The sequence below is a fragment of the Balaenoptera acutorostrata genome, chromosome 18 (genome assembly GCF_949987535.1).
Source record: "Balaenoptera acutorostrata chromosome 18, mBalAcu1.1, whole genome shotgun sequence".
NCBI lineage: Eukaryota > Metazoa > Chordata > Mammalia > Artiodactyla > Balaenopteridae > Balaenoptera > Balaenoptera acutorostrata.
In genome coordinates this window covers 59,808,557-60,052,806 of record NC_080081.1, presented here as the reverse complement: position 1 = coordinate 60,052,806, position 244,250 = coordinate 59,808,557, and the positions used below count along the sequence as shown (strand labels likewise).

Below are 244,250 nucleotides of genomic sequence, written 5' to 3'. Positions count from 1 at the left end.
GTTTTAAATAGCTGGTCGTGGCAAGGAGTACAGTTTTAAATAGCAAGTCATCTGTTTCTGTGATAACGGCTGCCTCGTAAACAACCCTGAATCTCAATTGTTTACAACAACGAACCTAGATTCCTGCGTCAGCTGGGATGGCTCTGCTTCAGAACATGGGTGAGCTGGAGTTGACCTGGGCTGTGGGTTGGTTTCAGGTTGGCTTCATGCATCTCCTCATTCCCTTTGAACAAAGATGTGATTTTCTCATGGTAAATGTACTCAGAAGTCCAGGAGACCAAGTTGAATCATGTAGGCATATTCAAGACCTCTGTCTGTGTCCTGTCTGCTAACATTCCAAAGCTCAAGCAAGTCGCATGAAATAAGCTCAGGTAGGAGGAGAACCACGCTCCACCTGCCTGAGTGGGAGGTCCTGAGCCACCTCACAGCAAGGATGTCAGTGTATAATTCTATAGTGGAGAAGTAGTGTAGAATTGGAAACTATAATTTTTAAAAATTGAAGGAAGAAAATAAAAATAATACCTAATTCATAGGATTATTGTGAAGAATAAATAAAATAATGTATGTGAACAGTCTAGTCCAAAGCCTGGTATAAATATTAAAAGACTAGTTAACACATATAGCATTTACTATGTACCACACACTCTTCCAAGTTCTCTACATGTATCAGTTGACCTCACCCTCACAACAGCGTAGAAAACAGATACTGTTCTTATCCCCATTTTCTAGATGAAGGAACTTAGGCCAGTGAAATCAAATAATTTGCCCGAGGTCACACAACTAATACAGTAGTAGAGATGAGATTTGATAACCAGACAAATGGCCCAGCATCTTTACTCTTAATCACTCTGCTATGATCCCCCTGCATGCCTCCCAGACCCCAAGTCTGGGTTAATGCTGTGTGCTCTCACGGGCACCCAGCTTTTCTTTTGTCATGGTTCTGAGTACCACTGTGAGGTCACTTGTCTGCATCCTTGAATACAGTGGACATTCTGCAAAGGCGGAGATTGTGCTCTCCTTAATTACTCTCATTCCCTGCCCATCAAATATCAGGGGGAGGGGATGGGCAGTAGAGTGAGGCAGAGGCATTTTCCCATTTGAACAAAACCCACAGTGCATGAAGGGGAAGTGGGGATAGTATAAGCCATTAAAGATGCTAGAAAAACATGAGATAATTGATGGAGCAAGGTATCTAAGTAAATAGAAGATATAAGATTAAGATTAAAATGAGGAACTATTGACCTTGAGAAGATAGAAGAACACCTTCTCTTTTAAGAGTGAAAGGGAAGGAAAAGATGGGTCTTTTAATTTTTTAAATATTCCATAGGAAAACAAGTTGTCCCATTTATTGAAGAACTGGTTCTCATTTATTTTAATGCTTCCTTATGCCAAGTTCACACGTACACAGGGAATTGTTTTTGATCCATTCCCTTAATCAGTACATACTCTTTGTAGTATTTCTACTATAGCTCTGTAATATACTTTAATTCCTAGTACACTTCTTGATATATTTCAAAACTGTATTTGGTTATTCTCATGTATTTATTCTTCCTTACATGTTTTAGATTTAATATTTCAAGGGCCGTAAAATCTGTTGGCATTTTAATTGGAAATGAATTGAATTAATAGACTAAAATGGGGAAATTCAACATTTTCAAGAAAGTGGCCATGTCTATCCATATATTTTTCTATTTTTTGGTCAATTATTTTATGTCCATGTATAGAATTTTATAACTTTTTCCATATAGGTTTTGCCTATATATGTATTACAAATGCTACTACTACTACACAAATTGAGCCAGATATCATTTTAGGTAATTTGCAAGTATTATTTAATTTAATCTGTACATTAACCCTCTGAGAAAAGTGGCAATTATTATTCCCATTGAAAAGATGGGTCTTGTGAGAGTTGAGGAGGCTAGAAAAGGAAGCTAACACCAGATGACTTGGATCATCTCAGTAAACAAGGGGCAGGAATATTGGGCCAGGAAAGGATGCAGGCTGGTAGGGAGGGAGACAGAGGCAAGAGGAGAGAGTTTGGAATAAACATCTAACTTTTGGGTTCTGTGATCTCTTTAATACCATGATAAATAGTATGATGGACCCAGAAAAAAGCACATACACACAAAATCATGCATAAAGTGTTAGGGGTCCATAGACCCCAGGTTGAGAATACCTGTTCTCAGGAATTAATGAAATTGAATAAGAGCATTTCTAAGAAGTAATTTGAAGGCAAACAGTTTGAATTTATAGCATTTCAAGTCTATGTTTCTGGGACTTTCTTCAGCAACATTCAGTAGCCGGGAAGTAGCAGCTGATGCAGTTTTAGGGATTGAGAGTGTGAGCTCCGTAGCCGCCCAGGGTGGGATAAAGTAAGGAGGGCAGTAGGGGTAGAGGGAAGGCAAAGCACAGGCCATTTAAGAGGCAGAGGTGGCAGTAGAGGCATGTGGATGGTGGGGTAGGAAGTGGGAGAGGTCCTCTCTGGGTGTAGGCCATCAGGGGGGCATGACCTATAGAGGACATAAGAATAATAAAACCAAAATCAGTCTGCTGTTTGTTATCATGATGCACAAGCAATTCTAAACACTGACAGTGATAAAGTATTCCTCTCCAAACAAGCGTTGGTCTAAGACCTAAACAATTGACTGCCGCCGCTGGGTAGCCTTGTGCCACTTGAGGCAGATAGAGAGATTACGATGGAGGGAGTGGTCCAGGATGTGGGTGAGGCAGTGGTGGGTGGCTGAGGTGGGGACCACAGCTGAGCGGGTGCTAGAGAGGAGGGTTCCTTCAGGTGGGTGTTTGCAAGCAGCACAATTCAATGGCTTTCATCTCCTAGAATCTAGATGTTGACTGGAATCCGACGAGCTTTTTTTTTTTTTTTTTTTGACTTGAATCAGCTGCGAGGCATAACTGCACGTTTCACCCTCTTCAAACATCAGCTCTGTTCACATCTGCATCTGCCTCAATGTTCCACTGCCTTTTTCACCCCTTTTTATAGCAGATGGCATTTATTTACTTACATGCTTTTCTCCTCTACAGACTATGTGCTCCTTAAGAGCAGCGATTGTGTCTTACTCATTTCTGAATCACCAGTGCCTCCAGACAGGCACTCAAACACCTACTGAACCCATGCACAAGTGTATTTTGCTCTTGTTTTAGATTCCTCAGATGTCCAATGACCAGGCACCAGTAGACATCATGCTGCTGCTCTCCTCCCAGGTAAACGAAATGAGTCTCTGTTCTTCTTTATGAAGTGTTCCTGCCACACCTCCATTCTGTCCTGAAACCACAGGGATGCAATTAGGGAGATCCACAGTATCTTGCATATTTTCATCCTTAAGACCATCAAGACAGTATCTGTGCTGCTGCAGAGTCCTGACTGATGATTATTCACCCCAGAGTGAAAACCACCAGCATTTGGCTGCTTTGTAGTGTGATCAGCCCTGTCGCAGTGATGCATAGATGTGTCTCTGGTGTCCTGAAAGGACTTAGGTGCCTCTTGAACCCCACCTCCTGCAATGAATTACTTGGGAGTAATTATGCAATGGAGAAAACGTGGTCCAATTTACCCCCTCAGTCTTCCCTGGGGAGTCACAAGAGAGTTGACAGTTCTCTGTGAGGTGAACCACTTCTAGAACGGACTGAATCTCCACCATCTATTCCTATTCTTCTGCCCACCCTCTCCACCAAGATGGCCCCTGTAGGGTTCTGACCAAGACACTGCCACACCGGTGACTAATGAAGTAGAGAAACCAGAACAGCTTGGTCTGATATTTGAGGTTGGAAGCAGGAACTTTCTAGAGGAGAAATCAAAGAAGCAAAAGGAGTGTAAGAGCAGTCCCCCAACCATAGTACCCACTGGTGGGGTCCCAGGCCCCTCGCAAATAAAGAAGTGTATTGAACAATCAGGCATCTTCAACTCACCATCAGAGCTGGAGCATAGCCTCAGATTCTCATTCCTCAATAGCAGGCTGGCCGCTGGAGCTGCACACAGGCTCTGGGCAACACGGAGACAGACTATGTGTAATGTTTGGTCAACATTACTCAGGATACTATCCAACCTTCACATCCTCTGTTAGGCTGTGAGCGCTTGAGCGCTTCCATTTGAAGATGAGAATTAGCCCTCAGGACGAGCATTCGGGGTTTGGGCATAGAACTGAGATATTTTAATTCTCTTGCTAATTTTATAAAACGTGCATTCGAAAAATAAGTGTGGTCTGTAGGAAGGAATTTAGCAGCATTGGACTCTAGCAGCTGCCTAAGTGATCAGCTGGTGCTCTTTGTAGGAAGCGTCTAAATAATTGAAATCTTTAATTGGGTTAAAGAGATCCCTAGTACATAGGTGCTCTATAAATAAAAGAATGAGTAAATAATATGGTGACCTTCCCTTTCGGGCCCTTCCCCTTAAAGAGATCATTTTGTTTTGTTTGCACCAATAAGATCACTGTTCAGGGACTCTTGAGAGGGGTTTGGTTTCACCTGGGGTGGGGCTTTCCCAAGGAACTCCCTTTTAGCTTGTTTCAGGGACACTGCCACCTCTTCCCTTGGCTCTTTCATTAAAAATGAATAATTTGTTTATCTTTGCTGTAAGTAGCTAGGCACCAGACCATTGCGTTCGCAATTAGGGGCAGAACAAGAAGTCAAGGTAGCAGGCTGATCTTGCCTCATTATCTGAAATCAACAGGTTTAAGTAGCCCAGTGCCTACAGGACAGCTAGAGGGGAAAGAAAGGGAAGGAGAGAGAAAAATGCTTATAAAGAGGAAGTGGTAAGAGGCTTCTGAATTTCAGTGTGACCTGTCAGGTGATTTTTGCAGGGGAGGGGACATGAGAAAAAAAAAAAAAAAAGGCACGTTAAGTAAAAATGTCCTTATAAAGACAAAATCTATTTCTTTCCTGGCTGATGATTTGTCATTCTAGTCACTTCCTGCCTTGTGACCACACACCCGGGGTTGACAAAGTTGTTCTGCAGATCAGAAAGAAGGGGGTTTCTGGTCACATACCAGTACCACTGAGAACAGTTTTGCTACCAGGTAAATTTCCTTTGTCTTTTTGTCATTTCTAAATGCTTATGATGTTTTGCTTGTTGGGCGGCTCTGGTTCTGTGGATTGTGGATTTTGCCCCCAGGGGGCTAGAGATCTGAGCACCTGTCACCCTTGTCCACTATGAGCCGCGGCACCGTTTAACTGCCCAGCGAAGCTCCAGCCACATCTCGTGGCCGCCCAGAGTGGGACCCTCCCCTCCACTCTCTGGGGTGGCTTCTTCTCCAGTTATCTGCAGTTATCACCCCCCCCCAAAAAAAACTATGATTTTTGTTTCCTTTTTAAATCAAACTGTGTTCTGATTTATTTCTATTGCTTTATTTCAGGGAGGCTATTTACTGTGATTTGATCTACTTTCAAATGTTCTCAGGAAAGTGGTTATTGATCGTTTAGATGGTGCTGCTTATTGGCCTAATAGGGATAGTTTAACTTTACCTCCTGTGGTTCTGTTTTTCTAAAAAACTCCTTTACAGTACTTTAGTGGATGTACTAACATCTTGAGTCGTATGTTACTGAGTGTGATACTGGTTATTTGAGTGATTTGGGGTACCGACGGTTTTTAATGGGTGTGCTTAATAACCACATGGAATTAGAGGCTGCCTCTTCTCCATTTATTCTCTAAAAATAAAAGCAATTTGTGTTGCTTAATTGTACTGTTTTGTAGAACTGTCTGAACTATTTGATATCCTTATGATCATACAAATGACCATTAAGTTATGGAAGAAAGGCTTCAGTCTATAATCGAAATTCTTATAAAGTTGATATGGGATATTTATTCCAGAAACTTTATTGAAACATAGACTTTGAAACTTGTAGCATCAGCCTTTATTAATTACCGTTATTCAACAATATTTAGTACCATTGAGAGATGATAAACATAAAAGCCACCCGGACTGGAAATGGATTCATTTATCCGCACACTTATCAAAACCCAATTTTTCTTAATCAAGTATAGCAACTTGTTTTCTAAAATTACCTCCTCAGGACAACTTAAAAGAAAAAAAAACTGTCATTAAACAAAGGTGATTTAGCCACACGTCTTGATTTTGAATTTACGTAATTTATCATAATTGGTTTCTAGTAAATAAAATGGTTTAAAGAACATCTACACAGGCAAATTTCAATGGAATTAACTGCTTACCTATAAATGTGAATTTCTGAATTTGTAAAATGTGATCATCAATATTGTTTGACACATCTCACCTGAATAGTTTTAAACTAGCAAAAATGTGGAGTTGAGGGAGGACTTGGACCCCTAAAAATAACAGATTAAAAATATGCTATGTCTTATTTTAAGTAAAAATATTGATGAGAATAAAATGAATTAGGATGCAAAGGTATGTCAGTATTTTCCTTACATTGGGAGGAAATAAAAATGGAATCAAGTTTAGATTGTTAAAGCATCAACCTGATGTGTTATAAAATATCCATTTCTCTTCATTCTTGTTCACTCCCAGCAACATCAGGGAAGAATCTTCTGGGTCTTGCCCTTTGAACAAGCACTGCTGAGGTGGGACATTTCATTAGCTATCCCAGGGATGCTTTCTTTTGTCACATTTGAAATTTTGTCTCCTTCATAAATTGTGCCTTGAAACAATCGGTAATTTGGGAAACAATTTCCGTGTTTTAAGGCCATTTCTAATTCTTTTGCTGAACCCTTTGGGGAATGAGAGGCCAACAAGTAACTTTCTCATTCAAATGTATCTATTTAAATTAGGACAGAACAAGTAGTAATAACACTTAATATTGATACGTACTTACTATGTAAGCCACTCTTCATGCATGACCTCATTTAATCCTCCCAACTACCTTTAGAGATGAGGAATGGGCTTAGATGGTTGAAGGACACGGCCCAAGGTCACTGGGTGAGGGGCAAGGGCGGTAGGTAGCCAGGATTTCAGGCTCCATTCTTCCTCTCTGTAAGCATCTGTCTCTTCCAGAGCCTATCTTCCCCACCAGCATATTTTTCCCAGATGTACATCGTTATAGGCTTTTTGTTCTGAAGCTGACTGAAGAGATCTTAGCATTCATGATTTGAAGAGAGAAAGAAAGAAGACAACAATTTGCAGTAAACCCAGAAACTTTTTTATAAATAAGAGGTATCATTGTGGGTTTCATATAATAATAGAATGAAGTGTTTTCTTTTAAGTCATGCATAATTTTACTCAAGAATTGTGTGCCTTCACAAACCTGCCTCAGCCACTTTCCCAACCTTATTTCTTGTCACTTCCGTCTGCTCTAGCTGCCACCTCCAACCTCTCCCCCTCCCCCCTCCACTTACCCACATGCCAAGTGCACAAGCCCACAAACCACCAGAAAGTTCCATGCTCTTTCACTTCTTTTCACTCCAACTGTCTTTCCAAGTGTTTTCTTCTTTATCTGTGAAACTTCTGGTCATTTTTTAAGGCTTATTTCAAGAAACCTGTTCTTTTGCAGGTCTTTCCTACTGGTTCTTGCCTCCACTGATTCTTCTGTGTGTTTGCTTAATGCTTTGAGTTTAGAGTAAGTAGAGCAGTAATCATATTGTTTTCCTTTCAAGTCCTTAATTTGCTGACAGCCTGAGCTCCTTCTCTGTGTCTCCTGGCATGTAGTAGGTGCTCATGATATTTACTGAATTTTTTCTCAGTTCCTTAGATATGCATAGAAGTCTTTTTTTAATTTCACTTGTTAACCTAATATTTACTGAGTTCCCCCAGTGACTGCTATGAACGGAGATATAACACTAGTACAGTATTTTGCTTTCTAACATGCTTCCTTTTTGTCAAAGCACTATTCTTCATTTTAGTCTCAAAGCACTAAATAGACATTGACTTCAAGGAATTTAAGAAATTGTCCAATGACCATAGCCAGCAGGCAAAATTAATCTTATTATTTTAGTTTAAATACATTAATTGAGCTAAAACTTAGCTACCCTTACCAAAATTATGTACCTGATAATAAGCATATTGGATGACCAAGAGCCCAGGAACAGATACCGTTAACTTTTACTTATTCACTTTGCACCCTTCTCAGAAAATTCTCAAGTCAACTTCTCCTTGTTACCAAAAAAGTGAAGGCTCCTCTGCATATACGGGAAAGATGGCAAATGAATTCTAAAATCAAGTTAGGTAAAATAAAACTAAGAAATTTTCTCCTAAGATTATATTTATGAAGAGTCAAAACTTTATAAAGTAAAATTATAAAATCTGATGACTTTATGGCTAATAGATTTTGTAGCAAAGTGACATTATTTAGATTCATCTGATTGTCTTCTTAGGATATTTTTTGTTTGCTAGTTTTCCAACTCACAGCTATCATCAAATGAAATGATTCTATTCCATCTGCGTATGAACCCTGCAGAAATAAAAATTAGAATTAAGAGTCCACCAAAATATAAAACTAATCAGTGTCAGCAGACTCCAAGAGTTTCAAGTTTCCCTATTTTGCCAGATGGCAATGCACTTCTCAAATCAAAAGAGTTCATGTTTCACATTGTTTTCATTTTGAAGTATAAGAAGTTACCACCCAATCAGATATTCATCTTCTAGGAGCATCTCCCTGCAGCTGCTGTGGCCACTGGGCTCCCCAGATGGCAATTCCCCGTTGCTTTCCTCAGTTGCCTCCTGATTGAACTTCCTTATGCTATTGACTGTTCCCGTTGTTTTGTTTGTCAATTTCAGTCATTACATCAGTTTTCCCAGCAATTTCATAGTCACTCCATCTTGTAAGATACTGTAAGCGGCAAATGGGGAACAAAGAATTTCAATTCATCATCCTAATAATAACAGCTTAGCCTTCTATACTACTATTTTGAACTGAGTGTTTTTCTAAGTGTTTTGACCATATTAATGCATTGAGTCATCACAACAATCCTGTGAGGTAGGTATTGGTGTTATCTTCATGTTTGAAGGCAAGTTAATCCATTCAAGTATTTTATTACTTTAATTTTCTACAGTTGAATCAATTTTATATTAACTACTGAATTCCAGGGGAAACCTCCTGGAATAAACAGGCAGCAGGCCATGGTGCTTATTTGTACCTAGACCCTTGAAGTTGCACGCAGATAATAATAATTTATCCGAAATAAATGCATCTGTATCGTTAATGGCTTTTATTAAAGACTATTCTTTGTCAACATCATCATCATCAGTATTTACTCAGCCCCTCTGCCCTTGACTATTTGGTTTTTACCAACTTATAGGCCTGTGCATAGGTCACAAAACATGATTTCTACCCTCAAAAGCTTTGAAAAGTTCTCAGTCATAGAAGATTAGAATACTTGAGTCAAGTGGCATTCCCATTTTCTAACTGTTGTGATTGATAGACACGAATAAATTAAACAATTTAGTATTTATACCCAAGCACACATCTCTATAATTACATAGTAATGACCAAATATAGGTGTCCTAAAAACTGTGAAAGAATGAAAGATTGTTTTAATTGTGAGCTGAAGAATAGAGGTAAAAAGTGACCCACTTACTGAGTTAAAATAAGTTTTGCTCGACTTCAGAGCCATGCCTGCCTCAGCCCCACTTTAAGTTATACGGAGGCTTGTTTCTCAAATATGGTCAGTTGTTTTTTCTGGCAGAAGGAAAAGCTAAGATATTAAATTGAGGAACTTGCAAAGAAAGCCACAGTTTTGTGGTTGCAGCATTGATTCTTGTTTGAGTTTAGCACCAGTTCCACGGACAGATGGACACACTTGCATGCTCTCTCCATCTCTTTGTCTGTCTGTGTGTCCCTCTCTCCCCCCCACCTCTCTGTCTCTCTCTTTCACACACACACACACACACACACACACACACAGACACACACACACATCCTCTTGACTGGCTGAGCTAAAATGGAAAAGAGATTACATTCTGCACAGGCAGAAAAGCCAAGATGCCAAATTTGGCCGGCAAATTAACGTTGCATGTGAATTGCAATCTCGAAGATAATTTCTTTTCCTTTTTTCTCTGGTTGCACTTTCAAGAGGGAAGTGAATGAATGGACTAATTACTTTACAATTAAATAATACCCTGCATTTTGATTCCTCAGTCTGGTAGTTATCTCCAATATTTATCCAAACTGTGTATCTGAATGAATGAAGTAAAGAGGCGCACAAATGCATCTGTATAAAATTTGCATCCTCTTCCTTTTCGCCGTTCCTCAGGCAAAATTTAGAATTAGAACTGCATCTTTGTTAACCTCAGGTGTCACATTTTAAAATGTGGATCCTTTGCACCTCCTTGATGTCATGGGCTCACATTACTTTCACCAGGAGGGCCAGATTAAGAAAGAAGAGTGGAAAATACATTCCTTATGGAGAAAGCTACGTAATAGATGCAAAGGGAAAGTAAGAAAAAATGAGGAACGTGTATGCAGTTTTGCATTATTGAGCCCCGTTTTCTTCATCTCAAAGATGTAAATGAACTTTCCCTTCATTTCCAATGCTTTATAACATTAAAATTTTTTTTCCCTTTGGAAAGATGGAATATCATGGGCACCTTTGATGACTTTTTTCAGATTTTTTTCCCTTCCCTCATTGTCTTTCAAGTTGAGATTTTTCATCAGAATATCCCTGATGCTCTGTTTCTTTCCTGTGACCACAGAGGAAGACGGTTGGGACTCTTAAGCTGTCTGGTGATTGAATATAATGTATATAATATAAAATGTATTAAATATCATATATAATGTCAGTTTTTAAAGCTTGTGAGCCTGAGTGTCTGCAGTTTCTGTGCATGAGACAAACAGGTATGGTATAAAGAAAAGAGCAAATTTGGAGGCAAATTTGAATTCCTTTTCTAGCCTAGTAAACTAATCTTGGAGCCCAGGCAAGTCTCTTAAGCCTCCTGACGCTCAGTTAGTTCCCTCATCTCTGAAATAGGGAAAAGTACTATCTATCCGCTGGGTCTGCTCTTGGGTCCATTTCCCCTCCCGTTTCCCGATTTCATCAGTCTGTGTGTGTATCTCACTCTGCTGTAATCACCATCGCTGCTGACTTATTGAGCCCTCACTATTTGCTAGGCATTGTGCTAAGCTCTTGACATACATTTGCTCTTGTATTTCCACACAAAAGCTGCATGAGGTTGATGTTGTCATCTTCTTAGAACAGGTGATCGAACTGAGGTTCAGGGAGGGTTAAGTCCAAGGTTACAGAGCTAGTCAGAGCCGAGAGTCACACCTTACCTCTTTTCCATTTTAATATTCACAGTTTCTTAAACATGTAAACCATGTCTGTTTTCATTGCATTGTATTTTCTCACATGATCCACTGGCTACTTTCTAATAAGTCTAAATATTCCTTTCTGCGATTGAATATTCAATGATTATTCCTAATTTTCCATCAGGCGGAGATCCCAACTCTGCTTTTGATGGGTCTGCTGCTATACCAAACAAATAAATGCTTGAGGATATTATGGTACAGAGTTCTTAAGGGTTATGAAGCGTTTAGGCTATTTAGTTATTTAAAATTTTGACAAAAGAAATGTCATAGCATATCCCATTAGTAAATTGGTATTGGTAAATATTTGCCAGCCAAACTGTGGCTTCCAAGAAAGTGTAGATAAATCTAGTCCATCAAATGAATACAAATTCCTGCCTCAGTTTATCTGTAACTGCTCATTTTGTTTTTTTTTTTTTTTTTTTTTTTTTTTAAGGATTTTCTTATTTATTTATTTATTTATTTATTTATTTTTGGCTGTGTTGGGTCTTCGGTTCGTGCGAGGGCTTTCTCCAGTTGCGGCAAGCGGGGGCCACTCTTCATCGCGGTGCGGGGACCGCTCTTCATCGCGGTGCGCGGGCCTTTCTCTATCGCGGCCCCTCCCGTCGCGGGGCACAGGCTCCAGACGCGCAGGCTCAGCAATTGTGGCTCACGGGCCCAGCTGCTCCGTGGCATGTGGGATCTTCCCAGACCAGGGCTCGAACCCGTGTCCCCTGCATTAGCAGGCAGATTCTCAACCACTGCGCCACCAGGGAAGCCCTCATTTTGTTTTTTATGAGAATGAGCTTGTCCTTAGAAATTCTAAAAGAACTACCCCAAGGAACCCATAGAAAATGAGGTCACATTATTGAGAGTAAATAGAAGCTTCTGTTGTCATTGCTAGTATACAGATGTCAGCTGCATGTTGTCTTAGTGTTTTTCCATCAGCTCAGACCACAGCAGAGAAAATGCCTGGAGAATTCCGGAGTGGGTAAGAGATAGAGGCAGAGAAGAGGCCAGCAGACTCAGTCCCCAAGCATTGGTATGCCTGAGAGCAAGGAGACACATAGCCCAATGGTCTTCATCACAGATACCCAAGATCTTTATTCATTTCATGTCTCACAATGAATGTGCAGGCTTTTCTTAAGATTGCTGTACATTTTCCCACTCTGGCCACACTTCCTCAACTGTCGGAAGGTACTTTCCACGATAAGTATTTCAGGCAAGACTAAGCCCAGAGCCCCTTGACCACTCAGCATGAGAACAGCCAATACCGATGCTGTGGGCTTCTACTTGATATCATCTTCTAATTCCGCAATTGCTTTTGAAACTGACTTCAGGGACTCTGGAGGAGAGATGTGGTACAAGAGCCAGAGCAACCAAGCTAAGATCATTTGAAGATAAAGCATAGGTGTGAAATCTAGATTTACACCCACCCACACATGTAACATACATACAATTAAGTGTGAATTTTAGACAGTGGCTCTATATAATATTTCACATAGTTTATAGTGGAAACTGGGTTTGTTCCCCAAGATAATTTTGTAAAAGTTCTGGTGCTTTTTTATTTTCTCCTTCCTTCCTTCTTCCCTCCCTCCCTCCCTCCCTTCCTTCGCCAAGCACTGTTGTATACAATTTAAACACTTTATCTAATTTCATTCTAACACAACTCTTATGGAGTGAGCACTGCGATTGCATTATTAATATCCCCTTTGCACATATGAAGAAACTGAGGCTCAGAAATTTTAAGTAACGTGTACTCAAGCACACAGCCAGAAGCTGTTGCATCAGAAAATCCAGCATCTTTTCACCATACCATGTTGCTTCCTAGTTCATTCTTTTTTATGTATATAGCAAGCTTAATTTCATAAAGGAAGATAAGATCGTTAACGTACAAATGAGGTTTGTGAGACGCCTATGATGCCTTTTCACGCTTGCTTAGACTGGGAGAAAGTGGGTCGTGTTCTAGCACAGGTGAAGCTGTAAACTAAGCCTGTGCTGTTCTTAAAACGAGTGGAAGAAACTCTTCCCCTTATTCTCTCCATCCACATATTGAAGATGTAAAGTACATTTGATGGACTGTGCATCTCAGGGTTTTTTTTAACCTTTAAGTTGTTTAAATGTTCATTGACTTGTGTTTTTCCCATACTTTGGTTACACCAAACTAAGATTCCGGAAGCTCTGCTCCTCTTTTCTGACGAGTCACGGGCTCACTTTGAGACTTTGGGGAGCAACTTCACTTTTCAGGACTCCCATTTTCCCGTTTTCTCACGTGGCAGGGCCATATTGTCTGAGGCTTCCCCAGTTCAGAGCAATGTAACCCTGGGCCAGTTACTTAAATCTCAGTTCCCTCATCTATAAAGAGGAAATCATCATAATGCTCCATAGAGTTGTGGTGGAATGAAATGTGATAACGCATATAAAACACTTAGCATTGGGTAACCACTCAGTAAACATTAGTTCGTCTTCCATTTGTCCTTTAGCTATTGTTTTCTCTGGCTCCAACATAGATAAACTTTCTGTGGAGAGAATATGGGTTCATCATTCTACATGAATAAGGAAAAGACTGACTGATTTTTAAGCTGTCTCCTCCTCATCTGTGGAAACCCAGGTCACATGTCACTTCTCCCCGGGGCACCACGCTTGGCTCCCCAGGGGAGAGCTGTTTTCCCCATTCCTGTGGATCTAAAAAGTCCCCCTGTATTCTAGTGCCTGGTGTCTCTCTCCCCTACTAAACAGGCCAGGACCACATCTTACGTCTGCGTCGCCAGCATCTAACCCACGACCTAGCATATAGTAGGTACTTACTTGGCAGATGTTTAGTGAAAGAAGAAATGTACAAAGAAATATATGAATCCGCTTAGTGGTGGACACTTAGAATTACCAGAGGATGAATTTCATAATCCAGATAGTGATATGCAAATTACATTCAAATGAACTCTAACACCCATTCCTAATTCTTTCCTGTGCGTTCCTGGTACATTGAGTTTGTGCATCTCAGCTGATTTTACCCTCCTTTCCGTCCTGCTCTCTCTCCACACCACAGCCCCTTTCTTCCCAGCAGGACTCGGCTCCAAGTCAGACACTGTACACTTAGGTAGAGAGACCTGAGCATCAGCCGCGGCCAGCAGGGTTTACAGAAACTGCCCAGCCCCAGGTTTTGTTACCTCAGCCGGAACCCTCTGGTGGCTGGAGGGTGGGGACCAGGGGGCATCCCCAGCCTAGTTCAAAGACTGCCAGGGGACACTTGCAAAGTCATTTTTCCTGCAAAGTGGTTTCATATAAACTTGATGCATCCACTTGCCTTGTTCTGTTGTTTGTATCTTTCAGTGGGAGGGATATGATAAGTATGTACACAAGAATATTATTGTTCAACTCCTCAAAGAAGGTGATAGTAGACTTCTTTTTTTTAATGTTTTTTTTTATTGTGGTAAAAGTCATATAATATAAAACATACTATTTTAACCGTATCTAACTCTACAGTGGCACTAAGTACATTCACATTGTTGTGCAACTCTCACCATCATCCATCTCCCGAATTTTTCACCTTCCTAAGCTGAAGCTCTGTCCCCTTTAAACACTAACTCCCCATTCCCCCCACCCCCTGGCCCTTGGCATCTACCAATGTGCTTTCTGACTCTATGAATTTGACTATTCTAGGTACCTCGTATAAGGGGAATCAAACAGTATTTGTCTGCACCTAATGTATATTGGAATGCATTTTTAAGGTTAACTTAATATACATCCTGCAAACAGATTGTACCTTCTTTTTTTCCCCTCTGTTCTATACAGTAGGCCCTCACCAGCCATCTACTTCATACATAGTAGTGTACATACATCAGTCCCAATCTCTCAATCCATCCTACCCGCCCTCCCACCCTGGTGTCCATACGTTCGTTCTCAATAGTAGACTTCTGAAGCCCTGTATACCGTTTGTTTATGCGTTTGTTTGTTCATGGCTACAACTGATTTCCTACGTACTTATACTGCGTGCCAGCCAGGAGGCAGTGCTGTGAGATGATCTCATATAGTTTGTGATCTCATAATCTGCTGGAAGAAATGGAGATGTAGACATGGGGGTCTGAACCAGAGCTCAGAGGAGGAAGGACTCACAGAGCCCCACCCAACCAACAGAGGACAGAATGTCTGAAACCTTGCTGATCTCAGAAGTCTAGGGGTATCATTTTCATATTCATCTATGAATTTGGTGCTTTGTCTTAAGAACATTGTGCCTCAGCGTGAGTTATTTTAATGTGGTTTGCTTTTTGGTTGCTAAGAAATATCAGAGGTCCTTCCTGCAGAGTCAAAAATGAATGTACGGATGAATACAGAGGACGTTCACCTTGCCTCGGTCACTGTAACCCTGAAGGTGCCAGTAGGATATGTGTGTAGTATTGGGCACGTGTTGTTTGTAGCCCAGACCTGGATGCTGCCTTCTCAATACCTAGATTAAGTTCTCCTTCACGTGTAGGAAACATACATGAAATTATATTCATAAGATATTTGAAATCACGGGGGAATTATACTTTACCGTATGTTGAGCAGGTCTTATTTAAAGAACAACATTCCCTCTTAGGTTTGAAAACTTATTATAAAGGAAAGAGGAGAAATAAGGAGCCTTGGACTCCAGTCCCAATGAGCTTGGTGACATTGGTCACATCCTCTAACCTGGGTGTTATTTCACTCCTCTGTGACAGGAAGAGAGTGGCCAGATAGAAAATCTGGTGCCTTTACCTCTATATTCTGTGACTCTGTTTTTCTTGTGTTATCATTTAAGGAACTTGACATAGATGCAGAAGATAGCAAAGGAAACTATTAAAGATTTGGAGAAAAAGAGCCTCCCAAAGCAGGTTAAAAGAATTTTTTTGAAGGCCCAGTGGCCATCAACGAGGCATGTGACAGAATTTTTGTGAATTGAGCAGCTTCTGTAATTCCCTCTGAGAATAGCCCAAGAGAGGGAGCTTTAATCGTATCAGAAAAGATTTAGGTTACAGGGTTGGGATATGAGACACCAGAGAGGTTGTAGGGTTTCCTTATTTGGATATTTTTGAGAAAATAGTAGATGGCTCTCTTTCTGGGGCAGTTTGCATGCAGTCTTGCCTAGAAACTAGGAGTGAACTGGAGCAGCGGGACGTAAGATGTACGCAGTGACATCCCAGAAAGCAGATCTCACGTGCCGTTCTGGAAGCTTCCCTGCTCTGTGCTGAGCAGTCAAGCAGCTGAGCAGTGGGCATCTGCCCTGGTCAGTGAGGAGGATGCATGAGGACAGAGCTTTACCTGCTGCTGAGGTAAGAGCAGGAACAAGGTGGGGCTGGGAGATGCTGGGTCCACTTCCGAGGAGGTATCTCCCCAGAAGCTGCTTCAGGCCATGGTCACAGCTCCTGATGACCCCTGACCCTATTTCTAGGCTCATTTGAAATACACCTTACCCTGGCTTTAACTTGTACATACACTTGTCAGCTAGCGAACAGACTTCTGGAACTTTGAACATGGAAGGGACTTCATCTCTCAATTTACAGATGAGGAAACTGAGACCCAGAGAGGCTAAGTGGAGTCTGACGTTACATAGACAGGCAACATCCTGGGTCTCCCAACCCCCAGGCTCTCTCTTCCGCCCCCTGCTCGTTATTTGATTCTGATTTCCTCGGAGGTGTCCGTGTGTATAAATGATCTGATTACTTGTATCGCATGGGCTGATTGAGTTGTTTGATATTTTACTTTTTGATAAACTTCTGTGCTAATTTCCTACTCTTATCTAATCTCTTCCCTGCCCCTCCTCCCACCGCTGCCCTGTGTTTAGCCTTTCCACTTGTTCGTTTTTGATCTTCAGAACTCTCTTCACTCTATTAACCATTTTGCAGTAAGTGAGCTGTAATCTCTGTGTTGCATTTGAAACTTGATGTTTAACGGTGGGTGTCATGAAGCCCCAGTCTTCGTGGCCCCCTTTCTTGTAGCCCAGCAACTAGCGCAGTGCTTTGCACTTAGACTTCTAGGTGGAGTGAATGAATGAATGACATCTGATATTGAGGTAATGGTATCACAGTGGATAACCAACTAGCCCATAATAATATTCAGCTTTTTGAAAAGATTATTTTCAAATAATCTTTGGGGTCCCCTGAGCTGTCAGTAGGGGAAGTCTGGATCTTAAGTCCTTGTGGCTGCATGTGAAATGAAGGGTAGCTGTGGATCTTCTAGACATGAACGCCAGGAGTATCACTGGGAAGGAGAGAGAGGCCAAGGCAATGAGGGCCTCCCCAACCCCAGCCTGGAGCAATCCCTTAGCTTGCAAGAGGTTTGCTCTGTGTCCCATCCTTAATGGGGTTGGACAGCTTGGTAGAAAACAGACATCAGGGGGGTGCCGGGGGAGGAAGCGGGGAGCTGGACACTCCTTAGCTGGGGACAGAGTAGGGCTCTGTGTGCCTTACTAATACAGCTTCAGAAGCCCCTCAACTGAGTGATCAAACCACAGAGACCCCCAGAGAAACATCAGGTTCATCAGGTTTGGAGTAATCAGGGCTGCTGGCTTCCCCGGGGGGTGTTTTCATCCTCTGAGATAGACAGCGAGCCTCTGAGCCTGTGCTGGGTATAGCCTTCCAAGACTGCAGAGAGAAGAATTCTGCCCTCTGCAGCAGCCTTGGGAGAATCAGTGTATCTGCAGGGAGAGAGAAGACAATCTAAAAGAGATTTTGACTTGACAAAAGAATTCATAAGCGCCCCCTTAAGTGGCCATCTGTATTTGAGGACATTTATAATTATTTGGTTCTTAAAAACAAAGGCACTTTTAAAATACATTTGGAGAATCGTCCCTTGTGTGAAAGTTTGGAATATCTGTATCCACAGAGAAATTGTATCCCCAGCATACATAGTAAGCTATCACCACCACCACCCCGCCCCTGCACAGTGTTCTACTTTGTAAAAGAAAGCGGACAGAATTAAGTGAAAGCAAAACTCCTTCCTTATCTAACTGTAGTATGATAGCTTTTAAAAAAATTTATGGGGATTTTATTTTGCTTCGGAATCCTAAGTATTTTATGTTTCACTTCTTTAATCATCAGAGTCTAACGCTAAAGATTACAGGATTAATGATGTTCTGGATGACATGTTGTTTTGGGTTACTCACTACTCAGTGAGGTGTTCGGAAGTTGTACAATTTTCCCCTGGATACGTACTGAACTTATGAGGTAAAGGTGGGAATTTGGGTCCTGAGTTTCCAGTTTTACTTTCCCTACTGTGTCAAGTTGCAGGAAAAGTAGGGCACATTCAAAAGAGTCCCTTGGCAATGTGATGCCATGTTACAGATGCCGCTCTGATCCTGGCAGTTATATAAGTGGGTGTCGATCTATTGAATCAAAATACCAACCCACACAGTATTACCTCCTTTCAGAAATGATGCCAGCCCAGGAGCCATTTCACTTTGCCAGGTCACCTTTTATCAACCTTTCTACTTCTTTTCATTATCCGTTAGGAAACTCAGAGAAAATTCAGCTTACATTTTTACATTTGTTTTAAAGAACGCATTTCCTTCTGTAAATTCTACAGCACTGTGTTCTATAGTAAACTCCTACAACTTGTTTCTACATTCAGATTTCAGGGAACTTGAGTCAGGTACTTTTATTATAAGAAGTCATTCTCAGAAATTCTCTTTCACTACCCATCTGGAAAATACCAGCCTGCTTGAAACAGAGACTCAGAACTGGCTGACCTAAAGGAATGAACAGGTTTGGTGGCTTTTGCAGTTTGGGGTGGTGGTTATTTGATTTTCTTATGACTTTAAAAATAGTCTTATAAAAAAGAACAACTGGTACTTTGCTTTGGCCAAATGTCCTGGGATTTTATAATCATTGATTGAATAAATGTAAGTGCTTACAGAGAAACTAGCCAGACGTGACTTAGATGAATGATTTGAGATGTGTCTTCTTAGATTTCTGACTTGGGCAGTGATTCAGAAATGGGGTTCCAAAATTCACCACTGATTTGCAAAAAACCTTAAGATGGTTCTTGGCAAGTCATAGTTAGATGATGCAGTCATTGAAAAGGGCCACACTTCGTGCAGGAGCAGTAGAGCAGAGCCCAAGAAACTGCTCATTCATGCCCTGGAAGGGACATGCCTTCCTCAGCCACTTCTTTTAATGCTCCAAATGGGAGCATCGAAAAGCCACAGCCCATCCCATTACTGCAGTGACGTCTTTAGAGTCAGCTGCCAATATGGTGCCAGTAATTTGCAAACAAGCCCTTGTCAATTCTCCTTAAGAATCGTAGTCGTATTATAATCCAAACCATCAAACGTGCATGAATTAAGATGGGTGTTTTTTTCAGGTAAACGTATTAATAGACTGTGTAAAGTACCTAATATTTGATTCTAACCCCAGCCATGTCCTTCTTAGAAATGGTCTGAGCTGCATGTTTTTCCATCAGTTACCTCCTCTTCCTGCTTCTCTGCTTTGTGAAAATGCTGTCGTTTGCACATTCAGTTTAATTAAAGAGTCTGTGCTCAGTTCTGGATCTTAATGGCCCTATTAATGGTCACTCCATCCTTTTCCTGCCCTGCTCTTTCAGCTCTGCATTTACAAACTCTAGCCTGGCAGTGCTTTGAGAACTTGTACATAGACAAAGCATTTCATCTCATTGGACCTTAAATCTCTTTATTTATAAAATGAGGGAGTTGTACTAAATTATTTCTTAGCTTGCTCTGTCTCTAAAAGTTGGGTTGTGTTTCCAGGACTTACAGCTCACTCTGATGGTAAAAGAGATTCTCTCTCCATATCTATTTGTGTTTGGACACAACAAACAACAAACGGTATCAGAGTAATTCAGGCTGGTGACGCCTTCTTCTCCAGTTCACCTCTTAAATTAATTCAATCTATTCTCTTTTCCTTTAGCTATTAAATCACTGGAGGGGTTTGGATTTTTTTAATTTGAAGGCTGTCTCATGATTTGGCTTCTCCCAGTTGATCCTCCGCATTTATGAAAATCTCTTACAAAAATGTGGTTTACCAGATGCTCAAGGTTTTTCATCTTGTCCTACCTGCCATGGTTTAAAAAATCACATGGTTTTAAAATAACCCTATTTTCCCTTCCTAGGTCTTTTATTTGAATGGGCCCTGCAATTTTTATTCTAAAATATTTTCTCTGCTTTTTTACTGTACCATGATCTTGAGATTTTCTTTCTTACCCAACACTGTAATTCTTTCCTTTCTTCCTTGGCCCTGCCCTTGATCCTTAAAATACAGTCTCATTCCCTGCCTTTACATATATTTCTCACCAGTGTCTCACAGTGCTCTCAAATCTAAAACTCTTATGTCAAAGGATAGGCCAAGTTTAGGTTCAGAGATCCCATTCATTCTCTTGACCCTTAACATTGGTTCATATTTTCAGGGTAACTAGGGCAGTGCAGGCACGCCCCACCTGAAATGAAGAACAGTGCCTGGCTTGTAGTAGGCTTTCATAAATATTTGTAAGTGAATCAATTTGTTTCATAATCTCGTGAACATCTGTGAACCCAGAAATAAGACACCTCCAAAATAAGAAAGGCAAGCCTTTACCAAAGGCCTTGCTAAAATGTGATGGGGGAGAGCCTTCTCTTAATGCATCCATGGCGTATTGGTAGAGGGTATAAAGAAGAGTCAAGCCAAATTAGTCACAAGAATTTAGTAAAGTATACAAAGTTATATACTGATTTCTTACAACAGAAGCCTTGATTTCTTTTTTTTATAAATTTATTTATCTTTGGCTGCATTGGGTCTTTGTTGCTGCGCGTGGGCGTTCTCCAGTTGCAGTGAGCAGGGGCTACTCTTCGTTGTGGTGCGCAGGTTTCTCATTGGGGTGGCTTCTCTTGTTGTGGAGCACAGGCTCTAGGTGCGCCGGCTTCAGTAGTTGTGGCACGTGGGCTCAGTAGTTGTGGTGCGTGGGCTCTAGAGCACAGGCTCAGTAGTTGTGGTGCACAGGCTTAGTTGCTCCACGGTATGTGGGATCTTCCCGGACCAGGGCTCAAACCCGTGTCCCCTGCATTGGCAGGCGGATTCCTAACCACTGCACCACCAGGGAAGTCCCAAGCCTTGATTTCTTAACACATGAAAGTGAAAGCTTCCTAAGCTAGAACACCTGGATAGACACTTCATATTATACTTTTTTTAATCTCCCATAGGCTAGGCATGTTATATACTTAATGAATAATTGCTGAATGAATGAATGAATGGGTGGATGGAATGACTGTCTAACAGAAATGCAAAGCAGCATAAATAGACAGCATGGGAGAGGAGAGAAGACTTGAGAACTGGAATCTTGCTGCTCCTCCACCCGGCTGTGTGATCTGAAAGATGAATCTTCTCTGAGATTCTGGTTCCTGCTCTATAAAGTAGGGCTACGTGTACCTATGCCATCAGCCTTCCTTGAGGAACATTATAAGAAACATAAAACTTGTGTTTACTACATCCCACAAATGTCCTCTTCTCCAGGCCTAGGTGAAGATACTGCTCTCAGACCTCAGTTCTCCTGCCCTAAGAAAAGTGGTCTGTCTTATGTAAATAGAGTGAATAATGTAACTGATATGTCCTTTTTTCATTGAGTGTCTAGAGAACTCAGAGCTAGATTTTCAGCATACTTCTGGCAAAACGTTCAGTCCTAACCGTGTGTTTGAAATATGAAAGCCCTTGCTTGCTGTCGTCTTATTTCGCCTCAGCTAATTACTCCTTCTCCCTGATCTCATGATTTTATTGGTTTACTTCTTAGGTTTGGTTAGATCTTTGTAACTGGGCTCAGATTGTTTTCGGAACAAGGCTTGATTTTTAAAAGAGAAAGAAAGGAAACAAACAAAAAAAAATGAAGAAAGAAAAGAAGGAAGGAAAGAAGAGAGGAGGGAAGGGGGGAGGGAGAGAGACAGAGAGAGAAACAGACAGACAAAAAAGGAAGGAAAGGAAGTGAAGGCAAGAAAGTCAGAAAGCCAGTAGCTGTCTCTGAGGGGTTATTGTGATGTGTGAGACTGCGTCTCCTTACGCAGTTAAGCCCTCGACAGTTTCTGCCTTCCATCAGAGAACCCAATGGACCAGTACATTTTTAGATATAAGGCAAATAATAATACAATAAATCTTTATTGATAATAAAAGATATTTTTAAAGGAATTGAAATAATAACAATATATGTAATTCCACGATTTTTAAATCATGCTCCCTGGAGTTCCCACCGTGCATAGATGACAAGGAGGTGGGATAGTGGAGGTAAGGTGATCTTCAGGGTCTTTTTCAACCAAAGGCTTTCAGAGTTGTTTTTTTTTTTAAATTGAAGTATAGTTGATTTACAATGTTGTATTAGTTTCAGATGTACAGCAAAGTGATTCAGTTATACCTATATAAATATCCATTCTTTTTCAGATTCTTTTCCATTATAGGTTATTACAAGATACTGAATATAGTTCCCTGTGCTATACAGTAGGTCCTTGTTGTTTATCTATTTTATATATAGTAGTGTGTATCTGTTAATCCCAAACTCCTAACTTATCCCTCCCCAGAGTTATTTTTATTTGTTCGCTGTTATTTACATGTAAGGTTTCTATTCACAGAGGGTTGCTTAGGAAACCAAAAGTTTGAAACTACTGATGCATGTGATAAATGGTATGTGACAGGATAGTGAGTTGGTGGATAATGGATGAGGATTTGCAAATTTGAGCATAATGCATTTTTGGCCAACAGGTTTAAGTGCTAAAGCTGTTCCCTTTCTTGTGAGGTTGTTCGTTGTCACTGAGAACAAGTACAGCACTGTAAAATGATGTGCAAATATAGAAAAGGAAATCCATTTAAAACAACATCCAGTCACAAATTTTAAATATTTTTAAAAATCAGTAATTTCACGAAAATGCCCCGAATATAATTATACATAGAAGTACCCCTTCTCCCACACTCTCACCCCACTTTTCCCTTCCCCACCAGGAAATCCCATAAGCTTTAATGGAACTCCTATTTGAAACACGGGCGTGTGAATTAGCTAGAGACAAGAATATAATCCATTTTCTGTTGCATTCTCTTTCTACCCACTAGAGGGCAGCAGTAAGGCACAGGGAAAGGGAAAATACTCCAGCATTAGCATTAAGTTTCTCAGCCAACACTAGCCTTTCTGAGAACACCTAAAAAGTCCCTCAAATTCCATATATGAATTATTAGCATGTCAGATTCCCTTCCTCTTTTCTTAAATATTTATAGAACTTTGATAGCTCCCTTTGAAGTTATAAAATTTATCTGTTGGCTTGGCCAAACATATTCATTTGAAGTATGAACGTGAAGATATCTCTTAAAAAGACATTTATATAAAAGTTGTGTTTTAGTTGTATATTTCTGTGTTTCAAACTACTCCAAAATGTGATTTTAAACAACCATCATTTTACCATCTCTCAGTTCTGTTGATATCAGAATTCTGGGCAATTCTGCTTCATGTGATGTTGGCTGAGACTGTGTTCATCCGGGGGCTCAAGTGGGCTGGAATGTCCAAAATGGCCCACTCCGCTGGCTGGCAGTTGATGCTGGCTGTTGGCTGGGGGCACAGCAGGGACTGTTAACCAGAGCATCCAGTTTTCATACTTCATGTGGCTTCTTCCTGTGGCTTAGACATCTCACAGCACAGCAGTTATGTTCCAAGAGGGAACAGCCCAAGGATGAGCATTCCAAAGGGAGGGAGCATTCCAAAAGGCAGGAAGTAGAAGTGTCCAGCCCCAGACATGGCTTCTCCAGCCTTCTAAATGGTCAAAGCAGTCGCAGGATCAGCCCAGATTCAAGGAGAGGGAAATAAGCTCCATCTCCTGATGTGAGGAGAGAATCAAAGGGAGGAGAGAAATTGGTGCAGACCATCTTTGGAGACCACCACATTGAGGGTTAAGAAAAAGGCTATTTCTTACATTTTGGGAAGATAATTATAAGTCATGATGGATGCAGAGGAATATTTCTTTACTTAATAAATGAGAATTGCTTCTCAGTGTTGTATTTTAAGAAGATACACATCAACCACTCCCTATGTTGTCCCCTCTCTGCAGATCTGTTGCCTAAAGCAATAAAAAATGGCCAGAGGATCGGTATCCGATGAAGAAATGATGGAGCTCAGAGAAGCTTTTGCCAAAGTTGGTAAGTAAACCTGCCTCAAGTCACACAATTCTCTTCTTTTTTAGTAGCTTTAGGACAGATTCAGTGAATAGTAACATGAGCAAAATAGCAGAAGGGACAGGAATACAATGGTATTGGTTAGAGGAGCTGGGAAACATTTTTGAAAGCTGTTCTTCAAGACAATTACTTCTTTCTCTATCTAAACATGGAATATGGGCCCTTTGTCACCTGTAGCCTTTCCTGGTAATGGCCAACTAAGTCTCATCTTTCATAGCTTGTCTGCTTTCTTTGGTTTCCTTTGTTTTCCTAGTATTCCATACTTTTTCTTACTCTGTAGCCCCAAACCTGTGATTTATTTTCCCATCTGTTTCTATGAGAGTCTCTTCAGATTCAGCTGTCAGAACCTCTGTTTTGAAATGATGACTCTTGGATGTTGGAAGTGATGCTAATGCCCATATCCAATAGCAACAGGCCTCTTGTGAGATTCTGACTTTGCGTGGGGTCAGGCCTCACCCCCTGAATGACTGCCTCTCGTGCCCGCTCCCCTCCAATCCAGCCTACTCTCACCTCTCTTCATGCTGTGACCCGAATCGCCCCAAGCCTTCAGCTCCCCGTTTGCCTTACAGATTCTGATGGCAATGGGTACATCAGCTGCAATGAGCTGAATGATTTGTTCAAGGCTGCCTGCTTGCCTCTGCCTGGGTACAGAGTGAGAGAAATTACAGAAAACCTGATGGCTACAGGTGACCTGGACCAGGATGGGAAGATCAGCTTTGATGAGTTTATCAAGGTGAGTATGACGCAGAATCCAAGGAGATGCATTTGAAATGTGGGAGTTCAATTCGGAAAACATCCAGAAATACATTCCCACCCTCCTTGCTTCAACATTGCTTATTCTTTCCTTTATGGTTTTCTCAATCACAGATTGGGTTTCTAAAGATAAATTATGTTTTTGCAGGTTTTTCATGGCCTGAAAAGCACAGAGGTTGCCAAGACCTTTAGAAAAGCAATCAATAAGAAGGAAGGGATTTGTGCGATCGGGGGCACTTCAGAGCAATCTAGTGTTGGGACCCAACACTCCTATTCAGGTAGGTGTACCAGTGTGGGGAGGGGAAGCCGAGGTGGAGAGAGTGTTGGGCTGAGCTGAGGGCGGAGGGAGAGAGACCATGTAAGAAGGATCCACGTCTTCTAGGGTTACAGATTCCAAACTCAGTATTCAAACCTAAGGGGTGCAAAGAAAGACAGATGTTAACATGAGTTTATTGACTACTGCCTATTTTCCTATGTATAAGTGGGCCAGCAGTTCTGGCTCCAGGTAGGGTCCGATACCAAATAATCGGATCACCATTTAAAAAGTACATGAAAGGCTGCCAAAATTCCTTTGCAAATCTTCTGGACAAAAAGAGCTACTCAAGCTTCTACCTCCAAAATTCATGCTCCAAAATGCCTGCTGAGCGGTCCAAAAAAAATTGTGTTTTCATTGATTTGGAGGAAAGTTGTATATTTATTCTGAAGGCTGCCATCCAGCAGCCTTCGTGGAAACTTCTCCAGAACAGTACAGTAATCCAATAATTCCCTAACTGAGGTCTTCAAAACATTAGTTGATCTTAAAGATCAGCTCATGGTTAAGTACGATTCTTAATTGCAAAGAAAATTTCACAGCCTTTTACTATGTAAACGTGCATTAGGAATCTTCAAGACAATAATATGCTGTGTGATGTTTCCCAAACTTTTGTGACTTAGGATTCTTCTGAGGGACTCTGTTTTTTTCAGTGACATGCAATTTGGGAAACACGGTGCTGGGCTGTAAGGCATAACTTGAGGCTTTATTAAAATTTCTAAAATCAACTTCTGGCAGCTTTACTGATAGGAAAGAAATAACGTATCACAAGTGATTTCATTTCATAGCAATTTCATTATACAGTTTTCCCCTGCTACCTGAAAGTAGAGTGTTCCTATGAAACCTTTCATAAGCTGAAATGGCGTAAAGCAAAGAAGCAGTTACCTTAGGACATATGTTGCTAATGGATGCACAGAATAAGTTGAGATGAGACAGATGCTCACAGACACAGCTCAAAACAATGGCCGCTTGATGCTGAGGTGTGGAGTATAGTTCCCGGGGAAGGAGCTGGGCAGGGCCACTCTCGCTGCTAGGGGTGCCCACCGCCTCTGTAAAACAAACACTGCAAAACAAACACGGAGAGCTATTTTTACTTTTAACCTTTTCTCATAAAAGCAAAAATCCTCTTCAGATTTATTTTGGTTAATGAAAACAGGTACCAGTGTAGGTCTTTTGTAAAAGTGAAGTGGCATACAGCAAGTTTCAAAAAGTGGGGTTACCTGTACTTGTATAAAGAAGCTCAGAGATATTGCAGAGATTGCCTGTGATCATCCCACATTTAAATCAGCAGAGCTAGAGCTAAGCATTAAACCACATTCACATTTAAATTGTATATAAATATAAATAAACATTTAATTATTTATATATATTTACATGTATAAAATACAGATATGTGTATATTTACTTCTTTTTTTTTAATATATGTTTATTTTTTTAATATTTATTTATTTGGTTGTGCTGGGTCTTAGTTGCGGCAGGTGGGCTCCTTAGTTGCGGCACATGGGCTCCTTAGTTGTGGCATGCATGTGGGATCTAGTTCCCTGACCAGGTATCGAACCTGGGCCCCCTGCATTGGGAGCGCAGAGTCTTAACCACTGTGCCACCAGGGAAGTCCCTATATATTTACTTCTAAATATAATATATTTGCATATATGTAGCTTCTAAGTCTGCTTGCTATATATATGTTTTATGATTGGAGTGAACAGAGATTCTGTGCCTATTTCCCAAATCATTTGAGATTTTTAAATGTCAATAAATGTGAGATGATAGGATAATGGACAAGATCAGCCTCACAATGTCTCTCCTGGGCACAAGAATCTAAGATCCATGGGTATAATTTTGTTTGTATCAGATTTTCACTTTGCAAATAAGTCATTTTAACCATTTACTTGCAGAGGAAGAGAAGTATGCCTTTGTCAACTGGATAAACAAAGCCCTAGAAAATGACCCCGATTGTCGGCATGTCATCCCAATGAATCCAAACACCAATGATCTCTTCAGTGCTGTTGGAGATGGCATTGTCCTTTGGTAAATAACACTACCTTCTTGGCTTCCGAAGGTTTCCCTAGAATCTTCTGGAATACCAACAATTCACTGCGTTTATCTTTAGGCTCACTTCCTTTGGTACTCAGCTGGATCTGAAATGCTTTTCCAGACTTTCAGGTGGCAGGTTCAGGAGAGCAAACTGATTTCAAAAGCAGCTTAGAATGAGAAATGTAAAACTACCATCACTTGGGCGGAGGAGAGGGATGCACAGTACAGAGACACACATGAACGTAGAGATATAGTAACACAAGGTCAAAATCAATTATTTTTGGAATATACGCCATTTTGCTTCATCTGAGCATGGCCCGCTGTGAGAGTACATAGAATTGAACGATAATAGCAGCATGATAATTGAAGCATCCAATGCAAATCCTCAAGCAAAAGAACTATTATGTTGAACTATCATTATGAACTAAATATATGTGGTGTGAAGAAAAAAAAAAAAAGAACTATTGAGTGGTGCACAAATGCTGCAAGCGCCTGGAAAAGGAGGGATGTATTCTATGCACGGGCGCCCTCAGCACGGTTGGTCAACTCAGGATTGTGCCTTTGAAAATGCCTATGTGGCTCTTGCTTTGGCAGCCTCTCTGTCATTGTAAGATGTGGCGTGAACGAGGAGGCTTGAAAGGCCCAATCTCAGGTGGGCTCGGGAATTGAAGGGAAAGATGTGTGGGCAAGACTTTGAGCTTCCTACCCCTCCCCTGCTCTGACCAGAGCAATTCCACTTTCGGTATTTTGTTTATCAGAGCTCACCATGAGATTTCATTTTTAAAAAGTTCAACGGCTGAAAAAAGACATCAGAAACCTAGCCTGCATGTTCGGGTCCTGACTCTTTAGGCCCTGACTCTTTAAGACCACCCCCTGGTCTTCCCTCAATCTCTTTCTAGTTGTACCTCCCAAGACCCCCATGACTCAGGCACCCAGCCCAGGGTACGAGTGAAGGGTTGTATGACTGACTGGATGCTTGAGCAACCATACCCACTCTTCCCCATACACGCCCTGCTTACAACTTGCAACTCTGGCTTTGCCTTTTAATTTCCTTTTTAAGAATGTCCTTCCCCACCCTCTCCTCCTGCACAAATCCATTTACTGTAAAATTTTCTGGTTCTTCCAAGTCCTACTGATCTCTCCCTTCACTGAATTCTTAAAGCACATATTGTTTGTAGGACTTTGGGAGCCATTATCATGTTCTGTTTTGGACTGTTATGTAAATTTTCATATCCATATATTTTGTCTCTGTAATTTGACTCTAAGCTTTTCAAGGGCAGGGATATCGTATACTTTTTTAAGCCACCCCTCTCTCCTACTGTTTGCCAGAGCTTCTAGTTCACTAGAGTTTCATATTTTTCAAATAATGATTTAGGGGTTTGTTTTGCCTAAATTGCAGTAAAGTGCCTTTTATTTAAATATATGTACACGCACACACAGAGAGCAAAGTTGTGGAAATACATCTTTATTTAAGCATCTATATGCTTAAAAATTGTTAGAAAAAAAGTTAATGTTGATTTCTCTTATTAAAAAAAGAAATAGTCACATTCAAGTTTATTATTCTTTGATTTTGTTGTTGTTCCTTTGGATTTTTTCCCAACTTCCTTTCTTTAAATAAGATGGAAGTGACCTAAGGAAATTTATTTTTAATGACCCATTGGAGGTTAAACCAAAGCTAAGTGGGTAAAATAAGTTTTTCATAAATAATAGCTGCTTATTTTGGATGTCTGACCAATGTGTTAGATACTTAAGTGGGAGACATTTCTAAAGTACTGATACTATAATGCCTACAGGAGAATGTGAAACATTTTATTATATGATCAGTTGAAGGTATAGAGTTTGACCAGCTGTCAAATAGAAATGTAGACATTATATAAGCTCAGAAGTGTATAGATAATCTTTTATATAGTGGAGCCATTTTCATGGCTGAGAAAGTGAAGTACTCATAGAGAATTTGCCTTGGCTCTCCACCCAGAATTTCCTAATGTGCTAAGGGAACCAGAATAATCTTCCAGCTTTTTAGGTGAGTGAAGGAAGTAGGATTCTTATTTCCTGCCTCAATATATTGTATGGCTTCAAGGAAAATTAACCTTTCCCACAGATAGTTTGAATCTAGTCGAAATTGCAAAAGTGATTTTATATCTGAACACTGGGTAGTACCAATGATGTTGCTGTCCTCTTTGCTTATGGCATTGCTAGAATTTAAATTCAGTGTCACTGGGCTCTTTTATTTAGAAGCCTGCTTTCTTTAATTGTTTCTCTTTCAGTAAAATGATCAACCTATCAGTGCCGGACACAATTGATGAAAGAGCAATCAACAAAAAGAAACTCACCCCTTTCACCATTCAGGTGTGTCTTCCCTGTGTTACCTTAATGTAGGATTGTGCTTTGAAGAAATGAGTCGCCATGACTGCTGAGCCGGCCTTTTTCAAGTGCTCAGACATTATTTCCAAAGCCCAGGCTTTGGGCTGGTGATCTGTCATGACTAGTATGGAGAGAGGGACACATTTCTATTTTGTCTTGTATTAATATAGTGGGGGGAGGCGGTGAGGGAAGTTAGTGAGTATTAGTAGTTGGGGTAGACTTTGTTTGTTTTGGCCACGTATGAATAAAATTCACATTGGCTAAAATTTAACTCAAATTTTCCCTGGCAATTTATCTTGGAGCTGATGCCAACCACACAATATTTTATCTGAAAAGATCAGCCTTTCTAAGAAGTGAGGGGGTAAAAAACGGGAAGTGCTCTGGCAGCCTGCACGGTGGTATTGGCCACAGACACCAGTGTGATAAATATAACTTGCTTTTATGCCTTCAGTTTGTTGATTAACTGGAACAGTCACCGGTGGTAAGTAAGCTGCATTTCTGTCTTATGTTCCAGCATTTTCACATTATTGTAATCTTCTTGCTCAGAAGCCACGTCTCACTTCTTAAATCATGAGCAATATATTATGTCCTGTTTGGATTTAAGCAACCCTGTGTTCTTAAAAAATGGAAGCCGTGATCAAAGCAAGAACTGTGATTAAATGTACATGAAGGCACTTAACGTCATATTTAATCTTGATGTTAAGTTTTAGTCTTGGCCGTAAGTGGACATGATATTTTTTACTTGTCATTTTGAGCTCTACATTAGGGTAAAAACCCAGTTTTCTTCTGATAGTCCCCTTCCCAATTCACTGGTGGCCTATGTTTTTTTAATTTATCATAAGAACAAGTTCTGTACATCTTTGACTCTGGTATCTCCTTCTTTGTGGACTCAAAAATAATAGTACAGTTGACCCTTGAACCATGGGGGGAAGGGGGTGTGTCAGCCCTCTGCTCGGTCCAAAATCCAAGTATAATTTACAGTCTGCCCTTCCTGTTCTTGGTTCCTCCATAACCACTGTTCTGCGTCCATGGTGTCAACCAACCGTGGATCACGTAGTACTGTAGTATTTACTATCGAAAAAACCCTACATATAAGTGGATCCAGCAGTTCAAACCCATGTTGTTCAAGGGTCAACTGTAGAAAGACCCTGGACTGAAAATTTCACTGACCCTATTGCAACTGTATATGAGTTACCTTACATACATTGTTGTTAGTTATAAGAACATATAATCTGTATGTATGTGGATATGCGTGTGTGTGTTTGTGTATGTGTGTGTGTACTCAAGGTCCCTAGATATTATAGATACTCAAGAAATTGTCCTAGTAAAAACCGCTCTGTCTTTTCCAGGAATTTCATTTGAATCTTTTTCATTCCTTCAATATCCAATCTGAACGTCAAAAAGATATTTTGTTACTCTCTTTCATGACCTTGATGTACATTAACAACGGGGTTATTGACAATAGCCAGTCACAAGACAGTGACTGCCCTCAAATGTGCCCCTTCATTGCCGGCTGATGGAGATGCTGAGAGTGGAGGCTGCATCACGGAGCAGAATGGAAAAAGAAGACTTGTTAGTTTCATCCTGACCAGGATGAGCCTTCAGCTCAGGGCTCTGGCTTGATGGATTAGGCACTGCCTGGGTTACTGGATTTTACTCCAGTAAAATCCAGGTGTTACTCCCTGCTTTTTTCCAATGTTAAAAATCTAGTGAAGACAATGCCTCTAGACCTAGGAACTTTCTAGAAGCAAAACGTTGCTGCTGCCAATCAAGAATGATCATTTGGCATCTGCAAAGTCAAAAACAAAACTTGCATACTTTTTCTCCTACAGGAGAATCTGAACCTGGCTCTGAATTCTGCCTCAGCCATCGGCTGCCACGTGGTTAATATCGGGGCTGAAGACTTAAAGGAGGGGAAGCCTTACCTGGTCCTGGGACTGCTGTGGCAGGTCATCAAGATTGGGTTATTTGCCGACATCGAACTCAGCAGAAACGAAGGTACCAGCAAAGCCTCCAACGTTAATAATGGCATGACTTTTTGTTAGTGCGTGTGTTGGGGGCTGTGAGAGGAAGATGTCAGGAGTTGTCAAACTCAGAATCCTCAGTTTTTGAAACTACCGTTATATCCAATCCATTGTATTAATGTAACACGTTCTATCCACACTGCCCAGACTTTTTAAAACAACAGAGCAAAAGCTTTTTTAAGACCACAGACTACTAATAATGCTTGTTTAGAACCTATAGCTCAGTCTAGCTGTCTGGGACCCCAACCTCAAGAGCTTTTCTGAGTTCACTTTGCCTTTAGACACTTTGTAACAAATTAGGCTATTTTAAATTTGGATTTTACAAAGTGATTCACATTTATATACTGCAGTGATAGCACCAGAGTAGAAACTCAGTCTCTTTCTTACCAACATTATAGGAAATTACATTTAGAGTTTCAGAGTTCTCAACTAAATATTGTAGCTGTCAGTCTTATTCCATCAGCTGTCAGCGTCCTAAGCATTTAAACAATTCAGCCTGTCCTTTAGACAGTAATAGTAGACCTTGATAAATATCATACAAAACACACGGTTACCTTTCATTTTTCCTGTACAGATCCTACTAATATGAAATCTGTAGCCAAATTCTAACCTTTTTTTAATATATATTTATATTTTATTTACATGTCCAAATCAAAGTAACCAGTGAAGAATCCTGGGGTACCATTTGAAAACCAGTATATTAAACAGAATATAAAGAAGAAAAAAGCAAATAAGGAACTCAGAACACATTAGAAAGAATATTGATTTGCAAATAATGACCTCAGCTAAATTTAAACCTTCTAGCTGAGCAAAAATGACTTAATTCATCTGGGAAACAGAGGAAAGAGTTAATTACACTTTTTGAGATGCTATAATTATGCAGGTAAGCATTTGAAATATAAAACACCTATGGGAATAAGCAAGAGCACATTGTCATTATTACAAAATGATCTCTTAAAAGCAAAAATGTCATATCATATCAAACTCTGCTGACAGACCCAGCAGAGTATTCTGAGTCGATAGTCTTGGTTATTTCCATGGCTCTGCTCCTGTATTCTTAGGCATAGCACTGATATTCATTGGTGCCTTGTCTTCTCCACCCGAAAAATGGGGATAATAAATAGGTTTACAATGCCTTACACCTCTTTTTAGGGAATAATAATAAAGTGTTTATTCCATGGGAAAGGCTATATGTCCCTCTATCCCAGAGAGATAACGTGGTATCTTTGACTTCCCAGCAGGGCTCAGTTTAATTTGTAACTAATCCCCCCCAAAATCCCCTGCATTTATTTTTCTTCGGTTTTTGCGCTTCTTCAGCACTGGCCGCTCTTTTGAGAGAAGGGGAGAGTCTGGAGGATTTGATGAAACTCTCCCCTGAGGAGCTCCTGCTGAGATGGGCTAATTACCACCTGGAAAACGCAGGCTGCAACAAAGTCAGCAACTTCAGCAGTGACATCAAGGTAGGAGGAGTGTACTTTGTACACGACTAACCACAGGGGTGAAGGGAATTTGGGCATTAACAGAGAAGAGACAAAGATAAAGACAAAGGGGTTTCATCTCTTCAGTACTGGTGTTAGTTAGAGTGGCCGGCGCTGTTTTGGAGCCCATGCTGTTCTCGAGTCCATGTGCAGCTCCAGCTCAGGGCCACATACAGACCTGCCCAAGGCCCTAGCAACCGCACCGCATCAAACGAGATGGGTGTCCCCTGGAGTTTCAACATCAGAACGTAGAGGGATGAGGGTGAGATAGAGGAAGAGCAAGAGGTAAGACTGATTTTTAGGTAAAGAGAGTCTGTGTAGGATTCTAATGTCTTTCTGATTTTATCAACGGGAGCATCAGACGGTGATTCCTTTTAAAAAAATTAAACGAGGATTACTCTTCTAATTATCCTAATCATAGCAAACAGTATGTACTGCGTGCCAGGCACTGTTCTAACTGCTTTATGCATGTATTGACTCATTTAATCCTCACAACAAATCTTTGAGATAAGGATTATTATTTGCTCATTTTGCAGATAAGGAACCCGAGGTAAAGAGAATATAAGTAACTTGTTCGAGTTCACATAGCTGGGAGAATGGGGTCAGGACTCAAACTGAGCAGTTGACCTCCATGGTACTTGACCACCATACATACTGCTCCTCTAAAACAATTCATAAATTTCTTGAAAGCTTATTATTTGTAGAAACCAGAGTGATGTTTAAAAGATAATGATTCTGGAAACCATCTGCAATGAGAATTAACCCCAGAAAATGTAGAAGACACAGTTAGTCCTACAACAGCGATCCAAAGGGGGAAAGGCTGAGGGAAGCATGCACTGTAGTTTTCAAGTTTGTGAAAAGTTCCATGCCAAGGTGAAAGGAGCAGCTTGTTAACATTGATAACAGATGGACCGACACAGAAAGAGCTTAAGGAGCGGGAAGGAATGTCAGTCCCAGTAGGAAATGGTATGAGATGCTGGAATGCAACATGAGAAAAACATTTCAGTCTCCACTTTCTCAAAAGTTAAAGACATTTTCTCCAAAGAGGAAGAGTCAGAGGAAAGGTCACATGACTCACCAAGTCAACCCAGGCTTGTAATTCTTGAGTGACAACTTCCCCCTGCTGTGGACTTAATGGCTTTTAGAACTCAAGGTCTGCCAGGCACAGTACCAATTAGAGTGAAGCTTCTTGATGGAAAGTCCCCCGTTCCTTAGGACATAAGCTAATAATGCCAAATTTATTTTTTCTAACTACACAACTTTCATTGCTTATTAACATTCTTCTTGCACCACCAGCCAAACTGGGATTAAACAGGAACTGGACAGCATTATCTCCCTTTGTGCTCAACACTTAGGCTCTGCAATTATTTCAGCCAAAATTCTCAAACTTTTCAGATAAAATTAGGATGCTTGGTTGGAGCCGTAAATTTACCTGATTTCCTATGACTGAAAGGCTGTATTCTTTAGAATATGAGATAGGAACTGGCAAGCTGAGCACTTATACAGTGGTTGTGCCTGTTCTCCGGGAGTAGCTGCCTCACCACCAGCGTCAGTGCTGTGACATGTAAGGCTGAGCATGTGGCAACTTTGGGAGGTGCCCTTAAATCACACAAAGTCAGCGAAGGAGGGGAGAACCCCCAAAATACAATGAATGGGACAAGTTTCTTAGGGTCTGGTGAAACGAGGTGACTCTTAGCAAAGCTAAACAGATGTGACACATGATGTGCAGATTTTATTCATGCCTAACCCTGCATGGAACTTTCACTGACTTCGAAATACCTACAGCGAAAAGTAAGAGAAGGGAGAAGGTAGAGAGAAGAGGTGAAAATCAGTTTCCCAGGTGCAACATCCATGGCCGGTGCTCTCTCTTCTTATCTTTCTAATGTCACAAGAGGTGAGCATACCTCTGCTATCCCTGGGCTCTAGCCAGTTTATAAAAAACAAACAGAGCGACAGCTGAGTTTTCAGTCTTTAAGAGAAATTAAGATGTCTTTAAATGATTTAAATAGATTACCTGAAAATCTGTATGCTTTCATTGAATGAGAATAAACTTATAATTTTAAGACTATGATTCAGAAAATTTTTTGTCAATAAGCCTATTTCCAGAATCTAAGAAAACATGAGAATTCAATATCCATATCTACTCTGCAATAGCTAAACTAAACCATTTTTTCTAGCTTCTTGATAAATAGTAAATGCACTTACCTTAATATTGCTCCCTTTACATAAAGACTGCTTGTGAATGCTTCAATATTCTGTCTTCGAAATCTTTTTCTTTTGCTGATTGTCCATTTAAACGTGTTTTTAAACTCTGCCTTAAACTTGTGCTTCCTTTTTCTGTCACTTTTTTTTTTTTAATTAAACCTTAGCTGGCTGACTTCTACAGCAATATAAAGGTATATATATTTTCCTGTATACAATTTAATACATGTAAACAAATTATTTTTCTTCCCTAATATCAATAGAATAGCATTTGCCTTTTATGTATGTCCTGTATTTTTTTAACTGTTATACTCCTTTTAAAAAGAAAGGCAAATATAATATATAAAGAGACAAATAGAAAATTCAAATTAGTGAATGTTCCCAGCTTTGTTAATTAAGTTGCATTGTTGAATGATAGTTGGATGAGAAATGAAATATGTTTGCTTTCGGGAAATTATTGTCGTGCTAAGTATGTAATTAGCTGTGCCATTTTGAAATTGTAATTTCCTCATTTCTCACAGGACTCAAAAGCTTATTACCACCTGCTTGAACAGGTGGCTCCAAAAGGAGATGAAGAAGGTATTCCTGCTGTTGTTATTGACATGTCAGGACTGAGGGTAAGGCCATGCCCCAAGTCGTGTTAGATGTGATGATTCCTCTGCATTGGCTGTTCCATTGCCCTGTGTGATGCTGGCTCCCAGAGTTGATGCTGGCTCCCAGATGCTGCCCTGTGTGATGCTGGCTCCCAGAGTTCCATGAGTGGACATCTCTGCTTAGAGCCATGTTAAATTGTTAAAAACTGTTAACAGTTTTGGGTTGTAACTGTGGAAAATTGAATCTGGAACTAAAATTAAGGAAAGAGAGGAATGATAATGAAATGCCATACACCATCGGAGGCACTTCTGCATGTGTCGCATCATTTAATAGGCCCTACAACACCAAGAAGGATTATTTTTTCTATTTTTAGGTACCTGAATATTATTTCTAGAAATAGACAGGATATTTACACAAATAAATAAATTCCCACTATCACAATGAAAAACAAAATGAGATTCAGAAGGGTTCATTCATATGTCCAAGATCATATGACAGATTATTGGAAGTCATGTGATCCAAGACTGGGGCTCTTTTCCTCTATTAATAATAATAAGAGGAAACCCCACTTGCTAGGTTCTTCCTATGTGCCAGGTATTATGCTGGGCATGTTGCTTACACTGCCCCTAATCCTTGCAAACATCACTAAAGTAAGTGCTAATAACTCTGTTTTATAATTGAGAAAACTGAAGGTCAGAAAAGTTAATAATCACCTCATGGCCACAGAGCCAGTATGTGGCATAGCAAGGATTTAAGCCCAGGATGGCTCCAGAATCCACTCAGCCACAGCCCTGCCTCACTACACCATTGAGGGTAACGGGAGAAAGAGCTAGACAAGATCGTCTGAGTTTTTAGAGGTGTCTGGTATGAGGACTCATTGAAAACAAAGTGGACAACCTGGAAGAAATGGACAAATTCTTACAAAGGTATAACCTTCCAAGACTGAACCAGGAAGAAACAGAAAATATGAACAGACCAATCACAAGTAATGAAATTGAAACTGTGATTAAAAATCTTCCAACAAACAAAAGTCCAGGACCAGATGGCTTCACAGGTGAATTCTATCAAACATTTAGAGAAGAGCTAACACCCATCCTTCTCAAACTCTTCCAAAAAATTGCAGAGGAAGGAACACTCCCAAACTCATTCTATGAGGCCACCATCACCCTGATACCAAAACCAGACAAAGATACTACAAAAAAGGAAAATTATTTTGAATATAGATGCAAAAATCCTCAACAAAATACTAGCAAACAGAATCCAACAACACATTAAAAGGATCATACACCATGATCAAGTGGGATTTATCCCAGGGATGCAAGGATTCTTCAGTATACACAAATCAATCAATGTGATACACCATATTAATAAATTGAAGAATAAAAACCATATGATCATCTCAATAGATGCAGAAAAAGCTTTTGACAAAATTCAACACCCATTTATGATAAAAACTCTCCAGAAAGTGGGCATAGAGGGAACCAACCTCAACATAATAAAGGCCATATACGACAAACCCACAGCAAACATCATTCTCAATGGTGAAAAACTGAAAGCATTTCCTCTAAGATCAGGAATGAGGCAAGGATGTCCACTCTCACCACTATTATTCAACATAGTTTTGGAAGTCCTAGCCACGGCAATCAGAGAAGAGAAAGAAGTAAAAGGAATACAAATTAGAAAGAAGAAGTGGGCTTCCCTGGTGGCGCAGTGGTTGAGAATCCGCCTGCCAATGCAGGGGACACGGGTTCGAGCCCTGGTCTGGGAGGATCCCACATGCCACGGAGCAATTAGGCCCGTGAGCCACAATTACTGAGCCTGCGCATCTGGAGCCTGTGCTCCGCAACAAGAGAGGCCACGATAGTGAGAGGCCCGCGCACCGCGATGAAGAGTGGCCCCCGCTTGCCACAACTAGAGAAAGCCCTCGCACAGAAACGAAGACCCAACACAGCCATAAATAAATAAATAAATAAATATTAAAAAAAAAAAAAAAAAGAAAGAAGAAGTAAAATTGTCACTGTTTGCAGATGACATGATACTATACATGGAGAATCCTAAAGATGCCACCAGAAAACTACTAGAGCTAATCAATGAATTTGGTAAAGTTGCAGGATACAAAATTAATGCACAGAAATCTCTTGCATTCCTATACACTAATGATGAAAAATCTGAAAGAGAAATTAAGGAAACACTCCCATTTACCATTGCAACAAAAAGAATAAAATACCTAGGAATAAACCTACCTAGGGAGACAAAAGACCTGTATGCAGAAAACTATAAGACACTGATGAAAGAAATTAAAGATGATACCAACAGATGGAGAGATATACCATGTTCTTGGTTTGGAAGAATCAATATTGTGAAAATGACTATACTACCCAAAGCAATCTACAGATTCAATGCAATCCCTATCAAATTACCAATGGCATTTTTTACAGAACTAGAACAAATCATCTTACAATTTGTATGGAGATACAAAAGACCCTGAATAGCCAAAGCAATCTTGAGGGGAAAAAACGGAGCTGGAGGAATCAGACTCCATGACTTCAGGCTATACTACAAAGCTACAGTAATCGAGACAATATGGTACTGGCACAAAAACAGAAACATAGATCAATGGAACAAGATAGAAAGCCCAGAGATAAACCCACGCACCTATGGTCAGCTACTCTATGACAAAGGAGGCAAGGATATACAATGGAGAAAAGACAGTCTCTTCAATAAGTGGTGCTGGGAAAACTGGACAGCTACATGTAAAAGAATGGAATTAGAACACTCCCTAACACCATACACAAAAATAAAGTCAAAATGGTTTCGAGACCTAAGTGTAAGACCGGACACTATAAAACTCTTAGAGGAAAACATAGGAAGAACACTCTTTGACATAAATCACAGCAAGGTCTTTTGATGCACCTCCTAGAGTAATAGAAATAAAGACAAAAATAAACAAATGGGACCTAATGAAACTTCAAAGCTTTTGCACAGCAAAGGAAACCATAAACAAGATGAAAAGACAACCCTCAGAATGGGAGAAAATATTTGCAAACGAATCAACAGACAAAGGATTAATCTCCAAAATATATAAACAGCTCATGCAGCTCAATATTAAAGAAACAAACAACCCAATCCAAAAATGGGCAGAAGACCTAAATAGACATTTCTCCAAAGAAGACATACAGATGGCCAAGAAGCACATGAAAAGATGCTGAACATCACTAATGATTAGAGAAATGCAAATCAAAACTACAATGAGGTATCACCTCACAGCAGTTAGACTGGGCATCATCAGAAAATCTACAAACAACAAATGCTGGAGATTGTGTGGAGAAAAGGGAACCCTCTTGCACTGTTGGTGGGAATGTAAATTGATACAGCCACTATGGAGAACAGTATGGAGGTTCCTTAAAAAACTAAAAATAGAATTACCATATGATCCAGCAATCTCACTACTGGGCATATACCCAGAGAAAACCATAATTCAAAAAGACACATGCACCCCAATGTTCATTGCAGCACTATTTACAATAGCCATGTCATGGAAGCAACCTAAATGCTTATCGACAGATGAATGGATAAAGAAGGTGTGGTACATATATACAATGGAATATTACTCAGCCATAAAAAGGAACAAAATTGAGTCATTTGTTGAGACGTGGATGGATCTAGAGACTGTCATACAGAGTGAAGTAAGTCAGAAAGAGAAAAACAAATATCGTATATTAACGCATGTATGTGGAACCTAGAAGAATGGTACAGATGAACCGGTTTGCAGGGCAGAAGTTGAGACACAGATATAGAGAACAAACGCATGGACACCAAGGGGGGAAAACCGCGGTGGGTTGGGGATGGTGGTGTGCAGAATTGGGCGATTGGGATTGACATGTATACACTGATGTGTATAAAATTGATGACTAATAAGAACCTGCAGTATAAAAAAACAAACAAAAAAAACCCCACTAATACTAAACTTTCTTTGGGTTATTTATATGGAAATATGTTAATATAAATGTTTCAGACATTACATGAAATTTCTAAAGATCTTATATGTTCTGGTATAATGTTATAGGTCGTAATTCTAGTTATTACTTTAAAATGTATATCTCACAAATAACTAAATTTCCTTGTCAATTGCATTATTATGAACTTTCATCAAATCTTTAACCGTGGTCATTTTTAAGTCTTTTGTCATTTACAGACAGTTCTGGGTGTAATCTGATGCTTTTGCAAAAATGTTCCTATAAAAGGGTTTCATCTTCAAGGAATTCATGGAAAAGACTCTGACAAGTACAGGTTTCTGGTAACTGACTATACTGCTGAACTGAATGAATAAGCACTTTCAGAACTCTAATGGAAAACTGATGAATTCATAAAAGTGCTAACAAAAGATCAAGATGAAAAAAAAATTAATTACATGGGACTGAGTGAACTGATGAAGATGATTATAATTTTTGTGACTTTCTGTTTGAATAAAAAAAAAATCCCACAGGGACTCAGAGGCAAAAAATATACAAATCAATTTTCACTGCAGAGTAAAGGAGCTGTTACAGTGGAGGATTACTGGACTGAATGTCAATATTATGACATAGTATGAGTGTGTTTTGTGTTTGGTAATTGCAATCATTGTTGCTTTTGTTGTGGTCATCCAAAAAAACAAAAATATTTATTCTTACAGTTGTCTCATCTGTTGTTTGGCCACATTATCTGACACAGGTAGGATTTAGAGAGAATAATCTTAGAAAATCAGTATGGTTGAAGTCCTCAAGAAAAAAAATCCTGTGGGTCAATCCAAAAGAAAATCTTGATGGAATGTTTTTATCTTATTTAGAAAAACAACTTTGGAAAGAAAATAAAAGATTTTGACAAAAAAATAAATAGAACCATACAGTATAAAAAAAGAAAAAGAAAAAGAAAACAAAGGGTACAACAAGGGTCCGATTAAAACTTCAGTTTTGCCAGCACTTTAGTATTGATGTAGAGAAGTTGCCTTACCCATTCTTGTGCCTCATTTCATATCATTAGAGTTAAAGCCAATGAGTTAATATTAAAGTTAACTTATTCCTGCATGAGAAGTAGAGCTCCTGAAATGTATAGTGTTATCTAGCAAAGCATCATATTAAGAGGTAATTCTAGTTTTAATAAGTTCCAGTTGTCTGAAAATTTGTGGTTTCATACACTTTTAAGAGCATTAAAGGGCAATGGACCATATTTCAACAAAACTTTAGTCTTCTGATAAGAGTCTGTTTACAAATGACTGGAGATTCTCTAGAATTATTTGAATAGACTTTTAATATATTAAGGGGGTGATCCTCAATCTGAAGTCTGCAGAAGCCAAATAGATATTTTATATTTATCAATGACACTGTGTAGCTTAAATTTATTTTGTCTGAGCTGCAAGTACACCAACTCAGTGTGGGAAAGGCGGTTAAACTAATCAGAAGTTCTTGTTGGCAGATGTAAATATCTTTGATGAACTGAAAATAGGAATATAATTTATTACTTAATAAATGAACATTTTTCATGAGGTCTATGCAAAAAGATAATAAAAAGGAAACCTAATGGTTGAAAATAATTAAGATGAACTTAAATGATAAAACTGTGGAATCTACTGAATCTCTTTAAAAGCAAGACAACCAGCTATTCATCTGAAATGGTTCTGTTCTGTATAAAGATGGAAGGACTTGATGACTTAACTTTTGAGATTCCTTTTACTTGTGACTTTCTGATTTTGGTTCAGGCAAATACAAGTGATAATTTGCTGTTATTAAGTGTCTATCTGAGGTTGAATACTAAGGGTTTCAGTAAGATTTCCATCTCTTTTTCATGTTATCCATGTCTACTTTGTGCCTAGAGAGGCTTTGACCCAGCCTTGAGACGTCCGTCCTTTTTCATTGCAGGAGAAGGATGACATCCAGAGGGCAGAATGCATGTTGCAGCAGGCGGAGAGGCTGGGCTGCCGGCAGTTTGTCACAGCTACAGATGTTGTCCGAGGGAACCCCAAGTTGAACTTGGCTTTTATTGCCAACCTCTTTAACAAATACCCTGCCCTGCACAAACCAGAGAACCAGGACATCGACTGGGGGGCTCTTGAAGGTAACTGGAAATTGGTTGCTTAAATGTTCGGAAAAGCAGTCACAATTCTAATTCAAGGGCAATTCAAAATCACCTCCTAAGCAAACCTAAGCCCCTCACATGGAAGATTTGCAAACAGGTCATCAATCCTCTGGTACATAACAAAGAGAATAAATAGATTAATCAAGTCAATTACAGACAAACAGGAATAATCAAATACCATTATATCACATCCATTATACATAGGCTTCATCCATTATCAGAATTAAATGTTTTAGGGAAGACAATGCATTTAATTATCAGATGAAATAAATCCTGAGTTCCAAAAACCTAATTTATGTACTTAATGGACTAAGTGTTAATTCCTAGGGGCAAGAAGTTGCAGCCACTCATCATTTAAAAATGATATTTAACTTATGTTAAGAGGTGCTTACTGAGATTTTTGTTTGGCTTCTTTGATTTGGATAATGGGGGCCACAAAATAATATTTTGAGGCAGAATCCATGACCGTTATATTTAGGGGGCTAAAGCCCTAAGACTGGACAAAAAATCACACAGCTTTAGTCAAGTTCTAATAGGTGATAGTGCCAGAGATGTTTTTCTTTTTTTCATCATGAATTGTCCCGATATTGAGACAGAAAATCAATACAAAAGTAATAATAAATGAATATCACCAAAGAAAGAAAATCCAGATTTAAAGAACTGGTTGATCCTTTTCTGCAACGCTTTACTCTAGCTGGAAGTGCAAAATCAATCTGTGTTCCAACACTGCTGCATTTGTATGATTTGATAAACAGTGGTCAGGGGTCTGTGCATTGTGTTGACTACCAAATATGTATATCAAGCCCTCTAATCACCCATTTCTAGCTGCCTCTAGATCATCCAGATTTGGGTCCATCACTATCGCTTGAAATTCAGCATATACAAGACAGAATTGATCATTTCCCCTTCCCCCATTGCCTCTCTACCCCCTGCCCCCATCCCATCCACTGTCCTTTAGAAATTCTCCATTTCCATTAATCATACCATTTTTTTTCTTCAGTTACCAAAACTCTGGGTTCCACTTTGATATCTTCCTCTCCTTCACCCCCAAATCTCTTGAATCAACAAATACTAATATTTCTTCCCACAGAATGAGCTTTAGATTGTTATTTTTCCTTTCGGCTCTTCCGGACTCTTATTAAATCATTAAACCAACTATTTCACTAGGTCTTAGGGGCCTACTCCTCCATCCATCAAGCACTTGAATGTGCCCACGTGCTGGCGTCAAACACTATCCCCTCTGTATGTTTAATTTAAATGCATATTGCCTTTCAGTAATTCTGCACACTGCTGCCAAGCACATCACAGTGCTGCTTTCATTATATCTCTGCCTTGCTCAAGAATTTATTATAGTAATAAAAAAAAGAACCCATAATGACTGTCATTGTCTAATATATCAACCAAAATCTGCTACCTGGCATCCAAAGATCCCTGATTCTGGTTCCAGCCACTAAACAGCCTTGTCTCTGTGGACTATACAACACAGATCCCTGAAAAATCAGTTCCGAATGGTTTTAAGACAGACCTTGCTTATCGCTCCCTTTGTGTTTATATTTACACAATCTCCTACTTCCACTCCTTAACTTATCCCCCCAAATCCTCTCCTCTTTCCTCTTCACTATCCAGATTTTACTAACCCTCTAAGGTAAAGCTCAAATTGCACTCCCTCCAAATTTAGCCCATAAAATTCTCTCCTTTATCTCAACTCAAATATAAATATCTACCTCATATGTTAGCCCTCTAGCTTGCATGATCCCTCTTTGATGCCTAAAATACTTGTTTTTCCAGAAAGAATGTAAGCCTTTGAGGGACAGCCCTGAAGAATTTCCCCACACAGGATCTTGGGCACTACTAATAGATGCTCTAGAGATACTCATTGAATTGAAATGGAAAAAAAAAATTAACACAGAATAGCAACCCTCATCCAAATCCATTAGGGTTTTTATTTTTTTCTACTTCCAGTGTTTATTACAGCCTCTTTAGTTAAACTTTGATCATAAAAAAAGGCATATTTTCTAGATATGAAAAATAACTAGTCTTATACATGAAAGATACCTGGTCTTCATTCATTTAGGTGAGACAAGAGAAGAGCGGACATTTAGGAACTGGATGAACTCCTTGGGTGTAAACCCTCGAGTCAATCATTTGTACAGGTAAGAATATTGGGAGACTCTTCCTTAATATGAGGTACCAAGACCTGGAAAGATCCCCAAGATTTCAAATACCACTGTGGTGTGCAATTCTCTTTACAAAGTGTGTGCACCTCGGTGAGAAGGGGGAAATGCCACATTGAGCAGCAGATGTTAAGAAACTCACTTGCATACACCAACCTTGCTGTGTGTGTAGTACAAAAATCATAACCCAGCAGCAAAAGGACAAATGGAATCCCTGTTGTAAACCCAAGATCTGCTCAGAAGCAGGCCAAACAGTAAATGTTCACCTAAACATGTTGTATCTCCTATGCCATTTGTTAGAGCCGTATTTCTTTTTCTGGAGGCTGCATGTTTCTGCTGAAGGGGCAAAGGTGGTCACACCTGGGGGAGACCTCCAGTAAATTCCTTCCCTTTCTCTGAGTCGAGGTTTCTTCACCTCTAAAGATGGAGCTACTGATGCCAGTGTTGCCAAGTTGCTGGGACTGTCCCTTGAGCTAATATATAAGGCATTGCCTGGCCCGCTGCAGGAGCTTCATAAATGCTGAGTATCTGAGAATTCTTTTGTGTTTGTTTTTGTTCAGTGACTTATCAGATGCCCTGGTCATCTTCCAGCTCTATGAAAAGATTAAAGTCCCTGTTGATTGGAACAGAGTAAACAAACCACCATACCCCAAACTGGGGGGCAATATGAAGAAGGTAAACAATGACTCTTTTTTTTTTTTTTTGGTTGCGTTCGGTCTTCGTTGCTGCGCGCGGGCTTTCTCTAGTTGCTTCGAGTAGGGGCTACTCTTCATTGTGTTGCGCGGGCTTCTCATTGCAGTGGTTTCTCTTGTTGCGGAGCTCGGACTTTAGGTGCACGGGCTTCAGTAGTTGTGGCACATGGGCTCAGTAGTTGTGGCTCACGGGCTCTAGAGCACAGGCTCAGTAGTTGTGGCGCACGGGCTTAGTTGCTCTGCAGCATGTGGCATCTTCCCGGACCAGGGCTCAAACCCGTGTCCCCTGCATTGGCAGGCGGATTCTTAACCACTGCGCCACCAGCAAAGTCCCAAACACTGACTCTTCTGATGTTCTGGTAGTCAGGTGAAGTCATAAGCCTGCAAGAGTACCTTGTGAATACTTTATCAGGAGGCCAAACTTAGATAACTGTTTATCCATGGATTAAATTAGAGTACCGCAATCAGAAACCTGAATGGTTTTATTAAAGTGAGTTCATTATTTCAGTTGATTACTTACTTATAATTCCATGTTGGATGTCTTTAAACTTTATGATGTAAAAATTCTAATTAAGATAATTAGAGCAAGCAGAGCTGCAGGGCTGCTTTTCCCCCAGCAAGATCATCATTGTAATTTTCTAAAGAATCGAAGCCTTGTACTAACAGTTTGACTTGTACAAATAGTATGTCTAGTGTCAACGTAATGGGAACAGATTGTTTTGTAAAAGCAGCCACGGGGTTGGCACGAACATCTCCCACCATTTCTCGTGCCTGTGACCCAATGATCCATGAGTCATAGCCACAGGAATACCTGTCCCACATGTCAGTCCACCGTGTGCGTGTAGGATGGAGAATTCAGATGTTCTCTGTCAATCTCTATGAATTCAGCTATTTTAGGAATATTATAGACAGGTTACTTAGTATAGCTCTCTAGTTCTGTAGTGTGATATAGCCATGAAAATGTTCATCATAATAATTCATTTTGGTTTTGCACTTAAAGTACACCATGAATATTTTTTTGGTGGGAGTGAGGGGTTCGATTTAAGAAAAGATAGAAAATTATTTGACTAACTTAGAATCCTAGAATTGCAGAGCCAGGCGACACTTGAGAGATCAATCAATCTTACCTTATTATTTCATTTTGTGTCTTTATTATCTTATTTTCTCGGGTATTTATCATCATAGAGATGATGACATTAGATTGTTTCCCTTCCTGCTCATTAACAGCTTGAGAATTGTAACTATGCAGTGGAACTGGGGAAGAATCAAGCGAAATTTTCCCTGGTTGGCATTGGTGGACAAGATCTCAATGAAGGAAACCGCACCCTGACATTGGCCTTGGTCTGGCAGTTAATGAGAAGGTAATGCAACTCAGGAGAATGGCATTTTATTGAATGTATTCTTTATCTAGAAAAATACTTGAAAATTTCAGGGATGTGATTTAATTTAATAAAACTATATTTTAAGCTAAACTTAAAACCAAAGGAATGTTGGCGGGGCAGTCCTGTTTTTTTTTTATTTCCGTTCAGTTCTGACAGTTTTGTTTCAGGTACTTTGAAACTCTGCTATTAGGTTCGTCAGTGTTTTAGATTGTTATGTTCTCTTAATGAATCACCCTTTTTCATTATGGAGTGACCCTGTTTATGCCTGGTAATATTCTTTTCTCTAAAACCTATTTTTCCTGATATTAATACAGGCACTCCTGCTGCTTCTTGATTAGTTTAGCGTGGCACATTTTTTTTTCCATCCTTTAACTTTTAACTGATTTGTGTAAATACAGTCACTTATCTTTTAAAGGGACTTTCAGAATAAGGGGGGAAATATGCTATATTTACCTACATATCTGTCACTTCAGGTGCTCTTCTTCCCATGGTGTAGATCCAGATTTCTATCTGATATCATTTCCCTTCTACTTGAAATATTTCTAGCAGTGCACATCTGTTGGCGAGGAATTATTTCAGCTTCTGTCTGTCTGAGAAAATCTTTATTATATTTTCATTTTTGAAAGGCATTTTATCTGAGTGTAGAATTCTAGGTTGATAGTTTTTTCTTTCAGTATTTTGAAGATGTGTTCACTGTCTTCTAGCTTGCATCATTTCCAATGATAAATCTGTTGTCATTCCTGTCTTTGTTCCTCTGTATGTAATATGTCTTTTTTCCTCTGGCTTCTTTTAAGATTTTCTCTTTATCACTCATTTTAAGTAATTTGGTTATGATGTGCTTTGGTGTTTCTTGTGCTTGAGGTTTGTTGAGCTTCTTGAATCTGTGGGCTTACAGTTTTCATCAAATTTGGAAAAATCTTGGCCCTATTTCTTCAAATATGACTCCTGTACCCACTCTCTAGTTTTTGGGGAACTCCAGGTACACATTTATTTGGTCATTTGAAGTTGTCCCAAAATTCACTGATGCTCAAATCATCTTTTTCCTTTACATTTCATTTTTTTCCTCTCTCTGTTTCATTTGGGATAATTTCTGTTGCCTTGTCTTAAATTCACCACTCTCTTCTTCTACAATGTCTACCATTAATTCCATTTGGTGTATACTTTTTTTATCTGAGACATAATAGTTTTCGTATATAGAAATTTGATTTGGGTCTTTTTGACATCTCCTCTATTTCTTTCCTTAACCTTCTTGAACATATAGAATATAATTGTAATAACTGTTATTTCTGGGTCTGTTTCTATTAACTGATTTTTATCTTCATTATGGGTCATATTTTTCTGCTTCTTTGCATGCCTACTGATTTTTCATAATATGTGAGGCACTGTGAATTTTACCTTGCTGTGTGCTAGATATTTCTGTATTCCTTTAAATATTCTTGAATTTTGTCCTGGGATGCAGTTAAGTTACTTAAGCACAATTTGATCCTTTGGGGGCTTACTTAAAATCTTAATTAATCTCGAGCTAATTTTGTCTCTCAATACTGAGATAATCTCTTCTGAGTACTTTACTTGATGCTCCATATATCATGAGATGTTTCCACTCTGATTGGTGGGAACCAAATTTATGCCAGCCCTGTGTGAACTCCAAGGATTGTTCTGCCCATTCATTTCTGAAAGTTCTTTTCCCAGCCTCTGGTAATTTCCTCACATGAATGCTCCAAGTAGCACTCAGCTGAACACTTGAGGCAAACCCTCTGAAGATCTCTGGAGCTTTCTTTCTAGATGACTGTCCTCTCCAGGCAGCTCTCTTCTCTCTGCTGTTCTGCCCCACACATTCTAGCACCCTGGCTTCCTTGAGTTCTCAACCCTGTCCGCTTGGCTCAGGGTCACTGTCATGCTCTGATTGAGTTCTCTCTCCCTGCACTGCAGCCTGGAAACTCTCCATGCAATAATCTGGGACAATCTCAGGGTTTACCACATTTGTTTTCCTTCTCTCAGGGACCACTGTTTTGTGCTTCCTGTCGTCCAATGTCTGAACAACATCGTTTCATATTTTTTCATTGTGTTTTATGTGTTTAAGGCAGAAAGGTAAACTGATCCCTGTTATTCCATCATGACCAAAAGCAGAATTTCCTGCTACTTCCTTAACAGAGAACTTCAGATACCTTTTAGAGTCAAACATAAAATTGATTAATGTGAGAGCTATGTGGCCATATTATTTAAGCAATAGTAGAATATAATAAGATACACAAATAGAAAATAAATGGTGAGAAAAGTAAACAATTTTTGGTACAAAAGCATAAGCCTGGGAAGAACTCTAGACAGCAAATCTGTAAGCATGATCTGGTTTACTTTTACATGCTTTGCTCTTTCCCCCTTTACTGATAGCTCTGACCAGGCAGAAGTCTTCCGTTCCTTAATTAGAACCTATGTTAGTATGACTTAATTCATTTTTCTACCTGGAAGGAAGCCCAAGAAACCATATGTCACATTACATTATGTCTAACAAGGTAATGGCAGAGACAAGGGTTTGTCCCTAAGCACTGCCGCTTTATTCCCAGGCCACTGTCTGCAGATCCTAATATTTATAATGGTCCTTGGAGTAATCATGTCAGTGTCTCCAGGTGATGTAGGGTGATCAGAAATGATCATAATCAGTTTAACTACCTGATTCACATTTGCTTTATCAAGTATGATGCTCCATTACTCCTTTCTCAACTGGGATCTCTTTAATGATTGAAGGCAGGTGTCATAAGGCTTCTCTGGCACAGAAAACTCCAGAGCTAAAGAAACTTTAGCCTCTATTTTACTGCATGTATCTAGAACATCACTGAAGGTTCCTAAGGGCCATTCTCACTGGTGTATTTTCAGAAACGATTTCTGAACTACTCTCTATTTTCTTTCACATGTGTTTTTAATTCTTAACAGACTGGCTTTTGGTACTGATTGCTTTAAAAACCAAAGCAACAGTCTTTTTAGTTGCAACAGTTAAATTGACTCATAGGTTTGAAGATGAAATTATCTTTGATATTTTCTATTTTAGTGACTTAAAAAGAAAACTCAGTCCAACTCTATTCTATTTTGAATTTCATAATATCTGAAAATCACCTTGTAATATGATCTTCGTTCTGGAAGTTTTATAAAAATGTGACCCAACATCATAGTTTAAGGCTAGTATATATATGATAAGGGCTAGTTTGCTGCTGTGTCTCTACCTGGTAAATAAGTCATATTTCTCATGAGTCTTTACTATATAAGAATTGTGCCTATAAGAAAATGGACAGAGAAATACATTACTGTGAAAGGTGATGAAATGACTGATAATTATGTAAATGCCACCAGAAGGGTATTTTTTTTTCCTCTGTGTGCCACAAATGAACAGATCTAATAAATTTAGAGCCAGTTCTAGCTGGACTTTATTTCATTGGATTTCACAGATGTGCTAATTTGGTCATTTATCTGGACAATAAATGGCATGTCATTTTTCCCTCTAAAAACAAATGAAAGCTTAAACCTCCCTTTCCCCTTCAGTAGCCTGGAAATCATTCTCAGACTGGAAAGCTGGCAAATTGCACGTGTCTAAGTTTGGAGACAAAAGCCTGAGGCAAGTAGGCCGCCGGCAGACAGCCACTATAGTGAGACCCCAACAGATGAATCAAGAGTGTGAGGCAGGCAAAGGAGGGAATTCTCCCCAGATCAAACAGGCTGTGGATGGTGAACTGGGGATAGGTCCTTGAAAAACAAAACACTGAGGTATGTCCCTCTGGGTCACATGTTAAATAAATAACACAAGTGTTTGATGGCAGGAAAACACACAAGTCATAATCACAGCCCCTCCAGCCCCACACCCCATCCATCGTCTGCGGTTGGATGAGGCCCTGGCTTAAGCTGGAGCTCATGGGGCCATTTCATTTTGACAGAGGGCTTCTCAGCACCGCGTGGTGTGCAAACACCAGGGATACTGGGATCTTGTCTGGAGGGTTCCATTTAATAATAGCACAGTCCCCCCAAAACATGTTTCATGTTAAGGAGTGATTATCTCACAAGGGAAATCCTAGGAAGACACAAGGCAAATTGATTTTTGTTTTCAATTTTGAATCTACATTCAGTGCTTCATGGACTTTCTAGACTGGAGTCTCCAACCTAAATTTGTGCCTTTCTTCCCTTTGTTTTCCTGATGTCCTTACAAGCAGGTGTCTGATTCCGTTTAAACCTCCACATCTCCCTTGAGGTGGCAGGACAACTGTGTGCTCACTAGCACGGTGTCCCACCACGAGGGGCTCTTCTCAGACCCCTGAATGCAGTCAGCTGCCTCCAGGATGTTCTGCGTCTAAGTTCCCCTGTCCCTTTGTGGCCTTTTGTATTTGCACGAATAGACTTTTGTATAAAGGTGAGCTTCTCCTCTACACCATTTTCTTCCCTCACTCAAGGAGTGGCTTGAAAGCACCGCTCCTGTTCACTGGAGAGAGTCTACAAAGCAGGCTGGGCCTCCTGGCAAAGGGAAGTGAGAGTTCGGTCCTGAGATGAGTGAGGCTGCTGGAAGATTAAACCTAGTCTGTTTCTCAGGTTATTTACGGACGTGACCTGATGAAACAAACACTAACCCACCATCTCTTAATGAGTGGACTAGGCAGAAATTCTTACGTGGTATAGTAAATGCTGGTAACTTCATGCACATGCTGTTAGGAAACAAGCCGGTTATGACATAAATGATATGATCAAACCTCAGGCCTTTTTCCAAACTAGTAATATTTTGAAAATCTAACTGGAACTTATCCCATTTGTACTCGTTACTCCTTAGCATTTTGGTCCCATCTCTGGGCCCAGACTAAGCATTTCTCATCTTGACTTTCTCCTTGCTTTTCCTGGGAGAAAATCATTCTGTTCGTTTCATCTAGTACTCTACTCTTTCATTTGCTAGATACCCAGTATGTACTGGACACTCTGCTAACCGCTGAAAGCACTGAGGTGAATATGGTCTATGGACTCTGTCCAAGGGCACGAGGTAGGCAGAGAGACATGCATATCAACTCCATCAAAAGCTCTGGGAAACAGGTTGGAAGCAAGTGTAGCAATAATGATTAATATACAGCATGGGTCAGAAAAATGATGCTTGAACTGGGACTTGTTCTCAGGATTAGAAATTCACTAGAGAGGAAGGCCATCCAAGGCAGAGTGTGCATCTGAGTCATGGAAGCAGGAGGCAGGAGGACGCATGGTGTGGTCGGCGAGCTGCCGATGGTTCTGTGCAGCGGGAAGAACATGAGTGTGTGTGACCATAAAGCCTTGAAGAAGGAGGGGAAGGAGGAAATGAGAGAGGCGCTGAAAAGGGACACTCAGGTCAAATTGTGAAAGGACTCATGTGCCATTCTAAGGAATTTGATCTGTGTTCTTTGGGCCTCGGAGAGTCACTTTAAATGACATGACCGGAACAGTAGTTTAGAAAAGGCAGAATGAAGAGGAACCAGCTGATGTGAGGGAGTCTGGGGAGGTGTCATTGAAAGGACTTGGATGCCAGATTGGTCCACATGATCCTATTGTTCTGATAAAGAAAAGTTGCAGAAACCCTTTTCCTCCCCATCACCAATGATAGGAAAGCGCTTTCACCTGGAGGAAGCAGGGCATTGCTCCTATTTCCGAGATTACACTTGGAAACCATGTGGGAGACTGTGGAAGAACTGTGTTTAGCACAGAAGCAGTAACTGGAGGAAGATACCCGATGGATTATGTAATGAGCAAAACCCTGGGCACCCAAGTGGAGGGTGACCTCATTTAGGGAGGCCCTCCAGACAGGACTCAATGGCAGGATACTTGAGTTTCATTTTGGACAACACACACTGAAATTCTAGTCTTTCATGGGTAATTTGACTCTTCCCCCCCCTTACAAGACTGAACCGTGAGGCCAGCAGACCTGCCCACCTGCTCTACTGCTTGGCTCTCTCCCTGTGTTTACCCTTTGAGAGAGATTAGCTTGGGGAGTGGTGAGTCTTCTCTGCTCCATGGAATTTTAAGAGCTTGAAGCATCTTCTTAATGTTTCCCCTGCAAAACCCACTTCTCATAACAGTATGTATCTAAGGCAATTCTAACCCTCAAACTAGAGATTAACTAGAGATTAATGTGTATTCCCAATATTTCTACTTCTGTGATACACAGAGGAAACTCTTTTATATTTTTTCTTTATTATGTTGGCTGCCTGGGCTTTGAAGGATAGCTGATTTACAATGTTGTGTTAGTTTCTGCTGTACAGCAAAGTGATTCAGTTATATATATATACATATATATATATATATATATATATATATATATATATACACATTCTTTTTCATATTCTTTTCCATTATGGTTTATCACAGGATATTGACTATAGTTCCCTGTGCTATACAGTAGGACCTTGTTGTTTATCCATTCTATATATAATAGTTTGCATCTCCTAACCCCAAACTCCCAATCCATCCCTCGGCCACCCTCTTCCCCCTTGGCAACCACAAGTCTGTTCTCTATGTCTGAGAGTCTGTTTCTGTTTCAATAGATACGTTCATTTGTGTCATATTTTAGATTCCACATATAAGTGATATATGATATTTGTCTTTCTGTGTCTGACTTACTTCACTTAGTATGATCATCTCTAAGTCCATCCATGTTGCTGCAAATGGCATTATTTCATTCTTTTTATGGCCGAGTAGTATTCCATTGTATATATGTACCATATCTTCTTTATCCATTCATCTATCAATGGACATTTAGGTTGTTTCCATATCTTGGCTAATGTGAATAGTGCTGCTATGAACATTGGGGTCATGTATCTTTTTGAGTTATAGTTTTTTCCGGATATATGTGCTTGGGCTTTTCTGACATTGAATTGTTCCTTGATTTTCATAGTTCCTTTAAGAAAAGTGTCACTGGTTCAAATCCTTTATTTCATTTTCGTTTCCCTGCTTCTCTTCTGCTTTCTCTCTGTACAATGACCGTGGTATTTGCTCTGCAACTCACTCTAAATATAAAGTTCTATTTTGTTATTCTAAAAGGAACTAATGTCATTACATATTCTTTTTTCCTCAGATGTAATGGTGTTCAGGCCATCTTCTGTGACAGGAAAAAAAAAAAACTTTTCTATGCTGGTGACTCTCTGTGAATAGTGAATTCTTTTTAAAAAAATTTTTATTGGAGTATAGTTGATTTAAAACGTTGTGTTACTTTCTGCTGTACAGCAAAGTGAATCACTTATACACATACATATATCCACTCTTTTTTAGATTATTTTCCCATATAGGTCATTACAAAGTATTGAATACAGTTCCCTGTGCTATACAATAGTGAATTCTTTAGCAACTTTTCTCCAGAAATCATTCTTGATTTTGTTCAGGTACACACTGAATATTCTTGAAGAACTTGGAGGTGGGCAGAAGGTCAACGATGACACTATTGTCAACTGGGTGAATGAAACATTGAAGGAAGCGGAGAAAAGTTCATCCATCTCCAGTTTCAAGGTAACATGCTTGTCTCCTGCTCGCGGCCACCTGAGCTTTATGCTTATCTTTATTGCTTCCACTCTGTTTTCAAGAGTGACCTTCAGTGTGAGGTCTTTGAGGTTCCCCCTCCCGTTTTGATTTTGCTTGAATGACCCATTATTGTTTTGACGTTCATAGGCCATTTCATTGACAAATTTCTTGTCGTTTTCTCCCGTAATAATTAATTTTAAAAAACCAATCGTTTTTTACATGGGATTTTAGACGTTTTTCTTCCAAAGTAACGTAAAATATAATGTTTTTTAAATGTGCATAGCTCCATGGTTCAGATTGTTAACATAATGAGGGTGAAATGTAAAATGCTAAAAGATCTCCCATGGGATGTTTTTTTTTTTTTTTAAAGCAGTTGTTTACTTGTATCCAAATCCCATTTTTATTAATAACAGCATGATATTTTGTTACATTTCTTCACTCATCTTTTATACATTAGCTGGATCCTTCCTCAAGGGCCCTGCGCACTTGATCGACAGTATAATGTCTGCGTCATATCTTAACTACATTTTCTGGCTTAAAGGTCAAGATGGCGGGGAGGGACCCCTTCAGAGTTATATTAACAGGGCGGGTGAGGCAGTTCGTCATGCTATCAGTCCTCTGCTTCAAAATCAAGGAAAAAATGAAAATCTCTCCCCTCCCAGAAGGGGCAGAAGGTATATCTCTAGGCTGGGCTCTACCAGGAGTGTCCAGTCGCTGTGAGCTCAGCACAGGAAACGGCCAGCTCTGTCCCCCCTCTGCTTACCATCCGTTTGGTCTGGAGGTCGAAGTGGAGGCTGGTGACAGATGTGAACAAGTCCTTCCAGGAGGAGATTTGGGAAGGCGGTGGCGAACAGTACAGTACAGGGGTGCTCGAGGATGGAGCGCGGTCTGAGCACTAGGGGCTCCCTGTTTGTAACAGGGGGCTCATCATTTCCTCTTCACAGACATTATGGAGACAGCTTTACCATTTTCCTGATACTTTCTTTTTTTGGCTGCTTCGGGCGGCATGCGGGATCTTAGTTCCCTGACCTGGGATCCCACCCGCGGCCCCTGCAGTGGAAGCGTGGAGTCTTAACCACTGAAGCACCAGGGAAGTCCCACCATTTTCCTGATTTTATAGTGAGGAAACTGGGGGCTCATTTAACTCCTGAGGTTACAGCTAGTAATTGCAGGTGGTGTCCATCAGGGAGGGGAAAGCACCTTTCACCTGCGAGGTGAGGTTATAGAGCGGATAGTATCCATAGGTCACTTGATGACCATGGCTATGAAGTGAAGAGCCCTGGGCATGCGTCTCTCTGTAAAACAGCTGCCACTTTACAGGAATGCATCCCATTTCATTACCCAGCAGCTTCTGGGGTGATCCTGTGGGGATTCACTCTTGGGAATGTTTGGCAATTTTTTGCTCCTTGTGATGCTCTGGGCTAATTTTCTCCTGTCTTCTCACTGAGTCATTGCGGAATCGATTAGGTCAAAAGGACCACAAAAGGAAAATGTCAAATTAGCCCCACACTGCTTTTAAGTGAAACCCTTCAAAAAATGAGCACAGCGCACCCCGATTAACCATTGCAGAAACAGTCCTGGTCCCTCCTCACCTATGAATGCTGCCAGCTGCTGGCCATCTCGCTGCCTGTCAGCCCACCAAGACTGTGGGAAGAAAGTAGGAAAGAAGGTGAAACTCAAATCTCTCCATTTTGCTTCCGTTGTGCTTCCTTACCAAAAAATTCTATGGAGATAGAAGCTCAGGCTAATGGTGGAAATTAGATTACGATTATATGTATATTGATCTTAAATTTTGTGGTAGTTCTTACATAACCCAGAAGTAAATAAAAATGGACCCATCCTATTTTTTAAAATAGTATTCTACCTCTACAGAGGGCCAGTGCTGGAGACCTAGCATCTTGCGGGGGTCCTGTGTCTTGTTTCTTGGTTAGAATTGATTCTGATTGGGACCCGCAAGGTATGAGGTGTTTGGACTTGACTATGCTCAGATGGTGACACACAGTCGCCTCGGCGTGTCTGTACTCACAGGCGCAGAGTTTTGTGCATTTACACCTTAAAAGCATTCACAGGGAGTTCCCTGGTGGCGCAGTGGTTAAGAATCCGCCTGCCAACACAGGGGACACAGGTTCGATCCCTGGTCTGGGAAGATCCCACATGCCGCGGAGCAACTAAGCCTGTGCGCCACAACTACTGAGCCTGCGCGCCTAGAGCCCATGCTCCGCAACAAGAGAAGTCACCGCAATGAGAAGCCCGCGCACCGCAACGAAGAGTAGCCCCTGCTCGCCGCAACTAGAGAAAGCCCGCGCTCAGCAATGAAGACCCAACGCAGCCAAAAATAAATAAATAAATAATGTTCCTTTTAAAAAAAAATCAGGTAGAACCTTTAAAAAAAAAAAAAAAAGCGTTCACAGCTTTGCGTGTGTCCATCAAACTGTTTACAGACGCCAAAGAAAGACCCCAAGATTTTAAGTCAGAATACCTGGGTTCAGATCCCAGCCCCACCACTTATTAGCAAGCCACTTAACCTCAGAAACTCCCTTTGCTTGCTGTAAATTAAGATTAGATGCCTCCATCCAAGGCTTGTGGCAGTAAGTGAGATAACCTATAAAAAGTGCTGAGCAAACTGTGAGACGCCAATGGATATTAGTTGCAGTCATTGCATTTGATCACATAATTGCTGTCACTGTCTACCTGGACCTGTGGACCCTTTTCTTTCCCTAAGGTCCCCAGGAGAGGAGCATTCACTGAATCCCATCCAACTGAGCCCGCATCACTCTCCCTGCCTGTCACCTCTGGGATGTCCCCTGAAAATGAAGCAGGGCTCCTCTTAATGTCTTTAGTCTCTCTTTTCTGATGGTTTCTTTTTCAAATCATCCCTTCCTCTACTAATAACCAGTACTTGAATAAAACATACTATATATCAACCTCTCTGCTTTTCTCTAGTTGCTCTAACTTCCTTCCATTCACTATTGGGGAATGACTCCCTGCCTGTTGGCAGACAATGGATTTCCTCCACTTAGTGAACCACCAGGAAGCTACTAGTGATGCCCCTACAGAAATGACCACTGGTTTGAAATACCATGTGCGACACTGTGGCATTTCCCACACCAGGATGTATATATTCGTATTGAAGAGGAAAGAACCACTCACTTTCCTTGAGCCAAACAGAAGTAACTTGGGAGCATATTGTTAAAACCCATGCTTTCTCTCTCTGCAGGACCCAAAGATTAGTACAAGTCTGCCCGTCCTGGATCTCATTGATGCCATTCAACCAGGTTCCATTAACTATGACCTCCTGAAGACAGAAAACCTGAACGATGAAGAGAAACTCAACAATGCAAAGTACGTAAATAAACCTGAGGTCAGGGAGGAAAGGATGAGTCGGCCTCTGGGCAGCTGTGAACTCTAGTGCCTGTGCCTTCATGCAAACACTTTTAGGTTCACTGTTGATGCTTTTTCTTCTCATGACTTACTGTGTCCCATCATCATTATTTTCAATACTGGGCAATAGCAGTTTAAGGCTCCAGGTGTTAGAGGGAGCAAGACAAAAACGATTGATAACAATTGAAACAATTGAAATTGAAAACAGTTGACTTCTGATTGATAAGCAAGCCTGTAATTTCATAAAACCAATTTCCTAATCATAATCTGTGGGAGGCTTCCTGAATAGAGTTTGTATACGGTGCGTGCAAATATAAACATTCTATTTGTGAATATCTGTGGATATGCATGGGCAGGGGTGAGGTTCAAGACCAGAGTCTTCACCAGCTTGAGAGCAACTGCCATTTGCTTTACTTGTAGAATGAGAGTCAGCAGAACCCAAATTTGGTCTGTTGTCAGCTTTTATAAATCAGGTTTTATTTACATAGTTTCTATAGCTCTTTCCCTGATACAATAGCAGAGTTGAATAGTTGTGACAAAGCCCACAGAGTCTGAAATATTTGCTATCTGGTCTTTATGGAAAGCTTGCCTTCCTAGAGAGGTGCCTTTCTACCCTAGAGACGTGCCTTTCTCAGAACAGGCTGTATTAGTTCCTAGGTCTGTCATAACAAAATACCACAAACAAGGTGACTTCAAACAACAGAAATTTCTTCTCTCACTGTTGTGGAGGCTAGAAGTCCAAGATCAAGGTGTCGGCAGGGTTGGTTCCTCCTGAGGCCTTTGATGGAGAATCTGTCCCACACCTCCCTCATCCTTGGGCTTATAGATGCACCACTGCAGTCTCCATCCCTGTCTTCACATGGCCTTCCCTGTGTTTCTGTGACTTCACGTAGCTGTCTTCTCTGTGTGTGTGTATGTCTGTGTCTCTTCTCCCTCTCTTAAAAGGACATCAATCATACTGGATTAGGGCTCCAACCTACCCCAGCATGGCCTCATCGTAACTAACTATACCTTAAATAACACTTTTTCCAAATAACATCACCATCTGAGGTACCAGGGGTTAGGGCTTCTGCATACGTTTTTGGGGGGGCAGTATTCAACCCATAACACAAGTCCAGGGTTAACGAATGACTAGTGCCCAGCAGCCCTGCTGTGTATCTAATCCCAGCAGCGCCCATCTCTCTGTGCCCAGTTTAGGAAAGTGGGGACGTGTGTTCCTGGTATGCTGATGTTTAGCACAATCTAATGGAGAGAAGAGAAATAATTCAACAGCAGTTACAGTAGAGTGTGAGGGATGGTATGGAAGGAGGATCCCAGGGTGCTGTGGAGGGGGCAGGAAGGGAACTGAAGCTCTACCAAATAACATCTAAGCTGGGACAGATTGAAAGGACAAGTAAGAAGGAGCTGGACGGGTGAAAGAGCTAAGAAGAATATTCCAGCAGAGGGAAGAACATGGATGAAGACCCAGAAATTTAAAAAAAAAAAAAAAAAAAAAAAAAAGGCCTTGAACCTATAGATGTTCAAGAGGGATGTGATTAAGTTTAAGGAACTCGCCCAGGGTTTTACAATTATCAAGTGGTTCAACTGAAATTCAAAGTCTGACTTCAGAGCCCAGGCTCCTAAGCACTGTCCTGTAAGGGCAAGATACAAAATTACTTAGAAAAATGGGTAAAAAGAATTATATGGAATCCTAAAGGTGGCTATGGTGGCAGGATTGTGCATGGTTTGTTTGGTTTTTGAAGCTCTATTTTCTAACTTTTTAATAATTTTTCCTCTATTTTATAATGGAAAAATTAATTTTATTTCATTAATAATTAATATAGAGGAAGTGATTGAGATATGGACAAGGGAAAAGAATGGGGATGCTCTGGCCCGATACTCTTAAATTAATTTGATCAATAAAGTAAGAGTAAAGTTATTTCAGGAGAGCAAAGGGAGTAATGGGGCTTTGGGTGGAATGGAGAATCTCTAGAGTAGCCACTGCAAGAAGTTACTAGATAATGAATGAGGAGAAGAAAAGAACTGCCAGGTAATAGGGTGGGCTCATTTGAAAATAGACTACAACTAATAAAAATTATCTTCATATAGCTATAAACAGAGCAAAAATATTCTGCTACAGCTATGGTAATCTTACATGAAAAATGTGTAATATAAAACTCTGGTTATTCTACTATTATAGTATCATAAATAAATACACATACATGGAGGCGAGAATTAGAATGGAACAAAGAAGAAAGGACTTGATAGGTAAGGTCGAGGTATTACAGATGCATTTCCCCTTTTTTCTGCCTTATAAAAATGTTTCTGTAGTTGAAATGGTGTCTGCAGACTTTCCCTAGCACACATTCTTGTTCAGTTCTATGACTTTTTCTGCCACTGTACAGCCCAAGCGAATAAGCATGCTATAGGCACCAAAAGTGGTGCTAGCTAGGAAGCTCTCTAAGGACAAATAATAAATTTGGTAATTATCACGAGGCTGTACAGCAAGTTTGACGGAGTCAGGAGCTTTGTCAGGCCAGCATTTGCCCTCAAATCTCGGGAGGAACCCAGTGATTGGCTCCAGCCATACCAGGAATGAGCTCTGTATAGTAGATAGTTTATAGTGCCGAGTAGAGAGTATATAGTATAGATTATATAGAATAGACCATAACTATGATCCTCAGGGGTCCCCTTCATACTTGCTTAGGCTCCCCTCATTCTTCCTCTTTTCTCTTTTAGGTATGCCATCTCTATGGCCCGAAAAATTGGAGCAAGAGTATATGCCCTTCCAGAAGACTTGGTTGAAGTGAACCCCAAGATGGTCATGACAGTGTTTGCTTGCCTCATGGGGAAAGGAATGAAGAGGGTGTAAGGCCCAGCGGGCGGGACTGGAGGCGCACGTGCGTTTCTGACTGCTCAGCACTGGGTGCTCCCAGGAAACACGGGGACAAGTCAAACCATTCCAACGTTTTCAACTTGGTGACATTATACAAGGTTCCAAACAAAATGTGCATCTGTTCAGCCAAGTAGCCTTCGTGTATTTAACAAAAAGTGCTTTATTCTTTGCAAAAGACCCAGTCTCTTACAAATTTTTTTTTATTATTGAATTGATTGCTTTGAAAATCTAGAGACAAAAAGAACTTATTTTCCAGGCACCCTTTCTGCTTTTGCCACTATAGTCAAGTATAGAAGCTGTAGTGTTGTTAATTTTAACATAATCTTTCAAACCAGCTTAAATCGGCTGCTTTCTTGTTTAGGGTGAGAACCGGGAGGGGAGAATCATCAAACCAGCCCTAAAACCGGCTTCTGGAGGCCAGCGTTTGGTCTGTTACGAGCCTCCTTCGTGTAGCCCCTCTGCACCCTGTCTCCCTGTGACTTTGCTCTCCACTCTCTCAGAACTCTGCCTTCTCTGTGGCCAACCTCTGCCGGCCACCCTCCTCTTGGGGCCATTTGGATCATCTGTCAAATCAGTCAGGCTGTTGGAATCTCCAAGAGTCTCTGGTAACCTGAAGACCTAAGACTCATCATCAGAGCCTTTTTCAGAACTAGGGTCCCAAATGTCATCAGATTTTATTTTTTCAGCCAATAGGAAGCCCTCTGTTTTTAACCCTACGATTTGGGCTCTGACCAGATCTAACATCTTGAATACTGTGCCTTCAAATAGATTCTTACTTAACTCTTGGTGGAAGGTTCTATCCAAGGAGGGTGTCATTGAGCAGCAAGACACTAGGGGGCAGTGCAGAGCCATAACAAAGCATCTGTTCTTGGGTGCTGCCTCCCCGTGTGTTTAGCTCTGTGTGTTAGGTCTAGTTATTGTGGTATGGCTGAATATCTGGTGACTGGGAACCATCTTGCTCTGATTTCATTTGCTCTTAGATCATAGTGCACGTGATTGCTGCCAGGCCATAGGACCGATGTTTACTTTTTTGGTACCCTCAAGCTCCCAGGGGCCATATGTGCCAATGACCAGTGACCCCCACCTCACCCCCGTACCCCAACACACACACAGACACTCACACACACACACAGACACTCACATACACACATACCTAGCCAGGTGTCAAGCTGGGTAAGAACTGGCTGCATTGCTTTGCAAAGAGCTAATGACTGGATAGTTAAAGAATTCCAAAATAAAACCAGAGGAACAGTGTGAATTTGAGCAGTTCTAATAGACTATGCAATTCCTTGAAAACTTCCCAAAGGCTAAATAGCAACCGAGCACCGGGCACCAACACTAGACCCCCTCTATCGTGCTGGAAGGGCTCATCAATGAGGTATCTTCTTTAGGGGTGGTATGTAGTGGAACTTAGCCATTTTTCAAAGCAATTGAAATGCATCGCCCCAGATCTGCTCCACGGCAGTGGGCTCAGGAAGCCGACATGTTGGCTTCTCCCGGCCCATAACCTGTGTTTCTGCTGCATCTGAATGCAAAGTGGCGGGCTTTGTCTTAATCTGCACTTCATGTAGCCTCAGACAATTCTCCCCCATCTGCCTCCAGGAAGAATGTTACTGCCTTAAAGGACAATGAAGATAAAGTAATGCTCAAGTTCTCTCCAAATAAAATGTTCCCTGTATTGGACGTCTTCTGAAGGTTTCGTAAGAGTGTACTCTAACTTATTCATTCATTCAGCCAACACGCACCGAGGGCTGAAATGTGCCAGGCACTGTGCACGGTTTTGGGAAAACACCTGTAAATAAGGCAGGCATTGCGCTCAGCTGATCAGGAAAGACTGATGATAAACAACTCCACTCACAGCTGTGATGAGCGATTGATGCGGGCAGGGTGAGACAGGCTTACAACAGAGGAAGCCATCTAAGGAGAAATACTTTAGCTGAAAGCTGAAGAGTAAGTTGAAGGGAGTTGGACGAAGAGGAGGCTAAAATGAAAGGTTTAAGACACAAAATCTCAGACACACATTGAACCCAGTGATGAACGAAAGCCAGACTTGGGAATTGGTGTGAAACGGCTTCTAGAATGATTCGAGGAGGAATCTTTAGGGCTGGCGGTGCCTGGGGGTCTCCTCTCTAGCCTGGCTGGGCCTCACTTTGGCTGGCACGGGATGGGAGGCGAGGTGTACGCTGAGGAATTCTGCTGCAGCCGGCTCCCGCGGGTGGGCTGCTGGGACAGAAAAACATCTGTTTGGCAGGGTCACATCCTGCGCTGCACAGGTGTCACTCGCCCACACAGCTGCTGGGAAGCTGGGCTTTTGTGCTTAAGCTGTGCGTCCTGGCTTCACCAGCAGCAGCTCTTTGGAGATGGCTCTTTCCTGGCCTGGCATTCCTACAGCTTCTACACTCAGGAGGTAGCGGCCTGCCCTGCATATCAAGAGCTTACCAATATTAAGTGTGTTTTTGTGTGTATAAGACTGCACTGATAGGTCCTGACCAGAGAGGCTGAACAGGTACAGGAAAGCAGAATACTATCAAGGGAAGAAAACTAAAACTCTTGGAGACAAGAAGGCTAAAGGAGTACAGCCATCTGAACACGGTAATTTTTCTAAATTTAAAAGTTTGCTGTTATTTTAGCCCATCCAAGTATGACATCAGAAAGTAAAATTGTACCAAAGGGTCTACAGTGGAAAGCAGGCCACCTTCCCACCCCAGTGTCTAGTGATGTGCTTTGAAGCCAGCTCATATTGGCTCCACCTGGCTCCAATGTTAAACCATTGTTATCTTGAAATTGGCCATGGTGGGCGTATTCACAGCATAGAAATAATCGAACTCTACAAATAGGGGTTTTTATCCCCAGAGATCTGGTTTACCAACCCACCACTACCTCTGTCCCAAAACCTCAGTTCCCCTCGTCAGTGACCACTGTTACCAATTTCTTTTGTATCTTTCTAGAAATAGTCTACACACATGTTACACACACACACACACCTTTTTATTGCAAATATTAGCATACCATACACTTCATTCTGCATCCCATTTTCTTCACACCAAACCTTGGAGACTGTTCCACGTTGCCAAATATAGACCTGCCTCAATCTTTTCAGCAGGTGCACAGTATTCTGTTGAATGGTTGTGCCAACCTGTATTTAACCCGTGACCTATAACTGGGTATTTAGGTTGTTTCAATCCTTTGCTACAGCATATAAAGCCACAATGAATATTATATCCACTTCTTGTGCTCACAATGTTCATTTTAATGTGACAGGTACTTAAGTTTCTGCTCTAGCAAAGGTATTAAACACTGTAGAGTCACACATCAGTCCTCCTCTGAAGTTTCCTTAAAGTATTTGACAAAGAGCCCTGAGCTGGGATGGGCCCTTGAGCCCCTCCCATCTTCTCCATTTCACGTCCAAAGTACGTTAATCCAGTGGGGAGATAATGGGCACATGCAAAATGTACTCAAAAGCAGGATGTGATAAATGCTATAACAAATTTGTCCATAAAGTATGGGAGCTCAGGGGAAAGATGAATTCTGAAGGAAGGGTCAGCAACATTTTGCAGAAGATCTGAGCCCCGACTAATGAGAAGTGGGCAGGAATCATGCCTCACCATGTTGATGTCTCCAGCAGTGCCAAGCACTTTCTCGATTTTTAAGGCGAGTTGGGTAACTGAAAAATCGATTTGTGTTAGACATGAACAAATGTTTCCTGACTGTGGGAGATGCCAGAGAGAAGTCACTGTGAGAAAAGTTGTGAAATAGACCTACCTGCAGAGTTTTTAGAAAGGGATGGATTCCTGTTTGTTTGGAAATTATGCCATTAGAGCCTGTCTTGAGACAATGCATAGGACTAGATGGGCTTTTCAAGTCTCAGCCAATCTAGTGATTTTATCCACCTAAACGCACACACACAATCTAGTCTGTCCCTTGGAGCACAATGGTGGTCTCGATTATAAAAAGTATGGCAAGTCAGCCCACCTTACAGCAGCCCATCTCAGACTGATGCTTAATGCACGAGAGACATTCCCCTGTGCTCCCAGTGTCCCTGGGCGGCTCCGAGGGCCCCCTTCCCTGCAGTTACTGTACCTGTTGTCATTCAGCAGCTGCCGAGATATCATCGACTTTGCTCTCTGTCGCCCCCAATCCCCCAGTGTACCAGTGCGCTTGGATGAAATGCTGGCAGTGCCCTCTTAGTGAGCTTGACATGGCATGTCTCTGCCCGCCTCACGAGCCAGTAACCGGAGCTGAAGCTCAGCACAAGTCAGCAGTGCTGACTGATCCTCTTGTGAAATCTAGTTCCTTTGACAGTTTCCTAATAAAATTCCAGGAATTAAACTCTCAGCTGCCAAGGACTGCTCTTTCCACGGTGTCCTCGCCCCCTATTTTCCAGAAGTCAGAGTTTACCAACGTAGGCTGTGTGTAGGTGACCAAAAAAAAAAAAAAAAAAGGAAAAGGAAAATTGTGTAAATGTTTTCTCATGTCTAAAGTCTGCATATACTTAATAACCCACCTTAGGTCAGACACAAAAGCACGGGTAAGCTAGTCAGTACCCACCATCTCACCTTTAACAACTCGGAGAGAGGTCGGCGAAATGGCAGGGATTTTTATATTATCTGGCATGTCAAAATTGGGGAGTTCCATTTCAATAAGTATTTTGGTTAATAAAGAGCTACCGTGTATAATTTTTGGAACAGTCATTTTTAGAGGATTAGAATGCATGCAAATATTTAATTCTAAAGCTCTGTGCAATACAACATAAAAGTTAATGATTCAGCAGGCATTTTTGGATTGGGCCAGAGACCACGGACCCACCGTTAAGAGTTGGAATGTTCAAACCTCCTTGCTCTAAGTTTGGGGCTAAGACCAGGGGCACTTGGAAGCTGCTTAGAAATGCAGAACCTCAGCCTCACCCCAGACCTACTGAATCAGAATCTGCAGTTTCATAAGATCACCACTTAATTCATGTGCGCATTAAAGTTTGGGAAACACTGTCCTCAAAGAAGATCTGCAGTTGATAGTCAGTTGCGTTTGAACCAACTTTAAATTAGATTACACTTTCCCAGTAACACCAGACTTGAGAGATTGAAAAACCCCTCCACTAGCATTTCCCCATCATCATTGTTCATTTGAGGTAGCCAAAGTGGCTCTGCCCTCCATCTGGGTATATCCCCCATCACCCAGCCTTGTCCTTTGCTGTCCCTCTCCCCCATGGCCCCTCTCTTCCCTGTGGCACCCGCTACCAGCCACAGGCCCCAAAAGCTTCATGTCCCTGGTCCTGCTGGGTAACTTAAGGTGTGTCTTGGCACTGCCTTCTCTTACCTGCTGCCCAGGGCTGCTGCTTTCATGCATCCGACCCAGTGGGTGCTACGTCACTTAAGTCTTCTCTCTTGTTCCTTCAATACCTCCATCAAACCTACTGACTTTTCTCCCACCACCTCTGGAGCAACCTCTTTATGACTTCCAGTGACAGCTAGCTGACTTAGTAAACCAAACTGTCCCGAGGGAGGGGATTGTGGCCCCTCAGTGCCTACTCTTTTCTCCTCCAAAACATGCACTATACAATGACTTTCCAGGGCTATAGCTTCATCATTGTTATCTTTGCCAATTTCCTAAAGGCAAAGAGAGAGCAAAGTGCCTTCCAGGTAAACAGCTATAATACACAAAGGTCCAGAGGATGGAAGAAGATGGTTATCTTTGAGGAACTGAAAGACTAGTGTGGCTGAAGGAAAGGGAAAATTGCCATATCATGAGAAACAGATGGACTAGAGAAAGGTTTAGAGCTGATTCTCAGACTCAAGTGTGCTTGAGAATCACCTGGGGAAGTTGTCAAAACACAGACTTTCCAGACCCCACCTTGAGATTCAGTGCTTAGAGGGCTGGTGGGTCCAGGAGTCTGCATTTTCCACAAATACTCTCAGAGATTCTGGGACTCACAGGCCACCCCTGGAGAAGCACTAGTCCAACCCAGCTGTTCTCAGCCCTGGCTGCACAATGGAATCATCTCAGGAGATTTACAAGAAGCTGGTGTCCATGCCCCGCCCTCTGAGGTTTTGATATAATTGATCCGATGTGCGGCCAGGGCAGCTGGAGATTTAAAAGATGCGCAGGTGACTCTAATTACCAGTCAAGTTTGAGAACCAATGGGATACAGCCTGGGGTGCTCTTCAAAGGGGCGGCCTGGGTGGAGCATCTTAAAAAGCGGATAGACCGGTAAGAGGGAGTAATGGTTAGAAACGGGGAATGAAGGCATGGAAGTGTTTCAAGGACAAACCCTGCTTTTTTCACAATTTAACCATCCAGCCGACAAGCATTTGCCTCTCTGGGTGCCTAGTAACCCTCCTGGTACCACGACTCCCAGGCTCAGTATTTGTAGCCAAAGCGAGGGCATGAGAACCTGGCTTGGAGTTCTCTGCCTTCGAGCCTCAAATCCCCCTCTTCAATGACTCCCAAAATGGCATCATCTTGCCTCCCCGCTCAGAAACACAGGGGCTGGATACGCCAACCCTTTGTGCAAATTCTAAAACTGCTTCGCTCTGCATGAATAAACATGAGAGAGAGTGTGTGGAGGGAAAACACACTTATCAATTATGTGTCCTCCAAGCCTCCCAAGATTATGCAGCTTTAATGGCTGAAAGATTTTGAAAGGAAAACTTGTAAATTGAGCTGCACCTAAACTCATGACAAAATGCTATGAAATTGACTGACTCTCTCAGCGCTTACCTAACAGTAAGCCTGAGCTGCATATCCAAGTCCCGGCCAGTCCAGATCACGGTGGCGTTGCCCTTCTCTTCAGTCCGCTCCAATTGAGAAAAGGCAAAGCAGCCACTATTCACAGGGGAGGTTATCTTTTTAGGCACCGTCTTAATAAAGGCAGAGGGTTACGGCTCTTGAAGAAACTCTTGCCATATTATTTTTGCCACCTAATGTTCCAAATTGACTGGAGAGCAAATGTACAAATTAGCTGGTCCCCAGGGGGCATGATTCAGTGAGATCGATCCCCCAGGACCAGATTGGCTTCTGGGGCAGTGACTCATCCGCTAACTCTTTGGGAGCAGCAGAAGGAGAGGACAGCTGTCACCAAGGTCACCTGACTTGGGTAAGCCTCCGGGAAGAGAACACATTGGCCCCTCTCAGCTCCCTTCCTGGTTTATCTTTTTTTTTAATGAATGGGACATACTGAACACCTGTTTAGCCAGTCACTTTCAGCTGCTATCCCATTGAATTCCCACAACAGCCCTCAGAGGTAGGTTATCATTAACCTCATTTTTCTGCAGGGGAAGCTGCACCTCCGAGAAGCTAAGAGATTTGCCTGTGAGCCAGGGTGGCGTCCATCTGATCAAGCTGTTGTGTTCTTCGCTCTCTCTCTTCATGCAATAAATTCAACTTAAGAGTTCAGTTTGAGGAATTTTGCCTGTTCACAGTGTAACTACTACCACAATCAAAACAGAGAATTTTTCCACCACTCCAAAAATCTCTCCTGTACCTCTTTGTAGGTTAATCCCTTCCTCCCCAGCCCCAGGCCCTGGCAACAACTAACCTATTTTCTGTATCTGTAATTTTGCCTTTTATTGTGTCATATAGACATCCAGAGTATATAAATACCTCCTACAAATCAGTAATAAGACAAACCATCTGATTAAAAATCAGGCAAACAATTGGAACACACATACACACACATATACTTATGGCCAATTAGCACAGAAAAGGTTCTCAACATTATTAGCCATCTCAGAAATTTAAATGAAAGCCAAATTAGACACCACCATACACTTACTAGAAGGGCTAAAATGAAAAAGACTGCATCAAATAACAAGGACGTGGACCAACTAGAACTCTAATATATTGTTGGTGGGCGTGTAAAATGATACAACCACCTTGAAAAAAAAGGTACAGGAGTTGCTTATAAAACTAAATATCTCCATGACCTAGCAATTCCATTCCTAGATATCTACCCAAGAGAAACAAAAATGTTTGTCCATCAAAAAAGCCTTGTAAAAGTATATTCATAGCAGCTCTATTCATAGTGGTACCAAACTGAAAACATCCCAGATGTTCATTAATAGGATAATGGATAAACAAATAGTATTATATTACTCAGCAATAAATAGGAATGAATTGCTGGCATATGCAGCAACATGAAAGAATTTTAAAAACATACTGGGCTTCCCTTGTGGTGCAGTGGTTAAGAATCCGCCTGCCAGTACAGGGGAAACGGGTTTGCCCATGTGCCACAACTACTGAAGCCTGCATGTCTAGAGCCCGTGCTCTGCAACCAGAGAAGCCACCGCAATGAGAAGCCCGTGCACGGCAACAAAGAGTAGCCCCCCTCACCGCAACTAGAGAAAGCCTGTGTGCAGCAACAAAGACCCAATGCAGCCAAAAATAAAAATTAAAGAAAATTAAAAAAAAAAAACATGCTGAGTAAAAAATGCCTGACACAAAAGAGTACATGTTATATGCCGTGGACTAAATGTTTGTGTCCTCCACCCCACCTGCCCCTCATTTATTTGTTGGAACCTAATCCCCAATGTGATGATATTTGGAAGTGGGGCCCTTAGGAGGTGATTAAGTCGTGATGGTGGATCCCTCATGAATGGGATTAGTGCCCTTATAAAAGAGACCCCAGAGAGTTCTCCAGCTTTCTTTCTGCCATGTGAGGCTACAGTAAGAAGGGGGCCATCTTCGCACCAGGAAACAGGTCCTCACCAGATATTGAATCTGTGCCTTGATCTTGGACTCCTCACCTTCCAGAACTGTGAGAAATAAGTATTTGTTGTTTAAGCCACCCAGGCTATGGTATTTTTGTTTTAGTAGCCCGAACTGACTAGGATGACATGTGAAGTTCTAGATCAGGCAAAATTAATCTGTGGTAATAAAATCAGAGCAGCTGCTGCTGGAGTTGGGGGGACCTGATTGGAAGGGACAAGCAGAAATTTTCTGGAGTGATGAAAATTTTCTATACCTGGATAGAAGTGTGGGATACTCAAGTATACATATTTTTGGAACTCATCTAGCTGTGTACTTAATACCTGTGCATTTCATTGTATGTATCTCAATTTTGAAAAGACACTGCCCACTGCTGCCTAGGACTGGTTTATAATAGCTGCTGGTCTGTAGGAGACAAAGGAGTAACTAAACCAGAAATAACTAAACCAGTAACTAAGTCAAGTCATCTGACTGGTGACTGGATCTTTGAAGGCCACAGTGTTATCATGGCATAGAAACTCTGAAAACCAGAGTAAGACAACGTTCTGGACTGGAAGCCCAGGGGCTGCTTGAAGCCTTGTGCAAAACAGAGAGAAGTGAGCAAAGAGGTAGAAAGATAGAAAAGGAAAACAAAAGGCTTCCCAATGAGCTTACAAACCCAGGTTCCAAATCACAGAAGAAATCAAATGCTGAGAAAGGGAGCCAATAAAACCAAAGCTCAGTGCATAAAATCACCCCAAATACAATTAAACTTCTAGAGCAGCCTGGCACAGACTTTAAAAATAAGTGTTCTGAGGATTCTCAGCAAGAGCTCTGAAGAAACAATACTCATAAAAAATGAAACAATAAAATATGTTAAATGATATTTTAAAATATGGATATGAAAACAACATGGATAAATGTGAAAAAGTGCCAGTTGCAAATGTTGGAAAATATTTATATAGTTATTGAAACAATAACAAAAAAATACCCACCTCAACTGACTATGTAGTCTAAACAAGACACAAAGAATGAATTAGTGTATTTGAAGATAATGCTGAGAAAAGCACCCAGAACTCAGCATACAGAGACAAAGGTTATGGTTTTTAAAAACATGAAAGGACAGTTACAAGACATGGAGAGCAGATCAAGGATCTCCAAAGGGACTAGCAGAGATCCATCCAACAGCTGAGGAAACAATAAAGTGAGTTTCCAAAACTGAAGAAATATCTAAATCCTCAGATCAAAACTACATTCTGTGTACTAAGCAAGATAATTAAAAATAATTCCACATCTACACCAGAGTAATGGATCTGAGGAGCATCAAAAATAAAGATAATCCCTTAAAAGACATTGAATAGAAAAGACAGCTGACCTGCTGGGAAACAACAGTTCCTGGATGGCCAGTTTCAACCACACAACAGTAGATGCCAAAACACAACAGAAGACCTGTCACATTAGAATATTACATTCAACTAAACTAGTCTTTGAAAGTGATGGCCGAATAAAGTTATTGTTAGATATACAGAGCATAATAGAATTTACCACCGTTGGATCTTAACTAAAGGAGCCTTTAAAAGATTGCTTCAGCAAGAAGAAATGGTTTTAAATCCAGAGGGAAAACCATAGGATACAAAATAAATAGAGAGCACAAAAACTGATAAAGTTTGTCAATAAATTTTAACTGTTACTTTAAAATTACTTTTTGTAATTTTAAAGTTATTTTAAAGTTACTTTTTGTGTTAAAAAAGTTCACTTTGGTTAGTTTTCCCCCTCTCCACTTCAGTGTGGTTATGTTATTTATTTGAAACAAAATTACATTCATTTGGTTTGGTTTGTATTCATTTTATTTACTTGACTGGTTGTTTTGAGTATGTGAAAAATTAACACGGTTCTAAAATTCAGAGGTATTCAAAAAGTTTTACTCGAAGAAATGTCCCTCCCCCCATCTCTTCTACCCGGTTCTTATTCCCTCTTCTACCCCCTTCTTATTCCCACTGTTTTTCACTCACCTGCTGGAGGTAACCTATCTCATTGATTTCTGGTCTATCTTTCCTGTGTTTCTTTCTCCACAAACGAGCAGAAATGCATGTATTTTCTTTGTCTCCTTCTTTCTTATATAAAATGTATTGGGTTGGCCAGAAAGCTTGTTCGAGTTTTTCCATAAGATGTTATGGAATGGAAAAACATGAACAAGCTTTCTGGCCAACCCAGTAGTTTCAGTGGCGGTCACCTCGATCCATTAAATATGTTTCAATACCTTTGAATCCCAGAGAGAGGTTTGAACTCTCAACCCTTTCCTTCTCAGAAGTCCACTGAAGGGAGGATGATTTATTTTGCACATTTGCCTGCCCTGACCTCAAGGGCATTCAAATGCACTTACCAGTGGGAATGCAGGGAGGGGACCAGGGTCCCTTCACTTACAGAGGTTAGATATGGCCGCACACCAGACAAAATGTTATATGGTGCTACCTTCAGAATGACGTGTGGTGGGCTTTGATTTAGACTGTTATGGTGTTATGGCTGTTATGGTGACCTTCCCTAAATAAACATGATTCACAATGACCTGATTTTTTTACTTCTCGAAAGAGCTCCCCACACATAGCATTCCTATTCTTTTATGGGTGGACCCATCATTCCACATGGACAAGGAAAACTCTCTTTGAATGGAGATCCTATAATCCTCCACATAAGCTCTCCTTCTCAGCCATAGATTTGAAAAACTCACCTTTTATGTCTTCATCTAAGTTGAAAATGTTGAAAAAGAGGAAAGCAAGGGAAGACCTAATGAGTTAGTACTCCACAGGAGACCTTCCTCAGCATGGGCTGAGATCCATGGGTCAATACTCTATGGCTATGGTTCTTCAACAAACAAGACACGTTTCCACTGTATTACTATCCTTTTATTCTTGGCTTCATCTTCCCTGAAGAGTTAAATATTTTCTAGATAGTCTACAATGAGAATAACAACTCTCATCATACTTTCTTTTTGAGGGTGGGAATGGAAGTGAAGTCGATTGAGCATGGAAACGACAGGGAACATGCCATTATATTTTAACCAGTGTGTAAAGAAGGCTCTTAAGTAATCAGCTATCTGGACCCTTCTCTTCAGAGAGTTTTGTTTTATAGCAAATCGCTGTGGGGATGAAGCTTTATAGCTTTGGAGTCCTTGTGGCCACCATCCTGTTCTGTGAGCAGCATGCCTTCGCATTTCAGAGGTAACCCGCTAGAATCCTAGATGGTGGTGGGTTGTTTCCCCCACTTGTTTGCCCCTCATGGAATCCAGTCAGTGCATTGGACTGGGGAGCAAAACATTCAAGTCTGAAGGTCAGCTCTTTCTGAAACTTTCCATGTTGCCCTTCCAAATCGTAGATGTCAGTATAATAAGGATCTCACTAGATCTAGGGTCTTTTTTTCTTTTCTGGCTCTAGTTTTATTACTGAGAAAACTCTGGATGATATGTATATTCAGTAGTTATGAAAATTAAAGAAATAGACAATTGACTTTTTAAAATATGTAATTATTTACACCTTAACACTTCACGTGATTTATGTTTTTCTTGTCTTCGCATATACTATGCACTGACTATGGATAATTTATTTTTTTCTTGTACATAGAATATGGGAGGGAGAAGAGGATAAAGGTATCAAACAGGAGGTTTGGGTTGTGATGGGTGTTCAGCATGGAATAGGAAAGGAAGAATAGTTGTGTTATAAAGAACACACACATGAACATATCTAGTTCTTATTTTGCTTGGTAGAGTGAATCCCTTAGGATTTTCTACTATAAACCACTTGACAAAATACAAACAAACTCATGCCCTAGCATATATAAAACATGGTGTAAATAGTTTTGAGGCTATATGTATTATTGTAATTGATTAGTCAACTTTTAGGCTTTTCAAAATTGATATTGTTTCCTTTGGAATTATCTTTTTTTCCTGTTGTTTTTTTCTATGATCCTTTTCTCTTCCAGTTGTCTCTGAGATGTATTCCTCTCCTCAGTGAATGGCAAAGAGGGAAGGGACATACCAGGGGCAGGGAAAATTCTGCCAAAGAAACTGAGTCATAAAGAGCCATAGGACAGCATTTAAGAAAATAGAGTTTGGGAATTTCCTGGCGGTCCAGTGGTTAGGACTCGGCACTTTCACTGCCGAGGGCCGGAGTTCAATCCCCAGTCATGGAACTAAGATCCCACAGGCTGCACAGTGCGGCCACAAAAAAAGTTAGACTTGTGAGTCGGAAGCTGTGTTTGCCCATCATTACTAAACTTAGTTGGTTGATTCTTTTTTGTTGAATATAATCGCCAAGTATCAAGTAACAAATTTCATCACCAAATGATTGTTACTGAAATTGACATGGGAGTCAAATTGCTAGGAGAATTGGTGACTTATGTCTCTATGTATTGTCAATAAATCAGATGGCTATAATTTCTAAGGTTCTTGCTAGTTCTAATATCCAATTACTTGGCAGCTGGCTTTAATTAAGGGTAAAGGAGAGGGAAGGAGAAAAACTGCTCTCAACAAGTCCAACCTGGACACTGTAGGCAATGGCAGTGTCATTGCCAGAGAGGGAAAGGGGAGGAAGTGAGTGATTATTTAGCATCTGTGTTGTCCCAGGCACTGGGACAGGCACTTAGAAATGTTAACCTGTTAAGTGCCCACAATCCTCCGTTCTTTTTTACTGACATTTTGCAGAGGAGGAAAATAAGCCTCAGGGAAAATAACACCGGCTCCAAATCAAACAACAAATGTTGAGTTTGTATTCAACCCCATTTTCACCTCATTTCTACTCTTTTCACTGCCTCTAAAAATTATAGAAATTAGGAAGAGAGCCAATCTGAAGGGAGGTCAGATTTAGTCACAGTGAATTGGCAGAGACAAGCAGTCTGGAAGGTAGCCTGGAAGAGAGGCCGGGGCTACAAGTCCGGTCTCAAGGTCCTCGCTACGGCAGGTCTAAAGGTGGCCTCAGCGGCAGCCCGGCACAAGCATCGTCACAGCTGGCTGTGGCAGAGGTCAGCAGGCTCACCTGCAGACCACCATCTGCATCACAGAGTAAACTAAAATCCTTGATAAGACAACCACTAGCAAGATATACCAAAGCTTGACCATGTTGCTGCAAAACGAATAAGCTTATAACAGTTCGGTGGGACTAGACATTACGCAAATAAAGGAAATACACAGAAAGAAAATAGTAAGAAATGAATGAGAAAAATTCCCTCATGCATGGCTCTTCTTACTATGTTTTGCTTCAGCATATGCTTTGAAGTCTGATCGATACCTATGCTTGAAGAGAGGGGTGAGACTATGACTGTATTTTAATCAAATAATATCATGTTGAAAATATTTAATACTTTGTACCTATCGGAATGGTCCCCATGTACTGGAGGAGGGGAACTGCAGCTTTGTGGGCAGACGCATATCTGATTCCTGGGTCCCATTCCTCCACTAGAAATAAAATCGCAAACTCTGCTTTTTGTGAGTAAAAATAATTTTTTTTTTTTTTACCAAATGTTTCTGAGCATTGTTTTTCCACGAATTGCCTATTACCAAAACTAAAAGAAAAATCTAATTTTATTCAGGGCGACAGACTTTGATGAATTATTTCTGGGGGTAAAAAATATAACCCGTCCTAAAAAGAGCTAAGGGTCTGGCTTTTTTTTTTTTTTTAATTATTAGCACCTTTAATTATTATTTATTTATTTATTTATTTGTCTGTGTTGGGTCTTCGTTTCTGTGCGAGGGCTTTCTCTAGTTGTGGCAAGCGGGGGCCACTCTTCATCGCGGTGCACGGGCCTCTCACTATCGCGGGCTCTCTTGTTGCGGAGCACAAGCTCCAGACACGCAGGCTCAGTATTTGTGGTTCACGGGCCTAGTTGCTCCGCGGCATGCGGGATCTTCCCAGACCAGGGGTCGAACCCGTGTCCCCTACATTAGCAGGCAGATTCTTAACCACTGCGCCACCAGGGAAGCCCAGGTCTGCCTTTTTTTAAAGCTGCTCTTTATTATTGTTTTCTTGTCATGATCATTTTCCTAATAGCACTTTGTGTTCAGACAATCAATGGCTGATCTGCAGTTGTATTTTGATAAATCTCATCAGTAAAATGCTCTGGAATGAAAACAAAAAAAGTTTTAAAGGCATAAATATCATATGTCAAAGAGAAAGACAGCCCCCCCCCCAAAAAGTCTCCATGTTCACTTGATTTTAAAGGCCAAACACTATAAAGGGTAAAAATAAGATAGTAGCAAGAATCTCGTAAACAGTCATTAATTGCATTGTGCTCTGATTACCTGTGTGGCCAGTCAGCTGAGGCTATTTATTTGGAAAGAAGATGAAATAGGAAGAAAAGAAGGAAAAGGAGTTGGAGAGTGGAGGAGGCTTGAGGAGAGTGGGGGAGGCCTTTGAATTATTAATAGACCACAGGAAGTCTTCCTTTTGTTGACTTCATATACTGTCTGCCACCTGGAGACCAGCTTGTTCTCTTTCACTTAGCTCCTACTGATATATTATTTTCATCTTACAGAACAGGGTACATTAGTGGCTTTAAAATGCTGTAATGCATAAAACAAAATTGCAGCCTTGGGCTATATTCCATTGTTCAGAGCCATCTCACCAGCTTTTTAAATTCAAAAATAATCTTTCAGAGCTATGGCAAGTGTGAATCATCCCTGTAAACCATAGCAGGGAACAGACCTTGAGGAGCACAATCCTATTCTTAGAGGGGAAGCAGCAGAGGAAATGTTGCCTAGGTATTAAAAGCACAGGAGCTGGAGAGTTGAGTTGAAACCTCAGGTCTGCTACTTACGAGTCATGCAGTCTTGAACAATTTGAGCTCTCCTTGAGCCTCGTTTTACTTTTTGTGTAAAGTGACCTGTTATTTCACTGTGCTTGTATTTTTAACTTTATTTTTGGTGCAAGCCTTTTTTTCCCCTAAATGGTTATTGGTTACATCTGTAACTATCCCTTCAGAGTCATCGGTCAAAACACATCTTCACAAAACAGAAATAGATACAGATATAGAAAACAAACTTATGGGGGGGGGGGGGGGGGAGGGATAAATTGGGAAATTGGGATTGACATATACACACTACTATATATAAAATAGATAACTAATGAGGACCTACTGTGTAGCACAGGGAAGTCTACTCAATACTCTGTAATGACCTATATAGGAAAAGAATCTAAAAAAGAGTGGATATATGTATATATATAACTGATTCACTTTGCTGTACACCTGAGACTAACACAACATTGTAAATCAACTTTACTCCAATAAAAATTAAAACAAACAAAAAAACCCCACGCCTTTATTTCTCATCTCCCATTGCCCCAATATATTCTATGTGGCAGAGTAATCTTTCCCTGCCCTTGCACGGAAAGTTAGAAAATTCTATGGCTTTTTAGCCAACTCTTAAGTAATTGGTGGTCCTTGGGTCATGTTGAAATGCAAACCTCAATTCAGAAACTAGAATGTCTACTCCAACCAAGGCATTATTCAAATATCTCAGTCTTTGTAGGAAGACAACTCCTCACCCCTCTCCACACACACACACCTGACTCCTTTTCTCATTAGTCCTTTTCGTGGGTTTTAACTTAGAGATTTCTGAGATTCCCTTGCTGGGGAATTCTGCAGACCAGGATAGAGGCAGCTGTTTCTAGGGTAGCCACTTGTGACTCCCATCTTTCCTTCTAAGAATTTTGCCTTCACCTCCAGGTTCTTGCTGCTGTGAGCTCTCCACCCCTTTAGGTGGCGCTGTTGGACGGCATCTGAGCCATAACGAATACATAACATGAAGTGCCTTTTCTTCTGATATTAATGGCTAATCTAGTCAACTGGAGGCCAGCCCACGCAGGTTTAGCTTTCTCAGGAGCAAGTCAGGCACCGGTGCTTGTGTCAGTAAACTTGAGGAAACATGCTTAGACTCACCCATCCTCCTCCCCACTAGGCTGAGTTGAAGGAAGTAACATCCCCAAACTTCATCCCCTTTGGGAGAGTGGGGATTCACAGAATCGCAACAATTTGATGCAAAGAAATATACTCCCAATTTCTCCCCCGTCTCCCCTCTGACCACTTTTCACATCCTCTCTCTGACTAAGGGGCACGGAGCCAGGAAACTTATTTGAAAAAATGGTAAGCTCGACATAAGGTGATCTTGTTACCGAATGAGATGTGAGCCCCCCCCCCCCCTCTTGGGGCCCCGGCTGACCCGAAGTCCCCCTGGCTGGGTCAGGGAGCTCTTTCCGGCTCAGGTTTGTGCTGCCAATGATGAAAACTGTTTGGTGCAAGCAAGACAGGCTTTTACTCAAAGGCCAGAGAATGGAGAAGGGGAGCTCGAGCTCTAAAGGCATCTTCTCCCAGAAGGGAGGGCAGTAAGGGAATTTTAAGGGTTAGGAGGCAGAGCGGTCATCAGGGCTCGAGGAAGGGGGCGGAGACTTCCAGGGGCAGCCAGGCATGCGCAGTCCTCCATGGTCCTTTGCACACGGCACAAATTGTGACAGCAGAGTACAATTCCCCCCTGAGGGCGGAGATCTAAGCATGCTGATGAAGCAAAGTGCATTCCCTGACACCTCCAGGTTTCATCTACGTAGGTGTGTTCCTGTGGTCAAGTCAGAGCCAGTTCGGGGCGGTTGACCCTTGTATATCTCTCAAAGTACAGCTGCAAAACATCTCTGCCGAACACCAGGTACTTTTGAAACAAACACAGAGATAAATCAAGTTCAGGAAAGCAGTGACCTTTAGCCTATTTTGCCCTCTAGGATCTAGCTGGTTCAGTCTGGTTTTGTTGTGGGCCTTTGCAGCATCCTGTCGATAAAACCCAACTAGCCTGTGTGGTTAAAACCAGTTTCTATGCCTGGGCTGCATAGCCTCTGACTGACCCCATCTCATTATTTGATTCTGTTGTGTTGGCACTTTTGTCAAACTTGAGATAGGAAGAGTCCAGCTCACCACAATTTGAACTTGGACATATTAATATATTTTATGGTAAATTTATATCCCCATAATTTTACTCCTCCACATTTCCTAATTTATTTTTTATATTTCCTTAATTTTTTTCTCGTTAAGAAACAGACCCATTTAGATAACACATTTTTTACCTTTACATTTTTTCTCCTTCTGTTGACTTTGTTACTTTCTTGTCTTCTAATACATTTGAAAAGTGCCCAAGCATCTTATCTTCTAGTCAACACAAAATTTCCTTTATGCGGAATTGAAATTCAGCCTCTATTTTTTTTAACTTTTTATTTTATACTGGAGTATAATTGATTAGCAATGCTGTGTTAGTTTCAGGTGTACAGCAAAGTGATTCAGTTATACATATACATGTATCTATTCTTTTTCAAATTCTTTTCCCATTTAGGTTGTTACATAATATTGAGCAGAGTTCCCTGTGCTATACAGCAGGTCCTTGTTGATTATCCATTTTTTCGAAAATAGATCTTTATTGGAGTATAATTGCTTCACAATACCGTGTTAGTTTCTATTGCACAACAAAGCGAATCAGCCATATGCATACACAGGTCCCCATATACCCTCCCTCTTGAGCCTCCCTCCCATCCTCCCTATCCCACCCCTCTAGGTCCTCGCAAAGCACCGAGCTGATCTCCCTGTGCTATGCTGCTGCTTCTCACCAGCCAACTATTTTACATTCGATAGTGTATATACGTCAATGCTACTCTCACTTCGCGCCAGCTTCGCCCTCCCACCCCATGTCGTCAAGTCCATTCTCTATGCCTACCTCTATGCCCTGCCACTAGGTTTATCAGTACCATTTTTTTTTCTTTTTAGATTCCATATATATGCGTTAGCATATGGTATTTGTTTTTCTCTTTCTGACTTACTTCCCTCTGTATGACAGACTCTAGGTCCATCCACCTCACTACAAATAACTCAATTGTGTTTCTTTTTATGGCTAATATTCCATTGTCTATATGTGCCACATCTTCTTTATCCATTCGTCTGTCGATGGACACTTAGATCAGTTCCATGTCCTGGCTATTGTAAATAGTGCTACAATGAACACTGTGGTACATGTCTCTTTTTGAATTATGGTTTTCTCAGGGTATATGCCCAGTAGTGGGATTGCTGGGTCATATGGTAGTTCTATTTTTAGGTTTTTAAGGAACCTCCGTACTGTTTTCCATAGTGGTTGTATCAATTTACATTCCCACCAACAGTGCAGGAGGGTTCCCTTTTCACCACATCCTTTCCAGCATTTATTGTTTCTAGCTTTTTTGATAATGGCTATTCTGACTGGTGTGAGGTGATACCTCATTGTAGTTTTGATTTGCATTTCTATAATAATTAGCGATGTTGAGCATCTTTTCATGTGCCTCTTGGCCATCTGTATGTCTTCCTTGCTGAAATGTCTATTTAGGTCTTCTGCCCATTTTTTAACTGGATTGTTTGTTTTTTTGATATTGAGCTCCATGAGCTGTTTGTATATTTTGGAGATTAATCCTTTGTCTGTTGTTTCATTTGCAAATACTTTCTCCCATTCTGAGGGTTGTCTTTTTGTCTTGTTTATGGTTTCCTTTGCTGTGCAAAAGGTTTTAGGTTTAATTAAGTCCCATTTGTTTATTTTTGCTTTTATTTCTGTTACTCTAGGAGGTGGGTCAAAAAAGATCTTGCTGTGGTTTATGTCAAAGAGTGTTATTCCTATGTTTTCCTCTAAAAGTTTTATACTGTCTGGTCTTACATTTAAGGCTTTATTTAATCCATTTGGAGTTTACTTTTGTGTATGGTGTTAGGTAGTGTTCTAATTTCATTCTTTTACATGTAGCTGTCCAGTTTTCCCAGCACCACTTACTGAAGAGGCTGTCTTTTCTCCATTGTATGTTCTTGCCTCCTTTGTCATAAATTACATGCCCATATGTGCGTGGGTTTATCTCTGGGCATTCTATCCTGTACCATTGATCTATATTTCTGGTTTTGTGCCAGTACCACACTGTCTTGATTACTGTAACTCTGTGGTATAGTTTGAAGTCAGGGAGCCTGATTCCTCCAGCTCCATTTTCTTTCTCAAGATTGCTTTGGCTATTTGGGGTCTTTTGTGTTTCCATACGAATTGTAAGATTTTTTGCTCTAATTCTGTGAAGAAATGCCATTGGTAGTTTGATAAGGATTGCATTGAATCTGTAGATTGCTTTGGGTAGTATAGTCATTTTCACAAAATTGATTCTTCCAGTCCAAGAACATGGTATATTTCTCCATCTATTTATGTCATCTTTGATTTCTTTCATCAGTGTTTTATAGTTTTCTGAGTACAAGTCTTTTGCCTCCTTAGGCAGGTTTATTCCTAGGTATTTTATTCTTTTTGTTGCAATGATAAGTGGAGTGTTTCCTTAATTTCTCTTTCTGATTTTTTCTTGTTGGTGTATAGGAATGCCAGAGATTTCTGTGCATTAATTTTGTATCCTGCAGCTTTACCAAGTTCATTGATTAGCTCTAGTAGTTTTCTGGTGGCATATTTAAGATTTTCTATGTATAGTATCATGTCATCAGCAAATAGTGACAGCTTTACTTCTTCTTTTCCAATTTGTATTCCTTTTCTTTCTTTTTCTTCTCTGATTGCCATGGCTAGGACTTCCAATACTATGTTGAATAAGAGTGGCAAGAGTGGACATCCTTGTCTTGTTCCTGATCCTAGTGGAAATGCTTTCAGTTTTTCACCATTGAGTATGATGCTTGCTGTGGGTTTGTCATATATGGCCTTATTATGTTGAGGTAGGTTCCCTCTAGGCCCATTTTCTGGAGAGTTTTTATCATAAGTGGGTGTTGAATTTTGTCAAAAGCTTTTTCTGCATCTATTGAGATGATCATATGGTTTTTACTCCTTAATTTGTTAGTGTGCATTGATTGATTTGCGTATATTGAAGAATCCTTGCATCCCTGGATAAATCCCACTTGATCATGGTGTATGATCCTTTTAATGTGTTGTTGGATTCTGTTTGCTAGTATTTTGTTCAGGATTTTTGCATCTCTGTTCATAAGTGATATTGGTCTATAATTTTCTTTTTTTGTGATATCTTTTTCTGGTTTTGGTATCAGGGTGATGGTGGCTTCATAGAATGAATTTTGGAGTGTTCCTTCCTCTGCAATTTTCTGGAAGAATTTGAGAACGATTAGTGTTAGCTCTTCTCTAAATGTTTGATAGAATTTGCCTGTGAAGCTATCTGGTCCTGGACTTCTGTTTGTTGGAAAATTTTTAATTACGGTTTCAATTTTGTTACTTGTGTAAAGTCTGTTTATATTTTCTAATTCTTCCTGGTTCAGTCTTGGAAAATAGTACCTTTCCAAGAATTTGTCCATTTCTTCGTGGTTGTCCATTTTATTGGCATATAGTTGTTTGTAATAGTCTCTTATAATCCCTTATAATCCTTTGTATTTCTGCAGTGTCAGTTGTGATTTCTCATTTTTCATTTCTAATTTTATTGAGTTACATCCTCTCCCTTTTTATCTTCATGAGTCTGGCTAAGGGTTTATCAATTTTGTTTATCTTCTCAAAGAACCAGCTTTTAGTTTTATTGATCTTTGCTCTTGTTTTCTTTGTTTCTATTTCGTTTATTTCTGCTCTGATCATTATGATTTCTTTCCTTCTACTGACTTTGAGTTTTCTTTGTTCTTCTTTCTCTAGTTGTTTTAAGTGTAGGGTAGATTGTTTATTTGAGATTTTTCTTGTTTCTTGAGGTGAGATTGAATTGCTATAAACTTCCCTCTTAGAACTGCTTTTGCTGTGTCCCATAGGTTTTGGGTCGTTGTGTTTTCATTGTCATTTGTTTCTATGTATTTTTTTACTTCTTCTTTGATTTCTTCTGTGATCTCTTGGTTATTTAGTAGCACACTGTTTAGCCTCCATGTATTTGTGTTTTATACAGTTTTTTTCCTGTAATTGATTTCCAACCTCGTAGTGTTGTGGTCAGAAATGATGCTTGATAAAATTTCAATTTTCTTGAATTTTCTGAGGCTTGATTTGTGACCCAAGATGTGATCTATCCTGGAGAATATTCCATGTGCACTTGAGAAGAAAGTGTAATCTGCTGTTTTTGGATGGAATGTCCTATAAATATAAATTAAATCTATCTGGTCTATTGTGTCATTTAAAGCTTGTGTTTCCTTATTTATTTTCTGTTTGGATGATCTGTCCACTGGTGTAAGTGGGGTGTTAAAGACCCCTACTATTATTGTGTTACTGTCGATTTCCTCTTTTATAGCTGTTAGCAGTTGCCTTATGTATTGAGGTGCTCCTATGTTGGGTACATATATATTTATAATTGTTATATCTTCTTCTTTGATTGATCCCTTGATCATTAAGTAGTGTCCTTCCTTGTCTCTTATAACATTCTTTATTTTAAAGTCTATTTTATCTGATATGATTATTGCTACTCCAGCTTTCTTTTGATTTCCATTTGCATGGAATATCTTTTTCCATCCCCTCACTTTCAGTCTGTATGTGTCCCTAGGTCTGAAGTGGGTCTCTTGTAGACAGCATATAGATGGGTCTTGTTTTTGTATCCATTCAATGAGCCTGTGTCTTTTGGTTGGAGCATTTAATCCATTCACGTTTAAGGTAATTATCGATATGTATGTTCCTATGACCATTTTCTTAATTGTTTTGGGTTTATTTTTGTAGGTCCTTTTCTTCTCTTGTGTTTCCCACTTAGAGAAGTTCCTTTAGCATTTGTTGTAGAGCTAGTTTGGTGGTGCTGAATTCTCTTAGCTTTTGCTTGTCTGTAAAGCTTTTGATTTCTCCATCGAATCTGAATGAGATCCTTGCTGGGTCGAGTAATCTTGGTTGTAGGTTCTTCCCTTTCATCACTTTAAGTATATCATGCCACTCCTTTCTGGCTTGTAGAGTTTCTGCTGAGAAATCAGCTGTTAACCTTAAGGGAGTTCCCTTGTATGTTATTTGTCATTTTTCCCTTGCTGCTTTCAATAATTTTTCTTTGTCTTTAGTTTTTACCAATTTGATTACTATGTGTCTCGGTGTGTTTCTCCTTGGGTTTATTCTGTATGGGACTCTCTGCGCTTCCTGGACTTGGGTGGTTATTTCCATTCCCATATTAGGGAAGTTTTCGACTATAATCTCTTCAAATGTTTTCTCGGGTCCTTTCTCTCTCTCTTCTTCTTCTGGGACCCCTATAATGCAAATGTAGTTGAGTTTAATGTTGTCCCAGAGGTCTCTTAGGCTGTCTTCATTTCTTTTCATTTTTTTTTCTTTATTCTGTTCCACAGCAGTGAATTCCACCATTCTGTCCTCCAGGTCAGTTATCCGTTCTTCTGCCTCAGTTATTCTGCTATTGATTCCTTCTAGTGTATTTTTCGTTTCAGTTATTGTATTGTTCATCTCTGTTTGTTCTTTAATTCTTCTAGGTCTTTGTTAAACATTTCTTGCATCTTCTCGATCTTTGCCTCCATTCTTTTTCCAAGGTCCTGGATCATCTTCACTATCATTACTCTGAATTCTTTTTCTGGAAGGTTGCCTATCTCCACTTCATTTAGTTGTTTTTCTGGGGTTTTATCTTGTGCCTTCATCTGGTACATAGCCCTCTGCCTTTTCATCTTGTCTGTCTTTCTGTGAATGTGGTTTTTGTTCCACAGGCTGCAGGACTGTAGTTCTTCTTGCATCTGCTGTCTGCTCTCTCGTGTATGAGGCTGTTTTCTCCTGCTTTTAACACTTATAAGTTTCCTTTTTCTTTCTAACTTATTTTTTTACAAAAATGGGATAATATTTCTTACAATTCTCCACTCACTTCTTGCTTCTCTCTCTTAATGCATCATGTAAATCTCCCCCAAGTTAACTATTTTAACTAACTCTTTCTTTATAATGTCTACAAAACATTCTAGAATGTGGAGACATCACCAACATTCAACAATGCTGTTACTGATAAGCGCTCATGTGGTTTCCAGTTATTGTTACTATGAATCATCTTGTGATACATATCCTTGGACATATGTCATTTATCACTGGTTGAATAGTTTACGCTTAACCATACCAATGATTGGCACCAAATCTCTGAATCTATTGTTTCTGGGAGCTCCTCTTTCTCTCTTTTGATAATCAAGTCTCCATAGGCTTATTTCCAGAGTTTAGAATCTTTTAATCAGGCTTTCCAAAATAAACCATCCTCCACCCTGGTGTCAAAATTATTCTTATAAATCACAAGTCAAATGATGTCACTTTCTTAACTCCTAATTGCCTACTAGATAAAGGCCAAATTTCTCAGCGTGCATTGGAAAACTTCTCTAGGGGAGAACTAACATAAGTTTCCAAACTCACTTCTGTTTGGCTACCATTCTTCTCTTGCCCTAAACACCTAAATCCTACACTTGGCAAAAATAAACAGCTTGCCGTTTTCCCAACAATGCTCTTTTGTCTTCTGCCAGTCTGCCGTTACACTGCTTACTTACCCAGTTACCTCTTCCATGAAGCCTTTGCTCATAATGACAAGCAGAAATTGTCATAACCTTTTGTGCTTCTGGAGTTCTCATTACATGTTTTTGTCTTATTTTTTAAATAAAATTTTATTTGAAATATTTTTAGATTTACAGAAAAGTTGCAAAGATATTACAGAGAGTTCCTCTATACCGTGCACCCAGTTTCGCCTGTTGTTAGCATTTTATATTATCATGGTATATTTGTTAAAACTAAGAAACCAACATTGGTACACTACTCTTAACAAAACTGCAGGCTTTCTATAGATTACACCAGTTTTTCCACGATTCTGTTCCAAGACCCAGTCCAGGATACAGTGTTTCATCATATTGCAGATGTTCAATTTCTTGAGTGACATTCTTTTATATACATTGTCCAGTGTTCTATTTGTTTCAGGCAGGAGGGTAAACTTGGTCCCTGTTTCTCCATCTTGACTGGAAGCAAAATCTAAGGTTATTTTGAAATCTGTGGTGAGGTCCTCTTTTCTTTCAACATTTTGTTTCCTTTTTACAATTTCCTAGAAGCCCCTCCCAATATAATTTATCTTATTTTCACTTTTTATTTAATATCAAAATCCTGTTTTATTTTTTTCCCCCCAGTGGCCAGGTTTTATCTGCTCTTCCTAGAACCTCCAGGCAAGTTCAAATTCTGCAGAATACTACTACAACATACGAGGTAACTTCTCCCTCATTTATCTTCTTATTGTTTATATTTTATACAAGTCTTGTGTGCCATGTTCTCTCCTATATGTCGTCTGACTTATATACAGCTGGTATAAACCCCTCTCCTTGTAGCCGTCTCCTCCTTCCCATAATCACATGATTTTACTGGTTCCCCAAATCAAACTGTCTTCATTTGTGCTATTGGCTTTTCAGCCAATTACATGACAGTACCTAGGCATTGAAAGTGTGAACTTACTGGTTCATTCCTGGGTTTCAGCACCAAAAAAAAAAAAGGGGGGGGGGTACTTACAAAGATGCTACAGTAACAGAAATCCAGTAGATCTTTGTTTAAAAAGCAATAATACTTAACCAAGGTGTAAGCATAAAAAACACAAAGAAAAATTTATTAAAATTTTCATGCCTGGGACTCAACTCCCCAGAAAATAGAAAACTGATGCATTACAAAATATCCTGATAGAATATTGATGGTTGTTGGGTTAGGGCTCTCTGAGAAGCAGAGGTCAAAACTATATTAGAGATGTGAGAGACTTGTTAGGGGGGCTGCTTGTGAAGGGTGAAGAGGAGGGAGCTGGAGGTGGCAGAGAGTACCCACAGACCATCAAGCAGCTCTGACACGTGTGCAGAAAGGAGGGTTGTGCGTGGACAACCTCTAGACCACAGGGCAGTCCCAATGAAGGTTTGGCTGGACCATGATAAGTCCTTAAGCCAAAGACATCTGTAAGAGGAAACCCTAATCTAGCAGGAACGGGGCTGCAATAATACACCCGCAGTGCTCTGTCATTGGCTGGCTGCAGCCCTGGAGAAGCCAGGGGGGGAATCAAGAGGGACAACAGCGGGGAAGGTTAGTGAACTAAGCCTCTCCCAACAGAAGAGCTGCCCGGCGCGTCCCCACAGCCACCACACCGTGGACAGAGGAAATACTGCCAGAGGAAGCATCCGAGATTCAGGAGTTAGATCTTGTTCTGCCACTTCTTGGTGTGTGATTTTAGGCGACTTAGCTTCGAGCCTTAATTTCTTCATCTGAACAATGAAAATAATAACACCTGCTTAGTTTATGGCAAAATGTTATTATAATGATCAAAGGCAATGAGTGTGAAAGTGCTTTAAAAAAAGCTCAGTAAAATAGAAAGAAAATGTAAATATTATGTATGGGAAGACATTTCCCAAAGGCAATTAGATTAAAGGAAAGGAACACTAACATCATAATAGTATCAAGGATATGGAATTTTTATTAAAAAAAAGCAACATTTAATCGACTTTCTTTCTAGACCAACTTTCATTTCTCTTTAAACATCTGACATACACATCCAGTTCTACATTGGGCCATAAATATATTCATTCATGAATTCATTCATTAGTTCATTGCCTCGCCAAATATTTATTGAGTACCTAGTAAGTTCCAGGCCCTCTTTAGCCACTGGGGTTACAGAAAAGAATAAAACAAGCCCCCTGTAAAATAAATGTTTACACTACCACATGTGTAAATGGGGACCAGTGACCAGGAATGTCATTTTTATTTCCCTTACAAAAACCCTTTTATGGCTTTAGCTACAGACGAGAATGATGTGAAAAACTGTCTTTGTTTTTATCAATTTTCCCCCTTGAAACTGCAGATTGTCCTCTGGCAGCCAGTAACAGCTGAATTTATTACGAAGAGAAAAGAAGTCCATTTTTTTGTAAATGCGTCTGATGTAAGCAACGTGAAAGCCCATTTAAATGAGAGCAGAATTCCGTTCAGGTAGGCATGATTCCGTATTTACTGAGCAGCTATTCTAAGCACCTATGATGCATTTTACTAGTGGATGGTGTCATTGCTTCCTGGAAAAATAAATACTTACATTAAACATGGTAACATGGAAATCTCTGGAACGGATTGGTGATGGAGCCCAAGGGGCTAGCTCTGTGACCCTGGACAAGTGGTTTACCTCTCATGACCTTGGTCCCTTATCTGAAAAGGACTCTTACCATTCCTCCGGGTTCCTTCCTTCTTATAGTTCCTCTACTCTGTGCCTGGACTCGGGGAGCAAAATTGTCACTCACTTTAGTAGGCTTTGTGGTATCTCTTGAAAAAGCAGCTGCTGAAGGAGATTTTGCTTCCTTCACAAGGTCAGTGAACATTCTGGAATGTCTGGCCCTAAACTAAAATTTGCATTAGGTATGATTTCTGTTCAGAGTTCATGCCTTCTTCCTTTTGGAGTCTCCATTCTGTATCCATTGCCCAAGCTCCAGTGTCCCTCTGCTGCCCTGACACTTCCTGGAGGCCATACTCTCTTCTGTGTATCAATGGGCAACCTTTGGATAATACACTATGATTATTATTAATAATATGTTATTGGTGTTTTCTGCCTTCCAGGAAAGGTGCTGAGCCTTTCTATACATTGTATCATTTAATCCTTATTTAATCCTGTGAAGTAAATACTATCCTCATTGTGCGTATGAAAAACATTTTCAAAGGAATTTCTCAAGGTCAGCCAGCTAGAACGTGGCAGAGCTAGGAGTCATACTCAGACCTTTCTGATGTCAAAGCCTTGGCTTTTACCCCCTGACCTAAGTAAAAGTAAAGAAAGCTTTATTAGAATGACAGCTAACTTTCAATTGTTCATCCCAGGTGACAGAATGGCTTCAGTCTGTCTTAATTAAGATGTTTTTGCCTAGTTAACTGTGTGATCCTTTGCAAGAGAAATTAAATGAGATCACTTTCCTGAACCTTCCCTATTCCTATGCTCTTATTTCTCTAGAGATTTGACCAACTTTGGCCATGCAGAACCTATACATGCATCTGGTGTATGTCAGTGACTCACAGGGAAAAATAAAAAGAAAAGGCTTTCTGCTTCTCCTCAGTCCTTAACTGAAAACAGAATAATACAGTGTTCCTCTGGATTGAAAAACATTGTCCATTAACCTGTATGTTCACCTAAAACACACTAATGAGTCACATTCGAGAAATGTTCATAATGTTGGAGAAGGGGTGAGATTTTGGAGGCCCTGAAAACATACCCCATAGGAGCCACTATCCCTCCAATGCCCATGAGGCTCTACCCAGAGGGCTTGTGTATTTCAGCTTATCATAATGTTAGCTGGCGGTGTTTTCACCTTGTGCTTGTTAGATTTCTTAGTGACTTTTCCCCCTTGCTCACCTGTTGTGCCTGCAATGGGCCATGCAGGAAAATCAGAGCCCTCTTTGGAAACCAGCTCACGCCCTGTTTCATAACCCAGGGTCTTGTTGGAAAATGTGGAAGATCTTATCCGGCAGCAGACTTCCAATGACACCATCAGCCCCCGGGCCTCCTCCTCCTACTATGAACAGTATCACTCACTAAATGAGGTAAGCTATCACGTTTCTCTTGAAAATTCCTATTTTCGTTTAACGAGCGTTGCCATTTCAGCCATGGGAAATTATTAGAGAATCATAATTGGTGGAAGAGGGTGAAAAAAAAATCACAATTAGGTTGATTATACAGAATTAATTCATCCTTTCGTAGATATCTTCACTGGGAAGATTGCATCATATTTTGGAAATTGCCTCTAAGCAGCCTGTTTGTCCATAGCTAAGAGTATCTCTGTTAGGAGTAACACTGCATTCTAAGGAACAACAGGAAATTGAAAATAGGGCCTTTCTATTGAAACTGCCACAAAAAAAGTAACAGTCCAATTAATCATGTCTCCTTAGACCATTATCCTAATTGTACTCTTACTGAATAATCACCATATTATCTCACTGAATTAAAGGAATTTATTCACTTATATTTAGTACGCAATAAAGTGTTTAAGTGCATGTTATTCCTCTCAGAAGGAACCTATTTAAGTAATAATAGTAATAATAATAATGTTGATAATGCCTGTGTTTTAATATTTAAGAAATTGGTTTTTTTCCTATTAGTACTTATAGGTTCTGATTTTTCTAGAGGGAACCTAAGCAAGATATCCATGTTCAGTTGGCCTCAGTGATGGCTTTCGCATCATACTCTAAGAGCCATTTCTCCATATTTATTAGTTGAACCCCTTGGAGCACTTTCTTTTCAATATAATATACCCCAAGTAGTACAAATCCCTTGATACCTTCTATTCTTTCATAGGAGTCTGCTGCTATATTCCCTAATATAAGTATTTTTATCATCTTTGGCTAGGTGCCCAGAAACTGTTAAGAACCATATCCATATTTTTAAGACATCTAAGGCTTAAGTAATAAGAAAGTTTTCTATTGAATCTTCAAAAGCATCTGTTCTTTTCCAGTTAGTTAAACCAGAACTCAGTGTGCTTCCAGAATCGATGTACCTGGCTGGTTGACGGGGATCTTAAAATTGCAGCCCTCTCCTTTCTCTCTCCTACCTTGCCTCTGTCTATTCCACCTAGACCACCTCCCTCCAGCCTCCTACATCAGCCCTGCATGAGCAAACTTGAGGTCCAGAGTTGAGAGGCTGGGTAGGCACGGTTTGCAAATGGAGAAACTAACTGTGTCAATGCTGTGTTGGGTTTGGTGGGAAGAGTGGAATGCCTTAAACAGAGGTATTTTAAAACATTTTTCTGGGAATTCCCTGGCAGTCCAGTGGTTAGGACTCTGTGCTTTCACTGCCGAGGACCCACATTCAATCCCTGGCTGCGGAACTAAGATCCTACAAGCCGCATGGTGTAGCCTGAATAAATAGATAAAGGATATGAACATTAAAAAAATTTTTTTTTCTGGTATATTTTAAATACTGTGTTCAAAGGGCTTATTTTTTTCTTACCCTCACCCCAGGAAAGAGTTGGAAAGACATGGGAGGAAAAAAGTATTAGTTTGTCATACACTGTATTAGTCGGTCATAACAAAGTGACATATACTGAGTGGCTTAAACAACAGAAGTTTACTCTCTCACAGTTCTGGAGGCTGGAAGTCCAAGGTCAAGGTGTCAGCAGGGCTGGTTTCTTCTGAGGCCTCGCTCCTTGACTTGCAGATGGTTACCTCCTTGCTGTGTCCTCACACGGCCATTTCTCTGTGTGTGCACATCCCTGGCGTCTCTCTGTCCGTGCTAATCTCCACTTCTTAGAAGAACACCAGTCAGGTTGGATTAGGGTCCACACCAACAGCCTCATTTCAACTTAATTACCTCTTTAAAGGCCCTATCTCCAAATGCAGTCACATTCTAAAGTACTGGAGTTAAGGCTTCAACATATGAATTTGAGGGGGGACACAATTCATTTCATCACAATGACGTTCCAGAAAACAGTTTGGACCTCTCCTCGCTCCCACGCCCAATCCTTCTAAGAGGTTTGTAGGAACCATGGCAATCTTGCTCCCCGGAAATCCTGCCAAGTCCTTTCTTCCCCTTCAACACTGATCTCTCCTTCAGTCCTCACCACACGTTCGCTTGAGGGGCAAGAGGGGTTTCTTTTGTCATTGACTCTCACTAGGAAATTTTAAGTGATCCCCTGCAGGGGAGAAAAACAAATGACTGAAAAACATCACTTAAAACAAATGGCAAAAGAAGAGAGTTATTCAAAGGATGTGACCATCATTACCACAGATTGTGAAATGAATAAAGTTTTCCATAAAGCTGCCTTTATATAACACAGCCTCCCTGTTGGAGGAAATCTACTGAACCATCAATGCTGTAACACAAAATAGTTTGATGTAGTAGTTCTCTCAGGTGTATACATGCCTTAGAGGAGTAACACAGTAAACAGAGGCCCAGTGAGGAAATCCCTGATGGTTAAATTTCCGGCACCTCAGACACTGACAGCACTGGTACTTGGCAGCAGGTAGGCCTTCCAGGAGCATCTGAACTCTCGGCACGAGACAACCACTCCCACACACCACTCACCCTAGTTATGTTCCTCTAAGAGGATCCAAGGGTAAATGGTGCTCCTGTTCCCATCAGCTAGGATTGCTATTTGAAATTACCTCTAGAAAAGTTCCAAGAGATAAGGCCATGGGTTGGTCATTCCCACTGCAGAAGGTATAAAATTTAAAAGTGGCCCCTGAGAAGTTGGTCTACATTAAAACATGGCCAGGCTCGATCATTCAATGCCTGCTTCCAGGTGGGCACTAGCCTAAAGTCAGACCCAGAAATTTTTGTTTTTTCTTTCTATTATAATCTTGACAGAATCACAGACCACTAGACTTCCACCCAGGAGAGAGGTCCGGAATCAAACTCCTTCCCTGGGTAGAAGAGAAATTTTTTTTCTCCAGATTGTTTTCGCCTTTGCTTCTCATCATTTCACAGATTTTGTTGTGAGTCCACAGGTCTTCAGTAAGAAATAATGGCAACCCGATTGATCCTGTTCAAAGACAGTGCCCAGGACTTCCTTAGGTTACTCTTGAAAAGTGAATATTTAAAAAAAAAAATCTCATATAGAAATGAACTCTTGAATGGTAAAGAGGATTTCATACACAGAGGCAGGGATTCAATGTGATGAGCCTTTAAAAATAACTTAAGGAGCGCTGCTTTGAAGATTATCTTTTCCTACTTTGTCATAAGTTTCTTCGTACTTTTTCCCTAAACCTTGATATTTTTCAAAACTTTAGCTTTATTGATTTTTCTAAACAGCAGAAGAAACACCCTGCCCCAAGTGTTTTAGTTCCTCATTCTCTCCACATACAAGTGTTTTCGAGGGATTGCCCTTCCTCGAAGAAGTGGTCTGTTTCCTTTGTCAGGAAAATGCTTTGAACTTGCTCTGTGACTGCTGGTTTCTGCTCTGATAGATCTATTCTTGGATAGAAGTTATGACTGAGTGGTATCCTGATATGGTTGAAAAAATCCACATTGGATCCTCATATGAGAAGTACCCACTTTATGTTTTAAAGGTATGTTATGGGAAGAGTCGTTGACCTTTCAACTTTGGGAGATGGGTTAATTCTCCAGCAGTGCTTGTTATTACTTGGATTTTTTTTTTTGAGTTCTGGAAATATGTGTATTATAAGTGTTCCTCAACTTTAATATCCAGCTTTTAGGGATTGGTTATTACCTTTAAATTTTTTTCCTTTACTAATGTAGTGTTGGTCTAAGAGTATCAACTCTGTGACATAGATAAGCCATTTAACCTTCCTGGGCTTTAATGCCTACCTTCATAAAATGAGGGGAGTGGTCTAGATTAAATTTCAAATCCTGTTTTATTAACACCACCACCTCTGACTAACTGACTTAGGCAAAAAAAAAAAAAAAAAAAAAAGAGTAGGGGAATCTGTGACTGAACAAATATTGACACTGATACAGTTTTTAGAACCAAAGAAAGAGTTGAACAGCGAAACTTAGGAAAGGTAGGAACCCAGGCAATGCTGGGATTTTGGGCAGCAGGGCTGATATGATAGCTTTTGCTTCAGTCACCACCTGTCTGGTTCTTTATTTTCAGTTGAATAAATTGGCCTTAGTAAAGTCAGTGAATGTGGCCACAGGAAGAATATTGGGAGCCATGAAACCAAACTAATTCCTGCCTGTTAATTTCTAATTATGCAGTTCTGTTTTTTTAAGCACTCTTTCCCCTAAAGAAAAAATAAAATAAAATAAAATAAAATAAATTAAAAAGGAGCTCTGGAAAAAAATTTAATCATTGGAAAAATACATCCGATTTAGGAACATTTAATTTATACATAGTTTCCCAACATTATCTAAATTGTGATAGGTGGGCCTCTTCGATCAACCAAAGATAAGATTTTGACTCAGGATTTCTGGATTTTCATCTGTTCTGACAAGAACTTGCAGTGCAAACTCAAGGCAGATGTAGGAAAATTGGGTCCTCTTGGCAGCCGAGTTGGTCAACCAGACTGGATCCATGTAATCATGGCCTACCCACCCATGCCATTTACTTTCAGCCGTGTTGTGTGTACTCTTTGGAACTTGTGTTTCCGGGATGCACATGTTGGAAAACCATGCTTTCTGCATGCATTACTCCCAATCGTACTCAACCAAGGATGTGCACATCATGTGAGTCTCTGGGATTCCTCCATCTTCCCAGGGTCAGGACCGGCACCAAGAGAATTTGCTCAGCACAGTAAAACAGAAGGTCGAGTAAGGCAACTAGTGCAGACAACTCAGGATTTTCTTTTACACTGAGTAGATTAAATCAGCTGGGTTGTTCTCCTCTTTGTACAATTTGACCCTTTGTGGTCAAAGCCATTTGACTTTCTCACTTGCCTTCTTATTGGCTATCACTAGCTCCGGGTTAGTTCAGAAGAACCTCCCTGAGTAGCATAGATGGCAATTTAGAAATCGAACTCTCTCTTTTTCTTGTTTTGGAATTCTAGCCCCACACATTTGTTTGATTTTGCAACACTCTTCTCCCTTCCCTTCATACTCTAAAATGTGTGTCTAACTAATGTTTAAAAGCAAATGAATTATGATTTATTTTGTTTGGAGGTGTTTTTGAGAATTCTTCTAAAGACGTCAAAGCCTATCATGGAGGAAAGGTTGGGAGTTCTTATTCCAGAAAGCTGGAAGCTCCACTAGTCCCCCAGATGGTAAATCAGAATGAGGCCTCTGTCCCCAGACCTGTTGGTAATAAATTGGTGTGAAGCTAGACATGTGCTTATTTTTGTGTGAAATAGGGAAATAATCTACACATTAAGAGTGTGCACCCGGGGAAAATGGTGAGGGAATCCAAGTTTATCTTGGACCACTGGCTTCCCTCTCCCAAGCCTTTCTCTGTCCCACCCCTCCCACAGAAAGCTGCACACCCAACACATAACCACTTAATTCTAGCTAGAGTGTGAAGGTATGGCCTGAAACACTAGCTCTCTGGTGTCTACTTCTACACCCACCTCATGCAGCTCTGGTATCGCAAGGGGATTGTGAGGGAGTAAAAAGAGCTTTACACAAGACTAAATCAACTATACTTCAATAAAAAATTTTAAACATTTAAAAAAATAAAAGTTAAAGAAAAAAGAGTTTTAAATCGAGTCCTGGCTTCAGACCTCAGTCCCAACCCTCACCAGCTATGTGACCTGACCTACTATCCTTTAATCACACCAGCTTTTAATTTCCCTTGAGAATTCTCAGAGGAATGCAGAGAATAATGGGTATTTCATAGATTTGCTAAAAGGATTAAGTAGAAGCACTATATATATGGAAGTTATTATCCTGAAGCCTCTTATTACTGTTTTTTGATTTTCTCTGTGCAGGTTTCTAGAAAAGAACAAAAGTCCAAAAATGCCATGTGGATTGACTGTGGAATCCATGCCAGAGAGTGGATCTCTCCTGCTTTCTGCTTGTGGTTCATAGGCTTTGTAAGTATTCACATTCTCTTAAGCCAGAGTTTCCCGATATGTGGCCTAAGACCACTTGCATCAGAATCAACTGGCCTGTTTATTAGATGCATTTTCCCAGGTCACATCCTAGAATTCGTGACTTAAAATGTCTGGAGGTGAGACTTGGGAATCTACAATCTTTACAATCTTCTCAGGTGACTTTTATGCATGTTAAGTTTGAGAACCAAGACTTTAAGCATTTAAATTACCCTAAAGATTGTCTGTCTTATCCTTTCTACATTTCTGGCTGGTGCTAAACACCGGAACATAATTAAGAAATAGTATGCCGTTGTGGTATGTTTCCTAAGTAAAAGAAAGAACTGAAGCAATTATCGGAATTGAGTCCCAATGAATTTTTTTCTTTTGATTTGAATTATGCAGATATCTTTTGCCATATTCTGCCCTTAGAAATTGAACATAAAGCAACATTACAGAGCAGATCGTATTTTCCCATATATCATAATAGGGAATTTTGTCCCCGAAGGCGGCCTTGGCATCAAAAAATCCATATATGAGACAAAGAGTACACCGTAAAAGTAAAAACTGTAATGACTGTAAACCTCTATAATAAATGAAAACCGTAAAAATTATGCTTCAGATCCGATAAAATGGGCATATATGTCCTCTACACTGATTCATACAAAGAGCTATTGCCACTGGAAAAATAACTAAATAACTTGAAGTATGTGTCCTTCTGATAATGGTTTTTGTTGTCTCTGTATCTACCTGGACAAATAAATCTCTACCTACCTTTATTTGCCTTACCATCTTCTCTTCCCACCAATGGAACTGCAGAATCCCTGAGCCTACTGAAAAGTTCCCAACCGCCAGACCCTAAACACAGCCATTTGATGATCTGAAACCTTCCCCAACCTGGATAGTTTTGTTCCTTTTTAGATAATGAAGGGGGCAGCACTTAGTGGAGAGAGAAACATGCAAAGCAAGAGGGGAAGAATATTTCTTTTTCATTCTGTCACCGAACCTGAAAAGGACTGGAAAGAAACTCCGGTTCGTAGGGACCCTAATGCATGTCGGTAAAGTTGTCCCTAGCTGCCGTCCCTCCTACCCTGACATCTCTTCCCTCCGGTTACATGTTACGCTCTCCCTCCACCCATCTGCTGAATCTTTGTAAGATTAAGTTTGATATTCCACGAATATGCTAAATTGCCGATGAGGTTCTTTTTTCTCCTCCAATTCTTGCCACGGTTCTGAATGAATGAAAAGTCCGTATGCGATGCGGGTCCCTAACAGCCGAGAAGCCTGCAAGCGGGGGCAGGGGACAGATGCCTCAGCCGAATGCCACCCCCCCACCCCGCCCCAGGCTGAGAGAAGGGGCTTCTGTCCGAGGACGCTGTCCTCCGGAACTGGGACCACCCCACCGAGCAGCCCCCTGCGTCCCCCAGCCCGGTCCCCCTTCGGCCTCCTTCAGCATCCGAGGCGGGCACGCGTGGCTCCGAGGGGACGCCACCCCAGCTGCGGCCATCGGGGGCTTCCCTTCCGAAGGGGCTGCGGCCCGGCCCCAAGGCCATGTCCACGCTGCCCTGGGAGCCCCGGGACTGCCGGGTTAGGACGGTAGCAGCCTTGGATGACTTTCTCAAAGAGGGCAGAGGAATTTTCCTTCCACGGGCCACAGGGGGCAGGGCTGGGAGAAGAAATAGACTCGCACCTTAGCTCATGCAAATAATGATTTTCTAGCTCAAGAAGAGAATATTGGTGGAGTGGAAATGGGAGGTAAGAATGGGGAGGAAATCTGAGTAAGCCAGCTGGCTTCTAAGCCAAAAGGATTCCTCTTTGTTTATCTTTGAGACAGTCCGACCCTGAGAACAGCTTTAAAAGGGAAATTAGTGCTGAGACGGTAATTAGTGCTGAGAGCGTCTTCAGCCAGCAGGCGCTCCGTAGCTACGGAGCACAGGGGGCTTGGGGCAGTTCCTGTCACCCGTTTGTACAAAATAGGGCCGGGAGATTCAAGAGGATGTATGTGTATGGCTTCCTCATCCCACTTGGCTTTTTGTCAGACCCGGTTCTTGGCTTAGGTTTCCAGAAGCCATCGGCAAACATACACACGCATGCTGGAGCTGCCACATTTATCCCTTTGCCTGCAGCCTACTTTGGGGAAAAAAGTGCCTTACTGACTGTAGCCATTACAGTAGCCAGTGTATTTTGACAGATGCCTATCCTTTAAAAAAAAAAAGTTTTCGTGTTTTTGTTTTTTTGTTTTTTTTTTAAATTGCTGGCCTACTCTGAAATCCCTGGCAGATCACCGGGCCATTGGATTTTTTCCATTATGTTCATTACCATGTACCTCAGATCTCTCTCTCTCTCTGTGTTACAGTTTCTCGTCTTGGACTTTCTTTTACTATTACTATAATTTTTTTTTTTTTGCTTTAAAATGAGTGTGATGCCATATCCAGTCGATTTTATTCTCTCACCATGTACTCTGTAAGAGGTGTGGGTATTTATTTGGTCGGCATGCGAGCAAGTGCTGAAGTAACATGATCAGTATACACGGAAGGTTTTTAGGAAGTATGGGGAAAAAATGTTGTATTGGCCATGATGGTAACATGGTATAGTCAAGCTGCCTTTTCAGAGGTCCTATCTGTTCAGTGTGAAGTGATTTTTAAAAATAATAACCTGCTTTTCTGACTAGCTTAAAGATGGATTTGAAAATGGTTTTGGACGCAATTAGGTTATGCTATTTGGACAATAAACTCACCTTGACCTAAAAAAAAAAAAAGTTCATATGTGAGATTCATCTAACAAATTATCTTCTCAGCTCCTTGAACTCTTTTACATGACTAAACCTAACCTTAACTGTGTTTTAGTAAATTTCTCCCATGGCCATTATCTGGAGCTCAGAAAGAATTCTCTCTCTGATCCTAGATCCAGAATATGACCATGTACAGTGACCAGGAAGGCCAGGGAGAGCCTCTGAAGACACTGACACTTCTTAATTTCCTCTCATTCCTCACACTTGCTGTGTATGCTTCCCCCCCCCCCCCCTTTAGTAAATTTCCAGTCCTTGGATATATCTGCTTCCTTCTAATTCATCAGCTCCTTTCCAGGAATCTCTTCCTTCCCTAACTAGTATGAATCCCGTCACAAACCACCCTTCACCCGTATCCTGAATTTCCTGCTACCTTGATCTACCCTTTAGGAATTCCAACCCCAAACGCCCCACAGAATTAACCAGCCTTCTTCTGGGCCACTGTGCACATCCCAATTTTACTATTATACTTATAACATTGCATTGTTGTTCTTTCCTTTCCAACTTAACACTTCTCTTAGCTTTTTAAGGGCAATGATTATCTCTAAAGTCATTTGTTTTGGTTCTTATAACACTGAATTGTTATAACATTGAATTGTAGTTCTTTCCTTTCCAACTTAACACTTTTCTTAGCTTTTTAAGGGCAATGATTATCTCTAAAGTCATTTTTTTTTTGGTTCCCCGTAACTGTGTATTTTTTGGTCCACATAATCAGCACTCAACATCCACTTCTTGTATTTGAAATTTAAATTAATGCTGCAGGTTCAGGCTGAAATACAACTCTGGGGTCCAGAGAGGACTTAAACAGTGTCTACTACTGGGCTACTTTCTTGCCATTGGGGAAGGTCTAAATTATCCATCCATACTTAGAGATCGGAGAAAACTGGGACTTAGAGCTCTTTGCTGTATTTCTAATTGTCATGAGAATAACAGTTTATTTCAAAATCTTCCATTCATAGTGTCTTATATGCCTTTATGTACTAATTTATTCTCTGTCGAATGGTTGTTGGTTAATTTGTTGGCAGGCATTGTTGTCGTTGTCTAGGATTGCAAGAAAGACAAAGCCTCAGCGTCCCCCAGGCAAAGAGCTGAGTAATCATCTGTCACAGGTCCAGCTGATAGGAATTAGTCGAGCCTTTATCTCCTGCCCTATAAGTGCTCACTTGCTCTTGTGCTCTCCTCTGGCACCCTCCGTCCTTGTCTTTCTTCTTGCTTTTTGTTTTTGTTTTTGTGTTAAAAAGTAAGACAGTGATTTCAGTTATGTTACTTATCTTACTGGTGAGTCATTCCTTCAACAAATATTTATGTACTGTCTTTGTGTGTCAGGCATAATTTCTGTAGCGACCAGCCTCATGAAGAGTGATTCATTCACTAGATGTAAAACCATAACTGTAAATATATATATAGAATACTGTGAAAACTCACCAGATAACACATGCTTGGAGAGCCCCATGATACACAGATCAAAAATTAATAGTAAAGAATTAGATCCATGAACATGATCAACTTGGTTGAAAATGTTATTTTAAAAAATCATGTCTTTAAACAGTTGATATACTGTCAGAATTATGAGGCTTAGAGAGTTCTAGAAGTTACATTATTTCAGTGACATGATTAGATATCTAGATGGCCTACTTTTGAAGTATAAATAACTGGATAAATGTCAACTCTGAAAATACTTTTATAAGTAAATTTATTTATTTATTTATTTATTTTTGGCTGTGTTGGGTCTTCGTTTCTGTGCGAGGGCTTTCTCCAGTTGCGGCGAGCGGGGGCCACTCTTCATCGCGGTGCGCGGGCCTCTCACTATGGCGGCCTCTCTTGTTGCGGAGCACAGGCTCCAGACGCGCAGGCTCAGTAGTTGTGGCGCACAGGTTAGTTGCTCCGCAGCATGTGGGATCTTCCCAGACCAGGGCTCGAACCCGTGTGCCCTGCATCGGCAGGCAGACTCTCAACCACTGCACCACCAGGGAAGCCCTCATCTTCTTTAATTGTGGACCTAAACAGGCTCACCACCAGTCCAGACGGTGCCTTTGTGTAGAATCAAACAGCTAGCTATCCATATGCAAAAGAATGAATTTAGACTCCTACCTCACACTATATGCAAATATTAACTCAAAAATGGGTCAGACACCTAAATTTAAAAACTAAAATTATAAAATTCTTAGAAGAAAACATAGAAGTAGTAAATCTTTGTGACTTTGGATTAGGCAATGAGTTATTAGATATGACACCAAAAGCACAAGCAACCAAAGAGAAAAAGAGATAAATGGGACTTTACCAAAATTAAAACCTTTGTGCTTTTCCAGGGACACTATCAAGAAAGTTAAAAGGCAACTCACAGAATGGGAGAAAAGTTTTGCAAATCATATATATGATCAGGGACTCATATCCAAAATATATAAATAACTTTTACAAATAAACAGTAAGAAGACAAATAAAAGACAATTTTAAATGGGCAAAATATCTGAAAGGACAATTCTCCAAAGAAGATATACAAATAGCCAATAAGCGTTATGAAAAGATGCTCAACATCATTAGTCATTAGGGAAATATGAATCAAAACCACAATAAGATACCACTTCATACCCACCAGGATGGCTAAAATTTTAAAAAGACAGATAATAGCAAATATTGGTAAGAGTGTGGAAAAATTGGAACTCTCATCCATTGCTGCTGGGATCATAAAATGCTGCAGACACTTTAGAAAACAGTTTGGCAGTTCCTCAAAAGTTTAAGCATAGAGTTACCATTTGACCCTGCAATTCCACTCCTAGGTGTATAGGCAAGAGACTTGAACACATATGTTTACAAATGTTCAAAGTAACATTATTCATAAGTCAAAAAGTGGAAACAATCCAAACGTCCATCAACTTATGAGTGGATAAATAAAATGTTGTATATCCTTACAATGGAATACCATTCATCAATGAAAAGGAATGACATACTGATTCATGCTAAAACATGGATGAATCTTGAAAACATTATGCTAAGTGATAGAAGCCAGACACAAAAGGCCATATATTTTATTATTCCACTTACATGAAATGTCCAGAATGGGCAGATCCACAGAGACAGAAAGTTGATTAGTGGTTGCCAGGCTGGGGGAAGAGGAGATAGGAGAAGGGGGGTAATTCCTAATGGCTAAGGGGTTTTTGGTTTTTGGTGTTGGTGGGCAGGGTGATAAAAATATTCTACAATCAGATAGTGGTGATGGTTGCATAACTCTGTGATATAAAATCCACTGAATTGTGCACTTAAAAATGGTGAATTTTCTGGCATGTGAATTATATCTCAATAAAACTGTTAAAAGCTAGGCACCCCTTCCTCTGGGATTTCAGCTGCAACCACACATGAAGGTAGGGCTTGACACACAGAGTATAGGCTATATTTCAACCCTCACTCACCCTTTCTGTTTGGAGCCCTGCTTATGCGACAAGAAATTCTCAGACTAACATTGATCATCTCTCAGAGACTAACTTTTTGCTGAAAGACTCCCATCCAACCATTGCTAAAGTAGGAAAGAAATAAAGAGAGTGAAAAGGACAAAATAACCAACCATAGCATGTCTATTAAAATTTCAGCAAACATTGTAGAAATAAAAATGATAAATGCTTTATTATTTGAAAGAAAATAAGATCTCCTAATCTTTTTTTTCTGATAATGAATGCCACATTATTACTGAAAAATGACTCTAACATAGATTTGCAAATTTGTAGCATAAAAATGTATTTAACTAGTTGCTCAACTATTTAAAAGATTGCCTCTTTCATTCTATAAAATTACTTCCTTTTCATTAAGCTTTTGTTTCTGACCTATAGTAGATTAAAAAGTAACTTGTACTTTTGCTTTCTTTTCTCCCATATTTAATAAGTAGTTATCTATGGCAAATAATTTAAATTTGACTATTATGGTTGTTCTAGGAAAATATGGATATAATATTTTAAATATTTAAAGAAAAGATGGTAAAGTTTTAGCTATAGCAAAGGTAAGATTTAAAAGACATTTTTCTTAGATATTAACCCCTTATTGGTCATATCATTTGCAAATATTTTCTCACGTTGAGTAGGTTGTCTTCTAGTTTTGTCAATGGTTTCCTTTTTTTTTTGTGAACCACTATATTGTACACCTATAACTTATATAAAATTGTACAGCAACTATACTTCAATTTTTAAAAAAGACATTTTCTTTTTATCAACAATGAAAAAATATTTAACAAAGTCTTTTGAGTAAAGTTTAAATCAACAACTAATTGTGAACTAATCCACGAATTAAAATGTAACAATGTTGCCACAAATGAAGAATTTATACCAAAGCTTAGTCCTAGATGAAATGATCTAACTGGCTGAAATTTGTCTTTGTGGTTCTGCTACGTCTATATTTGGTCATTTTGGAGTGAACTTCTCAGTCGTTGGAATGTGGATGTCCTTGGATCATGTTAAAATATGTGACCTTAAGCTGGGTATGAGTCTAAAGCACAGGAGAGCAGTGTCAGATGGTATCTGTTACGAAACTCATAGCCAGTACCTAGGAAAAGCTACCACTGGCTTTAAAGCCAAATGATCTGATGCTTGGGAAACAAACTCGATTCTAGCAAAAATTTAGCTCACAACTTAAAAGGACAATGCAGAAAATATTATCTAGACATGTGTGGGAATAAGACAAGGTTAGTCTAAGCTTTGATTGAGAACGGATTATTGTGAAAAGGGTGGAAATATATGTAGGTTTTTGTTTCCTTAAATCTTTGTAGTGGGCTTTAAGCTTTAATAAAGAATTCTTTTTGTTTCTTGAAGGAAGTTTTAGAAAATAGATGGTTGTATTTTCTGCCTCCATACATAGGAAGACCAATTGTCCCACATCCGGGGCATTTACCATCACTTAGCAACATAGTACCCTAAGTTCAGACTTTTCAAGGAATTAATACTCTTCCTGAAAGTTGAATCTGCAAATCTAAACATCTCAAAATTTTTTTTTTAATTTTTATTTATTTGTTTATTTATTTATGGCTTGTGTTGGGTCTTCGTTTCTGTGTGAGGGCTTTCTCCAGTTGCGGCAAGCGGGGGCCACTCTTCATCGCGGTGCGCGGGTCTCTCACTATCGTGGCCTCTCTTGCTGCGGAGCACAGGCTCCAGACGCGCAGGCTCAGCAATTGTGGCTCACGGGCCTAGCTGCTCCGCGGCATGTGGGATCTTCCGAGACCAGGGCTCGAACCCGTGTCCCCTGCATTGGCAGGCAGATTCTCAACCACTGTGCCACCAGGGAAGCCCTCAAAAATTTTTTTTAATAAAAAAATAGACTAAGTTTAGTGGATGTTAACTAGATGGATATTAATTAGACTTATTGTGGTGATCACTTCACTATATAGACAAATTTTGAATCATTATATCATACACCTGAAATTAATACATTTGAGCCTTGAACGATACAGGGATGAGGGGCGTCCACCCTCCCTACACTTGAAAATCCAGGCATAACTTTACAGTCGGCCCTCCATATCCACAGTTCTGCATCTGTGGATTCAATGAGTTGCAGATCATGCAGTACTATAGTACTTACTATTGAAAAAAATCTGCATACAAGTGGACCCACACAGTTCAAACCTGTGTTGTTCAAGGATTATATGTCAATTATATCTCAGTTAAAGAAGAAGACACAGACTAAGCTTAGAAGGACATAAAAGATATATCATCAGATATACTTGGTTTAATTTGCAGGTAACTCGTTTCCATGGGCAAGAAAATCTGCCTACCAGTCTTCTGAGGCACATGGATTTCTATGTTATGCCGGTGGTTAACGTGGATGGTTATGACTACACATGGAAAAAGGTAGGTGAAGGTAAAGAAAACGAAACAGGGGATACAGGATACATAAGCTGAATTATTTATAGAATCCTGGACCCTGGCATAATGGTTTTATTATGAAAAAAATTTTTAATTCATTATGGAAAAGTTCAAACATATATGAGTGGGAATAATTGTATGGTAAACTCCTATGTACCCATCACACAGCCAATCAACTCATAGCCAATCCTTTTTCATCTCTATCCCCAACTCCCTTCTATCTTACCCATATTATTTTGAAGCAAATCTCAGATACCATATCATTTCATCAATAAATATTTCAGTATGCCTCTCTAAAAGAGGTCTTAAAAAAATAACGGTACAATTATACCTAAAAATGAACAATAATTATTTACTAGCATAAGATTTCCAAGCAGTGTTTAAATTTCCAATTGTATCATAACTTTTCAAAAAGTTTATTTCTTTGGTTCAGGATCCAAATAAGGCTAATATATTGTGATTGGTTTATAGCTTTTATTTTTACTTTAATCTGTAGATTCTCTCTCCATCTCTCTTTTTCTCTATTTCCTTGCAATTTTTTCATTGAAGAAAAGAGCTTCCTGTTATCTGGATTTGCTAATTGCTTTGCCATGTTCCTTTGTCCTCTGTATTTTCTAAAACTTGATATTTGGATTCTGGAAGCTTTATAAGATTCAGGTTTGACGTTTTTGGCAAGACTACTTCATTGTAATAGTGTGTTCTCCCAACAGGAGGTGCACAATGTCTGGCTGTATCTCTTTTTGTGATGTTAGCTACCTTGATGCACAGTGCCTACATCCATTCATTCTTGCTAGGAGTCGTTTGAATGGTATTTTGATTGTAAAAGCATGAATTGCAAGAATTAGAACAGCATTCTAACCGAACATGCATGGTAGCAGAATTGCATTCCAACCAATATGCGAATTTAATCCTAGTACCCTTTAACTCAATCATGAACATAAGTATGAATATCATGGTCCGTCTCATCTATACTGGAAACCATTACTATTTCTAATCCATCAACATCATGATTCATGTAAAATCACTCAAGCAATATGAAGTACAGTCCTTTCTAATTTAATGAGGGGCACATAAAAACATAGTTGAACATATATGAAAAACCTCCTTGAATAGCACATACAAACACTAAGGGGAATGAGAATAATTGCAGTGATTAGATACATAAGGAATTATACAGGAATTATTCTATGTAGAGGGTAATTTAAGCAGAAGAGATAGGAACAGTGAAGGAGATTGATGAAAAAGTCATCTCAGGGAAGACGAATACAGTGAGCAAAAGTTTGTCCGTAGGAGTGAGCAAACCCTGAACTAAGTAAATAAGAAATACCTAGCATAGTACCTAACACAAAATTGGTGTTCAATAAATGGTCACATTTGTAGGTTGCTATTACAATAAATTTATGCCTTCACTGGAATCACAGTGGAATTCAGCCACCTTTTAGATATTCTTACTCCCCAACTGTCCTTTGTATCTTAACTCTGCCAATTAGTCCCTGAAGTATGAGAACTTGATTTCCTCAGAACAACTGTTGCTACCAGAATTACAGGGCTGGGGTTGGAAGCAAACTGGGAGGCTTGGCAGAAGTGTTGGTGGAATAGGGAAAAGTGTGCCGTGTCACCCCAACCCAGAACTTAAACAAAGTCTGTGCAACTGTTTACATGATCAAATTCCCAGATTACCCCAAGAACCCAATGGGGTATTTGCTTTACGTTTAAAAACCAGAGTTGAATCGGTACAATCAAAGGAGCCATCAGGCTAGAGGTGTCTTCACAGCTCTGCCTCCTATAGGTTTTAAGTGAGTGTTGAATTCAATCTAAAGAGAGCATTGAAACTCATGACTCAACAATTTTGTATTATAATCATCAAACTTGCTAAAAGACTTGATCTTAATTATTCCCACCACAAAAAAGAGATGATAATTTATGTGACATGATAGAGGTGCTATCCCAAAAATGGCAATCATATTACAATATGTAAATGTATCAAATCAACATGCTGAACACCTTAAATTTATACAATGTTATATGTCAAATACATTTCAATTAAAAAATAAACCTCATGACTCATGGTTTTAATTTGAGTTGAAACACCAAGTTATTTTACTTTTCGCAGAAGGAACTTAAAATGACAATGCATAAAATTAAAGGAAACAAGGCCAAATAAGAAGGCCAGTAAGCAGCCTAGCAAAACCAAATGAATTTTTTTTTTTGTATAGGTCAAAGCTCATGAAATATCACCATTTCAGTTGATTCAAGTTTGAGTGAACCCAGCTGAGACCTGGATAGAACAGGGGCTATGCAAGAAGTACTGTGAAGACAGTGACAGGACAAAGAGATGGGGTTGAAGGAAAGAAACACAGTACTGTCCACTTAGGCTTTAAAAGTCATGTCTTTCCTGAACTGCAAACATGGCTGCCCTGGTTACCTGTGTTTTGTTTATTTAGAATCGAATGTGGAGAAAGAACCGTTCTTTTCATGAAAACAATTCTTGCGTTGGAACAGACCTGAACAGGAACTTTGACTCCAAACACTGGTGTGGTAGGTTGTTTGCTTTATTTCTAGCAAATGTCTCTTCATTTAAAAGGTGGTATTCCTAAAAGCCCATTAATTCAAACTGATTAGAGGGGAGGCCTATCTGAATCAGAAGATAATTTAAATAAGAAACTTTTTGGTTAAACGTAGTGCTATGAAGTTTGACTCAAATCAGCAAAACACCCTTACCCTGTTCCTCCCTGCCACATCCATACCTTTAAAAGAAGGAAGTTGGACTAGTTCTTTAAGGTCCCTTCTAGCTTCAAAATTCTAAAATTCTATTTCTCTAAAATCATAAGGAAGTGACCACTAAATTTCCTACTTTCATAAACAAATAACATTCATTATGAAGATATCAAAGGCTAGGGTTGGGTGGGTACCTCTTATTTTCAATTGCTTTGGAAAATATTGACTTCTATAGTGCTGCAAAACATTTTGTGGGGTTTTTTTCCCCTTTGGCTTGTGGGATCTTAGTTCCCCAACCAGGGATTGAACCCATGCCCCCTGCAGTGGAAGCGTGGAGCCCTAACCACTGGCCCATCCGGGAATTCCCAGAACATTTTGTTTTGTATTCACTATTCACTTTCTTAAGTTCTTTCTTTCATGAATATCGTAAAGAGAAACTTGTGTCCAGCACTGTGGGAGCTCCTTGCTCCTTGATTCCAATGAGTTAAGACCCTCGGTGAACACTGATTTAGGCATTCGGGGATATTGTCTGCTCTCAGGGAGGTAGGTGTTAGTTCACCACCCCCTCACTATGTTTCATAGTTACTGCATTTGAGAAACAACTACAAAGCAACACTAAACTTAATGACGAGCTGGAATCACCCATATTTTTGGAGGTGGGAGCATGTGACGACAAGGGAGCACAGCTATTGAAACCACAGATACATCTTCTTCCTCCCATTCCTTTACTCTACATAGTCCTAGGTACATGATCTTCTGTATTTCCTTTTAAAAAAAGAAGTGAAAATTCATGATTTTGAACATTTCATCATTATCCCAGAGTAGCTATGAAAACTTTTCGGTAGAGTACTTACTTTTTTTCTTCATTTCCTCCTTCCTCTAAGTCAGAAACCCCATGAGGGCAGGGACCACTAACCATTACCTAGTGCAGTACCTGACACACCGAGGGGTCTCTGAAAGCTATTCAAATGAACACGTGCATGAAATTAGTTGTTTTAAGAGAGCTACAGATACAGTAAGTAAACCGAGGAGCGAACAGTTTATCCTGCCTCAGGCTCAAGGGAATCACTTAGTGGTTTCTTCTGTTGCTAAGATTGTTCAATGAAAGTGCCCACTGAGGTGTAAAGACTGCCACAGCAGTGATAATTGGGCAGGAAGCCAGAGAAACAGCAGCTGATATAAAAGACCTCTGAATACATAGAGCTGACAGTTGCTAAGTGCTGAGCAGTTTATATATTCCATCCCCTGAGTTTCATTATCTATGCATCATGGATGAAGAAACCCAGACTTTAAAAGGTTAAGTCCCTTGCTCAAGAGCACAGAGCTAGGAAGTGGCAGAGCTGGGCTATAAAGCCAGGCTGACTAACTCCAAATTTGTTGAAATTCTTCTACGTCTGACAATCACTCTTCAGTTATAAGTTCCCTTTTGGAACTTCTTTCATCCGCAAGCTCTTTTGCTGCTCTATTTTACTTAATGTTTTTCGTGGTAAAACTAGCATTACCTAATTTGAATAGCCAAGTACTCAAGATGTATTCTGTTATTGCCATTAAGTAATATCTCAGGTCCCGATTAGGCCTGGTTTTGTATTATTACATATCACAAGAGTTAAAAGCAGAAACAGAAGCAGCAAGCATATGGATAAGAGAGAGCTTCACATAAAACAAACAATAACAGTGAGGAACTCTTTTCTGCCAAGTGCCCCAGCATCTCTTCAGTAATATGTGAGTAAGACAGTGCAAAAAAAGAATTAAATCTAATCTTTTCCTTGTCCCTACACCTAGAATGTGCCTTTAAGATACTTTGTAAAGGATCTAAAAGAGCACCTCACTTATTAATAGGAAGCGATATATCAAGCCTACTTATTCATTTTATGTTCATTTTACCTTTCCTCTGTATTAAAATTGTGTGTGTGTGTGTGTGTGTGTGTGTGTGTGTGTGTGTGCTGGAGATGGGAATAGGTGTAGGGGTATCTTAGTCTGCTAGGGCTGCCATAAAACAATATCACAGACTGTAAGGCTCAAACAAGAGACATTTATTTCCTGCAGTTCTGGAGGCTGTAAGTCCAAGATCAAGTTTATCAGCAGGGTGGGTTTCTCCTGAGGCCTCTCTCCTTGGCTTGCAGATGACCGCATTCTTGCTGTGTCCTCACATGGCCTTTTCTCTGTGTGCAAGCATCCCTGTTGTCTCTCTCTTCTTATAAGGACAAGAGCCATAGTGGATCATGGCCTTACCTTTATGACTTCATTAAACCTTTATTAACCTCCTTAAAGGCCCTATCTCCAAATATAGCACATTGTGGGTTAGGGCTTTAACATATGAATTGGGGGGGGGGTAGAATTCAGTCCATAACAGGGGGTATTTATGAGGACCTCTGATATCAAACTTCCTAAAACAGCTCCACTCATTTTCTGAAATAGTAAGTTAAACTACACAGTTTTTGCAACTGGCATGGGGTGGAAAATCTTTTATTTCTTTTCCTAGAGACCATACGGTCTTTCAATTTTTTAAAAAATTGTCATAAAACATATATAACATAAAATTGCCACTTTAACCATTTTTAAGTACAGTTCAATGGCATTAAGTACATTCACGATCTTGTGCAACCATCACTACCTACCATCCATTCCCAAAACTTTTCATCATCTCAAACAGAAACTCTGTAACCATTGAGCAGTATCGCCTTATTCACCACCCACAGGAGCCCCTGGTAGTTTCTAATCTACTTTTTGTCTCTATGAGTGTGCCTACTCTAGATATTTTTTTGATCTCATTGCCTATAGATCAAAGAATGGTTGAGTGTGAAGGGACCTGGAAGACCGAGCACCTCTTGGTACGGATGAAGAACTTAGGCTGAAAGAGATGAAGTAGCTTGCCCAGATTAACATGCCTATTTAATGGCAAAACAGAATCTCAATCACAAGTCTCCTGACTCCGCATGGCTCTTTCAACCAAAAGTTTGAAATCTCTAGAATCACAGTCACAAAATGAGAATCTGAGGCTACACTGTCCAGTACAGTAGCCACTAGCCACATGTGGCCATTGAGCACTTGAAATGTGTCTTGTCTGAACTGAGGTGTGCAATGAGTATAAAATACACACCAGACTTCAAAGACTTAGTATGAAAAAGCAACACAAAATATCTCATGAATAATTTTTTTATTGATTACATTTGAAATGATAAACTCTGTACATATGAGGTTAAATAAATTAAAAGTATTCAAACGTAACTAAACTATCAAAAATGTTTTGTCCAATAACATTATTGATTCAAAATTAACACAAATACTTGGAAAGACCTTGGGTGTTCAGCACAGCATTTTCTTGGGGGCGGGGGGAATGTTTGACAAACATTAAGGCTGTTTCTGTTGCAATAAAAGGAAGAAAATAGAGGAAGCTTAAGTAAGAAAGGCAGGCTCTATGTATAAAATAGATAACTTATAAGAATCTGCTGTATAAAAAAAAAATTTTTTTTTAAACAAGGCAAAAATAAATAAATAAATGAAAAAATAAAAGTACTGAAGGGGAAAAAAAAAAAAGAGGAAGGCAGGCTCTGTAAGGATCGTAAGGATCATGGAGTAGCCCATGGAACCCAAGGACTGGGATGCAGGCAGACCTCGGAAACAGACTAGAACTGGGCCTGGAGCGCTATAGGGAGGTCAGTGGCTCCTTTCTCTCCCCATCTCATCTCTGCAATGCACACTGGCCTTCTCTGTGTCCCAATCCATGTGACGGTGATGATGATGATAATGCTGATAAACAAGTTACTAAACACTCAGTATATGCCAGCGCTGGGAAAAGCATTTTATAATTTACCCATTTAGTAGATAAGGAAATTGAGGTATAGATAGGTTTAAAAAAATCAAGATTGACTTGCCTCCTAGGGCATGCCCAATAATTCTACTCTTCCTCAACCACTCTAGAAGATTGATTGAAATGCAAGTGAGTGATAGACAGCTTAAATGCCAAAATAGAAGACTAGAACTTTTTAAAATTGCTGTTGAGTCTTAACAGTTAGCAGTGCCTTACTGGCATTTTAAAAAATAAAACAGAAGTATATTTGAAACGAAAATTTCCAACATGTTAAGAGTTGACGGTGTCAGATGCCCATCTTGTGCCACAAGTGTTTTTTTTTTAATGTAAAATACCCATTGAGTGAAAAGAATTTGTCTTGCTTGGTTGCTTTGGGAAGCCGGAGATCATATGGGTATTCAGATTTCCTGCTGGGCCACAAAAGTTCTGTTGATATTACACAGAATGGGGATTCCAAACAGTCCTTATAATGGAAGTCTAAAAGTAGTGTCCAGTTTAAGGCCTCATCTTTCATTACCGTTACTCATTCCTATAAAGGACTAATTTGGATTACATCAACTTTTGACTCATAGGTTAAAAAAAATTACCCAAGTCATATAGCTATTAAATGGCAAAGACAAGATTGAAATCAAGTGATGGGGTGATTAACAATATGATACATAGCCTCTTACTGTAAAGAATGGTTACCACCAATGGTGCCCAATTTGAGTCTCCTAAAATAAGAGCATTTACTTCACAGGTTTGCTGTAAAGATTAAATGAGATATCGCCTGTAAGTCTTAGCAGAGTTCCTGACAGATAGCTTGTGTTCTTTGGATGTCAGCTGTTGATGTTATTATTGTTATCTTCTTTGTTTTCAAGAGAGCAGCTTGACTGAAACTAGAATCTGCATCTTGATTTCAAGTTATCAGTGGAGGGATTCCGAATGGCAAAAGACAAGTGAGGGACCCAAATTGGGGCTAATAAACGGTTTCCAGGAGGGAAGAATCTTTCTGGGTCAGAGGTGGCTCCCTGGGGCTCTACCGCTGTGAATTAGGTACAGAGGAGAGAAGTGATGGGAGTCAGGCTACCATCTGAAGTGATGTTTTGTATAATTTCTCAAAGGAATGAACACATATTAGTCTAGCACCAAATATCACCATTCCGTTTTACTTACTAAACCACTTTAGCAAGTTAGAAGTAGCACTGAATGCAGACTTACATATTCTGAGTTCTCAAATGAGACTTTTATGGGCTGTATTAATTAGTGATTTTTTTTTTATAAATTTATTTATTTATTTATTTATTTATTTATTTATTTTTGGCTGTGTTGGGTCTTCGTTTCTGTGCGAGGGCTTTCTCCAGTTGCAGCGAGTGGGGGCCACTCCTCATCACGGTGTAATTAGTGATTTTTAAGCTACACATGTCAGGAAAACCAAACTTACAATGATGAAAGAAAATGGGGTTTGTTTTTCTCTTGTAACCACAAGTTTGGAGGCAGAGCTGACATTTCTGAGACTCTCTTAGCCACTTTCTCGAGGCTGCGAGATGGCTGCCCTCAGGCAGCAACTGTTGGATGGCTTGCTATGAGGGCATGTAAATATTTGAATTCAAAATAAACATAAACAACATTTAGGGGACATTAGAAATATGTTCTTTACAGAGCTCGAGTGAATCCATTTATCGAAAAATGTTACACCCTATATATTAGGAGAATACATGGTCAGGGAGATCACAAATTACAATAGGTTGCGTATCTACTTATGAATCCACTCCATCAATTTCACTACAGGGGAAGGTGCCTCGAGTTTCTCGTGCTCGGAAACCTACTGTGGACTTTACCCTGAGTCGGAACCAGAAGTGAAGGCAGTGGCTGATTTCTTGAGAAGAAACATCAACCACATTAAAGCTTACGTCAGCATGCATTCATACTCCCAGAAGATAGTGTTTCCGTATTCCTATAGCAGAAGCAAAAGCAAAGACCACGAGGAACTAGTAAGTGCTGCTTAATTAATTTTCTCATTAGCATTTCAGAAGTAAAATAATACGTAGTTCAAGAATCAAAAACTGTGGGGAAAAATGTTCTGTAGAGGACAAAGGGGGATAGATGCTTTATATCTTGATCTAACATTTCTGAGAGTCACCCTAGGTCAGGGTTCATTGAGAGATTGTAAAGAACTGAGCCTTATTTTGAGGACATGAACTTCCGCCTAGCAGAGGGGCTCTCTAGGAAAATGTCAGACAAGCTCTTGGGATGTCAGGAGGGAACCAGTCTACCTTGACCTGATCTACATATGAAGCCATATGAACAAGGACAAGGACAAAACTTTCTGGAATTATTGGTCTGTTTGTAGGTGCTAGCTTTCTACAACAGCCCACCACAGGTCAAGTCTTAGCACAATACTTATCGATTTGATACTAGCATTGGGAATTGTTTATACACTGACCTTCCTAACTTGCAGGGGTTTGGTCCTATTAAAAGCAAGTCCAATTTCAGCATTGAGGCAAGACCTCCCTCCTTTTGTGGAATGCAGTGGATGATATAGTGAGTTCAAAGAGGACTCGTACAGTCTGTTATCCCCTCATCACTTTTTGGTCCCAGATATTCTATGCTTGGGTTAATGGCAAAGGATGCAAGGGTTCTTGATGGATTGTGGCTAGGTCTGGACAAATCCTCATCCCAGATGCTCTCTAGACAATGGAAATGCTATGGCAACAGTCCATTTCTTGCCCAAGGTCTGATCTTTATGTAGTGGTTTGTTTCTTATTGACTTGTTTTGCTCTGGTTCTCTTAACAGAATAAACTATAGCCACATTAGGGGCTAGCAATTCCTGATGACAAATATAAAGTTATTTGCAGTTGCTAAGAATAACTCCTTTAGAACAGAAACATCCTTGATACTTATGATTCCTTTTTCCTCTCAAGGGAAAACTTTTAAGGAAAGCTCCTTTATTGGTGTTATCTTTGAAGAAGTGAGAGGATATTCATCATGATCTGGAAATAGATTTAGTGTGATTTTGAATTATTTTTGGATCACTATCATCACAAGTGTTTGTTGAGAGTTATTATGTGTAAAATACTGTGTTGATGGACATTGAAAGAAGCATCAGGTAGGACCCTGCCCTTTAGGAGAATATGATATGGTTAGGGAGCTCAGCCATTAGCAATTGTTACAGATAGCTGTACTCTTAAGGTATAGTAACTACTAAGTAAGTGGCACAGATGGTACAACTCACTTCTGACTGGGATAGCTAGGGGTGGCCTCATTAATTCATTCAGAAGGAAACAGATAAGTGAGGGGATAAAGACCCTGTCCCGAGGGCTTATAATCTATTAAGATGTGGCATACTGTAAAGAAAAAGGAATGATAAAGTGCCAGTGAAGTGAAGGAACAGGCACAATTTCAGCCAGATACTGAAAGATAGGATTTCTGTAAGTGGACCCGGAGGGGAAGACCTTTCTAAGCTGAGGCCAAGGTTCTCCCCATAGGAAGTACGTTCAGGGGAACGTAGGGGCAAAAAAAGGAAGTTGATCCCTCAGAAAGTAGATGAGGTCAGCCTGTGAAGAAGAGGTCACCTAGTCTGAGTGTCAGAATAAATTTACATTTTATTCTGTAGATCAGGGGGTTCCATTAAAACTTTTGTTTTGAGCAGAGGAATGGCACAATATCATATCCACTGATATTCCTCAGGTCCTTCAAGGGAGGGACAGTGAATACCATGATGCTAGTGCCAATTTCAGAAAAGATGTGCATAAGCTAGAAACAAAAATAGTGGAACAGGGGACTTAGTTACTACCCTGCAGCACACCAGGGATATAAACTTTTTTATTTGATGAGTCTTTCGGAGGTATTAGACATTTTACACGAAAAGGAAATAGAGTTTGTGAGAAGGATGAGGAGGGAATCATACATTGCTGACATATGTGTATTGTTTAGAGAAGCTGGGTTTAAAGTTTGGTGAAAGTTTTGTCTAGTTGTTTGCCTTTGAAATATAGTTATACTTTGTTTTACAGTATAACTTGGTTACATATACTTTGTTTTACAAAATAAATGAATTCCTAAAAAAGGCATATGAGAATTATTTTTTCTTCAACTTAAATAAAATGTCAATATATTGGAAGAGTCTGTGTCTAAAGCCACCCAACTGTGATTTCCGTAAAGAGAAAAACATTTTTAAAAGTTAATTTATTCTTCTCAATTTATCTCTTGGATACATGCAGATTTTTCATATATACAATTCTCTCCACACCCCGGCTCTGTTGAGATATAATTGACTTATAACATTGTGTAAGTACAAGGTGTACAATGTGACGATTTGATACACATATATATTGTGAAATGATTACCACAATAAAGTTAATTAACACGTTCGTCACCTCACATAATTAGTTTCTTCTTTCGTGGTGAGAACACTGAAGATCTACTCTCTTAGCAACTTTCAAGTATATAATACAGTATTGTTAACTATAGTCGCCAGGCTGTATTTTCGATCCTCAGAACTTATTCATCTTATAACTGGAAGTTTGTATCCTTTGACCAGCATCTCCACATTCTCCTCCCTCCGCCACCCCCAGCCCCTGGCAACAACCATTCTGCTCTCTATTTCTTCATATATACAGTTTGATTGACTAAATATATGATTGGGTTTTTGTTTATTTTTAAGAAACTTCTACCTGTCTTGTTTTAAAGCTGTACATTAACTGAAATTCCATATCCTATTGATTTCAGTCTCTAGTGGCCAGTGAAGCAGTCCATGCTATTGAGAATACTAATAAAAATACGAGATATACACATGGCAGTGGTTCAGAAAGTTTATGTAAGTATTTCTTCTTAAGATCTTAGGGGACTGTGAGGTACTAAAGAAATTTGTGTTTGGTTTTTCTGGGTGGATTTAATTTTTCCAAGTGGAATCTTTAAACATGGTCCCATGTAAAACAATCGGATTATAACAGTTAGAATTGGAAGCATAATAGCTATGACAGTACTGAACAAGGCTATATTAATACATAAATATACTAAAAAGAAACCAAAATGATACTTAAGAAATTATGCTCAGTGCTATAGAGTAGGGATTATAGAATTGGTATCACACTAGTTGAGTGAAGCAGAAAAAGTCATAAAGGGTCAAAAGAATGTTTAAGATGCCCAGGGCCACCATGTAAGGTTGTGCAGGTTGAACACTGTACAAATCTAGGAATACCATTTACATTAGATGCTTTTTAGTGACAACCTGTGTCCAAGAGTATAGCTCATGGCACACTACAGTTGAATGTCCTTTGTTTGTATCACACTGATGGGAACATGTGTGTGGCAAGCTCTTAACAAATATTTTAAATTAATTTCTGCTGGGAGATATTTATTGAGGGACTCCTTTGTATCCACAGTGGGATAACAGACAATTTTGCTCTTTTTGAAACTGGAGGGGGAGATGGGGGAAGAGAAACAGAAAATAAGCATGTAACAAGGTGTCAGCAAACTATAACCCATAGGCCAAATCCAGCCCACTGCTTGTTTTTGGATAGCCTGTAAGCTAAGAATGATTTTTCCATTTCTTAAATGGTTGAAGAAAACCAAAAGAAGAATAAAATTTTGTGACATGCGAAAATTACATAAAATTCAAATTTCAGTGTCCACAAATAAAGCTTTATTCAAACACAGCCACACTCATTCATTTGCATATTGTCTATATAGCTTTCAGGACAGTGGAGTTGAGTAGTTCTGACATAGACTATGTGGCCCTCAAAGCCTAAGATATTAATTATCTGGTCCTTTACAGAAAAAGTTCGCCAATCTCCGATGTAAACAATTAAATAGTAAAATATAGTGTAATCCCATTGATAAGTGAACAACATAAGTGTATAGGTTTGAAAATGACTGCCTGAGAGAGAGGCAACTTAGCTCAGGTGGCCTGGGAAGGTCTTTCTTGGTAGGTGACATGCCTGGGAGAACTACCCAGTAAGTGGCTGCCAAACAAAGGTGTGGGAAAAAACCAGGGAGAGGAAATGGCATGTGAAAAGGCTTTGAGATAATATGTTCCAAGTCCCAGAGTTTCCTTTAACAGGTATGATTTACAGGGGGATTAAAAACACATTCATATTAATAATCACATCCATATTATTTTCAATAAATTACTTGAGCACCAAAGGCTCTATTAGTAGAAAGTCCAGAATCTTCCTCTTCTTCCTCAATCATCCCAAATTATCTCAGGACAAACTGAGGCCAGATTGGTCCACGTGGTATCTCTGTCTCTTGCTGTCACTGGTCTATCTCTGCCTTTGCCGACCCAGGTCCTTGCTCTGGGTCACAACTTCCTTTCATAATTCAGAGCTTTCTTGATTCCCATCCTCTGTCTCCTATTGTTCCCCAAAGCATGACCATAGTGCCTCAGGGCTGGAGGCGCTTCTAGAACAACTTCCTGTTTTGACGAAATCATTCCATCTCCAGGCATGCATTCATTCAATACAAATCTGTGTGTGTGTGTGTATGTGTGTGCGCGTGTGTAAGTATAAAAAAAATCTGGAAGAATAAATGCCAAATATTAATAATAGCTATCAGAAATATTTGCTGAATGAATAACAACTAATCCACTGTTGATGGATATTTTTCAATACTTCAGTATAAACAGTGCTTCAGTAAACACCTTTGTCATTAATTCAAGTATAGGTATTGGAAGGAGGAAAAATGATCACTTTGCATATTATATGATTGTCTACCTGGAAAACACAAAAATATTAGTAACAAAGAGTTGAGTAATGTGGCTGACTATGAACTAAATACATACGAATCTATAACTTACTTATATACCAAAAACAATCAGGAAGAAAGTAAAATGGAAAAAAGATACTACTGCCCCCCCAATATACATGTATACACATGCAGACGTGTACATATAGATACATACATACATAGATTCATTGTTAAATGTATATATGTGTGCACACAAATCCATATGATCTCTATGAAAAACCTAGAAAACTTTACTGGTGTACATAAATGAAGACAAATAAAAGGAGAAGCCCACTATGTTTTTTTTTTTTTTTAAACATTTTCCTTTTTTTTTTATTATTTATTTATTTATTTATTTATTTATTTATTTTTGGCTGTGTTGGGTCTTCGTTTCTGTGCGAGGGCTTTCTCTAGTTGCGGCAAGCGGGGGCCACTCTTCATCGCGGTGCGCGGGCCTCTCACTATCGCGGCCTCTCTTGTTGCGGAGCACAGGCTCCAGACGCGCAGGCTCAGTAGTTGTGGCTCACGGGCCTAGTTGCTCCATGGCATGTGGGATCTTCCCAGACCAGGGCTCGAACCCGTGTCCCCTGCATTGGCAGGCAGATTCTCAACCACTGCGCCACCAGGGAAGCCCCGCCCACTATGTTTTTGAGTGGAAAAGCAATACAAAAAAAAGTGCCAGTCATTCTAAATTAGTTTGTATATTTAATGCAGTCCCAATGAACACTTAAATGACTTTGAACTTCATTTGAAAGAATACATTTGGTAGAAGAGCTTGTAAAATTCTGAAAAATAAGATTAATAAGAGAGAATTTGCTCCAACCAAGTATTAAAATACATTATAAACCTGTCGTAGTTGCAGTTCTTTTTTTTTAAATTATACTAATTATAAAGACACAAAGAAGCAATTATGGATAAACAAGAAGGTTCATTGTAAAGGAACTGAGCCTGAAAGTGACATCAATAGAAGGGAATAGTGAGTACAGAAAGACACTCAAATATATAAGATCTAGTATCTCATAAAGAAGGCATTCCAAACAGTTAAGAATGTTAGATTGTTCAATTAATAGGGTTGGAAAAACTGGTGAGTTAATTAGAAAAAAATTGTAATTAGATTACTAACATGTCTTTCTCCAAAATAAATTCCAGATACATAAAATATTTTAATATAAAAACACTGCCATAAGCCAAGTTGAAGGCTAAATTACCAAATAAGAAAAAACAATTCTCCACATATTACACAGGGCTAATAACACTACTGCTGCTTTTATAAGTAATCTATAAAATGAATCAAGACGAAAAATGAGCAAAGACAATTGATAAAAATATAAAGATGGTCAATAAATATACCAAAAAAATGTTCAACTCACTGATAATCAAACATAAAGACAATATGATATTATTTTTCACCCACAAAATTGCCAGAAATGTATAATTCACATGGATGGTATGGGAATGGAGCATGGGCATATTCATACCCTGCTAACGTAGGTATAAATTAGTTCAATTCTTTTGAAGGCTATTTGGCAACATGCAGCACAACTGTGAAAAGTACATACCCTTAGACTGGCAAATCTGTTTCTGGGAGAAAACATTCTAAAGAAACAAAGAAGCAATTACGTATACACAAGGATGTTCATTGTAAAGTTGTTTATATTAGAAAAAAGTAAAGCTCTCCAAATAAATAATTATTAAAATTAATTACATCCAGCTTTACAGAGCAATGCTATGAGATCATTAAAAATGATAAGGTAGGGCTTCCCTGGTGGCGCAGTGGTCAAGAATCCACCTGCCAATGCAGGGGTCATGGGTTTGAGCCCTGGTCCAGGAAGATCCCACATGCCACGGAGCAACTAAGCCCGTATGCCACAACTACTGAGACCATGTGCCACAACTACTGAAGCCCGCGTGCCTACAGCCCATGCTCCGCAACAAGAGAAGCCACCGCAATGAGAAGCCCGTGCACCGCAACTAGAGAAAGCCCACGCGCAGCAACGAAGACCCAATGCAGCCAAAAATTAAAGAAAAAAAAATGATAAGGTAGATTTGAACTCATTAATACATAAAGCTGACCAGGATAGATTATGTTTAGGAATGTTCCTGTATAGCTTGTATAGAATGATCTTATTTATGTAGGAAAAAAATTATGTTAAAGTATGCACTGAAAAAGAAAGCACTAGAATATAAATGGTGACCATCACTCCTTGGTAGGGTTATATGGGTAATTTTTATTTTCTTCCTTAACCTGCTTTCCTTCAATCTCTATTTTCTTCCACAAACTTAGATTATTTAATAATCAGAAAAAAGCAAAGCTATTTTCATTTTTAGGAAAAAAAATCCCATCTTGTTAGTTAACTTGAAACATCTGTATTTCAAAAAGTAATTTCTTTTTTCTTTTTGTAGATCTAGCTCCTGGAGGTTCGGATGACTGGATCCATGACTTGGGCATCAAATATTCATTTACAATTGAACTTCGAGATACAGGCAGATATGGATTCTTGCTGCCAGAGAGTTACATCAAACCCACTTGTACAGAAGCTTTCGCTGCTGTCTCTAAAATAGCTTGGCATGTCATCAGGAATGTTTAATGCCCTTGATTTTTTCACTCTGTTCCCCTATTTTAATTTACTGATTCCAACCAAACCAAATCTTTGTACCAGTTTCTTTTTAAGTTTTATCAGTTTTCATAAAAGGTTTTCCCATTCCTTGGTTTTGTCAAAGAACAAAATAAATGCTACCTTAAAATTAAGGCAGACAAGGGTTCACATTTGTTTTTCCTTTTTTTTTTTTTTTGAGAGGCTAGGTACTGATTTTTTTCTTTGATTCGCGACATTTGACTAGACATCTCAAGCAATTGTAGTAACTACTTTCATGCAGAGCACTGCATCCTGAACAAGAAAAGGAAAGCCTGTCACAAGTACATTAAAGATTTCTGCTCCAAATTTACAGTAAGTTTCTGCTAACGCCTTTAAAAACACACCCGTGCATTCCGTTTGCTCCACTGTAATAGGCGATGGCCGAGAAAGCAGAGGCGTGTGAAAAACAGGACAAATACCGCCTGTCACTCCAGTTCAGCTGCTCAATAAAAACGTTGAGCGAATGAATGCAGTTATCTTCGACAACAAACGTGGCATTTTTGCATATTCACAACAGCTGTCCATTGTAAGAAATTATGTAATAAAAGGAGAAAACGCTTTCTCTTAAATTCACTGTTAATTGGGAATTTTGTCTCTCCCGGGTTCCCGGTTTCTTCTCCAGGGCTCGCTCGTTAGGCACAGGTTTTTCGATTTCGACCGCACGCCTAGGAGGCGACGTTACGCCCAGGGGGCGTGTCCACAAAGGGGCGGTGCATGCGCGCTGACGACTAATCTGGCAGCCGGAAGCTGCCTCGGTCTACAGAGGAACAGGGCAAACTCTTGACTTCCGGCGGCATTTTGAGGCGATCCTCCCAGCGGCCTGATAGTGTTTTCCTTGTCTTTTCTTACTCTCCAGTCTCTCTTCGTTCCTTTTTTTCCTACGTCCCAGGCTCGCTTGACCCTGGCGAAGCGGCGGACGGGTTCCGCTCCCTAGCCATCCCGGAGTCCCCCGGTAGCCGAGGACCGGTTCCCGGGAGCCGCGCGCGCACCTCCTTCTCGCTGTCGTCTTCCCGGGGCCAGGCGCGGGGACTGAGAGTCGCCTCCCCCGCTCCTTGGAGCGGCGGCGGCGGTGCCACCTCCGGACTGCGCTTGCGAAAGGAGCTCGGCGAGGAGGTAAGTTTGAACTCCGTGAATTGGCGTGGGTACCGGGGGAAAGGCGTTGGGTGGGCCCGGGATGGGGAGGCCCCGCTTGTCCTCCATCCCTGCTTGGGTCACGCCGGAATTTTGAGCTCTCCTTGAGCATCCCACCCTTAACTCTGCAATAGATCCCTGTGCTCCTGACTGGTTTCTCGCCCTGGTTCTGATGCTGGCGAGTTTACCTAAGGGGGCAAGTGGATTCAGAATGGAGGCTTTGCTGGGTCACTACCATTTGATGTGAGCCGGGGAACTCTTGCGCGGTATTCGCATTGGTATAAGATGGAAGGGTGCCGGAGTATGGTCTTAGATTGAGAAGCTCCCTCTTTACACATTCCAGACGCGTTAGGGAAAGGTATCTTACTTTGGTTATATTTGGTCTTGGTTATTTCCCGGCAGTGATGACGACGCAGGTCCTCGGAGTTGAGGAGTGCTACTTTATCTTCACAGTCCCTAGGTAGTTACTTTTGGCAGCTGTCAGAAACCCGGAAAGGTGGAATGAAAGGAGAGGCTCTGATGTTTGGCATTGTCTCTTTCTAAATAGCTTAAAATAATGTATGTGGCTGGAAAATTATTCAGAGTCGATATCACGTGAATGATATCGGTAGGATCTTGTTTGTGGAGCGTAGGGTCAAGCCACTCGGTTATATTCCGAGGTTTTCAGATAATTTGAACTACTTTGAAAATTATGGGCGTACGCAACCTCTTCAGGTTTTTGATTTTTTTTGAAGAAATAATTTAAAAGTTTGGAAAAATCTTCACACCTCAAGTTTTCAAAGTTTTGCCAAAAATACTGTTGCAGTAAGTCCAAATGCTTATGCAGTACAATCCATGCGTATGTATGTCGTGCCGGTTATCGGAGTCTGGTTCTGCAGTGTTTGAAATTACTGACTTTAGAACCTAAGCGACAATGTTTTGGACGGTTTTGTGGACATCTCTCTAGATTTTCGAATAATTTAGAATTTAATGAAATATTTCGATTATAACATGACAATTTCAAAAAGAGACTAAGAATGTAGGCGCAGGTATGTAGCAATTTGTGTCTCTAAAAATAGTTGTATTGTGAAACTAAGACTTTTACTGTGGGGATCTGGGAGGATCTAGTTTTATCAGGTGCGTGCCTCTTAACGCGCTTCCTAACTATTGGTGATTCGAAATGAACATTGATTGCATATTTTAAGATATGCAAATTTATCTAATTTTCATATTTGTAAATTAAAACTAAAATCCCACAGGTGGATGCTATTTCACTTTCTGTACAAGTTATCAAACATTTAATAAGTTATCGGTGTTAATTTGTATTGTAATATGCACTGACATTTACATATAGAAAGCAGTTGTTTAACATTTATTTATAGAATTGGTTTTCAGTAAATTTTAGTCTTTCCTACCTCCCCCAAACCCCACTCTGCTTTTCACATAGAGTTGAGTTGGAGCTTTTTCAGCAGATATTTAGAAGCAGTTGAAATGTTAACTGGTGTTGGTATATATAAAGTGTCTTCTATTCTTTTTTGGTCGTTTGTATGTTGCAGTTCTGTTTACTTCGCTTTATAGTAGTTGCCAGCATGGGGTATTCTCCCTGCATAGTCTTTTTAACAAAATGTATTTTCTGCACAACGCTATAATATTGCCTTCCTCATACCTGTGTAGTCAGTTTAGTTCTGACGATTCTGTTCTGAATTCAGTTTGAAATTGTTTTAGTCTGTCCACATATGAGCAATCGGCAAGATTGTTCAAGAAAGTTCTTTTTTTTCTTAGAATAAATTGTGTTAAGAAAAAAATCGCTCACACTGTGCAACAAATAAACTTAACTGTTTTTCTTTCAAAACGAAGAAATATAAATATGAAGAGGTCTTATTTTTAATATAGCACTTTTAATTTTAGAATGCCAGTGGATATTTATTCTCCTATCAGTTAGTACCAGTAATTATGTAGCTTTAATTGCTTAGTTATTTGACAGTTTCCTAATATGATGGTGCTACTTATCCAGATTAAAGTGTTTTATGCTTTCATTTATGCTACCGGAAAATGAGATCTCAAAAAGATGTAATTGCGGATTGCAGTGAGAATACTAGAACTAATATGTTTTATTGACAAGATTTTAGTAATCAGGATTCAGAAATAATTTAGAAAAAGGCCCCTGTGTTTCTCCCTTCTCAGTCATATTTATAGCATGAAGCTATGAGTACATTGTGATATTTGTAAGTTTCCAGGGGAAGGAGGACATTTCCCATTTATTAAGACTTTTTGTTGTGTCTTAATAGATTTAAACTTTGTGTCCCATGTTTTTCATTTTATTTACGCCGCGCGGCTTGTGGGATCTTAGTTCCTCTGACCGAGGATCGAACCTGGGCCCTTGGCAGTGAGAGCTCGGAGTCCTAACCGCTGGACCTCCAGGGAATTCCCTTCATTTTCTTTTTCAGTTGAAAAAGTATTATAACTTATGATATTTATTTACTCTACAAATGGAGAGGAGAAATAGGAGAGTAACTCAACAGACTTTTACCACTGTCACTCTGGCTTTGCTAATGCTCGTGTTTGGGAAAGACATGATAATGTGAGTGGGAGTGTGATGGTTACTTAAAACTGAAGAATAAATTGAAAACTGAGGGAAAGCCTTCAAAGTCTCTGAGATAGGGAAGACTTTAATATTTACATTTTTATCTTATTGTTTCTAATTTTTCTCATATATTTTGAAGCATTTACTTCTTATTGAAGCCTGTTCAGATATTAATTGAAAAAGTTTTCCTCCTCTCAGTCAAATCTACATTTTATTCTTTTGTGGTTTATCTTTCTCTTTGGGCCCAAATTTTTAGAGTGAAAATTCTAATCGTCATATTAGATGGTAACATAGTTTTAAATTAATATATATGAGCAAATGTTTTTCTGGTGCACTGTAGGTTATGTGTATATATTTAGACAAATGGGATTTAAAATATTATATTTTGTATTTGCAAGTGTAAGGCATTTTATCTGTGCAAATATCATAAATGTTTCATAATAATATTTAGATAATTTGTTGACTACTGATAGACGTTCCTAGATAGATGATCAGAAGAATTCCTGTTTCTGTCAATTAGAAAAGTTCAATTTCTACTTTTTCTTTTTTTGCCTCAGGGTTTTTTTTCTTCTTCTTTTTTTCCTGTCTAGGCCTCCCTGTAACCTAGATCTGGTCCTGAAACTCAGTGTCATTTTAGGCCAAGGTCTGACACTGTTGGACTCTCTAAGAAAAGAGGAGAATACGTCTTTACTTCATTGCTGTTCTTCCCTAAGTTGGAAGACTCAACAGTAGCAGAAGTAAAACTCCTGGGATAATCACTATGTAGGTGAATCTTGTAGTTCTTGATGTCACCTGTAAAGGCTACTTTGTCTCTGTTGGAAGGAACTTTTTTAGTGTCAAGAATACAAGTAAAGGAATAAGATTGGATCATTAGTCCTCACTTGATTGTCTGTCGCAGTCCAAACCCTTTGAAGTCTTCAAAGCTTATGTTAGGGATCTAGGATGGGAGAGAAGCTGTGAGACCATGCTTTCCAGCAGTAGGTCAGAGGAGGAGAGGAGTGCTGATCCAAGCAACAGGTTATAGGTGGGGAAGAGAAACAGAGTTAATAATACCCGGAGCCCTCAGAAAGACAAGAAAAGAGATAATACATGACCAGTGTTTCAAGTATAATAATAAATAGCTTGTTGCCCCAATTGTGGAAAACACTACTGTTGATTTTTTTTGGAGGAGGGAGGGTGTGTTGGGAGTAGGGGCATGTTGGGGATAGAGATTTTGGGGGCACTGATAGTGGAAGGAAAAATGTAAGCTTAGGGTTACTTGTCTTGATGCAGTGTGGTGGGATGGTGTGCCTGTTTCCCAAGTTGTAGATAACTAATAATAACTAATAAGAAACTTTTAGAACACATTCATTTTTAAGTTTATTAATAAATGTTTTTAAAATTGAATTAATGAATGAGGGTTTCAATGTACACCTGTATGTTTTTATAGTAACAGATAATGAGACTTTAAAAATTTGTTTTTGTTCTAACTTTTTCCATACATTTTGTTACATGTTTACTTCTTATCGAATCTTAGTTATAAATTTTAAAAAAAGTGTTTTTCTCAGTTAATCAAAGCTCTTCGTTTTCTAGATCTTTCTCAGCTCCACTTATCACTTATCTTGGCTTTTATTTATGTTCAGTAAGTCAAATGTACATGTGGAATTCACCAACTTTCCCTTTATAAATTCACATTTGGGCTGAGAATGAGCTCAAGAAAAGTTAAATCAAAGATTATATTACAATACTCATTCTAGTGTGGAGGGTGGACCTCATAGTTCCTTACTTGATGAACAGTTGATACATAAGTGATTTTATGTTGCACAAATTCTTGTTCACTTATGTGACACTGTAATTTTTAAAAATTTGTAATTACTTTAAAGTTACTTTTTTTTGAATCACTAAAAATTGATTGTAATCGTAATTAATGATTACATTGTATATTAGAAAATAAGAATATACATTTTTCCAATTTACAACTACCGTATTGTATCATATCATATTTTCCTTTTGGTTCATTACCTGTTAATTTGTCAAATGTCCATATTCTTTGGACCTTTTCAAAGTGTGACTTGACAAGAAGTATCTAACTGGACCAAACATTGTAATTTTTTTTTTTTAAGTTTTGATTCTGTACTACCATGATTTAATTTCCTTTTAAGTGATAGGACCTTACTTTGAAACCACATTAAAGAGCATTTGTGAACTTTATAGAGACCAGTTCTTTACCAAGTGGAACTTTTACTTCTTTAGTTGACAACATTCATTCTAGTAACTTTTGACTACTAACAAAATTTCAACTAATATTTAGTGTATAAAGTGTGATACGGTTTAGTTCCTTTTTCTTTCTCTTAGGCAGTTCCTACCCACTTCCCACAGTAGTGTACTCTCTAGATTATTCTAGGTCTAGAATTTAACATTGTTTTCTAACATATATCATAGTGCTGTTATCTGATATTTTCATTTCTAGTTGAATCACCTGATGGTATATTTTAGTTTCTAATGTTTTATTTACTTTTGTAAAATATTTTTATAATTCGTCTTTCTTTTCTTGTTAATAATAATGGTAAATAGCCTGTTTATTTCTTTTAGCACCTTTGACTTTTATGTCAATTCAATGCAGTATAGATTATCAAAACACCTTCACTTTTTCTAGTTCTACAGCCTGTCATATTTTGAAAGAAGGTCATTTATCAACATTGAGGGTTTTGTTTTTTGTTTTTGTTTTTTGTATTATTGCAAAATAAGTTTCCTGATTATGCTGTTCTTCTTTGGCTTCTGTAAGACAAAGAAAATATTTAAATAGTATTTTTCTCCCAAGCTGATTTTTGGAACATAGCTGATGTTATCACTTAAACTGTGTAAAACAAAATTTCTACTCCGACTAAAATTCTTACCTGATTTTATTTTTGGCAAAGCTTTCTTTAACCGTTAACTAGTTGATGGAGAATGATAGCACAACTTTCTTTAAAAGACAGTTGTTAAATTTTGAAACAACTTTTATAAGGAACTTAGAAACTAAACGTTTTATAGTGTGTTTTCTGAAATTGAATGTACTATGGAAACTTAACTGTGTGAGTAGAATCTTACTCACTCTGTAGAAGAGGTAAAATTCTAGCCAAAAGATTCAGAATTGTTGAATCACTAATAAGGTATGTCTTAGAAGATAGTTTCTGTTTACCTCTGTTTACTTGTGACCTCTCCTATGGCTTTTTTCTTCTGAGAAAAATCCCCTGTAATTTTGCAGTGTTATCTTATCTACCATTTTATCTACTTGTAAGTTATTGGCTCAGTTATTTAAAACTGAAGAATTTTACAGTTTGCCTCTCTCTTTTTTGGTTAAAGTAGTACAAAATGTCAAAAATTAGAAGGAAGGTCACAGTGGAAAATACCAAGACCATATCTGATAGCACATCCCGAAGACCCAGTGTATTTGAGAGGCTTGGACCCAGCACTGGCAGTACAGCAGAGGTGAGTTGTCACTAGTACAGTCACAGGGGTTCTCTTGAATTCCTGTTCTTCAACTTCTTATTTATATCACAAAAGTGAATAGGTTGTTTTATTGTAGGAATATTGGTTTAGTAAATTTTTTAAAATGTGTTTCATAAAAAAGGAGTGAGATAGGCATTAGGGTTTATGGGCTTTTTTTTTTTGATGTTTTTATTATTTGGGGAGTAATATATCTCAGGTTAGTTGGAATTTTGATAGCATTTATTTTAATTTTGTCCCACTAGCATCTTTTTTTCCAGAAATAAATATGACTATGAAATTTACATAGTAATATCTGTCTCTTAGACACAGTGCCGTAACTGGCTGAAGACTGGCAACTGCCTCTATGGAAACACATGTAGATTCGTACATGGCCCTTCACCCCGTGGTAAAGGTTATAGCAGCAATTATAGAAGGTAAATTGAGAACTTTGAATTGTTCATATACTATTAGAAGATGGCTTTTGTAATTTATCTAGTATAAAAATCTGAAATACTACCATATATTTGGTCAAATTTTCTATTTTGGTGGTAGTCTTATCAATAGCCAAGATCGACAGGATCTTTTTAGTTGTTAATTGCAAGATTAATAAAGATGTTTGCTTTAAAATTAATTTGCTCAAAAATTTGTTTTTGTAATGTATGGCTTACTTTCGTGCCCTGCCCCCCAATTATATATTAAAGTGCTGTTTAAGATGGCAAAATTTCATGGATTTGCTTTTAGTGAGGAGAGACTACTTTCAACTCTTAAAATAGTAAAATTTAAATAAGTATAATTTTAGCTTTTTAAGATGTTGTAAATTCAAATCTTAATTACAAAAGATAATCTAATGCAAGCTCTGTAGGTTAAAATGCATTTGCCAAATCTCTTATCACAATATATTGAGGTAAAGGAAAGTATGTATTTATATGTGGATAAATGTACTACCTATTTAGAATATCATTTTTCCTTTAACAAAGGCAAGGCTAAATTAGACTTTCCTAATAAAAATCTTTTATTTTTCTTTTGGCTCCCTCATGATGATTTTGTTATGGTGTTTAAAGATGTAACATACATAAAGATTGTCACAAAAGCAGTTTAAACTTGATGGGTAAACAACTGATTTACCTAGTCCTAAAATTGAATGTGCTGATTGCTTTGGCTTCAGCAACAGTGTAAAAACTGAACATTAGCATTTGGAGATTTCCTTTTTAGTTGGGTGAATTTTTGTGTATGTGTATAGATTTTGAAGTTTAACAGAACTTAAATTTCAAAACCTTAACATTAGCTGACTTTCTCTGTTCACTTAAATGTTGTACATTGTTAGGTTACTTGTGATGCTGAATACTCTGTTTTATTTGTATTAAGATTGTCATCTGTCCCTCCTGTCAATGTGGGAAAGTTAGTCTTTATAAGTTTCATACCTGTGCAAACACACACATACCTGGAGAAACTGTTTCAATAATTTTAATGTTTTGCTTATATTATTACTGTACTTTTAATACATGCTTTACTTCATCTGTGACATTAACATACTCAAAATTTTTATACAAGAGATGGTTGTGAGGAAAATGGGCAGAGAAATTTGTCTAAAATGGAAAAAAGTAGTGTCATTACTAGATTTAGAATAAAGGATTTTTTGTTATAATTTTGCTATTTTGTGCATTTTTTTCCCCAATAACTTCCTTTGTATTTGTGTATTTTCCCTTTTTTTTGTAAGGAAGAAAAATATAGTTCATAATGTGATTCAGAGATGGAAAGAAAAGTAATATATTTCAGAAATGCTTACTTAGTCACAAATCATTTAAGTCACTGAGCATTCACTGTATGTAGAGCATTCTGTTAGGTACTGTTTAGGATAGAAACAAGTTTATAATAAACTGTCTTATTATATAAAGGAGACTAGGGCACATAAAATTTACATGTGCATCATAATTATAATTTAAAGCATTTAAGTGCTGGTTCTTAATAAGAAGTTCCATTTACCAGTTCAGCTTTAACTGTTAAAACATTTAATATAGATCTATAAAATGTGCATGTAAATGTTAATGAGATCCTTTAAAGTGAATTGACTGAAATTATTTTTTCACTAATCATGTGATTTGTGTTAATGATTGATAAAGGACTCGATTTGATTGAACAGCTATTACTTGAAATAGATGTGAATATTTTTGTAATTTGTTTATATCCTTTAAAAACATTATACACATTTTTTTTTGGTGGCTAAAGAGGGACATATCATTCCTTAACAACTATTGCCCTCTTTTAATGGTGCTCTAGGAATAGTCTATAAAGGCAGTGTGTTTTCTGCCTCTGCTTTATTTTTCTCACTTAGTGATGGTGTGAAAATAATTGAACAGCCATTTATCAAATTGCTAGTATAAATTATGAAGCTTTACCAGTGTTAAATATAAATATGTATATTTTTCCTTAATTAAAAACAAGAGTATAAAAGCAGAGAATAAACTCATTGTTGAAAATCTTGCTTTGAATTTTTCAACTACTTTCTATTCTGAAATAATTTCAAATTTAAGAAGAGTTGTAAGAATAACATTCAAAATTCCTGTATTTGCTTTCATTCTTGAGATGCGTAAAATATTTTCACAGTTGTTGATGTTGCATCCAACCATATACATGTATAGGTGGTAATACTGTTGTTTCTAGATTAATTTTGCAGTGCTGTGGTTTAAAACTTTACCTTCCTACTTTTTGCTTTCAAATATAACTAATATATTTATGTGATTCATCGGAAAACAAATTAAGCTATTAATTACAAATTCCTTTCTCTCAGCTCACCTGTAGTTTCTTATTAATATCACCAGTACCTGCCACCCCATGGAGTTTTAATGTATGCATTTTGATTGGTACTGGGAGAAAACTTGTAAGTGATGCTCATATTTTTTTATATATTAATATATAAGCTGAAATTTATTAATTGTTTTTCTGAAGTTTAGGAGCCATGGATAGTAGAAAACTATATTTAGATTTGTGAGGTTATTTCTGTAAATATATTCTTATAAAATGTTATATAAATATAGATTTTTGTTGTTTTGTTTTGTTTTTTGTTTTGTTTTTGTTTTTTGGTTCAAAGGTCACCAGAAAGACCTACAGGGGATCTTAGAGAAAGAATGAAGAACAAGCGCCAAGATGTGGACACTGAGTCCCAGAAACGAAATACAGAGGAGTCATCCTCACCTGTTAGGGTAGGAATGAATTTCCCAAAACAAAGTTAAATTTCAGTAGTGATTTATTATTTATGTTCTATTTTAAATATTATCTTGTGTGCTAAATATATGGTAAATGTGTAATGTTGCATTACAATGTTCTATATGGATAATGTAATTTAGAGGGAAAAAGTCCTCTGGAAAAACTCATAATTCTTAACTGTTTTAGTTCTTGGTGGTAGTTAAAATGAAGGGACCTGGTTGGCAGAGCTCCAGCTGAACTTCATAGGGTTTCTGTGCCATGGTGGACATCACGAGTATTTAAATGTATTCTTAAGTTTTCAGAATTCAGCCAGCCATCGTTTCCTGCCCGCTTCCAAGAAGGGTTGAAGTGCCTTGCAGTAGAACACTTTTAAATTAAAACAGTGAAGGCAAGGCATGGTGGTGACAGAAACTGAACTAGAAAGCACATATGATCACAGAATTTAGTGGTGAAACCAAAAGAGAAGCACAATTTATGATGTAGTTTATTGATTAAAAGAAAACATAGATGTTTGTCAGGAATGGAAATTTCCCAGATCTAATTTTTTTTTTAAAGAAATTTATCGTGCTCTTGTGTGTGCATTTGCAACGAATTTATTGAGATACAGTTCATCCATTTAAAGTGTACACTTGGGCAGCTTTTCACATATTCAGTCATGCTTCCATCACCACAGTCTGTTTTAGAACAATTTCATCACCCCAGAAAGAATACCCATAACCTTTAGTGGTCATTTCCCTAGCCCCTCAGTTGACCACCAGCCCTGGGCAAACACTATTCCAGTTACTGTCACTGTAGATTTGCCTATTCTGGTTATTGATATAAATGGAGTCATACAATATGTGAGTCTTTTTGTCACTAGCTTCTTTCACTTAGCATTAGGGGATGTATCAGTATTTCACTTCTTGTTTTTGCCAAGTAATATTCCATTGTATTGAGATATCACATTCTGTTTATCCATTCATCAGTCGATGAATGTTCGGGTTGTTTCCACGTTTTGGCTCTTATGAATAATGCTGCTATGAACATGTGTATACAAGTTTTTGTGTGGCCATATGTTTTTATTTCTCTTGAGTTTATATCTGGGAGTGGGATTGCTCAGTCATATGGTAACTATGTTTAACCTTTTGAGGAACTGCTAGGATGCTTTCCAAAGCAGCTGCACCATTTTAAATTCTTTACATCAGTGTGTGAGATTTCCAATACGCCACATCTTTGCCAAAATTTGCTGTTATCTAACTTTTTGATTATACCTATCCTATTGGTAATCTCATTGTAGTTTTGACTTGCATTTCCCTGATTGCTAGTGATGTTGAACATCTTCTTGTGTGCTTATTGGCCATTTGTATATGTTCTTTGGAGAAATGTCTATTCAGATCCTTTGTCCATTTTTAGATTGGGTTGTCTTTTTATTGTTGATTTGTAAAAATTCTTTATGTATTTTGGATCCAAGTCCCTTATATATATGATTTGCAAAAATTTTCTCCTATTTTGTGGGTTGTCTTTTCATGTTCTTGATGGTGTCCTTTAAAAAACAAATGTTTTTAATTTGATGAAATCCAATTTATCTATATTTTTGTTGTGCTTTTGGTGTCACATTTAAGAAACTATTGTCTAATTCAAGGTCAGAAAGATTTATGCCTATGTTTTCTTCAAAGAATCTTAGAGCTTTAGCTCTTGCATTTAAATCTTTGATCCATTTTGAGTTAACTTTTATTTATGGTGTGAGGTAAGGGTCCAACCTCATTCTTTTGCATATGGATATCTAGTTGTCTCATTATAACCTTTTTACGAAAGTTACTGAATTGTATAAGCAGCAACCTCTTTGATAATTTTAGATATATAGAAGCTTTCTTTTGGCTATTTTGATCCTTGAAGAAAAGCTGTGTCACAGTTTTACATTATAGTTTGTAAAGACATCTTTGGGGACTTAAAGTAATGCAGTTTTAAGTATGTAGCTTTCTAATGTCTGATATGATACATAAAACCGTTTTAGAAATCTCAAATGGTAGTTCTCAGCTGGCAGTATGTATCAAAATCCTTTTGGAGGAGAAATGGTCTTTTTCAAAATATACACGCAGGTACTTTACCCTTAAACTACTGAATTAGAATTTCTGGGTAGGGGCCGAGCATGTGTATTGCATTTTGAAATAACTTTTTATTTCAGAATAATGAATGGACTCCATGGTTTGCTGGTATATGTTTAACAACCACTCAGAAAAAAAGAAAGCCATACTTTGTAGGATTTACCAATTTCTTTGGTGTAAATACTCCCATCATGGTCAGTTTCAAGCTTCTAAAATGGTATTACTGAATACAGAGTTGGGAAGTGTGGGAATACACACACACAATAAAAGTAATTAACCACAAGAGTAAAGTATACTAAAACATTTGGGAAGTGAGTTTTGAATAATTAGTACTGTTGTTTTTAATGTTACTTATTTAATTGTTAGTTTTTATAATTTAATTTTTAGTTACAGTTTGTGCAGTTCCTAAGAATTTCACGGTTAGCTCTTGTGAGTCGGTGTGAACTGGCTCCAGCGTGCCACTAGGTGGCCTGTACTTAACGTAAAGGGCAGACATCTGGGATTCATACTCTGAACACATTACTTTAGGAATTGTTACTTAATGCTGCTGTCGGTTTCCTTATCTGTAAAATGGAGGTGATAGCTATATTATCGTGTTGCTGTGAAGAAAATATATGTAAAACAAGTATCATGACTGACTCTTCCAATGTGACAGCTTAATAAATGGTATGTACTGGTATTAGAATAGCTCTTAGCCTTTTTTCTCAAATATAAATTGGTTTTAGGCTCTTAATAGGAAATGAATATCGGCATTGGAGATTGAGGTTTTTAACAGATATCAGAGTGTAAGTAGTTGTTGATTGTAAAGGTTTATATGTTCAGCATATCATGTTAGTAGACAGCAAAGTTGGTATTTTGTTAAGACATTTAAAGCCTGATTCTTGCTTTCCATAGATGAGATAGCCCTCAAAGGCACTTAGCTTCATGCACACCTAAGAGAGAAAGTCTCAAGATTCAAGAGTAGTCAGGTTTTAGGGAATTCACTATCCAAACTTAGAGAAAACTGTTAATAAGTTAGGATACCAAGTATTAATTATTTTGAGTGCTATATCTGGCACGAAAACAGGTGCTGATCATTTCTATGGTACATTCCCTATTGTAACATGTGTGACTCTTGATCTTCACATAATGAATTTCTATGGGAAAATCAGATGTAGTTTATGTAGGGGGCAAGTATCGCATAGGTAACATAGCATGGCTAAGATAGGATGTGTGTGATTTTCCGCAAACTAATTCCACCGTTTCTCTGCTATTGACCTCAACTCCAACGTGTCTGAGGTTGATAAACCCTGAACTTGTGGAGAGACAAATTCATAAATAGGTAAACTGTAATGCTATACACTGTGGTAGTATGTCAGAGAGAGATGAGCAAAGCTCACAGTGGAGGGAGTAAATAACTGCCTGGGGAACCAGAGGAAAATGACATTTGCACTGGATGTTGAAGGATAGATGGGATGAAGGAGGGAATGGGTGAGAGTCTAGGAAGAGGAAGAAAACCAACACAATAACAATAAGGAGTTTTAAAGGACTAGTGTGTTTGAGAACCTGTGAAGCTGTGCGCCTAGAGTGAAAGAATTAATGGCATGTGTATGTGAGATGAGGGCTGAAGAGATCTATCTTGTTTACCAATTCACCTCCAGACCCTGGAACTAGTAAGTTCACTTACTGAATAAATGAGAAGTGATTCTGATGTGCAGCCATTGTTGAGAACTCCTGATGGTCTCAGGTCTGTGCTGTCCAGTGGGGCTGTTGAGCACTTGAAGTGTAGCTAGTCTGAATTGAGACGTGCTGTAAATGTAAAATACATACTGAATTTCAAGGACATAGTATGAAAAAAAGAAAGTCAAATATCTCATTAATAATTTTTTATGTTGGTCATATGTTGCATTGGCAATATTTTGGACATATTGGCTGGTCTAGGTGATCAGAACCATGCTTAACATAATGGAACTGAATTTAACATGGTGAGAGGCTAATTTGAGGTAGTGTCAGTAGGATTTGATGACCAAAAGAATGAGTGGAGGGGAGGTGTTCAGCCTAACTACAGGCTTTCCATGCTATTAACTAAGATGGAAAGGCCCCTTTTGTACGCTAGACTCATAGCATCACGGACTACTAACTTTTGGCACTGTTTTCTGTATTTGCACAGACACTAATATGCTATTTTAGAACATTTGTGAAATAATAAACATATTTTTATGGTACTGGATACTTTCCACCAGTCTATAGAACTTTTCAAATGCAGTAATTGAATTGTGTTTTCTTCTTCTATAACAGAGACTTGTTAATTTTACATAATTCGAGCACAAAATTAAAATAGCTTTGAAAGCAAAATTAGACCTGTGAATATAGAGTCAGGAGGAACATTCAAGCATTTGTTGATGATTAGGGCATGCATGTGCTATAGGGGATCTCTGTCTCTTAAGAGAAGCTTTGTGGCCACATTCAAGGAAGTATAAAGTAATTCCTCGTTGTGGGAGGATATCTAATAGTTGAGGATTTAGAGATGCCCTATGAGCATCCCTTGCTCACCTGAAATCTTACCTCAGAGCAGATGGGCAATGGTCTGAGTTTATTTGTATGAATTGATCTTTTAAAACATTTTTTTTCTTTTTTAAGTTATAAAATACATTATACATTTACCATTTTAAACATTTTTAAGTGCACAGTTCTGTGGCATTAAGTATATTCACATTGTTATGCAATCTTTACCACCATCCATCTCCAGTATTTTTCATGATCTTTGTTTTTGAAGTCTTAATCTTTTTTGTCAATCTGCTTTCTCATATATGAAATTAAAACCATTGGAATAATGTTTCAACTGATCTGTGTAATATATTTAAAAATATTTTTTCTTAATCTATCATGTTAATGACCTTCTCTGGTTCCAATAATAAGTCATTTTCAGAAGTTTTTCTTTTGAGACTTCAGAATGATGTGTTCCCTTTTCCTTGTCCAGTATTTTTTCAAAGGTCATTTTTATCATTTCCTACCCTACCTCAACCTGATGACTTATCTTCAGAGAATCTATTTAGACTTGATATTTATCCTCGCCTCCACTCTGGATCTATTTAAGATGACTACTATGCAAATTACTTTTTCAGATCTCAGTCTTTAGCTGAATCTCAAGTTGATTATCCAACTTCCAGCCTCTTTCAGATATTTTATAGGCTACCATTGATTTTGACTTTGCACACTACAATTGATTTTGACCTACCCTTAGTGCTTGGTTCTCTGGTATTCTGAATTGAGAACTAATTTCTAGCATGAAGCTTTCTGTCTCTGGGAACTGTACCTCCCAGAATGTATACATAATTATTAGTTTTGCTTCATAGTCCCCTACCCAGTTCTATTCCTGTCCCTCATTTCCCTCCCCCCACCACCTTAAATAATTCCCTTGTTCTTTTTCTACATCTTGATATTTCTGGCTAGATGAGGAAAAAGTTTCACTGATAAGGAAGGAGATAGGACTATATGTGTTATAAAAAGCTGCCTCATGCAATGGAGGACTTTAACTTAGAAGGCCTTATTAACAGTTTTATAACTATCCTGAGTAAGTCTCTTGCACCAATATGTCACAAGTTATAGTGAGAACCAAGTGAGGACGTACATGTGAAAATTCTTTGGAAAGAATAAAACACAGTAAATGTAAAACAGCAAGAGTAGAGAGTTACCAAATTAAAAATTTGAGAAGTGAGTATAGGATTAAGTAGAAGAGATGAGTGTTGTTTACCCATTTCAAAGGAAGAGGTTTAGAAGAGAAAGGGAAGCGTGTAAGTGGAGATACAATATATACCACCTGGTAGGAATTTGATAATGTATATAGTACATGATTGATTACGGTGATTTTTAAATGTAGATTAAAATGTTCACTTTATATAAAAAATATGTCTTTAGCCTTGTATGATCTGCAAATGTATAATATTTTTTGATAGTATTAAAAGGAGTTCCAGTTGCCAAACCTTGGCGTAAAACAACCATTTATTTTGTTCATGGATTCTGTCAGGAAATCAGAAAGGGCACAGTAGGCATGGCTTATCTCTTCCTTTATGTCTGGAACCTCAGCTAAAGTACTAGGATGCTGGAGACGGGAATCATTTGAAGATTTTTTCACTCCCATGTCTGGTTGTTGATGCTGGAAGTCAGCTGGAGGCCTCAGTTTCTCTCTATGTGGACCTCTTTGTATGGGTAGCACGGGCTTTTTCTCTGATGGCTAGGAGATAGAGAGAGAGCGCGCTAAAATCTGGTACTAGGTGTGCTTGTTCCTACTGGGGTGGTGTTTATTTTAGGCCCTCTCAGCTGACAGAGCAACGAAATATATGTGTGTATACTAATTGGTGTGTATGCATATATCTATAAATATTACAAGCAACCATCTTTATCTGTATTGAGCTAAACATGAGTTCTTATTGATGTCTCTTAACTCTAATTCAGTACCACTATTATTCTTTTGTTCTTTTTTCTTTTTTCTTTTTTTTTTTCCTCAAATGTCCCTTCCTTAGCTTGTGGGAGGTCTTTATATTAGATCCTGAGCTCTGTTTAAAAGTTTACTTTACAAAATGTATTCATTTTAAGTGTACCATTTGAGTCTTGACAAATGTACACAGCTGTATAACCACCACCACAATGAAGATACAGAACATTTCCATCAACCCAGAACATATCTTCATGTCTTTTTTATTTATTTATTTTATTTATGGCTGTGTTGGGTCTTCGTTTCTGTGCCAGGGCTTTCTCCAGCTGTGGCAAGCGGGGGCCACTCTTCATCGTGGTGCGCGGGCCTCTCACTATCGCGGCCTCTCTTGTTGCGGAGCACAGGCTCCAGACGCGCAGGCTCAGTAATTGTGGCTCACGGGCCCAGTTGCTCCGCGGCACGTGGGATCCTCCCAGACCAGGGCTCGAACCCGTGTCCCCCGCACCGGCAGGCAGGCTCCCAACCACTGCGCCACCAGGGAAGCCCCTTCATGTCTTTTTAGAGTCAGTCCCCTCTCAAGCCAGGTTCCTGACAACCTCTGATCTGTCACTATAATGGAACCAGATATTATATGTTCTTGGGTCTTGGTTCTTTTAGCACAATAGTTTTGAAATGCTGCCATGTTGTAGTATGTGTCAACAGTTTGTTCCTTTTATTGTGGGTTAGTGTTTTATTATATGGATATGTCAAGATTTGTTATCCATTCCCCAGTTGATGGACATGAGAGTTGTTTTCTGGTTATTTTGGCTATTATGAATAAAGCTGCTATGAACATTTGTGTACAAGTCTTTGTGTGGACATATGTTTTCTGTGGGTAAATACCTAGAGGTGGAATTGCTGAGTCATATGTTATGTGTATGTTATGTGTCTTTTAACTTTATAAGAAACTGCCAAGTAGTTTTCCCTAGAGGTTATTCCATTTTACATCCTCAACCCACAGTGTATGAGAGTTTCAGTTGCTCTACATTCTTGCCAACACTTGGCATTGATCTACTGGATATATAGTGGTTTTAATTTGCATTTCCTTTTTTTTAATTAATTAATTTATTTTTGGCTGCGTTGGGTCTTCGTTGCTGCGTGCAGGCTTTCTGTAGTTGTGGCGAGCGGGGGCTACTGTTCGTTGCGGTGTGCGGGCTTCTCATTGCGGTGGCTTCTCTTGTTGCTGAGCACGGGCTCTAGGCGCGAGGGCTTCCGTAGTTGTGGCGTGCAGGCTCAGTAGTTGTGGCGCACGGGCTTAGTTGCTCCATGGCATGTGGGATCTTCCTGGCAGGGCTCGAACCGTGTCCTCTGCATTGGCAGGCAGATTCTTAACCACTGAGCCACCAGGGAGGTCTCTTAATTTTCATTTCTTGATGATTAGTGATGTTGAGCATCTTTTCATGTGTTTATTGGCCTTTTATATATTTTTTGTGAAGTGTCTGTTTATGTCTTTAGCTTATAAGTTGGGCTGTTTGTCTTATTACAGATTTGTGGCTCTTATATGTTCTGAATACCACCAGTCATTTGTAGGATATGTGTATTGCAAATATATTTTCCCAGTATGTGACTTGCCTTTTCATTTTCTTTGTGGTGTCTTTTTTTGTTTTTGCTGCACCGTGCAGCATGCGGGATCTTAGTTCCCTGACCAGGGATCAAACCCATGCCCCCTGCAGTGGAAGCACGGAGTCTTAACCACTGGACTGCCAGGGAAGTCCCTGTGGTGTCTTTAAAGATACCCTTTAATTTTGATGAAGTCCAATTATATCCTGCCTGTATTGACACAGCTTCAGTAGTCCTTGATAGTTTCTTTGTTTCTGTTAAGATGTTCCCAGCTTATTGTATGTATTTTATATCCTCTACTTGGAGTCAGCCATTTTCCCCTACCTACAGCCCTGGTTCTTTTATTGGGAGATGGTATTTCAGGACCACTACTTGGAAAGCACTAGATTAGTCGTTTTTAGGGCTTTTCATTGTATTTCACCTAGGAAATACATATGTATCTTCTCTTTAAAAACATGCAAACAAACATGAGTTCAAATAGTTCAAATTTAGAATTGTAAGACTTTTACCTAATTCTTTGATTTTATAATTGTATCACTTTCTCTTATGCTGAAAATTTTAGTCCCTGTTGACATTCATTTGCATTATCTTACATTTAATAGTTCCAGAATAATAATTAACAATAGTATTAATAATATGATTACTTCAAACAGTTTAAGATGTCTTTGTAGTTCTTAGGATATATCCCGTGAGGGAAATATCTGTGATATATGTTTCTTAGGAAGAGATAGTCAAATTATTGTATTTTTTAAAAATTAATTTTTATTGGAGTGTAGTTGATTTTCAGTGTTGTGTTAGTTTCTGCTCTATAGCAAAGTGCAAATTATTGTATTTTAAGTCACTTGAACAGTTGTCTATGTGGTTAAACCACAAAATTGATGAAGTTGGGTTGATTCATTTCATTTTGATTTTAGTTTTAGGGGTTTTTTAAACGTATAATTTTGTTTTCTAAGTATATAAAACATTTTCATGGTTTCAAAGTTATGAGACTGATGCCTGCTGGGCTAATAAGGTACCTTATGGTTTCAAAGTTAAATCTACAGAACAGGTTACATTCAGGAAAGTCTACCTTTTATCTCTTGATCACTCTACTTTTTTCCCTATAGATAACCTAAAAACTAAATTATTGGATTATCCTGCTACTTTAAAATATATATACACGACTATTTGCAGGTGACATGATACTATATATAGAAAACCCTAAAGACTCCACCAGAAAAACTTTTAGACTAATAAATGAATTCAGTAAAGTTGCAGGCTGTGAGATTAATATACAGAAATCTGTGGCATTTCTATACACTAATAATGATCTATCAGAAAGAAAAATTAAGAAAAATCTATTTACAGCTGCCTCACAAAGAATAAAATACATAGAAATAAATTTAGCCAGGGAGGTGAAAGACCTATACCCTGAAAACTGTAAGACATTGAGGAAAGGGATTGAAGATGACACAAATAAATGGAAAGAAATACCATACTCATGGATTGGAAGAATTAGGATTGTTAAAATATCCATGCTACCCAAAGCAACCTACAGATTTGTTGATTCTTTCAGAATTTCTACATAGACAATCATGTCATCTGTGAACAAAGACACTTATTTCTTCCTTCTCAATCTGTATACTTTTTATGGCCTTTTCTTGTTTTATTGCATTAGCTAGGACTTCCATTATGATGGTGAAAAGGAATGGTGAGAGGGGACATCCTTGTTTTTTTCCTGAGGTTAGCAGGACAGTGTCTCACCATTAATTATGATATTAACTATAGGTTTTGTATAGATGTTCTTTATCAAGTTGAGGAAGTTCTCCTCTATTTCTAGTCTGTTAAGAGTTTTTATCATGAATGAGTGTTGGATTTTGTCAAATACTTTTTCTTTGTCTATTGATATGGTCATGTCATCTTTTTCTTTTTTAGTCTGTTGATGTGATGAATTACCTTAATTGACTTTTGAATGTTGAACCACCCTTGCATATCTGGTACATATCCCACTTGGTTGTGGTGTATAATTATTTTTAGATATTGTTGGATTTCATTTGCTTATATTTTGCTAATGTGTTCAGGAGTTTTGCATCAATGCCCATGAGAGATCTTGGTCCTTTTTTTTTGTTTTTTTTCTTGTAGTGTCTTCATCTGGTTTTGGTATTAGATATTTAGGTATTAATGCTGGCCTCAGAATAATTCTGTAAGTATTCCCTCTGCTTCTGCCTTCTGGAAAAGATTGTAGAGAATTGGTATAAGTTCTTTCTTAAATGTTTGGTAGAATTCACACATGAACCCATATGGACCTGGTGCTTTATGTTTTGAAAGGTTATTAATTATTGATTCAATTTCTTCAGTAGATATAAGTCTGTTCAGATTGTCTATTCTTGATGTGTGAGTTTTGGCAGATTGTGTCTCTCAAGTAATTAGTCCATTTCATCTAGATTATCAAATTTGTGGGCATAACATTATTCATAGTATTCCTTTGTTATCCTTTAAATGTCCTTGGAATCTGTAGTGATGTCTCTTCTTTTGTTTCTGATATTGGTAATTTTTGTTTTCTCTCTTTTTTTCTTAGTTAGCCTGCGTAGAAACTTGATCTTTTCAAAGAACTGGCTTTTGGTTTTGTTGGTTTGTCTCTGTTGATTTCCTGTTTTCAGTTTCATTAATTTCTGCTCTAATTTCTGTTATTTTTTTCAGCTTACTTTAGATTTCAGTTGCTCTTCTTTTTCAAGTTTTCTAAGGTGGAAACTTAGATTATTGATTTTAGAGCTTTCTTCATTTCTACTATATGAATTCAGTGCTATAAATTTTTCTCTAAACACTGTTTTCACTGCATCCCACAATTTTTTTTTAATTAATTAATTAATTAATTAATTTTTGGCTGTGTTGGGTCTTCGTTTCTCTGCGAGGGCTTTCTCTAGTTGTGGTAAGTGGGGGGCCACTCTTCATCGTGGTGCACAGGCCTCTCACTGTCGCGGCCTCTCTTGTTGCGGAGCACGGGCTCCAGACGCGCAGGCTCAGTAGTTGTGGCTCACAGGCCCAGTCGCTCCGCGGCATGTGGGATCCTCCCAGACCAGGGCTCGAACCCACATCCCCTGCATTGGCAGGCAGACTCTCAACCACTGCGCCACCAGGGAAGCCCTGCATCCCACAAATTTTGATAAATTGTATTTTATTTTCATTTAGTTTGAAATATTTTGAAATTTGAGATTTCTTCTTTGACCCATGTGTTAAGTAGAAGTGTGTTGTTTAATTTCCACATATTTTGGGATTATCCAGCTATCTTTCCGTTATTAATTTCCAGTTTAATTCCATTGTGGTCTGAGATTAGACATTATATGATTTTTGTTCTTTTAAAAGTGTGTTTTATAGTCCAGAATATGGTCCATAAAATGGTCCAGAATGTTCCATGTGAACTTGAGAAGAATGTGTTTTCTACTGTCATCAGATGAAGTAGTCTGTCGATGTGAGTTATATCCAGTAGATTGAAGGTGCTTTTGATTTCAACTGTTTTCTTGCTAATTTTCTCCCTGCTGGATCTGTACATTTCTGATAGAGGGGTGTTAGAGTCTCCAAATGTATTAGTGGATCATGTATATCTCCTTGCAGTAATATCAGTTTTTACTTCATATATTTTGACACTTTTGTTAGGTGCATATATACTAAGGATTGTTATGTCTTTTTGAAGAATTGTCCCCTTTATCATTATGTAATGCCCTTTTGTCCTTGCTAACTTTCCTTATTCTGAAGTCTGCCTGTCTGAAATTAACATATCTACTCCCACTGTCTTTAGCATAGTATATCTTTCTCCATCCCCTTCCTTTTAATTTATATGTGTCTTTATTTTTATAGTTGGTTTCTCATAGACAACATATAGCTAGCTGGGTCTTGTTTTTTGATCCACTCTGACAATCTCTGTGTTTTAATTGGTGTGTTTAGTCTATTGATGTTTAAAGTAATTATTGATACAGTTGTATTAATATCTACTGTAATTGTTACTGTTTTCTATTTGTTATACCATTGTTCTTTGTTCCTATTTTTTGTCTTCCACTCTTTTTGTGCCTTTTATGGTTTGAATTGAGCATTTTATACTACTACATGTTCTCTCCTTTCTTAACATATCAATTATACTTGTTATTTTTACTTTTTTAGTGGTTGCCCTAGAGTTTGCAATTACATTTACGATGAATTCAAGTCTACCTTCAAATAATACTATAGCACTTCACAGGTAGTCCAAGTACCTTATAATAACAAAATATTTCTAATTCTTTGCTCTGGAATACCTTAAGTGGTATCAGGATTTTCTGCTCTTGAAAGGTTTGGTAGAATTCCCATATGAAGCCACCTGAGTCTGATACTACTTTATGAAGAAGTTGTGTAAGTAATTTATTTTTCCAGTGGAAATTAGTAGACTTTTGACTTTAAGTCAGTTTTGTTAATTTTTTTTCTAGAATATTATGTACTTTGTCTAGGTTTTTAAACTAGTTTGCATAGAGTTGTGCAAAGAAATCACATTTTTCAGTTTTCTCTGTTCTAATGGCTATTTTCACATTGTCATATAGGATTTTGCATACTTCTGCTTTTTCCCTTTTTCCTTCATTAGTTTAGTCAGTGGTTTATTTGCATCAGCTTTTGGATTTATATATTAGTTCTTTCTCTTTTCAACACATTTATTTCTCTTTATTAATTCCTTCCTTGGTGTATTGTATTCCTTTTCTTTTTTGAATTGGTGGAACATTTATTTATTTATTTTCATATACACACACGTATTTAATGCTATAAGCATTTTTCTGATAACTGCTTTAGCTGAATTCCATGGATCTCATATATCATGCTTTCATTGTCATTATTTTTAAGGAATTCTCATCTTTAGGTTTGTATTTCACCTGTGGTCCAATAATTGCTTAATGGCATGTTTAAAATTTTTCAGATTGAAGAGCCTTTTGTTTGTTTTATGTGTGTATTGTTTTGATTTTTTTAAAAATAACTTCTATATTATTGCTTTTTGTATTTCTTTTTCTCAGATTTGGTAAGATTTTCTTTGTGGCCTAAGATATGGTCAGTTTTTCTGAATGTTCTGTATATGCTTAAAAAGAAGGTATATCTTCTATTTTTTGACTTTCAGATTCTAAAGTATATCTGAAACATCTGTTGTTTTGATCTCCTGTAGTTTTCATATCTTTGTCTACTTGATCTATCTTGGTTTGAGAATGTCTTTTAAAGTATCTTGTTAGTAGTATGCTTCTGTCTAGTTCACTCCCTATCTCCTGTAGCTGTGCTTTTCAGTGCTGTATTAGTCGGTACATAGATACAGAAATATTAATAATTGTTCTCTCTTCATTGTAATTTTTAAAATGTGGTGCTTGGAGATGACCTGATTTTTGTTATCTGTTGACTGTTTTTTTGAAGTTTATAATCTTATTTGTTTATTTGTGACTCTGCTTTTTCTGAGACGAGCTAGTATAATTTTTGTGACCACTTCATAAAAGAAAATCTCTGATAACCCTATTATGGGATTTTTCTTCAGTATAGTATAAACAAAATAAACTACAGTTTCCTAAGTGTAGATCTAAGTTTCTTTACCGTCTGTGTTTCTGTAGTGTTGAAGGGATCTGAAATTGCACATCTGTAAATCATTTTAAAATTTCAAAATGTCAGTTATATCTGTCCTAAAAGCTATATACTGAGCTAAGTTGTTGGGCTAATATTCAGGCCAAAAAACCACAATAAGGATTGTTCATTATTTAAAAGTTTTTAGCCTTGATCAGAAGTGTCCAGTTGAAAAGTTTTGAAAACATTAAGGTGAGAACCATAATCTTTTAAAAATTAATAATAGCTTTTTGAATTGTTAATAGCTTTGATATAATATGTGATAGTAAATGACAGAAGAAAACTTTGGGTTAACATTAACTTTAACTCGAGCTGCTGAAAGAAGAGTTTTACGTGCTTTCTCAAGAACATAAACAGCAGCAAAACAAAGACAGAATTGAAACCAAGGATTGAGCAGCAAGTGTGAAAGCCGGTAGTGACTTTAAGACTTTTACAGGTATTAGAGCTGCTCAGACACTAAGCCTTGGGCCCATCTGTGAAGAGAGAACTGGTGACTTGGAAGATGGAGTTGAAGAGTTTATCCAGAATGCAGCACATAAAAACAAGGTTATAGAAAATATTGAAGAGGTTCACAAATGTGGGGGAAAAACTTAGAAAACCTAATGTACATCTAATTGGAATCCCAGGAAAAAAATAGAAAATGGGAAAGGCAATATTGAAAGAAATAGTGGCTGAGAATTTTCCATAATTGATGAGATATAAGCCTGCAGAAAGCACAATACGTATCAAGTAGATATTATATCATAACTGCAAAACATGAGAGGCATAGAGAGAATATTGGAAACACCCAGAGATAAAAGACAGATCTTTCTACAAAGGAATGATAGACTGATACCATCAGTAACAATAATGGAAGCCAAAATACAGTGGAATGATATTTTCAAAGCTGAGGTGAATGTATGAACCCATAGTTATGAGCCCAGAAAAACTGCTTTTCAAGAATGAGGATATAATAAAGAAGCTTTCTGGTAAAATTAAGAGTGTTGACTACCAGGAGACCTTCATTACTTAGAGAATGTCTAAAAGGATATACATCAGGAAGATGGAAAATGACCTTAGAAGGAAGGTCCAAAATGCAACGGTAAAGGTGAACAGAGAAAACGTTTACTAGGTCGGAAAGTGTATTTTTTTTTATGGCCAATGCAGTTGTCAAAAGTGTGGCATTGTACTCTGAGGAGGTGAAGTGTGGTACCAAAGGTATGGTATAAATTACTTTGAACTCCCCAGAGTGCATTCAGTTTTTTTCATTTTGAAGCTGCATTTTGGTTTGGGGAATTGACCCCAGATTCACTGCTAGACCCTCATTAGTCTAATCTGGTCATAATAATCCCATTCTCCTTGCTAATTCTGTTGATTCAGGAACCAGGCCTAATTCATTTAGCCTGTGGCTATTATCTTGATATCAGTTATTGATTCAGATGTGGCCATGTGACTGAAGTTGGCCTACTCAGACTGAAAGAAAAAATTATTATTTTGTGATTGGAGAGAGGCACACACTGGGTGAACCTAGATTGCTTGTCATCGTGGTAAAAGAAATATGCCTTAATGTGAAGTCAACAGTAGGAATAGCAGAGCTGTAAGAAAGGAAAAAAACAAGAAAATTTGGTCTCCAGTGATTTCAGTGTGTTACTACATCACCCAGCCCTGAAGTTTACCCTATTTCTAGACTTCATTTTATGTGAGATTGTAATTTAAATTTATATAGCTTATAAGATTGTAATTTCTTATTTAAACTCTACCCAAAACTCCCCCCCGCAAACAAGTTCATTAATGCAAGAATAATTTCAGTTCTATACTAGGAGAGGTAGAAGCTATATGCTCTATGCTGCTCTGGCAGGACTAGGTTAATTTTAGCTATCACATTTTATTGAAGCAACATTGGCAAATTAGTATGCCCAGAGAAGATGACAGAGTAGTGAGGGGTATGAAAATTGTGAAATGTTCATGTATGATCAGTGTGTAGAGTATCTTTGGCCTGATATAAGAAGGTATTGAAGAGATTTAGTGACAGTGTTGAAATATTTAAATAGCTATCACGTGGAAGAATTACTAGATTTGTTTTGCACGATTCTAGAGGTCAGAACTAGTTCCAATCAATAGAAATTATGGAGAGGTATAAAAGAGTTGTGATCAGTATAAGAAATAATTTTCTAATATTTAGAACTTTCTGAAAATGGGGGCAAAGAATGCAACAGTGGAGAGCTATCAGTGGAGACCTTGGGAGTAAATCTTTTTTTCCCTGAAATTATTCTATTAGAGGACTTCTATAACTATACAATAGTTAGGAAAAAAATTTCAGCATGGGGTAGGAAATTGAATTATATTACTTTGAAGACTCCTAACATTTTATTATTATGGTTGCTAATCCAGTTATTATAATATTGGTTTTCAATTCTTTTTGCCTCAACACTTCTTTTTAGATCATATTCTTGGTAATGCCTCCTTACTAGCTAAAAATAAAATTTATAATAAATATAATCTGTCCATACATATAATGTTTAAGAAATAAATATGAATGTAATATAAAGTAGAAATAAAGTGAAAGTAAAGTTCACAATTATTTATTGCATTGCGGAAATGTAAGAGACTTTTAAAACCAAACAGTTTTCCTAAGTTAGGCATAGACTTATTTGGCAGCAAAACCTGATTTTAATTGATATGAAGCTTATTATACATTCTTTACCCAGTTGGTGAGTTCATATGTTTTGCTGCAAAAATATCAGCATATTTGATTATAGGTTGCTGCTCCAGACCCTACTGGCATTGTTACTTAATATATTTTGAAATCAAATAATTCTGAATTCATAAAATATCTCATCCCATGGGTACTGGCTAAAATATTGTGGTTCTTTCACAAGTATTTCAACATGTACATGTTCCAGAATGATTAACTTAGAATACGTAATAATCAAATGGTTGTACCTCTAATTAATATGTTTGCGTATAAGAGCAGTAAGATGATAGTCCATTCTATTCAAGAAATTACAGGAAGGTGAAAGAGCAGACCATGCTGTACTACATGGGACAAGTAATACCAGACCCTTTATATTTGAATATGATCAGAGAAAGAGGGAAATAATTTTATTTTACAAGAAATAACATGCCTAAACAAGTTATACACTGTTGAAGTGGAAAAATGAGGAAATACAACATTTAAAAAAATGACATGAGCCTTAGGTGTTATCAAAATAATTTCCTCTATTATGATTTGAGGTGGGATAGTGACAAAGTATTAGGAAAAAATATATCTCCTAACTTGAAATTCCACCACATATTGAAGCCTGCATTCAATCTCTAGTACTTAATAATAGAAGTTATATGTGATCTCTGGGGGCAGTATTAGAGTCATATTGGAAAACAATAGGTAATACAAAAATTATATAATTTCAATATGTAGGGTAAATATTATGAAATACTTACATAAATTATTAATGAAATTTATTGAGATTATTATATCTGTTTCTAAATCTGTTAAAAATATTCTGTTACAAATTTGCAGATTATTTTGTTTTCCAGTACCAGAATTACTGCTCTGAAACCCTTTTCAACTACATTTGTAGTTGGTATTACAACTACATATAGACAAATGTAGTCTGATACCTTATAGACCAAAAAACCCAGAATATATTATTCAGTAATTTGGAGATAACTTTCTATGAAAATTTTTTGATATAGCACATACTAATGTATATTTATAGTGGGTATAATCTACAGAACACTCAAAAGTTACCTGGGATACAGAATAGCTCTTCATTGATATTCCACAAAATGTGTTTTAATAATAAAAATAGATGTGTTCCTTTTTCTCCTTTGTCTTATGTACAAATAGGAGTGCATTTCTTTTTTCTTTCTCTTTTTTTGACCTTTTACCGTTTTGTCATGGCTGCTACAATTATATAATCTTTTAATGATATTTGTCAGCCTCTGTTGTCGTACCAGCCACTATATATGTCATTTAGCAATAATACTTACAACATGACTTCATACCTAAATAAGTAAAATTTAGGGGCAGTTATATGCTAGAGTTCTTTAAAAAGAAGACAAAGAGAAATTAATTTGTGTTTTAAGCAGCCAAATTTTATGTCTGGTAATGCCCAGAAAGAACTCTCAGCACTTAATGTGCTTGTGTGTTAGTGTCTTTCTTAGTCAGGAGTTAGTGTTAATAAAAATGAGACATGGTGGGGGGAAGATAACAATTCCATGACACTGGTTATTTTCTTACCACTTAGTAAAATGTGGTTTAGAGTCTTCATCTTATGTAACAGGGTATTTAATTAAATTTTATGAGCTGAATTACTATTGTCCTGCTTTGTCTATAGGCTACTGTTATACCTGGAATAAAATGTAAAACTTCTTGGTTTTTAGCTGCAATGTAAAGATAACTTTTCTAACTATTTTAGTTACCATTTTGGTTTCATCAAAATAGGGAAAATCCCTCCTTTTAAAGCATTTATAAAATTATTAGATGAGTTTGGATTTATCTTTAGGTGTAGGTAAATGCTTTTACGTTAGTATATGACAAGTCTTAGATCAGCAATCATATTTGAGAATCTGTGAACGGTGTAACCTTTTTTAAGTCATTTTAAAATATAGTCACTTACAATTCCTCCAGTTGTACTTTATCCGTTTTAAACTTTACCCCTGTAATTTTCACGTAGAAACTGAGTATGTAGTATACTACCAAATGCTTATTAAAGTACTCGATTTTCGTTGTATCTTTTAAAATCTTAGTTGCTTCAAACATTTACCAAGTTGCCGTTCTTTAGTAAAATAGATAATAGTACAGTCTTTTCATTGTGATGCTCTAGAACGTGTTACTTCCTCTACTTAGTGGATGTGTGATTATTTGCAAGAGTGATTCTTTAATGAAACAAAGATGAAGTTAGAAATATTCTGTATTATAGTAACTACCTCATGTAGTTTTTATAAATATAATAACCCATATGTATGTATGTACTTTTTAGAAAGAATCTTCAAGAGGGAGACATAGGGAAAAGGAAGACATAAAAATCACTAAGGAGAGAACTCCAGAAAGTGAAGAAGAAAATGTAGAATGGGAAACTAATAGAGATGGTGAGTTTCAAAAATCTTTGTTTATATAGTCAATTTATTGATTATTCACTTTGTAGACTTCCTGTGGGCTTCAAAACACTTTCCAGCTATAGTTTCAGAATTGTCTAATTGACTTGTGTCCATCTTATTGAGTTATAAGGCAGAAAATGGCATATAGTAGCAGAACAAAAGCAGAGAAAGCTGTTCTCCCTAGAACTTACTATACAGCATCACAGTCCTTTGGAATTTTATGACATTTGTAAATCTTTAAGTTCCTCAGTACCAAGGTTCAAAAGAATCTACATTTATGTTTATTGTTTTGCATAAAATATTAAAAGTGAGATTCTTAAACCTTAAAGACCTAGGAAAATTATTTCTAAAGAATTGTTGGATTTCATCTTTCAAGAAATTGAAATCATGATAATTGAGACCTGGGATTTGTTCATAAGAAATTAGCAAAATTATCTTTGAGTCATTGTCTCTAACAAGTAAGCATTTACTTTCCACATCATGAATGTTCTCTCTTTTCTACTTCTGTGATCTTCTGGAATGTGGGCACTGTAGCCTCACACTACCAAATACAGAGAAGGGGAACTCACATTTGTTGAATGTGTTGGGTGTACTGGGCATTTTAACATAACATATAATTACCTCATTAAATCAGTAGCTTTGTTACTCTACTTATAGATGACAAAACTAAAGAGTTTAAGGATGTAAGCAACTTCCTCATCGGATAGCTGAAAACTTAGACCAGGGGCTAGAAAATTATAGCTTGTGGGCCTGCCACCAGTTTTTGCAATAAAGTTTTATTGGAGAACAGCCATGTCTGTTGGTTACATATTTTCTGTGGCTGCTTTTGAGCTACAGTAGATGAGTTGAGTACTATGACAGCCAAGAGCCTGCAAGCCTAAAATGTTTACTACTATATTTAAGAACTATCTCTGAAAACTTACAGACTAATACTTGAAAAGTACCTTAAATGGCTGTCCAGTAATTTGAACGTCAGTACTTTTTAAGGAAATCCATTCCATCTTTATACAGTATTGTCTGTTAAAACGTTGCTTCTAAGAACAAGTAGGAAACTTCTCTATGATTACTTCATGGGACTTCATAAATAAATCTAATACCTCCTACAAAATAGCAGTAAATAAAATATTACAAGCGTTAACTGTTCAAGGATGAATGGCTAACTTTTCCTAAATTCCAAGGGATTAACTCTTAACACACTCAACATTTTTTTTCATTTTATTTTTGTATAAAATACATTCTGAAATATATTGGCTGCTTATTTTTCAAAATAGAAACTTCTATTCTCATTACAATAATGCATGCTAATTGTTGACCATTTTAAAGGTTCAGAAAAGCCTAAGTTAGTTTGCTCCTTTTCTTCATAGTAGCTCTTTCAAACCCTCTCCTTAAATCTCCAACTCCTTAAATCTCAAACCTTCCAGCCCCTTTCTCCTGCTTGCTACTTACAACACAGAGATGATGGAATTCTTTATCCACAAACTCTTTCAACTTCCTGCCACCACACCTATAAACTAGTCTTTCATTCACATCTAAACTTTTTTTACCCCTCTTTTTCTTTACAAGGGGCCTCTCTCCTGCTGCATAAGGCTCTATTCCCCTGATTTCCTCCCACCTCTGCAGTCTTGTTCATTTATTTTGCATTCTCTTTTACAACTTTAACATCCATCTTGGCACATTTTCTCTTTTCCCCATATTATTTTGAGCCATCACCCTGCTTATTCCTACTTTACAACCAAATTCTACTTTTTCACCTCATATTTATTCAGTCTTCTCACCCTTGTCTTCACTGAAACTGTTCTTTAAGGTCACAGTAACCTCCTCTTTGCTAAATAAAAGGAGACATACTTGTTTCCTTCTTCTATAACCTTTCTGCAGCATGTGACACATCCCAGAGCCCCTGTCTTCTTGAAACACTTTCCCCTTGGCTTCCATCTGTCATTTGTCAGGTTTTCTGTTCTCCTTTTGAAGCCCTTTGGTCTTACATAGAGGCTCCTTGTATGCTCTCTATCCCTTAAATGTTGATTCCCAAGGCTTTGCTCAGACTATCATCTTTAAAAAACGAAAGTGATTTTACTACAAGAGGCTTTTATATGTGAAATTCTTTTAAAAGGTGAGTAAATGTCTCTTATAGTAGTTTTACATACAAAATACATTGCTATTTCTTACTCTTTCTCTTGAGGTTCTGATTGTTGTGTATCTCTATGGTTTTTCTGTTTTAAGGAATATTGAAGCATGGAGTTAGACTGAGCTCATTTAATATATTTACCTTCTGCATTTTCTATCTAAAGTGAATAGCAGTTTTAGCTAGACTCAGAAGACGTTGATCTGTATGAGTAGTTGTCAAACTTTTCAGTCTCAGGACACTTTTCACTCTTTTTATGGACCCCAAAGAACTTTTGTTTTGTGGATTATCTGTTTCAGTAATCTCCGTATTAGAAATTGGTTCTGAGAACATTTTGAAATATTTATTAATTTATTTAACAATGACAGCAGTAAACCTAACATATACTTTTATGGAAAATAGCTATGCTTTGCAAAGCAAAAATAGAAATTGGAGGAGGTGGCAATGTTTTACATGTTTTTGCACATTTTGGGGGGTTTTTTTGGCTACACCACTAGGCTTGCGGAATCAGTTCCCCAACCAGGGATTGAACCTGGGCCATGGCAGAGAACGCGCCAAATCCTAACCACAAGACCACCAGGAAACTCCCTGAAAATCTTTTTAACTTCTTAAACTCTTAACTGGCTTAACGAAAGACCTCTAGATTTTCATATCTGCTTCTGCATTCAGTCTGTTACTGATATCACATATCATGTGACTTCTGGAAAACTCCACTATATACTCAAGAGAGAGTGAGTAAACCAGGCAAATAACGTAGTATTATAGAAATATTTTTGATCTCCTGGAACTCTAGAAATTGTCTTGGGAATCCTTAGGAGTCCTCAGACTACTCTTTGAGAACCACTTGTCTCTATTTATTTATTTATTTATTTATTTTGGCTGTGTTGGGTCTTCGTTTCTGTGCGAGGGCTTTCTCTAGTTGTGGCAAACGGGGGCCACTCTTCATTGCGGTGCGCGAACCACTTGTCTCTAGAAGCAGCTTCTAAAATTTTTAGTTGTTTCCCCTTTACCAAGACTTCTTTTTTTCTCATTTTCCATTTTTCTGTCCAGATGAAATCATGCTCCCAGGGCATCATTAACATCTGTGTGTTAATGACTCCAATATCTGGAGCTCTTAATTGAGGCATCTACCAACTGGATGTCTCCATCTGAGTCCCAAATCTTAAGAGCACCAGTTTCCTACTGGTTTTCCAAAAGCCTGAGAGTCATTGTTTCATTTTTTTTTTTTAATTAGTTATCTACTTTATACATATTAGTGTATATATATCAATCCCAGTCTCCCAATTCATCCCATCCCCGCTTTCCCAGCTTGGTGTCCATATGTTTGTCTCTACATCTGTGTCTCTATTTCTTCCTTGCAAACCGGTTCATTTGTACCATTTTTCTAGATCCCACATATAAGCGTTAATATTTGTTTTTTTTTAGTATTTGTTTTTCTCTTTCTGACTTACTTCACTCTGTATGACAGTCTCTAGGTCCATCCATGTCCCTACAAATGACCCAATTTCATTCCTTTTTATGGCTGAGTAATATTCCATTGTATATATGTTTATCCATTCATCTATCGATGGGCATTTAGGTTGCTTCCATGACCTGGCTGTTGTAAATAGTGCTGCAGTGAACACTGGGGTGCATGTGTCTTTTTGAATTATGGTTTTCTCTAGGTATATACCCAGTAGTGGGATTGCTGGGTCATATGGTAATTCTACTTTTAGTTTTTTAAGGAACCTCCATACTGTTCTCAATAGTGGCTATATCAATTTACATTCCCACCAACAGTGCAAAAGGGTTCCCTTTTCTGAGAGTCATTGTTGATACTACTTTTTCCCCTCAACCCAGACATTTATGGAATTCTGAACATTTCTATCTACTGAATGTCTTTCAGAACCATCTGTTTCTCTAAATTACTACTAATATTCTAGTTCTTAAGATATTTGCTACCTATAAATATATTTTACTAAATAACCTTCTAACCTCATGCCTTGAGATTAGCCTTGTCTCCTAAATCATTCTTCACTTAAAGGCAGAATACTCTTCACAAAAATTTTTTTTACTTAAGTATAATAATATGTTCAGAAGAGTGCGTGATTCATGTGTACAGCTTACTGAATTTTCATGAACAGACCAGCCTTGTATAACCAGCACCCATCAATAAATAAAAAATTATTAGTATCCCATAAGCTCCCTTGTATTCCCTTTCCAGTTACTGCCTCCCAGCCCCCATCTCCCAAAGATAACTGCTGTCCTGATTTTCTGCCACTATGGATTAGTTTTGCCTGTTTTTGAGCCCTATATAAGTAGAACCTATAGCATGTACTCTTTTTGTGCTTAGCTTCTTTTTATTTTTTAATAAATTTATTTATTTAATTTTTGGCTGCGTTGGGTCTTTGTTGCTGTGTGTGGGCTTTCTCTAGTTGCGGTGAGCGGGGACTACTCTTCGTTGTGTGCGGGCTTCTCATCGCGGTGGCTTCTCTTGTTGCGGAGCACAGGCTCCAGGCGCATGGGCTTCAGCAGTTGTGGCTCGTGGGCTCTAGAGCGCAGGCTCAGTAGTTGTGGCGCACGGGCGTAGTTGCTCTGCGGCATGTGGGATCTTCCCAGACCAGGGCTCGAACCCCTGTCCCCTGAATTGGCAAGTGGATTCTTAACCACTGTGCCACTAGGGAAGTCCCTGCTTAGCTTCTTTTGCTTACAATATGTCTGTGAGATTATTGCATATAGTTATAGTTCATTAATTCTTACTGGTATGTAGTATTTCACTGAATATACCATAATTTATTCATTCTACTGTGGATAAACATTTGAGTAATTTCTAGTTTTGGGCTGTTATGAATAAGTTGGTATTACTATTCCTAATCATATCTTTGGTAAACATGTACCCATTTCCCTTGAGTTTATGCTTGGGAGTAGGATTGCTGGGCCATGGAGTTTTCATATGTTCATCTTTAGTAGATAATGTCAAGTCAAAAATGATTCTCCTATGTCTGTTGTTTTTTGCCTTTTTCATCTTAGCCATTCTGGAGGTGTGTGGTAGTATCTTTTTGTGGTTTTAGTGTGCATTTCCCTAATGAGTAATGAAATTGAGAACTTTTTCACATTTATTGGCCATTGTACAACCTGTTTTATAAACTCTATTCTCGACTTCTGCCTACTGTTTTATTGTTACTGTTTTTTTTAATTGTTGAGTATTCTTTATATATTCTGAATATGAGATCTTCATCAGGTATATGTATTGCAAATATCTCTCTCATTCTCTGAGTTAGAGTGAGCTTTTAAAAGAATAAATTGGTTCATTTCATTCCCGTATTTAAAATTCTCTGATTTCCCATTGCCTTGAGGATCAAGTACAAATTCTTTTGTACCTACAAAACTTTTCATTATCCGGTTGCTTTCTGTGTTTCCAGCTCCCCACTCCCAAGTCTTTGTTTTTATTTGGTTCCCTAAACTTATCATATTTGTTTACCATAAGGACCAGTGTAGTAATATAAAAAGCAAAAGTATCATTTCAGTAGAGGAGAAAATGTATGAACATATTTTGGCAATCTTGGTGGTACGTACATCCTCCTAAAATAAAGCATAAAATCCAGAAGCTATAAAAGATATGATTATATAAGGATTTAAATTTTTTGTGTAACTAAACACAAAAAAACACTGTGTAATGTGTAACCATATAATAAAAGCACTGTATAAACCTATAATGAAGTTCCACAAATATATAAGAAAAAGATAGTCCAGTTGGAAAATGGGGAAAAAAACAAAAATTGGTTATGAAATTCATAGAGGAAATAGAAATGGACAATAAATGCTCAGCCTTACTATAGGGAAATGCCAGTGAAAATAGAGATAGCATTCTTCACCCATCAGATTGGCAGAAATGAAAAATACTAGTATTATCAAGTGGAAGTTTACATTGGTAAAGCTGTTTTGGAGTATAATTTGGCAATATTAAAAATAAAAATCATACTTTTGTCCAGCAAATCTAGTTTTTTCTAAAAAAAATACTTGCTCCTGTGAACTAAGGTAGGTATCAAAATGTTCATTGAAGTCTTGTTTATAATAGCAAACTATTGAAAACAAAGTAAATGTCAGAAGGAAAATGGTTAAACTATGATATGTTCATATCATGAAATGCTTTGCAGATGTTAAAATGAAGGTGTTTTACCTTTATGTATGACATGGAAAAATCTATGGGGCAATGTGTGTAGAAGAGTATAAATATAAAGGCTTATTTTTATATCTATTGAATATGATTACTTGCATACAGTAGATTGCTGGAAGTAAAATTGTCGTATTAAAGGGTATGAATGTTCTTAAAGCTTTTACCCATACTGCCAAATTATTTTCCAGGCTAGAAATATTAGTTTACATTGCTACCTCCAAAGAATGAACATGCCTGTTATCTGTACCTTTGCCAGTACCAAATATTATAATTAGGAAAAAAATGGCTCTTTAATACATGAAAAAGGCTTATTTATATATCACTTGCATTTCTTTTTGTGTTTATATCTGTTCATGTCCTTTGCCCATTCTTTTAATTAGTAAGAGTTCTTTATATATAAAGAATGTCAACCTTATGTACTGCATGTATTTTTGTTACATATTCTTAAAAAATCTCTGCCTGTTAAATGTGCCATTCTAATTATATTTAATATTTTCCTGATGACTTGTAACAGCTGATTCGTATAGGTGATTCCTAGGTAATTGTAATGATAACCTTAAGCTGTAAGATACGAGAGACATTTTCTAAACTTATTAAATGGTTTCAGACTCCTTTTTTTAAAAATTTTTTATTGTAGTATAGTTGATTTACAATGTTGTTAGTTTCAGGTGTACAGCAAAGAGATTGTTATACATATACCTATATCCACTCTTTTTTTTTTTTTTTTTTTAGGATTCTTTTGCCATGTAAGCCATTACAGAGTATTGAGTAGAGTTCCCTGTGCTATACAGCAGATTATTAGTTATCTATTTTATATATAATAGTGTATATATGTCAGTCCCAATCTCCCAATTTATCCCTCCCCTCCTCAGACTCTATTTTTGAGTCCTATCCTAATGTTTTGTGCTTTCTGATTTTTCTTCTTTTGTCATACTATCAGTTGCATTATGCCTACTTCATAGCCCATCTCTTATAGATTGGGAAAACATCTTACGTTTGATTATAACAGATATGCATAAAGTTAGAATAAGTAGTTTCTGAGTAAAGACTTGAGAGCTTTCCCTCTAAGCAAAGTATATTAGCTATAGTACCTTGACTTCGACATATATTTTAACTGCTCAGGTCTATCCCTACCCCCACTTCCCCCTTGGTTGAGTGGTTAGGGATTAAAGACCGAAAGCCAATTTGTCATTTTTTTACATGTGCTCTGTATGGGTGATATTTCCAGATAGCAGTTTTTAGATGAGCAGAACATTATTGACAATACCTTCAGAAACACTGTAAATCATTCTTCTCAATTAATTGCCCTTTCCTTTGTTTTACCCTTAGTATTTAGTAATGAAATTTTATCTGTTAATAATTTAAGAACACAACAACCAGATCATTGAACCCTACTATTCACTGATGTAAAATGTCTCAACGGAGTGTAAAATCGTAACTAGAGATAACCACTATTTATTTAATTAAATTCAGTATCTTTAATTATTTTATCTAGTAAAAACTACATGCCCATAAATATTTAGTAATTGCTTGCTGACTGAAAAGCATGATTTAGTCAATGTTATGTATTTACTGAGAAATTATCATCATACACCAATATAAGATGAGTAATCAAGTTTTGTGACACAGATAATAAGATATATAATTACCCTCTTAGTCCCCAAGCATGAATGGATAGTTTTCGTTCTAATGTATTTACCTGTACATGACAATGATATCCGTTTTTTTTGTGCTGTAAGCAATCAAGTAGGACTCCTTATCTTTATTGTTTTTTAGTTCTTCATTTTATTTCTCTACCCCAGGTTAAGAAGTGATGATCTTAAGTGCTAAAAGTATGGCTTGAGAAGGCACCTCACTTTATAATCAGTCAAGCCCAGTGTGTTCATGTGTTAGAATAGAAGTCAGTGAAATTTCCTCCTCCAGGCCTTTGGCATTATTAGCAAATAGGTAGCAGTGCCAGGAGCCTCTGAAAACTACATGTTGTAATGAAATAGTTCTGCACACCACTCTTCCCCCACCCAAACCAACCCTCGGATTCTTTTCATTGGAAAGGATGAATAGAAATAGATACATGTTATCAGATCCATTGAAGAGATGGACAATTCTAGTCTAAGAAACTAGTACAAATCACTTATAATGAAAATGTTATAGATCCTTCAGAAATTAGCTCATGTACACATTAGTATTAAACTTTATTTTTAGATGCAAATCAGTTAGGATATTAATTTTTTAAAAAGCAACAAAACTGTGGAAACAGTATTGCACACCTAATATGACCTTAATTTAATACTAACAAGTCTTTAAGAAAATGAAGAAGATAATGAATCATATCATATGCAGCATGAAATATTGAAGGCTTTGGTGTCTTTAATGCTTAGAATTTATAGCTGAGTGTTTTAATTGTATCTTTTAAAAATTCCATCTCCTAACCAAAAACCCAAACAGCCTAAAATCACTTCCAGAAAACCCAGGAACCTTTAAAATGTTTGTTTTCATAAAGAAATTAGCCATATTGATTTTAATTCTTTATAGAAACAGTATATATTTCTTTTATCTTTTTGAAGTATGTTGTTCTTGTTAAAGAATCTACCATTTTAATTTGTATAAAAAATAGTTGAAAACTTTTCTCTGATTTTTGGTATAGATAATTTTAATAGTTTCTGACAAGTAATAGAATTTTTATTTTAAAGATTCTGACAATGGAGATATTAATTATGATTATGTTCATGAGTTGTCATTGGAAATGAAGCGTCAAAAGATACAGAGGGAATTAATGAAGCTGGAACAAGAAAACATGGAGAAAAGAGAAGAAATTATTATTAAAAAGGAGGTATGCTATTTATTGAAATATGTTAGTAATTAACATCAAAATGAGTATTGATCAGAGAACTCATTAGCTGCTTGCTACATCTTAAGTTGTATTAGGATATAGATACTTCACATATGTTAATTAATCTTCACATTTCTCTATTAGATAAATAGGACGTATATTTGTTATTGAATAGATAAACAAAACTGAGTGTCTGTTGCCTGGAGTCACCAGCTAATGTAAAATGGGACTTGAATCTATATACATCTGGTTTTTAGGCCCATGCTATTTCTAGAATACGTGTTTCTTTTTTAAAGAGTAGAAAGATACAATATATTTGAATATAATTTGTGTTTTTTCTGAGGAGATTTTGAAATTTCATAGTTTTAGTTTGCTTTATTGATATTAGTGTTATGTTGGGGCAGTTAGTATTGGTTAACAGCATAGGTTCAGGAGCCAGACTAATATTAATATGTGGTGGCTATCATAACACTTAATACTTCATCTGAAGTTTGGTATAATTTAAAAACACTTGCTTTGTTGTCTGATTATAACAACCATGATTGGAAGAGTTTCTGAATTGAGTTACTGAATTCTTTTGGAAGGTTTCACCAGAAGTGGTTAGATCAAAGTTATCTCCATCACCTTCTCTAAGAAAGTCTAGCAAATCTCCAAAGCGAAAATCAAGCCCTAAGTCGTCATCTTCAACTAGCAAGAAAGACAGGAAGACAACTGCAGTATCTTCTCCCTTGCTGGACCAGCAGAGGTCAGTAGGGTGATAAATAGTGCCAGAATGAAATAGCTTTTTCTGAAGAGATATTCAAAAGAATTACTTGGTAATTACATAAAGATACTTTTAATACATTCAGTATTTAATGTAAACTTTTTTTTTCTAAGAAAAAAGTGTGAAAAGTTTCCATTTAAAAGAAAATTATAGAGAACAATAAAGCAAAGGTCTGTGTCACATCTATATATGCTTCAGAGCTTTTTATTTTTTAAGAAATAAACAGCTATATTTCTGGTCCTTCCCTCTTGAATTTGTTGTTTATGATACCTATGCATGTGTGTTTATACTTCCATAATATGTATTATCTTACAATATATAGTATTACTTTTATCTATTTAATCTTAATATAGATATAACTTTTCTTCTGCAACTTACTTTTTCACTTAGCATTTTTTTACATTTATCTATATTGATATATGTAGCTGTAGTTCTTTCATATTAGTATTTATGTATTTATCTACTTTTCTTTTGTTGAACATTTAAGTTGATTCCAGGTTTTAGCTGTTACAAATTATGCACAATGAACATTCTTCTTGTCTCCTTGTGTACATGATCAAGAGATTAAATTCTTTATAGTATGTATGAAGCAGGAATATATTATTTAGAATTATTGTAGTAGTCAATTGAAAGAATAAAGATAGAAATAAATTACACTGAGGGGTTGAGAATAAGGCAGGAGATACCTTTTCATTTAATGTCACTATGGACTATTTAAATTTTATTAAAGGACATACATTAATTTATTATTTAAGAAAAAGGTTGAACTAAAAACCTCTTCCCAATATTTGATCAGTTGGCAACTGTCTATTTGAACCCATAGTGAAACTCATAGTTGTCTCCTTCTAGATTCCATTTACTTTTTACCTAGTTTATTATATCATCCTACTAACTCTATTTACTTTATCTAGTGTCCATTCTGCCACACATATAAACATTTTCATTCAGCTGCCCTAACCCTTCACTTTACAGATGTTGTGAGAGAAATCTTAAAATAACAATTCCAATTAATTTATTATGCCATTGAAAAACTCAGTAGTTTTCCATTCTGTTGACTGAAATTCAGATTTTTTAGAATAGCATTCATACTTTGATCTTTCCACTCTTGTCCATATTTTCATCCAGCCTTCTTCCTACACTCATCACCTTCAGTCCTTCAGTGTCTAGCTCAAGTTCTGTCTTTCCATTAAGTTTTCCCATTTCTCCTTACTGAACATAATTTCTGTTCCCTTTATATATCAGATTTTATTTATACCTCTCACTTAATACTAATTGCTATTTGTATTATATTTTAGCTGTGGCACACATGTTTTACAACCTCTATTAAATTTAAGCTCCTTGAAAATTGCAATCTTGATGGTTCACTGTTCTATCTCCCCACAGCACCTACTCTGCAAAGAGCTTTGTATTGTAATAAGGCACTCTGTAAAGTTGACTTGATTCTCTCCTTTGCTCCTAAGATTGAATAAAGGGATATGAAAGAAGTTGAAATATAGAGTGATATGATTTACCCCACTTGCTCTTTATTCTTTTGACTAACCAATTATATAACTTTCCCTCAATTCCATTCATTTCTCAAAAAACCGCCGGCATACCAGAAATACTCCTTTTCATTTTCTAATCCTTTCTAAATATTTATAAAATCTTCAAAACTTAATCTCTTCATAGAAAGTTTCTATAACTATTTAGATGAAGGGTTAGTTTCATCCTGTTCGTTTTCATGTAGTCTTCTCTTACTGCTTCGTTAGTAACTCACTTATCCTTTGATGAATATTGAGCATGAATAATTACTCACATTGATTTAACTACTATATTTCTGTATTATAAGATATTGACTTTAAGATGCACCATTAATTTAATAATAGAAGCAGAAGGATCTGGAGAACAATACATTAAAGGTACAAAGAAAGCATTGAATTGGGTATAGCATTTCTGTAGTTGTGCAGTTTACATTGCCTAGAGTGGGTCAGATCATCAACTTTTAGTTACATTGTGGATCATACTATAAACTGTTTGAATACATTCAACAAGTTAAGGATTGAAATTTCAGTTAAAATTCAGTGGAATGTTGCAGCCAATGCCAGTAAATCAACTGAGGTGACAGTCAGGTAAACAAACTCTTTGGTTTTACGTGGTTATCATATTGAGTAGGCAGAGATAATCACAGACAAATTAAGACTCACACTTCTCCGTGAAAATTGGCAGTTTTCTTAGATATTTATTGTGAGAGAGAGTCTGATGGAAAGCTTTAAGCTGAGATATGTGAAGTATGTCAAAAGCTATTCAAAAGAAATAAGTTTTGGGGAGAGAGAGAGAAAGGCTCTAAAAGTGATAGAAGTAGATAATTGAGCTGTGTGCCACAAATAGGAAGTGGGCTCTTTGCCACTAAAGGATAATCATTTGACTTAAAAAGAAATGTTGAGGGCTTCCCTGGTGGCGCAGTGGTTGAGAATCTGCCTGCTAATGCAGGGGACACGGGTTCGAGCCCTGGTTTGGGAAGATCCCACATGCCGCGGAGCGGCTAGGCCCGTGAGCCACAACTACTGAGACTGCGCGTCTGGAGCCTGTGCTCCGCAACAAAAGAGGCCGCGATAGTGAGAGGCCCGCGCACCGCAATGAGGAATGGCCCCCGCTTGCCGCAACTAGAGGAAGCCCTCGCACAGAAACGAAGACCCAACACGCCAAATAATTAAATAAATAAATAATAATTTAAAAAAATAATAATAATAATAATAAAAAAAAAAAGAAATGTTGAAAGATCTTGTTGACTTCCGCATGCACAAAATCAATTTTGGCCCATTCTGTTGGAAGTTACTTGCAAACTCTGTATCTGTAACACAACTATGTTTTACTACTACATATATTTTTTAAGGTATTTGAAGAAATTCTGCACTTTAGTGAGTGTACTGGCATAATCCTGGTTGTTACAATAGCTTAATCCCAGAATGTGAATTTAACACAACAGAAGTTTATTTCTCACTCAAGAAAGAGGTGGGTGTTTCTGATTAATAGGTGACTCTTATTATACATGCAGTTTCAGTACCTAGGCTCCTTCTGACCATGGCTTCACTTTCTTATGTTTTTGAGGACACCAAAAAATGCAATATGTGAAGAAAAAAATTAGAGTATTGCACTTATTTAGTTATATAGTTTACAGTTACCTGGAGTATGAGAGTCTTATTAGTTAGGCCTGGAAGTGGTGTACATCACTTCTACTCACATTCTTTTGGCCAGAGCTCGGTCATTTGGCCACACCTAACTTCAAAAAAGTCTAGACAGTATGGTTCAACAGTATGGCCAGGACAAAAGTGTAGTAAACGCCTAGCTAGTTTCTGTCACAGGCAATAATGTGAAAATACAGTTTGTGTCAAGAACTTCTCTATCATTTTATCTTGAAAATGGTTTTTAAAGTAATTTTTGATACTATCTGTACCAACTATTGATTAGTGTGTATCTTTTAAGTGGAAAAATATTTAGAAATGTAGACATTTATCACTTATCTGTTAAATACATTAAAAATTTGAGTCACTTCATAAATATGCAGTGAGATATGTAACTAATAATCGTTTTGGCAGAAGACAAAGATGAAAAGTAGATTTGGTCATATTTTAATAATTTCTGACTTGCTAGATGGTTGACCCTATCTATGACAATAAAAAGTAGGGATAAGGACTAAGAGAGGTAAATTTTCTGAATGCCCGCTATGAGTCAGTTGCTTTTATCTGTTTTTAATCTTACCAGCAATTTTGAGGAAGATACTATCCATTACCTTTTTTACAGCTAAGGCATCTTGGGATTAGAGAACTCTAGGTCACAGGAAGTAAGTTCTAGGATTTTGGCTTAAGTTGTCATTTATAAATATCAATAGCTAGTGAAATAAGTAGCTGGTGAAAACTTACCAGATGTGTGAAGAGAAAGGGCTACTTAAAAACTCAGTACCAGACTGAACATTCAATATTGCAGAAAACAGGAACAAATTTAAATAAGAAATTAATTCAGAATTTTAATATGATTTGAGAGGATATTGATTGGTCTGTTGAGAGCAGTTGATCGTGAAAATAAAAGCAATCTGTGAACAAAGATGTTTTGGATGAAAAATTATTTTTAAAACTGGAAATAGCAGAATAAAGAGATTGCCAAATTTAATATTAGTAGAATGAGTGCAACTTAAAAGAAAATGTACTGAATTTGAAAACACATTTAAGATATTTCCAATATTTTAAGATATTGGAAAGCAAAAGGAGAGATGGAATAATGGAAAACAATGGAGGAGTGATCTAGGAGATGCAGTAACTATAAAGCAAACCAGAGAGACTCGGGTCATATGGAGAATTGATGAAATAAAAATAGAAAAAAAAATGAGTAAAAGACTAAGGTTTCAGACTGAAGCAGCACACTGAGTGATGGAAAAGGTTAAAAAAAAGAGAACCTTCGCTTATCTTGATGAAATTTTTAGTTTGCAAGGAATAATATAATAATGCGTACAGGCAGAAAAGCTGGGTAACCTGCATAGGAAAAGAAATTGACTCTCTTTGGACTTTTCATCCAAAACACTAAGTGCCACAAAATATTGTAACAATATTTATAGAGCTCTGTGGGAAAAGGATATGACACCAAAATGCTCAAACTGTTGTCAGGGTATGAAGTAAAGACAGACAATTTGTAATGTGTAAGGGCTCAAAGTTATAGCATTTAGATAAAATGTTTTTAAATGCCAAATTAAAGAGGATAGTCTAGACCCAAAAAAACAATCCCAGGTAGATTAACTGTGAAAGACAAAATTCTAAAATTTAAAGGATCATCTCTGTAATCTAAGAGTTGGAAAAGATTTAAATGAATGTTTAAGATTTAAAACAAAGATTTAAAAGAATATTTACTAACAGTGCTTAAGGTTTCATTTATAGTTGATGTAATTGTTCTTTATAATGCTGAAAACATGGAAGCCACCTGAAAAACTTATCAGTGTGAAATTGTTTAAAGAAGTTATGGAGCATATCTATTAAAGGAAATTCTGTACAGTCCATAAGAATAATTATCAAAATCCACTTTTTTGTTATAGAAAGATACCCATGCTATATTTAGTACAAAAAATTTTACAAAATATTGTATTATGACTGTGCGTATGGGGTGGCAGGGAGGGAAGAAGGGAAAGAGACATGGAAAAAGTGTGGACATATATCCAAGGTGTTAACATTGGCTATCCTTGGGTAATGGAATTATAGGTGATTTTTACTTTTTCATCTACTTTTCTATAATAAGCTTTAAAAAAAAAATTCAGTTCATGCAGTTGTTTTATTTTGTGATATTTTCCTTCCTGAAAGAATCTCTTCCTACTTCACCTCTTATCTTTTCTCAGAAATATACCCTTTAAAATTATATAATAAGCAGTGTTAATGAAGTAGGTAGCAAGTAAATCTTTGCTCATTTCTGTGTTATTTTTTTTTTGATATTGATTACTAGTATATAAAATAGTAAATGGCAAGTTATTGAAAGGAATGCTACCATTTTTTAAAAGTGCTTTGTTAAAATGAAAATAATATTTATTTGACCTTCTAAAAGTCTTTAGACTTCTGATAGCTTTGTGTTACCTTCAGGAATTCAAAAAGCAGCCAAAGTAAGAAGAAAGGACCTCGTACTCCTAGCCCACCCCCTCCTATACAGGAAGATATTGCTCTGGGGAAAAAATATAAAGAAAAATATAAAGTAAAAGACAGGATAGAAGAAAAACCAAGAGATGGAAAGGACAGAGGACGAGATTTTGAAAGACAAAGAGAAAAAAGAGACAAGCCAAGGTAAGTAGGATTGTATATTTTTAATAATCTTACTTTCTTAGAATCTAAAATACTATTCAGAAGCTTTTAGGCGTTACTACAATGGATTAGTGTTTTTAAACTATGTATAAGTATTTAATACTTACCATATTGAAATATGAATACTTCAATCAATGTTAATATGTTTATAAAACATAATATAAATCATTATGATTTAAAAAACAAAATTTCTTAATTTTAACCATTTTTAAATGTCAATTTGGTAGTGTTTTTTATATATATATACTATATATATGCATATACAGTATATTCACAGTGACATGACATAGATCTCCAGAACCTTTTCATCTTACAAATCTGAAACTCTATAACCCTTAAACAACTCCTTTTCACTTCCCCACCTATCCCCCGGCTCCCCAGTCCATAGTAACCATCGTTCTACTTTCTGTTTCTTTGATTTTGACTCCTTTAGATACCTCATATAAATGAAGTCATTTTGTCTTTTTGTGACTGGCTTATTTTACTTAGCATAAGGTCTTCAGGGTTCATCCATGTTATGGCATGTAATAGGATTACTTTCCTTTTTAACGCTGAATAATATTCCATTGTCTATATACCACGTTTTGTTTATCCATTCATTTGCTGATGAACGTATGGGTTGCATCCACCTCTTGGCTGTTGTAAATAGTGCTGTTATGAACATGGGTGTGCAAATCTCTTCAAGACCCTTCTTTCAGTTTGTTTGGCAACGTACTCAGAAGTGGGATTGCTGGATCATATGGTAGTTTAATTTTTAATTCTTTGAGGAACTTTAATACAGTTTTCCATACCAGCTGCTGTACACCATTAACAGTTTACAAGAGTTCCAGTTTCTTCACATCCTCACCAACACTTATTTTCTGTGTTTTGGATAGTAGCCATCCTAACTGGTATGAGTTGATACTGTGGTTTTGATTTGCATTTCGCTGATGACTGATGATGTTGAACATCTTTTCATTGCTTTTTGGCCACTTGTATATCATCTCTGGAGTGATGTCTATTTAAATCCTTTATACATTTTTTAATTGAGTCCATTTGATTTTTGTTGTTGAATTATAGGAATCCATTATAATTATGGATGTTAACCCCTTATCAGATATATGATTTGCAAATATTTTCTCCCTTTTCATAGGTGGCCTTTTCATTCTCTTGATAGTGTTTTTTGATGCACAGAAGTTTTTAAAGTATGAGGTAGTCCCATTTGTCAATTTTATGTTTGTTGCCTGTGCTTTTGGTGTCATATCCAAGAATCATTGCCAACTCCAATGTCATGAAGATTTTTCCCTATGTTTTTTTGTAGGAGTTTTAAAGTCTTAGATCTTATATTTCAGTCTTTAATGCCTTTTGTGTTAATTTTTTGTATGTGGTGTAAGGTAAAGGTCCAACTTCATTTTTTGCATGTAGAAAACCACTTTTCCCAGCACCGTTTTTTGAAGGAACTCTCCTTTCCCCATTGAATGTTCTTGGCACCCTTGAAGATCATTTGACCATATACGCAAGGACTTATTTCTGGGCTCTGTTTTACTCCTTTGGTCTGCTTGTCTGTCTTTCTGCTAGTACCACAGTGTTTTGATTACTGTGGCTTTACAATACATTTTGAAATCAGGAAGCATGAATCCTCTGTGTTATTACTTTTTGAAATTATTTTGGCTATTTGAGGTCCCTTGAAATTCCATATAAATTTGGGATAAATTTTTATATTTCTGCAAAAACTATCTTTGGGGTTTTGATAGGGATTGCATTGAATCTGTAGGTCTCTTTGGATGATATGGACATCTTAACCGTATTAAATCTTCCAGTCCTTGAGCATGGAATGTCTTTCTGTTTATTTGTGTCTTAATTTCTTTCAGCAGTTTTTTGTGGTTTTCAGTATACAAGTCTTTGACCTCCTTGGTTAGGTTTATTCCTAAGTATTTTTTACATTAAGTAATTTTTATGCTTTATTTTGTTCTTTTTTATGCTATTGTAGATGGAATTGTTTTTTAAAATTTCCTTTTCAGATTGTTCATTGTTGTATAGAAACACAACTGATTTTGTGTGCTGATTTTGCATCCTGCAACTTTGCTGAATTCATTTATCAGTTCTAACAGTTTGTTTTGCTTTGTGGAATGTATAGGATTTTCTACATATAAGATCATGCCATCTGTAAGTAGAGATAATTACTTTTTTCTTTCCAACTTGAATGCCTTTTAAAAATTTTTTTTGACTAATTGCCCTGGCGAGAACTTCCAACACTGTGTTGAATAGAAGTGGTGAGAGTGGGCATCCTTGCCTTGTCCCTTAGAGGAAAAGCTTTCAGTCTTTCACCATTGAGAATGATGTTTGCTATGGACTTTTCTTAAATGCCTTTTTTATGTTGCGATCATTCAGGATAAATTATCCATCCAGTAAGTAGCTGATAATAGTTTTATGATATGTAAGTTCAACAAAACCCAGTCTTTTCCCCCAAAAAGATTTTGGTGATAAGCTTAGCCCTTTCTTTGTCTTGGTAAGACATCATCTTGTCTAACTTATTTAGATGAATCAGTTTTTTTTTCTCTCCTCCCTGTGGTGACTTAGAAGAACCAGAATGATTCTGTCAGCTGTTGCTAGGACCTAGCAACATTATTATGTCTTATTGGAGCAATAAAAAATGGTTAACTGGAGCATCCATAATTCTTGAACATATTTTCCTAAAATACACTCTTTATCTTATTCAATCTGGTAGGTTTGTTTTTGAAAATGACATGTAAATCAGATATAAATTATGTTAAATGTTCTTGCTGATTTACATTTTAAGAAGTCTTTATTCTTCTCTAATGGTTCTTGGTGCTCTTGTTGTGTTACTTTGACCCAGAAATCTTTGAGAGGTGATTCTTAACTTATATCCCTGGGTAGTTCACCACTGAAATGGTAACACACTTTGTATTATGAGGAATTGAATATTACAGAGGTTGATTCTTCATTTTCCATTTTTTTCTCCCTGGCTATCTCTACCAGGAGCAGTAAGGTATGCCTAGGATTCACTTGTTGCTCAGTGTACAGAAAAATCTGAACTTGGTTTATTTCTTCTGTCTAAGGAAACTAAGCAGCAGATTACTGAAGGACTGCATGGGTACCTGATTGTCGCTGGAGTTCTAAAGCCATATTTGACAAGGTTGCATTTTGATTTAGGAGGAGTTGATTTGATTTCCAGGTGTTTTTTTTTTAAAGGCAGATTCATTAATTTAATTTATCTCCATTACTGTGAATAAAGAATAATTCTAAAGCCAAATAGTATATTTAAGAATCTTTGTCACTGCTTTCAGATTCTGGGGTATGTAATTAAAGGTGAGTATCTAAATTCCTTTTGGAGAAAATTGCCGTTTAACATTAATTTAGATGTTATAATGGGTCTATTGGGAGTATTTTGGTTATCAGGATGTGCTGTGCTTAAGTGAAAGTATGCTAATACATTTATTATTTATTAGGTTACTGAATACCTAGTGTGTGGTGGACACTGCTTTAAACATTGGTGATGCAGCAGTGAACAAAAATCTTGTCAGAAACTTTGTTACTACAGGTGGAAGTAATATAGTAATCATGTGTGTATAAAATAATATTTTTCCAAATGTGGATTGTTTTTCTCCCTTCAAGTAAAGTAAGACTTACTAGGCCTATTGGATATAAGGGATTGCTTACATTTCTTAAAGGGTGGTTCCCAAATGCATATGCATACATGTGAGACAAATGATGTAACAAAGCCACATGATCCTATGACTTTAAGTCCTTTTCCCTGTCTTCTGTGTCTCAGTTCTTCAACTTTCTATACCAGGAGCTACTGGATTTTAGAGGTCTGATTTGTGAGTTAAAATTTGCCCGTGTATGTTTTCGTGAGGGGGGACAGTGTCCATATCCTCTCAGAAAAATTCATGATTTCCCCATTCTCCAAAAATTCTTAAGAGTTATTAATTATTCTTTAGGCCTTTGCCACTAATCTGGCATCGAGGATTTCAGTACTCTCATCCCAAACCTTTATTGGCCATGTCAACCTAGTTAAGAATATACTCTCTTCCCAGAATATTTGTTAATTTGAATAAGACTAAATTCTGTTATGTAGTTGCTTTTGAAGCGAATAGTTTCCAGGCCATAGTTAAAGGAATTCTGTATCAGTGTCTTCCGATTTTACTGGTAGACTTTACTCAGCAATGATTTATTTATGCAAAATTGATCAAAACCTGCATACCACTTGTTTATCCAAAAAAAAAAAGTGCCTTATGGATTTATTTTATTACTCTGCTTTTAGAGAATGTAGCAATTTCCCGTAATATTTTTAAAAATAAACTTTCTATGACCTGTTCGGTACAGAAAACAGCAAAATCTTGATTACTTGGAACTCAACTAAACCATTTATATTCTGTAATTTGTTTTAGAAGAGATGAGCTCACAGGAAAATTAAGTTTGAGTTAGGTATTTAGTCAGAAAATCTCTTGTGAAGGGAATATTTTGTATCAGTATTCCTAACCTACTGTATCTAGATAATCCTAAACTGGATATTTCAGCAGTGTTTCAGTGGACCTCTAATATCATCTTTATCAATGAAAATCTATATTCTATATTCTTTGCTGAATTGGGAACGACTAGTATATTAGTGTAGTTTAAGAACAAGGGCCTAAGGAAACACAGAAACTTTTTGGATAGTAGTTAACCAGAGGAGTTAGCTAACAAGTGCATATAGTTCATTCTGCTGGTTAAATATGGTTTTATGATAGGTAGTATGTTTTAATCAAAATACTAATCAAAATGCACAATTTTGTGGTTTAATAAGATAGTATTAAGAGCATAGTAAGTTATTGTATTTTTTTCTAAATCACTTTATTATAATTACCTGAATACGTCTTGATAGGAGTATAAATGCCTGCATGAGTCTTCCTCAGATTTTAAAGACAGATGTGATCATTCAAAACTTACTGACTTTGACATCAGCTTAGTAGAATAAGCAAATTACCACCAAATTGACAGTCTTATTTTCTTTCAGTGATTGCACACATCTGAATAATTAAAATCAGAATGTTTCAGGTGTTTGACAAAGACTATTACCTATTGGATTAATTCTTTAATTTATTCATTATCTACCATTCATGTTCAAATACCATGGTCTGGACTGGTGAATCTTATTCTGTGGCTATGAAGGACAGGACAGGGAGGAATCCACGTGTGCACTAAGCATTTCTATAGACTGAATTGATAGTTTCTTTCTTTCTTTATTTTTGGCTGTGTTAGGTCTTCGTTTCTGTGCGAGGGCTTTCTCTAGTTGCGGCAAGCGGGGGCCACTCTTCATCACGACGCGCGGGCCTCTCACTATTGCGGCCTCTCTTGTTGCGGAGCACAGGCTCCAGACGCGCAGGCTCAGTAGTTGTAGCTCACGAGCTTAGTTGCTCCACGGCATGTGGGATCTTCCCAGACCAGGGCTCGAACCCGTGTCCCCTGCATTGGCAGGCAGATTCTTAACCAGTGCGCCACCAGGGAAGCCCGATAGTTTCTTGAGTAAATGTGTACCAGTGTTACTCAGTTATATATAGAGGATGGAAGAATTACATGTTAATGTTACATTAACATTATTATTATGGAGCATTTCACAACATAAAAATAGAATAGTATAATGACCCTCATATCCATCGTTTCATCTGTACCCCTATCCACCTCCCCCATCCAGTGTTATTTTGAAGCAAACCCCAGACTTCTTATTTCATTTCATCTGTATATATTTTAGTATATATCTCTAAAAGAGAAGGACACTTAAAAATATACAATCACTATCTATACCTATATCTATCTATCTATATATATATACACAATATATATATATAACTGAATCACTTTGCTGTACACCAGAAACTCACACAATGTTGTAAATCAACCATACTTAAAAAAAAAAAAAATACAGTCACTATACCAGTATCCCATCTAAAAGGAAAAAAGGAGAATAATGTAATTTTAAAATTCAGACTTTAAAAGCATTGATGAATTTGTAATATCTTTTATAATATTTTCCCAATTAGTGGACATTAGCACAAATAATATCATGAAGGATATGCAAGTCTTTTAATATTAATGTGGAACCTTTGTATTCAGATTGGGAATTGCTTGTCTGAGGCATTGTCTTTTTTCTGCATTTAATTGAGCCCTGTCTATAGACCTAAAAACTATTTTTCCATGAATACTAATTTAGGCTAGGGATATAAAATTAAGACACTTAAAGAAATATGTAATATAGCTGAACATAATTATATAATATACTGAATTCATGGTAGACATGTTAAAAATGAAATCATTTTATAAATATCAAAATAACTGCATTGGGGGGCAAAAAAGCCATTTACATTTAGTCCAATTGATCAAGGCTTGGACTCCCTTTTATAGGTGTGATATTGGGAAAATCTGTTGAATTCAGAAAAGCTCCTGTTTTGCAGCCAAAATCTAGAGTGGTATTTATGTTCCTAAAAATTGTGCTCTTAACCCTTTGTCTATCATGCTTGATGGAATTAGAGACTTGAGAGGAAAATTGTTCTTTGGGGAGGTTTTCAGTAGCAGGAGGTGGTTGGGAAGTTTAGCCCTGTTTAATAATTGGTCCAATCAGAAATGCATAACACGGCATACAAAGGCCAAAAATTTAATCTGGTAAAAATGTGGGACGGTGTGGTATGTAGTGAGACTAATGAAATAACAGATGCCCAGCCACACTATCAAAATCCGTCTCTGTCTGGCTGTGGTTTGGTGTTATCTGGTGGTAATTTTCTACTGACAGTTAAATGACCTGTGACTGGATCGAACTTCCAGGACAGTGGCAGCGATTTCAAGAATCTCCCTTATTTGACATCCATTTTCTTGGCCTGAGCTGAGGAGATTTTGGGTCTGAGAAGTCGGACTAGGGACTTGAGAACCGTTCTTTACCTCCCTCTTTCCCAAGACTGGATTGCTTGCTGTTTCTTGGCAGGGGCTGGGCCTCTCCATCTCCTCATCACCCCATCCTGTCCCAGGAGAGAGTGATAAGCTTAACTTGTCCCACCAGGTAGAAGATAGGAGCCAGCTGTCTTCATATTTGTTATGCTGGTGTATATTGTTTCTGGGCTTCATTGCATTTGGAATACCAACTCTCTTAGAGCTTAAAAACAATCTCCCCATGTGCCAGGGATACTGGATATTTGTCTCTTCTGACTCTTGGTCACAACGATAGGTACAGTTTTTAGCTCACTCAAGTCATGGGATTGAACAAGTTCATGTAAGGCTCTTGAACCAGATTCTGAAAAATTATTATAATTAAACGGCACATAATTCTGGACTTGAATATCATTGAAGGATGTGCTAATAATGCTTATCTTAACGTTCTTCTCCATTCTTAGACTGAGGTTTTTGAAATGAATTCATTTCTACATAAATGCAAAAATGAAATTGAACCAAAATTATTAGTACTTGGCTTAGATTTACTTGTATTATGTACTTCTTACTAGTTTGCTTGAATCAAATCTGTTTTTCAAGTACCACTTATTTATGGAGGAGACATCTTTCAAAAGATTCCCACAACAAAAGTATTCTCCTAGTTTCTGTAGATCATTGGGTTAGAAATGATTCCCCTTCTGAGGAGTATTACTCACCTGCTGCAAAGGGAGAGCAAGCTACTAGGTCTAAAACAAATCATCACACAAAAGCATTTTCTTTCTCTGTCTTACATAGTTATTTAGGCAAGTTGCTCAGTTTCTGAATGACACTTCCCTGCCCAAAACTCCAGTGATTTCTTTTATACTTAGAATAAAATCTGAACTTTTATCATGACCTAGAAGACTCCATATCCTCTGTCCCCTGCCTGCTTTCTGACCCTCTCTCATGAACTTTTCATTCTCCCGTGAATCGTAGTTATACTTGTCTTCTTTCTGTTCTTTTTATATATCACCATCCCTCCTGCCTCCTTTGTGGTTGCTGAGTCCTCAGCGTGAAAAGCTCTTCCCTTAAATTTTCAGCTCTTGGCTCAAAAGCCATCTTCTTAGTAAAGGCCCTTTCCTTACCAAGCACCTAATGTAGTCCCCCGATGTACTTTTTTTGGACCTAACAGTTTACACTTCATTACTCTGTTGTATAGACTTGTATGTTGCATTAACTAGCTGAAATTGGCTTTCTTTGTTGTTGGTGGGCTACTCCTGGACTCTGCAACTAAGACAGACTGTTTTTCAGTCCTCTCTGTCTCAGTTACCTCATAGGGTTGTCGTCATGAAGACCAAATGAGTTAATATACGTAAAGCACTTAAAACAATGCTGTGGACATAGTAGCAGCATATGTTACCTGCTATTGTTAATATTATTATAATCATCATTATTATTTTGTTAGTGATTTTGTCTGTCTTCTTCATTTCTGTATCCTTAGTGTCAAAAATAATGCTTAGCATAAAAGGTACTCACTTAACATTTGTCCAGTGAATCAAAATGACTCTTTTCCTTCCTTCCTCCCTCCCTTCCTTCCTCCCTCCCTTCCTCCCTTCCTTCCGGCATCCCGTTGGAGGTTAGGGCCTCAACATATAAATTTGGGATGGAGGGTGGACACAAACATTCATTTGATAATGGATGATTAAATCAACAAACTTTTTTTTTCCCCTGAAGGATAAGTAGGAAGAAAAATATGGTTAAAATGCTGAAGCCGTAACGTGACAACACATTGGTGCTCTGTCCTTACTATGATAGCTTGATTATGTAAGCTTGAACCGAAATTTTTTTCTTCCATGTTATAGACACCAAATTGGAATAGACATGTGATTAGACTGTAATGTGTTTTTAAAAGATAGTTTTATGAACTATTTTATTTAAGTTTTGTGAACAAATCACCAAAGGGTATTGCAGACATTCCTGAAACAATTTTGAGTATACCCCAGAAATAAACTCAAAACTAACCAAAATGTCATGTCAGTTCAGTGGAGAGCCACATTCTTTATTTTTTTCAGTTTAGGTGTTTCCAAACTGACTAGAACCTAATGAAATTGAAATTGGAAAGCACCAAACGATAGTCAAATTAGAATTTCTCAGTCTTGCAGTGATTTTTCTGTTCAGTATTTGAATAGCCATTGGTCATAAATGGTTTTCCAAATTTGGGCAAGACCCACTGAGCATTTGTACTCATATCTGTTAGTAAATAAATTTCAGTTTAGACTCAAGTTATGGTGGTTTATGTCTCATTTTTTTTATGTGAGAAAGGAATAACAATTTTTATTAAAAGCATGAAAGTACTGCAGAATCATAAATAACTATAATGTTTAGGATAATGTGGTGTTCTAGTTAGCTAACTTTTATTTTTTAAGTCAACTATTATCCAAAAGGTGATTTTGTTTATTTGCTTAATTTCTGTTTTGCAAAATTCTTTCCTATATATCTGACCACTTTCTTGACTCAGTAACATGTATTTTATAGATTTAAACCTTTTATTGATAAAAGTTCTACTAAGGCATCATTTATAAACAGCATAGTTTAGAGCAGCGATTCTCAACCAGGGTTGATTTTACCTCTCTGGGGACATTTGGAGATGCCTGGAGTAGTTTTTTATCGGCATGAATGGGGGTGGGAGGGAGATGGTACTGGCTTCTAGTGGATAGGGGCCAGGGATGCTGCTCGACATCCTACAATGTACAGGACGGCCTGCCACCACAAAGAATTACTGAATACAAAATGTCAGTAGTGTCAAGATTGAGGAATCCTGGTTTAGGATTAATAATGATTTTGCCAACATTGCGGAAGTTAAAAAAATATTTATCATAGGCAGTGAAGGTAATTCTAAAATATTTTGACAGGAACTCATAATTTTTTTGAACAAACATCTGTCCTCAAAATGATTACTTTGAGACATATGATACTTATCTGAGCATGTGATGTCTGAAGTGTTGTTTTTTAAACATTAGTCCTGTTTCTTTTTAGTTATTGCCCAAATGTGTGTATTCTAGCTCTCCGTCACACACACCTTTTGCATATTCATTGTAGACACAGCCCACGACATAACAGATTATAGGAGTGATTCAGATGTGCTTCATGAGTTTATAAGTTATTTCTCTGGCAGCAGTCAAAGAAGATGATTTGAAGGCAGCAGAGGAAGCCTCAGTTAAACCAAAGCTTATGAACTAAATTTCAGTTTGTGCTGCCCAAGAGTGAAGGCAGGTTATTTAAGATAAAGACAGTATAGACAGTATGTCCTTTCCTTAACTCCAGCTTTCTTTCCCTATCCTAAATGTCAGCCCAGGCAGTGCAAACTTTTGTTTGGCGTAGCTGGTGGTAGCTTTTCCCTTCTCCCACAGCCCTGAATAATAGGCGTTCTTACACCCACTTTCTATCTAGATCTTACTAGTGTGTTTTCTCTTTAGCTCTTTGTGGGTTCCCTCCTCCAATACCTATTTACACTGTCAGAGATTATCTCTGGTAAGAGTGAGTTCCATACTTTACGTGAGAGTAAGAACCATCTGTGCTCAGGGAGAATGTTACCTGGAAAAGGGAGTGTGCCTTGGAGCCAAAGCTCAGGAGAAGGGCAGTGTATGTCTCATCTAGAACTGTTGTCTCAAGCTGACTTCAAAATCAGTCAGATCTTTAAAAATCAACTTGTTAATGATTTTACATCATTGTGAATTAAAATTTATCTTGGAATTATTACTCACACTTTTAGCTTTAACTTTTACATTCAGGTTTTTTTGTTTGTTTCTTTCTTTGTTTTTAAAGAAGATTTTCCTTTGGCTAGAAATGAAAGCTCTTGAACACATTTTTTTATTGTTGTTGCTTTCTTTATAGGTCCACTTCCCCAGCAGGACAGCATCATTCTCCTATATCTTCTAGACATCACTCATCTTCCTCACAATCAGGATCATCTATTCAAAGACATTCTCCTTCTCCTCGCCGAAAAAGAACTCCTTCACCATCTTATCAGAGGACAGTAACTCCACCTTTACGCCGCTCTGCTTCTCCCTATCCTTCACACTCTCTGTCTTCTCCTCAGAGAAAGCAAAGTCCCCCACGACATCGGTCTCCAATGAGAGAAAAAGGGAGGCATGATCATGAACGAACTTCACAGTCTCATGATCGGCGTCATGAAAGGAGGGAAGGTAAATACTCTATTGTGGTTTTTTTTTTTTTTAGAGTTCTTTAAGTGAATATTTTCTTTATTAAAAAAAATGGACGTTCAGATTTATTGTTAAAATAAGGGACAGAAGAGAACTGTGTTATACTACGTCTCTGTAACACATGGATGATAGCTCTTGAGGGCAATAGGAGGTGCTGAAGGACATGGAAATGTAAGCTACTAAATAGATGTAAGTGGGCATTTATATGTATGCTAAGTTGGTCCTTTCTTTAGTTATGTTTTACTTGAGTACTTCCAAGTTCTAGAAATTTGGAATGGTATGATTCTTAGAGCATCAGTCTAATTGCTTAGCTAATTCTTTAAAAACAACAGAGGTGAAGGAAAGAAAAGCAAACCAGGGAGCAGAGTTTGAACATATCAGAAATATTTTGACAAAGAGGTGAGGGCTGGGGGAATGTTCAGAAAGTCAGTGTGAACCAAGTGATCAGTATTCCAGGTCTAACTCAACAAAGAAGTCAAGCAAAGCAGTTTTCCTTTCTAGATCCCTGAGAATTATGTTAACTTTGAATTTGCTATTTTCTGTTGATGCTGAGATGTTGTTATCATCAAAACTTGTCAATACAATCTGTTAGCTCTCATCTCTTTCTGTATTTCTTATCTAAGCTCCTTGTCCTTGTTTCTTTAACTTAACAAGTCTTTTTCCTAACATCTCCTGAGTTAGTTTTTTAACATAATGAGTACTCAGGAAATACAATACTTGCTGACTTGCAACAACATTTCTGTTTAATATGCATTTTTAAAGCATCGTACAGCATGCTTCTGCACCCCACACAAGACTGACAAAAAGTCACAATTTGAGTATCGTATAGCAGTCACCTATGAAACGTGTCGAAGTTAGTTTTTCTCTTCCAATCAACAGTGCAAGTTATTTTATTCAAGAAATGATGGATGCATAGGTAGGGACTGGAGAGAGCACCTATTTTAAAGAATTATTCCTTGTGTACATGATTTTGGAATCAGATCAGCATAGCAGTATTTATGGAACATTGGTAAGATGGGAAAATTCTCTTATACCTATCTATGAACAACTAGAGTTGACTGGGAATATAGTATATATTTCGTGACTACTTACTGAATGAAAACTATTATTTCAAAACATAATTTATTAAACACACTAATGAAGGGGAAATTTAGTATGCAGTTGAGTCTCATAGGAATGCTTTTTGCAGTAAGAGGGGTTTATGTTATAGGAGGAATCCTTTTAATAATAAACCATACATTTTTAGGTTCTTTGTAAGGAGGATGCTTCTTTAACCTTCCATACAAGAGGTGTAGTAGGTGTATATTCCTCTCTATTTAGAGGTCATTTTTTGAAATAAGAATAATTTTAGTGAAAGGATGGGGAGGTAGGTAAAGAACAAAATATAGTAACTAGATGTATTCGTAAAGACAGCTGGGGGTATCATAAAAAGAGAATCTAATACTAAGTGAACAAATTTCTAGGCACAGTTGGTACTGGAGGAGGACTGGAAGGGATAGATGTGCACAAGAAGAGATGGGGATGTTGTCAGATTCTTGCCTAGCGCTTCTGTCCTTATATGGCATTCATGGATGTAGGCATATGGGCAGTTATGTTGCAGGGGCGATAAGTTATTGAGTTATTGATGAGAATCTAGGGGGTCTTGTGGATACTGGGCAGAGAAAGTCTGTGGACCTAGCCATAGGTAAATTTATAATGTCCTCGACCAAGAGCTGCTACAGTTGCTAAAATAGCCTCAGATCTTGGGGCTGTTCCAGAGTGTAAGAGCAATTTATGAAGGAATCTGATAAAAAGTACAGGGTTTGTTCTTTGAGGGTCTCTTGTTAATTCTTTCAGTTCATATCAGATTTATGCTGTAATCAATTTATACTTTTCTAGGCATCTCTAAAGAATAGTTTCTAATCTTTGCAAATTCCTATGATGTACGGGGCTGACTAAACCATTTAAGCTCTGGGCCTCTGTTCCTTCATTTATACAATGACAAGTTTAGATTAAATAACTATTGAGGTTCATTCCAGCTTTTTTAAAACTGAAATTATTTTTTTAAATTTTTCTATGAAATGTTAGAAAATGCCTTAAGTAGAAAACTCTTTAGAGACAGGAGTGTGATTTCATTAAATAGCTCAAAAAAATAAATAAATAAGAGAGAGAGAGAGAAAGGGTGAATAACAGTATGTGTTTACCAGCCAGCATACTAATTGTAGGCTAGTCTCAAGTGCTTAAGTACATTGGAGGTAGTCATGTGTGCTCTAGTCTGGCCTAATACTTGGTAGAGATGATTAAAGTCACTTGTGCCTCTGGATCTAAAAGTGATTTCTAAAAAGTAGGCCATCATTGATAGATCAACTTACTTGTTTCAGTTGTTTAAGATTTGTAAGTATGGGTACGTTGATGTGAGAAGATCGAGAAGATCGTGTTCAAAGTTTATCCAATCAAGACAAATAATCCAGGTGTTAATAAAATTACCTTTGGAATTTTAGCTTACAGATAGTTTTATTTTTCTCATTTGCCCATGTTTTCTCCTTTTATTTTTTGTAAAGAGTATGAATTACCATTGTATTAAAAAATTTAAAGCTCTGTATTAAATACATCGTCTGGTTTCCTAAAATTTTGTGAATTACAGTGTATTTCCAAAATTGCGTTACAGAGACTAGAGGAAAAAGGGATAGAGAAAAGGACACAAGAGAAGAACGAGAGTATGAACAGGATCAGAGCTCTTCTAGAGACCACAGAGATGACAGAGAACCTCGAGATGGTCGGGATCGGAGAGATGCCAGAGATACTAGAGACCGAAGGGAACTAAGAGACTCCAGAGACATTCGGGACTCCAGGGAGATGCGAGATTACAGCAGAGATAACAAAGAGAGCCGCGATCCCAGAGATTCTCGGTCTACTCGTGATGCCCACGACTACAGGGACCGTGAAAGTCGAGATGCTCATCGAAAGGAGGACGCATATCAGGAAGAATCCCGAAGTTATGGCAGAAACCATTTGAGAGAAGAAAGTTCTCGCACTGAAATAAGAAATGAGTCCAGAACTGAGTCTCGAAGTGAAATTAGGAATGATCGGATGGGCAGAAGTAGGGGAAGAGGTCCAGAGTTACCTGAAAAGGGTAAGGTTTTTGACTTGTCAGTGAACTGTATGTTGTATGTTCATAGAGAAATTATTAACCTCCTAAGATTTGTTTTCTAAAGATATTATTTCTGACGTTCATTATCACTTTGTCAAAGTAATTTTCAATTAATTGAATTTGTGATTTTCCCTATAAGCTCCGAATAGGAATTATTAGCTACAGTAGCAGAAGATAGATGGGGCCTGACTTAGACCTCCTGGTTGAATTATGTCCAGTCATGCCTACCATCTTGTTTAATGTGGAACACTAAGAAAATTGCTATCAGGCAAAAAAGTAGCATCAAAAAGAAATAATTTCTAATAAACAGGTATATAGATAAAATGATCATTAAAATGAGATTAAATGGTGGGCTTTCAAAATTGGTGGTGTCAGAAGTGACTGACTTGTGTATTCATTAGTACTTGTGCTTGCTTCAGAACCACCTCAAAACATCACATATCCGGATCTTGAGCCATTTTTCTTATCTTCCTCTAAAAACCATTTGCCATCACCATTATCATCAATAACTACCTACCTATATGTTTTTGACTGTCTCCAAACTGCCTTAACTGAGTTAGCTTTGACCTCTCTCTTCCTCCACCCACTTCGCTCCCCTTCCCCAAAACACTGCTGCAGGATTCTGACCACTCTTACTCTTTTCCGTAGGCCTGTTGGTTTATCCTGGTCAGTATTACAGTTTCTTGTTAAGATGAAGGCCCCTCACCTTCTCCTTCGTCGTTGTCTTGGCTTTTCTTGGGCCTTCGCTTTTTCATATACATTTAAAAAATGAGTTGTCTTTTTTTTTTTTTAATTTCATGGAAAACTGTTGGATTTTTATTTCACATACATTAAATTTATTGATTGTAACTTTTTCTGTTAAGGTCTTGTACATGTTTTGTTCCTGGGTACCCTCTATTTTTGTTGCCATTGTAAATGGTACTTAAAAAAAAAATTCTCTCTTTTTAATAATGCATTCACATGGTTCAGAATTTCAAAGCTGCAAAAGGATGTATAGTGAAAGCCTCCTTTCTATCCCTGACCTGGTTCCTTCTTTCGCCAATTTTGTATGTATCCATCTGAAGAATATTCTACACAAGCAGATGTATATGTCTATTCATTTTCTCCTCTGGTTTTACAAATATAATTTTAAAAAATATTTTTATTTAAAAAAACACACAACTATATACTCTATACCCTGCTGTTTTCACTTAAAAAATATCTTGGGGACTTCCCTGGTGGTGCAGTGGTTAAGAATCCACCTGCCCATGCAGAGGACACAGGTTTGAGCCCTGGTCCAGGAAGATCCCACATGCCATGGAGTAGCTAAGCCCATGTGCCGCAACTACTGAGCCTGCGCTCTGGAACCTGCGAGCCACAGCTACTGAGCCCGTGTGCCACAACTACTGAAGCCCACACACCTAGAGCCCGTGCTCTGCAACAAGAGAAGCCACCTCAATGAGAAGCCCACGCACCACAACAGAGTGTAGCCCCCGCTCGCCGCAACTAGAGAAAGCCTGTGTGCAGCAGCAGAGACCCAACACAGCCAAAAATAAATAAATAAATAAATAAATTTATTTAAAAAAAAAAAATCTTGGAGCTGGTTCCGTATCAGTCAACTTGGTAAATAGCCACCTCCTTTTGAAAGGGTGCATCGTGTATGTTGTAGGATAGACCATAAAGTTGATAAATCCTATATATTTAGGTGTTCTAATCTTTTTTTTGTTTTTGAATACTGCTTAAGTGAATAACTGTGTACAGGTGCACCAAATAATATATTTTAAAACATTTTTTCTGATGCTTATTGCTGGTGTATGGAAATGGTAATTAATATTTTTATACTTACATTGTGATGTTGCTGTATTTTCTTAGTAGATCTAATTAGATTCTCTTAAACATTTATGTATGGGAACAGATTTGGCTCTTCCTTTCTGAGTATTATGTATTTACTGTCAAGTAACCTGCTGAGCAGCTGTTTCAATGAACTTTTTACTACAAGTGATATAATGGGCTTCTTTGCTTTGTTTCAGATTTTAAAGGATTATTGCTGGCATTTCACCATTAAGCATGGTGTTTGTAAATTTTTAGCAGATGCTTTTTATTGTGTTAAGGATGTCTCCTAATTTTCCAAACTTAGCTGACAGCTTCTATCATGACTGCTTTTCTGTATCTTGAGATCATATAGTCAGTCTCTTTTACCTTGTTACTTATGTTAATGTATTTTTTAAAATTTAGAACTATTCTTGCATTTCTAAGATACATACACATTTCATTTTTTAAAAAAGTTCTAAAATAGGTGTGTTAAAATTTAATTTTGAATTAAGCATCTTTGTTTTTAATTGAGATTGGCATATAATCAATGGTATGATGGTAAATATTTAACAACTTACTCTTCAGGATAAAAGCCCTGGTTTGTAGCTAATGCCAATTTCCATGGTATAAATTACTCCTGCCATAGCAGATTTTGAGCTACTAACGTCACTCAGTGTGGACATGGGAAGAGGTGCACACAGTTGGCTCTCTGGTTCCACCATACCACTGCATAGCTTTTGTTTTTTATATTGTCTTTGTTTGGTTTAGAGATCAGAGTTATAGTAGCCATATAAAATGTGTTGGAAAGTGTTGCTTCTTTTTTTCTCTTATTTGGAACAATTTATGTATAAATGATGTTATCTTTTTTTATATATATATAAATTTATTTATTTTTATTTTTGGCTGCATCGTTGCTGCACACGGGCTTTCTCTAGTTGCAGCGAGCAGGGTTGCGGTACACAGGCTTCTCGTTGCGGTGGCTTCTCTTGTTGCGGAGCACAGGCTCTAGGCGCGCGGGCTTCAGTAGTTGTGGCTCGTGGGCTTTAGAGCGCAGGCTCAGTAGTTATGGCGCACGGGCTTAGTTGCTCCGCGGCATGTGGGATCTTCCCAGACCAGGGCTCAAACCCGTGTCCTATGCCTTGGCAGGCGGATTCTCAACCACTGTGCCACCAGTGAAGCCCTAGTTATCTGGTTTTTGACAGTTTGATAATATTTATCTGTTCTAAACACTTTCTGAATTTTAGTATGATTTCTTCTTTGACTCATGAGTTGTATAGAAATAGGATTTTAAATTTCCAGTCATGCTTTTAAAAATAAATCCCCTACCCCAATTTTCATTGTCATCGGAGAAGATTGAAGTCAGTCTTTTGGCATTTGTTTTTGTTGAGACTTATTCTGTGGCTCATCAGTCAGTTTTCATGTATTCTGCATATGCTTTTAATGGTTGCACCATATGAAGGGTGTATCTCTAAGATCAAGTTTGTTAACCATGCTTTCAAATCTACATTTAATTTTTTTTCTAGTCTGCTTTTTCTATCATTACAGAGATGTGAGTTAAATCTTCCACTGTCATTTTGAATTTGTTGATTTTGTGTAATTTGATCAATTTTTGCTTTGAATATTTTGAGGCGTTGCTAGTAGGTACACATAAGGCAAATTATTCCTTTTATCATTACAGAATGATCCTCTTTATCCCAAATGGTGTTTTTTTTTGTCTAAAAATATTATCCCACTCACAGATTTCTTTTGGTTAGTATTTGTATGATATAGCTTAGTCTATCCTTTCAACCTTTCTATTTAAATAGCATATAGTTAGACATATGTTAGACATATGTTGAATCTTCTCACTGTGTCTTCCTTGATTCTTAACTTTCAGATTTTCCATCTCTGTATCTTTCTTTCGTTTTCTGAGTTGTATCCTCATACATAACTTTTTTACTAATTTTCTCTTAGCAGCATCTGTTCTGACAATTTAACCTTTTCATTCCTCGATGTTATATGTAGACCATTTGTAGTCTTTTTTAAAAATGTTTTAAATTTCTTCTTTCTGGTCTTTAATTACTAAAATATTCTTTACAGATATTTTGATTATTAAAATACCCCCATTAAAATATTTAGAATTATGCTATAATTCTTGCAGTGCTCAAAGCCTGTTATATGTAAGGTGTGTGTGTAGCTCTATGCAGTTTTTTAAACCACTTTATTGAGGTGTGTTGACATACAGAAAGCTGTACACCGTTAATATGTACAACTTGCTGAGCTGGGAGACACGTAGACACCCTTGAAACCACCGCCACAGTCTGTGCCATTAACATGTAAACGTTTCTTCTCACGCTCTTTATTACTTGTGTGTGTGTGCGTGTGTGCGTGTGTGTGTGTGTGTGAGAGAGATGAGAATGCTATTAACATACAATCGACCCTCTTACCAAATTTTTGAGTTTCCAGTACAGTATTATTAACTATAGACACTGTGCTGTACAGTAGATCTCTAGGACTTACTCATCTTGTACAACTGAAACTTTGTACCCTTTGACTAATACCTCCCTGTTGCCCCTCCCCGGAGCCCCTTGGCAACACCATTCTACTCTTTGCTTCTATCAGTTTGACTGTGTTAGATTCCACATATAAGTGATACGATGTAGCATTTGTCCTTCTGTGTCTGACTTATCTCACTCAGCATAATATCCTCCAGGTTCCTCAGTGTTGTTGCAACTGGCAGGATTTCCTTCTTTATAAAGGCTGAATCCATTATATGTATATACCACTTTTTTTTAACCACATTTTTTTCCCATTCATCTGTCATTGGGCATTTAGGTTGCTTCCATGTCTTGGCTATTGTAAATAATGCTGCAGTGAACATGGGAGTAAAGATATCTCTTTCAGATCCTGATTTCAGTTCCTCTGGCTCTATACCCAGAAGTGGAATTGCTGGATCATATAGTAGTTCTGTAATTTTTTGAGGAACCTCCACACTGTTTTCCACAGTGTCTGTGTAGCCTTGTATTACCATCACCACAATCAAGATACTCAGCTGTATCATCACAAGACTCCCTGTGTTAGCTCTTTATAGCCACACTCAAATCCCCTCCCCTATCCTTGACCCCTGGCAACCACTAATATGTCCATCATTTTATAATTGTTATTTCACAAATGTTACATAAATGGAATCCTGCTGTATGTATGCTGTTGAGATTGGCTTTTTCGCTCAGCACAATTTCCTTGAGGTTCATCCAAGTTGTTGTGTGTATCAGCAGTTTGCTCCTTGTTGTAATATTCCATGGTCTGGATGTACCACAGTTTGTTTAGCCTTCACTCATTGAAAGACATTTGGGTACTTTCCAGTTTGGGGCTATAACTACTGTGAACATTCTAAAATGTTACTACTGTGAACATTCATTTCCCAATTTTTTAATGAAAAATTTCAGGTACCACCTACTGTCAACAAAGTACCTTGGTTCTGTATTGGAATGTTTTCAGTATAAACTGTAGTCAATGCAATATATCCATATCCTTAATTATTTTTATGATATTTCTGTGATTTAGATATGAATTAATAGTTTTTATTTTTTGTTTCGTTGTTTTTTGGCTTAATTGAAATGAGTCTCTTTGCTTTATGATTCCATTACATGTCCTTTCTTATAGACAGGGAAAACTGGGACTTAGCTTACCCAAGTCAGTCATTAGACACCTTGGGTGTTCTGATCCAACATTTAATATCCTTTTTGACAATGAATACCACACTTTGAAATACAAAGAAAACCACCAAAGCCAAAAAAACCCCACATATCTTTATATGTTTTTAGGAGGAAAGATTGTGACTGACAACTTGTTGAATAAAGTGTACGTGTTAAATATTTGTGTGAATATCCTTTGTTTAGGAAGTCGAGGCACAAGAGGTTCTCAAATTGATAGTCACAGTAGTACTAGCAACTATCATGACAGCTGGGAAACTCGAAGTAGCTATCCTGAAAGAGACAGATATCCTGAAAGAGACAACAGAGATCAAGCAAGAGATTCTTCCTTTGAGAGAAGACATGGAGAGAGAGACCGTCGTGACAACAGAGAGAGAGGTTTGTTGAATGAAATATTATTAAATAGTGACCAACATCGATTGGGAGAATTGTTTTTTTTTTTCAACCATTATCCATTTACTTTTTAACAAAGTATCTTTTAAGACTTTTGCTTGTTGACACATTTTAAATTATTATACTTATTCATATAATCTTCCTTTTTTACTTAGTTTAGGAGAGATTATGTAAATAGCTAGCTACCAGTACCTACTTGGTAACAGAGCAGATACTGAATTAGTAGGTACTTGCATACTGCAAGAGTTAAGGTGCCTTGCTGTATGTCTCTTACCTTAACCAAACAGCTCACAACGTTTTATAGAATATAGATGCTTGGGTGACATTTCAGGTATTTCTGATTCAGGAGGTAAAGTTTCTCATCTGAGTATCCTGGCCACTCACTCACTAGCTGTGATACACAGCCTTGTAAGGACTGCCAGGGAGAAACAAGAAAAAACTGATGAAGATAGGGCTGGGGGTTGTTTGGAGAAATGTTTTATTTGTGTTCCTTTCTGAGAGTATGTAATACTTGGTTTAGCTCATTTTAAATTCTTGTATATTTTAAGCTAAAAATGTTCTGTTACTCTTACTAGATGATCTCTTAAATCAGTTTTAAAAAAAAAAATAAATTTATTTATTTATTTATTTTTGGCTGCGTTGGGTCTTCGTTGCTACGTGCGGGCTCTCTCTAGTTGTGGCGAGCGGGGACTACTCTTCGTTGCAGTACGGGGGCTTCTCATTGCGGTGGCTTCTCTTGTTGCGGAGCACGGGCTCTAGGCGCATGGGCTTCAGTAGTTGTGGCACGTGGGCTCAGTAGTTGTGGCTCATGGGCTCCAGAGCGCAGGCTCAGTAGTTGTGGTGCACGGGCTTAGTTGTTCCGTGGCATGTGGGATTTTCCCGGACCAGGGGTTGAACCCATGTCCCCCTGCATTGGCAGGCAGATTCTTAACCACTGCGCCACCAGGGAAGTCCCTTAAATCAGTTTTGAAGCAAGATACTAGAAGGCATTTAAGAAGGGTTATAAGTACTTTCTTTAACAAGCTTTTATTCTGTACAGATTAGGGCCTTTAAACATTTATGACCTTATGAAGGTCTTACTAACCTTGCCTGGTTACTAAAGTAAGGTTTGCTGTAATGCTGAGATTAATATAGTACAAGACTTCATGGAGTAGGGAATTGAGCATTGATGCTTCACAGTGGGCTGAATTAAATCAAATATTCTTTATAATATTAAGTCAGAGAATGTATATTTTAAATCCTTTTATCTTTCAATATCCGTGAGTTTAGGTATGATAAGAGAATCTATGTTTCATATTTTAGGAGATTTGGGCTAAGAGAAGGGTAGTGATTTTTCCAGTGTTAGAGAAGTAAGTTCTAAAGCTAAAAGTCAAACTCAGGTCTTCTGACTCTAAGTCTTATTCCCTTTTTATTTTATTTTACTGTAACTACTTCAATAAATATCAGTTGTATGATTGAAAGAGAAATATATTTTTGATAATGATATATTCTATAAATGTTTATTGAGTACCCATGCACTTTGCTAGGTTTTTGGAGTACAACACTTGTGCTTGTAGAACTTTATAAAGGGGACGATATCCCCCCTGAAAAAAGAAAAGTGATTGTTGGGTGCTGTCAAGGAAACATACGAGGGATCCAGATAGAAATAAAGGATGAGAGGGACCTACTTTATTCAGGTAGTGTGCTTATGAAAAATTTGCGATGACATTTATGCAGAGGCATAAATGCAAGGGAAGAAGCTAGCATTGCAAGTATTGGAGGGTAAAAACATTCCATGCAGAGGAAAGAACGTGTGCCGATTCCCTGAGATAGGAAATAGCTTAGTATGTCCTAGAGTTTGAAATAAGATCATTGTGACTAGAGTGTGGTGAGCAAAGGGAGATAGATAAAGGTTGAAGGTAGAGGTGTGTTCAGGACCTTGTTCTGTGCTCAGGAATTTAAATCTTCCCGTTAGTTCTTCACAGCCTAATTAGGGTACAAATAGACAGTTAAATATGATAAATACTACTACTATATAAAGTTCTGTGAGAGGACAAAGATGCAGACAGAATACTGAGGCAATCTATAAAAGCTTCCTAAAGAAGAGACATCTGAATTAGGGCCTGAAAGATAAATTGGAGTTGGCTAGAAGGAACCATGGAAGAAACACTGCAGGGAGAGGGTGCAGCATGTGCAGACACACAGGACTAAAAGAAACATATGCTTTGGAGTAGTAAAGAATTATGAGGTTGGAGTAGAGGTGTGCTATAATTGGTAGGGAAGGAAAGAAGCTAGGAAGAAGGATGGGTGAGAGACTATAGACCACATTGTAAATGGCCTAGAAAGTCAGGCTAAAAATTTTGGATTTATTTGCCTTTTTCATTGCCTAGGAGATAAGTGCTTTTAAGCAGTTTTTTTGTTTGTTTGTTTGTTTAGCAGCTGGAAAAAAATACAGAGTTTTCCTCAAAAAAAGAAAAAGAAAAAAGGTATTAAGGAGTCTGGCAAAAGACTGAAGACAAGGATACCCACCAGTTAGACCATTGATAACATGGGCATCTAAGAAGAGCTGATCAAAGTCTAAGTTAACAATATTAATTTTAGGGATTGAGAGAGGAAATAGAATAAAGAAATATTTTGAGAGTGAAATTGATGGTACTTGAATATGACGGGACTTGGAAAACTCAGAGGTTTCCAGCTGTCATGAATAGGTATACCATTCATTAAAATAAGGAAATACATGAAGAGAAGCACGCTTTTGAAGAACACATTTTTGGGGAAAGATAGGGAAGATAGTTGAGATGTGTTAAAGTGGTGTTCCTTTCCATTTTCTCTGAAGTAAGTAACCTTGTCATTGTGGTTGGGAAAATAGAGTTTTTATTTGTCAAAAAAAGCTTGCCTGAGTAAATGAGTCTGTTCCCTAAGACTGCTATAATCAGGAATTTCAAGTATGAATTGCTATAAGTTGCAGTATTGAACTTGTTTCAGGTTGTTTTGTAATCATTGTGACATTAGTATGATCCCCAAACCAAGAATTCAGACAGTCTAAGACATGAGTGTACAGCCTTCCAGGAATCTAGAGTGCAGTACAATAGAACCATTTTAAATTTAAACTGGTTTCAGCAAAAGTAAAAAAGGATTTAAGAAAATTGACTTCTAGTCCTGATATCCCAAGTATCTACCATCTCTGTGACTTTGACAAATCAACTTCTGACCATAAATTCTAAGAAGAAAAGGGGTAAAGGGGCTGGACAAGGTTTAGCTTTGTTTTGTTTTAGCTTTAAAATTCTGTGAATTTTCATATCTTGATCTAATAAATATGGATAATTCTTATCTTTTTCATCTGTGATAAGAAAGGAAATTCAAATTATTAGATTGAACCCTTCACTAAAAATATCCTAAAATTATTCTGCTTAATAAGTTGATGTCAGAGTTTTCACTTACAAACCTGTTGGCCATATTGTAGTATGCCTTTTATGACTTAACTAGTAAACAATACTGTGTAGTGTGAAAATAGAGACATCACAGTAGCCTAGATCATAGCACAGTGACCTACTTTCAAAAATGGCTATCTCTGTGGAAAAGTTCATGCCATTTTCTTAGACATCTTTTGATCCCAGACTAATTTCTCAACTGGGCATACTAGGTAGCATGCATTCAGTTTGTGTTTATATGATTCATGTATTTAAAAAAATATATAATATATATATATATATATATATATATATATAAATGTGATGAGTTATCATTTAACATTTTAAGAAAACAGCGCTTCATCTGAGTAATCAGTTATATGATTAAATAAAATTTTTAGTCGATTAGTTATTAATTATAAATATATATCACTAATATGAAACACTTTTTACATTTGATTATTTCAAGATTGCTAAGCATCAGTACCCTTAATATTCTAGTTTATGATAAATTGATGTTGCAGCAACAAATATTGACAGATGTTTTGTTCTACTATATTTTCCTCACATAATAGCTGCACTTTGATGTGTATATATTTCGGCCTGAAATTAGAGGTGTGACTTACGAGGGAAATTTTTTTTTTCCTTCAGCTCCTATCTTCTACACCTCCTGCTGCCCCTATCCTTTGCCACCAGTGTTCTCAGGTCCTGCTGGGGGGACAGAGAAGATCAGAGGTGAAGGGTAGAGATGGCAGAAAGTGGGGTTGGAGCAGTGGGCTGGAGGCAGGGTAGGGAGCATGCAGAGAAAGATCAAAGGTGGATCAGTGGGAGGCGGGAGGGGGGTTGATGGGGAGCAGAAAACATGGTAGTTAGAGGGCAAATAAAAATTACCTTTAAGAAAAAGAAATATTTTTAAACATCTAGTGGTGATTATTTGGATGATTAAATTAAAAGTAAATACAGTACCTGATTTATATTTGTTGCCAGTGTGACCCTATACACAGATAAAATGTAAGATTTGCCATACTGTCTTACCAATAGGTTATCTGTGAAATTAATCACTGACAAAACTTGGTTTTCATTGTAGATCAAAGACCAAGCTCACCAATTCGACATCAGGGAAGGAATGACGAGCTTGAGCGTGATGAAAGAAGAGAGGAACGAAGAGTAGACAGAACGGATGATAGAAGAGACGACAGGACTAGGGAAAGAGATCGGGAAAGAGAGCGGGAGCGGGAGAGAGAGAGGGAACGGGAGAGGGATCGGGAGAGAGAGAAAGAAAGAGAACTAGAAAGAGAGCGTGCTAGGGAACGGGAGAGGGAGAGAGAGAGAGAGAAAGAGAGAGACCGGGAAAGAGAGAGAGATCGGGACCATGATCGAGAGAGGGAAAGGGAGAGGGAGCGAGACAGGGAAAAAGAGCGGGAGCGGGAGAGAGAAGAAAGGGAGAGGGAGAGAGAGCGGGAGAGGGAGAGAGAGCGAGAGCGAGAACAACGAGAAAGAGCGAGAGAGAGGGAGAAAGAACGAGAACGCCAGAGGGAGTGGGAAGACAAAGACAAAGGACGAGAGGACCGCAGAGAAAAGCGGGAAGATATCCGAGAAGACAGGAATCCAAGAGATGGACACGAGGAGAGAAAATCAAAGTAAGTGATTGTGAGCCAGTTTTTTACATGTCAGTGAGGAGTTCAGAAAGTTCCATTTAATGCTTCTCAGGGGCCCCTGATATCCTCTTAATTCTTTTTCCTCTCTACATTTTCCTTTATTTTAGTTTTATTTTATGTATTTGGTGTTCAACATCTTTTGAATTATCTAGAAAAAAATAAGTTTTCTCATTCTACTATTTCTGTATCCAAGGGATATAGTTAATAATTCTTGTTTACTGTTTGATTACAGCCATTTTTAAAAAAATTAATTAATTAAGTTATTTATTTTTGGCTGGCTTGGGTCTTTGTTGCTATGCGCGGGCTTTCTCTAGTTGCAGTGTGCAGGGGCTACTCTTAGTTGTGGTGCGCGGGCTTCTCATTGCGGTGGCTTCTCTTGTTGCGGCTCACGGGCTCTAGGTGCATGGGCTTCAGTAGTTGTGGCGCACGGGCTTAGTTGCTCCGCAGCATGTGGGATCTTCCCGGACCAGGGCTCGAACCCGTGACCCCTGCATTGGCAGGCAGATTCTTAACCACTGTGCCACCAGAGAAGCCCAATTACAGCCATTTTTGATGGTACATTGGTTTATTTGACTGCTACAGACTTGTTTTTAACAGGAATCCAACCTAAAAGTGGTAGAATCAGTGGGTTTATGTCCCATCATATCCACTTTATAACTAGTTAATGGAGTTGGCTTGTCACCAAGACATAATGCTTGTGCTATTCCTGATAATCCTTTATGAGTTTTGTGTACGTATAAGTCTAGAGTCACTACCCCCAGGCTGCAGAAGCATTCACAGTGTCTGAGAACTGAGGAAATTCTGGAACCACTGCATGGCTAGAAGAGAGATAGAGAGGTATCCTCTCTTGGGTTGTGGAGTTATAGTAGGTTATTGGAATAAAAAGATGTGTCCTTATTATCTTATATATCTGAGGGCATCTTCTCTTTTCTCCTTTCTTTTCTCTCTCTCTCTTTTTTTTTTTTTTTTTTTTAATACCAATAAGAACTTATTTGCTCTGGTATCTGGGAAGTCCAGGGTTAGTTTTCATTTGTTTTGATGTGACTATATCCAGATTCTCAAACAAAGCATAGAGTGGTGTATCTCCACTGTTTTTTTTTCTGTATTAGTTTTAGACTCAGAAGGCTTTTACCCAAATGATGGCTAGGATGACCCCAGGGTTATACCTATCAGCTCAGTAGCCCTCTCTGTGCTGGGGCTCTCATCAATAGAGGAGTTAGATAAGAGAGCTAAGCCAATCACTATAGCCATGAGAAATCTGGACTCTGGTCAATTTTGAGATTTTATAGACATAAAACCAAACATATCAAAATTAAGTGCTTTTTTTTTTTTTAAATACCAACTAGAATAGAGGGTATATTTAAGTTTGTTAAGACAAACTGGAAATAATTTATATATCTTCAATTTCTTTGCCTCTACCTCTACCTCATTTGCCTCATGGTGAATACATTCTCTGCTTTAGGCTTTTTTCATCATTGCTATTATGGATTTTGGTTATAAACCAACAACGTAGCACAGAAATGGAGGCTTCTTCCATTAGGTCTTGCCTTCCCTTCAGTCTGCAGCCAAGGTTTTCTGTAGTTCACTCTCTCACTTCCCTCTCCCCCACATTAAAAAAAAAAAAAAAATCTCACATTAACATAAAATTGATAATACCTTTAACACATGCAGGCACACAGTACATATTATTTCTCTTCTCTCCTCTGACCTCTTTAACTCTCTATCTTCTAAGATTAAAATTCTGAAATCTTTGTTATTTATTTATTATTATTTAATCCTATGCTTTGATTATATTTTACATGCTTCTGATCTCAGCTTACAGTAGCCAAAATTTCTTCTAGTTTTTCGTGGCTAGACATTCCAGGCATTGACAAGGGCCCCAGAAATTTAGGAGTTAACAGCTCTATAAAATAACTAGTTATATGAGGTTAACATCTTGATGTTTTCATCAATTATATTGTCATCTCAGTAGTTGAATTTATCCAGCACTTTTGTTTTTAACCATGGTTATGAGGAAGGTTTGTTGGATTGCCGTAGTATTTATTTTACTCTAATTTTGTTTCTGTAGATACTTCCTTGAAATTAAATTTTGTTTTTTTTGCATGTTTTATATTTTCTTATGTTATCAATTATCTCTTGCTGTGTATCAAACCACATGAGAAGTTAGAAGTTTAGAACAACCACCATTTATTTGGTCATGATTCTGTGGGTTAGCAATTTTGTTTCGGCTCAGCAGAGTGGCTCTTCTCCTGGTCTCACTTGGGATCACTCATGTTTCTCCAGTCAGTCTGGCAGTTCAGCTGGGTCTGAATGACCCAAAATGGACTCACTCACATGTCTGGCAATTGGTGCTGGCTGTTGCTTAGGGCATCTTCTTTTCTCTTCCATATGACCTCTCATCCTCCAGTAGTCTAAACTCTGCTTTTGCATATGATAGTAGAAACATACCAATAAGGCAAAAGCAGAAGCTGCAAGGCCTCTTGAGTCCTAAATGTCCAAACTTAAACTGTCATTTTCACCACATCTTCCTGTCATAGTAAGTCACTGGGCCAGCCCAGATTCAAAGAATGGGGACAGAGAGTGCCTAATGATGGCAGGAGCTTTTGATAAGGAATTGCACAAGCTTGGGCGTGTGAGTTGTCATTACTCCATCTGGGGTCTCCTTTTCCACCTGGTTGCTCATCTATATCAATGAGCTGTCAAGGAGATAATGTGCTCATGTACTGCAGTGTTTCTCAGCTTTTGGCCATAGTATTTACAAACATTGTTAGCTTAAAAAAAAAAAAAGTGGTCAAAATTTAACAAAAATATAGGAAAACACTAGAATAACTTAAGTATCCAGAGATATAAATCACTAGTCATTTAAAGTTTAACTGAAGACCAAGAAATATAGTTAACATATGAATTATTTTATTAATTTGTCATCAAGCAGAAGATTTAGTTCTAAGAGATGAGAAGAAATCGATTTTTACAGTGTACCCGCAACATGACTGGCACTGGGTTTATGACATAACTAACTTATTCCTCATTGCAATTTTATGAGATGGACCCCCATTTTTCCGGCTGTTTTCAGATGAGAAAGCTAAGAATGACTTCAAGGAATTTACCTAAGGTTGCATAATAAGTAACATGACTAGAAGTTGAACTCAAGTCTTTTTTGACTCCAAAGCCAATACTAGATTTTCTCATTTGGCTTCCCAATGTAAGGTATTTCTATACCATAAAAAGGTAAAGCTAATGAATAAGTCTCAGTAGAGGGTACATTGATTCCTCTGCTGTATGTTACCACTTTGCAGTAGTTAAATCTGGTGAATTTCAGTGAGTGATTCTACATCTACATGGAAAAAAAGAGGTGGTGCCACGTATTTTAAGTCCACAGTTGTTAAGTCGTAACAAACGAAGAGTTTTATTAAAGATGCTGAACACCCTTCGTATGGTATAGCTAGCTCTGAGAGTATTGGTGGGTTTTTTTTGTTTTTTGTTTTGGTTTTAATTGTGTTCTCTTTATTTTTTGCCAGTGTTACCTTTATTTATTTATTTTTAATTTTTATTAGAGTAGAGTTGATTTACAATGTTGTGTTTCAGGTGTACAGCAGAGTGAGTCAGTTATACATACACATATATCCACTCTTTTTTTTTTTTAAGATTCTTTTCCCATATAGGTCATTACAGAGTACTGAGTAGAGTTCCCTGTGCTATACAGCAGGCTCTTATTAGTTGTCTATTTTATATATAGTAGTGTGTATAGCTCAATCCCAATCTCCCAATTGATCCCTCCCCACCCTTGTCCCCTGGTAACCAAAAGTTTGTTTTCTACAAACTCTACTTCCATGTTGTAAATAAGTTCATTTGAGTGTTATCTTTACTTAGATCTCTAATTGTGATGGGACATTTAAAGTTCTGGATGAAGCAGGAATACACACTTTATTTATTTTTTGAGACCTAAAATTCATAATTTATTGATTACTGGATTTTCATTCATTTATATAATAGAAAATTACCATAGAATTTCCATCACTACCTTTTTCTCATTCTATTTTTTTTCTGTTTCTTTCTTGCCATACTCCGTCACTCTTTTTTTTTTTCTTTTAACATCTTTATTGGAGTATAATTGCTTTACAATGGTGTGTTAGTTTCTGCTGTATAACAGAGTGAATCAGCTATACGTATACATATATCCCCATATCCCCTCCCTCTTGTGTCTCCCCCCACCCTCCCTATCCCACCCCTCTAGGTGGTCACAAAGCACCGAGCTGATCTCCCTGTGCTATGCAGCTGCTTCCCACTAGCTTCTGATAGTATTATAATCCTACAATTATACATTCTAGTTACAGCAAAATATAATAGTAAAAATGTGGTAAAGAAATCTTTTTTATCCCCTGGAATTTTATAAATTACATTTGTCCAATTTAGGAAGCGCTATAGAAATGAAGGGAGTCCTAGCCCTCGTCAATCACCTAAGCGCCGGCGAGAACATTCTCCTGACAGTGACGCCTACAACAGTGGAGATGATAAAAGTAAGCAGGATCTGTTTTCCACGTCTCTATAGTCATATTCATTTGTAACCACGAGACCATTCTTTCACATCAATAGGAAATGATGAATTAAGATTTAAAATGTTTTCTTGCTCTACTGCCTCTGAACATCTCCCATTGTGACTAAAGTATGTGTTAGAAATACAGTCATTGTACCATAATGGCACTGTTATTTCCTACTAGTTGTAATAAAGCCATATTTTTATTTTTACTGAAGTTGTTATTCTTAAACTTTTAAAATGAAAAGGGAGAGATTGGTTTATTATTTATAGGTAGCATGCAATATTGTTAACATGGTGAAAGTGTGATTACTTTTATCTTTTTGTATAGATGAAAAACACAGGCTCTTGAGCCAGGTTGTTCGACCTCAAGAATCTCGTTCTCTTAGTCCATCCCACCTTACAGAAGACAGACAGGGTAGGTGGAAAGAGGAAGATCGTAAACCAGAAAGAAAAGAAAGTTCAAGGCGCTATGAAGAGCAGGAGTTCAAAGAGAAAGTTTCTTCTGTAGATAAGCAGAGAGAACAGACTGAAATCATGGAGAGCTCAAGAACTCGTTCACAAGACATGATAGGACACCACCCATCTGAAGATCGAGACACATCTGATCGAGCTCATGATGAAAACAAGAAAAAAGCAAAAATTCAAAAGAAACCTATTAAGAAAAAGAAAGAAGATGATGTTGGAATGGACAGGGGTAACACAGAGACAATGTCTGAAGATGGTCAAGTATTTTCACCAAAAAAAGGACAGAAGAAGAAAAGCGTTGAAAAAAAGCGTAAAAGGTCCAAAGGTGATTCTGACATTTCTGATGAAGAAGCAGTCCAGCAGAGTAAGAAGAAGAGAGGCCCACGGACTCCCCCTATCACAACCAAGGAGGAATTGGTTGAAATGCCCAGTGATAAGGATGGCACTATGGAGGATCCTCAGAAGAAAGAAGATACAGCGTTCAGTGACTGGTCTGATGAGGACGTGCCTGACCGCGCAGAGGTGACAGAACCAGAGCATGCTGCCACAGCTGCTACTCCTGGCAGGACTCCTTCCCCGTCTTCTCTTCCTCCTCCTCCTCCTCCTCTTGCCACGACGACGACTCCTGCTGCCACCAGCTTCAACACACTGACCACCACCATTTCCACCTCTTCCACCCCAGCCAACACCACCAACACTTTTACCAATGAAGACTCACATAGAAAATGCCACAGAACACGAGTGGAAAAGGTAGAGGCGCCTCATGTTACTATAGAGGATGCACCACATCGCAAGCCAGTGGATCAAAAGAGGAGTAGCAGCCTTGGCAGCAATCGGAGTAATCGTAGTCATACATCTGGCCGTCTCCGCTCCCCGTCCAATGATTCTGCACATCGAAGTGGGGATGACCAAAGTGGTCGAAAGAGAGTACTGCATAGTGGCTCAAGAGACAGAGAAAAAACAAAAAGTCTAGAAATCACAGGAGAGAGAAAATCTCGGATTGATCAGCTAAAGCGTGGAGAACCCAGTCGAAGTACTTCTTCAGGTAATAAAAATGAATTATAATCTAACCACTGTTTCCTATGTTAGTATATTTGTACAGTTTTATGTTTTGTGCAAATCATAATTTTAAAGTAAATGCTAAATTGGTTACTTTATATGCTGCCTTAAATTTCAAGGAACCTAAAAACTTAACCATCCCACCAAAATGTTACCTGTTATCACATTACTAGCAGCATTATAGTAGAGGTACATTCAATGAAGTCAATTTAATATCAGGATTTTAGTAGCATATCTTGGTGGAAGTGCTTACGTATTCAAGTCCTCTCTTGATGCCTAAAATTTTAACCTGCTGGCTCTTCTTCCTGCAACCAGTACTTTCTCTTTTGACCACAGAAAATAAGGTAGGGGGATAGGAAGAGGTCAGATAATGAAATGATCGTTTCTGTTACTGCTTAAACACTTTATGTATTTATTTCTTTGAAGATATTTTGTGGTTATAGTGGAAATAAACAAGGAAACATGCTTTTTACATATTTTAATTAACACTTTGAGAGGTGGAATTTTTCATTAAGATGGGTCCTTTGGATAATTTAAAATAAATATAGAAAAAGATAAATTGTCAGTTTTAAAGGACCTTAAAAATGAAGCCTTTTATTTCCATTTTATCACATGTTAACTCTTTGTATATGGTGTATTTATTTTAGATCGCCAGGATTCAAGAAGCCATAGTTCAAGAAGAAGTTCTCCTGAGTCAGATCGACAGGTCCATTCAAGATCAGGGTCATTTGATAGCAGAGATAGGCTTCAAGAGCGTGATCGTTATGATCATGAGAGAGAGCGGGAGAGAGAGAGGAGAGATGCACGGCAGAGAGAATGGGAGCGAGATGCCGATAAAGATTGGCCCCGGAACAGGGACCGAGATCGACTACGGGAACGGGAGAGAGAACGAGACAAAAGGAGAGACTTGGACAGGGAAAGGGAGAGGTTAATCTCTGATTCCATGGAAAGGGACAGGGACAGGGACAGAGACAGAAGCTTTGAGAGTCCTCAAATAGAGTCCGTAAAACGCAGTGAAGCAAAACTGGAGAGTGAACATGAAAGAGACCTAGAAGGCACTTCCCGGGACTCTTTAGCTTTGGATAAAGAAAGAATGGATAAAGATCTAGGATCTCTGCAGGGATTTGAAGATACAAATAAAGCTGAGAGAACAGAGAGTATGGAAGGTGAGTGTCACGCCTTTTTGTCTGTTTCAGTGCTCCATTCCTTTTCAGATTTCATAGCAAACAAATATTTCCTTTTGAAAGGTCATCTGATATGCATATTGACTCCATTGTTTTAGGGAAAATAGAGTTTATAAGGAAAAGCCCTATGATACTTAAAAAATGTGTTCCACTCATTAGTACTATCAAGGTAGACTTGGTTCAAATAAGCCTAAATGGAATAAATGATTACAGTCGTCCCTCAGTCCCTCAGTATCTGCAGGAATGGGTTCCAGAGCCCTCCACGGATAGTAAAATCTGGGGATGCTCAGATCCCTTATTAAAATGACTTCCCGCTCCTAGAATGAGGGACCCCGAGAAGGCCACATCCACCCTTTTGCCCGCTCAGAGCCAACCTCAGCTGTATGGACATCCACTCTCCAATCCTTCGCCCCTGATAATGCTATACAAGCTGACTTATGCCTCTGCACTCTGAATGGGCTTCCTTCTCTAGCCTTCTCTGTACTTGCTCTTCCCATTGCCTGGTAGACCTTTTCCCTTTTATCTTCTCTTACTCAAACTGCAAGTCCCAGTTTATGCATTATTTCCTCTACGAAGCCTTCTCTGCTAAAGGTGCTTACTCTTTCAAATCGCCATAGCACCTTGTTTATACGTCTTTAATAGCATCCCTGTGCCATATTATAATTATTTTTCCATAGTTTTCTCACCACTATACTGTACTCCTTTGTTAGGCACCATAGCTTTTCATTTCTTTATCATCAGGACTCTAGCAAGGATGCAATAAATGGCTGATGAATGAAAATATGTTCTGCCTGTGCATACATGTTCTGCATCTTATTCTTTGGTGAATTATAGCCCAGGTTAATAATAGTATTGGGCCCCCTGAAAATTCTCCTGGAAATTCTGCCTCCACGAACTGTCCAATTCTAATACTGGTGCTTACACCATTGTTCTGACATAACCTCTCTACTTCAAGCCCCCAAGAAACTTCTGGGATACTTAGTACATCAGCAGTAATAGTTCATATTCTTCTTATTTGCTGGGTTGTAGCACTAGTCCCAGAATAAAATTCACATTCTTTTAAAACTATAAACATCCTTACATCTTTTGGTTATTTGGTTAGATATATTCCAATACGCCAACTGTTACATATTTTTTCTACTTGACAAAAACATTTCTGCCTCAGTGGTCTTCACATTTTTATCTCAAATTTGAATTTAAATGGCATCAATTTGTGAACCATAGTACTCTTGGAGGTACAACCTTGGGGTATAATTGAATATAATTGTAACCAGTCATTGTAATCTCTCTCTTGTGATTGGAGTTCGTGCCCTTCATCCCTAAAATATACCATTCATTGGTTGTGATCACAGATAACACAGCATAGAAATTTAGAGGTGAATTACCTATTGTGAAATGGAAAATTTTATCCACTTAAAGTAGGACAATGAGTTTGATAAAGCTTGAAAAGTTAAAAATCCTATTATTTGCATTTATGTTTAGATGTATAGCTGTGTAATGAAGTTATTAAAATTGTTTACTTTAGAAGTGAATGGCGGGGGTATGAGGAGATTACTACAGAATTTAATAGAGTAGAAAATTATTAGAATGACTAGAAACATCTCATAGTATATTATATTTTATTTGCTGTAAGTTTTATAAAGCATGCTGTTGCATTTTGAAAACTAGTGTTGTAAACTCAGTAAAGTGTATGGATAACACCTGATTAGAAATATTAAGTGTACTGTGTAGTTTTATGATAATTCAAGTTCACAGCTAAGTCACCAGGAGACAAAGCTTTAGCCTAGGTAGTTGAGAAAAGTTGGTAAATAAAGAAATGGAAGGTACGCTAGTGGTTAAAGTTTCAAATAAATTTTACTAATTAGTTTGCAAGTTCTTTAAAATTAATGAGTTTATTTTGATAAAGAAATTAATGCACCCTTTTGAAATTAGATTTCTCTGGATTTAAAGTTTTATTATAAAAAATTAACAACATAATATCAACATTAACATGTTAGTGGTAGATTTTATTTCTCATATTTTAATTGTAATTTTATAACCTATTTTGATATTGCTGTCCATATTGTGTTCTTGCCATTAAAACTAAATTTAATTTTTAAGTTTTCTTTTGGAGTTATCCAGTGTTTTGAATAATTAAGAAATATAGTTTTCAAATAAAAAATGCTTTTCAACTTTTTTTAGCGTGCACAGCTTCTCCTCTTTGGTTTCACTTAGATATCCCTTTCCCTTAACACTCTCTTTGGCATGAAATTAATTTTTCTGTTTAGCAGGAGATGACGAATCCAAGTTAGATGATGTGCATTCGTTAGGATCTGGTGCTGGAGAAGGATATGAGCCAATTAGTGATGATGAACTAGATGAAATTCTGGCAGGTGATGCTGAAAAGAGGGAGGACCAACAGGATGAGGAGAAGATGCCAGGTAATCATTTGCAGAGGTGGTTGAATGTAAGAAATGTTTAATTATGGTATTGTGATAGTCTGTGTTCCCTTTCATGCTGTAAGGATTGATAAAATGCAGTTAGAATTTTCCCATTTCTGTTTTAACTAACATTGAAGGGCCAATAAAATGAAAATTATAGTTAATATGCTCTGCTCATTTTTAAGTAGACATTGCCTATAAATTGGAAAGGGCATTATTTAAAATAGCACAATTGTAAGATTTCCTGTCAAACAGTGATTGTCTAGCAGTGTTCTAGATGGTAGGTGTATGGTACAGAGTGTCACAACTGTGCTGCCACAAACCAACTTTTGAAATGACCATTCAGAAATTTACAAAGGTTGAGGTTATATTTGAACACTGTGTATATACTTCTCTCTCAATTTTCTAAATTCAGTAATTATTTCCATTTATAGTACTTTATTCATTGCCAGAGCTTACTCCAGTGACTGTACCATGAAGCAGCCCCCTTCAGTGTTCTTGTTGAATCATCCCAATTAGTCTAATTGTTACTAACAATTTTTTTTAATCATTGTGAGGGTCTTTGCTTTGTTTGGGTATACAGAATATTAAATTCTTATTTTGACTTAATTTGCTCTTATATTTTACAGTTTTTTCTACTCATGTATAATGTATATATGAGTGTTATCTTATTATTATCAGCTATTAGGTATTTCTGAATAGAACATTATTTTGTTAATTTCCTAAACTGTGACTTATCAGTGGATAGATTATTCTCAATTTTAATCATAGCCACTGCCTGATTCTTAAAGTTATTTCATAATGAATCATTTGTTTTTAAAAGGTAAACTGTGTCTGTGTATGCATGCACACATGCAAACTAAATACACTCCTAGATTTAATTAACCCTTGAAATGATTCTGGTATCAAGCTTCAAAATGTCAGACCTAATCTTAGTGAAATAATGGAGTTCTTTGATTGAGGATCTCTCAAGCAATTTAAATGCATTATTTGTAGGAATGGGTTTGCTTAGGTGTTTGCTTGCCTTTTTTTTTTGGTTTTGGGGTTTTTTATTGAAGTATAATTGACATAACATTAGTTTCAGGTACACAACCTAATGATTTGACATTTGTATACATTGCAACATGATCACCACATTAAGTCCAGTTACCATCTGTCACCATGCAAAGTTACAAAATTTTTCTTCTTGTGATGAGAACTTTTCAGATATACTTTCTAGCAACTTTTAATGTTGAAATACAATATTATTGACTATAGTTACCATGCTATACATTACATCCCCATGATTTATTTATAACTGTAAGTTTGTACCTCTTGATACCCTTCACACGTTTTGTCTAAACTTCACATTCCTTCCCTCTGGAAGCCACCAATCTCTGTATCTATGAGTTTGGTTTTCTTTTTGTTTGATTCTTTTCGTTTTAGATTCCACATATAAATGAAATGGGGGCGGAGGCACTCGCCTGTGACCTCTTTGCCTCTTTTCTTTTGGTGAGAAAGTTATTTGTTGAGGTCCTTAAGATTTTAAATATTACTTTTTATAGAAAATCTTTTGTTTTAAGAATATGCCTTTTGATTTATATTACTTGTTATTTAATGCTTTCTGTGGCTTGGAATCTGTATTTCTCTACAGATAACAAGAATGTATTTCTTAGTGTAATAAAATTCTGTTCTTTAACTTTTTGTAGATCCATTAGATGTGATAGATGTGGACTGGTCTGGTCTTATGCCAAAGCATCCAAAAGAACCACGAGAGCCTGGGGCTGCACTCTTAAAATTCACGCCTGGAGCCGTCATGCTGAGAATTGGGATCTCTAAAAAGTTGGCTGGTTCTGAACTCTTTACTAAAGTCAGAGAAACATGTCAGAGACTTTTAGAAAAACCCAAAGGTAATTCCGTCCCACTTTGACTATATAATGTTTAATATAAATATTAAGGTGCCTTTGAAAAGGATTCTGTTCTGTTCTCATGTAGCAATTACAGTATAAGAACTTTTTTTTTTTTTGAGGACTCACTTATTTTCAGTATTTAATCCTCATGGTCAAAGTTCGTTTTTATTTTGAGAAAAATTTAAGCCTACAGAAAAGTTGTGAACATAGCACAATGATCTTACTGTATCAAAGTTACTTTTTAACAGGTAAGTTCTAATGTCAAAGTGCTCAGTGGTTTACCCAGGGCTAAATGAAGTAGAGCCTGGGGAAGTGAACTAGATATTGTTCATATCTTGGCAACCCTTTCCCCTGGGAAATGGGGAATTCTACTCAAATGCAGATGTTTAGGTTGAGCCTTTAACAAAGTGGTTAAGAGCTTAGTCTCTGGGCCAGATGGCCTGGATTCCAACAGGCACACCACTTACTAGCTGTTATTTAATTTATGTGTTACTGTTACCATCTACAAGCTGAGAATAATTACACCACCAAGTCATATGATTGTTAGGAGGAGCAAATGAGTTATTACTAGTAAAACACTTAGAATAGTTTCTGACATACAGTGATGTTCAGTAAATATGAACTGCTATTTAGTTTAAAATATTTTATCGCATTGATATTAGACCTTACTGCTACAGCTTTTCATTATTCCAGAACACTTTTAGTTTATAGGGTCCTTTTTTTTCTGTTTCTCTGGTACCTAGCTTATTATGTTTTGGCAGCTTATTAATACTTTATTAATGGGGAGGAGGAGTGTAAAAAAGGAGGAAAAGAGGTAAAAGGTGACAGCACTAAGATTATTTAATGTTATGTCACGTTCATTAGAGTAAAAGAGTTTAGGAAAAAGAATTGAGCTTCTACTAATATAAAATTGAAAAAAAATTGTTTTACATGTTTCATGATCCATGTTCTTTCTTCAACTGTTAGCATAAGCAGTAAGACTGTTGATTTTAATATGGCTCAGTATACATAGAATGTATGTGTAAGAAACAAATTATAATGGTGAATATGTGTTAACCTGACAGATGACCAATGTCTTGAGTTCTTGTCCCACTCTTCCTACTTTGACTGGTTCTGTGATCTTAAGCAAGTAACTCTTGTGGGCATAAAATGATGTAATGAAATCCCTAAGGTCTTATCCACATCTACAGCTATTTGCCCCTGTGACTCTTTTTTTTTATTTTTTTATTTTTTATTTTAAGGAATTTATAAAATTAACCACACATCAAAATGTATCAGGAAAGAAAAGTTGTCAGAGAAGGGTTTGTTCTAAAATAAAATGTCTTGCATTTAGAAGTCAGCAGATTAGAAAAGCAGTATTGAGTTCAATAGTCTTCATTATTTTTCTAGATCATTTTTTTTCGCCAAACTATACAGTCAAAAATTTGGAAAAAATATCAGTATGATTTTTCTTCTGCAGTACATCTTTCCTATAGCCTACTTCACAACATTCCCTTGGATGTATAATCAGTCCCCATAGAAAATAAAGATCCAGCTATGCTCTGTCCTTTTCAATTTTATAAGGCAACTGTTTCAATCCACATACAATAAGAGAAAATAGGAAGAAAAATATTTCCCCCTTAGTTTAAACCTTGCTTGGAAAATGGGCAGGGGTACCAATCATAAATTATGAATAAACTTTAAAATGCAGATGGTAATTCTGTCAAGGTCTATCCAAATCTTCCTAAAGGTTCTCTCTCTCGAACTAGGGGCTAACCTTTTTCCATATTCACTTTTTGAATGGGAAAAGCAAGAATTACTCATAGTGTGATGGAAAATCTTTGAGAAGTGCCTTATACTTTAATTTTCAATTCATCCTTTTTTGGTTTTTTTTTTTTTAACATCTTTATTGGAGTATAATTGCTTTACAATGGTGTGTTAGTTTCTGCTTTATAACAAAGTGAATCAGTTATACATATACGTATGTTCCCATATCTCTTCCCTCTTGCGTCTCCCTCCCTCCCACCCTCCCTATCCCACCCTCCCTGTCCCACCCCTCTAGGTGGTCACAAAGCACCGTCCCTGTGCTATGCGGCTGCTTCCCACTAGCTATCTGTTTTACGTTTGGTAGTGTATATATGTCCATGCCACTCTCTCACTTTGTCACAGCTTACCCTTCCCCCTCCCCATATCCTCAAGTCCATTCTCTAGTAGGTCTGTGTCTTTATTCCCGTCTTGCCCCTAGGTTCTTCATTGCCCCTGTGACTCTTGCTAATGGCATTTCAAGTTAAAATCTATTGCGTAGTTAGCAAAATCAGATTATAGTTTGTCCCTGACTAATGATCACTTACTTTAAACAATGAAAACATACACTGTAAAGAAGGATTTGATTGTTCCTTACCAAGTGGTCCTGTTTTTTGGTGGTATGATAGCTTTGTTAGAGAACTAATATATGATACAGAATATAAGTTCCCTAAGGAATAGGACTTTGTTTTGTTTACTGCTGTATTGTCTAACAATCTATTCTTACTAATTATGCCATTGCCTTGAAAAGTAGTAGGTATTTAAATTGCTTTTGTCCAGGTTTTCTGATTATAGTATGATTAAGTTCTTTGAAGCTAAACTTTCCCAGTTATTTTAGTTCCTTTGGTTTACTTGTACTTCTATACATGTTTAATCTGTCTCGAGTTATTTGGTGCCGGTCAATTCAAAACCAGGAAGAGACTAAGTTTAGCCATGTTATACGTTCTAGGGAGGTTTGCAAGTGTGTTTTATAGTCTACTGTTGTGAAAGCAGAAAAGATTTAAATAAAAAGTAATTTGTCCTAATGAGCAATTGTCAAGGAAGTGCATGGACTCAATGGAGATTTATTTATTTGTACCTATAGTAGAATGGTGGTGAATGTTTGGTGCTTTTTTTTTTAGTAGTGTGCATTATATGACTGTGTCATTGGTTGGCTCAAACATTGGTATGGCTGAATTACCTGAGGAACTGCCTTTTCCCCCAACTAAGGTATCCTAGTTCCAACTGTGGAGAGTCTGTAGGTCTGGTGGTAGAGCCCTGGCACTGTATTTTTAAAAACTCCTCAGATGATTCTGATAGACATCAAAGTTTGTGAACTATTTTTGAGTTTTTATTTACATTTATTTTTGCTTTTGTTATCAACCTATTCACTAGGTGTATAATGTACCGACTAGGTATATTACATGAGACAGGTTTCTTAATTATCTAATCTCACTATTTATGCTCTGCAGTTCAGGAAATGAAATATGTAATGCAATTCCATTAATTCTCAAATGTCTGTTTTGTTTTTACCTAGGTGTTATTTACCATTTCCCTTTGTGGGCTCTAGCAATAACCTGTTTGATCATGTTGCTATAGAAACACTACCTGATACCATTCATACTCTTGGCCAACTCCTGGAACGTTAACTTTGAAGTTACTACTCTTTCTGTTATTTATTTAGATTAATGACTGACCCTATTCTGTAAATTTTTATTTCTTGTCTGTTTTTAACTCAATCTCTATTTTTATTAAGTGTTTTCTCCCTACTTTGCATGTTATGACTTAAAACTAAGTGATTTTGATACATTGTCCCAGGTTTTTACAGTGACCAAATATTGGATAAAATTTTCAGGTTATCTAACAAACATCTAATCACTTCCCTAAGTTTTTTAGGGTTCACAGAATGTAGTCACATTACTACATTTGAATCTTGCCATAATAAAGTCCTGAATCTAGAACTTTTAGTAGTTGATGGTACACAATATATTGAATTTGACTTTACTGATTCTTAACTTGAACTTTTTTCCCATAGTTAGTAATCTGTGTCTAAATTCTGTCTCCCAATTCTGCTTTTCTTATATCTTAAAGTGGCTATCAGAGTATTTATTTTTGTTTGAGCCTAGCACCAAAACTACATTTTGGAGTTCTCTCACAGAGAATCTATTGCCTTTAATATGAAATAGTTTTCACCACTGTTGGTAACTTTGATAAAGTATAGATAAACTTAGTATAGATAGACTTTGTGGAATATTCATCTAAGCAGTTGATAACACTTCTATTTTCAGAAACCTTAATGTGTGTTTATTTTTTATTGAAAGATGCAGAAAATCTTTTTGAACATGAATTGGGGGCTCTCAACATGGCTGCATTACTACGAAAAGAGGAAAGAGCAAGTCTTCTTAGTAATCTTGGACCATGCTGTAAAGCATTATGCTTCAGGCGGGATTCTGCAATCCGAAAGCAGCTTGTTAAAAATGAGAAGGTACTGTTGTTTTCTTAGAAAAATTGGAACATGTTTGTTGAGTAGTATGGATGACCTATTCTTCATTTGATTGCTTTAAGGTGAAATTAAGGTCTCATTATCTGCTTTTATGAGTTTGGTTTCCCAGTCTTTTACACATATAAAAGAATTTTATTAGAATTTATATAGTACTTTTTATTTTACTTTAATAGTTTTGAATAACATTTGTTTTGAATAACAAATTGTTATTGGTACTGGAAAAAAATTTTAAATAGTCTATTCCTGTGAAATATTTTTCATTTGCATAGTTTCTTTAGATAATGAAATATACTAGAAACGTATTTAAATTGAAGGTCAAGGAAAAAAATTTCCCAGATACAGAGTGGTGAGGAGATTATATAGTGTTTATGAGAATATACCAAATTGAAGAGAGGAAATAAACACAAGTGATTATATGTAAACATTTACTTGAAGAATAAAGGAAATTGAAACAGCTTATTTTCTGTTTGGTTCAGGTAAGGAACCCCAGTTGAGAAAGACAACAGAGGAATTTTTTTGAATGATGAAACTTCTGATTGCAGTCATGGTTACTTGAATATATATATACATGAGTGAAAACTCAGAACTACACATAAAAAGCTAGTTTTACTGTATCACAACTTATATTTTTTATAATGCAAATGTGGTCAAGGCATCACTCTTCCTTTAAAGATCCTAGAAGAGAAATAGCAGAATGCTGGAGGTATTCAAATCTTTATTTCATTATACACATGGTTGGAGAACATTAACAAAATTTTATGGCAATAACTTTCAAAACTGCTAATGTAGCTTTAAGTTCCAATAATAGAGATCTACATCTTAGAACAAAGGAGGTAGTAGTTTCTCAGTAGACTGCACTGATCAGCTGTCTTCTGGAGAATTTGTTCAGTTCTGGAGCCTACATCTTATGGCATATCACCAGACCAGTAAGGAGTATGGAATGTTCGGTGCTTCTCTTCAGAGAATTGATTATCATGTGAAAGTAAGACTGAATTAATGTGTAGCTCCATAGAAGAGATTTTATTTCAAAACGTGGAAGAAATAGTACTGTTCAACAATAGAATGTGCAGTGTGTTTTTTGTTGTTTTGTTTTGTCATTGGAAACGATGAAGTAAAAACTACTTGATTACCTGTCAGGGATTGTTGAGAAGATTCCTACTTTAAGCAAGAAGTTAGACTAGGCACCCTCTAAAGATTGCTTTCTTTTCTAAGATTCCTTGAGTCTGCAAACATTTCTTAATTTTGCTTTTAAATATCTAATACAGCTAATTTAATATTCATTGCAAACTAATTTTTCTTATAACTGATATTTTTGTTAGCAGTTAACCTGTCTTTTCTACTGTCAGTCAACTAATAATGTACATGTTTAATTTGTTTTTGTTTTCTCCAAATAGGGCACCGTAAAACAAGCTTATACAAATGCTCCAGTGGTAGACAATGAACTCTTACGGCTGAGTCTTCGATTATTTAAGCGGAAGACTACTTGCCATGCCTCAGGACCTGAAAAGACTGAAGATAATAAACTCTCACAGTCCAGTATCCAACAGGAACTGTGTGTGTCTTAAGAGTGAAGTCCAGGCACATTTTCGGTACTATTTCCCTTCATCAGTGCATATTCTTTTTCAAAGTTCTTTGGTTTGACTGACAAGTGTTATTAGTGACAAAGTCAGAAAAGACAGCAGCCATGCTAAAAGAGTGACAAACTTTAAGTAAGTTAAAGACACTAGTTTGGCTAACAAGATTTTACAAAAATTTTTACACAGTACTTGATTGATTGATGATTGATTGATACTCATGCAAAATAATGTGAACGCATCTAGATTTAGTAGTTTATTCTGTACCTTTTGTTAAAACAGAAGACTATGAAAACGGTCGTCCTGCTCTTCCAGGCTACACAGATTTTTTAATGAAATGGAGCCACTGATTTATGTACTGGATCATCCTTATAGAAACTGCGATTTTCTCCAGAAACAAACAGTGTGTTCACCCAATGAACACACGTGCCATGCACTGCTGTGCTGCACAGGACACAGAAAGGGGGGCTGGGCCTGCGTGCTGTGTGGAGGCAGGAGCAAGCCACAATCCTGTTCTCCTTTCTAAAACTGTAACAAAACTACTTAATGGCTCTTTGGTTTTTTTAATATATGTGCATTGTTACAATGTATATTGGATATATTTCGAGTCTGAATGGTTTTGTTTGTTATCAGAGACTGTTGACTATTTTTATTTTTAATAAATGTACCTTCCCTTTTCTTGTTGTAGATTTACTGTGCTCTTCATTAATCTTACTCCTGATGTTCTAAAACATTTGTCATCAACATTACATGTTTCATACTTCAGATAGATATTTTACTGCTGAAGTTTTATTATTGGACAGCTGTGAATAATGCAATAATATTTGAGGATGTGCTTCAAGTATAGCTCAGTAATACTTGAAACAAACCAAGAGTTAACCAACCTATGTAATCTGAGCTTTAAAATCCTACCATCATACTTTTCAGAGCTATAACCTTTGATTACATTAACCTGCCTCCAGATACAGAGTGGTGAGATTATATAGTGTTTATGAGAATATACCAAATTGAAGAGAGGAAATAAATACAAGTGATTTTACATAAGCATTTACTTGAAGAATAAAGGAAATTGAAACAGATTATTTCCTGTTTGGTTCAGGTAAGGAGCCCCAGTTGAGAAAGACAACAGAGGAATTTTTTTTTGAATGATGACACTTCTGATTGTGGTCATGGTTACTTGAATATATACATGAGTGAAAACTCACAGAACTATATACATAAAAAGCCAGTTTTACTGTATCACAACTTGTAAGATATTTTTTATAATGCAGATGTGGTCAAGGCATCGTCCTTTAAAGATCCTAGAAGAAAAATAATATATAAAACAATTTACTTTTTATAAATTATAATATATCTGCTTTATTTTGTATGTACATATTTATCTCATGAAGTGGACTCTTAGAAGGATTTGAAATGGACTCCAAACTGCAGAATTTGTGGGCAGACAGTAATAATAATAATGAAGGAAACCAATGAAAATTGTAATTTGATGATTGCCTTTCACAGGTTTGTATTAAAACTGTAATCCTGTTACCTGTCTAAGTAGTTGTGTATCCTTTTCCTACAGGTAACCTAATGTTACTGGTTGAAAGGTTATATTCATTTCAAGAAACATTCACTGTGAACTTAATTTTTACAAAATACTTACCCAGCAAAGGAAACAGTCTTATTTCCAAATGACCTGGAAAGCATGTATAAGAAAATTACCTTCTTCTTGGTTTTTGTTTTGCTACTTGTAAACAAAAAGATTCAGGTGTGTTTCCTCTTCCAATTGGTAAATGTTTTGAGTAAAGAGAAAAAAGATAAAATTCTTTAATGACCTGGAGAATGAATAACCTTTAGAAAACTACTTCCTGTTTTAGTGGATAATATCATTCTCTGTAGCATAAAGATTTAAAGTCATAGAACCTCTAATATTAGTTCCAAGAATTGTGGAGTATAACAGAAATAATGGTTTTCCTGTTTTGTGCACTGACTTTAGGAATATTTCACAAGTTATTTCTTTACAGAAATGAAAACTCTGTAGGTAGGTTTGCCATATAGTCAGATCTGTTGCCATTTTAGTTTTGAATATCTTTTTGTTAGGTTGTAAAAGAAAATGTTAAAACTGTTTGCTTAGTCACAGTATTCAGAGCTTTATGCTCCCAGTGGGAATGTCCTGTTAAGTCTCATAATTTTTAAAAATTCAAACATTCTGTGTATTGCTAATCATATACGCATAAAGTTCTTCTAAAGCAAATCTTTTTGTTGAATTTCCCATAAAAGCTCTTGGACCATAAAGTCTCAAACCAGTATTCCTGGAAACATCTTCCGATCTATAAATTGTTAGTACAGTTAATGGTCTTCTGTCTCATAACTGATGATGAAGTTTGTCCATTTGCCATAACTGCACAAGTGGACTCCAGCTGCTAGTGATAAGGAGTTGTCTGTCTATAGAAAAGGCAGGGTTATGTCTGCCATCCAAAGTAAATAAAATGGGAGTTAACAGATACTTATATTTTGTTGAGTCAGTTGTTTGATTTTTTGTTTTGTTTTTGGCAGATGTCCTCACTATTTAGTAAAGTCTTATACTAAACTTATAATAGTTGGTAACTTCTTCACAAAAATTTGTAACTATACTCAAGTAGTACCTTAATATGTTAAAATCTGACCCATCACTTCTCTTTATTCTGATCAGTAACTGCAGGTTACTGTCCCCATCCTTCCCCATGACCACTTATGAGACTTTTCCTTATTAATTTGAAAATCTGTGGCATCAGCAGAACATCCCACATTATTCCTTACTGTAAGGTTAAGGTAAATAGTATCTATATTGTCAATGATGCTTTTAAATCTCAGAAAGAAGAGCCAGCATCTGAACCTCAATTTGTTACTTTAAAAGGTGTATGGGTTCCAGCACAAGATAGCTACATAGGAGGATCCTAAACTCACCACCTCCCATGGCCACACTGAATCTACAGCTACATATGGAACAATTTCCTCTGGACAAAACCCAAAACTAGCTGAGAGACTCCTACAAGGAAGAACCCACATCTAAGCTAGTAAGAGAGGCTGAGACAAAATCTCACCATAAACCCCACTCTCAGTATGGAGACCCCCAATCAAGAGGGAACTTGCAACCCTGAGGTTCTCCCTGAGGAGTGAAGGGTTTGAACCCCACATTTTGCACCCCAACTTTTAAAACTTGCCACTGAGAGACAAGCCCCGCAAACAACAACATAAAGAGACCCACACTGAGACATGTTGTAAAGTTCAAGTTAAAGACAAGGAGAGTATCTTAAAAGCAGCAAGAAAAAAAACAACTTGATACCTATAAAGGAACTCCTGTATGATTATCAGCAGATTTTATCAACAGAAACTTCACAGACGAGAAGGGAGTGGCATGATATAGTCAAACTGCTGAAAGGAAAAAACTGCCAATCAAGAATTCTCTACCTGACAAAGTTGTCCCTCATAATTAAAGGAGAGAGAGAGTTTCCTAGACAAGAAAAGCTAATGTTGTTAATCACCACTGGACTGGCCTTACAAGAAATGTTAAAGGGACTTCTTTAATCTGAAATGAAGGGGTGCTAATTACTAACAGGAAAACATATGAGAGTACAAATCTCACTGGTAAAGGTAAATGTATGGTAAAATTCAGAAAAATCTAATATAACAGTGATGGGTTAATTACTTATAAGGCTAGTATGAAGGTTAAAAGACAAAATTACTAAAAATAACTATAGCCATAATGATTTGTTAATGGATATACAAGATAAAAAAACAAATTTTAACACTAAAATAAAATGGGGATTAAATGTAGAGCTTTAGGTTGAGTTGATACTTATGTTTTTATCCACTTAAAATGGACTATGATAAATAAGTGTTGTAAGCCTCATGGTAACCACAAAGCAAAACCCTATAATAGATTCACAGAAGATAAACCTGAGCATACCACCACAGAAAATCATCAAATTACAAAGAGAGAAGAGGAAAAAAAGGAATTACAAGACAGCCAGAAAGCAATTTAACAAAATGGCAATATGTACATACCTATCAATAATTAGATTATACATAAATAGACTAAATTCTCAAATCAAAAGACATTGAGTGGCTGAAAGGATAATAAAAACCAAGACTCATCTAATATGCTGCCTACAAGAGATTCACTTCAGATGTGTGGACACACACAGACTGAAAGTGAAGGAATAGCAAAAGATATTCCATGCAAATGGAAACCAAAACAAAGTTAAAGTAGCTATACTTACATCAAACAAAATAGACTTTAAGACAAAAACTGTAGTAAGAAGCAAAGATGGTCACTGTGTAATGATAAAGGGGTCAATCCAACAAGAGGACATAATATTTTACAATATTTATGTACCTGACAGAGAACCTAAATAAAGCAAATATTAACAAACCTACAGAGAGAAATTGACAGTAATACAATGATAGTAGGGGACTTTAATATCCCATTTCCATCAGTGGCTAGATCATACAGATAAAAATTAATGAAACATTGACCTTAAAAGGACATATTATACCAGATGGACTTAGAAACATATACAGAACATTCCATCCAAAAGTAACATTCTTCTGAAGTACACTTGGAATATTTCCAGGATAGATCATATGTTAGGCCACAAAAAATCTTAATAAATTAAAAAAAAATCAAAATCATATCAATCATCTTTTCTGACTTACAATGGTATGACTAGAAATCAGTTGTAAGAAAACTGGAAAATTCACAAGTATGTGTAGGGAGGCTACTGGATGACCAATGGGTCAGAGAAGAAATCAAAAGAGAAAATTTAAAAACCTTGAGACAAATGGAAATACAACATACCAAAAGTTATGGGATATAGCTAAGCAGTTCTAAGAAGGACATTCATGGCAATAAATCCCTACATTAAGAAACAAGAAAGACCTCAAATATACAACCTAAATTTACAACTCAAAGAACTAGAAAGAGGACAACAAACAAACCCCAAAATTAGTAGAAGGAAGGAAATAACAAAGATCAGAGCAGAAATAAATGAAATATAAATTTAAAAGCCAATAGAAAAGATCAATGAAACTAAGAGCTGGAGGGGTTTTTTTGAAAAAAATAAACAAAATTGACAAACCTTTGGCAAGACTCACCAAGAAAAAAGAGAAGATTCAAATAAAGTTAGAAACGAAAAAGATGTTACAACTGATACCACAGGAGTACAAAGGATCATAAGAAACTACTACAATTATTCAGCAGCAAATTGGACAACCTATAGGAAATGGACAAATTCCTAAAAACATACAATTTTCCAAGACTGAGTCATGAAGAAACAGAAAATCTGAACAGACTCATACTAGTAAAGACATTGAATCATTAAGTAAAACCCTCCCAATGAAGTCCAAAAGTCCATGACCAGAAGTTTTCACTGATGAATTCTACCAAACATTTAAAGAATTACTACAAATCCTTCTCAAACTCTTCCAAAAAAATACAAGAAGCAACACTTCCAAATGCATTTTATGAGGCCAGCATTACCCTGATACGAAAACCAAAATAGGACACCACAAGAAAATTACAAGTCAATATCCCTGATGAACATAGTTGTAAAAATCCACAGCAAAATATCAGAAAACCAAATTTAACAATATATGAAAGGATCATACACCTTGACCAAATCATTTATTCTAGGGATGCAAGGATGGTTCAACATCAGAAAATCAATCATTGTGATGCACCCCATTAACAAAATGAAGGATAAAAAAGTATATGATAATCTCAATAGATGCAGAAAAAGCATTTGACAAGATTCAACATCCATTCATGATAAAAACTCTCAACAAAGTTGGTATAGAGAGAATATACCCTAACATACTAAAGGCCATATATTATGTGCCCACAGCTATCATACTCAATGGTGAAAAACTGAAAGCTTTTCCTCTAAGATCAGGAACAAGACAAGAATGCCCACTCTCACCACTTTTATTCAACATAGTATTGGAAGTCCCAACCAGATCAGTTAGTCAAGAAAAAGAAAGAAAAGTCATCCAAATCAGAAAGAAGTAAAACTCACTATTTGCAGATGACATGATACTATATAGAGAAAACCCTAAACTCCATCAAAAAACTATTAGAACTAATAAATGAATTCAGTAAAGTTGCAAGATATAAAATCAGTGTGCAATAATCTGTTGTGTTTCTATACACTAACAACAAACTAACAGAAAAAGAAACTAAGGAAAGCAATCCCATTTATAATTGCATCAAAAAGAATAAAATACTGAGGAATAAATTTAAGCAAGGAGGTGAAAGACCTGTACACTGAAAACTATAAGATAATGATGAAACAGATTGAAGATATAAATAAATGGGAAGATAATCCACATTCGTGAGTTAGAAGAATTAGTGTAAAAATGTCTATACTACCCAAAGGAATCTACAGATTCAGTGCAATCCCTATCAAAATTCCGATGGCACTTTTCACAGAAATAGAACAAACAATCCTAAAATGTGCATGGAACCACAAATGACCCCAAATACCAAAGCAAATCTTGGAAAAAAATAGTAAAGCTGTAGGCATCATACTCCCTGGTTTCTAACAATATTATTGTACAAATCTATGGAAATTAAAACAGCATGGTATTGGTATAAAAACAGACATGTAGATCAATGGAACAGAATAGAGACCATAAATAAACCCATGCGTATATGGTCAGTTAATATATGACAAAGGAGTCAAGTATATACAATGCGGAAAGGACAGTCTCCTCAATAAATGAGGCTGGGAAAACCAGACAGCCACATGCAAAAGAATGAAACTGGACCATTATCTTACACCATAAAAAAATTTAACTCAAAATGGATTAAAGACTTGAATGTGAAACCAGAAACCATAAAACACATGGAGGAAAAAATAGGCAGTAAGGTCCTTGACATCAGTTGGCAGTAATTTTTTGGAACGACAAAGCAAAGACAAAAAAAGCAAAAAAAAAAAAAAAAGAAGAATAAACAAGTGGGACTGTATCAGACCAAAAGCTTCTGCACAGCAAAGGAAACCAACAACATGAAAAGGAAACCTACCAAATGGAGAAAATATTTGCAGATCATATATCTGGTAAGAGGTTAACAACCAAAACATATAAAGAACTCACAGGACTCAAACCAAAAATCTCACACAGAAAAAAAACCCCAAACAATCCCATTATAAAATGGGCAGAGGATCTGAACAGACATTTTTCCAAAGATGACACACAGATGGCCAACAGGTACATGAAAAGGTGTTCAACATCACTAATCATCAGGGGAATGCAAGTCAAAACCACATGATATTACCTCACACCTGTTAGAATGGCTGTTCTCAAAAAGACAAGAAACAACAATTGTTGGTGAAGATGTGGAGAAAAGGAAGCCATTTTGCACTGTTGGTGGGAATGTAAATTGGTGCAGCCACTATGGAAAACAGTATGAAGGTTCCTCAAAAAACTAAAAATAAAATTACCATATGATCCAGCAATTACACTTCTAATTATTTATCCGAAAAAAATAAAAACACACACAACTAACTGTTGAACAATCATCAACAGGAAGACACTGGAACTCGCCAAAAAAGATACCCCACATCCAAAGACAAAGGAGAAGCCACAGTGAGATGGTAGGAGGGGCACAATCACAATAAAATCAAATCACATAACTGCTGGCTGGGTGACTCACAGACTGGAGAACACTTATACCACAGAAGTCCACCCACTGGCGTGAAGGTTCTGAGCCCCACGTCAGGCTTCCCAACCTGGGGGTCCGGCAACAGGAGGAGGAATTCCTAGAGAATCAGACTATGAAGCCTAGTGGGATTTGATTGCAGGACTTCGACAGGACTGGGGAAAACAGAGATCCCACTCTTGGAGGCCACACACAAAGTAGTGTGCGCATCGGGACCCAGGCGAAGGAGCAGTGACCCCATGGGAGACAACCAGACCTACCTACTAGTGTTGGAGGGTCTCCTGCAGAGGCGGGGGGTGGCTGTGTCTCACCGTGAGGACAAGGACACTGGCAGCAGAAGTTCTGGGAAGTACTCCTTGGCATAAGCCCTCCCAGAGTCCACCATTAGTGCCACCAAAGAGCCCAGGTAGGCTCCAGTGTTGGGTCGCCTCAGGCCAAACAACCAACAGGGAGGGAACCCAGCCCCACCTGTCAGCAGACAAGTGGATTAAAGTTTTACTGAGCTCTGCCCACCAGAGTAACAGCCAGCTCTACCCAGCACCAGTCCCTCCCATCAGGAAACTTACTCAAGCCTCTTAGATAGCCTCATCCACCAGAGGGCAGACAGCAGAAGCAAGAAGAACTACAATCCTGCAGCCTGTGGAACAAAACCCACATTCACAGAAAGATAGACAAGATGAAAAGGCAGAGGGCTATGTCCCAGATGAAGGAACAAGATAAAACCCCAGAAAAACAACTAAATGAAGTGGAGATGGGCAACCTTCCAGAAAAAGAATTCAGAATAATGATAGTGAAGATGATCCAGGACCTCGGAAAAAGAATGGAGGCAAAGATCGAGGAGATGCAAGAAATGTTTAACAAAGACCTAGAAGAAATAAAGAACGAACAAACATAGATGAACAATACAATAACTAAAATGAAAACTACACTAGAAGGAATCAAAATCAGAATAACTGAGGCAGAAGAATAGATAAGTGACCTGGAAGACAGAATGGTGGAATTCACTGCTGTGGAACAGAATAAAGAAAAAAGAATGAAAAGAAATGAAGATAGCCTAAGAGACCTCTGGGACAACATTAAACGCAACAACATTCGCATTATAGGGGTCCCAGAAGGAGAAGAGAGAGAGAAAGGACCAGAGAAAATATCTGAAGAGATTAGAGTTGAAAACTTCCCTAACCTGGGAAAGGAAATAGCCACCCAAGTCCAGGAAGAACAGCAAGTACCATACAGGATAAAACCAAGGAGAAACACGCCAAGACACATAGTAATCAAATTGGCAAAAATTAAAGACAAAGAAAAATTATTGAAAGCAGCAAGGGAAAAATGACAAATAACATACAAAGGAACTCCTATAAGGTTAACAACAGATTTCTCAGCAGAAACTCTACAAGCCAGAAGGGATTGACATGACATATTTAAAGTGATGAAAGGGAAGAACCTACAACCAAGATTACTTGACCCGGCAAGGATCTCATTCAGATTCGATGGAGAAATCAAAAGCTTTACAGACAAGCAAAAACTAAGAGAATTCAGCACCACCAAACCAGCTCTACAACAAATGCTAAAGGAACTTCTCTAAGTGGGAAACACAAGAGAAGAAAAGGACCTACAAAAACAAACCCAAAACAATTAAGAAAATGGTCATAGGAACATACATATCGATAATTACCTTAAATGTGAATGGATTACATGCTCCAACCAAAAGACACAGGCTCACTGAATGGATACAAAAACAAGACCCATCTATATGCTATCTACAAGAGACCCACTTCAGACCTAGGGACACATACAGACTGAAAGTGAGGGGATGGAAAAAGATATTCCATGGAAATCAATACTCAAATGGAAATCAAAAGAAAGCTGGAGTAGCAATACTCATATCAGATAAAATAGACTTTAAAATAAAGAATGTTACAAAAGACAAGGAAGGACACTACATAATGATCAAGGGATCAATCCAAGAAGATATAACAATTATAAATATATATGTACCCAACATAGGAGCACCTCAATACATAAGGCAACTGCTAACAGCTATAAAAGAGGAAATTGACAGTAACACAATAATAGTGGGGGACTTTAACACCTCACTTACACCAATGGGCAGATCATCCAAACAGAAAATTACTAAGGAAACACAAGCTTTAAATGACACAATAGACCAGATAGATTTAATTGATATTTATAGGACATTCCATCCAAAAACAGCAGATTACACTTTCTTCTCAAGTGCACACAGAACATTCTCCAGGAGAGATCACATCTTGGGTCACAAATCAAGCCTCAGTAAATTTAAGAAAATTGAAATCATATCAAGCATCTTATCTGACAACAATGCTATGAGATTAGGAATCAATTACAGGGGAAAAAAATGTAAAAAACACAAACACATGGAGGCTAAACAATACATTACTAAATAACCAAGAGATCACTGAAGAAGTCAAAGAGGAAATCAGAAAATACCTAGAGACAAATGACAATGAAAACACGATGATCCAAGACCTATGGGATGCAGCAAAAGCAGTTCTAATAGGGAAGTTTATAGCAATACAAGCCTACCTCAAGAAACAACAAACATTTCAAATAAACAATCTAACCTTACACCTTAAGGAACTAGAGAAAGAAGAACAAACGAAATCCAAAGTTAGTAGAAGGAAAGAAATCATAAAGATCAGAGCAGAAATAAATGAAATAGAAACAAAGAAAACAATAGCAAAGATCAACAAAACTAAAAGCTGGTTCTTTGAGAAGATAAACAAAATTGAAAAACTCTTAGCCAGACTCATCAAGAAAAAGAGGGAGAGGACTCAAATCAATAAAATTAGAAATGAAAAAGGAGAAGTTACAACAGACACCTCAGAAATACAAAGCATCCTAACAGACTACTACAAGCAACTCTATGCCAATAAAATGGACAACCTGGAAGAAATGGACAAATTCTTAGAAAGGTATAACCTTCCAAGACTGAACCAGGAAGAAATAGAAAATATGAACAGACCAATCACAAGTAATGAAATTGAAACTGTGATAAAAAAATCTTCCAACAAACAAAAGTCCAGGACCAGATAGCTTCACAGGGAAATTCTATCAAACATTTAGAGAAAAGCTAACATCCATCCTTCTCAAATTCTTCCAAAAAATTGCAGAGGAAGGAACACTCCCAAACTCATTCTATGAGGCCACCATCACCCTGATACCAAAACCAAAGATACTGCAAAAAAAAGAAAATTACAGACCAATATCACTGATGAATATAGATGCAAAAATCCTCAACAAAATACTAGCAAACAGAATCCAACAACACATTAAAAGGATCATACACCATGATCAAGTGGGATTTATCGCAGGGATGCAAAGATTCTTCAATATACGCAAATCAATCAATGTGAGACAACATATTAACAAATTGAAGAATAAAAACCATATGATCAGGGGGAGCTTCAAGATGGCGGAGGAATAAGACGTGGAGATCACCTTCCTCCCCACAAATACATCAGAAATACATCTACATGTGGAACAACTCCTACAGAACACCTACTGAATGCTGGCAGAGGACCTCAGACCTCCCAAAAGGCAAGAAACTCCCCACGTACCTGGGTAGGGCAAAAGCAAAAAGAAAAAACAGAGACAAAAGAATAGGGATGGGACCTGCACCAGTGGGAGGGAGCTGTGAAGGAGGAAAGGTTTCCACACACTAGGAAGCCCCTTCGTGGGCGGAGACTGCGGGTGGCGGAGGGGGGAAGCTTCAGAGCCACGGAGGAGAGCGCAGCAACAGGGGTGCGGAGGGCAAAGTGGAGAGATTCCCGCACAGAGGCTCGGCGCCGAGCAGCACTCACCAGCCCAAGAGGCTTGTCTGCTCACCCGAACAAAGAAGAACAAGAAGAGAACAAAGAAGAACAAAGAAGAGAAAGGGAAATTTCTCCCAGCAGCCTCAGGAGCAGCAGATTAAATCTCCACGATCAACTTGATGTACCCTGCATCTGTGGAATACCTGAATAGACAACAAATCATCCCAAATTGAGGAGGTGGACTATGGGAGCAAAGATATATATATATTTTTCCCTTTTTCTCTTTTTGTGAGTGTGTATGTGTATGCTTCTGTGTGTGATTTTGTCTGTATAGCTTTGCTTTTACCATTTGTCCTAGGGTTCTACCTGTCCGGTTTTTTGTTTGTTTGTTTTACTTTTCTTCCTTTATCTTCTTTCTTTTTCTTCCTTTCTTTTTCTTTCTTTCTTCCTTCCTTCCTTCCTTTCCTCCTTCCTTCCTTCCTTCCTTTCTTTCTTCCTATTTTTTCTCCCTTTTATTCTGAGCCGTGTGGATGAAAGGCTCTTGGTGCTCCAGCCATGAGTCAGTGCTGTGCCTCTGAGGTGAGAGAGCCAAGTTCAGGACACTGGTCCACCAGAGACCTCCCAGCTCCACGTAATATCAAACGGCGAAAATCTCCCAGAGATCTCCATCTCAACAACAAGACCCAGCTTCACTCAACGACCAGTAAGCTACAGTGCTGGACACCCTATGCCAAACAACTAGCAAAACAGGAACACAACCCCATCCATTAGCACAGAGGCTGCCTAAAATCATAATAAGGCCACAGACACCCCAAAACACACCACCAGACATGGACCTGCCCACCAGATAGACAAGATCCAGCCTCATCCACCAGAACACAGGCACTAGTCACCTCCACCAGAACACAGGCACTAGTCCCCTCCACCAGGAAGCCTACACAGCCCACTGAGCCAACCTTAGCCACTGGGGACACACACACACACACACACACAAACGGGAATTACGAACCTGCAGCTTGCGAAAAGGAGACTACAAACACAGTAAGTCAAGAAAAATGAGAAGACAGAAAAACACACAGCAGATGGAGCAAGGCAAAAAAGCACCAGAACTAACAAATGAAGAGGAAATAGGCAGTCTACCTGAAAAAGAATTCAGAATAATGATAGTAAAGATGATCCAAAATCTTGGAAGTAGAATAGAGAAAATACAAGAAACGTTTAACAAGGACCTAGGAGAACTAAAGAACAAACAAACAGTGATGAACAACACAATAAATGAAACTAAAAATTCTCTAGAAGGGATCAATAGCAGAATAACTGAGGCAGAAGAACGATAAGTGACCTGGAAGATAAAATAGTGGAAATAACTCTGTAACGCAGAATAAAGAAAAAAGAATGAAAAGAATGGAGAACAGTCTCAGAGACCTCTGGGACAACATTAAATGCACCAACATTCGAATTATAGGGGCCCCAGAAGAAGAATAGAAAAAGAAAGGGACTGAGAAAATATTTGAAGAGATTGTAGTTGAAAACTTCCCTAATATGGGAAAGGAAATAGTTAATCAAGTCCAGGAAGCACAGAGAGTCCCATACAGGATAAATCCAAGGAGAAACATGCCAAGACACATATTAATCAAACTATCAAAAATTAAATACAAAGAAAAAATATTAAAAGCAGCGAGGGAAAAACAACAAATAACACACAAGGGAATCCCCATAAGGTTAACAGCTGATCTTTCAGCAGAAAATCTGCAAGCCAGAAGGGAGTGGCAGGACATATTTAAAGTGATGAAGGAGAAAAACCTACAACCAAGATTACTCTACCCAGCAAGTATCTCATTCAGATTTGATGGGGAAATTAAAACCTTTACAGACAAGCAAAAGCTAAGAGAATTCAGCACCACCAAACCAGCTTTACAACAAATGCTAAAGGAACTTCTCTAGGCAGGAAACAAAGACAAGGAAAAGACCTACAAAAACAAACCCAAAATAATTAAGAAAATGGTAATAGAAACATACATATCGATAATTACCTTAAATGTAAATGGATTAAATGCTCCAACCAAAAGACATAGACTGGCTGAATGGATACAAAAACAAGACCTGTATATATGCTGTCTACAAGAGACCCACTTCAGACCTAGGGACACATACAGACTGAAAGTGAGGGGATGGAAAAAGATATTCCATGCAAATGGAAATCAAAAGAAACCTGGAGTAGCAATTCTCATATCAGATAGAATAGACTTTAAAATAAAGACTATTACAATAGACAAAGAAGGACACTACATAATGATCAAGGGATCGATCCAAGAAGAAGATATAACAGTTGTAAATATTTATGCACCCAACATAGGAGCACCTCAATACATAAGGCAAATACTAACAGCCATAAAAGGGGAAATCGACAGTAACACAATCGTACTAGGGGACTTTAACACCCCACTTTCACCAATGGACAGATCATCCAAAATGAAAATAAATAAGGAAACACAAGCTTTAAATGATACATTAAACAAGATGGACTTAATTGATACTTACAGGACATTCCATCCAAAAACAACAGAATACACTTTCTTCTCAAGTGCTCATGGAACAGTCTCCAGGATAGATCATATCTTGGGTCACAAATCAAGCCTTGGTAAATTTAAGAAAATTGAAATCGTATCAAGTATCTTTTCCGACCACAGCGCTATGAGACTAGATATCAATTACAGGGAAAAATCTGTAAAAGATACAAACACATGGAGACTAAACAATACACTACTTAATAACCAAGAGATCACTGAAGAAATCAAAGAGGAAATCAAAAAATACCTAGAAACAAATGACAATGAAAACACGATGACCCAAAATCTATGGGATGCAGCAAAAGCAGTTCTAAGAGGGAACTTTATAGCAATACAATCCTACCTTAAGAAACAAGAAACATCTTAAATAAACAACCTAACCTTACACCTAAAGCAATTAGAAAGAAGAACAAAAAAACCCCCAAAGTTAGCAAAAGGAAAGAAATCATAAAGATCAGATCAGAAATAAATGAAAAAGAAATGAAGGAAACGATAGCAAAGATCAATAAAACTAAAAGCTGGTTCTTTGAGAAAATAAACAAAATTGATAAACCATTAGCCAGACTCATCAAGAAAAACAGGGAGAAGACTCAAATCAATAGAATTAGAAATGAAAAAGGAGAAGTAACAACTGACACTGCAGAAATACAAAGGATCATGAGAGATAACTATAAGCAACTCTATGCCAATAAAATGGACAACCTGGAAGAAATGGACAAATTCTTAGACATGCACAACCTTCCGAGACTGAACCAGGAAGAAATAGAAAATATGAAAAGATCAATCACAAGTAATGAAATTGAAACTGTGATTAAAAATCTTCCAACAAACAAAAGCCCAGGACCAGACAGCTTCACAGCCGAATTCTATCAAACACTTAGAAAAGAGCTAACACCTATCCTTCTCAAACTCTTCCAAAATATAGCAGAGGGAGGAACACACCGAAACTCATACTACGAGGCCACCATCGCCCTGACACCAAAACCAGACAAAGATGTGACAAAGAAAGAAAACTACAGGCCAATATCACTGATGAACATAGATGCAAAAATCCTCAACAAAATACTAGCAAACAGAATCCAACAGCACATTAAAAGGATTATACACCATGATCAAGTGGAGTTTATCCCAGGAATGCAAGGATTCTTCAATATACGCAAATCATTCAATGTGAAACACCATATTAACAAATTGAAGGAGAAAAACCATATGATCAGTTCAATAGATGCAGAGAAAGCTTTCGACAAAATTCAACACCCATTTATGGTAAAAACCCTCCAGAAAGTAGGCATAGGGGGAACCTACCTCAACATAATTAAGGCCATATATGACAAACCCACAGCAAACATCATTCTCAATGGTGAAAAACTGAAAACATTTCCTCTAAGATCAGGAACGAGACAAGAATGTCCACTCTCACCACTATTATTCAACATAGTTTTGGAAGTCCTAGCCACGGCAATCAGAGAAGAAAAAGAAATAAAAGGAATACAAATCGGAAAAGAAGAAGTAAAGCTGTCCCTGTTTTCAGATGACATGATATTATACATAGAGAATCCTAAAGATGCAACCAGAAAACTACTAGAGCTAATCAATGAATTTGGTAAAGTAGCAGGATACAAAATTAATGCACAGAAATCTCTTGCATTCCTATACACTAATGATGAAAAATCTGAAAGAGAAATTATGGAAACACTCCCATTTACCATTGCAACAAAAAGAATAAAATATCTAGGAATAAACCTACCTGGGAGACAAAAGACCTGTATGCAGCAAATTATAAGACACAGTAATGAAAGAAATTAAAGATGATACAAATAGATGGAGAGATATACCATGTTCTTGGATTGGAAGAATCAGCATTGTTCAAATGACTCTACTACCCAAAGCAATCTACAGATTCAATGCAATCCCTGTCAAACTACCACTGGCATTTTTCACAATTTGTATGGAAACACAAAAGACCCCAAATAGCCAAAGCAATCTTGAGAAAAAAAACAGAGCGGGAAGAATCAGGCTCCCTCTCTTCAGACTGTACTATAAAGCTATAGTAATCAAGACAGTATGGTACTGGCACAAAAACAGAAATATAGATCAATGGAACAGGATAGAAAGCCCAGAGATAAACCCGCACACATATGGTCACCTTATCTTTGATAAAGGAACAAGAATATACAGTGGAGAAGAGACAGTCTCTTCAATAAGTGGTGCTGGGAAAACTGGACAGCTACATGTAAAAGAATAAAATTACAACACTCCTTAACACCAGACACAAAAATAAACCTGGTGCTGTCAGGTCCCTGTTGACTCACAGCACTGCCTCCTTTCACTTTCTCCCCACACTTCTGCTCAATCTCAGCCCTTTTGGAAGCACTTACGTCTGCTTTGGCATTTGAAGATCATATCGGTCTCCTAATTTGATGGGAAATAGAATTTGAGGAGTATTTTTACAATCACTTTGTTGCTTCAGTACAACTTATAGGAGGAAAATCGGGATCAATATTGATTTATGCCACTATGTTCCTACTGAAGTCCTCTCCAAACCAAAACTGAATCCAATGGGCACTTTAATTCTCAGCTCATACAGTTCCATCAGGATGCATTCTGTCTTAGATGAACACCAATAATAAATACTTGGAATTATTATATCAATATAGACCAAATAAATGAAGGTTAGTTCATTTTATTGATGTCATTCTGATAGGTGGGAATTATATTTCCTCTCTTTGTCCACATTTCCTTTACCATAATTAACACATGGCCAACTCTAGAAGCAAAGGAGGCTGGGAAATTGAGTATTTCAATTTTCTAGCCCTTATATTAGAAATGACCAGAGGAGATGAGGGTTGGATATAGATGTTAGGTTTGCCAAAAATGGTGTCTTCCACAATTTCAGTAGTAAGGAGGAACATGGACACAGGTTCAGTCCTGTTGAGACCAACCTCTTAAAACTTAACAATAGTCCAGAGACCTGGGTTCTAAGCCTACTTCTGCCACAAACTGGCAATGGGATCTCGAGCTAGCCATTGTCCCTTGGCTTTCCCATCTATCAAGTAAGCAGGTGCTAGAGAATCATAAGATTTAGACAGAAAGCTGACATACAATGGCTCAGAGACAGGCCAAAGATGTGTCAGTTGGCTTGTCAGGAACTAAGAGCACAGGATAGGAAAAGGTCTCAATGGTTAGCAATGAAAGTGAGGAATAGGACAGGATTTTGACTATGAAAATCCTCCAATCCTTCTCAATCTTCCTACATCACAAACTTTAATTCAGGTTATGGTTTCTGGAAAAAAAAAAAAAAGTTATGGCTTCTGGGTCAGATTTTCCTCCTGACATTAATATAGATTAAATATATCTTAGCTAGCTAGCTCGACAGACAGACAGACAGATGCTCTATCTACCTATCTACTTCTCCAAGTAATAATTTAGGGAACAGAATGGGAGAAAAATATTTGCAAACGATGTGACTACAAGGGGTTTAATTTCCAAAATATACAAACAGCTCATACAACTCAACAACAACAAAAAACAGACAACCCAATCCAAAAATGGGCTGAAGACCTACATAGACATTTCTCCAAAGAAGAAATACAGATGGCCAATAGGCACATGAAAAGCTGCTCAATGTCGCTAATTATTAGAGAAATGCAAATCAAAACTACAACGAGGTACCACATTACACCAGTCAGAATGGCCATTATTAAAAAGTCTACAAATAATAAATCCTGGAGAGCGTGTGGAAAAAAGGGAACCCTCCTACACTCTTGGTGGGAATGTAAATTGGTACAGCCACTATGAAAACCAATATGGAGGTTCCTCAAAAAACTAAAAATAGAATTACCATATGATCCAGCAGTCCCACTCCTGGGCATACATCCAGAAAAAACTAATTTGAAAAGATGCATGCACCCCATTGTTCATAGCAGCACTATTCACAATAGCCAAGACATGGAAACAACCTAAATGTCCACTGACAGATGAATGGATAAAGAAGATATGGTACATATATACAGTGGAATACTACTCAGCCATAAAAAAAAGAATGAAATAATTCCATTTGCAGCAACATGGGTGGACCTGGAGATTATCATATTAAGTGAAGTAAGTCAGAAAGAGAAAGACAAATACCATATGATATCACTTATATGTGGGATCTAAAATATGAAATAAATTAATCTATCTATGAAACAGAAATAGAATCATGGACATAGAGAACAGACTTGTGGTTGCTGAGGGGGTGGGGCCTGGGGGAGGGATGGAGTGGGAGGGTGGTGTTAGCAGATATAAGCTTTTATATATAGAATGGATAAACAACAACATCCTACTGTAGAACACAGAGAACTATACTCAATATCCTATGATAAACCGTAATGGAGAAGAATATTTTTAAAAGAATGTACATATGTGTATAACTGAATCACTTTGCTGTGCAGCAGTAATTAACTCAACATTGTAAATCAACTATACTTCAATAAAAAAATAAAAAATAAATAATTAAGGGAACTCTTCTTGAACATGGGCTGGACTTGATGACTCATTTCTAACAAATGGAGGAGCATGGATGGTGAAGGTGAGTGACTCCAAGCCTAGGTCATAAAAGGCATTTTGGCTTCTTATTTTCTCTCTTGGATCACTTGCCCTGGGGAAGCCAGCTGACATGTTCACAAGGACATTTCCAACCACTCTTTGGAGAAGTCCATGTGGTGAGAAACAAAGGAAGGTTTTCTGTCAATAGCCATTTGAGTGTTCCATCTTGGAAACGGATCCCCCAGCCCCAGTCAAGCCTTCAAGCCTTCCTTCTAATTCTTTAGCTTAGTTCAGTGTTGTTAAACTGGATTTGTTCCTTCATCAGAAGAGATAAAAGATATGTCATTTAAATCACACCTTTTACATTTGTCTGTTTACATATTATCTGCAAAATAAGCTGTATCTAGAGATAGCTGGGATTTGAAGATTACTGGAATATAATTTGCAGATCTTTCAACCTGCATCCTTTAATCATTCCACATAAACTCTAATTATCAGCAGAATTCTTCTGTAGGTGCAGCTATATCCAAGAAAACATTGGACCAAATAACAAAAGTCTATTCAAATTAAATGAGATAAGCATTTAAAATTGCTGTGTAAACTGTAATTTACTATACAAATGCAAGATACCTGCAGCTATCATTTTCATCTAACCATTTCTTTATAGAATAATGTTATGGGCTGAATTGCATCCCCCTCACCAAATTCATATTTTGAAATCCCAATACCTCAGAAGGTAACATATTTGGAGATGAGGTCTTCAAAGAGGTGATTAAGTTATAATGAAAACAGGATGGGACCCTAATCCAATATGACGGATGTCCTTATGAGGAAGAGACAACAGGGGTGTGTACACACCGAGGAGCAACCACGTGAAGAGGCAGCAAGAGAGACAACCATCTGCACACCAAAGCGAGAGGAAGTCAACCCGGCCAGCACCTTGATCTTGGACTTCCAGCGTCCAGAACTGTGAAAAAATTAATTTCTGTTTTTAACCCACTCTGTGGTGGCATGTTATGGCAGCCCTAGCAAATGGATACAGCTGGTCCCTTCTCCATCCTGCACATCCTTATAGCCACAGTTCAAGTATAGGAGGTTCACGTCACTATCTTTAAAATACTCAAAGAATAAAGTTTTTTATTAAACATTGCAAATTGCATCCAATAACAACCATTAAGTACACCATACAACAGTCTATCTACAATTAATTGAGCCCAACAGTAGTTCATTCTTGCATAGTCAACAAATTAGGGCAAAACACCCTGCCATTTATACAGGATTCCTAGCACTTGCAGGCAGGCAACGGGGAATTCCACTTTATTTAACGCGTGATAAGAAGCATCGGGAGAACTATATGAAAATGAATATGAAGGATGATTCTGATTTAAAAGCACATTAAGCTTGGAAACTAAACAAAAACATCAAAACGACACAAAAACATCCGTTAATACTAAATCTTCGATCTCATTTCTTGATTTGGACCATGCTGCTTATTATTCAGACAGCCCCATTCAGATCCATTCTCCCCACTGCCACCAGAATAATCTTTCTAAGTTACCCTAAAATACAGATGTGATCGACCCGTTTTCTAGCTGGGGTCTTGGCACTGTCAAATAATAACCTTAAGCAAGTCAATTACTCTCCCTGAGTGTCACTTTCTCAAGCTATAAAGTAAGGGAGTTGGGTTGTAGGCTGTTTTAAGTTTCCAGGAATTTCTCTGTCACTCCTCCGCTTAAAAATCTGTGAATGCTTCCTGTTTTCCATGGAACAAAATCCAAACACATGCTTGGTCTGTAAAGGCCCTTCACAGTCTCACCCCAATCTACCTTCTAGCTGCATCTCCCTCCCGTCACGACCTCCAATGGCTCCGTGTGCTTGTTCATCCTCTGTGAGACTCTGAGCATCTTGGATATTGTATCTTAATCCACCTTTGTGTGTCCGATGTAGGACACTGACAGGGTTCAGAACAAGCTACCCCAGGGCTTACCTGGTGGTCCATAGGTAAGGGAAGATCCAACATGCTGCGCGGCAACTAAGCCCACACGCCACAACTACTGAGCCCATGCGCCGCAACTACTGACCCCATGTGCTGCAACTACTGAAGCCCGCGCTCTGCAACAAGAGAAGCCACCGCAATGAGAAGCCCGTGCACCCCAACGAAGAGTAGCCCCCGCTCGCCGCAACTAGAGAAAGCCCCCGCGCAGCTTTCAAGGACCCAGCACAGCCGAAGAACAAGCTACCCCAAAATATGGCACCTTGGTGTGCTATTTTAAGCTGAAGGAATTTGAGAAAAACAGCAGCAGAAAGATCTCTGACCTTCCCCCACCCTTTTCCCTTGAAACAGGTCACAAGAGCCTCATGTGAGAGGTGCCCTCCCTTATCTCCAAGACGGTGCGATACTGAGAAGCATCCAAGCAAGCAGGTCTTGCAGAGTTTCCCCCAGTTTATTACATTTAGCTGCTACCCCCTTTGCCCCATCATATTTCTCCACAACCTCCCACTCTTCATCAAACTTAGCAGAAAAACACTCAAGTTTAACTGCTGCTTCGAGTCTTCATTTTCTTAGGAAAGCTCCTGTGTCATATAAATTTATATCAAATAAATCTGAATGCTCTTCTCCTGTTAATCTATCAGTTTAATTTTCAGACCTAGCCAGGGGTCCTAAGAGGGTTGAGGAAAACTTTTTCCTCCCCTACATCCCAGTGCCAGACACAGAAATACTTTCTTAATAAATGTTGGATGTTGCTTCTGCCCTGAATACCACCTGCCTACTTATCACTCCAGGGCCTCCTTTATTATTTATCAAATTTGTATTTATCCTTTAGATACAGTTCAAATGCCACTTCGGTGAATTTTTTCTTATCCTGTTCCAAATTAAACACTCTCTCCTCTCTGCACTTTTTTTTTTGTCTATCATAGCACATCTCCACTGTACATTATTAGAGTCCCTATTATGTCACTTCTGCAGTTATATTCTAGTTGGTTGGATATGTGTCCAGATTGTTTTCCAGATTAGGAACAACTTGTATTCAGAGACCATTTTTTGCTTTTGATTTTTTTTTTTTTTTTTTTGGCCACACCACTCGGCATGTGGGATCTTAGCTCCCCGATCAGGGATCGAACCCGTGCCCCCTGAAGTGGAAGCATGGAGTCCTAACCACTGGAACGCCAGGGAATTCCCCCCAGAGACCATTTTAAACTGAACATTTTAGTCCCCATTCCCATGTCGTTCCAGTGCTTTTTCACTTGAACATAGTGTTAAATTAATTTAACAAGGAGGCCATTAGACTGAGGCAGCTCTAACGCCTTAGCAGCCTATGCAGGCAAACCAAAGCATAAGCCTGAAATGCTTCAAGGTTAAGAAATCAAAACCTAAGGACAGGGCTTCCCTGGTGGCGCAGTGGTTGAGAATCTGCCTGCTAATGCAGGGGACACGGGTTCGAGCCCTGGTCTGGGAAGATCCCACATGCCACGGAGCAGCTGGGCCCGTGAGCCACAACTACTGAGCCTGCACGTCTGGAGCCTGTGCCCCGCAACGGGAGGGGCCGCGATAGTGAAAGGCCCGCGCACTGCGATGAAGAGTGGCCCCCACTTGCCGTAACCAGAGAAAGCCCTCGCACGAACCAAAGACCCAACACAGCCAAAAAATAAAAAAAAAAATAAAATAAAATAAAATAAAATAAATTAAAAAAAAAAAAATTTATAAAAAAAAAAAAAAAAAAAACCTAAGGACATATCATATGATACCACTTATATGTGGCATCTAAAATATGACACAAATGAACTTACCTACGAAACAGAAATAGACTCACAGAGAACAGACTGATAGGTGCCAAAGGGGAGAGGAGATGGGGGAGGGATGGATTAGGAGTTTGGGGTTAGCAGGTGCAAACTATTATTTGTAGAATGGATAAACAACAGGGTCCTACTGTATAGCACAGGAAACTATATTCAATACCCTGTGATAAACCATAATGGAAAAGAATATATGTAACAATCACTTTGCTGTACAGCAGAAATTAACACAACATTGTAAATCAACTATACTTCAATAAAATAAATTTTTAAAAAAAGAACAGCAAAAACAAAAACAAACAAACCTAAGGACAACCAATCACAAACAGCCAATGAAGCTTTCCTAGATGAGGCAACCACTTAAGCTACAGCCAATCAAATAAGTTCCTTGCTTTGCTTCTACCTCTTCTCTATAAAAGTCATGTTGCAGCTCCCCTTGGAGAAGGGGCTCCTAACCATTTCCGGTTTGGTGCTGCCCAATTTGAAACTCTTAAGATTCTTTTTTTTTAATTTATTTTTTTTATTGAAGTACAGTTGAATTACAATGCTGTGTTAATTACTACTGTACAGCAAAGTGACTCAGTTATACATATATATTCTTTTTCATATTCTTTTCCATTGTGGTTTATCACAGGATATTGAATATCATTCCCTGTGCTATACAGTAGGACCTTGTTGCTTATCCATTCTATATATAATAGTTTGCATCTGCCAACCCCAAACTCCCAATTCATCCCTCTCCCACCCCCCTCCCCCTTGGCAACCACCAGTCTATTCTCAATGTTCCTGATTCTGTTTCTGAAACTCTTAAGATTCTTAACATGCTTCAGTTTATCTTTTAACAATAGTGAACACAGATGTTTACTGAATCCAGTTGTGGTAGGTTAAAATTTTCTGCCCTGTCATACAGTTTTTTTCCTTTGGATTTATTCCTTTAAGTAAGGACAGGAGTTTTGTGATAGAACCATTATACTTGGTCAGGTTCTAGTTAATTCCACTTAAAATTTTCATCCTTTTAGTGTAGGTTTTTTTTTTTTCATATTAACATGCAAATATAGGTCATGGAGATTTCTTAGGCCTCATTAATTTTTACTCTCTAGTTCCCAGACTTTAGTTCTCTGCATTATTTTTCCATGTCATTTTCATCTGTAAGTGATGGGGAAAAAGGACAAAATGATTAAAAATAATAATTATTTTAAAATGAAAACTAGGATACAGTTTTTACATTTGTGGCAGCAATCCCATTTCAATTATTATCTTCATTCTTGCTCTGTCTCAGGTCCCCCCCCCACCCCGTGGATAAATGCCAGTTTTTTCCATCTGCACTGCTGTCTCATGTGTAATATTTATAAATTCATTACAACTGTTCCAAACCATCAAGGGCAATTGAAGGCAGCAATAAACTTTGTCAAAACTGTTACTATGGTTAACCAGCTGCCTAGGACATTCACCATCATGGATTTAGCTTCAGGAAGTTAACTAGCAAACCTGGTTACAACCACTAGTGAGCAGCCTTGAAGAGATTATTGCTTAATTAATCTTTGTATTGTGCTAATGAAAATGTTAAATAGGTTCATTCTTGAATTGGATGGTTCAGACAGAATGTGAATTCCCTAAAGGGCAAATGTGGACAGATTTCCTATTAAAGTCAGCTGTCCAACCAAGAAGCTCTTTTAGTCATTTTGAAGTTAAAAAGGGCTAGTAGATAATTTCATAATAAGTCGATGACATTTCTAGTGTCTACATGTGAGATATTACTACCACCTCTCCTGAAGATCTTTGCCTGTTCCTTTGGAAAAGAATCTCATTATTACAATTCTTAAATAGATACTGGCTTTTATTTTCCATCGGACTCCACAGGAAAAGGCATAAATTAAACTTGGAGCACTTATCTTTAACAAGCAGACTTCGGTGGGGATGGGAAAATAGCACGTGCCGGTGGTGTCATTGTTCAATCAGGAATCCATTAGGTTAGAAAAATTCTATCCAAAACTTTATATAATTAAACCAGAGGAAGGTCCTGTTGGATAGGGTTTTTGTTTTGTTTTTTTAATGAGGGGAGTCCTGTTTACTTCGCACTGGCCTGTCACGTGGGGTTCACGTGTGGGCAGGAGCGGCCCCGTTGGTCACGGCTTGTAGGTGAGCTCCGTGGACACCGGTAACTAGTTAATCCCTAGTGTGTGTCCCGGGACTGCTGTGCTGGCTTTCTTTCCCCTGCGAAATGTGAATGAAATAAACATTCATTCATGGAAACAGGAAAGGACCCTGCCTCGAGGGTCGGGTGTGTGCAGGGAAGGAGACTATAAGCACAGGTTAAGGTTGGGATGCCTATTTTTCAAGGGGCTGGTAATTGCTGGCCATTAATACCATTCTCCCGTTTCCCCCACCCACACTCCAAAAACCATCTGTGTGGGTACTTCTTTCCTCTTTGTCCGTGTGGGAAGAGAAAATTCCTCTGTGTATGATACAGCGGATGGGTAGGAGGCACTTCCTTGATCTTGAACGTGTTTTGTATTCATAAATTGAGAGTTACTTCAATTATGAAAATGTGTTTTTGTCCTGCTGTTGGTACATAATGTAGAGTAAAGCCTTTTTGGTATTTTAACTGCGAGAAGAGCTTAGATACTGGGAATTGAAATAAACCTGCTGAGCGTAAGTAATAGCAGGCTTTAATGACTAACAATGAGTTTATAAAATATAAGTTTAAATAATGAACTCTCTGAAATCTAAGTGCATATGTACTTTAAGCTGTAAGTAACTTAGGCTGGTTAAAGACTTACTCAGTTGCAAACAGTTTTTAAACATTGAAAATTGAGAACTAAAAACATCTGCATTGAATCAAAAAGATTTCAACCTAATCTTAAGCACAAGCGGGCTGAAATTATATTTTTATTTGAATGAAAATCCCAAATGCCAGAGGCTTTATGGATAACACTGAAATGTAATATTATTGTTTCATAACTCAGATATTATGGTCCTAATCATGATGCACTTTGTCTTAGATGCACACCCTATCTAGTACTTAGCGTTATGGTGTATTAAAATAGATCAGAGGGGCTTCCCTGGTGGCGCAGTGGTTGAGAATCTGCCTGCCAATGCAGGGGACACGGGTTCGAGCCCTGGTCTGGGAAGATCCCACATGCCGCGGAGCAACTGGGCCCGTGAGCCACAATTACTGAGCCTGCGCATCTGGAGCCTGTGCTCCGCAACAAGAGAGGCTGTGATAGTGAGTGGCCCCCGCCTGCCACAACTAGAGAAAGCCCTCGCAGAGAAACGAAGACCCAACACAGCCATAAATAAAATAAATAAATTAAAAAAAAAATAGATCAGAGAAGTGAAAGTTAACTACTGGTGCCAACTGTTATTCTTCCCCACATTCCTATTAATTATAGGCATTTTACATAATTCTTGGTATTCAGTTGACAGTGTTGAACTGAGCCTTGCCCTGTGTGTCCCAGAAATGGCTTACTGCAAAGAACCACCCTTCCCCACAGACTTAGAAAGGACTCATGGATGACCCCCTTTGTTTATCTATGACAAGGCTAGAGTGACTAGCATTGTCATGGGTTGAGTGACTGCTATGTGCCAGGCCCTTTCCCATTCTGTTCATTGAATTCTTATAAACCCCTAAGAAAGATGTCATCAACCTCAGTTTTCTCATGAAGAAAGGAGGGTTCAAAACAATTACGTGATTGCCCAAGGTCAAAGAGCGACAGTATCAGACTTCAAAGTATATTTTCAACCACTATGCCATGCAGACTTCATGAATGAAATATGCCACCATCAAAGCAAAACCAGTGTTGAAAAGAGGAATCCACATGTTAGAAGGATTCATTTTTGTGAAACTGCCATTCAAATTCTGAAGCTAGTCTTGTCTTTCCTCTCTTGCCCCCCCAAACCTCCCTTTTCCCTCACTCATCCTCTACAGTTCTTTTCTTTACTCCAAACTTCCAGCTGCCTACCTTTTTCCATGCTTGCAGAATTATACCCTCAACTGTTTATCAACTAATCCTCCATAAGGTATTAGCTGACGATAGATTGATCCTTTGGGAGTCATGAAGTCATTGACCCAAATATTTACTTAGTGCCCGTTAAGTACCAAGCAGTATTCAGTGTGCTGAGAATAAAATGTTGAAGGAGAAAGACAAATTCCCTGTCCATGAAAGCTTATAATCTAGTAGTGTCAACTGACAATGAACAAGTCAATCAAATCATCATAAAATACATTTTTACCATAATAAGTACTATGATGAAAAGTGAAGCTGGGTAAAGAGCAGGGGTGCCGTTTTATAGTAGTAACCTCTCTGATGAATAGAGGCTTGAATACGAGATAAGGTTATTTTGGCAAAAACAGTTCACGGGTGGTGGTGGTGTGTACTTCCAAGAGGAAGCATGTACTATCTGCTTATCTCTTTTTGTGATGGTACCATCTATTGACTATTATTGTCTACATCCATTACTTCATTATATGTTGCAAATATAATGATTTAATTACATTCTATCATTCTTTATCCATTTATAAAGTGGAAGCCTTTTATAAGGAGAAACTTTCCTCATCAATTATTTGGTTACAATAAGGTACAATTCATACAGGAGGAAACAAGATAAGCACTTATTCTTTCCCTCTATTCACCAGACACCCCTTTCCCCCAAAGGTAACTGAGGGGTTTTTTTTTAATTGAAGTACAGATAAGTGATTCAGTTATACATATATATATATATATATACATTCTTTTTATATATATATTCTTTTCCACTATGGCTTATCATAGGATATTGAATATACTTCTCTGTGCTATACAGTAGGACCTTGTTGTTTATCCATTCTATATATAATAGCTTACTTCTGAGGGTTTTAAAAATATAATCAAATACTCATGCATTTACACGTATCTGATCTAACTAAATCCAATGCAGTTATTGATAGTGTTCCTATTAATGCCACAGTTATACCATCTCTGGCCAAAGGGAATCTTTTTCAAATGGGCTCCTAAACTTTTTTGACACAACTCGGTTCTTTTTTTTTTAAGTTTCCCTATTTTCTAGTATAAGATGTTTCCCCAATTATTTTGTACATTTCTTGCGAAGATCTGGAATCAGCCATTTCTCCAAAGATCCCTGTTTCTTTTAGTGGGGGTAGGGGGTGGGCGTATTTAAGGCCAAGATCTTGCCTCTGGGCCTTTTCAGTGGAGAGATACAGGAAATACGTATATTTCTTTGTTAAGATAAAACACATTAAGAGTTCATGCTGGTACACCTGATGCTTACAATTCAGTTCAGAGCTACGAAGTCTTCACTTAATCTTTTCTATCTTACATCAGTATCTTTTTCCTTTCACATTAAAAATTCTGCTTTCTCCCACTTTAGCCACTTTTATTCAATATATTATTGAAAGTCCTAGCAAGAGCAATTAGGAAAGAAAAAGAAATAAAAAGCATCCAAATTGGAATGGAAAAAGTAAAGCTGTCTCTATTTGCAGATGACATGATAGTATATATAGAGAACCCTAAAGATGCCACCAAAAAACTGTTAGAACTAATAAATACATTCAGTAAAGTTGCAGGATACAAAATCAATGCACAAAAGTCAGTTGCATTTATATATAATAATATATATAATAACAAACTATCAGAAATAGATTTTTTAAAAATCCCATTTATAAATGCATCAAAAAGAATAAAATAGGGAATTCCCTGGCAGTCCAGTGGTTAGGACTCCACACTTCCATTGCAAGGGGCACAGGTTCAATCCCTGGTTGGGGAACTAAGATCCTGCAAGCTGTATGGTGTGGCCAAATAAATAAATTAAATACCTACGAATAAATTTAACTGAGGAAGTGAAAGACCTATGATATGCACTGAAAACTATAAGATATTGATGAAAGAAACTGAAGGCACAAATGGAAAGATATTCCATGCTCAAGGATTAGAAAAATTAATATTGCTAAAATGTCCATACTACCTTAAGTGATCTATAGAGTCAGTGCAATTCCTCTTAAAATACCAATTGTATTTTTCACAGAAATAGAACTCCTAAAATTTGTATGGAATCACAAAAGACCATGAATAATCAAAGCAATCTTGAGAAAGAAGAACAAAGCTATAGATATCACACTCCCTGATTTCAAACTATATTATAAAGCTATAGTAATCAAAATAGTACAGTACTGGCATAAAAACAGACACACAGATCTATGGAACAGAATAGAGAGCTCAAAAATAAACCCATGCATATATATTCAATTAATTTACAAAAAATGAGCCAAGATTATACAGTGGGGAAAGGATAATGGATTAAAAGACTTGAATGTGAAACCTGAAACCACAAAACTCATAGAAAAAAACCCAGGGGGTAAGCTTCTTGACATGAGTCTTGGCGACGACCTTTTGGATTTGACATCAAAAGCAAAGGCAACAAAAGCAAAAATAAACAAGTGGGTCTACATCAAACTAAAAAGCTCTGCACAGCAAAGGAAACCATCAACAAAATGAAAATGCAACCCAACAACTGAGAGAAAATATTTGTAAATCATATATCTGATAAGGGGTTAAAATCCAAAAAAATATAAAGAAATCATATAAATCAATAGCAAAACACCTAAATAATCAGATTTAAAAATGGGCAGAGGATCTGAATAGACATTTTTTCCAAAGAAGGTATGCAAATGGCCAACAGATATGTGAAAAGATGCTCAACATTAATCACCAAGAAAATGCAAATTGAAATCATAATGAGATATCATGTTACACCTATTAGAATGGCTATTATCAGAAAAACCGGAAATAACAAGTGTTGGCTAGGATTTAGAGAAAAGAAAACCCTTTTGCACTGCTGGTGGGAATGTAAGTTGGTACAGCCGCAAAATATTAAAAGTATAAATACCGTATGACCCAGCCATTCCACTTCTGGGTATTTATCTGGAGGAAATGAAATCACAATCTTGAAAAGATATCGGCACCCCCATGTTCACTGCAGCATTATCTATAAGAGTCAAGACATGGAAACAACCAAAGTGTCCATCAGTGGATAAATGGCCAAAGAAACTGATATATGTAACACAACTGAGTAGTAGTCAATCATAAAAGAAGGAAGCCCCATCATTTGCAAAAACATGGATGAACACTGAGGGCATTATGCTAAGTGAATGAGGTCAGACAGAGACAAATACTCTATAATCTCACTTATATGTGGAATCTTTAAAAAAAAAAAAAACAACTCATTAAAACAAAGAAAAAACTCATAGATACAGAGAACAGATTGCTGGTTGCCAGAGGCAGGGAGTAGGTAGGGGTGGGCAAAATGGGTGAAAGTGGTTGAAAGGCACAAACTTTCAGTTATAAGATAAATATAAGTCCCAAGGATCTAATGTACAGCACAGTGACCACAGTTAACGATACTGTAGTGTATATTTGAAAGTTGCTAAGACAGTAGATCTTAAAAGTTCTCAGGCTTCCCTGGTAGTGCAGTGGTTAAGAATCCACTTGCCAATGCAGGGGACACGGGTTCGAGCCTGGTCCGGGAAGATCCCACGTACTGCGGAGCAACTAAGCCCTTGCGCCACAACTACTGAGCCTGTGCTCTAGAGCCCACGAGCCACAACTACTGAGCCCATGTGCCACAACTACTGAAGTCCACGCGCCTAGAGCCCGTGCTCCGCAATGAGAGAAGCCACTGCAATAAGAAGCCCACGCACCGCAATGAAGAGTAGCCCCCGCTCGCCGCAACTAGAGAAGGTCACACACAGCAACGAAGCCCCAAAGCAGCCAAAGGTAAATAAATAAAATAAATTTATTTAAAAAGTTCTCATCACACACACAAAATTGTAACTATGTGTGGTGATGAATGCTAACTTAGTGTAGTAACTTCACAATATATATTATATAGCAAATCATTATGTTGTACACCTGAAACTGATACAATGTTATATGCCCATTATATCTCAATAAAAAATTCTGCTTCCCAACATCAGCATAACTACTCACATCAACATAACTAGTCATTTACTCCCCACCCCCAGTAGCTCATGTAATAACCTCAGAATACTGATAAACACTACTACCAATAACATGATTACTAAAATAGGTTTGCAATTTTTTTTCAGTTTTCACCCTTTTATTTTTAACCTATCTGAATCTTTGTTTTAAATGAAATTCTTTAATACAGCATAATTTTTTATTTTGCTTTGTTAGTCAATCTGAAGGTCTTTTTATTTTTATTTATTTTTAAAATATTTATTTATTTATTTTGGTTGTGCTGGGTCTTAGTTGTGGCACGTGGGACCTTCCTTGTGGCGTGTTTAGCTGCAGCATGCGGACTTCTTAGTTGCAGCATGCATGTGGGATCTAGTTTCTCGACCAGGGATCGAACCTGGGCCCCCTGCATTGGGAGCATGGAGTCTCACCCACTGGACCACGAGGGAAGTCCAGGTCTTTCTATTTTTATAGGTAAATTAAGCTCATTTACTTTTATTGGTATGATTGATATATTTTGCCTCATATTCTTTGGTTATGTGACCTCCTGTCTTATTCTCTCTGATGTATCTTTGTGTTTAGGAAGGTTTGTATATTTTTTGTCCTTTAAACGAATGCTTCCTTTTAATATCCTTATTCCACTTTTTTGGATACCATCTATTTTTTACTTTGCCCAATCTTGACAGTAGCAAAGTAACCTCTTCGTTCTCCTCCTTTCCCTATCATCCAGCATTTAATTTGAATATTATTTTTACTCACAGTAAATATTATAAAGCTGTCAATTAGCTTTTCTAGCTTCCATATACTCTCCATCTTCTCTCTTTATATTTTGATGGTTGGGCTACACATACATTGTCAAATCATAGTTCTTACTACACTATCTCCCATATTTCTATTGTTTAAAATTAGTTCTATACATAAATATATATTTAATATTCACCATCAGTCCTTATGCCTATGTCTCACCCATCCTCTTGGTTGGTTCAAGCTTGTTCTCAAAAAGGTTCCTCATGGGAATGATAGTCCCCAAATTCTAATATGTTCATAACAATGTGTCTGTGGATGTTATACTTGAAGGCCAGTTTGTCTCAATATATAGTCCTTGGCTTACATTTTCTTTCCTTGGGTGTTTTAAATTTCCTACCCCTTACCTTCTGGTATAAAACATTGTAGTTCAAAACTCTGATATTAGTGTTATGTTTTGTCCTTTAAAAGTGACTTGATTGCCAGTCTCTGGTCAGTGTATAATTCTGAAAATACCACTCTGTCTTGGCAAGCTTAAGAGATGGGTTACATCCCCCTTCCTCTGAATTACAGCTGTGTGACCTCAGCTAAGTTATTGAAACTTTATATGCCTCAGCTGCAAAGTGGGGATAGAAATGGCAGTAAGATTAGTCTGAGGACTGGATTAGGTCATGTTTGTAAAGGACCCCAGTGTTTCCAGGAAGCCAGCTGTACCAACAGGTTCCTTTTGAATAGCACTTCTTTTTTGGTAGAGTTTAAAAACTCAAGACTGAAGTTTTTGGAGCCACTGACAAAGGACAGTCAATAGCGACTCACATTTCAGTAACTTTGTAAAATGCTTTTGTGACTGGAAGCAGCTTAAAGAGCAATTAGTTTAGTATTGAAGAAAAATGGCATTATCTTCCTGTGTGTTATACTCCTTGCTTTTTAATAGGATTTTTTTTTGTTTTTTGTTTGTTTTTGGCCTTGCTGCTTTCAACTCTTGCCTTTCTCCACAGTCAGAAAAGCCATCTCAATTAGTGCAGTCCCTTGAGTTCTTTAAATAAGACTGATCAGATGATCGATATTTAACCAGCTTTATCAGTTCTTTGGACAGACCCATTAACTAATGAAAACATCTGTTAGCATGCAGGGTGGTCCAACAGTCAGAAGAAATTTGTTTGCTAGATTCTCTCTCTCTCCCAGGATTTCTTACCAGTTATCTAAATTTCCAATCAAAAAAGCACTCTGCTGGATGTTCCCTAAGGATGCATTTCTATTATTCAGAACAAGAATAATCTCAAAATGTGTTTCTGGTGAGCAGGGTTTATTTTGCGTGGGCTGACACACAATGACAAGCATCTGGGAACTGATAGCGTCACTGATGCCTTGACGTAGCTTCAGGGCTTCTACATCTAACAGTCGGATGAACAGTTTTGGCCTTTGAGGCCAAAGCTGGAAAAGAGGAAAGGCAAGTCCCTAATCCTGGATGGATGCGACAGCCCCTTCCTGACTGTTTTTTTTTTTTTTTCTTGCTCTAGACGACCTTTTTAAAAGTTCTCACTGGGACTTCCCTGGCAACCCACTGGTTAAGACTCCATGCTTTCACTGCTGAGGGCCTGGAGTTCGATCCCTGGTTGGGGAACTAAGATCCCACATGCTGCGCGGCAAAAAAAAAAAAAAAGTTCTCACTGGAGCTATATAATCTTTCGAACAAGCGGGGCACTGATTGGGCACAGGGGTTGCAGATATACTCTGCCAACTGCCTTTTTCATGCAGGAATAAACCCACACCTGCCCTGTCCATTTGTGAGCCCAGCATACACGCGGACGGACTTCGTTTTGCTGAACGCAACCTTTGCCTCCCCTTTAATTATCCAAGGAGTACCATTGGGTTTACTGCTCCTTCAAACACCCTTGTCCTGTGTTTTCTATGCACACCTGAGGGTTACAGAGGTGTTCTGTGTGTGGTTCCTCTGCTTGTCAAATGAAGCTTCTGCCATTCAGCGACCCCAGCAAAGGATCTCTTTGTCTTGAGTGGGATGAATCCTGAGGACACGACTGCCAGAATAATTCTTTTCACACAGTTCTGAAGTCATTTTCTGCCTGAAACTCTCCACGGTTCTACACAGCTGTCAGGACAAACTCACTTTTTGATGTAACGTCCTAGGCCCTCACGCTCTGCCCCCACCCCCGCCGCCCCCCAGTGTCCTCCACACGCCTTTCCCTCTGGTCATCCTTCAAATGCTACCCATGGCCCCTTTCATAGCCCTGTGGTGGTTTCCCACATGCCACCCTTCTGCCTGACGTCACTTCCCCGATACTTTAAATAATGCTTATTTTTCAAAATGCACCACATCCAAGAAGTCTCCCGGGATCACTACCTCAGACCAAATTTTTAGATGGCAATTTTCTGTGCTGTTGGAGCATCTGTGACATGTTGGACATGTTTGGCTCAAATGCGTGAGGATGAGCAATGAAGCCTCCTGGAGGACCCATGAGTTGGGTAAAGATACACATTTTTGATCAGCTAGAAGAGGGATCTTGGTAGTGTGTAAGCAGCTCACAACAGCTGCTGCACCAACCCCGGGCGAGTGCAGAGAGGAAGGGGAGAAGAACGGTGTGCCTGGGGAGCTTGAGGGGAATGGACACTGCATTCCAGGCTCACTTAGGCTTTGGAAGATTCCAGGCAAGTTAGGCCAGGCTGCAAGGGATCCATGTGCTAGAGACTAAAAGCAGGAATTGCTCCAGGTGGATTTGCCAGGGGAAGAGGCGGGCAGCTCTGTGCACTCAACAAGGAAGGTTCAGGCACAGCTGGATCCAGGAACTCAAGCAATGACATCAGGGTTTTCTCTTCTCTTCCATTCTCTCTCCAGCTCCCCCGTCCCTACACCTGCCACTGAGGTCTTGCTTGTTTCTGCTAGTCTTTGCTCTGCCTGCAGGCTCTCTGCAGTTGCAGGAGAGGTGTTTTCAGAAGCCCCAGGCTCATTCTTAACTTAGCCGTCATGCCTCTCCTCTGAGGTCCACAAATCAAATGCAAGGAAAATTTTCCTTGGCTGGCCAAAAGGAGGAGGAAACTGTCTGACTTCAGGGATCTACCCAGCACCCTTGGTTCTTATCTGATTCTATTTAGGACTCATTCATTCAAAAACCCATTTCTTGAACACGTACTCTGTGCCAGGCACGGGATACAGTGCTAAGTAGGGAGAGCAAAGGGAAGAAGTTGAGTGATTTCAGGATGGAGTGGGGAGGGAGCGATTCACTGTTCCTATTTTGGTGATACTCACAGGCTGATGGTCTGAATGATGCTGGTTCTAAGTAGCCGTGACAAAGTATGCTGGGGAGCGTGTGACCCACCGACGTCTCCTTGTCAAGTCCCACTGCACCCCTACAGAAAAAGACCAGAAACAAAATTTTTTTTAATTGACATTTTCCCCAATAGCTAAAGAAACAGAGAATAGACCTGAGAACCAAAGGCACCGTGAGTATGAACCACTATCTCGTGCCCAGTGAGGAAAGTGCTCCTCAGCCAACGTCCCAAAGAGAGGCCAGATATGCTGCTCCCCCGAGGAACCGTTCCCTGGCTGGGCGGGGGCAGGCCACCAGGGCTTTATTTCCCTGAGGACTTGAGGGACCTTCTGGGGAAGACCTTCGATTTAGATATAATTTAAGGTTCAAAAGAAGTTGCAAAAAAAAAAGCATCGAGAGTTCCTGTGTACCCTTCCCCCAGCTTTTCCCCAATGATAACATCTTACACAACCATGGTACATTTCCACAACTAGGAAATTGCCATTGGTACAATACTATTAATTAAACTGTAGGTCTCAGATGGCTAACAGGCACATGAAAAGATACTCAACATCGTTAATTATTAGAGAAATTCAAATCAAAACTACAATGAGGTACCACCTCACATCGGTCAGAACGGCCATCATTAAAAAGTCTACAAATAATAAACACTGGAGAGGGGTGGAGGAAAGGGAACCCTCCTACACTCTTGGTGGGAATGTAAATTGGCGCAGCCACTATGGAAAACAGTATGGAGTTTCCTCAGTAAACTAAATATAGACTTACCATATGGTTTAGCAATTCCACTCCTGGGCACATACCCAGACAAAACTCTCATTCAAAAAGACACATGCACCCCCTATGTTCATAGCAGCACTATTTACAATAGCCAACACATGAAAGCAACCTAAATGTCCATCGACGGATGAATGGATAAAGAAGATGTGGGGTGTATATATATATATATATATATATATATATATATATATATATATATATATATATATATATATATATATATATATATAATGGAATACTACTCAGCCATAAAAAAGAATGAAATAATGCCATTTGCAGCAACATGGACTTAGAGATTATCATACTAAGCAAAGTCAGGTAGAGAAAGACAAATATCATATGATATCACTTATATTTGGAAATATAAAACATGACACAAATGAACTTATCTGTGAAACAGAAACAGACTCACAGACATAGAAATCAAACTTGTGGTTTCCAAGGGGGAGGGGTGTGGGGAAGGGATGGATTGGGAGTTTGGGGTTAGCAGATGCAAACTATTATATACAGGATGGATAAACAGCAAGGTCCTACTGTATAGCACAGGGAAATATATTCAATATCCTGTGAGAAACCGTAATGGAAAAGAATATGAAAAAATGTATATATACATATAACTGAATCACTTTGCTGTACAGCAGAAATTAACACCACATTGTAAATCGACTATACTTCAATAAATTTTAAAAAAGAAACTGTAGGTCTCATTCAGCTTTCGCCACTTTTAATATGCACACGTGTGTGTGTGTGCACAAGCATGGGGTACTATGGAATGTTAGCACACGTGTAGATCTGTATGACCACCACCCCATCAGGACATGGAACTGTGATGAGATACTTCTGCGTGTCAATGTCTTGAATGTCAATCCTGAAACAGATCCTGGCAAACAGGGAAGACTGGGCCCCCAGCTCCTCTGCGGTACCTCCCTCCTGGCCAGCAAGGAACTTGAGACAATATGTGGTGGTAGAGGAGGAAGGATCATTTCCAGCAAACACTGGGAGGCACTGGCCTCCCTGACCCTGTCTGGGCTCAAGGTGGCTGTAAAACAGGGGCACAAATGCCAAAGGCAAGGCCACAAATCTGGGGAGTCTGGTAACTGCTGCCCCCATTCAGTAGAGGAAAGTGGTCTCATCAGCACCGGTGAGGGCAGGAAAGGTGACCCAAGGCCCATCCGGTGAGGTCACTGCACCAGCAAGCTCTGCAGCTGGAGGTCACCCCCCAACCCAAACTCAGGAGGCGCTCTTAGGGTGCATTACCAGAGTCTGTGTCCTTTCCCACCATCGCCCCCAGGGAGCGGGCAAAATTACAAGGGTAAAAAAACGACAATGTGAAGGTGAAAATGGAGGTGGAGCTTTGCTTGACACCCTGTAGGCTGCTGAGAGCTTTTTCCCTCCTCTCTTAAAGAAGGGAAGTTAAAAGCCCTAGGGGTCTTACTTTTGTGAAGGAAACACTATTTTCTCCAAAGTACTGATAAAGTGTAATCGTTTTCCTTCACAAAAAAATTGGCTGAAAACTCAAGGCCAAACTAGGGCACTGCAGAGAAAAGTCTAAAGAAAAGAAAGCCCAGGAGGCCTCAGATGAGAAGTGATTTCACGGTGGGAGGGGGGAGCTCCTGACCGAGGATCTTGGAGGACCGGGCGGTCAAGGTCACGGCTCCTCCCAGGGCCCATCCCAAGGCGAGGCTGTGTGTGATCCTGAACAGGCTCGTCAGGCAGGTGCAATGGGGTGGCCCAGAGCAGCCCCATGGGGTCTCCTCTCCTTGTTGGCAATGATCGAGATGCTCTCTCTGTTCTCGATGGAATGTCCTCCCCTCATTCTCTGTGGAAGTGCGGGGTCTGCATCAGATCAGCCAAGAGCTCAGGGGCTTATCACCTGGACACACTAGGTACCAGTCTGGTGTCAGCTACAGCACTTTTCTAGGACCTCTGGTCTAAGGAGGGAACTGCCTTGATTTTTCTCCCAGAGATTTTGGGCTCAAAACACCTCCATTTCCCAGAGCACAGTACTGGGAGATGCCTTAGATGGTTAAAACTTCAGCTCTCTGAAGGCATCACATGTCACTGTAAATGCCATCAGTGCCATCAACCAAGGCTCTGAGGACGGGAGATAAAGAGGGGAAGGAACAGACATTTAAGACCTCACTGTGTGCCAGGCACAGGGCCCGGTGCAGTATCTGTTATAGCACGAAATTCTCATAAAGCCGTGTTGATGAAAAATTACACAGTCAACCTAGGAAAGAAATGGAAAATTCTATTTGAGCCAAACTGAGGATTTTAACTCGAGAACAGCCTCTCAGAAAGCTCCGAGAACAGTTCTACCCGTTAGAGGTCAAAGCATAGTTATAAGTTGTGGTGACAGGACTGTACATTAAGTGACGTGTTACTGATAGTTTATACAATCCAGCGAGTAGTAGGTCATCATGGCTTCTTACAATATTAAGAAGGAATGTTCTCTTTTAAGGAGCTGTCTTGTTGGTGCTGGGAGAGTGGTGTTCTTTATGGTTGAGCAGGTATTTCCACCGATGGGGAGGTCTGCTTGATGCACAATGCAGATGCACAGTGGGGGAGAGAGGATGCCAAAGGGCAGAGAAAAAATTTTATGTTTAAATTTTTCTTGTCTTGCCATAAAACATGAATTTTATTTCACAGCTGCAATGTGGGCTTTTACCTCCATTTTCTACCAAGCAAATGGAGGTGAAGGTGCATGCCCAAGATCTTCCAGCTAGAAAGCAAAGGCAACAGAATTGAACCTGGGTCAGCCTGACTGCAGGTCTGCCTGCCATCCACTGCCGGGCACAGCTCCCGGGAAGCCACTTCAGCTGATCAGATGGGAAAGGCAGCTGTCAGACACAAGGAGGGAGCAAGTCTCTCCCAGATCGCTGCTTTCAATTTTCCCGACACTCATGTATGTCTCCTCCCCGGAGGCCTTATTGGCGTGCGCCCAGGCCAAGGGCAGGAAGGTGAGTGTTCAGGTCTTCTGCTCAGGCCTCGATTCTGGCCAGAGAAGTCTCCTCTCAACCTCGCTCTGTGCCCCCAGAGCCCCCTCCCTTCTCTCC

The 244,250-nt window shown here is 38.1% G+C and overlaps 3 protein-coding genes across 11 annotated transcripts; all 3 read left to right on the top strand.

Annotated features, from left to right (window-relative positions):
• Positions 1-4,917: 4,917 nt before the first annotated feature.
• LCP1 (lymphocyte cytosolic protein 1) lies at positions 4,918-61,909 on the top strand. 3 transcript variants are annotated; one of them, XM_057533224.1, is made up of 17 exons: positions 4,918-5,030; positions 24,218-24,305; positions 24,911-25,074; positions 25,243-25,372; positions 27,300-27,432; positions 29,706-29,787; positions 31,635-31,800; positions 33,144-33,286; positions 35,674-35,700; positions 36,028-36,123; positions 41,995-42,190; positions 44,286-44,364; positions 44,946-45,060; positions 46,305-46,438; positions 53,824-53,947; positions 57,177-57,301; positions 60,059-61,909. In XM_057533224.1, exons 2-17 carry the CDS (start codon positions 24,242-24,244, stop codon positions 60,189-60,191), a joined length of 1,911 nt encoding a protein of 636 aa, XP_057389207.1. In that variant the 5' UTR covers positions 4,918-5,030; positions 24,218-24,241; the 3' UTR covers positions 60,192-61,909. The 3 variants fall into 3 exon arrangements, with proteins under 3 accessions (XP_057389207.1, XP_007186897.2, XP_057389206.1); XM_007186835.3 differs by lacking the exon at positions 35,674-35,700; XM_057533223.1 differs by lacking the exons at positions 4,918-5,030; positions 35,674-35,700 and adding an exon at positions 18,844-18,920.
• Positions 61,910-71,898: 9,989 nt separating this feature from the next.
• On the top strand, positions 71,899-118,818 carry CPB2 (carboxypeptidase B2). Its single transcript, XM_007186834.3, has 11 exons — positions 71,899-72,112; positions 84,927-85,002; positions 86,624-86,748; positions 88,227-88,335; positions 91,693-91,794; positions 94,105-94,209; positions 102,709-102,819; positions 105,279-105,372; positions 111,134-111,336; positions 114,072-114,159; positions 118,473-118,818. Exons 1-11 carry the CDS (start codon positions 72,039-72,041, stop codon positions 118,655-118,657), a joined length of 1,272 nt encoding a protein of 423 aa, XP_007186896.1. The 5' UTR covers positions 71,899-72,038; the 3' UTR covers positions 118,658-118,818.
• A 647-nt stretch (positions 118,819-119,465) lies between these two features.
• On the top strand, positions 119,466-206,736 carry ZC3H13 (zinc finger CCCH-type containing 13). 7 transcript variants are annotated; one of them, XM_057532891.1, is made up of 20 exons: positions 119,466-119,818; positions 125,727-125,849; positions 126,174-126,283; positions 128,938-129,049; positions 147,707-147,815; positions 156,793-156,932; positions 157,517-157,677; positions 163,290-163,487; positions 174,276-174,586; positions 177,252-177,716; positions 183,404-183,595; positions 187,651-187,734; positions 188,087-188,639; positions 193,071-193,174; positions 193,523-194,704; positions 195,366-195,884; positions 198,170-198,322; positions 200,011-200,211; positions 204,294-204,457; positions 205,870-206,736. In XM_057532891.1, exons 2-20 carry the CDS (start codon positions 125,733-125,735, stop codon positions 206,038-206,040), a joined length of 5,046 nt encoding a protein of 1,681 aa, XP_057388874.1. In that variant the 5' UTR covers positions 119,466-119,818; positions 125,727-125,732; the 3' UTR covers positions 206,041-206,736. The 7 variants fall into 7 exon arrangements, with proteins under 7 accessions (XP_057388874.1, XP_057388876.1, XP_057388875.1 ...); XM_057532893.1 differs by having other exon boundaries at positions 125,724-125,849; positions 187,651-187,704; XM_057532892.1 differs by having other exon boundaries at positions 125,724-125,849; positions 198,173-198,322.
• The last annotated feature ends 37,514 nt before the right edge of the window (positions 206,737-244,250 follow it).

What these genes read in the sequence shown, in the direction of transcription:
- LCP1 (XM_057533224.1), top strand. Translation starts at nt 24,242, where the DNA reads ATGGCCAGAGGATCGGTATCCGATGAAGAAATGATGGAGCTCAGAGAA. An exon ending in CGAACTCAGCAGAAACGAAG is followed by an intron (nt 31,801 to 33,143) that starts GTACCAGCAAAG and finishes GCGCTTCTTCAG; the next exon opens with CACTGGCCGCTCTTTTGAGA. An exon ending in CATCCATCTCCAGTTTCAAG is followed by an intron (nt 53,948 to 57,176) that starts GTAACATGCTTG and finishes CTCTCTCTGCAG; the next exon opens with GACCCAAAGATTAGTACAAG.
- CPB2 (XM_007186834.3), top strand. Translation starts at nt 72,039, where the DNA reads ATGAAGCTTTATAGCTTTGGAGTCCTTGTGGCCACCATCCTGTTCTGT. An exon ending in CATGCCTTCGCATTTCAGAG is followed by an intron (nt 72,113 to 84,926) that starts GTAACCCGCTAG and finishes TTTTCCCCCCAG; the next exon opens with TGGCCAGGTTTTATCTGCTC. An exon ending in AGTATCACTCACTAAATGAG is followed by an intron (nt 88,336 to 91,692) that starts GTAAGCTATCAC and finishes CTGCTCTGATAG; the next exon opens with ATCTATTCTTGGATAGAAGT.
- ZC3H13 (XM_057532891.1), top strand. Translation starts at nt 125,733, where the DNA reads ATGTCAAAAATTAGAAGGAAGGTCACAGTGGAAAATACCAAGACCATA. An exon ending in GAAAAAAGAGACAAGCCAAG is followed by an intron (nt 163,488 to 174,275) that starts GTAAGTAGGATT and finishes CTTTCTTTATAG; the next exon opens with GTCCACTTCCCCAGCAGGAC. An exon ending in GAGAACAGAGAGTATGGAAG is followed by an intron (nt 195,885 to 198,169) that starts GTGAGTGTCACG and finishes TTTTCTGTTTAG; the next exon opens with CAGGAGATGACGAATCCAAG.